We start from the raw sequence: 288,358 nt of genomic DNA on the forward strand, positions 1-288,358 counted from the left end.
TTTAAGGCCAGAGGGTAAATCTGGTCCTCGTTCCTCCATTTTAACAGAAAGTGGAATTCCTGAGAGCCCGAGTGCTCTTTATGACAAATCCAATCCTGTTGTCTCTGTGCTGAAAATTTTTCAATGACTTCTTTGGCCAACAGTTTTAAAAGAGTAAATAAATGAAGGAGGAAAGGAATGTGTGGGTATCTCTAAAGACAAAGAAGTTAAAACATGGCCTTTAGGGAACCAGAAATAGTGATGGAGACTGAACGATAAAAGGTACAAATTCACGAGGGAGGCGGCTGAAGGGGAGCTATGAAGACAGAATGGAGCAAACAGTGGCCCAGTATCCCAGTGTCCTGGAGTTCCTCTGCCAGAACCCACAGATACAGCTAAAACAACATCCCACTCTGGCCATCCCCACTACTCAGCTTCATTTCTGTCCTCTTGCCTATACTTCCTTCATCCCATGGAGTCTGGCCAAGAATACAGACCATGCAAATCATTTTAACTATGCTGCTAAATTTTGTGGGGAAGTTCCCTGAAGGAATTAGAAAACTAAAATGGAAAAAGATCTTCTTTTGACTCCAAGATTGAAAACTGAGAAAATGGAGAAATAAACTACACTTGATTTAAGAGGACCTAGCCAATTGGTAAGAAGTTGGACAAGTGGGTAAGATCTCAGCCTGTCTGAGAACCACATAGGCTCAGGAAGGGACCCTTTAGGAAGGAAGCCATCTTCTCCTTCTGAGTGAGTCTCTGGGCTCACCCTAAGCCTCAGAAGGATCCAAACGATTCTAGGTAACTTATCTGTGTACCAGAATAAAATCCAGGCTTATGATTTAAGCCATAGTCAGAGAAAGAAAAGGGCTCCCTGGTTTGGGTGCTTTTTGCTACAACTGTTTCCAGAGATGCACAACTATGGGTGCAATCTTCTCAACTTCTACCTTGGGTCTGGGAGAGACCTGGGCTGCCTTGAGTAACTGGAAGGATTCTGGCTAAGGCAAGAAAGCTATCAATATTTATTGAGGGCTACTATATGAGGTGTTGTGTCAAGGCCCTAAAGACTTTGTCTCATGTAATATTAACAGCAACTCTCATTTTACAGATGAGAAAACTGAGGTTCAGAAAGGTTACATGCATGCCACATAAAATGAAAGAGATTCTCAGGTTCTGTGGTGAGAGCTCAAACCAAGTTAATATCCTGATTCTACATAGGTAATCATGCAGATGTGTGACATGTACTTGTATGTGTTATAGTAAATTACAAATAGAATGATTTTCTTTGGAGAGTTTCACATACTGTCAAAGTATAATTTTCAAAAAATTAAAGACATAACTCTTGTACAAATACAGAATGAACACAGCCAAACATATTTTTCAATTTGCTAATGAGGGAACTAGTAAGATGGTAAATAAGCAAACATTGGAGGAACTGTTTATTGGTAACAAAAAAATAAAAATTGTTAGAATGGGATTACTAGATTATGTACAAAACTGGTTAATGTCTTACAGGGCAATAAAACTATAATCTTTGAGGTTATCTTTTCTACCAGACAGAAGTCATTTGCATCTCTACCAGACAAAATTATCTACAAGTTAACATATAATTTCACAAAGTCTAAGACCTATAAGCATTAACATAAAAGGAGTCAAATGAAGATACATTTCCCTAGATAACTAAATACTGAGTGGTGGGTTTGCTAAACAACTCTTTAACATGATACTGAAAGGTCATGGTTTCTCTTAGTCTTATTTCTAAATTTTGGTGGATTATTTTTCTTATCCATGCACTAGAAAATCCATTGTAATAGTGTCAAAGTCTTTGACAGGGAGTGGTTCCAAGTTTTATGGGGCTGGAACTTATACAATATTAGACTCTCTTTTAAAAATGTATATTATATATAAAAATATTTTACTTTTGCAAATCTTACAAAAAATATGAATATGAGAACACATTAAATGCATATTCCTTGAAGGCATCGGAAGGGACCATGAACCAAAGGGTCTTGTTTATTTAAATCTCAAATATTCTGTAACCAAGTACCTTTAATTATGAACTAAATAGTGTATAACCAACCTAAATACCTATGATTGTTTTTGAATTATCTAATATTTTGTATCATGTTAGGATCATTCTGTTCACTGTTGCATAGGTGACTTGGTTGAATGAATTCTCTACAGCCTTATAAATTGTCTTTAAAATGTTATGCACTAAAGAGGCTTCTGACTTCACCAGCTCAGTTACTTTCCAGCCCCCTACCTTCAAGGCAAGTTCTGCCTGATATGTACCAGACTAGTTCTTCCACTTTTTCCTTTTTTTTTTTTTTTTTTTTTTTTTTTTTTTGAGACAGAGTCTCAATCTGTTGCCCAGGCTAGAGTGAGTGGAGTGAGTGCTGTGGCATCAGCCTAGCTCACAGCAACCTCAAACTCCTGGGCTTAAGCGATCCTACTGCCTCAGCCTCCCGAGTAGCTGGGACTACAGGCATGCACCACCATGCCCAGCTAATTTTTTCTATATATATATATTAGTTGGCCAGATAATTTCTTTCTATTTTCAGTAGAGACAGTGTCTTGCTCTTGCTCAGGTTGGTCTCGAACTCCTGACCTTGAGCGATCCACCCGCCTCGGCCTCCCAGAGTGCTAGGATTACAGGCATGAGCCACTGCGCCCGGCCTTTCCTTTTTTTTTTTTTTTTTTTTTTTTTTTTAAGACACAAAGTCTCCCTATGTTGCTCAGGCTGGCCTCAAACTCCTGGGCTCAAGCAATCCTCTTTGCCTACTCCAAAGTAGCTGGGGACTACCTTTTTTTGACTTGGAGTAGAGGAGAAAAAGAAAGGAGGAGAGAAAGAAATGCAAGGATAATATTATAGTGAAGAATATGTATAGAGCACTTACTATGCCAGGCACTATTTTAAGAGCTTGCCCTATATTAACCTACCTGAAGCAGGTACTACTACCATTCTTATATTATATTACAAGAGAGGAAATATGATTAAATAACTTGCTCAGGTAAAGCTAAAACTCACATGTTTTTGTCCCAGAGCAATGTCACATTCAAAGAAATATAAACAATTTTGTGTTTTTCTGTGTAGACCCTTTGAAAAACTTAGAGTCTAAACACAGAGCTTGTATCTACTCTTATTAAAATCCTTTGGCCTTTCCTATTCTCTAATTCCCTTTGCATTGGGTTTCAAATGACAAAAATCCAACTAAAACTTTCTCAAGCCAAGAGGGGTCCTCCTGAGGCTCTTGTAACTAGGGGTGTTCTCCCTTCAAGCATGGCTGGATCCAGGGCCTTTAGTGATGCCATCAGAGCTCTGAGTGTGGCTCTGGTTTCCTCTGTGTGATGGCTTTGCTCCATAGGCAATGTCTTTCATACTGCTGGGGAAAATTCATCCAGCAACTCCGGGCTCACACAATTCCTACAAGTAGAACTTCCAGAGTAAAATAGATACCTTCTCTCTCTCAGTGTCCATATCTCATGCCATAGAAAAGACCAGTGCCCCAAATTATGGAGACCTCTGAATGGACAGATTGGGCCACAGGGGGCTGGGGAAAGTCATGGAAGAATTTAGTCTTTCCAGGACCACATGCAGTATGAGATAGTGCCTCGAAAGGAAAAGCAGTCAGCTGTTAACCCGACAAAGGGGAAAGAATACCAATCAGGCAAAATCAATGGACATTCATGACACCCTGAGACACTGCTCTTCCTCCTTCAGCTGACCCAGAGCGCCTCTTCTTAGTGCCATTCAGAAACCACAATCTCATACCCAGCACCTCTGCATGACTTCCACCTAGAGCTCTCCACAGATTACATTTCTTCTTTGCCACTTCCCTCCCCTGCAGCCCCCTTCAGATTTAGACTTGCCTGTCAATCATTTACATTTTAATGTGATTTTTTTCACTAATGCACTGTCTCCCAATAATATTTGGATTTAAAGACTAAGTGAGCAATTAAAGCATTTATTCTCAGCTTAAATTAATTTTGGCATAGCAAACAGGGAGGCAGCAAACTCCCCTGCTACACTTGAAAATCCAGCAGATATGCATTTTTCCCTGTGCAAGCTGTTGTCACACAGAGTCACCGAGGCCAAGAGCTTCCACTGACCACACACCAGATCATCGAGGCAGGAGAACAGAATCTGACTGCAGCCCATACACAGAGAATTCCTTCCACAGACAGTCATAGTTTCTTTTAGGCCTGGGACACATGGGCAGCCACTCTTCTCAAGGGAATTTACTAGGGCTCAAAATGATCTTACCTTCTCTGGTTACCCAAACTAAATAGTTGACCCAACCACATTTCATCTGATATCACCATATCTGAGTAGCTCTCTTAAGTTCTTGCACAATTCTCTTTTTCTTTATACTTCCTTTCTCTGTCTCAGCAAAAACATTTTATGAACCCTCACACTTAGTCCTTTTTGACTGCTTAATTCCTCTTCTTTTATCTGCTATGTAAATCTTTTGAATGAGAGCTGCCTACAGCAATAAAGGAGGGAAGAATTCTATTGGCAGGATGATGGAGCAGCATCCCAGATGCTACAAACAGCGGGAGTAAATGGAAGGCGACATTTCTTCCTCAGCACTGGGTGGAGGAGGCTATAATTAAATCGACTAAGAGCCCACACCTAGAGCAGCAGCCAAGCTTTGGTTTTTAAATACATTCTGCCCATGGGGTGGCCCAATGTTTTCTCAAAATTGTTTCTTGTCAACAAATGAGCTCACCCCCTGCCCCCTACTTTTCACCACAAGGCATTGTAAGTTCTACCTCCACCCTGGAAGCAAAACAAAAGTGTGGTATTTCTAGAGGAAAGAAGTGCCTTATATATGCCTTTATTTCTTCCACATTCTTCTGGTTGGATTGGCATTGATTCATGTAACAAACTTCTTCCCCAAGGAAAAGGCTTTGCTAACATAGGAATGCTAAACAATATGCACATCACCAGAGCTTATTTTCTTCATTCTGTTGGTAACATTGGTCCCCATGGGCCAGTAATCAATAGGAGCTTGCTATTTCTTTGCTGTTAAACACTTTGCTATAAAATGTTGCCTTCCGCCTGTCTTTCTTAGGGCAATGTTCCTCTGTCAACCAATACCATTGTAGCTGAGGTCTCAAGGACGGCTTAGGCTGTCTTGCCAACAAACTTCAGGCATGTCTAGGTACTTCTGGAACACTGTGGACCAATAAAAGGAGCCCATTTGGAGGTCTGTTTGCATGAGGGTCCAAGAAGCTTATGGGAGGAAACCCCTAAAAAAGAAAGAATTAATGCACGTGGGCAAATGTGAGTGAAGGAGTGATTTTGAGCAGGACTCACACTGCTCTCTGGAGCTGCCTTCCTGCTGCTCTCACCTTTAGCTTTCCTGGCCCACCCTGTCCCTCCAGGTCTCTGACTGAGTGGGGGAGGGAGGTTGAAATGTACAAAAACAAAGGAGAGATGTTTCACTAACACCTCCTTAAGGCTGTTAAAAGCAGAAAGATGTAGTCCCTTGTGTCCCGTGTTACAGAGTATAACAAATATGGAAAACAATGTATTACCCCCATTTTGCAGGGGGCAACCTGTCAGCTCAACATTGGCATCCAGAGCAGCAAAGCACCAAAGCCACAGGCACAGTCCAGTGCTCTCTGGTGGGAAGGACAGGAGGAGGGCACAGGGGACATGTGCACAGCCAGAGCCCACCAAGGCTGGCATCTTCCTGCCCTCTTTGGGAATTAATGTGGTAGGTGCGAGGGGGAACAAGGGAGATGTGTAGCTAGAGTTCTTATAATTGTGCCTATAGGCTAAGTCAATAAAGAAAACACTTTATTACTATTTCTGTGACCCTGCTTTCCCCCAGGTTTGATGTGGGGAGATATGAGAGTCACAGTTATGATAAAAATGCATTTATTCAATTGTCTATGGGTTTTTTTTTTTTCCCCCACAATATAGTTTGGATTCTAAGTTATTCCATTTTCTTGTTCTTCAATGAGCTGACATTTGAAATAAGTCTGGCTTTTTGTTGGTCCTGTAATATATACCATTTCCAAGAGGCCCCCAGAAGTGTAGAAAGCCAAGGCAGGTCCAGAAATTATAATATTAGTTTCAACTTACAAATACACTTTCAGTGGGAAAAAGATCAGGCCAAATCTTTGGCCAAGTTTCTACTGTGTGTCCCTTTTTTAAGACTGCAATTTGGATGCCTGCGATTATTTGCATTTTTGTTGCTAATTGCTCCCGCCATTAGTGCAACCAGACACTTTTGGGTGCAATTACCCCCTCATGGGAGCAATTACATATAAAAACAGTTCTGCACGTGCAGCTAATTGTGACAAAACAAAAGGAGGCTAAGGAGGACAATTTGGTTCATCAAGCGCTAACTCCAACTTCATACACGTGCCAGCTATGAGCAGGTAGAGCAATGGGTACAGGGAAGTAACCCCTACCCTGGGTATTATGGGCTGGAGCATTCCTGCCACTGTTTACTAATGTATTTTTAGAGGATTAAATTGTGGATTTATTTAACCGGAAAAGAGCAACTCAGCTACTCATTGGTCTTTTGCTAAAGTGGGTTCCAGACACCAAATCAAGCCATAGAGCCCTCTAATTAAACACCCAGACTTTCCAGAAAATGCCAAAATTCTGTTTTTTTACAAAGAGCATTGACACATCCATCTCACTGAGTTATAACATACATACAGGTGTCCCTCCCCTTGTCTCTATTAGACATGCCAACTTAACTGCTACAGCCCTAGGACTGGGGATAGTGGTGTAACGAGCTGACACAGGAGGTCTGGGTACGGGGAGCAGCAGCCTCAGCTGGCAAAGTGCAGCAGGCATTCCACACAAACCATGTTAGGGTTTCCAGGCAGCACACATAACAGGCAATTGTCACATTACATCTCATTGCCTGATTCAAATTTTAGATTAGAAATGGGAAATGGGAAATGGGAGATGTAATCTAAGGCCACCATCAGCCTGTCTCCGTGTTTCGGTCGAATTCACACACACACACACACACACGTGCCCTACCACATCTTTAGCTAATTTTTTTTTGTAAGAGGCAGTTAAGCACACAGGCTCTAAGCCGGACTGCCAGAGTTAAGACCACAACTCAACCATTTACTGCCTTGAGCAAGTTACTTAACCTCACTGTGCCTCAATTTCCTCCTCTGTAAAATGGGAATAGAAATAGTCCCTGCCTCATATGGTTGTGACAGTGACTAAAAGAGCCAATCCATGGAAACACTTAGAACAGTGCCTAGCACTCCATAAATGTTAGCTATTTTTATCATTACCTATGCCATTTTACTGCAATTATTTATTTCTAGGTCTGTCTCTTCTATGAGTCATTCAGAAAAATTATACAAAACTGGAGATAATCATAGAGTTTTTCAAGTCATATTCAAGCATTATCTAACACACAGGCCTAAAGGGAAAGTAACTTTGTTTGACTTATTACTTTTTATTGTTTAGAGGCCAGACTCTAGAAAGTTAGATATTTATTTGTAGAAGGTTGATAAATTACAAATGATTTTTATCCAGGAAAGAGGCAAACTATTTCTTTCCAATCAAAAAGAATAAATCCAAAGAAAGGGTAAGGGTTTTACTATCCTGGAGGACATCAAACAGTTTTGTACTTAACTGTACAATCTTACTCCAGCATTTTCTTTTTTTCCAGTGACTACATTTATCAGTTTCTCCTATCCTCCTTTGATCCAGCTTTGTCGTTCTGCTGGTCCCCTTATTAATGAATTAAATAAATCTCTAACACACACTCACTGTAGATTTTTCTGAGACCCACATTTTTACCTTTTTTTTTTTTTTAAAAAAAAGTATCAATGCCAGAAGCCATGTGCTTCCTGCAGGCAGGACTCTATCTTAGTCATCTTTGTGTGCTAGTTCAGGGTTGCTCACATTTTAGTGTGCTTCCAAATCAACTAAGGATTCATCAGGTTTGGGGAAAGGCCTAAAATTTGAAATTTCTAGCAGATGCTGCCAGCTTTAGTCCTGAGCACAAAGCCTGGACTTGGAAAACACAGGTAGTTAGAAATGTCTTAGAAATGTCTCAATATCCACCTGTGAGAACAAATGACATGTCTTATTCCTTATTGCCACCCCCTCCAATACCAAGCCTTTATGTTCACAACTTACACGCAGAAGTATGGAGGATCTGACTTGGGTGGGGACAAAAAATATTAGTAGGCCTTGCTTATCATAATGACCTAGTTCAATGAGAGATTAATGGAAAGGTGAGGGAAAATGGCAGAGACGTTGGGTTGTCATAATTCATCCGCTTACAGCAGTTATGGGTCCCCCCACAGACATACTCATCTGCAGGAGGGTGACTAACACCAGCAGCATTGCCCAGCCTCACTCCCAAAGGCCACATGGGTCCCTTCTCCGGCAATCTTAGGCTTCAGAGAAGTGAATCATAGTCTTGAAAACACAGTGGGGACTCCTAACCTGGGCAGTGAGTGAACTTAATTCCCAGCTCCTGTTATATCATGGCAACCTGCCTTCATGTGCCTTCATGTATATATAATTAACAAGCTGTGAGCTCTTCCCTACTAGAAAAATAAAATAATCATGTGGCCCTTGTGTGAATTTAGGCAGAACTATAAATGTCTACCCCAGTGGCTCTCAATCCTGATGGCACATTAGATTTGGAAACTGGTATAAAAACATACATATGCCTGGGTCTCCCCTCTGGGGAGTCTGCTGTAATTAACCTGGGTGGGACCTGACGATATTATTTTAAGTTTGCTCTATAGTTGAAGGGGAGATAACAGCTACGTTAGCTGTACTGTCATTGAGGCAAGTGGGAAGTTGTTGAGTATTGACTCCTTCAATCATTCCGCAATACATTAAGGCTAAGCTGTCTATAGTCATCTTAGGAGCATTGCAAATTTTCAAAGAAAGTAGTTTTAGTTCTCTGAACTTTTGAATATGAATGCATCAGAACTGCTTTGCAGGGGAAAGGGTTCGGTGCTCCTAAAGGTCCGAGGTAGGTGCTGTGAATCCTGGCCATGCACTGCCACTTCCCCCAGCACCTGGAAATAAGAGGAATAATGTTTCACCTGAGGCTGAAACTAATAAAATCCACTCATAATGGATAGAATTAAACAACCAAGAGATTGTAAATATGTGATTATGAAGTTTTCTTTGTTTTTAATAAAATACTTTTATTATTGAAATAATAAAATGTTTCTAGAAATAAATTATTTTGAAAAGAGTTATATGAGGTAAGAATGTAAAGTCTCTCATCTCTACACCCTTTCACTCCCTATCACCGCCCAGCTCTTCCTTCCTCAAAGGAGCCATCCGGTGAATCTAGCACATTTCCTTCTAGATCTCTTCTGTGCATATACGAACACGTTTGTGTGTGTTTGAATGTATATTTTTTCTTTTTGCATGCTGTGCTAAGTCTTCCCCACCCTTCTCACTTAATCTATTCTAGTCAGGCTTTCCCCATCACTCTGTCACAGGCACCTTCAGCCAAGTCCCCACAGTGTAAATCCTGTGGCAAATCTCAGCAGTCATCTTTCCTGTCTATCAGCAGCAGTTGTCACGGTGGCTCACTCCAGATGCCACACTCTCCTAGTGTTCCTCCTACCTCTCTGGCTCCTCCTTCTCAATCTCCTCCACTGGCTTTTTCTCTTCTCTCTGATCTCTAAGCTCAGACACCCCCAGTCCTCTGACTGCTTCCTTGCCCTATCTGCGCTCACTCCATTGGTCTCTTAGCTTTAAACAACATCTGTATGCTGATGACACCCACATTTGTACTTCCAGCCTGGATATCTCTCAAAAACTTCATGTTCTAGCCAGGCATGGTGGCTCACACCTGTAATCCTAGCACTCTGGGAGGCTGAGGTGGGTGGATTGATTGAATCAGGAATTCAAGATCAGCCTGAGCAAGAGTGAGACCTTGTCTCTACTAAAAATAGAAAAATATTAGCCAGACAACTAAAAATAGAAAGAAAAAATTAGCCGGGTATGGTGGCTTGAGTCTGTAGTCCCAACTACTTGGGAGGCTGAGGCAGGAGGATTGCTTGAGCCCAGTAGTTTGAGGTTGCTGTGAGCAAGGCTGACGCCACTAACCCGGGTAACAGAGTGAGACTCTGTTTCAAAAAAAAAAAAAAACCTTCATGTTTTGTGTTTTGGTTTGGTTTTTGTTATTATACAAATATCTTTATGCATATATCTTTTTGTAAGTATTTCTGAGTTGTGGATTCTTTGAAGAGGAATTAGGAATGAGAATGCTTCACAATACCCAGCACTACAATCAAGATGACCTAAGTTTAACTTCTAGGAAGCAGAATTGAGAAGGGATTGAATTTAGTGACTGAAAATCTAATCAATTTTAGCATGGGGTGGTGAGAATGAAGCATAGAAATTAGCAATTAGCAAAAAGCGTGCATCGTTTCCAGTAGTCTCACTCAGTCCAAGAGCATTTGTGGAGGATCTGTCAGAGGGCGGGCACATGCAAGGGAGGGAGGTGCTGACCTTACAAACAGGAGTTTGGCTCCGGAAAGGTTCTCTCTGGAGAGGTGCTACTAATCTGTTGCTCCTGCCCATGGCCTTTTGATCAGATTCCATTTCATTGAGCAGCTTCAGACTTATGCCCTGACACCTGCACATTATACATGAATCTTTCAGGTGTTTCAAAGAATGTCTCCCAATAGAACAACCACTTGCAGAATCGTAGTAATAGAAACATCAGTGTTTACTGCACACCTGACGGTCACTAAACACTTCAGTCTACTATCTAATTTAGTCTTCACAGTCACTCTCTCAGGTGGGTAGTATTATCTCCATTTTCTACAAGAGGAAACTGAGGCTCAGCGAGGTTAGGTAACTTGCCCGAGATCAAGATCACATTGCTCCACATAGTGGCAGAGTCAAGATAAGGATGTGGTTCTGAGTGAGAGCCCTTGGCCATAATCGCTGAGCTGTCCTATGAGTCTAGGATTCTGGTTTAGACATTTGATCCCTGAGTTGAAACAAATCAGTCCTTCAGTGCCAATCAACTTTGAGTGACCTAATAAAGCCTAATTTTTGCCCCAAGGTTGAAGACCAAGTGCTGTCCCGAGGTAACCCAAACTGGTAGTACCATAGCGAAAGGAGCTTGGGAGCCAGTGGACATCCCAGAAGGACATCTGTCTCACTTTTGCCTTTCCAACCCAAAAGAGGTAAACAGCGACAACAAGGACCACAGTATTTATGTAAGAGGAAGAACAGCCCATGTGTGAAAGACATTACAGTCTTCTGCCTGAGGTTTGCTTCCCTGTCACTGCCTCTGGTCCTTTATCAGGAACCCTGCTGTGGCCGAGAAAGGAATGAAGGAGAATTCATCCTGAAAACTGGTCTGCATCAGTACCTCTGTCAGAGGAAAGGATGCCTGCGGACTACACCACTCCTATCTGGGAGGTTTCTTCTGGCAGACAAAATAATTAAGAGGGCACGGGTAAGGTGAGGCACATTTGGAGAAATAAGACATAACACTATGGAAAATGTCACTAAATACCAACAAAAATAATGTCAAATACATTCACCTATTTGGAAAGGCTGGGGGAAGAAGGAAGAAGAGTAAAAGAAGAACAACTAAAATATAGAAGACAAGTGTAAACAAGCAATGACAAATTAATAGAGGCTACCATGCGTCGGTACTGTGTGCCAGGTAGTTTATATGAGCGATTTTTGGTAATTCTCAAAGGAGCCCAGTGAGGTGGGTGTCATTATCTACATCTCTCACATAAGGTCTCTTTGCTGTAGTGGCTGCTGAATCAGTATCTTTCCCCACGTGGCCAACTTTAGACCACTTCCAATTTTGATGTTGGGGAGTAGAAGGGACACCAAGTGCCTGAGGCTGGGTGCCACTGGAGGGATGGAGAGGACCCTGAGCACTCCGAGGAGAGCAGAGCTCCAAGAAGGGAGGGGAGTGAATGAGCCCAGTGAAAATCACCAGAACAGGAACACCCACGCTGGACTGTGAGTGAGCAAGAAACAAGTTTTTGTTCATTTATTTACTTATTCATTCATTCATTTAATAGCCACTTATATAAGGTTAACTATGTGCTAGGCACTGTTCTAAGGGCTTTTAAAATATTGGTTCCTTTAAATGTTCAAAACAACGTTATGAGGAATATGTGGTATCCCCATTTTACAGATGAGGACACTGACACACAAAAAGGCTAAACAACTTTCTAAAGCACAGATATCTTGCTAAGCTGCTGATTAGGAGTTTTGTTAGAGCAGTGATGTTACTCTAACTAATACAACGTCATTATGTAGATATTTTCTATTCAGACTTAAAAGACTAATGTTGCCAAGGAGTTTGCAAAGACCAGAAGAATGACTTGAAAGACATAGAAAATGAGGTTCAAAAGACATCTCACATTTTGTTGTGGCTTAGTTCAAAACACTTATGACAGGAATGAGTTTATTTGGATGGTATGAGTGGGGGAATAATACATTGACTACTAATGATGTTTTGAAGATGTCTATACAATTTTATCTACAAAATCTCTTGTGAAATTCAGTCATTTAAATAAAATGAATAAGTTCATCACTTAGATCCTGGAGCCTGTGTGTTCTCAACCGTTAAGTGAAGGGTAGTAATGGAAAGCTGAGTAGTATTAATACCTTCCAGCATCAACATTCCAGGCCGGCTCAACATGGGAAATTTAACTTAAAATAGGAATAATTGCTTTTCACAAACAGTTTACAGACTCAAGGCCAAAGCTGAGCCTCTGACCTGTCTTAATGACCTGTCTTAACTCTGAACTTGGAGCAGAAGTCATGAAGTGTCTGTGTAAGAATGTGAACATATGTAATATAAAAGATTTTAACCGCACTTGAATTAGCTATCTTTTTTAGAAATCATACACACTGCATGATTCTACCATAAATAAAGTGATTAAGTGGAGTATTTTTTTTGGATGCAAGGATAGAGTACAGTTAGATCCTGGAAAGGATCTAACTGTAAGAGAAAACATCAGATCAGCTGAGACAATCTGACTTCCTCTCCCTTCAGTCACTTTTGGCTCCCTTTTGTTCTCTGTCCTTTGAGCTCCTCCTCATTAGAGCCTCTGGCTCTCTAATTTAGCAGTCCCACCATTTGACATTGAATTCACCTTTCCTTTTGACAGGGCCTGCTGCTTTATCTTTCCTCTTTTCTGACTCTGCAAAGATAAAATCTTATTTCTCAATGAAAACTGAGACTCAGATACAAAGCATAGCCAAGAAATGGCTTAATTGGCAAAGAAAAAACAAAATTATTGAATGAACCAGATAAGTGACCCCAGCCCAAACCCAACTTTAAATCTGGCATAATTATTGTCCTTTTTCAAACTCAGAACTGAACCAAAGTCACTACTTTTTGAAAGCTTTGTGAAACTCAATCAAGCGCTGCAGTGGGGTATGTGAATGGCATTATTTACTGAGGGAATCAATTGTACCAACCTGCTCTGTCACTGGTTGAACCTAACCAAGCCGGAACAACCTCAGGTATAACTAAGAACTGAAATCTAGGCAGAAAATTTTAAGCTTCTGCTCGATCTTGAGCTATAGCAGCAACTGTATATACAATTAATTATTGTCAAGTAGACTTAGAAGCCTCTAAAAACAGATTTGAGAATTTGATTTCACCCTTCAGATGACTGAGTTCTTATTTATATTCCATAAACTAAAGTTAGATAACAAATCTTCTAATACTCCTCCTCCCCTTCACCCACCTACTTCAGTCTCTCTCACCTCCCTGTTTTCCTTTCTCCATCCCATTTCCTCTTCCTCCTCCCTCTTCTCTCTTCTTTACCTTTAGTTGGCAGAGGGGGAAGGTCTTCCAAGGGCAGCCTTCATACCATTTCTCCCTTGAGGGATCCAATCTGTTTTCGTGAACTTGACTCCTTTATTTCTGTCTATGATTTCTACTTTCAATCTCTAGTTCTATCCTTTCACCTAAATTCAAGGTCTATAGGATACTTTGTATAGATGTTATAGCTTTTCTCTAAGAATGCTATATCAATTCCTTCCCCCATTGAGAGATGGAGTCTATCCCTTCAACCCTTTGAATCTGGGCTGATATGTGACTATTTTGACCAACAGAATATAATAGGTATGACACTGTGAGACTCGTAAGGCTAGGTTTTAAGAAGACTTGTAGCTTCCACCTGGGTCTCTTGGAACACTCAGTTGGGGAGAATTCAGCACTGGAGAAAGCCAGCCATCATGAAAGAAATCCAACTACCCTGAAATCATTATGCCCTAAGAGAGACGAAGCTAGCAAATGAGAGATGCACCACCACTACCCATCACAGCCCAGGCACCAGACAAATAAATAAAGAAGACACAAGATAACTTCAGTCTCAGCTGCAGCCATATGATAAATCCCAAGTGAGAACTACCTAGCTGAGCTCGTCAAGATCACAGAACGATGAGAGATAATACTAAATGTATGTTTGAAGCCACCAAGTGTTGGGGTAGTTTGTTATACAGGAATAAATACCTGAAAGAGATCTCTAATTTTCCTTCAATCACTGACACACACTTTCATTTATTTAATAATTGTTTATTTAACACTTTCTATATGTGCAGCAACTTTCAAGGCATGAGGCATCAGCAATGAACAAGACAGACCCAATCCCTGCTTTCATGGGGCTGACAGTTGTTTGGAAATATAGTGAACGAATAATTAAAAATTTTAAACTTCTAACAGCTCCTTCCCTGTGCTCACTCTAAGCTGGTCACTTCTCTCTTTTTTCATTGAGAAAATAGAAACAATCAGAGAGGAACTCCTTGCTCAGCCTAGGATGTAGACTCGTAACCTACCAGCATCTATGTAAAATTCTCCACCTTCTCTCTTGCTTCTCTGGATGAAGTGTTCCCAGGCATTGACCTGTCCACTTGAGCTCTGGATCCCAACTCCTTAACAATGCCTTCTTCATCACTTTCATCAGGAAGCAAACATGCTCGTGGTATTTCAACCAGTCCCTCAGCTTAAAATACCATTTCCAGACCAATGGCCCAGAAATCTGTATCTCCAGCCTTGATCTCTCCCCAGAACCACAGACTTGTACATATTCAGCCACCTACTTGGCCCCTCAGCTTAGATATCTTAATAGGCATCTCAAACTTAGCATAACCCAGACAGAGCTCTAGATGTTTCACCTGCACCCTACCCCCTCTTGCATTCTTCCCTACCCCCATAAATGGCTAATTCCATTCCTAATATACAGAAGTTACCCTGATCCCTCTCTTCTCTCACCCCACTTCCAATTCAGCAGGCAGCCCTATTGACTCTGCCTTCAAAACATATCCTGAGGTCACCCACTCCTCTGCTTTAGCATCTCCACACTGGTCCAAGTCACCATCCTCTCCCTGGATGGCTGAAATTCCAAGCCTCCTCACTCGCCCCTAGATTCACTCTGACCCCTACAAACTGAGTCTCCTCTTCTTTGGGTGGCTCAATGGAAACACTAGTTCAACAACCAAAGGGCACTGAAAAGGATTTTAAAATTCTACTGAGGTTTTTAAAACAGGCCTAAAGCAAGATGCACTGAATTGCTCATGCCAAATTATCTAAAATCCCTCTCCAGCCATCCGTGCCCATCTCCACGGCAGCCACTCAGAAATCTCTCCTGGCTCATTTCCCCACCCTTTCTTCCCAAACTCGCCTCCTAAACTCCCCCGGCGTTGGCTGTTTCCCTCTCCCCTCCCCACTTATGCTCAGCCCTTCACTAACAAGGCACAATGAGCTTTTCTAGGCCTCCTTCAATTCATCTTTTATTCCAAGCAGCAACACAAAGCTAGGCTCCAGGACCTCCTTAGAAAGGAAGGAGGCTACAAAAACTTGTTATACTATTCTTTTTCTTTTGCTCCAATCACAAATTCTCCCTAGGGAAAGCTTTCCTCTGAAAAGAAGGCATCACACCATCCAGGTCACCTTCCAAACTCATAACCCACCCCAGCCCACCTACCCCAGCCCTTCCCACCTATTGAGTTGAGCCAGACTGTGCTCTGACTTTGCGCATGGCTGGGCGGAATACCGCGAGGTTGCCGGTGGAGAATGGGTCTTCCAGAGTTTCTTCTAGAACAGTGACTTTCAAACTTTTTTTTGAGCTTCACTGTAAGAAATACATTTCACATTACAGCCAAGTTCACTTATGAGCACACACATACAAGTGAAACAAAAGTTTGATAAAATATTACTTTATTACTCTCTGATATTTTCTATTCTATGTATATAATTTTAAAATGGTACTGATCATCTTTTAGTGATACATAGCAAAATATTTATGGATGAAACAACATGCGGTCTGGAACTTGCTTCAAAATAATTGGGACAGAGGACCAAGGTAGATGAAACAAGATTGGCCGCGTCCGTTGACAGGCACTCTTGGTGAAAGTGCCCTTAAAGTTCAGGTGAGGCAGGAGGTGGATTATTTATTTATTTATTTTTACCATTATTCATTTATTTTTATAAAATAAATTAAATATTTATATTTAACTGGAACTGAGGTACCAGTGGGTTGCTGGTACCTCAGGGCCAAGGTCGAGGACACCTTCTCCCAGTTTTGTTAGGTAGGCCACACAGAGGGGCTAAAACCAAAAGCGTAAGGCTGGGAAGGGACAAAAGATCGTAACATCTGTTTTCTTGGTCTCCTTTGCTGCTTGTGGCAGAGAGTTGAGATGTAAGAGGCAGGGTCACATTATGATTTTCAAGAGCCCTACGTACTTTTACTTTCATGTGTTTTCTTCCTTCACACACAAAAAATTTTTAATTATATTTTGCCATTATATTGCCATTAATAAGACAAATAATATTAGTATTAAAACATTTTATTCAACCTTAGAGTTAATGTTTTTCTTTTAATGTAAAAGAAATAAAACATTTTCATGGAGCCCAGTGTGGATTCTAGCTGCTGTGCCTCTGGGTGCTTAATGGATGTTGATGCTATTAACAGATGCCTGTTAGTACCTGTTGATAGCTGGGTATTATAAAAAATTAACTTTAAGGGTAAGAATATGATGCTGAGGAGATGAAGTTTTGAGAAAATCCTTCTCTGTGCTTCCTTCTATCTGTTCACACTGCTCAGAGCTCCCAGCTGTCAGCCATGATGATGGCTGGATCTCCAATTCGCTTCGAAGGATGAAAGCATTGATGTGAAAAGAAGTGTTGTTTTCCACACATGAGTCACCACAACACTGTAGTAATAGAGGATTATATTTTCTAATTTTAAAGCAAAATTTATTCAAGCACGCTAACAGAAATATCAGGAATAAATTTTGTCCTCTGCTACAAACATCACTGCAGATGTCCTAGCATGAGTCACAAGAAAGGCCATTTTAAAAGATGTTTACAAAACTACCTTCAGAATCTTGGGTTTCATTATCATAATATTTTTCTGCTGTTGATTAATTGAGTATCCAGTCTTATGATCCACTGAGTCACAAATAGAAACACATAAGATTGGTAATGGCTCCTACACTATTTCACGTTAGTTATTTTCAGAACTTATCAACAAGAGACAATTTATGACAATGTTCTTTGTCAGTGTGGGGCTCAAATTCACTTTTCCTCACCTTGTTCTACAGGTCTACAGATGTGATCTAAGATGGAGTCCTGAAAATTTTCTATGCTTTTCAAAATATATTTTATTTCACTTTAACCTAACACAGAGATGCCAACCAGCACATTTAGCAGTAGACTCTGTGTGTCCTCGAATGAGAAGGGAGTGTTACAAAACTTGAGAAATCGAGAACTGCTCTTAATATTGTCAGAACTAAGTGCCTGGGCGCGGTGGCTCACGCCTGTAATCCTAGCGCTTTGTGAGGCTGAGGTGGGAGGATCACTTGAGGCCAGGAGTTCAGACTATCCTGAGCAAGAGCGAGACACCATCTCTACAAAAAATAGAAAAATTAACTGGGTGCAGTGGTGCACGCTGGTATTCCCAACTACTCGGGACGCTGAGGCAGGAGAATCACTTGAGGCCAGGAATTTGAGGTTGTAGTGAGCTATGATGATGCCACTGCACTCTAGCCAGGATAACAGACAGAGAAGTAGAAGACAAAGGAAGAAGGAAGAAGAAGAAGAAGGAGAAGAAGGAGAAGAAGGAAGAAGGAAGAAGAAGAAGAAGAAGAAGAAACTAAGTTAACCGAGTTATTATCTTATAGTAGCAGTAGGCAAACTGCAACCTGTGGGCCAAACCTGGCCCACCACCTGTTTTTGTACAGACCAGGAGATAAGAATGGTTTTTACATTTTTTTAATGGTTGGGAAAAAAAGACAAATAAAAAAAGAATAATATTTAGTGATGGGACAATTACATGAAATTCAAATTCCAGTGTAATAATTATATTTAGTGACATGTGAAAAAATTATGTGAAATTCAAATTCCAGTGTACATAAATAAAGTTTAATTTGGAACACAACTATTCCAATTCATTTATGGATTATTTGTGGCTGCTTTCATGCTAAAGAGCAGAATTGAGTATTTGCAACAGAGATAGTATGACGCACAAAGCCTAAAATATTTACTATCTGACTCTTTTCAGAAAATGTTTGATCCTGTCTTAGAGAGTAAAATTCCTATACAGGAACAGAACCACCAAGTTTCTTTTAGTAATCCCATTGTAGGAACTCTTATCCATGAATAATGCATGAATAATATTACTAGTTAACCTCTGTTGGTCTTTTACTATGTGGGCCCCATGCTAGGTATTTCCATCCATTATCTCATTTAATTCTCACAACCTAGTGAGATAGATAATGTCAAGACCTATATTTCATATTAAGAGATGAGGAAAAAATGAAGCTCCAGGGAGATGAACTAACTTGCCTAAAGTCACTTTCAGCAAATGCCCTAACTGGGATTCAAACCCAAGACCATCTAATGTCAAAGTTTATACCCTTAACTGTGCTGTAATTGTGACTCCTGGCATTATGGATATTTACCACTGGTACTTCCTCTCTGAGGAAAGACTGCATAAAACTTACTGTCTTAGTCTGTTCAGGCTGCTGTACCATAGACTGAGTGGCTTTAATAGTAGAAATTTATTTCTCACAATTCTGGAGGCAGAATTTCTGGAAGTCCAAAATCAAGGCATGGCAGACACAGTGTCTGATGAGGGTCTGCTTCCTGGTTTGTAGACAACTGTCTTCTCACTGTGCCCTCATATGGTGGAGAGGGGAAGCAAGCTCTTTCCTGTCTCTAGAAGGCACCAACCCCATCATGACAGCTCCACATTCATGACCCAATTACCTATCAAAGACCCCATCTCCAAATACCATCACAATGGGGATTTAGGCTTCAACAAATGAATTTCGCAAGGATACAAACATTCAGTCCATTGCACCAAGTACTGTGCAAAGTCAGTCTTCCTTTAATTTGTCCTAAATTTGCAACTTTTCTAGCTTCACTTGGGAGCCCTGGTCTAGTAAATTTGCTCCTGGTGGTGTCTATCCAGCCATAGCTAGCCGTGTTGTGTGTTCCATCCCCCTCTAAGCCTTTTTTGAGTGGGGTGTCTCCGCTCTCTGTACATGGAAGTCTCCTCTTCTTCAAGCCTGCTATGGTTTGGTTTGCTTTCCTTAAATGCAATGACCAGAACAACACAGAACATAGTTCAATAAACTGGCAACATAGTGTTTATTTTCATTTCTCATGTCTTTCTTAATGAGTCATAGCATTTCATGGTTCTTTTAGTTCATCTTTTTAGGGACATAGAAGCAAAATAGGGAAATGTTTTCAGTTTGTAGCAAATTCCCAATCACATTCCTAGAACATAACTTTGTTTGCTCAGAGCCAAGCATTATATAGTTCACATTAGTTTTCCCTGAATAGTTTGAATATCATTTTTCCGCAGAGTTCAAAGCCTTTAGTTCTAGTTATAGAGAAAAAGGCATAGCACAAATTGCTGTGTTGTGTGTGTGTGTGTGTGTGTGTGTGTGTCCCTGCCCTGGGAGGGGCTGCCCAGTGAGGCAGGGAAGAACTACATTCCTTTAGAGGAACTGGAACCAAATATCTTCCCAAGAATACCAGATTTGATCTAATCTCTGAATGGAAGTCCATAGACTCTGTTCCCATGACTTGTGGCTCGAGATTCATCTTTTAACAATCAAACCTTCACTTCACTGAAATAAGAGTATCTATTACCTAGGCAATGTGGATAAAGCATATCTTTTTAAAGGCTCTCGTTTCTTCCAAAGGAATAGAAACAATATTTTGATTTAGATATATTTTACACCATCTTCTTAAATATGTTTTTCAAAACATATATTTCTGCCAGGTTTATGGGTAAATTTTCATGTTAGCTTCAGTCTAATTGCCAGTTGGTGGTGGGGGTTGACTCCGACATAGCTCCTGATGGTACCTGTCTAGGCTCCCGATAGAAATCAGTTTCACAGGCTGTGTGCTTTGAATGACGTCACACATCAACCTGGATCAGAAAGGGCATATAATTCCTGCCTAGCAATTTATCTCCACAATGAAAGATTCTACTGATGAGGCTCTTTCTGGACATTCATACAACTTTTTCAAAGTTGGCTTCCATGTTTTTCATTACCTCTCCACTCTGTAATATTCAACTAGCCTAGTCAACTAAGTCCTTATGTAATAACTTCTCCCAATCCCTTTTTGGAAAACCTAATAAAAATTTCACCCACTCTTACTGTTCAACACATTTGTTGTTCTACATTTGTTTTTTGTTTGTTGGTTGGTTTTAGTTTTGGTTTTGGTTTTGTTTAGAAAATTAAGTTTAGAGGCCAAGAAAAATATTTTTGTGATAAGAGATACCAATTGTGGTATTCCGGTCAACAATGCTGGGCACCTTCCCTAAGCCAACGTAAGCATCACACTGTCTTGAGGTGCCCCAGGTTCCTAACACCTTAAGATAAATAAAGAAGAGTGGACTCCTTCTGCCTCTATTTAGATTGTGAAGAATCAATAGTTAATTAGAACATTGCTTTAGGACTTATTTTCATAAGTATAATAATAATTAAATATAATAAATCCATGTGGGAAGATAAACGAAATACAAACAGAACATATTTTATTTGTTTATCAAGAACTCTATAGAGTAGAATCTTGTCTTACCCAGAATATAGATTCTAAAATCGATGTGTAATAAGAAGACCAGGTATAATCCAATGTACTCTTGAAAAGAATCAAGCATGGTATTCGTAGCTTTCTACTTACAACTCTTTACAATGTTTGTAGGATGTATAGACTATAATAAAGAATATACATGCAAAATAGGTTTACAGCATTTTAGTTCCATAAGAAGGATAAATTGGACTCACAAAAAGCACATATAATGTGACTCCACTATATCTCACCTCCTCTGAATTGTAGTTGTAGTGGTGATGATGATGATGATGATGATGTGAAAAATTTGCAATATGGCTACTAAAGTCACTGAGATAATCACAGCCCCACTCAGATATCCTTCCATGTTGTAAGGTCAACCTTAGCTAAGGAGAAAAATGGTGCTAGCTAAGTCAAAGGTAAACTAATTTAGTATAGCATTTTAAATGTCTCAGTATAATAGCAAACCCAAAATTTTGGTACTTCTAGTCTATTTATTCTCTTGCTTTCTACATAATTTCTGATAATTGGCTAGTCCTCTCACTTAGTAATTTCTATGTCTCATCAACGGTCTGAGAAAGGGCTTGGCACAGACTTGGAGGAAGTTTTTTTTGGAATTTCTTCCTGTAGCCTCTCCTCCCCATCAAACACTTGCATTGACAGGGCATGTACCCCTAGGTTGGTTCTCATTTGGTAACTTTAGGCTTTATTCCATCAGCTCAGCCTCTCACGTATTTTGTGAGTGGGGATTCCCCATCCCATTTCACCCACAGTGATTAACTAATGTGAGAATTATTAACTCATGCTCCTTACTCCTCACTGGATAACACAGAAGAGAAAAATAATTATTAGGTATTAAGGTTAATAATTCACACATAAAAGTCACCTGGATTGTATTACCTAGTATGCACAATTAAACTCTGGACCTGTGGAGAGTCCAGAGAATGTGACTATCTCATACATTCTTCAGGTGGTCAGAAATCCACAAAAAGGAGCTTGCCTTACCGGACTTTTTAGAACTGATACAGTTTTATCAACAAAATTATCACATAGAGGCAACCAATTTATTTAAACTTGGTGTGGATATTGTGTCACAGAGACAACCAATGGCCTCAGAGGGGGATCCAAAGCATTTCTGGACGAAGCCCAGAGATAGTGGATCAAGGTGTCTGTAAGACCAGTTGTGACCTAAAGCCTATGGAGCTGACCAGGAGCTCAAACTGAAGAAAGCACTGCCATTCTCAGGCTCAAAATGGGTCCTAGAGGACAGAGCCTGAAATTGGACTAACACTTGGTTAAATCAAAAGCAATCAGCCATGGTTGAGGCTCGCATCAGGGTAATGAGGCTGTAAGACTGGCAAAGCTGGAAAAAGACAAATTAAAGCTTTTAGCCTATGTCAAAAATAATTGTGTAATATGAGTCTCTAATCTTGTACTTACTTGTATTAAATAAAATTCTCCAGAACTGCATAAATAATAGTATGTGATCCCAAGCTTTCTGGGCATGCTGAATGTGCAGTGAGACATCTGTGAGACAAAAAAAAGGCTATAAATCCCAGGTTTGTATCTTTTAGAGAAGACCTTGCTGGCCCTTTTAAGAATCACAAAATATTAGCTACGGCCTAGAGAGACTGCCCTGGATGGGACACTATTAATTCATTAGGTACCCAAGTAACTAGGAACAATTTTACTTTAGGAGAGTAGTTTGTGGATAGTCCTTGAAACAAAGAATTTCTACAGTCAATGTTGGAATCTCCCTGTTTTATCAAAATGCAGCATGCATGTGAACTGTTATCTGTTTAAAAAAATTCTCAACCACAAAATACCACAATAAAAAGAACAAAGAGGGCAAAAATGCAACCCTGTGTTTTGTCATGCAGTCATTCTGGTTTCTACAAACAACTGGATAAGAAACAAATGGAAAATTACCAATGCTTCTCATACATTTTCAAAATTTCTATTTCTTATTAAAAGTTTTTCTCTGATTTTACATCCTCATTAAATGATTTCCCATATCAATCTCATTTTTGATAGCATAATGGTACAGACAGGGAAATGTAGTCATAAATGTGGAAAAGTCCAGTCTGAACCATCATCGTTTTACATACTATGTTTATAAAAATATAATATCATATGTTATAATTTGTCGAGTTTTGGAAAAAAGAATGCTTTCTGTCAAATTGCATCTACCCCTTTTATTCCCTAGTTGAAATATTATTTTTAAAACATTTAATGCTTTACATATCTCACATAATTTTTTGATTGTCCAGTAGTCCTAGCACTGTGAGGGCAAACCCAAAATCCAAACCTCAGTGGTGTATAACATAATCAAAATTAGTTCTTTTCTTTAGAAAATAACTTTAATAAAAAAATTGACTTACTGCTTTACTATGAGAAGTTGGCCCAGAGATAGGGTTTCTCTGATTTTTGTTTAGTAAAATATTTTCTATTATTAATATTGCTAATACCTCTAATAATGGCCCATTTAGAAAATGTCTTAATTTCAACTATAAAATTCAATTTAGAGTTCTGGTCCTGGTAATGACAGAGAAGCTTACCTCTGACTAATCTTCCTGCAGATAACAATGATAAAATTTAGACAAAAACAAAAAAGCTACTGTTACAAGGCACAAGAGAGCAACCAAACTCAGGTAGAAGCTAAAGAGAATAAGGAAGGATGAGAACCACATTTATAGAGTGTGGCCCCTGAAGGCACATCCCAGTTCCAACTATGCAGAGTGGCTAGAATTCAAGTGGGAAACTGCAATTTTGTTGGCTTCTAATGTTAAAGGATGGAGTTCACGGCTCCTAGAATATCTAGAAATTAAAGGAGAAAAATCCCAGGAAGGAGGAAAGCACAGAGGGGGAGCCCTAAAAGTCTGTGCATAAACTCCTCTCAAATCCTTGGCTAATTCCTGAACTGTGCATGTGTGGAATAGACTTCAAGGAGCCAGTGGAAAGCAAAAGGTAGAAAACTATAAAGCTGACCAAATATTTCAGTTGCTACACAGGATAGGAAGACTGAATTTAAAATTTGAAAACTGCAAAATCAGAGGGGTGTGGCATATACCATAAACTTTCCATTGAAATTCCAGAATAGCCATACCTTAGGAAAAATAACTGTGTCTCAGGGCTGAGGGGCTTGGTCTAGGAATAAGGGCAAAACTGAAACAGACCTGCCCTGTGTAAAACTAAGTCTACATAAATTCAAGATGATCAGTCAATAATTAAACTGCCTACTTGAACAAAAATTCACACTATTCAGAAGAAGATAACACAATCCAGCACCTCTATAATGTTAATCACAATATTCAGTACACAATTTAAAAATTATTAGATAGACATTATTAGTCTGGGTCTAATCAGGGGCTAGAAACCACATGGTAATTTGAACAAGTAAAGTTTAACATAAAGAATTATTAAACGATAATAGGAACTAATTCTAAAGATGTAAAAAGAACTTAAACTTGGACTGAGGGAGAGTACACAAGGAAGAACAAATGTGGAATGGGGTTCTCTTCCCAAGACTGGAGTTCAGACCTCACTGGAGAAGGTGTGGTTGTAGTGCAATGGATGATGGAGAAGTTTACAGGGTTGCTCTGTTGGGAACTGGTCCACATCACCAGGCAGCAGGGAACAACCTTCTGGTGCTGACGTTGGCAGATTGGTGCACAGAGGGATTCAAGGTGCTGGAAGCCTACTTTGTAGCACAGTAGTACATCTTGGGATATGTAGTGTTCATGTTTGGAGGATCTTAGGAAATAATTCTCTGGGGTACAGGCAAGCCAAGGCAAAATCAGAGCACAATTGCCAGCACGGGCCTGAGGCATGTTGGTGCTTGCATCAGGAGGATTGGCAGGAAACAATCCTCTGAGTTGTAGGAAAACTGAGACTTGTGGGGGGCTGCACAAAGGCAACTGGGACACCTCTCCCAATAATGCCTAGTATATGCCATTGCCCACATTAGGGAGGCTGTGGCACGGTGATCACTGGGCTTGGAATGGGACTGCAAGTACCAAAGGACTTCATGCTCTGGACACACACCTGAAGCAGTACATCACTGAATGCACAGATAAACTCTGCATCAAGAGAAAGTAAAAATAATTCAGTATTCCACAACCAGGAAGAGAAGCACCCTTCCTTCTGCAATGTGCCTCCTGCCTACTCTACTAAAGTTAACATCATACTTACTATACAGAAGTAATGCTTAAGGAGCCCAATATATTTCCACAGAGCAGATACTGAAGGGTAAATGTGGAATTAAGAAGTAATAAATTGATAACAGGCACACATACAAAGAAACAGAAAAATTTGATCTAGAGCTAAAAGGAAAAGCCATCAATAAAAATAACCCTAAGACTAAATACTGGAATTAGTAGACAAGGACTTGGCAGTGGCTATTATAAATATGTTTAAGGATTTAAAGGAAAAGATGTCATAATGACTGCATAAATGGGAAATATCACCAAGAAAGAGACACTATAAAAAAGAACCAAACGGAAATTCTAAGTCTGGAAATGAAATCTCGGAAATGAAAACAAACACTTAACAGAATCTTGGAAACAGAGAAAAAGGGGTAAATAAAATTGAAGACAGAACAATTGAAATGATCAAATCTGAAGAACAGAGGAAAAAAGATTAAAAACAAATAAAAAGAGCCTCAGCAACCTATGGAACAATATCAAGAAGTCTAACACATAGGTAATCAGAGTCTCAGAATAAGAGACAGAGAATGGAGCAGAAAAATATATTTAAAGAAATAATGGTGAAAAACAAGTTAGAGATCCAAGATTTTCAGCAAACTCCAGACAGATAGATACAAAAAAAACTCCACACCTATAAAAATCATAATCAAACTGATAAAAACTAAGGAGAAAGAGAAAAATCTTTAAATCAACTAAAGAAAAAAAGGCATATGACATCCAGGAGAACAAAAATACAAATGACAGCTTACTTTTCATCATAAAAAAAAAACAAAGCCAGAAGACAATGAAATGGCATCTTCAAAGTGCTGAAGGAAAATAAAACTGTCAGTACAGACTTTCAGATGAACAAAAGCTGAGAGAATTTGTCACTAATAGACTTGTACTTCAAGAAATACTGAAAGTTCCTCTGGCTGAAGGGAAGCAGCACCAAAAGAAATTTCATTCTATAGAAAGAAATTAAGACTCTAAAAATAGTAAATATTTGGATAAATATAAAAGACAACTTTTTCTTCTCTTATTTAAAAGACAACTGATTGTTTAAAGCAAAATTCATAACATTGTATTGTGAAATTTATAATCTATATAAATGTAAAATATATGACAACTAATAGCACAAAGAATGGGATGGCATAAAAGGAATTACAGTAAGTCTTCACTTAATATCATCAATAAGTTCTTGGAAACTGTGACTTTAAGCAAAATGACGTGTAACAAAACCAATTTCACCATGAGCTAATTGATATAAATAAGAGATCAGTCCCTACAGCATATTTCTGGTCACAACACCACCACCAAGCTTCCAAACAAAGACCAAAAACACTTCTAATATTGACCATTAAAATAAATGTGAGCTACACATACATTTAAGAAAGATTAATAAAAACAAGTAAGGCAATTATTTATGCAATTTTTGGTGAATTAGTGAGCGACAGCAGTGATAGTGGTGGTGGGTTAAAACCAGGAGTAAATATTTGCAAAGTGAAAATTATAAGAGAACCTTTTACCACCACACCGTTCCAAAACAATCACAAATATGGCAGGCTCGCTGAGCGCTTTCATACTGCATCATATATTGTGCATTTGTGTGGTTATTGTGTACTTGACAAATTTTTACTTTACAATAGTTTCCATTCATTCATTCATTTTCCAACCCATTTACTCCTGTTTGGGGTCGCAGGTGGCAGGAGCCTATCCTGGGAGGGTTAGGCTTTCACCTCCGGGTGAAAGGCAAGAACCAATCCTGGACAGGCTGCCGTTTCATGGAAGGGCACACTTACACACACACCCTCACTTGCTCAGACTGGGACAATTTAGACACGTCAATTAACCTAACATGCACATCTTTGGGATGTGGGAAGAAACTGGAGTACCCAGAGAAAACCCACATAGACATGGGGAGAATGTGCAAACTCCACACGGACAGTGTATTGATTTTTTTTTCTCATCGATGTTATAATGAAACGACATTTAATGAAACAATGTTATTCAAGAACCCTCTGCACACTGCTGTAAATTCTTATATTTTGAATGAAGTGGTACACTATTAACTATAAGTAGACTCTGACGAGTCCAGATACAGATTGTAATCCTTAAAGCAACCAGTAACAAAATACAAAGACATATATCTAAAAATGGAAGAATCTAAATAGAATACTCAAATATATTTGATTAACTCAAAAGAAGTAGAAAAGGAAGAAAAGAGGATAGGACAAACAGAAAATAGATAACAAAATGCAGACTTAAATCCAACAATGTTAATGATTACATCAAATGGGAATGGTTATATACTCCAATTGAATGACATAGAGTATTATGCCATATAGTCAGTATGCTGACTACAAGAGATAGGTTACCATCCAATTTATCACTGAATAGATATTTCCTAAATAGTACATAATGAAATTGGAAATATTCCTGGTTTTAACTAAATATGTTTAAGATATTTAGTTCAATTAAATTGTTACAGTTTCCTCTAAGAGTGACAACATACTGAACAGATGGAATTTGGGATTTTATGGGACAATTTTGTTTCTGCTGCTGCCAATTGAATATTTGTTCACTTCTCTTCCTGCTCCCTTTATAACTGTATGCAATAAGTCATATTTAATCTTCAGACATGGTCTGATATCTCAAAACCACTTTTCAAGCATATAAAATCATGGTTTGGAATTATAGTAATCCTTAACGAAGACAGGAATCCTCAGTTAAATAAACAAATCATTGAACTGAGAATCAAGTGTTCCACAGTGGTATTCCTGCTAAGGTAGGGAGGCATTGTGGAATGGTTAGAAGACAAGGGGGACAGGGAGTCCAACAAACCTTGCTTTGATCTCTGTCTCCTCCTCTTACTGGCTGTGAGACCTGAAAGCTTCACAAGTTAGCTAACTTTTGGTTTTCTCACTTGCTTCCTCCTATATTTAGGAGGATGACTAAGTGCCAGACTCTTAGGTTCAAACTAAATCAACTCCTTCTAACTAAATAACTTTGGGCAAGGTACTTAACTTCTCTATACTTTAGCTTCCTCATCTGTAAAATGAGAATAACACCACCAATCTTATATGGTTTATGTGGATTACTGAATGATATTTCTAGAGCACTTAGAACAATGCCTGCCACACAGAAAACAGTATATTGCTGTTTGCAAAATAAAATAAATACCTTCCTCATTGAGTTCTTATAACAATTAATTAAGATGATTTAAATAAATCACTTACTACTATGCCTGACAAATAGTAAGTACTCAATCAACAGTAATTGCTATTCCTATTGCTGGAAGTTCTGTGGGTGATCAATGCTAAACATCAGCAATTGAGGCCAGGCGTGGAGGCTCATGCTTGTGATCCCAGCACTTTGGGGGCTGAGGTGAGAGGGTTGCTTGAGGCCAGGAGTTTGACACCAGCCTGGGCAATATTGTGAGATCCTGTCTCTACAAAAAAAAAGTCTTAAAATTAAAAATCAGCCAGATGTAGTGTCACATGCCTATAGTCTCAGCTACTCTGGAGGCTGAGGTGGGAGGATTGCTTGAGCCCAGGAAGTCAAGGTTGCAGTGGCTATGATCTTGTCACTGTACTCCAGTCTAGATGACAGAGTAAGAACATGTTTCTTAAAAAAAAAAAAAAAAAAAAAGCATCTCCTTATAGATTGTTTAGTCAAGTATAAAAATAAAAGTGGTGGTAAGGAAAAATTCGTTCACAGAGACCACCTAAGATGTTAAAAAGAAATGAGGGGGGATGCCATAATAATAGATATAAAGTTGCAAGTGCCAAAACTGTTCAAAGCTGATGAAAATGTCAGTGAAGAACTAAAGCTTTATACATTGTTACCTTTAGAGGGGATATAATTAATTGAGGAAGAAATCAGGCATTTCAAAGTCCTTGGTCTGCATACTGGCAGCAATAGCATCCCCTGGGGGCATGTTAGAAATGCAGAATCTTGGGCCTTACCAGAATCAGAATTAACAAGACCCCCAGGTGATTCTTGTGCAAATGAAAATTTGCAAAGTATTTTGTAGAATATTTTCACTTTCCAGTTTTTCTGTGTGGTTTATTTTGAATATACCATATTAATGATATTGACACTTGAGTAATATTAAACCTTTTTAGAGTGATACATGTTTCTGTGAAGATGTGACTAAAATTTGGCTACATGCATGATTTTATTATATCCCAGGGACAAATTTTTCTAATCAAAAGTCACTTCTGGTTTTATAATGTGAATCAGTGTGAAAGGAGTCATCAAGTAGGTTTTATAGCAAATATCACTGGCATTTCTCAGTTTTATTACCCAAGGGATGCATGTTTTTTAAAAATCATCTCTGAATCATAGAGTTCAGAAATTTATCACTTTTCACTGTTCACTCTTGCTTGGTCTGAAGATGAAAAATGAAAACAGGTCTCTGATTCATGGTTCTTCTGTTATAATGAAGCCACAATTCACTGACTTTTAAAATAGAATGTTTCAAGACCAAATATTTTATTTGGATGTATCTGAAGAGCTAAAATATTTCTATTGAAACTCTTTGTGAGAAAACATTATAGATATGAAACATCTGTTTTTGGTTATTTCAGTTAAAGACTAATATTTGCATAGGGCAGGAAGACCTGTGGTAATATTTTGTTGTTTTAAGCACAGTATTTCCATGATGTAGTATTCCTGAAGGATTAGGTAGAAGTATACACCCCATTAACATGGTGCAAACATTCCCAAAGTATTTGGGAATATGTATATGTGAAATATATGAAACTCAATTTTCCACTTCCTTCTTTTCTTTCTTTTTGGGGATTGAAGGTGGGGAGAGTGTGGGTGGGGGTTGGACACAGCTGTGGAAACAACCCGGATGCTTGAGATCAGGGGTAAAGTGCCTGGGAAGAATCAAGGGAGACTGGAGTATCAGACTTTGTATTTCTCAGGAGGGATCATTTCCACCAGTGCCTCTTTCAAATGATCCTCTGGCCCAAGATGACCAAGACACCTGCCACTGACTTTGGTATGGGAGTGGGGGCCATCCAGTGCCTACCTTTTGCAAAGTGAGGGGTCAAAAATTACATCCGCTAGTCTAACTTTCCTTGTGTGGAGTACTGGAACTCAAGGACTCCTCATTGAGCTTCTAGTTTTTCAGCCTACACAATTGGAATCACCTGAGAAGCTTTAAAAGTTACTGATGTCCAGGCCTCACTCCCAGACAGTCTGACTGAATTGTTCTAGGGTATGACCTGTGCACTGAGATAATTAAAAGTGCCCTTGGTGACCAATGTGCCATCAGGGGTCTCTGGGCCACGATCTTTGGGGCTCCCCTCTCCTTTCCACAGGATACCCCCACTTCCCTCATTCTAGGTCCACAAATCATTCAATTCCTTATCTTTATCCCCAGAGTTTCCACCTCAGCTCGTTTCCAAGGTTTCCTTCTGCCCACCAGGAATGAGTCCCCAGTCTCTTGGGTCTTAGAAATTGTTATGGGCTAAATTGTGCTCCCCAAAATTAGTATGTTGAAGTCCTCATACCCAGTACCTCAAAATGTGACTGTATTTAGAGACAAAGACTTTAAAGATGTAATTAAGGTAAAATGAGCTCATATGGGTAGACCCCAATCCAATATGACAGATGTCCTTGTAAGGAGAGGAGGCAAGTGCAGAGGAAAAACCATGTGCAAAAAACGATGGCCATCTACAAGCCAAGGAGAGAAGCCTCAGAAAAAAATCAACCCTGTTGACACCTTACTCTCAGACTTCTAGCCTCCAGAATTGTGAGGAAGAAAATTTCTGTTGCTTAAGCCACCCAGTCTGTGGTAGTTGATATAGCAGCTCAAGTAGACTAGGACAGAAATCTTCCCAGTGCACAGGGTGCATGTGAGTCATGGTCCTTCTCTCCATAGAGATTGAGTCTGGTGGCATATGGATTAGTCTTTAATATCTGAGAGGGCTTTTGAACAGAGAGGAACACCCACAATGATATGACCCTTAATGCCAATGGAGTGAGCATTTAGGCATTGATATAAAATTTGATTAAATTCCTTTAATTTAAACTGCAATTGCAAACTTAGTATAACCAATTCTTTTGAACATTTCAATACCATAAATAGACAAAATACACAAATCTGATAATAAAACTTATTAAAACATAAACTACTCCAAACAGCAAATAACATGTGTTGAATTTATTTCTTCATAAAAGTTGATTTATGCCTTCTCAGGTTATGGATGAACTTATTTTGATTTCTTCCTAATGTTTCAGTAATATTAGTTTGATACCTTCTAGGTACTAATTCTCACTAGACCCCACATTCGTTGAGGTTCTGGATTTCTGACCATTTCTTGGTTGAAGCACAAAATTCAGTTTTTCTCCCCAAGCGACTCAAACTCAGGCTAATAGTTACAATGTTGAGTCTCTTTTCTGTATTGTTAAACTCTGTGGTTAGGTTACTTAGGCTTTTTAGAGTCTACTCCTTCTCTAGATTTTAGTTTGCCCCCAGAACTGGATGTTTGACTCCAGAAATAATATGTTTTTATTTCTCACTTGGCCAAGACTATATAATGTGTTGTCTTTATATTGGGATAGATTGATGCAGCGTATTAATATTACTGTTATAAACAACTTATTGGTATTTTATTACCATTAGTAGAACTATTAGAGTTTCATTATCTGGGAGTTTAGTCCATGTGCTTAGCAAACTTCTGTAGGACATTTAGGAAATTTATCCTATTGAATACACTGCTGATCCTTCTTTTTATTTGGTTATTGCAACTGACCCCTGGTGCTGATTAACTATCCAGTTATTCTACACTTCTGTTAACTCATTAAGCAGAAGCTCATACCCCCTCATAGATTTTTCTTGTTTCAATTAAACTTATTTTTATGCTTATAGAGTCATCACATCATCACCAGTGCCTATCTTCTGCCTGAGCTCTAGTCACATGACAAAATATCTTCTAATTAGTTAATCTTGGATGATGCTATGTTCAAAGCCTCCTACCCAATCCATTGTTTTGTTCTTACTTCAGCTTTGAGGAGCAGGGAGAAGGGCAGCTCTTGGCCATGTGTACATGGGATCTTTTGTGCTGAGCAGATGAATAGAAAGAGATGAGATGGCATCTCTTCTTTCTTGGCTGATTTTGAACCTCTCTGGAGAGGTTAAAAGCAGACACGCTCAAGTGCAACTTTATGAGACTCGCCCAAGCTGACTTGCTCTAGGGACATCTATAACAAAGCGTGGCCCAGAGCTGGAAGAAAGGCTCCCCTTTCTCATTGTAGTCATGATGATGACAATGACAGCATTTTATTGTCTATTTACTGGTACTGGACCCTGTGCTTTTACTTTGTATACATTATATGTACTATTTCATTTAATTCGGTCCTCAAAATAATCTTTTGAGCGAGGTATTATTTATCCTTCTCATATAGATTAGGAAATTGCAGCTTAGTGAGATTAGGTAACACCCAGCAAGAAGAATGGCATGGATTTTAATCCAGGAGTATCTAACTAAATGCCAGAGGCTTTTGTTTTGATTTATATATTTAAACTTTATCATTGAAGTAAAATACACACACTAAAAAGTGCACTTATCATAAACATACAGCTCAATGAATTATCACAAAGCGAATAGCCTGTGTAACCACTAAGCGGATCTGGAAGTAGAACATTGCTAGTATCCCAGAAGCCTTCCTCATGCCTCCTCTTGACCAACCAACCCTAGTCACCACCGCGACTTCTAGTACCACAAATTGTGTTTACCTATGTTCTCCCTTTATAAAATCAAATCATATAGTATGTACTCTTTTTGGCCTTGCTTCTTTAATTAAACTTTATGTTTGGGAGAGTCTTTCCTAATGTGGTGTGTAGTAATATTTTGTTTATTCTCTACTGTATAGTATTCCATTGTTAACACAACTTATTTTTCATTCTTCTATTGATGGACATTTGGGCTATTATAAATAATGCTGCTATGGACACTCTTGTAAAGGTCTGTGAGTGTAAAAAGTGTGAACGCATTTTTGTTGTATGTGTACCCACAGATGGCATGGATAGGTCCTAGGGTCTGGCCATGTTAGGAGATTTTATGCACATCACATCGTATCAGCAGGTACATGATATCAACATGACTTATTATTGGTGATATTAACTTTGACCACCTTTTAAGTTTTCTCTTCTGTAAAGTTTCTATTTTTCCCTGTCCATGCTCTATTCATTAGAAGCAAGTCATTAAGTCCAGCCTACACTCAAGCAGGAAGGAATTAAGCTCTACCTCCTGGAGAAAGGAGTGTGAGAAACTTTTAGGCTTATGCCAAATCACCACAGCAATTAATAAATATTTTGGAGGAAGATACCTATGGTTATGCAAATACCTCCTTTATCTTCAAAGTTTCATTCACTAATCTTTGCATGTATCAGTGAATCTTGCTAACAATAGTTATTATTGTGGTGTTCTAATGATGACTTTCTATTTCCCTCATTTCTTCTACATTTAGTATTTGCAATTCTTCTGTAAAGATTTGACCCTTCTTGTCCATTTATTTATGTCAGTATGGAGTCAGAAATATTATGAGTATTTGTTTTAATTGGGAGGTTATATTCCAATATTATTATCATTTAATTTGCTGCTCAAATTGTTCCAACTTTAGCCATTGAGAGCTGGTTCAGTTGGTTCCTGTGTGCCTTTGTTGTATACCACCCTTTTTTATTTTTTGAGCACTTTCTTCTTAATCAGCTTTGTTGAGGTATAATTTATATGCCATATAATTTGTTTTATGTGTATGTATGTATTCAACTTTCATACTCATTATATCATATCAGGAGGTACATGATATCAATATGATTTCTAGTATATTTACAGAGTTATGCACCAATTCAGACAGTCTATGTGTAGAATATTTCCAATAACCCAAAAAGAAACCTCATCTCCATTTGCAGTCATTCCCCATTCCCAATCTCAGCCTTACGCATTCACTAATCTAATCTCTATAGATTGGTTTTTTCTGGACACTTCCTTACTTTCGGGCACTGTAAGATGCTGCGGGTTCACATTGTATTTTCTCTGCCCTAGCCCTAGAAACAATTTCTTCAAGGAGCACTGGTTTTGTTTGTTGGAGAATAGTATTTGGAAATCAAGATCTGAGTGCAAGGTGTGCCTGTTTCTGCTTCGCATCCCTTACAGCTACTGTTAGTTGACAGAGGTAGGAAATACATGCATGTATACTGACCCATGTGTACACATATACCTGTATTTATGTTTTATCCATCTGTATATATATGAATATAAGTTCATGCTGGTATCTGTGACTCTAACCAACACAAGAGGATTCATTCTGTACTTTCTTCCTTGCTTATTTGTAACTTCTGTCTCTGTCAGTCAGAAACCTGGCTCTCATTATTTAAAACATATTTTCTTCTTCAATCAATTTTTATATGTACTGGGTTGATTGGTGATCCTCAAAAACTTATACTCATGTACTAACCACCGGAGGCTGCGAATGTAACCTTATTTGGAAAAAGGGTCTTGGCCAGGCACAGTGACTCATGCCTGTAATCCTAGTGCTTTGGGAGGCTGAGGTGGGAGGATTACTTGAGGCCAGGAGTTTGAGACTAGACTGGGCAACATAGTGAGACCCTCACCTCTACAAAAAATAGAAAAATTAGCTGGGTGTGGTGGCATATGCTTATAGTTCTAGCCCCTCAGGAGGCTGAGGCAGAGGATCCCTTGAGCCTGAGTTGGAGGCTGCAGTGAACTACAATTGTGCCACTACACTCCAGCCTGGGTGACAGAGTGAGACTTTGTCTCAAAAAACACAAAAAAGTAAAAGGGTCTTTACAGATGAAATTAAGAATCTCAAGATCCTTATCTTGTGTTATCCAGGTGGGCCCTAAATTCAATGACAAGTGTCTTATAACAGACACACAGAGACACCGAGAGAGAAGAGGAGAAGGCCATGTGAAGACAGAGGCAGAGACTGGAGTGAAGCAGCTGCAAGTCAAAGAACACCTGAAGTCAACAGAAGCTGGAAGAGGCAAAGAAGAATTCTCCCGTTGAGACATCAGAGAGACTGGGGTCCTGACAATATCTTGATTTTAGACTTCTATTTCCAGAATATGAGGGAATAAACTTCTCTTGTTTTAAGCCACCAACTCTGTAGTAATTTGTTACAGCAGCCTAGGAAACCAACACAACATGTAAAATAGTTTCAGATTTGCTAACCATACCTATGTGAGAAAAGATTTACCAACTAGAGCATAGTGTTTGTATGTAGTTCTTTTTGTCTGCCTTACACTATCCCGTCAAGATACTGTTTTTCAAAGCTACTTAGGTCAGCTCCATTATTAGTATGTACTCTTTTTCTTGGAGGGAGGGGTCTGGCTTCTTTCATTCAGCATGACTTTGTGATTCATTGTTTTTGAATGTATCAAAAATGTGTTCTTTTTTTACTGCTGCCTAGTATTCTGTTATATGGCTATACCACAATTTGTTAATCTAATCATCTGCTGATGGACATTTCAGGTTTTTCTAGTTTGTTTGTTATTTTTTAAGTGCATTTTAAAAAATAGGTTTTTTGTATATATGGGATCTCACTATGTTGCCCAGGCTGGTCTTGAACTCCTGGCCTCAAGTGATCCTCTCACTTCAGCTTCCCAAAATGCTGGGATTATAGACATGAGCCAACCAGCCCTGCCTGGGTTACTACAAATGAAGCTAATGAGAACACTTTTGTCCAAGTCTTTGTGTAGAAATGTGATTTTAAATCTCTTAGATAAATACCCTGGAGTAGAATAGCTGGGTCATATGGTGGGTATTTAAATTTATGAGAAACTGCCAAGTTGTTTTCTGTTGTACTACTTTACATTCTCATCATAAATTATAAAAAGCAGAAATTAAAAACTTTTTGGTAATGTCCAATTTATCAATTTTCTCTTTCATGGTTCATGGTTTTTGTACCCTATTTAAGAATTCTTTGCCTAATTCATAGTCAGAAAAACTTTCTTTTTTTGTTTTCTTCTAGAAGTTTTATACTTTTAGCTCTTGCATTTAGCTTCAGGATCCTCTTGTAGTTAATTTTTGCAGAAAGTGAGATATAAGGGTAGAGGTTCATTGTTTGCATTGATGTCCAATTGTTCCAGCACTATTTTTTTAAAAGATTATGTTCCCACATATACATTTACTTACGTTGATATCTATGTTGAAAACGTGACCATTCATGGGTCTATTTCTGGAGTCTCTAGTCTGTTCTATTGATCTATGTCTATCCTTGTGACAATATTACATACACCGTAGTCTTGATAGCCAATAGTAAATTTCCTCCAATTTTGTTGTTCTTCAAGATTATCTTGGTTATTTTTGGTCTTTTGCATTTCTATAGAAATTTTAGTATCAGTATATCAATTGTCTTTCTCTCTCTCTCTCTCTCTCTCTCACACACACACACACACACACACATAACTGCTGGGTTTTAAAAAATTTTCTTTTGAAGTATGACAAAACTACAGAAAAGTGCACTAGTCATAAGTATATAGCTTGATGAATTCCCACAGAATTAACATACCCATAATAATTAGCACTCAGATCAAGAAATAGAACTATAATAGCACCTCAGGGCACACTTTAAATAATCCACCCAAAGAATACACTTTATCTGGCTTCTTTTGCTTAACTGTATGTTTGTGAGGTTCATCTATATTGTTGAAAATAGTCATGGTTTTATTTATTCTCACTGCTGTATAGTATTCCATTGTGTGAATATAAGATAATTTATTCATCCATTCGATTATTGATAGGCATTTGAGGCTATTATGAATTGTGCTGTGAACATTCTTATAGTCTCTTATGGAGGACATGTAAGCATTTTTACTTGGATATATATCTAGGAGTAGAATTGTGGAGTCTTTATGTTTGCATATGTTCAGTTTTAGTAGGCACTGCAAACAGCATTCAAAAAACATCATACTATTTTAGATTCCTAATAACAGTATATATGTGGTTCCGGTTGGTAACACTCAGTATTTCTGTCTTTTTCATTTTTGCCATTCTGATATGTAAGTAGTAGTATTGAATTGTGGTTTAAAAATTTTTTTTCAATTATTTTAAAATATGTATACAAAACTTACCATCTTAACCATTTTTGAGTACACAGTTGGGTGGTATTAAGTCTATTCCCATTATTGTGCTACCATTACCACCATCCATACACAGAACTCTTCATTTTCATAAACTGAAACTCTATACCCATTAAATGATAACTACTCATTTTCCCTTCCCTCCAGCCCTGGTTCCATTCTGCTTAACTGTCTCTATGATTTTGACTAATTTAAGCACCTCATATAAGTGGAACCATACAATATTTGTCTTTTTATGACTGGCTTATTTCATGTAGGATAATGTCTTCAAAGTTTACCCATGTTTTAGCATGTGTCAGAATTTCCTTCCTTTTTAAGTCTAAATAACATTTCATTATATGTGTATCCAACAGCTTGTTTATCCATTCATCTGTCATGGACATTTGGGCTGCTTCCACCCTTTGGCTATTGCAAATAATGCTGCTATGAACATGAGTGTACAATATCCATTTGAGTTCTTGCTTTCAATTCTTTGGAATTGAAATAAAAAGGAATGAAATAATGTCTTTTGCAGCAACTTGGATGGAACTGGAGACAATTAGCCTAAGTGAATTATCTCAGGAATGGAACAATAAACACCACATGTTCTCACTTATAGGTGGGGGCTAAATGCTATTTTAGCTTTTTAATTTAAAAAAAAATTAATTTTTTGAGGAACCACCATACTATTTTCCATAGTGGTTGCACCATTGCACCATTGCACCATTTTACATTCCCACTATGTACAAGGGCTCCAATTTCTCCACATTCTCACCAACACTTATTTTCTGGTTTTTTGATAACCATTCTAATAGATATAAGATATTGCACTGTGACATTAATTTGCTTTTTCCTGGTGACTAATGCAGCTGAACATCACCTCTGGTTATTGGCCTTGTAACCTCTTTTGTAAAGTGCCTACACAAATCTTTGCCCACTTTTCTTATAAGTTACTCTTTTCCTATTGACCTGGAGTTTATTTATGTATGCTGAAAGAATACTTTGTCAGATATATGTTTTGCAAATATCTGCTCTTATTCTCTGGGATGACTTTTCTGGTGGGACAGGGAATCTGCAGCTTATGCTCTCTCTGTGATTTTGAAAATCAGACTTCAGTCCCATCCATTCCTTAAGGTCTAACAACAGTTGAGTCTTTTCTGTGAAACATCCTTTTAAAACTTTCTTATAACTCTAGCCTCTGTTAATTTTCTCCATCTCTGCCCTTCTAGAGTATTTACAATCTGTTTTTGTAATCTAATGGTAGTACAATTAGATTGTATCCTTGTTTGCCTCTTATATAGTCTACAGTCAGATCACACTGCTTAAGAACTTTGTATAAATTACTTTCCTGCCTATACTTTAAATTAGAGGGCAAGGACTTTTTACTTACATTTCTTTTTTAAAAAATTCAATAGATTTAGGGGGTACAGTGTTTTTTTTTTTTTTTTTTTTTTTTTCATAGATGAATTGTATAATGCTGAAGGTGGGGCTTTCAGTGTACCTGTCATCAGAATAGTGTACCTTATCCCTGATAGGTAGATTTTTACCCCTAACATTTCCCACCTTCCCCTCTTCTTAGTTTTCAATGTCCATTACACTACTTTATGACCATATATACCATCATTTTGCTCTCAATTATAAGCGAGAACATGTGGTATTTATTTTTCCATTCCTGAGATAATTCACTTAGGATAATGGTCTTCAGTTCCACCTAAGTTGCTGCAAAAGACATTATTTCATTCTTTTTTATGGCTGAATAGTACTCCATGGGGTGTGTGTGTGTGTGTGTGTGTGTGTATGCACGTATTTTCTTTATCCACTTATCAGTTGATGGGATACATATCTTTGCAATTGTGATGCGATGAACATTTGAGTGCAGGTGTCTTTTTTGTAAAATGATTTCTTTTCTTTTGGGTGGCTACCCAGTAGTGGGATTTGGAATTGGGAATTTCTGGGTTGAATGGTAGCTCTACTTTTAGTTATTTGAGGAACTGCCATACTGTTTTCCACAGAGGTTGTACTAGTTTACATTCCCACCAACAGTGTATAAGCATTCCCTTTCCACTACATCTGTGCCCTTTATTGTTTTTTGACTTCTTAGTAATGGCCATTCTGACAGGGGCAAGGTGGTATCTCATTGTGGATTTAATTTGCATTTCCCTGGTGATAGTGATGTTCAACATATTTTCATAAGTTTTTTGGCTATTTATCTTCTTTTGAAAAAAAATCTGTTCATGTCTTTCATCCACTTTTTGATGTTTTTTTGTTTTGTTTTCTTATTTGTTTGAATTCTTCACAGATTCTGGATATTAGTCCTTTGTTCAATGTATAGTTTGTGAATATTTTCTCCCACCTGTAGGTTGTCTATTTACTCTATTGATTATTTCTTTTGCTGTGAAGAAACTTTTTAGTTTAAGTCACATTTATTTTGTTGTTGCTGTATTTGCTTTTCGGGTCTTAGCCTAGACCAATGTTCACAAGAGATTCTCCTACATGTTATTTTCAAATTTTTATGGTTTCATCTCTTACATTTAAGCCTTTAATCCATCTAAAGATAATTTTTGCATATAGTGAGAAATAGGGATTCAGTGTCATTCTTCTGCATGTGGCTATCCAGTTTTTCCAGCACCATTTATTGAATAGGGCATCCTTTCCCCAATGTATGCTTTTGTCTGCTTTGTCAAAAATCAGTTGGTTGTAGCTATAATACATGACATTATTTCTGGGTTCTCTATTCTGTTCTATTGGTCTATGTGTCTACCTTTATACCAGTACCATGCTGTTTTGGTTACCATAGCCTTGTATTATAATTGGAAGTCAGGTAATGTGGTATCTCCAGATTTGTTCTTTTTGCTGATGATTGCTTTGGCTATTCAAGCTCTTTTTTGGTTCTATATGAAGTATAGGATTGTTTTTTCTAGGTCTGTGAAAAATGATGTTGATATTTTGATGGGAATTGCACTGAATCTGTCAATCACTTTGGGCAGTACGGACATTTTAACAGTGTTGATTCCTCCAATCCATGAGCATGGAATGTTTTCCCATTTGTTTGTGTCACCTATGACTTCAATTTCTTTCATCAGTGTTTTATAGTTCTCCTTGTAGAGGTCTTTTACCTCGTTGGTTGAGTATATTGTTAGTGATTTTATTTTCTTTGCAGCTATTGTAAATGGTATTGATTTCTTGATTTGACTCTCAGCTTGACTATTATTAGTCTATAGAAATGCTATTCATTTGTGGACGTTAATTTTGTAACCTGAGAATTTACTGAATTTATTAATATTTATCAGTTCTAGGGATCTTTTAGTAGAGTCTTTAGGGTTTTCTAGATATAAGATCACATTGTCAGCAAACAGGAATAGTGTGACCTCCCCTTTCCATATTTGGATGCCCTTTATTTCTTTCTCATGCCTGATTGCTCTGGCTAGGACTTCCAGTACTATGCTGACTAGAAATGGTGACAGTGGGCATCCTTGTCTTGTCTCAGTTCTTAGGGGGAATGCTTTCAAATTTTCCCCATTCAGTATGATGTTAGCTGTGAGTTTCTTATATATGGCTTTTATTATTTTGGGGTTATGCCTAGTTTGTTGAAGGCTTTTATCATGAAAGAGTGCTGAATTTTCTTAATTGTTTTTTTTTTTTTTTTTTGCATCTATTGAGATGAGCATATGGTTTTTGTTTTTAATTCTGTTTATGTGGGGGATCACACTTATTGATTTGTATATGTTGAATCATCTTTGCATCCCTGGGATGAACCCCACTTTATCATGATGAATTATGTTTTTGATGTGCTTTTGGATTTGGTTTGCCAGTAATTTATTGAAGATTTTTGCATCTATGTTCATGAAGGATATTAGTCTATAGGTTTTTTTTGTTGTTGTTGTATTCTTTCCTGGCTTTGGTATCAGGGTAGCACTGGCTTCATAGAATGAGTTATGGAGGATTCCTTCCTTCTCCATGTCTAGGATAGGTGCCAGTTCTTCTTTGTAGGTCTGGAAGAATTTGGCTGTTTATCCATCTGGTCCTGGTTCTTTTTCATTGTTGTTACTGTTGTTGTTGGGAGATTTTTTATTACTGTTTCAATCTTATTACTCATTATTGATCTGTTCAGGATTTCTGTTTCTTCCTGATTCAAGCTTGAGAGGTTGTGTGTTTCCAAAAACTTACCCAATTCCTCTAGGTTTTCTAGTTTGTGTGCATAGTGCTTTTCATAGTAGTCTCAGATAATATTTTGTATTTCTCTGGCATCAGTTGTAATGTCTCCTTTTTAATTCCTGATTGAGCTTATTTGAATCGTTTCTCTTCTATTTATGGTTAATCTACCTAGTGGTCCATTGATTTTGTTTATCTTTTCAAAGAAATAACTTTTTGTTTTGTTGATCCTTTGTATTGTTGTTTTGATTTCCATTTCATTAAGTTCTGCTCTGATCTTTGTTATTTCTTTTCTTCTGCTAGCTTTGGGTTTGGTTTGTTCTTTTTGTAGTTCAATGACCTTTAAAAAACATTATCCTTAGTAGAAATCAACAAGTACAGCTGCAGCAAGAGTTCAATATTTGTTATACAATTTGAAAAATGTTAATACTGTAGGGAATATATACTATCCACTAAAAAAAATTTACAGCAAATAAATTGTTCACATTCAATACACTTTCTTAAAGATGTATTGAAAACAGAGCCACAGAAGTCATTAAATGTGTCTAATGTCTACAACATAAAGGGATCATATTGCAAGTGTTTCACTTTAACCTCTCTAGAGTCTATTTGGAATTCCACTTATTAACAGTCCTGAGTACTTTGCTATCTAGTTAGTCTTCTTTACTTATTCACCTCTAAAAAATACTTACTTTTGTCCTCAAGTTGATAAAATTATACTGCCATATTTTTATTCTTTTGCTCTGTTGTTGGTCTTTTTATCATGAATCTGGATCATCTTGAAATTTTAAAGCAGTTTAAGGCATTAACATGGCCTTTGAGGGTCTTATTACACACTTAATTAGATACCTAAAATAAGTATAAGTTTCTCAGTAAGGATGAGGATACTGCAGGTAGAGGTGGTGATGCTGATGTTCTTCAAACAGCAAACAAGATTTCTTAAACACCCATATTTTAACAGTCACTTTAAAAAATTGCTTTTTTTCCCTATGCATCCTTTTATTTATTTATTTATTTTTTTAAATTCTTATTTCAGCATACTGTGGGGGTACAAAAGTTTTGCTCAATTTACAGTTTTAGTTCTCTAATTATCAGTATGTTTGTGGACCCAGAAAGAATTTTCCATAGAAGTGATATCTGAGCTTCATTGGAGAAATACAAAACATTTTTAAAGCCTCATTTTAATACTTTTTTTGGGAACCAGCTATTTAATTAAATTAAATTTCATTGCTTGTTTTCTGAGACTGAGATGAAGAAAAATTAGATGTGTTATCTCTTTGGAGAGTGTTCTGATGAAGTGCCTGCATTTTTCTCACATATCAGATAACAAGATGACCAAGGTTTTTACAGGCTTTGTGCCCTTCCCCTTGGAATTCTACAATAAACATCTCTCAAATTCAAGTGTAACTTTCTTGGAATGAAATGCTGCACATGTGATTCCAGCATACTCTTTCTCCATAAAATCAGAAAAAATGAGTCAAAACTCATAAGAAATTCTCTATCAGCTAGTGCGATATTTAGAAAGATACAAGAAATCCTTGAAGCCTCTAGGAGACTATTTAATGTATTACTGCAACAAAACCAGTAGAGTGATATTCTGTGATATAGCCAATTCAGTCATTATTAAAATAGAGATGCAATAACTATAAAGCATTTCCTCCAGTGCTTTACTCATTATGGAAAAGCAACATGGGATAAACCAGAATGCTTAGGGACTGGGGGTCAAAAAATGGATGATTTGGTTAGGATAGGTTTGGTTGCACTTACCAGAGGCTGATTGTAGTAGCTTAACCAAATTAAGAATTCATTTATCCAAGGAAACAAGAGTTTGGGGGCAGGCAATGTGAAAGCACTTAAGAAAACAGGCTCCTTCTCCTCTCCTGGTCCCCCATCCTTAGCACTTACAAATGACTGCTCCACCTTGACATTGTATCACAATCTGTATAATAGAAAGGGCCAACTGAAGGCAGAATGCTATGCCAGCTGAGATAGAGATATTAGGGAAAAATAGCTTTCCATGAAGTAACTTTTGTTCCAGGTCATTGGGCGATGGACCAGTTTACCACCCTAGCTGGAAGTGCATTTATGGAGGTATTTTACGTAAGATTCTTTATTACTCCAAGCGAATTTATGATTTTGTTAGCAAGGAAGAAGAGTACATACCGGATAGGCAAGCCAGCAAAGTCTATTATATTTGATTAACTGAATTAAGTGCCATACTTTGTATAGTATTTTAAATCTGGCTCTTAACATTTTTTTCAAAAAGGACTTCATCCATTTCCATGCCTTTGTAAGTTCATCACCACACAGACTATAACTAAGTTTTCTACTGATTATTGTTTCTCAATTTACCTGGTATTTCAGGAGGAAAGACAACTTATGATATATCCACTTTATGGACTACTGCAGTTATTAAAAATGGAAAACATATAACAAAATATTTGTACATGCACTTCATGAAAAAATATCTAAGTGATTAACAACGACATGAAGAAGATGCTGGAAAAATGGGGCTGGTCTGAGCAAAAATGCCAATGACAGCTCTGTGTGAGATGCTGAACCAGATACTCCTCTATTTAGGAAACACCACAGAAAGGGTTAAAGTGGCCCCAGGTTGCTAGCACCCTTGGGCATACAGCAGAAGCAGATGCAAACCATCTTTGAATGAAAGTGTCCCCAAATTAGGCCATTAGCATTCCCACACATTAAGATCAAGGAAATATGAATGCACAATCTAAGATCACCAAGTACACATAAAGGCAAGACACAATAGGTGAAACAGATTAAAAATACACAACTTACTTAGATACTGGAATTGTCAGATATAGATAGAGTAGAAAAACTAGGTAAGAAATGTTTAAAGAAATGAAGTATGTAACCACAAAGATGGGCAAGCAATAAAAGACTATAAGGAGTAACCAGAAAGATATATATAACATTAAAACAAAAGTTCTAAAAACAAAAAATAGATTTTTTTAAAGAAATAAACAACTCAATGTATGGGTTTAACAACAGGCAAAACATACATGAAGAGTGATCTGGAATACACAGCTGAAGGAATTACTGAGAATAGAGCACAGAGAGTAAGAAGATGTAAAATATGAAAGAAGCTAAGAGATATGGAGAACAGAAAAGGAAACAACAAAATACTTATTCTGAACTCTAAGAGAGTAGAGAGAATTGAGGAAAAGGAATAATTGAAGAGATAGTGATTGAGAATTTTCCAGAAGTGATGATACATATGAAATCTATTTTCCCAAAAGTAGAATAAAAGAAATCTAAGCATATATACATCATAGTGAAACTGTGGAAGAACAAAGACAAAAAGATTCCAAAGTAGCCACAGAAAAAAGACAAATCCATAAAGGTACAATAGCAATGATGAAAACTAGAATGAAATGGAATAACATCTTCAAAGTGTAAGTTTGCATTGTAGATCCAACCTATTGTTCAAGAATGAAAGTGATATAAAGACTTTTCAGATAAACAAAAATAGAGTTTTCCACTATGAGATCTCCATTAAAGAAACTGCTACAAGATGTACTTTAGGAAGAAGGAACAATGATCATTGAATGATGGTCTGAGATATGAGAAGGAATGGCAAGTAAATAAAATAGAAATATATATACACACAATAAATATACTTATAAATACATAGATATACATATATAAACAAACATCGGTATAAAATAATCTGGAGAGGAGTGACCAGATTTAAAGTGCTCTAAGATCCTTGGGTTGTCTAGAAGGAGGGTTTACAATATTATTTAATTTACAACTTTGTATTAAATATTGAAGGTAAATATTAAATAATTATAAATATTAAATATTCAAGGTAAAATTTTAAGGGTAACACTAAAAGAATAGAAATCAATAGTATAAATTCCAAATGAGTAAAAAAATGGAAGAATAAAATACACACACACCCCCCCACACATTTTTTTGTAAAGGCAAGGAAGAAGGAAAAAGCGTAGGAAAAAATAGGACTCATAAAATTTGTTCAAACGAGTCCCAAAATATGTGTCAATAATTACAATGAATGTAAATGAAATAAACTTGCCAATTAAAGGATATACTGTTGTATTGGATAAAAAGCCAAAATCCAGCTATGTGAAATTTGTAACAGACAAATCTAAAGTTTAAGGACAGAATAAGGTTGAAAGGAAGGTGGGGAGAGAGAAAAGATTTATCAGATAAATATCAACACAAAGAGAGCTGGGATAGTTACCTTAATATTTGACAAAATAGATCTAAAACAAAAAGTAGTATTGGTGATAAATAGGGCAACTACTTAATGATAAAGGCTAAATTCATTAGAAGGAAAATATAACAATTTAAAGTTCTACTTTCCTAATTAAATAGCCTTAAAATATAAAAAGCCAAAATTCATAGAATTTCAGGGTAAAATGGACAAGTGCAGAATTATAGGAGTAAATGAAGATTTATAGGTACTTCTTGTTCTTTACTGTTAAAATTGTAAATAAAACAATGAGTGAATACATTCAAAAGATAATATTTATTTTGGGTTATGGGATCAAGGGTAATTTTTCTCCATTTTCTAAACTTTCTTGATTTTTGTGATATTATTTTTATAATTAATATACTTTTTCCAAAAATGAAGTATGGAGGTGAAAATTTTAGATAATTAAATGTTTGGGTGAGCTTAGTTAATTATGGTTTTACTATATTTGGGGGTAATTATAGTCTACAGTTTTACTTCCCACCCAGTGTTTATTTTAATAGCGACTTCTTGCTTGTACATTGCTAAATGTCAGATAACTTATTCAAGGACTTTAATGGCTCAGGCACTACTTGACTTATACATTAAAGAATGTGGTATGCCACACAGTTTGTTTTACTCAATATGAATGAAAGATTTTTGGAAAGAATGCATAATAACTCACTCAATTTAAATATGCTACTGATTGTTAATGGCTACATCATTCTGAATATTTGTATCAACAACAGAGCCACAACTTTTCTAGACTTCTGGCCAGATATTGTTATTATCACTGTAGAGATCAGTTACCCTGAAAAAAGTAGAGAAGGAAACAAATTGGTAATTCATCTTTTTCTAATATTGATACTCCTTTGGACTTAACCTATATCGCTATTCCTAAAAGTATTCTACCTTTATTTATACTTTTTGAAACGTGTGATAAGCAATAGTTAGGGGAAATAGTATCAGATTATTGTATACAAATGGAAAATAAGGCAGCATGGTAGGAAACTGGCTCTAAAGAAAATAGGCACAGGCTTACTTAATCATAGTACTGAAAACAGAGACAGTAAATAGATTCTCCTTGAATATATACACTAAAAATCTAAACTGTAGATTAATTCAGTTAATCTACAATACAAAATATATTTTCATAGTTGTTTAAATTTTATTGTATGTAATTCTGAAAAAATAATAACACCCTGCTGGAAAAATAAAACAGTAATTAAAATGTATTATATTTTGAAAAATATAGAAAAATGATAGGAATTCTAAATTTGTATGAATGTTTTTCCCAACAGATGTGTTTTAGAATCTTTTGAGATTTGAATATCCAAAATATTCAGTTGGTCAAATTCTTTCACTGTTGAAAGCCAACAATAAACTAAATAAGAATGAAATGCAGTTATTTCCAACTCTGCGCTATAACAATAAGATAAAAAAGTCTAGAAATGAAATCTTAAAACCTTCAGATTAACAAAAAATTTCAATATTTCTTTAAGTTATCATCACTTGATTTTTCTTTTCTATCATTACCTTTTGTGTTTACTGTTTAAATTTACTGAGTTATACATACAATGAAAAGCACAACCATAAATGTACAGCTTGAATTCTCACATAGTGAGCATATCTGCGTTACCAAGTAAACTGTAACTATCATTAACTTTTAAGGTAATAAAATGCTAAGATCGAACGATTAAAACCATTAACAATAACTACAAAAAGACAAAGTAGTAAACAAGAATATTAAGTGTAAATAAATCAGGTGGGGGCACCCTTGCAAAAGTGAAACAATTTTTGGCTTACATTTTATACCAGAGGTATTCTGTTATCTTCAGAACATGATAAAATACACTGTCTCAATCTGACAGGTTCCTGGCTTGGGGGTTCTCCTACTGTACTGTTTTCCCCTCCCTGCAGTAGCTGAACATTTCAAAGGCAAGAGCAGAAAAAAATTATAAAACTTTAGTACCAATTAGATTTTTTAGAAACGTTCATGTCCTTTCCAGAGCTACATCTCTTGCTTCTCCTACAAATTGTTACCTTATGAGATAACTTTAAAGTTGAAAATCAACTTTTCAACCTTTTGGTGTTTTCTTTCTTCTTTCCCTTAATTGGCAGATAGCTAACTTAAAATTGGAGTCCTTGTTGTGGGACCTATAGTCGTCTAGTCCATGTCTAGTGGTAGTGCTCACAGGTTACCAAAGACGATAGGAGAAGGTACACAGGGACTCTACCCACCGTTTGCCTTGTAATACAGTCTTTCCCAGATTTGGTTCCCAAAATCTTTTTTACCCTTCGAGAGCAGAAATGTTATGAAATTCATTCAGTGAACTCTTTCTCAGTTTTTTATTCTTTGTATGTTCAACGATTTCTTCTACCCACCAGTAACTTTCCCAGTTACCAACAAATAGTTAACGCAGATCGCTAATTTGGAATTTACGAGCAATTTAGCCACACACGTGATTAGCTACATTAAGGGGGCTCTTCCAGGCAAAGGATCCACAGAATGAGAGGCCCTTGGTACCCAAACGAGGCAACAATGAAAGATCGGCAAAGCTCGGCTACGTTCCTGAGAGCCACCGACGCCTGCTCTGATTTCAGGTTTCCGAAGCGCGCCCGCTGGGCTGCCTTCAGGGCCCAAGCACAAGAGGGGTCCAGGGAAGAGGGTCTCACTGGGGACTCCCGAGAATAACGTAGGCGACCTTGCCATCAGCCGCCCCCACCACAAACAGTAAACGCTCCGCATCCAGTCACCAGGGCAACTCTGCAACCCGACACTGAGTCTCAAGATTCCGCATCCCGGGACACTGGGAGCAAGAAAGAAGAGCATCGCGGCTCCGCCGCGAGGACTCAGAGGCGTCCCTGCCGCCGCTGTCCCCGGGATGCCGAGTGCGACGTGGGAGACGCCCTCTCCGCGGGACACGGGTCCGAGGTTCAGCCACCCCCACACCCTCGCCGCACCCGCTTGGCGCCTCCCGCACGTGGCAGTCGTGATTGTCCCGGGGCGGTATCCCTCCGCGCCCCCGCCTCGGTCTCCCCCGGCTCTTCCCGGGACCCTCCGTGTCCGAACGCCGCGGAAGGATCCCACGCACGCGCGCGCGCACGTCCGCCGTGGCCGCGGAGAACTAAGGGTGCTGCGGTAAGGAGCAGCTGCCGCTGCCAGCATTGCCGCTCCGCAGCCTTCCCAGCTGGTTAGTCAGCCCCGGGGCTGCGGGCGGGCGGCCGAGCTGGGCGCGCTCCGCGGCTTGTCCCTCACCGACGTACCCGCGTCCTCCCGCCGCAGCTCCTCGGGGAGGGGGGCGGTCGGTGCCTGCGCAGAGCCGCCTCCTCCCCGCCCCCGCCCCGCCTCCCCCCGCGCCGTCGCCGCCCGCTACCGCCGCCGCCGCTGCGCCTGCTGCTCCTCGCCGTCCCCGCTGCAGTGCGAAGGGCTCGAAGATGGCCGGTTGGCAGAGCTACGTGGATAACCTGATGTGCGATGGCTGCTGCCAGGAGGCCGCCATTGTCGGCTACTGCGACGCCAAATACGTCTGGGCAGCCACGGCCGGGGGCGTCTTCCAGAGCATTACGGTGAGGACCAGTGCCGGCTGGGACCCCGGTCCCCGTGCCGGAGCGGGGTTGGCCGGCTGCGGGGGCGCCGCAGCGCGGGGCCGGGGCATGGAGGGCCGAGCCGGCAGGTGTGCGAGGCGGCGGGCGCCGAGGATGCGGCTGCCGGGCGGGCGGAGAGGCCGAGGCCCGGGGACGCCCCCTCGCCGGAGGCTGTGCTGACAGGTGGGGGTGGTGGCCGGTCTCCTGCCTGCCTGGTCCCGGTGCCCCCGGCGTTCCCAACGCCGGTCCGGGTGCCAGGGTGGGGGGAGGGGGCACGCACCGGTCGGGGAAAGGGGGGCCTCCTTTTTTCTCCCTCAGTGCGGTTCCTCTAGATCCCCTGGAAGCTCTGAGGCTTGCTTTGCACGTCCCGGGGTGGAAGAGGGGGTCGGGGATCTGGAACGGGGCGCGCGGGGCCCAGGTGGAGGGTCCCCGGCGGCCCGGCCACCCCTCGCTTCGTGGACAGCGCGCCGCCCGCGCCTCAGGCTGTGGGAGGCGGCGGCCGCGGCCCGGCCCCCGGGATTCTCGAAGCGACTTTGCGTAGGTTTGCCGGTGTCCAGGCCTTTGGGGCTTGCGAGAAATGTACGCCGACCGCGTAGGTGGATTCGTGAATCTCCACTTCAGCTCTGGCTCTATAGGTTGTTTTTTTTTTTTTTTTAATTCTCCAAGATGGCGAACTGCCATTGATTTCTCTCTTTATCCTATGAAGATTCATCAATATACCGTTATACCCAGTTACGCAACATAGCTCTAAAAAGGGGGTGCTTTGGGGGGCTTTCAGTAATCTGCGATGACTTGGGGGGACACTTCACTTCTCCAAGTCCCTCCCTCTTCAGTGATGGTAGTAAAAGGAGCTAATGCAGATTTATGTTTCACATTGCCTGATTTTCTTGTGACTTGATGGTTTTGACTTGGTTGCCACATGTTTGGGTGAATATTTGTCACTAAGCCTCCAACTGTTTATTGTTTTGCCTATTTTTGCCCAAGGATCTTTCTAAAATTGTGACAGTTGCGTGAAGTACGAGACCATTCCCTTAATTTCTTGGCCCCACGCTTTCTTCCCATCAAATGCCAAAATTCGGGTCCCCAGAATTATGGGTGCTAATTGTTTTTTGGTCTTTTTCTTTTTTTCTTTTCTTTTCTTTTTTTTTTTTTTTAACTACTTAACATGGTTTAAGTTCTAACTGTAGAATTCAGTCCTTAATAGTAGTACTTTAAGGTCTCCTGTATCCGCAGTGGACTACAATTCTTTTAGAGAATTGGCATCTGGTGATCAACTTCCCCCACCCCCCCCACAGCCCTCTTGTCTTTGTGTGTGAGTTCCCGCTGTCTGGCTAGGAAGATTGCGGGAGTGTGCTTGGAAATGGCTGGGGCCTGCTATGACTCTGCAGTTCTGATGGGGGCGACGCCTTCCTTCTTATTCATGGAATGTTAGAATGCACGTTTTCTTCTTTCCGGTTCTGGTAGCTACCTCAGTTTCTTTCCCAGTCTCCCTCCATTTTCTTTATTCTTTTTACCATTGCCTACTGCAGTGCTGTAGACAGAATCCGCTTTGCGTTAGCCCAGAAGGAAAACTGATTACTGAGATGGGAGGGGAAGGGAAGTTGGAAAGAAAAAGGAGTGTGGCTAGAAAAATAGGAGGGAAGTATGAATTTGGAAATGCGCTGAGTTCTAGGAATGGAAGTTCATACCATCAGGGATATTTCAAGTTATTCCAAGCAGAGGAAAAGTGAACAAATCTTAAGCATGGGCTTTATTTCAGTAGACTTTAAAGCAACTTTAAATTTGATGCAACATGACTATAATGTGACTGAATGTGGTAGACAAGCTGTGTTGAGTCTATAGCTGAATCTTTCTCATTACATAAGCACTTTCAGTTACCACCTGATTTGATATAGTTTATAAATAACTCAAGTTTGCAGTTTGCCTAGTGTCAACTATCAGCCATTTAAAGATTCTTTCTATACACTTGTCTTTAGTTAGCAGACCACTCTGTTAACTGTGAAATCAAATTAACTGATATTACATATATAATCATGTCGGATTAATTAATCAGAAAAGACTGAATCCTGATTTTATATTAGTGAAATGTGGCTGTCTTGTAGTGTTTGTATAAACTTAGCACACAGTCTTTCCTATTATATTGAGCCCTGAAAGGAATTAACTACAACTTCATGTTTTTTTTCTTTTTCTTTTTTTTTGGCGGGGGGACAGCCAATAGAAATAGATATGATTGTAGGAAAAGACCGGGAAGGTTTCTTTACCAACGGTTTAACTCTTGGCGCAAAGAAGTGCTCAGTGATCAGAGATAGTCTATATGTCGATGGTGACTGCACAATGGACATCCGGACAAAGAGTCAAGGTGGGGAGCCAACATACAACGTTGCTGTCGGCAGAGCTGGTAGAGGTAAGCAAAGTACTCTTTTGGTTTAAAAGTTGCATGCCACTTTACAACTTATTAAGCAGTTTCTTTAACATTTTGAATAAAAGTTAGTCCATAATGGCTATTAAGGTGGTTTTTGTGAACTGCTCAGCACTGAAGAGAAGCACTGCTTTAGATTTACCTACTCTACAGCAGCTGCACATACAGCATGGCCTCTTAGGTCCTGATTTTATTTTAAAATAGAACATTCATACCATCAACTCATTTCACCTTTAGTGACTTTAAAATTAAAAGTATCCTAAAAACTACTTGACATGTCAAATGATAATCCTACTGTGTATCAGATTGTTAAATTGTTCAAATTATTTGGTTATTTTAGTCCCTTTGAGTGTGTGACCTTTGGATGTCTCTCTCTCTCTTTTTTTTTTTCTTACTAGCATTGTAATCATTTCAGCATAAAGCAGGAAAAATTAACACTGGTTCATTTTTCTGTTAGGATCTTTCTTTGCTGGGGAAGAGAGAAATAGGTGAGGGTTTTTGAATAAGTTGTTCATTTACTAAAGTATTTTCAAAGACTAAGTGTGTCTGAGATTTAGATTTGAAAAGTAGAAAATTACATTTAGTTTATATACTTGGTCCAAAAATTCTGGTGTCTCCAGACTGTTGTCAACTTCGTAGAAACTCTTAACTTCACTAAAGTAAGTCTCCCTGGTTTTTCAAAAGAAACTTAAAATTGAGGTTGACGTTTACTTGATTTACGAATACATTTAAATGCATTATCCTATATGAATATTTTGTAAGAAAAGAGGGCTTCTGTAGCTTCGTATACAGACTTGGCACATCTAATTTTAAGACTAGCTTTACCATGTGAAGGGACTTGAATCTATTTAATGCTAAGGTTCTCCCAACTCCTTGTGAATGTCCTCAAAGTTACACTTACTCTGGTATAAGTTGATATTTATTAGTATTAATAGTAAAATTAGATGACTTCGAAACAGTAGACAAATCTCTCTAAACATTAACTGTGCTCAGGGATAAATACGCTAAAAAGCATTAACCATAAGACTTGAAACCAGAATGAGATTTTCATACCGTACAGCACTACTGACATCTAGTGGCAGTGAATATAAAATTTGACACATAACATATATTTTGGGGATAGACCTTTGAATTGCATCACAGAAGAGCCTGTTAGAAATAGTAAACCTATGTCAGGATTTTAGACTCAAAAACAAGGCTAGCACAGTGAGGATATCAGTAAGCATAAGCCTTAAATACATTTAATTTGGCGTTTTCTGAATGGCACTGAAAATGCTATTTAAAATTTGATCTTCATTTTCCTTTGGAAGTAACACATTTAGTCTCACTGGTAAGACTTGTTTGTACTTATCAAGCATGTTAAATTTGGGGAGAATTTGTAAATAAAATCCCAATTTTTTAAGTTTATATTTTTGGGGCAAGTAATAATACGTATTTGTCACATCAACCAGAAATTTTTTGCCCTAAAGTAGAGATAAATGATTACACTTCCCCCCGCCCCCAGCTAGTGTAAAGATAGTTGTATAATGCTTTGCTGCTTTGTTGATTGGGCTTCCAGGATGCCGTTAGTTGTTAACTATATTCTGTTTTTAGTATATTACTAGTTTGAAAGTTCTTCTTTTTGGAGACTTAATTGACTTCAGTGCTTGACAGTTCATGGAAAACTAACTTAATGTTAACTTATTAATCGGGGTTCTGTCTGCTAAAACTTATGTGACTTTCTTGATTAACACTTCTTTTGAAACACTTTTCTTCTTTCTCTTTCAGTCTTGGTCTTTGTAATGGGAAAAGAAGGGGTCCATGGAGGCGGATTGAATAAGAAGGCATACTCAATGGCAAAATACTTGAGAGACTCTGGGTTCTAGCTGCTAGGCAGACTGTTAAGTATTAGGGGAAAATTGCTCTTAAACTTTCCTAGCTGTAAGCTTAAGTCTTAATTCTGGAAATTTTATTAGCAATGCAGGGTGATGGGGTATGAACCTGTGTCTCCTTTGTATCCCTCTGTTGGTGGGGAAAGGTGTCTTTCTTTCTGCCCTCCCCCCCTTAAATAATTCTGTTCACTTTTGTTTTGTTTCCCTGTGTACTCCAGCATTGGTTATAGTCATGGGAAAGGAAGGTGTCCACGGAGGCACACTTAACAAGAAAGCATATGAACTCGCTTTATACCTGAGGAGGTCTGATGTGTAAGCAGCCTCTCCCCATCTACCTAGCAACTGTCTTCATCACCACCCCAATTATGGTCACAATGCTACCAAACTATAGATGGTAGCTAATTTTTCTTTACCTATTTTCTAATGTCATGATTCCTGTTTGCCCAATGGATCATTTGTATGTTAACAACTGTATGTAACCAACCCTTATCTGGCAACATAATTGCAGCACAACAATGATTTGCATGATACCTTGAAATTGGGGGGAGGGGGCATGCCAAGTTGGGCATCACTTTGTCTTAGCAATTAATGGGATATTGATTACTAAAATAAGTTAATATTAAGCAAGGTGCCGGTTGTACAATCTCTAATTTGATCAATGTCTTTTCAGCACTTTGAGCATTGGCTCATTTAGTCTTCCTTTTGTAGCGCATGGTTGGGAGGAAAAAGTGCATGCATCTTTACTTCACTCCTCTCTTTTTCCCGCCCCCTCCCTTTGCACATAAGCATTTGGTTTGCTTCCATCTTCTTTTATGTAGTGTTTGGTTTATTTTACCAATTAATATCCCTTTTGTTGATGAGCTATTGAGAACTGCGGTAGTTTGCTTTTAGTATTGTTGTTGCACTTGGCTAGAGACAAACCTTTTTTCATCGTGTCAATAAGACATATGAAAAGTGCAATGGCAAAACAAGAGCAAAAAGCACTTCCTCCCATGACCTTATGGTAACCATACTGATTGAATCCCCAGGGACATTCCATCATTGCAATAGCTCAGATTTTTGTTCCTGTCTTTTTCTTTGCACACCAGCTCTACTCTTAGTAAAACTGTAAAAGGCTGCCATTATGGACATTAGGTATCCCAACATAACCATCTGGAGTGTGTCCAGTTTGTTCTTCATAGGACCAATTTTTATTTGCAGCTTGAGTTTTTATATGAAGTTGCATTATTGTGGACTTGGCTGTCTTGTGATGAATTTTTTTCATATGTATTCTGTGCCATACTATTGTTAAAATGAACTGTTGCTATTGTGAGATGGATTTTAACTGACCTATTAAGGGTTTCTTTCGAATGGCACTACTTAGGGACATTCTAGTATTTGCTTCTATTGTTTGGGCCTTGTGGATAATGTACAGATTTAAAAACAAATCTTGTTGCTGATTTGTCCATTTCTTTCCCTGCACTTTGTTACATCTGGGATACAGTCTAACTCATCTGATTTAATATGCATTTAAAAAAATGCCATAACTATTAAACACCTTGTTTACAGACAGATGAAATAAATTTATTCCAACCAAATACTCCAGACTCCTGTTGTTTATATAAGTTGTTGGCTTACTGTTACAGTTGATTTTTGACACAATAGGAATATACAGAATAGACCAAAGTCTGCTGCGAGCATAAAATTTTAAAATAAAAACATTCAGCTGATGGCCTACTTCATTTCATGTATTATAAATAAGTGCTTGGGAATTTCTTTTTAATGGGCTTTGATCTATTACACATGGCTTTTAGTCATTTCAGGCTTATGTGAAGAAAACTGACTTATCTGTTAGAAATAAATATTTTCCTCTTCTTGCTGGTCTCTAGATATGAAATCTAGTGAGCAGTAAGGACTCCCATATCAAGAAGAGTTTCTGTAGTATGTGGATTCTTCTGTGTTGAAATGTCATATGACTTTAGATTTGAAGGCTGTATTGACAGCCTGAAGTCAGCCAGCTGGGATCCTCCCACATAAGAGCAGAAGACATTCCTTAGGCAGCATATAATAGAAATAGGATGCTTTTGCATTTTCTGGCTTTGGAGTGATATGGTGACCATAGCTATGTAATAGGTTTAATCCCAGAGGCCATAAGGTCCCTGATATGTATTGAAGTTGAATACATATGTAAATTTAGGTCTATTTGGATCAATCATTATTACAAGCAGAACCTTAGAGCAGGGACATTCAAAAGGTAGTGGGCTTAAACTGAGGAACTAGTTATAAGGCAGATTTTGGACTTTGGGGTTTCACCCTGGAGATGGACATTCCATAAACCCAGGAAATCCTTTTTTAGAAATAATCACTGGGTCAGCCTGGTTCATTTTAAGTGGTCTATATGCTACCCCTTGAGAAACAATAGAGAATAGGAATTAATCTCTTTGTTACATAAAATATACTGTGCATAACTAGTAATTTTTTGACAAATTATCAGGTATTAGTTCTGGATTTGTACATGTGGAAGATAGGAATTTGGGGCTATTTTGGTAGTTGGACATACCCTAGAAATTGTAAAACAATAAAAACCTGGTATTAGCTTCTTGATCTGTTAAAATCCTGGTTAAGGACAAAAGGGCAAATGAAAATTTGGTGGTTGGATTGTGATGATTTGAGATTTTACAGTAACATACCTTCACACTTTAGTTGTAAAGAACTATTAGGATGACTAATTTTATAGAAAGCAATAACCAAAATTGTGAAACCCTTAATGAATTAACCTATAACTAGGCAAGGGAAGTGTGTGTGTGTGTGTGTGTGTAAGAGTGTAGGTAAGGGAGTAGAAGGTAAACGTTATTAAAATAGTAAATCTGCTCATTGGTCTTCTATGTACAATTTCAATAGAAAAACACTTATGGAAATATATACATGTGTACTCTGTACTTAGTTATAGGAATTTTGCTTATGGAGAGGAAGCTGTACAAATTTGTATACCAACATGTCCATCACATGGCATTACTTACGTTAACCAAACTTAGAAAACTACAAGGTTCAGCTTTAAGGGGCATGGGTTGAATAAATTTATGTCCATAGGACAAAATGGTCATTGAAGAATAACACAAGAAAATGCTCAACAATGAATGTTAAGTAATACGAGGATATAAACAGGCATTGCATACAGAGTAAATACAGTATCTATTACACATGTGTTTTACATATGTATTTCTGAAGGCAATATATTAAGATAAATTTTTCTCTGGGATAGGTTTCCAGGTGACTATATTTTGATTTCCAGTGTTTTAAATGTTACTTTTATAATCAGAAAAATTTTAAGTTAGGGGTTTTTTGTAATAGAAATTGGATTTTAATTTTACTGTCTTATTCAAAAAGCTATATGGTTATACTGTGAAATTACAGAAGATTTCAAGTGAATATTAAGAGAAGTAATAATGCTAACCAGTGCTGTTAAATAAGATACTTCATAATTTTTTTTTTACAACTAAAAGTAATAATTTGGAATTCCAAAACTAATTTGTTTTTTTTTGCTCCAGAAACATAACTTAAAGGAACCAGCTCCTTGATCTGAACTGTGGATTAAGGACTGAGGGAATACAACATCTAAATGTTACATAGTACTATGACTTTTAACTTTCCCTTTTTACGTTAAAATTTGATTTTTTATTTAATGATCATTTTGAAGCTATTACTGTGCATTTATGTGCCTGATACTGAGCACAATATTTTCTTTTCACACTCTACCTTAGGTTAAATTATGCAAATGATCAAACAAATTTAAAAAGGTTAGGGCCATACAATTATGTCATATTGCAAACTGTTTAACTACCATGGTAAACTCTCATGTCTTATTTCTCAGGCCTGTGTTTTATTTCTTTCTTTTCTTTTCTTTTTTTTTTTTTTTTAAAAGGAACAGGGATGAAATATCAGGCAGTAGATATTAAATCTTTTATTTTCCAAAGTAGAAATACCTTTTTTTTTTTGCTGATTATAAACATTTAAAAAAAATTTAGAATGAAATTTCCCCTCCTAGCTTTCTTGAAGTTTTTACAAGAAAAGGCTCCATATACCTAGTATACTTATTCTATACCATGCTTTTATTCACTAACAATTTCCTATGTCAGATCTATATATCTACTTTATTCTTTCAAGGCTAAATAAGTCTACTATAAAAATGTACCATAATTTACAATAGGGTAATGTACACTATTTGTTTTTGAATGATTTGGGCTGTAGTCTTAACTTTTTTGGGGATTACCCAGTTGCCAGTGAGCAGTTACCTTGTGTAATTCTAAGGTGATGTTTGTTTATGTGACTTCAGTCATCCCTTTATAGCATATAACTAAGGATAAAGTAAGTAAAAATACGGTAGAACAAACATTTACTGGTTCTTAAAGTGGAAAACATGTTTATTAACATTCAGACTCCCCTCTTACAAGGCCATATAAAAGTTCTTAGCATTTTGATTATACATTAGTCTACATTTTCTACATAGTTACAGTGATGTATAATTTAGCTTTTCATAATACATTGTTTCAATACATCATTAGTTCTGTTAAACATAAGCACTTTTTTGCTTTTAAATTTAATACTTGAACAATTTCCTCTGTACATAGTTTAGCAGGGCTAATTAGCATAAGTTGCTCTTTATTAAGAGGTATATGATCTGAGTATTAACAGTTGCTGAAGTTTGGTATCTTTATGCAGCATTTTCTTTTTGCTTTGATCACAACGTAGAACCCTTAAGGATACTGAAATTCAGTAAGTAAAGTCCAGAGCCATTACTTTAGCTGCTGAATCAAATTCATACATAACACTATAGAATTAAAAACCTTAAAAAAAAAAAAACTTTTGAAATCTGCACTAGTACAGACTGTTCCTATCAGGATGAGACTACTTGAGAATAGGAAGAAAAAGCTTTCAGTTTCTTTGCGCCGATAAGAAAAATGCTAAATTACCTTGTTGCCTCTCACTAATGATGGCAATCTGGGGAAATAGCAGAACAAAGACATTCCAACTCAACAACTCTAGGTAACTTCATGGAGGTGGGAGTTGGCGTAGTTCATGCTAGGTGGCCACAGCACTGACCTCCTGTGTGAAACACAAAACATTTGCATACTGTGATGTAGGTCTTAATTGCAAATTATATTGAGTATATTGAGGATTTTTAAAAAAATATTTTGGCTGTATTTCATTCCAAAAGAACTGATTTGATGCTTGAGTTACAGCACCAGTCTATTATTACTTATTGGTGAAATGAAGTACACTCCTGCAGATAAATACTGGATCAAAAAGCCTGTTTCAGTAATCCTATTAAACTGTAGAATACTAAAAAGTAAGTTATTTCTACAGAAATCTCTGAAGGGAGCAAAAAAAAAAAATCAAATTATAGTATATACCTAAATAAACATTTTAAAGGGAAAACACCAACCATATTCTGAAGGTCAAACGGTATTTGCTATGTTGTAATCCCGTTCACCATTAGGCTGCAATTGGACCACGACACTATGTTCATTAATTTCATTTTCTGCGTCACTACTGTCGGTCTCTTCATTGTCATCTTCCTCGTAGTCGGAAGATTCTGTTGTATTCTGATGTGAGTGGGATTCTGACAAAGCCCCAAATGACTGGGCACTGACGGAAGCTAAAGGTCTAAGTAAAGGTGTATGTTCTGACACTTCATTTTCTTCTTGACTACTATCTGTGTCTGAGTCTGAATCGCCTTGAGAAGGAACAACTTTTTGCTTGCAGACTGGACAGGTTTTTTTGGTTTTAGTTAGCCAAGGGTCTACACACTTGCAGTGATAAGCTGTTGAAACAAATTATACATCTTCAGTTAATATGCTATAGTTGAGAACATTAATATTTAATGATTAATGTTATTTAATCATTAATATTAACATTAATATTTACAGATTAATATTTAATCTCTTGCATATTCAGTGTTTTATATGCATCATGTAAGGGACAAGAGAAGAAAAGTTTGTAAATTTTTATAAATATACCTCCATTCTTTAATGAGACCACTAATTAGTATAGGGCCTAGCTTATGGAGTGCTAATAACTATTTTCTGTCACTTCCCCAGTAATATTAAACCTGAATATGAATTAGTCTATATGTAAATTCAAAGCAGTATATAATTACTCATACCATGGGAACAGGGAAGGATTCTGAGCTTGTCTCCATCTTCATATTCATCCAGACAAATTGCACATACATCATACTCATCTCCTGTAACAGAAAATTGTAAATAAAATATGTAGAGAATTGTTTTTAAGTTTTCAAACTTTTCAAGTTAAGTCTTTCCAGTTACTTTAAATGCCTTTTAATTTATTTATCTTTAACCGATGACTTCTGTTTGTTTTCTGTCAGACTCAAAGATTTGCTTTGCTATTCAAGTTCCAGGACCTTAAGTTTTAATTTAATCTTTTACCAAAAATAGTTACAAGTGGATGTCAAATTTGTTTACCTTGATTATCTTTGCAAAAGATTTTAATAAGAATCATTTAAGTAACTGTATTCAAATCCTAGTTTTGAAGTATGTTATGCTGAAGAACAAAATTTTTGACTTTAAATTTCTCAAAGTCTTTGGGTCATTTTTAAAATAAAAATGAAAACATGTTAGAACATACACAAATGTTTTTAATAGGGTAGCGAACATAAACCAGTTTGAAATGAGACACACTGGGCTTCATATCTCCAACGTTGAGCAGTTCTGTGATGCTTGACAAATTGCTTAGCCTTTGACATCCAGTTCTTTATCTGTAAAAAGATTTTATCTACCTTGCGGGTTGTGAGGATGAAATGAGATGATAGGAACAAAGGGCCAGGTACATAGTATTCAGTACTATCATTACCATTTTAATTGTATTACTGTTGAATTTATCACTTTTATAATCATGAAATTTTATTAATTCATAACTCTTTTTGGAGTTCCAGTGTAGTTAAAAGTTTTTAAAGGAACTGGCAGTCTTTTAATCCCCCAGTTAATAGTGGTTTAGGCACCACTGTGACTACTTTCAATTCAGTGTTTTCCATTAAATAAATGTTAGATAAAAACTTATAAAAATCTCAAGGAGCAAAAGACAGTTAAATTCATTGCCTATCACACAAAGAGGGACAACCCACCTTAGGAGACATATCAGAAATAAAACCATTGAATATATACTCTGGATGAACATGACAAATAAAAGACAGAATGGTATTTATTTTGAAACAATCTCTTTAATGTTTTCTAGTCATTTAAAACAGCACCTTCAGGAGGAGTCCTAAATAGAAAGCTTTAATGAGAATTATTAATTTTTGTACAGTATCTTGAATTTTGTTACTAAAGTATCACCTATTAAATATATTCTATAACAAATGCATCTATACATATGTTAGAACCTCGTGTGGAATTTGGTGAGACTGATTAGACTCAACTATTAGAAAACTAACAGACTCCTGATATATCTATAATTATCTGTAATTATACAGATGATGCATTTACATGGACTTTGAGGACAGACTGTTCTAATATATTTAAGCAATTCAATCATGACTGATTTCTCATACAAATCAAACTTTCAGTCTCATCACCTTGTGAAAATGCTTACTAAAGACAGATAAAATTAATATAGATGAAAAGGAACAGTCTGTGGCTCAAAGCTGTGCCAAGGCTCTAAGGTTCATTTTATTAAGGTAGGGAGATTATTGGTATTATCCACATAGGCCCAGTGTGATCACAAGAGTTCTTAAAAGTGGAGGAGAGAGGCAGAAAAGTTCAGAGCCAAAGGGAGATGCAACTATTAGCTTTGAATGTGAGGGGACGGAGGGTCACAAGCCATGGAATGTTGAGTGGCCTCTAGAAGCTAGAAAAAGTAAGGAAATGGTTTCTCCCCTAGAACCTCCAGAAAGTAGTGCAGCCCTACCAACACCTTCATTTTAGCCCCATGAGACCTGTGTCAGACTTTCAACCTGTAGGTGATAAATTTATGCTGTTTTAAACCACTATGGTTGTGGTAATTTGTTACCACAGAAATAGGAAACAAATATAGGTAGTATTTGTGTGGGTTATCTTTAAATGTATGGAATTGATGCTTTGGAGTCACTGAGCTTTGATATCATCTTTGAATTGTTTCAAGAGATGGATTTATATTAATCTCCTATAGTTTCTTGCCATAGCACTTACACTGAAGATGACAGGTAAAGATTCAAAGGTGTAGTTTGTGTTAATGAACCAGATTGGAGTCTACTGCTCTGTAGAGAATTAACCCCCATGGCCTTGGACTTGTGATGAAATGGTAAGGCACGTATTAGAATGCCTTGGGATCCTGTCCTGGTCCTTTTATTAGATATGTAACCTTCTGCAAGACACTTACCATCTTTATGTTTGTTTTCTCAAAGGCAAAACAAAAATACTGACATACCTATGTCTTAGGGCTCTTGTGAGGATTAAAAGAGATAATGCAAGTAGAGTTCTTTATATAGTGTTGGGCACATATAGTACCCTCTTAACCAATTCCCAGCTGGTAAAACTAGCTAACAGGCGTACTGACTTACCACACGGCATAAGGCTGTGGCTAGCAGGCTCTAATACCAACCTTGTGCTTCTGTCCCACCAGATGAACTGTATGCTTACAAAAAGCTAATGACAGTGATCATAGAACCTCTTTGCTGTACTTAGGGTAATTATGAAACTTACTTAAATATTCAGCAGCCCCTTGACCTGGGAGCGTAAAAGACTACTGGTTTTATGTGAAAGCTAGGCTGAATGCAATAGAAACATTTAAAAAAGCTAGTTGCTCCCCTCTCCTCATCCCCAGCCAAAATGTGGTTAAATTGGGTATTGGTAAGAAACCAAAAGACTGGACAAACTTATATATCAATAAAAAGCAAGAATGAAAGCAGAATCCAGTTCTTGTCTCACTTTAAGTACCTTAAACTAAAAATGGTAGAAAATGCATCATGTACCATGACAACTGGGAAACCCAGTCAGTGGATTCATACACAAAAGGCTGCTGTCCAACATAAAACAATTGTTGAGTGGACTTATATTTATATTTAACTTAAAGATAAAGTTTAGGACTTTATATGTTTTTGTGATTTACAACTTTAGCAGAGTGTAATAATTTTCTCCTGGTTCTGGTAGTGTAAAAGGACTATAAGAAGTGCTTAATAAATGTTACTTTTGTTACTCTTAGCACCATGCTCGAAAATTCTGTTCCTTAATATAAAACTGTGGTTCTCAGTTGGAGACAATTTTGCCCCCCAGGGACATCTGGTGGTATCTGGAGACATTTTTGGTTTTCACATCAGGGATGCTGCTAAACATCCTATAATGTACTGGACACCCGCTCAAACAGAATTATCCCATCTAAAATGTTAATAGTGCTGTGGTTGAAAAACTCTGATATAAACTACTCAAGGCTAATTTGCTAATTCTCTAGTGGATAAAATGTCAGAAGTTGAGGGAGGAGTGAGAATCACATCTGTTATGTAAAACGATGTGGAAACACTTCTGTCTGGAATGTTTTTGGCATTGTTTGAATAAAGTTTCAGAAAAATTTCATGAAGCTACTTTTTTTAAAGTCTCATAAGAAGATGCCTGACCAGAGACAATAGGTACCAGATCATCTAAGAAAGAAGGAAAAGTTTTAGATGAAAAAGAAAAAAAAAAAAGTAAACATAGATCAAGTATAATTCCAAGGGAAAAGTGCCAGAACCTACAGGAGATTCCACAGAAAGAAGTTGCAGAGCAGAACAAGAAATTGGCAGAGGTAACCTGGGAGCTTCCTGAAGACAAAGCACCAGGCTGCCAGCCCCCTTGGGGCACGTCCCATCACCACTGACATGAGCCGAGATGGCAGGCCATATTGCTTCTCCACCCACTGTGAGCCTTTGTCCTCCCCAGAAGGCTTCAGCCCCTAGCTTTTGTCTTGCTCATTCCCAAACATTTCCCTACTCTGGCCCAGACTGCGGAAGCCACAGAGGGCTGGTGGGTCCCAGGGGATCTGTGTGACCCCAGAATCTGGGTGTTCCAGGCAGGTTGCCTTCTAGAGAGAAGGACAGAGATGACTAGAGTGCTAGCTTTCTTCCATTCAGACTCTTTTCCTCTCCTTCCCCTCCCCTGCCCACAGCTGCTGAGAGATACGCCTGAGCCAGGGCTCTCAAGAGCTGCTGCCTCCTCTCTTGTCAGTGCATCACCAATACTGGGGCTTCCACAGAGAGTGGGGCTCAACCTTTTCCTCTTAATGACCTGCAGTGGACTCAAGGGTGCTCAGACTGTGAGCTCCCTGCTCACTGGCCCTCCCTGGTGCTGCTTGCCTGGCTGCTCCATCAGAGTAGGACACACCCTGAAGTCGAGGGACATCAAACCTGCTTGAGCACCCCATAGGCAACTCACGACCAGCACGCTTCTTCCTGGCATGGTCCAGGATTGAATTTTGGGTCCCAGGAACAGGCTCACAGGCCAGATTCCAAACCCTAGGACTCAATTGTGCTGCTCAGGGGCAGGTATGGAAATTTGTGAACTAATTTCAGGAGGTGAGGGAGCCTACATGGGCAAAACTGAGAAGAGCATGGTGTGGGCCCCAGCTACAGCGCAATCAGAGTACCCTTCCCCCCACAGGGAAGCTCCTGGCCCTCAGTGCTATTGCAGGGGATCTCAGCTAGTTTGAGCTCCTGCCTGCTGGCAGATGCTGGAGGGAAACCGTGGAGCAAAGGAAGGGAGAGAAGAGCAAAACCTGCTCCTAACACAGCCAGGTTGTGAATCTCAGATGGCCCCACCCCCACAAGCAGACCTTCCCAAGAAGTTTGGGGGCAGATCTTTGACCCCTGCTGAAAAAGCTACCTTTCCAGCTTTTGTGGAGCCAGCCCCACCCAGCCTCACTCCACCACCTGTGGCATTCGAGTGCTTTTCCTGAGAGGCTAGGGCCGATCACAGGTCCCCAAAACAACACTGTAGCTTGTTCCTTCTAGCAAGCACCACCTACTGACAGGGAGGCCAATTTTCACAGCCCTTTACAGTATTTACTGACTCAATCATGCAGGGTGTGGTTCATTCTTGCCCACAAGCACCACCTACTGTCTCAGAGAATAATGGGAGTGCCAATACAATTCACACTGTTAAGATGACCACAGGGATGAGGAAAGAGGAAGGATTTCAAAGACCTCTATCCTCCCTCATCACAAAGAGACAGGGAATCTGTAGCTCACCACTGCTACAGCCTACAAACAACCAGCAACTGAGAAAACCACTACACTAAGGATATCTATAACCAAGGTATCTGTCCAGATACTAGATTGCCATCAAAGCACCCACAAGCAAAACCAAAGGTTCTCACCCAACATATACTACTGCCACAACTTTACGAGTGAGGGGGAAGAAAAACAGCCCCATCTAAAGAAAAAAAAAAATCCAAAAATAAAAAGTGACAGCTGCTCCTGCTGAGAAAGAATCAGCAAAACAACTCCAGAAGTATGAAAAATCAGAGCAAAAGGACACCCCGAAAAGAGAACACCAATGGATATCAACCAAAATGAAAATATTGAAATGACAGATAAAGAATTCCCAGATTATAAGGAAGCTCAGTGAAATCCAAGAGAAAACGAAAAACCAACTCAAACCAGAAAAACAATTCAGGAAATGATTCAAAAAGTCACTAAAGAGATCAACATATTTAAAAAAAAAAAAAAAAACAAATAGAGCTTCTGGAAATGAAATATTCATTTAAGGAAATACAAAACACAGTGGAAAGTTTTAAAATAGACTAGACCAGGCAGAAGAAGGAATTTCAGAGCTTGAAGACAATTCTTTCAAATTATCTGAGTCAAAAATAAAGAACAGAGAATTAAGAGGAATGAACAAAGCCCTGTAGAAATAGGGCATTATGTAAAACAACCAAATATAAGAATCATAGGCATCCCTGAGAGTGAAGAAAATGCACAAGGGCTGGAAAACCTATTTGAGGAAATAATTGAGGAAAATTTCCCTGGTCTTGCTAGAGATTTAACGCTCAGGTACACGAAGCTCAATGAACACCTGGGAGACTCATTACAAAGAGGCAATCACCAAGAAACATAGTCATCAGACTGGCCAAAACCAAAATAAAGGAGGAACTCCTGAGAGCCATAAGACAAAAATATCAAGTAACTTAGAAAGGAAAACCTATCAGGCTAACTGCAGACTTCTCAGCTGACACCTTACCAGCCAGAAAGGATTGGAGCCCCATAATCTTAAACAGAACAACTGCCAGCCTACAATTTTGTATCAAGCAAAACTAAGTTTCATATATGAAGGAGAAATAAAGACTTTTCCGGACAAGCAAACACTGAGGGAATCTGTCAAGACCAGACCTGAACTGTAGGAAATACTCAGAACTGCATTATACATGGATCTGCACAACAGATACCCACCAGTGTAAAACCACCCAAAAGCTAAAGCTCAGAGCTCATGTAAAACAATAGCACAAGAGGTAAAACAAAACAATAAGGTGCTACCCAACAGGATGAACAGAACAGCATCCCACATATCAATTCTATCGATCAACGTCAATGGTCTGAATGTCCCAGTCCAGAGACACAGGATGGCTGAATGGATGAAAAAATACAACCTAAGTATCTGCTGTCTCCAGGAAACAAATCTAACCCACAGGGACTCTTACAGACTCAAGTGAAGGGATGAAAAAAAATATAACATGCAAATGGAAACCAAAAGAAAGCAGGTGTAGCCATTTTCATATCAGATAAAATAGACTTTAAATCAACAATAGTAAAGAAAGACAAAGATGGTTACTATATAATGGTAAAGACAGTAATTCAACAAGAAGACCTAAGAATTCTAAATATTTATGCACCTAACATAGGAGCATCCAAATTCATAAAGCAAACCCTGCTAGATCTAAGCAAAGAGATAAACAGCAGCATTGTAATTTCCAGAGAGTTCAACACCCCACTGACAGAAACGGACAGATCATCCAAGCACAAAATAAAGAAACACTGGATTTAAATGGGACTCTAGAACAAATGGGCCTAACAAACATTTACAGAACATTTTATCCCCAAACTAGTGAACATACATTCTTCTCATGAGCACATGGAACATTCTCCAAGACTGATCATATCTTAGGCCACAAAACATGTCTCAAAACATAAAAAAAAAAAAGAAAAAAAAAAGAAACCATACCATGTATCTTCTCAGACCACAGTGGAATAAAACTAAAAATGAACTCCAAGAGAAACACTGAATTCTACACAAAGTCATGGAAATTAAACAACCTGCTCCTGAATGATTATTGAGTCAATAATGAACTTACCATGGAAATCAAAAGATTCTTCAAACTGAATGACAAAGGGGACAAAAGCTATCAAAATCTATGTCATTCAACAAAAACAATCCTTAGGGGAAAATTCATAGCCTTAAAATGTCTACATGAAAAAGACAGAAAGATCACAAATTAACAATCTAATTACATATCTCAAGGAAATAGAAGAGGAAGAGCAAACCAAACCCAAAGCCAGGAAAAGAAAAGAAATAAGGTCAGAGCAGAACTAAACAAAATGGAAAACAAACAAACAAAAAAACAATACATAGGATCAATGAAACACAGTTGGTTCTTTGAAAAGATAAACAAAATCAATAAACCTCTTGCTAGATTAACCAAGAATATAAGAGAAAGGACCCAAGAAAGCTCATCAGAAATGAAAAAGGACATACTACAACTGATACCACAGAAATACAAAATATTATCTGTGAATATTATGAAAATCTCTACGTACATAAATTCGAAAACCTAGAGGAAATGGACAAACTCCTGGAAACACACAACCTCCCCAAGACTCAACCAGAAGAAATAGAGCTCCTGAATAGACCAATAATGAGCAACAAGATTGAAGCAGTAGTAAAAAAAGCTTCCAAAAACAAACAAAAGAAAGCACTGTACCAGTTGGATTCACAGCCAAATTTTACTAGACCTATGAAAAAGAGCTGGTACTCATACTGCAGAAATTATTCTGTAACATCAAGAAGCAGGGAATCCTCCCCAACTCGTTCTATAAAGCCAGTATCTCCTTGATACCAAAGCCAGGAAAGGACACAACAAAAAAAGAAAATTACAGACCAATATCCCTTATAAATATAGATGCAAAAATCCTGAATAAAATACTAGCAAACCGAATTCAACAGCACATCAAAAAAATAATCCACCATGACCAGATGGCCTAATCCCAGGGATGCAATAATGGTTCAACATATGTAAATCCATAAATAAATATGATTCACCACGGAAACAGAAGCAGAAACAAAGACCATATGATCATCCCAATAGATGCAGAAAAAAGCATTCGACAAAATCCAGCACCCTTTCATGAGAAAAACCCTCAACAAACTAGGAATAGAAGGAACATGTCTGAAAATTATAAAAGCCATATGTGACAAACCTACAGCCAATATCATATGCAATGGGGAAAAGATGAAAGCATTCCCACTAAGATCTGGAACAAGACAAGGATACCCACTGTCATCATTCTATTTAACATAGTGCTGGAAGTCCTAGCCAGAGCAATCAGGCAAGAGAAAGAAATAAAAAGTATCCAAATTGGGAAAGAGGAGGTCAAACTATCGCTTTTTGCTGATGATACAATCTTATATCTAGAAAACTCCCAAGACTCCACCAAGAGATTCCTGGAATTGATAAAGAAATTCAGCAAAGTCTCAGGTTACAAAATCAATGTACACAAATCATGAGCATTCCTATATACCAGTAACAGTCAAGCAGAGAGTCAAATCAAAGACTCCATAGCATTTACAATAGCCACAAAGGAAATAAAATACCTAGGAATATACTTAACCAGGAGGTGAAAGATCTCTACAAAGAGAACTATGAAACACTGAGGAAGGAAACTGCAGATGACACAAACAAATAGAAAACCATATCATGCTCATAGATTGGTAGAACTGGCATTGTTAAAATGTCCATACTACCCAAAGTGATTTACAGATTCAATGCAACCCCCATCAAAATACCAATGTTTTATTTCACAGACCTAGAAAAAATCATTCTACGTGCTTTTTGGAACCAGAAAAGAGCCCAAGTAGCCAAAGCAATCTTAAGCAAAAAGAACAAATCTGGAGGCATCACATTACCAGACTTCAAACTGTAATACAAGGCTATAGTATCAAAACAGCTTGGTATTGGCACAAAAATTGAGACACAGACCAATGGAACAGAACAGAGAAGCCAGATATAAAACCATCCACATATAGCCAAATGATCTTTGACAAAGCAGACAACAATATACACTGGGGAAAAGAAGCCCTATTTAATAAATGGTGCTGGGAAAATTTGATAGCCACATGCAGAAGAATGAAACATGATTCACATCTCTCATCACTCACAAAAATTGATTCAATACAGATTAAAGACTTAAATGTAAGGCATGAGACCATAAGAATGCTAGAAGAAAATGTTAGAAAAACTCTTACAGATATCAGCCTAGGCAAAGAATTTATGAAAAAGACCCCAATGGCAATCACAGCAACAACAAAAATAAATAAATGAGACTTGATTAAATCAAAAAGCTTTTGCACAGCTAAGGAAATAATTAACAGAGCAAATAGACACCTATAGAATGGGAGAAAATATTTGCAAACTATACATCCAATAAAGAGCCATAAAGAACTATAAAGAGTCTATAAAGAACTCAAGCATATCAGCAAGAAAAAACAAACAGCACCATTAAGAAGTGGGCAAACGACATGAACAGAAGCTTTTCAAAAGAAGATAACTAATGGCCAATAAACATATGAAAAAATGCTCAACATACTAATCATCAGAGAAATGCAAATTAAAACCACAATGAAATATCACCTTAACTCAGTTAGAATGGCTTTTATTAAAAAGTCCAAGAACAACAGATGATGGCATGGATGCAGAGAGAAAGGAACCCTCATACAGTGGGACTGCGAATTAGTAAAACCTCTGTGGGAAACAGTATGGTGATTCCTCAAAGAATTAAAAGACCTACAATTTGATCCAGCAATCCCACTACTGGGTATTTACCCAAAGGAAAAGAAGTCATTTTATCAAAAAGACACTTGCACTTGAATGTTTTTTGCAGCACAATTCACAAATGCAAAGATGTGGAATCAACCCAAGTGGCCATCAATTCATGAGTGGATTAACAAAATGTAGTAAGCCGGGCTCAGTGTAGCCCAGGTGACAGATTGAGACTCTGTCTCAAAACAAAAACAAAAACAAGATGTGGTATATGTACACTATGGAATACTACACACCCATGGAAGAGGATGAACTAAGTCCGTTTGCAACAATTGAATGGAACTGGAGACCATTATAAGTGAAGTACCTAAAGAATGAAAAAACAAAATACCACATGGACTCACTATTAAATTGGAACTAACCAATGAGCACACATCTGCACAGAGGGAAGTAGAACCCAGTGGAAATCAAGCAGGGGGAAGGGGTGGAGGGGATGGGTGACAACCTACCTAAGAGGCACAATGAACACTATCTGGGTGATAGTCACATTTATAACCCTGACTCAAGTACTACAAAAGTGATACATGTAACCAAAAACATATGTACCCCCATAATATTTGAAATTTAAAAAAAGTCACATTAATCTGGGAATGTCATGTTATAACATGTAGATGGACAAAACATTGATTTTCCCCTCTAAACTTTTTCCTCCCTGTTTTTCCCCCACAAATTTCAAGCCCCAAACCTTGGCTCATCAGATACAGCAAAAGCACTGATACATCATAATAGGAATCACACAGAGACCTAGGGAGCCACTATAGCGGCATGAACTGAGTATCAGGTCTGGGCATATCCTTGATACTTGCTTTCCTTAAAGCCTCCATTCAGTCTTTGACCAAGTCCTGTAAACTTTTATATGCAAAACATATTCTGCATCTGTCCCCCTTTTCTCCATCTCCTCAATTACTCTGGTCCAACAGTCTGGATTACCCTTAAGCACCTCCTCTCTGGTCTCCCTTCTATTCCTGTGTCATGCAGTTTTTCTCTTTAGCAGCCAGAGTGATCTTTTAGAAATATATACTACATCATGTCATTCCCATTTAGATAGCTCCCCATCTCACTAAGAATAAAATCTGAGCCCTTTATTATGGTCTTTATATAGCTATCTGTGATTGGACTCCTGCCCCTCTCACCCACCTCATCTCTTCTTACCAGTCTGCCCTTCACTCACGCTCCAACAACTGGCCTTCTTTCAGTATTTTAAAAAATTTGAATGTAAGTTAAGTGGGAACCTGCCTTTGGCCTGGCTATAACAAAAACATATGGATATAAAATTAGATACAGAAGGAGGAATCACCATCTCTAGAGATGACTCAAAACGGAGCTAATTTGAAATACTCCAGTCATAGTGCAGACAGACTGATGCAGAACTTAATTGTTCAATTCTCTACCAAACCACTCCAGGAGTCAAGTCAACCAAGAACAGGTTTCCTCAAAGTAAAAGATAAAATAGATTAAACGTTCAGAGCTAAATATATATATATATATCTATATTTCATGAGAGACAATGACTTAACATATGCATTATAAATAATCTGCCCAGAAATGATGTATCATTGGATTCATGAGCTTGCCACTTACTCGCCACTTCTGCCAGTGAAGAAAACAGCAGCAGCTTTTTCTAGCAAATAGAAATAAATGACTCTTATCTTCTATTCTCCCCTCCCCTATACCAGTTTCCAAGAAATCTGAACAAAAGATAGTAGGATAAAATATTTTTAAGGCCAAATTTGCCTGAGAATTCTTCCTAATTATTTTCAAGCTCTGGGCAAAGGAACTAGTATCTACCTTTAAGGTTAGATTAAAGGCAGTTAAATGTGGTTATAAAAAAATGAAGCATTTCTTAATAGCTAGATTAAACAGGTAAAAAAAATGATAAAATTAAGCATTGCCCTATTTTTATGCAATCTACTATAACATGCTGTATTGCTTTTTTTCTAATCTCCAAAATAAAAATCTTTCTCCTTCTATACATGTTATCTTGGAAAATCTCAATGATTAAGTTATTGAGGGAAAATGCCTGATAACTTAAAATGTCAGATATGAAATAGATTTTCTATCATTTGTGTTTCAGGGATCCAGCTGTTTCCACATGCTGATGGGGTAAGGGGAGACAGCTTCCAGAGAGACTGCCGTAAACGCTTAGGAGAGGGACTATTAAGTGAAAACATAAGTATTTTCCATGTTAGGAACCCATGGTGTGTGGTAACAACCCTTATGGTTAGACTTGGAGACATACATTAATTGAATGATGCAGGAAACATAGGAAACCACAATTTCAATTGAAGAGCCATTTTTTAGGACAATAATGAGTAATGAAGAAATTCATAAAGATGCTAGTTGCTTTAGAAGCAAGAAAACAACTAAAAGGCTATTATAATTTGATATGTACTAGAAATAGGTAAGTCAATACTTAAATCATTTAAGTATCAATTAGCACAAATATTTCTGAAAGAGCTGTAAAGATGAAGATCCGTAAGATAGAAAGACTTAAGATTATCATGTGCCCTGAGTACAGTAAATAGGAAAGTGCTGACTAACTTTTACAGGATACTATAGTTGTGCAAGGTAGAGTTTCAAGCTGCTAGTTATTAAAGTTTTGTCTATTTGATTATAGGCTATCCCTATGGAAGATATTTCCAAATGCCAAATTCTCTTTGGTTTATTGGCAAACGTTTCCAAAATAGAAATATTTTTTTTTAACACAAGTCAATCATTAGAGTAGCTTCTTTTCTTTCTTCCTTTCTCTCTCCTCCTCTTCCCTCCTCTCTCCCCCTCTCTCCTCCCTACTTTCCTCCCTCCCTTCCTTCCTTCATGTTTTTTGTTTTTTGCAGGTGGAGAGGAGGGGGAAGGATAAGGGTTGGGGTTTGACAGTAATACAAATACACAAACGTTACAGATTCCCCTAGCATTTCCACAACATTCTATAAGTCTATGACCATTCTTTTAAAGACTTCCATAGCTTGGTACGATGACTCACTGGAGTGGTGAGTACCCACAAAAGTGTTCTACAGTTCCCTTCATGTTTTCAATTAGATGCAACAATGCGAATACTGCAACAATGTTAAGTTAGGATTTTTTTCTTTCTAACATCTATATGTATACTTTGTCAAAACCACTAGAGTACACCAGAACATGTAACAATTATCTCTTTTATTTACTTTAGATGCCAAATCTCATAACAAAAAAATTCTACAACAAAACTACAACTAGCTCAAACTTACTGTTATTGAAAAGAAATTCCAAGTGTAATGTATATAAAGTTATATATATTTTCTAACTGCTTCATGATTTTGGCAGTCTTTTTCTTTTCTAATCATAAAATAATGTTTAATGACTGAATTTTGATGACACTAATATTTTATTTATGATTTTTACTTAAGGGTTTCTTGTTTGTTTGTTTTTAGAGCTATGGTCTGTTCTGTTGCCCAAGCTGGAGTGCAGTGGAAAGATCATAGCTCACTGCTCCCTCAAACTCTTGGGCTCAGGTGAGCCTCCTGCCTCAGCCTCCCAAGTAGCTAGGATTACACGTACATGCCACCGCACCTGGTTAATTTTTTTTTTTTTTTTGGTAGAGACAGAAGTCTCGCTATGTTGCCCATGCTCGTCTCGAACCCGTGGCTTCAAGTGATCCTCCCACCTCGGCCTCCCAAATGTATTGGGATTACAGGTGTAAGCCACTGTGCTTGGCCTAACAATTTTTTTTTAAACCTAACTTTTCCCTATAGTATTTTAAATAGTCATTCTATATTACTCTTTATTGGTTATAACTTGGTTACATTATCAATGCAGATAAACTACAGCTGTACCTAAGGTCTTTCTAAATAGAGAAGCAAACACAGTTGAAGATTTATCATCCTGAAGACAAATATCTAAGTTAATGGGATTTTAGAATGGCAAATATTGTGTAAGACCTTAAGTACTTAACAAGCAATTTCCTTGTAGTAAGTACAGAAGGTTTCATTATTCTTTATTCACTACTCTTTTTTAGGCCACTAGGAAATCAGGGTATACAACATCCTTCCAGAGCTAACTTTAACAAACTCACATTTATGTACATCCTAAAATACCAGATTGTTCTAATCTAATTTTTTTTTCCCTTAATATGAAGTAAATTAAATTAAAAACTTGCTCAGACTCAGATATGCTTGGGGCACTGGGCCTACAGTATTTCTGCATAAAGCAGAATTGCTTCTGGCCTGTTGACTAGATTGGTCTAATTTGTTATAACTCTCAGTATATAGCAAAAATGACTATAATAAAATCATACATAAAATTTCCTTCTAAATAGTGCATACAAACTGGTAAGAAAACACTATGATCCCAATAGAAGTGTGAGCAAAGAGCATGACAGGTTACAAAAGTAGAAATATAAATGGGTAATTTACCTTCTTAGTGTAGAATATGATGAAGTAAGTATAATCATATACTGCTTGGAGACTTGAACTTTCAGGAAACTAGGTTGTCTGAAAAGTGTTTATTCTCTTTGACATAGTGAATTAAGGAGGAGGATGATAAGCAGGGGTGAGGGTAAGGGAAAGAACAAGAGAAGGAGAATGGGAAGGATGAAAGCCAGCAGGCAATTTATTTTATTTTGAAATGGTAGTGATTGAAGAGGGAAGATAGGATACAGTAATATTTACAAGTATAGTGTCTGGAGTCAGGAAATTAAATTGTAGCCCTGCCTCTTACCTTTACCTGACTGTACCCTCAGGTAACTTACTTAACCTTTTGAGTCTCCTTTTCTTTATCTATAAAATGGATGTGATAATACTTTCCTAATTGGGCTGCTCTGAGAACTGAGTTCATGTATGCGAAGTACATTGTTTGCTTTAATACTATGTAATAGGTGTGTTACATAGTTACAAGACCTAAAATGGAAAATTATCAAATTTTAATTGGGTACAATGCTGATCCCAATCCACTTTATACCAAGTAACCATTTGTTACAAATTACACTGACTTCTTCAGTTAGAAAGAGGCAGGGGTGGACTGAAGGCATGGTCCTCCTTAGTGATTACAGCTACAGGCAAATGATAAAAGCCAAGAGTGCTATTATCCAAATCAATCTGTAGGACTAACTGTTTCAGTCCCCTTCAGCCAAGCTATTCAAGCACAGACCTTAGGAATTTTATTTCTGGACATGAAGTAATAAAATAGTTTATCTTCAAGTAACTCAGGAAGGCACTGGTCAATTAGGAGCCATAGCCATGACAGTCTTTCCTTACCCGGTGTGAATCCTCATTATTTCACTGCTTTGCGGCCATTATGAAAAGTATTCCTTTAGAAGAACTGAGAAACATGCCCTTTTCTGACTTGCTTTAAAACTCAGAATGGTCTTCCCTTGCAACAGTTCAATACATAACAAATACCAACTAGCACTGGTTGGATTGAACTCTAGTTATTGATTCTTAGCTTTACGATAAGAGGGACCATGTCTTTTACTATCATATCCCTAGTATTTAGTACAGCACCTGGTATAGAATAGGCTCTCAATAAATATTTGCAAAATAAATGATTGCCATGAAGCATCCATTCATGATCTGATGGTTAACAAAGAAGTAGCTACCTTTCACCTGGAACCTGTTACAGTAAGTCTCCTGCTTCACTGTCAACCCCTACAGGGGTGGGGAACCTGCAGCCTTAAGGCAAGATGTGGCCTTCTAGGTTCTTAAGTGAGGCCTTTTGACGGAATCCAAATTTTGCAGAACAGATCCTTTTGGGCCAGCCTAGTCTGTTCTCCATTTACCAGTGGGAGGCATCCTTTTCCACAGTAATCTGATATTGTCATTCTTCTGCCCAAGGTTTTTTTTATTTTTTATTTTTTTTTTGTCTTTTTTTTTTTTTTTAATTTGGAGACAGGGTCTCTCTCTGCTGTGTGGGCTAGAATGCAGTGGCGTCATCATAGCTCACAGCAATCTCAAACTCCTGGACTCAAGCAATCCTCCTGCCTCAGCCTCCTGAGCAGCTGGGACTACAGATGCGTATCATCATGCCCAGCTAATTTTTCTATTTTTTGTAAAGAGAGCATCTGGCTCTTGCTCAGGCTGGTCTCGAACTCCTGCTTCTGCCTAAATTTTACCATCACACAATAAAATCACAAGTCCTTACCATGATATGATCTGACTCCCCATCTACCTTTCTGATCTCTTCTCTAACCACTCTCCCTCTAGACCACTGCATTCTAACTACATGCCCTTTTTGTTGTTCCCCAAATATATCAAGCACACTGTTGCCTCAAGGCCTCTGTACTTCACTGTTCCTCTGCCTGCAACATTCTCCCCTGTTCTTCCCCCTCCCCAGGCTGTTTTTATTTCCTCATTTCATCTAGATCTCTATTCAAAGTGTCCTTCTCAGAGAGGTCTTCCCTGTCTGACCTAAAATAACATCCCTTCCTTTCACCCATCACTCATCATTTGTTTTTCTTTATCAAACTTACTGCTATGTGACTTTATTTCTTTACTTATTTGTCGGTTTGCCACCACTAAGCTTCACAAAGGCAGAAGTATTTCTGTGTTATTTATTGCTGTTTCCGTAGAACCTAGACCAGTACCTGGCACACAGTAAAAGCACTAAGTAAATATTTATTAAAGAAATGTATGAATAACTACACAAGTTATTCCCAGGAAATCCTGATTTTTACCACCAACCACTAATCCACAGCAGAGGACCTGATCACATACATCTTAGTACAGAAAGCTAAACATTTTTATATAATGTAGATAAACCTATATAGATCCTGATGATGGAGTGAAATTGGCCTTATGTTTTACCATCCTAATTCAACGTTGAATATGCCAGCCAACTCTGAAGATAAGAAAAGGTATTACACAACAAAATACTCTATGGAATAAAATGCTTGCACAGTGGCAATATTAAATACTGTGTCTGTTGACAATCAGAAGATAGTCAAGAAAGAATATCTCATTATACCAGGAGAGGCTGGAGAAGAGTTGTTAGAGAGGGAGTAAGGTTAGGCCTTAAAGATAAAATTAGATTTAAAAAAATTAAGGAGCAAAAGACACTATTAGAAGAGTAACAGTTGAAAAGCATTGCAAAGAAGAAATAAACATAGCAAAGTCAAAGTTATGCCAGGTCAGAAATAAGGAGCAGTGGAAAGTGAAGTTGGATGCTATGGTTGAGGCAGTTTATGAAAAGCTTTGAATGCCAAGATGAGGACTCTGATGTGATCTCATAAGCAGCAGAGGCCAACTGTAAGCTTTCAAGCAGAGAAATGATTGATGTATGCAAACAACATCTTAAAAACTCTTCATCAGTGTGCCAAAGGGATTGGGGGCCTGGGATGCAGATGTGAGCCTGGAGACAATGAGACTGACCTACTGTTTGGCGCTCCTAGGAGTTAATAAACCGCAGTGGGCTTGCATGATACAGTGCCAACAAGCATGGAGAGAAACAATCAAATCCAATAACAATTTAAAAGAACGACTCATTGGGTTTGGTGACTACATATAGGTAATAAAAGAGAGGGGTGAATCAAAGATGATGTATGTAATCAAAAGTGATAGCTGTTTCCTAATTTTTAAATGTTTTATTTGATGTTAGTAAGATATGACATGAAAAATGAGCAGGAGAGAGAATGGGAGAAAATTAACTATACAAGCAAATTAGCTATGCAAGCTCTTTTTTTTAAACAAAAATTTGGTAAGTTAACTCTAAACACTTGACTACACACTGTAATATATGAAATAGAGTCCTATGATGGGAAGTCATACATTCCATGGAACCATATATATATATATGAACTTATATTTGTCCTGGAAATTCCTTGAGAATCAGGGTCACATATTCTTCTTAGTATGTTTTCCAAAGTGTCCATTATAGTAACAGATATACTTTAACTTATTTATTTGACAAATACAGAATAAGTGCCTGCTAGGCTCCACAAACTGTACTAAAGCAGAGCTTAAATGAAGAATTGGGTTTTTCAGGTAAACAATGCAGGGACAGGAATTAAAAGCCAAAGAAACTCACAGAGGTATGCAGGTGGCACAGGAAGTAGCTCATTAGGCTGGAATGTAGGATGCAAGGAAGAGAACAGGATGAGGCTACAGGTGTAAGCAGGGTTCAGACCATATGGTCCTTGTGCCATACTAAAGTGTAAGGTTGATTTTATTCTTACATATAAATGATTCTTAGAATAAACCATGAAAGTTCTTTTGCTACACATAAATACGGACAGTGAGCATCTATCCCCAACACCAAGCACAGTGGCTGGTTGAATATATGTTGACTTAATTTATGCAGAAGGAAGGACAGTTTTAGACATACTAAATTAGAAGAGTATATAGGTTATCCAGGCACAGATGTCAGTTAGTTAACTGGATATATGGGACTAGAGCTTAGGAGAAAGGTCTAGGTGGAATATGAAAGTTTGGAAGTCATCAGGAAACAGATCACCAGGAAGAGGCAAGGGCTAACAAGAAAACAATCTGATATAAAACCCATAGATCTGTGCCTGGCATGCAGAAAGCTCTCAAATGATTGTTATTATTATAAGTAAGTAGTGAACCAAGAATAAACAGAAGCAAAGGAGATCCCCATTTGCAGGAGGAAGACAAAGACTGAAAATATTGATAATTAACTACAGCAACGCTCCTGAGTGCCCACTTATCCATAATTACCCAGGACTGAGAAAAATGGCATATAAGCAGAGAAGTTACTGATGCCAGTGAGTTGCATATGTAAATTCTATGGCAGCAGAAAGCAGAAAAAGGTTTAGAACCCCTGCATCACAACCTTTTTTTTTTAAGATCAGAAACTATAACCTAACTTTGTAAATTATGATAAACCAGTATGAGATTTTCACAGATATAACTACTCTCAACATGTTTTTAGTCTGTGCAATTTGGATTTCTGTAGTATTAAAAAGATTAAAAAAAATTTTTTTTAATGTATATAGTCTGCCACTAAAGAGGAAATTCAATGATTGGTTCTAAATTTCTCACAATTGGCTTGACGTAGAATAATGATAGTAAGGTATGCTGAGAATGAAGTTTTACATTGTTAAATCATCTGTGCAAATCAAAAACTACTGTCATTGAATACAATTGGGAGTATATTAGCAAAGGTTTCCAACTCTGCCAAGAGCTGGTTAAGTTTAATATTTTTAGTGCCGATGTGAATGAATTTAAGTGGTCTGTGATTTCAATATAATTTGGGGCAATTAAGCAAAAGTTGAGTTTCTACCATATGCCATGCTAGGTATGAACATTTTATGGAAATTAAAAATAATACAACCTATGCAAAGAAAAATATCTTCAAGACATAGACTAATAACAAATAAGTAAAAAAAAGTGAGGTCTACTTCATTTATGTATTAGGAGTTTATAAAAAGATCCATTAAGTCAAAATGTTTTCTAAACTGTTTCTACTAATTCAATATTTACAGAAACCCACTGGTGACACCTTTTAGTAAATTTTATATAAAACCTGAATTATAACAGTTTCTTCTTAATTTATATTCACTATTACATCTCCAGTATCTAGGTACAATAATGTGTCTAGGGCACAGTGTAGGCAGATTATCTTTAAACTATGTATGTGAATGTGTAGATACATGTATGTATAAATGCCTACATGTTATGTATATTTATGTATGTAGTAATAAATCTGTATATATCTATATACATGCATACATTTCCTAGCCCTGCCTACACAAAGAGCCTAAATGCAGATATATCCTAGCATCAGTGACAAGCGCTGGCACCCAGACCTTAGTTTCTAGTACTATACCCACTAAAAAGAATGAGGGTTCCTCAGACAAATGCTGATTCCAGGGCTAGAGCAGAAAATAATATAAGATGAACATCTTGTTGTGCCAGAAAGTAAAAGAAAAAAAAGTGGGAAGGGAGGGACTTGTGGTTTCCAGTCTGGCATATAGGGAGCTTGTAAGTCATCACTCCTATCCTCACAATAAGAAAAAAAAACTAAACAAATTAAAAAATAACTCTTCTGTATCTATCAGAGAATTAAGGCCACTGGGAAAATTACTGCCCTTAAAATTAGACAGACAGACTGACAGAGAGAATCACAACATACTGGTGCAGAAGCCCAGGAGCAGAAAATTCTGCAAAAAATAGAACAAGGGTAGAAAAACATAAACTGTCATTGAGGAACTGCTGTAGGGCAGTGAAGACAAGTTTGAGAGTTAAAAACTCAGTGTGGGGGGAGAGACGTTTCAGGTCTGGCATGTAAAGGAGCTTAGAAATCATCACTTGTTCCTAACAAGTAAAAGGCTGGGCAAACTGAAAAATCAACTTTTCTTAGCTCCATTAGAGAAGTAAAGTCATAGGGACTGCCCCCCAAATTGGAAAGACAGAAGGCAGATATAGAAATTTACAACTTATCAGAGCAAAAACTGAGCAGAAACCACCACAGGTAGGAAAGCCTAAATCATAATTGACAAATTGCCAGTCTCAGTAGGGACAGGTCTAAGAGTTAACAACTTCACAGGGACCCAATACTTTTGTGAGTTTTACCTCTGGAGCTCTACCAGGAAAAATCCCCTTGAGCTTTGGGGGTGGGGGTGGAAGCATTATGTTCTAAACCAGGTCTGCCTCCAAGAGAACCCATTTTACCAGATCATAACCTATTGGAGTTTTGCAGTCTAACTGATCCAACCCCCAGCCAGCTCTAACCTTCCACATGGGAAAGAAAATACTCAACTCTAGCCCCCTCCAACCATGTGGTCTCACCTAAAACTGGGAATAACCAAGAGCTGCTTGTGAAGTTCAGAGCCTTGGGCCACAGGCTCATTAAAAGACTTATTATAATCTATATAATCATAAAATTAGGTTATTAATTATGAAATGTCTGATTTCCTTAAGTACTAAGTATGACAGTTGATATCTCTGACATTTCACTTTGACATTTCTTGTTTTATTTTTATTATGAAGGTACATCCTCAGTCTTTTACATGTTTTGGCTTATGACTATCTCTCAAAATGTTTTTAGAGCAATTTTTGTGAAACCATGGGTAAATCAAAAATTTGTGTTATTTCCAAATATGAGTTCCATCATGGAACCAATTCAGTACAGACAGCTCAAAATATCAACAAAGTGTTTGGGGAAAATGTGGCTAATGAATGCATATGTCGATGGTTTGAGAAGTTCCATTCTGGTGATTTTAATTTTGAAAATGAGTCATGTGGGTGACCTGAGACCAAGGTGGATAATGATGAGCTGAAAGATGTGGTGGAAGGGAATCTATCTCAACCTATGCATGAATTAGCAGCAAGGTATGACATTATCATTCCAACAATATTGGACCATTTGAAACAAATTGGTAAGGTAAAGAAGCTGGATAGATGGGTACTGCATGAATTAAACAAGTGTCAGAAGAGAAATCTTCTCGAAGCTTTAATTCTTTGCTGTCACGACATAACGGCGAACCATTTCTACACTATATTGTTATATGTGATGAAAAATGGATTCTTTTTGACAATTGCAAGCATTCCGGCCCAATGGTTGGATAAAGATGAAGTCCCAAAACACAGTCCAAAACCTAATATTCATCAAAAAAAGATAATGGTGTCTGTTTGGTGGTGCAGTGCTGGTATGATCCACTACAGCTTCATGAAACCTGGTCAATTGATTACAACGGATGTCTACTGTACCCAACTGTACAAAATGATGAGGATGCTTGCGATTGATTAAGCAGCCGAGATTGGTCAATAGAGACAGGCCAATCCTCTTGCAAGACAACACTCGACCAAATGTTGCACAAACAACGCTGCTCAAACTACAGAAGCTGGACTTGGAAATTCTCTGTCATATACCGTATTTACCAGACTTTGCGCCAACTGACTACCACTTCTTGCAGGCCTTGGACCACTTCTTGCAAGGAAAAATATTAAATTCTCCACAAGCTGTGGGAAACATCTTTTGTGATTTCAACGCCACTTACTCTCCAGGCTTCTTGGCTGCTGGCATAAACAAGCTACCGTTAAGATGGCAGAACTGCGTCGTTACTTTAGGCTCATACTTTGATTAATTGTACTGCTTCTTGTTTGAGATATAATAAACTACACTTTTGATTTGAAATCAGACATCTCATATTTAATGACCTAATACTACCTCATTTCTTTGCTTCCCTTTGTAGTAAAACTTCTCGTAAATGTTATCTCCAATCCCTCTTTTTACATTCTCTCTTAAACCTACCACAATCAGATTTTGGGCCTGACCACTCTGTCAAAACTGTTCATCAAGATCATCAATAGTCTTTAATGGTCAATTCTCAGTTCTCATCTTACTTATCTTTCAGGAGCACTGATGCAGGTTATCACTCCTTACTCCTTAGTAGATTTGCATCACTTGGTTTCTGGTAAACCACACTCTTCCAGTTTTCCTCCTACCTAACTGGTCACTCTTCTCAGCCTCCCCTGCTGACAATTCTGACTGATTCCTCTTCCTTTACTTATGTTAGAATGCCCCTGGGTGTCTTTGGTAATCTTCTATCTATACTCATGCTCTTGGTAATTTTCATCCAGTCTCATGAAATAAATACATCTTTATGCCAATACTTCCAGTTCAGACTCCTCTCTTAAACTCCAGACTTATTTATGATGTCTAACAGACATCTTACCTTCCATATGTCCAAAACCAATCTCCCAATTTCTCCCCCAAAACCTGCTCCACTATATATTAACCATCCTTACTTCTACTTAGGGATGTTCCTTAAATAGAAGGTCCATCCTTCCTGTTGCTCAGACCAAAAAATGTGGAGTCATCCTTGTTTCCTCTCCCCACATTTAGTCTACCAATAAATTAAGTGTACTTCATCTTCCAGATATATCCAGAATTTAAAGATTTCTTCATCTCCTCCACTGCTACCAGTCCAAGCTACATTTATATCACACTTAAATTACTGCAATGTAATAGTACCCTATCTGATCTTTCCACTTATACCCTTGAACCTCTACAGCCTATTCTTAACATGGCAGCAGAAAGATCCTTTTAACATTTAAATTAGATGTTCTCTCTCTCCTCTGTTCAAAATCCTACAATGGCTACTCATCTTACTCAGTGGAAAGCCAACTGAACATCCCATTTTTCACCCAGGATGGTATTAACATCGTTTTTTTTTTTTTTAAAGAACTTTCTTTAACATACAAAATGAAGCCTAAAAAAGTAATTCCTAAAGGTAGTCTTCAAACTAGTTCTGATCTATGAATAAATTTTAACTAATCCACACTGTCTAATGACAGTGCAGCACATTTTTATGAATGTCCTTGTCTATTTCTTTATTTTAGCATGATGTTCTTTTTCCTATTTTGTTGTTGTTGTTATTAAGTGTGCTATTTTTAATGATAATGGTAAATGGTAAGTGTATTTTTTTTTTTTTTTTTGAGAAAGGGTCTTGCTCTGTTGCCCAGGCTGGAGTACAGTGGTATGACCACAGCTCACTGTAACCTCAAACTACGGGACTCAAGCAATCATGCTGCCTTAGTATCCCAAGTAGTGGGACTATAGGCATGTGCCATCGCACCCAGTTAATTTTTAAATTCTGTCGTAGAGATAGGGTTTTGCTATGTTGCCTAGGCTAGTCTTGAACTAAGGTAATCATCCTGCCTCGGCTTCCCAAAGTGCTGGGATTACAGGCATGAGCTACTGCACCTGGCCCAATGGTAGGTTTTTAAAACATTTTATTACTTGAAAAATAAAAATTCAGCAGAATTTATATTTTAATATCTCCTCTGTTTTCTCCCTCCACTCCCTATACTCTTTTTCTGCTGAACTAAAAAACAGAACATTTTTACTGGTATATGAAATTGCAAAGTCTTGGAAGTACTAGCCAAAGGATTTAACAAGCATGTACCTGTACTAAAAGCTCACTAAAGCATAGAGAGGGGAAACTATATTGACTATAGTAGTATTTTGCCCACACTCCTCCCCAGCTTCAATACTGGGTATGTGACTTAAAGTTCTTAGCATCTCTGATCCTCTATTTCCTCATCTATAAAAGGGTAATAATAGTACCCATTTCATAGAAGTATGAAAATTAAATGAGATGATACATGTGAAATATATTCACATATAATACCTACCGATGTGTTTAGTTAATGTAACACTACGCAGTGGCATATGGTAAGAAGAGGGTAGGAGGAAGGTCAGTGGGAGCAGACCACACTGGTACACAAAAATATCTTATCCATTGACATTGTTTAGAACTGGAACATGGTGATAAGAAGAAGTATTTTGGTGAGTTTCATTATTATTTTAAAATTCTCTATAGACTATGCACCACTTTCTTACCTTCACCAAGACACCAGAGCAAAAGATCATAACCCACATTCACTCATTCACTATTAACTGAGCATCTACTTAGTGTTAGGCATAGTGTACAGCAGGGACTCAGAAGGTAGTATCAGAGTATGGTCACCATGTATTCTTACATAAACCAAGGGTCATTATTTAGAAAAGAAAAATATTCACTTACCTTTCTTGAATTTATGTATAGGGAGTTTCTTAAGTTGATCTTTACGAAGTCTGTTTCTTCTAGCTCTATGTCTATCCTGGACAAATTTTGTGATCTAAAAATAAAAGAGGAAAAAAGGAGTCAGATATTAAACATGCAAACAGAAAAATGGTCATTAAAATAACAAATATCTTTTAAGTTTCTGGATAGCTGCTGCAAATCAATTCAATTTATATAAAATCTAATCACGATATTATCATTAATTAAGGCATTAAATTCCATTACTGATTAGTTAACCCTTAAATTATCCTTTGAAGTTTTTATTCATTGACCTTGATTATCTTTAACTAACTGATAGAGACATTATAATTAACATACAACTGCTTGCAATTACAAATGATAGACTATGAGATACACAGACTTCAATGGTCAAAAAGAACAGGATGTTTGAGATTATTGTAAGTTAAAACTAATAAAATTTTCAAACATATACTTACTAGTTACTGCATCTTTAGTCCTAGCAGCATAGTAGGCAGAGCTAATATAGAACACTTCCACTACAAATATTCAGATATATCAGATAAAATGTACAAAATATTTTAAACTATAAATTGCTATGCTTACAAGAATAAAAGGGAAGTAAGAGTGCCAGAACCAAATGCCAAAAGCACCATCCACAAGAGAAAAATTTGAAAAATTTTACTACATCAAAGTTAAGAACTTCTGTCCCCAAAAGGTACTGTTAAAAAATAAAAGACAAACTACAGACTGGGAGAATATATTTGCAAACTGCATACATTATAATAGAGTTGTATCCAGAATATATAAAGAACTCTCAAAATTCAATAATAAGAAAACAACTACCCCATAGAAAAAAAAATGAACGTATTTACAGACATTTCACCACACAAGGTATATGAATGGCAAATAAGAACTTAAAGGATGCTCAACATCATTAGTCAACAGGAAAACAAAAATTCAAATCAAAGTACTACTACACATCTGTTAGAATGACCAAAATTTAAAAGACTGACTACACCAAGTGTTGGCATGGAAGTGGAAGAACTGGTATTCTCATATAGTGGGACTGTAAAATGGTACAACCATTTTGGAAAACAGTTTGGCAATTTCTTATAAATTTAAACATATACTTTTCATGTGACCTAATCATCCCACTCATAGATATACTTAATAGAAATGAAAGTATATTTATATACCACAATTCGTACCCAAATGTTTATGTCAGCTTTATTTGTAATAGCCTAAAACTAGAAACAACTCAAAAGTCCATCAACAGGTATATGGATAAACAAACTGTGGTTTAGTCACACAATGGAATACTACTAAATGGAATGAATAATCAATACATTCAATAACATATATGAATCTCAAAATAGTTATGCTGAGAAAAAGAAGGGAGACACAAAAAAGTACATCCTTTATGATTCCATTTATGTAAAGTTGTAGAAAATGCAAAATCATCTATAGTGACCAAAATCAGATCTGTGGTTGTCTGGGGATGTGGGAGGGACGATATGAAGAAGCAATTGGAAGGGATGAGAGGGATGGATTACCAAAGAGCATTAGGAAGCTTTTGGGGGTGATCAATATTTCATCATCTTGATTGTGGTGGTTTCATAGGTATATACTTATGTCAAAACTTACCAAATTGTATAATTTAAATATGTGTAATTTATATGTCAATCAAACCTCAATAAATTTTTTAAAGTTTAATAGTAACCACTAAAACATAGCACTATAACATAGCTTTCAAGTCAATAGGAAAGTAAAAATTAAATAATCCAAATTTACATAGCAGAAAAAATAGACTAAAACGTAAATAAAGTAATCCAAATATATGTGATCACAATAAATGTAAATGGGTTAAATTCACCAGTGTTTTAAAGGAGTATATTATATTGTATAAGAAAAAAATTCAAACCATATGTTATTTACAAGACACAAGATTAAGACTGAATAATTAAACTGAATAATAACACATTATGACAAAAATAAAAGTAAAAAGTAAAGGGTTAGGTAAAGATACACCATTAAAATATTGAGCAAAAGAAAAACCACTGTATCAAGTAAAATATAATTTAAGGCAAAAAGCATTATTAGGAGAGAGTTATGCAATGATAAAAAAGATACTTCACCTAGAAAATAACAAAATTATGCAAGAAATACACAAATTCACAAGCTCAGCAAACTATAGCTCAGGCAGACAAAAGATTTAGAAGACTATAAATCTATGCCATTCAATATGGTAGCCACCAGGTACATGTGACTACTGAGCACCCGGATATAGCTAGTCTGAACTGAGATGTGCTGTATGTATAAAATATACAACAGATTACAAAGACTTAATATGAAAAGAATGTAAAAATGTCATTTATAATTATTTAATTAAATGTTGAAATCCATATTAGATTTATCAGATTAATTAAAGTATTAAAATTAATCTCACCTGTTTCTTTTTACCCTTTTAAAAATTTGGCTACCAGAAAATATAAAATTACAATAAAATGTGGCTCACAATATTGTTCTAAGTGGAATCAGTATTTGTCCTTTGTGACTAGCTTACTTCACTCAGCATAGTGTCTTCAAGTTTCATCTATGTTGTAGCATATGTAAGAATTTCCTTCCTTTATAATGCTGAATACTATTTCATAGTATATACATACCACATTTTGTTTATCCATTCATCTGTTAATGTACACTTGAGTTGCTTCCGTCAATGGCTATTAAAAATAATGCTACTAATGACCATGGATGTATAAACATCTGTTCAAGTCTTTGCTTTCAATTGTTTTTGGTATATACCAAGAAGTGGAATTGCCAGATCATATGGTAATTCTATGTTTTATTTTTTGAAGAATTGCCACATTGTTTTCTATAGTGGCTGCTCCATTTTACATTTCTACCAAGAGTGCTCATGGGATTGTCTAGTTTTAATGTCAGGATTATTCTGGCCCCATAAAACTAAAGCTTTCCCTTACTTGGATATTCAGATTGCTAATATTCTGGGATTTTTGCATCTATGTCCAACTGTAAGACTAATCTATATTAGAAATTTGAATAATCCAAAAATGTAAAGACAAAATTTACACATCATAATCAGATAGGATTTATCCCCAGAGTACAAAGAGTTTTTAAATTTACAAAACAAATTAATGTAACCCAACATATGAACAAGGTAAGAGAGAGGAAAAAAACCAATGATCATTACAAAAGATAATTCAGTACCCATTGAAATAAAATAAGCAAATAAAAATTTGGTTTCTTTATTTCCAATCCTTATACTGTTTGTTTTCCTTGTTTTACCAGAAAACATAGCAAAATGTTAAATAGGAGGTACAACAACAGGCATCTATTTTCTGTTTCTGATTTCTAATATTTCACCACTTAATAATGTTTATTCTAAGTTTTTAGTCTATAATCTTTATAGCTTACGGATATTTACTTCTAGTTTGCCAAGAGCATTTTTGTTTATTTGTTGTTTGTTTTTATACCTTTCCCTATACTTCCTTGCTTCTACACTGAAAACCCAAGAAAATCAACAAATTACAAATTAAACAAGTTTGTAGATACATAAATAACATACGAAAACCAATGATGTCCAGTGCCCAGATCTTGGTTTCTAAATACAACTCCCTAATAAAAGGAACCAGGGCTCCTTCGAAAAATGTCTGATTCTAGACCTGGGACAAGAGAAATAAATGATGAGCCTGAATCATCTTAAAGTACCAGACAGTAGCAAAGAAATGCTTAAAATACAAAAGGAATGGGTCAAATCAAAGGGACACAGGACACAAACTGATGGCCGAAGTTCAAACAATTTAAAAAACAAAAACAATATGGAATTGGATTATAACCCAAGTATAAAATATACACAAATGCATACTAATATAAATGACTGAATAAATAAATAAATGCTGAGAAGAGAAAAATCTTCCTTATAGAAGAATTTCAAATAATATATGTAGATACTCCCCACTCCAGGAGGTACAACTTAATTCCTGCCCTTCTCCACCTTAAGAATAGGCAATACTCAGTGCCTCACTTCTGAAGAAGTAGAGTAGGAAAAGGAACAAATATTATCTTTATAGTGGGGAAACTCAGCAAATACTACCTTAACCAAGGGACAAAGGTTAAATATCATCAGTGATGTTCTACAGATATTAATTATGTACCTCCTAATATGAGGTGATGTGAATGGTATTTTATCTCTGTGATATTCTTTTGAAAAACTTATAGCCCAGTCTAATCGTAAGGAAAAAAATCAGATTGAAGGACCTTCTGCAGGATATTTTGCCAGTACTCCTCAAGATTAATAGTGGTCATGAAAAACAAGGACAGACTGAGAAACTGTCATAGATCAGAGGGGACTGGGAAGACTGATAACAAAATACATGGTACCCTGGATTGGATAATGGAACAAAAAGAGTGTATTAATGAAAAACTGATGAAAGCCAAACAAAGCGTGGAGTTTAGTTAATGGTAACGTACCAATGTCAGTTTCTTAGTTTTGACAAAAGGCCCATGATTATGTAAAATATTAAAAATAGGGAAACCAGATAAGGGATATATAGGAACTCTCTCCCTTGCTACTTTTCTGTAAATCTAACATTATCCCAAAATTAAAAGTTTATTTTAAAAAATCAAGAATATTCTTATATCCTAGTAATAACCAATTAGAAAATGCAATTTCAAAAATCCCTTTTGTAATAGCAAGAAAAACCTACTATATGTGTAATAAGTCTAACAAAAGACATGTAAAACATCTACAGGAAAAAAATGTATTAAACTGATGGATACAAAAGAGCTAAATAAGTTTTTTTAAAATACCATAGCATCATGGGAAGACTGAACATTTTAAAGATGGCATTGAATCTTTAAATTAATGTATACACTTAATACAATAAGCTCATTGAATGTTAATATAAATATTCTTTATGACAAGTTAGAATAGTGGGATTGTATTGTATCTTTGCACATCTATTTTAATATCTGTCTAAATAGAATACAAAGAGATTTTCATATCTGCTCTGTCTTCAAATGTTTTGATACTGCACATCATGTGGCCTCTGGAAACTTTCACTACACACCCCTAAGAGAATGATAATGACAAACGCAAATACTATCTTAGCTATATTATGACAATAATTTCAACCTTGCAGACCCGCTCAAAGTCCTGGGACCATATCACTATTTTAGAGAAACAACATTCCCCCTTAACTTTAGGCCCTCATTTTATTTTTTTACAGTTTAATATAAGAATTTTCAAACATATAGAAGAGTTGAAAGAATTACATAATAAATACCCATACATCCACCACCTATATTCTACCAATTAACATTTTACTATACTTTTTATCACGTGTCTATCCATCTCTCATCTACCATCAATACATCTTACTTTTTTCCTGTTAATTTTTTACAATGCATTTCAAAGTAAGTTGCAGATATATACCTCTCAAAATACTTCCGCATGCATATAATTACTTAGAGCTTAGTTTTTTTTTTATAGTTCTTTTGTTTTCTTTTAAGGTAAAATTTACATACAATAAAGTGCACAAAACTTAAGTGTGTAATTTGGTGGATTCAGACAAATGCCATATATTTGTGCAACCCAAATTTCTACCAAGATACAGATCATGACTCTATCCCCCAGAAAGTTCCCTCACACCCTTTTTTAGTAATTCTCTTACTCCTCCCTAATCCCTCCAGAGCCAATCACCATTCTGATTTTTTCCTACTCAGATTATGTTTGCATTTTCCAGAACTTCATAAAAATGAACTCATACAATATATATTCTTTTACGTAAGGATTCTCTCACTCAATACATTTTTTAGATTCATCCATACAATTGTTTAAAAACTATTAAAAGTTAATTTACCTACCATGAAAATAACTATCAAGATGAGACAGATGCCCACTATAATAAGGAAGGGGATCAGGTAATACTCCAGGGGAAGACTAAATTCTGGAATTAAGACAATGTGGCCCCTAGAAGAAAACCAAAATTAATAATTGAGAAATAGTAAGAGTTGTCAAATTATGATGTTAATTAAAAACAAGGAAAACTGTTTTTTAAAACAGACATGAAGATATTACAATTCAATCTACTACACACATATCATTTTTTAATATATGACTTCTAATAATTTAAGGAATACATTTTATATCTTTAAGTCTATTTTAGGCATTTTTCAAAATAACTGGCCTATAAATTAAAAGCTCTTAGATTGGGTAAAGGAAATTGGTCAATCTAATACTTACTATGTTTATCCTGGAGAGATCTTTACTTACTGAATTTAGTAATCTGGGCAAAAGTTATATTTTATATGCAAAATCAGCATAAATAAGAATGGTAGCACCTTGGTTACCATGTCAACAAGAACCCACACCTCAACCAAATTACCGTTCATTACTCCTGTGGAAAAACTCTAGAGCCACTATTGATAAAAAATTATACTCATTCTTCCCTATCTGCTTTACATGTACCTGTTGTACTGGTACAACGGACATACCTCCTGTACCCTACATTCATCTGTGAGATATGGGAATGAAAAACTGGTCAAATAATTCACAAGAATAGTGGCTTCCTTTATATTTCCCACCTTCTCCACTGCTTAACTAAAAGAAACTACAGAAATGTGTATGTTATGAGGGTGGGGAGTAGGGAATTCTATACGTCTCAATTCTCCTTTGTTTTTCATTAACCATGTTTATTGGTTACTGTGGTTTTACTATTACAAAAATTGACAGGGATCCATGAAATAAAACTGTGATCAGAATAAGTGCATTATTTGTGCTGCATGAGAAAATTTTACATGGCATCAAAACCCTGCATTAAAAAGCTCCTTAGTCTAGAGAAGAGTCTGTATAATGTTCAGTAATATGACTGATCTCTCCACTGAGTCCACTGTGCCACTAGACTAATATGCTGCCAGCAATGCTATTCTGTTATCCACTGCTGGGTGATGTTTTAGGTAGTGAAGACAGGCACTTCATAATAAAGGTTTAATACAAAAAATCATTCTCAGTATAGAGGGAAATAAAAATAGATTTACTCCTCCCATACAGAGGTGCTCAGGACACCATAGTACTTAAGACAAATAACATGAAATCAAATTATTTGTATTCCAAAGCTGTTTTTAAATCTTCATGCTATTATTTATTATACTTACATACAAGGAGCTCTATTAACCTTCAACAAAAACAAAACACAAAAAATATAATACCAGGAATTTCCCCCTAATAATTTAAATAACTTTCAAAACTTATTAGAATTGCCAGAAGACAAGTAGTTTCTTAATTCAATCACTTTCCAGCAGAATGGGGGATGACAAAGGATTTCACATACATTTTTGTAACTGCACATAAAATACTGAAGTACCTGATATATCATCAGTATAAAAAAGAGAAAATCAGCAGCATCAGGCCTGGGCTGCTCTATTTGGTACTAGCTCTTTCAGCATGAGGCCAGTCAGTTCTATCCCTGTTCTTGGCATGTACCCTCTGAAACTGCCCTGAGCCAGTAACTCTTTTAAGTATAAGGACCTTTCCATGAGACACAAATCCTCTGTAAATTCCTTATTCCACATCCACCAACTTGTTATAAACAAACACTGTGGGGGGGGTCTAGAAGCCAAACTACTGCATATACTAAATTTAATCCATTTTAGCTTCATATCCCAGCAGAAGGAAAGCTTACACCTCATACATTCTGTTTTTGTCCCTTCTCTTTTTATATTTATGACTTTCTAAACCATATTCAGCCTGGATAAAATAAACAAATAATCCCTGTCCTAAGAGACAAGCCTCACAGTTGTTCAGAAATGAACAGAGCTGCTAAGTGAGAAGAAGGAAGCTAAAAGAAAAATCAGGAAGTCCCAGTGAACTAGAAATTAACACACTTTACTAGAAACATTCCGTGTGTATGAAACTACAGAAATTGAATCGATTCCAGAATTTTCCAGTAAGCACTGTGTTCAGATTCATAGGCCTAGGTTCTAAATCTAATATTCTCCATGTCCTATTAATGCTTGCCTGCTATACCACAAACCAATTTAGTTTACTGTCAAGATCTATTGTGAGGATTTTAAAGGGTCTACAAATGATAAAAGTTTGTGTATCAAAAGTCCAATGCACATTGAAGATACTGCTTTTTTTGAAAAACACCAAATTGCTGATGGTGGATATGAGTGATGATGCTGATATACAGATATACGAAGAATAACAACAGAATATAAGTCCTTTGGGTTCATTTATATTTCCTCTGTCTGCCTAGGTCTCCCAAAGCTGAGCCTGAAGATTCATCCTTGTCCTTCTCCCAGATTAATCTGTATTTGAGGAAGGAGTTATTTAAACAGCTTGAGTAAGTATTTTATCAGAATGTCCCTAGGTCCACCCCTAAATACAGTACACCTCATGAGCTCTGCAACTAAGATTTGATCACTGAAGCAGAATCCTAAGCAACTCAGAAAATAGGATCTTATTCTTTGCATGAGTTCCCAGGCTAATTTCAAACCAGCCTCATAGTTTTAAGCTTTATAACAATAACCTGTCTAATCTCTCCATCCCTCTGCTGACGGATGAAGTCTCGTCTGTTCTGTCTGACATCCAACCCCCACCAAACAAACTACTGAGCCTCAGAAGATGTACAGCCATACACCACAGCCTCTGTCATATAGATCAACTTTCCAGGCAACAACCTGTGTTCAACCCACGTGCCGGTGGATAACTCCACTATTTCCACTGACTACTTGCTTAAAACTTGCCCTTTTCAGACAAAGCTCACAGCTGCTTCACCAAAAATCCTACAGCCCTTAATACATAGGCCTAGTGCTTAGCTCTGTGTCCCCATTTGTGGCACACCCTAGCCAGAGCAATCAGGAAAGAGAAAGAAATAAAGGGTATATAAATTGGAAAGAAGAGGTCAAATTATCCCTGTTTGCTGACAATATAATCTTGTACCTAGAAAACCCTAAAGACTCTATTAAAAGAATCCTAGAACTGATAAATTCAGTAAAGTCTCATGTTATAAAGTTAATTTCCACAAATTTCTATAGAATAATTATCAGTCAAGCTGAGAGTCGAGTCAAAAACTCAATACAATAGCTGCAAAGAAAATAAAATCCCTGGGAATATACTTAACCAAGGAGGTGAAAGATCTCTATAAGGAGAATCATAAAACAATGATGAAAGAAATCATAGATGACACAAACAAAGAAAAACATCCCATGTTCATGGACTGGAAGAATCAACACTGTTAAAATGTCTGTACTGCCCAAAGTGATATACAGATTCAATGCAATTCCCAAACTATCAACATCATTTTTCACAGACCTAGAAAAAACAATATTATACTTCATATAGAACCAAAAAAGAGCCTGAATAGCCAAAGCAATCCTCAGCAAAAAGAACAAATCTGGAGATACCACATTATCTGACTTCAAATTATAATACAAGGCTATGGTAACCAAAACAGCATGGTACTGGTATAAAGGTAGACACATAGACCAATGGAACAGAATAGAGAACCCAGAAATAATGTCATATATTATAGCTACAACCAACTGATTTTTGACAAAGCAGACAAAAACATACACTGGGGAAAGGATGCCCTATTTAATAAATGGTGCTGGGAAAAAGTGGATCGCCACATGCTATCCAGAAGAATGAAACTGGATCCCTATCTCTCACTACATACAAAAATTAACTTAAGATGGATTAAAGACTTACATGTAAGATCTGAAACCATAAAAATTTGAGAAGAAAATGTAGGAAAAATTCTTCTGAATATTCACCTGGTCAAAGAATTTATGACGAAGACTCCAAAAGCATATACAGGAACAACAAAAATAAATAAACTGGACTTAATTAAATTAAAATGTTTCTGCACATCAAAGGAAATAATCAACAAATAGACAACCTACAGAACAGGAGAAAATATTTGCAAACTATACATCTGACAAAGGGCTAATATCAAGAATCTACTCAGAACTCGAACAAATCAGCAAGAAAAAAATTAGTAACCCCATCATAAAGTAGGCAAAAGACATGAACAGGTTTTTTTCAAAAGAAGGTAGATAAATGGCCAACAAACATATGAAAATATTGTTGATATTGCTAATCATCAGGGAAATGCAAATTAAAACCACAATGAGGCAACATCTTACCTGTCAAAATGGCTATTACTAAAAAGTCTAAAACAATAAATGTTGGTGCAGATGCAGTGAAAAGGGAATGCTTATACACTGTTGGTGGCAATGTACAACCTCTATGGAAAACAGCATGGAGATTCTTCAAAGAACTAAAAGTAGACCTACTATTCAATCCAGCAATCCCACTACCGGGACTCAAGACTAGCAGCCCAAAGGAAAAGACCAATACATTTGATTACACTCAAAAACCAACACCATAGAAAAATAAAAATGTCAAAATAGGAAACAGTACTTGTAATACATCAGAAACAAATAAATAGAGAGCTTCTAAAAATAAGGAAGAAAATAACCAATAATCTTATAGGAAAAAATGAGCTAATCATAAACAGTTCATAAAAAACAAAATGCAAATAGCTCTTAAGCATAAGAAAATATGTTAAGGCCGGGTGCAGTGGCTCACGCCTGTAATCCTAGCACTCTGGGAGGCCAAGGCGGGTGGATCGTTTGAGCTCAGGAGTTCGAGACAAGCCTGAGCAAGAGCGAGACCTCGTCTCTACTAAAAATAGAAAGAAAATTAGCTGGACAACTAAAAAATATATGGAAAAAATTAGCCGGCCATGGTGGCGCATGCCTGTAGTCCCAGCTACTGGGGAGGCTGAGGCAGTAGGATTGCTTGAGCCCAGGAGTTTGAGGTTGCTATGAGCTGGGCTGACGCCCCGGCACTCTAGCCCAGGCAACAGGGTGAGACTCTGTCTCAAAAAAAAAAATAATAATAATAATATTTTTTTTATTGTTCCTCTTAGTCAAAAGCCTGTTCCTGCCCACTATGTTTTGAGGATCTGTTTCAAGGAAGAAGCTCTGAAATGTTTATTGTACTGTTTTCTGTATTAGATGATACAGTTGTGCCTTAAGTTAGTTTTAGTCTATATATTATTACCTTTTGTCGTGAGATTTTTGGGGAGAAGTTTCATACAAATTTTTCATTCTAAATCAAACTTTTAAAACTTAAAAACTGACTTTTTATCTTTTTAAAGGTTAGTCATTTAACACACTGTGCTTTGTATTCTATGTTTATAAAGTAACATTTCTTTTTAATAATATACAAACATTTCTTAATAGAAAATGTCATATAAATGTAAATTACATTGTTTTTAAGTATCAGTGGTTTGATATTCCTAGTAAAATGGGAAGTTTGTTATCTTTTTAGCAATATGGGTGCTTTATTCTAGCATGAATATATTTTCAATATATAATCATACAAATAAAAAACAGTGTAACACAGTAAGTCAAAATCATAATGACTTAAAAAAATAGTTTAGTATAACAGTTCATTCTAAACCATAATTTTGATTACAACTAATATTAAAGAATTTTAAGCTACATGATTATTTTTTATATCCATTACTTACCCTTTTTCATATGTGAATTCATCTTTCAGAGAATTAGCTGATGATTCACCAATAAAGACAGACGGAATGTCAATTTTCTTTAATACATCAACTGTATAAAATAATAATAAAATTATTCTTAAAAGCCCATGCTTAGTGTACAATCAACTTAACTTCATAATAGCAGCAAATGCAACTGGAAACAATTACAATCAACTTTAATTGTCTAACTGGTTGATTTTCCAGATTGCAGATTTATACTCACCATCAAAGTAGTTGAGAAACATTGTAACATTTACAATAACAAAACTAACATTCTGCACATATACATTACCTCAATTCTGTGAATAGTTCTATGAGATTGAGACATAATTTTTATTTTTAATATTTCCATTGGATTTATTCCTCTATAGAAATGACTATTAGAGAAGGAAGATGAGGAGGAAATTTTATGTTTTCTTCCCCTACATAACTCAATTCCTAAGTGAAAAAGAGAAAAAGCTTCTTTTACATACCCATTTCCAAGAGATGTATAAGCCAGACAATGTAAGAAAAGGACACTTACAACAGTCTAAAAAATAACACTACACATGTCTAGCTGTCCAGAGTGAAAGGCTAACAGGAATTCAGAAAGGGCATAGTGTAGGGAAAGCTGGGTAAATTTCTACTTCCTCCTAGGCCTGGAGTTCATGGTAAAGTTTGTGTTTTGATTGCTATCTTAAGAAATTTGACTCTTATGCCCATATTCAAAACCAAAATCAAATGCCACACTAAAAGAATTTTGTAAAAAATTACCCATTACTCAGGAACAGAAATAAGAACAATCTTCTTAATGTTGCTAATAGAAAAAGCAGCCTTATTATTAGCTATGAGTTTAATTTAGCAGATTTGCCTTTAGAGAAAGCCCATTTGTTTTCTTTTGTTAGAGTTTTCAAAATAACTTCATTCTACATTTTTAAAACAAATGTAGGGGTGTAGAGTAAGCAAAAAAAAAAAAAAAAAAACAGAAAAAAAACACTACCATAATCCTTCCCATCCAAAGACAAATGTTTCATTTGAAGTAATAAACATTTGAAGTTCTGTAAGTTTTGACAAATACATGCAATTACAACCACCACCACCACAATTAAGATATAAAATGTTCCATCACCACCCTCTTCAAATTCCCCCGTTCCCCATCAACCCCTCTCCCCTATCTCAGCAATTACTGATCTATTTTTGTTGTTGTTGTTGTTGTTGTTGTTGTTGTTGTTTCATCCTTATGAAGACAAGTTTTAAATCTTGGTATCCTTGGTAGAGTAAGTTTTTTTCACTTCCAAATTGTTTTATGCAAATATAAACATCCAATTCCACACACATTCTATTTTTCCCTCTCTTTTTTCTCCCCCTGTTCCCTCCTGCCAGTGTAAACCCAAAGCCCCAAGAGGGCAGAAACCAAATGGTTAGTCAGAAATATTTAAGCACTATTTTTATATCAATGTGATCAATTAAAATTTTATCTTATCAATGAGATCATATAATAGAAAAAAGTGTAAGCTTTTTTAACACTTGATAATATTCCTCAGATATCCTGTCATGTCAATAAATATAGATCTACCTAATCATTTATTTTTTATTTTTTTATTTTTTTAGAAACAGGGTCTCACTATGTTGCCCAGACTGAAGTGTAGTGGCTATTCACAGTTGCTAACACAGCACACTATAGCCTCAAACTTCTGGGCTCAAGTGGTCCTCTTGCCTCAGCCTCCTGAGTAGGTGGGCTACAGACATGTGCAACTGTACCTGGACTTATCTCATCTTTAATAGCTGCAGAGTTATTAATAGACTATATATTTTAGGGAGATATTGCCTATCTTGCTAAGAGATTTTTCTCTACCACATAGCAGTTTAAAATTTATTTTATTTGATAGTTAAAACCTGGAATTATACACCCATTGTAAAATGCTTTATTCTCTCATGAAGATACTATGATAAACTCAAGGAGGAACTTTTGGCTCATAACTGTTGGCTTATAATTACTGGCAGTAACGTACTTCTTTAAATTATGATATCTAAAGAGATGTAGAAAGCATCTTACTTTAGTAAAATGATTAAGAAAAAGGGGAAAATGTTATATGCAAATATGAGTAGCCATCTTGGAGACTGCAAAATTATTTATATACCAAAAAAACAAACATTTTCTAGTTCACAAAATACTTTAAAAACACTAAATCTTAATTTTGATCTGCAAAACATCTCTGTGAAGTATACACTGCCAAACAATATTATCATATATCATAGACAAATCATAATTTGAATGGTCACCCCAACCTCTCCAGAATCATATGTCCAACTGCTTGTTCAGTATCTCCATTTGATTGCCTAACAGATGTTTCAAACTTAATGTTTCTCACATGGACCTCAATGCCTTTTTTCCCTCAATCAGCTCTACTCTTTCTCATCTTTGTAAATAGCATGACCTAGTTTCTTGACCTAAACATCTTAGAGTCATCCTCAACTCTTCCCTTTCCTTTAGTCCCTATATCAAACCCTGTCAACTTCAAAATATATCCATAATCCCACCACTTCTCATCACTTTGACTTCTACTCCAAGCCCCCTCTTGCCTGGCTGCTACAGCAACTTTCTAAATGATCTCTCTGTTGGCATTCTTGCTCATTTTTTACCTTCAGTCTACTCTCCAAAAAACAGCCAAAGAGCTCCTTTTAAAATATGTCAGATCACCTCACACCCCTGTTTAAAACCTGTCTAGAATAAATTCCAAAGTCCTAAGGCCTGCAAGGCCCAACATGATTGGCCCCTGGCTCCTGTAACCTCATCGCTTGTCACTCTCTCCCTTGCTCACTTTCCTTCAGCCACTGTGGCTTTTTGCCACACCTTGGAAACACCAAGCATGCTTTATGTTTGAGCTTCTTCACTTTCTGTTCCCTCTCCTTGGAACATTCCTCCTTCAGAAATCTGCATGACTCCACGTCTTACTTTAGACTTGTGCTCAAATCTCAATGCCTCATAGAAGCCTTCTGTGACCACCCTATCTAAAATAGCCATCTTCCTCTCATCTCTGTCATTCTTATCCCCTTAGCCTGATAAGTTTTTCTTCATAGCACTTATCACTACTTGATATTATAGCACATCTATTTGATTATGTATTCATTTTTTCTCTCCCACCCTAGAATGCAATAAAATAACAATATTAATGGTTGAATAACCATTAAATGATTACTAAGAACCAGGTTTTCTAGATGCTTAAGGTCTTGATTCATTCAATCCTTATGGCAACTCAATGATGTAAGTACTATTATCATCCTCATTTCACAGATCAGAAGACACAAAGATACTAGGTATGTACCCAAGGTCACATAGCTACTGGGATTCAAACCTTGGCAGGCAGTACCCAGAAAGCACTCTCTTAACTACTATATACTCTACTACCTCAATGAAAGATATGAAGGCAGAGCCTTTGACTGCATCATTTCCTGCTATAGTCACAGCGCCTAAAACAGTGCTTAGTATAGAGTAGGCTGTTAAAAAATATTTGTTGAAGGAAGAAATCAAAGAAAAAAGGAGAAGAAACAAACAAAGAAATATTGATAACTTGCACTGGTTATACAGTTAGAAATATGCACAGCCTGGACTCAAACTTGAGGCTTTCGACTACTTATTTAAGGCTCTTCCCACTCTGGTATGGCATGGGTTTTCTCATACACCTTCTCTCATATGATCTTCACAAATTTGTCAGGTCAAATAGAAATTAAAATTATTTGCACTTTTGTAAATGGAAATAATGGCCTTACAAAGGTTAAGTCACTTTCCCAAGGGTACAGTCTAGTTCTTATACCAACTAGCCTGGAATAAACCCATATTTCCTGGTTCTGAAGTGGTATTCTTCCTACCACGTTCTGTTGCCTTCTGAAGACAAAGAATGTTATTGGCTTACTCAGTCAACTCATTCTGTCTCCTGGCTAAAATAAAAATGGACATGTTCCTTGTATTGGCAGCAAGAGGCTTTTAAGATTGCATTTTGTTTCCAGACATTACAATCTCCACTCTTAGGAGAATACCAATATTCCTTGTAACTAGAGATTAAGCCTTGAAAAGGGAGATAGATACATGCCCCTTTGGATAAATCCATGCTTTCCTTTTCCCTACCAAGTAAAGCAAAGATGAAAATGGTAAAGAGCTTTCCAACAATTGTCTCTGGATATATGAAATATTTAAACACACATACATGCCCAAGGATGGAGCAAAATACCACAGAGAATAATCCAAGCAATAAAGTCAAGAACCAAATTCTGAGCAATCTTTGAATTATAACAACTCACTTGGAACATTTCCATGGCAAAAACAGGATTTTATGGTTATGTGCTACTTTTAATATTTAGCACATTCTCCTTAGGAACTGAAATGATTATCACAAAAAAGTTTTATGGTGTTATTAAAACAAAAACAAAATAGGTGCTAAAGGGAACTGACAATTCCAGCTTGCAAATTTTTTATTGAAAACATGTCAAAAGAGTAAATAGTTTACAAATAATATTCAGTTTGTTCAACACAAAATATATTTAGCCCTTGAGAGATACCTCCTGGGCTTGGGCCTTTGGCAAAACACACAAAGAATAAGGAACCTGCTCAAAGTTATACAGCTGATACAAATAGGAGCTTGAATTAGAGTTCACATCTGTTTATTTCCAGAATATGTGTGCTTTCTATTTTGCCAGTAATGTATACAGATCACAAAAGCTACTGACCTGGGATACGTTGAGTGGAATAACGTATTTTTTTAAAGGAAGGTAGTTAAAGGAAAAGAAAAATATATCAAATCTGCAGTTCCAACATTACTAGCTTATTTAGTAAGTAAACTCCCTTCATCAAGTTAGTCCTGTAATTTCCACATAGTGGTTGTCAAACTGTTCCTGAAGTGCCAGAACTTCTTAAGAGTACTTCATGGATTCTACAATCATGAAGATTTAATCAGCTAGGAGATTAAAATAATAATTTAAAATATAAAAGAAATTAGTTAAGGAACTCCATAAATCTTACTTCTAATATAATTTTGCCTCATTATATTGAGAGTAAGAAGGACAAAGAAAAAACACTGTTTTAAACTATAAAAAGATGACTTTTTGGTCAAGGAGTATAAAACATTTCCTACTGAGGATGTAGGTATTTAAAGTCCTAAATATATTCCAGTGCATTATATCAGTCCATAGCTTTATACCTACTATTTGCTGCAAGCTCAACATTGCATATATGAATCAACAGAACTTAGCAGCAAAAGATATTATGGTTATGTATGAAAAGAAAAACAAAAGTAAAAGATCTTCGAATCATGAATGTTGGTAGTGAATCATCTTAGCTGCAATTAGAAAGGCTTTGATAAAACTTATAGTACCCTGAGTGACAGAAACTACATTACGTGAAATATACAGCTTAAGAGTTGTCTGATTACAGCAGTTATTTTGCTAAAATTGGCTCATTTTCCCAATAAGCTAATATTTAGTAGAGAGTAAGAAATATATATCCATTTTAAATGAAAAACCATCGATATGCCAATGTATGTCAAGGGACTAATAACTGTGTAAGAATGCAAAACTATGTGTCTTTGAAATTCCATGAGATTACAATAGCTGCTGAATATATATGCATATCTAAAATTTAATGTTGTGAATCTCTACATCACAAAAATTCTTTTATAGCATCGTTAACTCAGCATGTTTATCTCTATTTAAGGCTTTTTTTCCCCTTTGGTTTTTACCAAAATATCAATAAATAAAACACATACATTGAAAAGAAAAACTATTAGGAAAAGAACAAGACACTTTCACCTCTACTGTGAATAAAATTTTCCCAAGGGGGAAAATCCTGTTAAGTTTTTAGTCTCAAATGATCTGTCAAACAGGAGAGAAGAAAAGTGATACCTGTACTTACTGTCGTTGGATCCCATGCTTATGAGGTCATCAGAATCAACATTGTGAACTATGGCTGCTTTGTATCCTGCTCTCTGTGCGTTTAATACCTGCAAATTAAAAGTGAGTCATGTCATGAGGAAGAGAGTGTTTTGTCATAATGTCCCTCAACTTCAATAAATAAAAATCAGCAAGTTTATACTATATATCTAGGACTAGATTATGTACATATATAAGAATAAATCTCAAGTGTGTTCTTAAAATAGATGGATGTTTTACAATTGATTACCAAGGACTTCTTTAGATATCTTCTTGGCTTCATTAATGGCATTAAGTTAAATCAGAAGCAAATAAGGGATAGGGATACAGGAGAAAGGAAAGAGTAGAGGAAGAGGAGACGGAAAGGAGAGGGAAAGAAAGGAAGAAAACCCAAAGCAATAAACATGTCTATTTCCAAAGAGGTAGAGACTTGCTTTGATCAGGCTTAGGGGTCATCAGACCTTGGGCGTTCAAATCCATCCCACCTCTGCTACTTATTAGTGGGATAAATTTGAGAAAATTACTTTTAACCCTCAGTTTCCTAAGCTTTAAAATGGGAATATTTTTCTCATATGTAAAAAAAAAAAATTAAAAATGTGTAATACCATGCTAATAGTAGAAATGAGTAGAATAAAAGCAATTCATATTAGCTTGATCATCAACAATATTCTTAAAATTCCTTTCTAAAACTTTGAAAATAAAAAAAATACCTGCAGTTTGAAATTGTTTGCTTACTTTGGTTCTATCTAGCTATTTGATCTTTCCTAAAGCTGGCCTCCAAAATAGTAACTTTTGCACCATAATATGCTGGATGTGTGGCAGAATTTTCTTATATGAAAGATTTAAAAAGTGTTCAAATATGTCATCATACCTCACTTTAAAAATAACAATGTTATAAATAAAAATAAAACCAGATCTAAACTACTTATTGCATGCCTTTAAATCACTAGTAAAAATGAAGGATCAGATCATTATTTGTGGGTTCATTTCCTGGTCAGGGAACCATAAAAAAAAAAAATAAAAAAAAAAGATCATTATTTGCATATTGGTTAAATAAAACGAAAACTGGGTAGGCAAATATATATATATACACACACATATATATACTTTTGCATGCTTAAATACGTTTGAATATTTTTGAATACATATTTTAAAACATAGTTTTGAATACTTGAAATACTTTTGAATATATAGTTTTGGATACTAAACATGGTAAGAAACTCTTAGAATACATTACCTTATGATCATTGCATATATATGTCTCTCAAAGTGTTTCTTTCCTTAATACTTAATACTTTTAAGAAACAGGAAAATTAATCTTTTAAAAGAACTTCCAGGTCTTATATTAACTCTTTTTTAGTTAATAGCATTATAATGATTCAATACTCAGCATAATTCAATAAAAATAAAACTTGAGTCAAGTTCTAAAGAGTCAGGAAAAGCTCAAAAAAGTCAAGTTCCCAAGAGTAAAAGGGATGACCAATTATTCAGACACACTCTGGATCTGAAAGCTAGGTAAGAGAAATGAGGTCCATGTATTGAACCCCACTCAGGGAAGTTGGCCCTGTACAGAAAAAAATTCTCTTCTATATTACCCTTGACTTCTCTAAAACTACCTCACCAATGCAAGTTGGATTTCTGAGACAAGAGTGTGAATAAATCAGAATAATTTTATCCTATTACTGAAAAAAATTAAATCTGTAGGAGATATGAGTGCCTCAATGAATTAATATTTTATTCATCTTTATAGCCTCAATGAAATAGCCTGACATAGAATTGGGCAGGCATTTACTAAATGTTAATTGAATAAGTCAAATGTATAAACTATGTGTTTAAATTAATAGCTTACATTATAACATTATAAATATAAGAGATAAAATTAGGCAGAAAAAGATTTTTTTAAAAACTATTAAAGTAATTTAAGTAGTTCATTGACACAGGACCTATTACTATAATGTTAGGAATAATGGCAAGAAATTAACCAGCCAACAAAACTGTGACAAGGAATGTTTTGTAGTTGTGCAAAGAAAGGTCAATAATCAAGAAAGTTAGTTTACTATTTTTGCATGTGAATGCGTGTTTTATTTTTAGGTGGACTTTGTTATCCAACTAAAATTGAGAAAATGCCAGTCCCCACAGCCTCTTCTGCATAAATATCACTGCTTTCCACCTTCAAGCGTGACCATTCCCCAGACGGTACGCAACGCACTCATCATGTAGGCATACACCCATTCCCTCCCCCCACTCCCCACCTCAGTCTGATATCCGATTGGTATCATTCCCAAATGTGCATTTAGGTGATGATCAGAGAAACCAATTTTCTGGTGAGTACATGTGATGCTTGTTTTTCCATTCTTGGGATACTTCACTTAATATAATGGGTTCCAACTCTCTCCAAGAGAACCAAAGGGATGTCGTATCACTGTTATTTCTTATAGCTGAGTAATATTCCATGGTATACACATACCATAATTTACTAATCCATTCATGAATTGATGGGCATTTGGGTTGTTTCCACATCTTTGCGATTGTGAATTGTGCTGCTATAAACATTCGGGTACAGGTGTCTTTGTCATAGAATGACTTATGTTCCTTTGGGTAGATGCCCAATAATGGAATTGCTGGATCGAATGGTAGGTCTATTTGAATCTGTTTAAGGTATCTCCATAATGCTTTCCGCAGGGGTTGCACTAGTTTGCAGTCCCACCAGCAGTGTATGAGTGTTCTTGTCTCTCCACATCCACGCCAACATGTGTTATTTCGGGACTATTTGATAAAGGCCTTTCTCACTGGGGTTAAGTGATATCTCATTGTGGTTTTGATTTGCATTTCTCTGATGATTAGGGATGTTGAGCATTTTTTCATATGTTTGTTAGCCATTCTTATATCTTCTTTTGAAAAATTTCTATTCATGTCATTTGCTCACTTTTTGATAGGGTTGTTTGATTTTTTCTTGCTGATTTTCCTGAGTTCTAAATAGATTCTTGTTATCAGTCCTTTATCTGATGTGTAGTATGCGAAAATTTTTTCCCATTCTGTAGGTGGTCTGTTTATTCTTGGGACTGTTTCTTTGGCTGTGCAGAAGCTTTTTAATTTAATCAGGTCCCATTCATTTATTTTTGTTGTTGCTGTGGTTGCCTTAGGGGTCTTCTTCATAAATTCTTTGCCTAGGCCAATGTCTGTGAGAGTCTTTCCTACATTTTCTTCTAGAATTCTAATCGTTTCACACCTAAGGTTTAAGTCTGTTATCCACCGTGATTTGATTTTTGTGAGAGGTGAAAGCTGTGGGTCCTGTTTCAGTATTCTACATGTGGCTATTCAGTTTTCCCAGCACCATTCTCGGGGAGGTGGGGGTGCGAGGAGGGGATGGGTGTATACCTACATGATGAGTGCAGTGCGCACTGTCTGGGGAATGGACACACCTGGAGCTCTGACTTGGGGGGATAGGTGGTACATGGGCAACGTATGTAACCTGAACTTTTGTACCCCCATAATAAGCTGAAATTAAAAAAAAAAAAGAAAAAAAAATCACTGTTTTCCAGAAGGAAGAAAATCTCTTAAGAAGGATATTATACTAAACTTTATTTCTTACTTCTTACCTATATCAACCTATTGTTTATTCATCATATTACCATGGCAGTACAGACTTCCCTTGGCTTTTATTTAAATAAAAGTATATTTGGTTGGTGTTATTATTAATTTATCTGATGTTTTAATGATCATTTTAACTGTTCCCAAAAGCTAACCAAGTAACTCAGGAGAAATGTTTCTTTCCACATCCAAAAGCAACTGTTGCCAAAGATAGGATTTAAGAACTATAAAATGAGATCAATATCAAAAGCTGTTTCCTGCTAATATAAAACTTAAGTTTTGAACTTCTTTTTAAAGCCAACTAATTCACATAGTCATTGAAATTACAATTCAACTTTTTTCTCCTGCAGAAATATATACATGAACAAAGATACAACATTTAGGACATAGAAAAAGGTAGTCTTAGGAACTATAATAGAGTAAAAACTAGTTCAATTCAACAAGTATTTGCTGGCCAGGCAGTGGTTCACACCTGTAATCCTAGCACTTTGGGAGGCCGAGGCAGGAGGATCACTTGAGGTCAGGAGTTCAAGACCAGCCTGAGAAAGAGCAAGACCCCATCTCTACAAAATAGAAAAACTAGCCAGGCATGGTGGTGTGTGCCTGTAGCCCCAGCTATTTAGGAGTCTGAGTCAGGAGGATCACTAGAGCCCAGGACTTTGAGGTTGCAGTGAGCTATGGTGATGCCACTGAACTCTAGCCCAAGCACAAGAGTGAGACCTTGTCTCCATAAAAAAAAAAAAAAAAAAAAAACCAATATATATATATATAGATAGATAGATAGAGATATATATATTTGTTGAGTTTACATAATGAGTAAGATACTGAGTGCTGGGTACAATACAGAACTCAAAAGTGAAGCAGAACAGTCACTATCCCTAAGTAAATCTCAATACTCATGGACACCCAAACAGATCAGGTGCTTTCTTCCCCCTGACTATTTGCTCATACTCTCATCTCTTCTGGAACAGGCTTGTCTTTTAAATGCCTATCAGGCCTTCAAATTCCATCATCTCCATGAAGCCTGCCCTGTCCCATGCCCTGTTCCATATGCTGTCTCCAAGTACCCACATTAATTGCTCCCTGCTTAGAGTATTTATATCTATTTATATTTTCCTTTAAGATCTTATATAATGCCTTATACTTATGCATACATGTACTATCCCATTTCCAAATAGGCCTTCAGGAGGTCTTTCGATCTCGTACAGTTGTATATGTAAAAACTTTTCTGGTCAGAAGAGAAAAAGTAATCAACAAATTTGCAAGATGCTTCCTCACTCCCAAGTCATTAAGAGCTATCAAAATGAATGAATTTACAACAATCTACTATGTATACAAGTAAATCTAGCCATTAGATTCTTAAAACAATATTAAGCAACTTAGGAGAAGTATTTTTCACACATCCAAAATCTACTTGTTTTCATATATACAATATAAAATTATGTCAACATCAAAAGCTGTTTTCTGCTAATAAAATAATAAAACTCCTAAAATAGAAAAAACAGGAAACCACTAAAATGGAGAGGAATTCTGTAAGTATAAGTGTGAACTCCAAAAAATAGAAGCATGTTTTCAAAAATTTAACAAATATGATGGCTGCCCCAAGGTTTTTGTTGTTGCTTTTATTGATTTTTAAAATAAAGAAATGAAATTAAATCAAGGAACACATTAACATATGGGCCAACAGGCTTATGAATGCAAACAAGGAAAACATATCCATGTTTATGAACTATAAAACTTATGTGTCAGTCAAATTAAATTACGTTTTCAACTAAGCAGCAGCTGGTATTTTTAAGAACACATGAGGCAGAAATAAAACTTTAATCATTTCATAAGCATGTGTAAGGTTTCACATTCATAAAATGCAACCTCAAACACATGGTGTTGGATTGAAGCAAAGAACTTAAAGAATCATGAAAAAAAGCATGTACATTGAACAAACCTAAAACCAAAACATCCATCAAAATTGAAAACTTTCAGAAGGCCATTAAAAAGCCTTCTGAACTGTACTGCCAATCTGCCTTTTTAAGGAGATTGATCAGAGCTATTAGTTCTAATTATGGTAAATACACTGAATATTTTACATCTAATCAACAAATTAGATGCAACTAAATGACATAAAACAGGTGGCATCTAACCAAGAGTTTTAAAGAAATAGAGAACTGCTAGCTTGTTATTATAAATAGCCAGTATGTCTGAAGATAGCAGACTGCAAATAGAAGAGTCTTCAATAAGACAGACTCTAAAAGGAACCCTTGGAATGGCACAATAGTTCATCTTATTTCCAAACTGGGCAAACTGATAACACTGACACTAATAAAACATGTCTTATAAGAAGAAAGAAGTGATCGTGCTGCCAAGATGATCATAAATAGAGATCTTTCAAAGAACACATAGGCATGAGAAGTTGGGAAACTACTGGTAGAACACATATAACAAGGCTCCAGATCAAAGCCTGTATGAATAAAACAAACCTCTACATGCTAGTGCTTTTTATATATTACCCCAATACGCAACATAACACCTACAATGTAGATACTCTTTTCTATTTGATTATTTTTAGAGACAGAGCCTTGCTCTGCCACCCAAGCTAGAGTGTAGTAGCGTGATCATAGCTCACTGCAATCTTGAACACCTGGGCTCAAGCAATCCTCCAACCTCGGCCTCCCAAGTAGCTAGGACTACAGAAGTGTGTCACCATGCCCAGCTAATTTTTTTTTTTTTTTTTTTTTAGAGATAGGATCTCACGATGTTGCCCAGGCTAGTCTCAAACTCCTAGCCTCAAGCAATCCTCCTGCCTTGGCTTCCCAAAGTGCTAGAATTACAGGTGTGAGTCAGTGCACTAGGTTCTTTCCTATATTTTAGAAATGAGGAAAAATGAGTAAATGAAACTACCCTAAGGTCACACTTAAGCAGAGGTGAGATCTTAACACTACTTTATGTGGTTAGACAGAGAAGCATGGGGTTTCCCAGTGGATCAGGATGAGGCCCGGGATTACTAATCCTATGTTACATCTTCCAAATGTCTGGGAAGAAGAACTGAACTGAGAAAGCATCAAGAAGCAGATAATATTCATCTTAAAATCCCATGGGCAAAATAAAACCTATAACCAAAATAGTACAAACCAACAAGAAATGTGTAAAAATATTGTGGTAGAGTTGACAGAAACTTAGGGGAAAAAATGCTGTGAGGCAAAATACCAGTGGCAGACTTTATTGGACTTGAATTACACCTCAACAAAGAAAGGAAATTTTGATTAACAGTGGAAAGAGTTGGGGAAAGTTTTAGACATGGGAAGAAGAGACAAATGGCATACTAAAAGACATATTCAAAACACAGTGACCCATGGCCGGGCGCGGTGGCTCACGCCTGTAATCCTAGCACTCTGGGAGGCCGAGGTGGGCGGATCGTTTGAGCTCAGGAGTTCCAGACCAGCCTGAGCAAGAGTGAGACCCCATCTCTACTAAAAATAGAAAGAAATTATATGGACAGCTAAAAATATATATAGAAAAAATTAGCCGGGCATGGTGGCGCATGCCTGTAGTCCCAGCTACTCGGGAGGCTGAGACAGGAGGATCGCTTGAGCTCAGGAGTTTGAGGTTGCTGTGAGCTAGGCTGACGCCACGGCACTCACTCTAGCCTGGGCAACAGAGTGAGACTCTGTCTCAAAAAAAAAAAAAAAAAAAAAACACAGTGACCTGACTTAAAGAGTGTTACTGAAAGGGAGAACAGCAGAGTGGTTAAAAGTACAGACTCTTGGAACTAGACTACCTGGATTCAAATCCTGCTTCTGTCATATACAAGCTGTTCAAACTTAGGCAATTAGTTTAATGTCTATAAAACTAGTATGATAATGTACCCATCTTAAAGGGTTGCTCTAAAGATTGAATAATTTAAAAATAGTGCATAGTGCCTGGCACATAGTAAACAGTGTTGGTTAGTTAAGTTTTATTGTCATTGCTATTAGTTTTTATTGTTGGTGTGGGAGAGTCAGCGGTAAGCAGAGCTAGGGGAAAAAAAGAGGCAGATTGTGCAGTACCCTGATGGCCCTTCAGAAAGGCAGACTTGGGGTCTCCTCAGTCAAGAGTTCATAGTAGGCACTTGAACATGGCTAAAGCAATGTTTTAGAACAATCTGGTAATGGTCAGATTGAATTGGAGAGAAGAGACTGAAGATCTGGAAGCTGTTAGGACAAGGCATCATGATGGCAATGACATGAAAGAATATTATCTTTTATTCTTCTTCATAACCAAATTTTTGAACTTAGGGAACTTGAAGAATGCCTTTGACCAAAGATGGGAAAGCTGAGAAATAGAGTTTGTTTTGATAGGAAAGCAGTAGGGACTAGCTTTGAACATACTACATTTGAAAGGTAGTAAGGTTTCCTAGGTAAGTAGAACACAATAGTTCTGGCCTTGAGGCAAAAACTGAAAGATTTTCAGCAAATTAATTCATTTATTCATTCAATAAATATTTGGGATAAATCTAACTACCCTGTTGTTGAAAGCAAATAAATTTCTAATAAAACATAGACCATTCACATTTTTACATTTCCTATAGTCTTCAATCTCCTTTAACATCTATACATGAACTAAGTGTATTTTACTGTTCCTCTGGGAAGGGACACTATATATAAGCAGATTTGTATATCTCTCTAGACATTAACCTATAAGAATGCTAAAAATGCAACACAGGTGATGTTGCTTGGTGGAAAAGAACTTGAAGAACCCAATTATTTTATCAGACAGCAGTCTGGATGCTCACGTAAAATAAGACACACTTAGAACAAGAACATTGTTTATTTGAAATGTAAATTTGCATTTCAAGTTCTAATACTTTTATCTGAATTATTGTGCCATTTTTCTCTTGCATGAAGAATAATTTATAATGTTTGAACAACAGTGAAAAGGTAAGCTCAAAAGCAGGACTACTCTGACAGACAGACAGAAGGGGGATATTTCATCAACACTATCACGCATCTCCTGCAGACGCCCAGTGTTTCTGAGAACATCTGTCTTCAGATAATGGGCAAAAGATGTTTAATTCAGAATAGTAACTGTTTTAAATATACTCTCTTCTAATTTTAACAATAACACAAACTTTAGTTCATTATTTCAACATTTGTATTATATGTATAAAAAAGCCATTTATTTTAACTGGGAAGTAGAAAGAGAATATACTGAAATATGTCAAATTGAAAGTAATTCATACAGAATAAAAGTGTATGTGATTTAGAGGAAATATTCAGTCACAAGTCATAATTTTATTTATTAAGGCAAGCATAAATAGAAGTAGGGAAAAAGCAATAAATAATTGTGAAATTAATTTACTCTGGTTTAGGTATAAATATAAAAATACATCTATCCCAAGATGTATTTTGAGTGTTTAATCACTAGGAGGAGAATGACTAACTTTTCTTGAACTATTTAGTCATATGATACCTTTAGTGACTATAAAGTATCTTTATTTTCTTTTTGCTCTCAATCTACTTTCCTGCCCAAGTATGAACCCAGGTTTAAATTTTAAGTTGATACTTTAAAATATTTTCTGTTAATAATAGTGTTATCTACAAAAAAATCCTATAGTTAACATTCTATTTGCTGGTAAAAGACTAAATGCTTTCTCCTTAATAACAGCAACAAAATAAAGACATTCACTCTTACTACTTCTATTCAATGTTGTACTGAAGCACTCAGCCAATGCAATAAGGTGAGGGAAGAGGACAAAGGGAAAGAGGAGAAAAGAGACAAAAAGAGAGGGAGACAAGGAGGTGGAGGGAGAGAGAGAGAGAGAGAGTGAAAAAGCTTGAGTGAGCGCAAAAGCATATATGGATAAAGTAATGAAAAAGTAAGACAGCCTTTATTTGCAAGTTGACATAATCATCTACTCAGACAAATGTACAGAAAGACTACTAGAAGAAACAACTGAGTTTAGAATTCTATATCTAGTTAAACTCTCCTTCAAAAATGACGGTGAAATTAAGACTGCCAGATAAACAAAAACGGAGAGAATTTGTCACTAGCCCTATAAGTAATATTAGAGAGAGTCTTTCAGGCTGACATGACAATAACTTGACTCTATACAAAATAAAAAACATTAGTAAATATATTAAATAACTACACAGGCATCATGAAAACAGTATGAAGATATTTTGTTTAGTAATTCTTTTGTTTTAAAAGACAACTGCATAAAACAATAATTATGTGCTGACAGGCTTATAACATGTAAAGATGCAATTTGTATGACAATAATAGTACAATAGAGGAGGGAAGAGAATGAAGGTATATTGAGTAAAGTTTTTGTACACTATTTAAATTGAATTAGTATTAAAAATCTAACTACTTTATTTCAAGCTAAGATGTTAATTGTAATACCCAGGGCAATCACTATGAAAACAATTTTAAAACATACAATATTAGGTTGGTGTAAAAGTAATTGCAGTTTTGGACTGTGAATTTAAAATCATTATAAGATGCGGTGTATATACACAATGGAATATTACTTGGCCACAAAAAAGAAGGAAATTTTGTCATTTGCCGAAACATGGATGGATCTGGAGGACATTATTTTAAGTGAAATAAACCAGGCACAGAAAGACAAATATTGCATTTTCACACTCATATATGGGACCTAAGAAAAACTGATCTCAAGGAGATAGTGAATAGAATGGTGGCTACTAGAGATTGGTAAGGGTGGTGGGAAGGGGTAACGAAGAGGTGTTGGTGAAGGGGTAATTCTGTTAAATAGAAGGAAAAAGTTCTAGTGTTCAATAGTGTAATAGGGCAACTATAGTTAACAATAATTTATTATATTTCAGAATAGCTAGAAGTTTTCAAATGTTCCCAACATAAAGCAATGATAAATGTTTCAGGTGAATCATGTTCCAATTACCCTAATTTGATCATTATATGTTATATCCTTGTATCAAAATATAACATGTACTCCATGAATATGTACAATTATTACGTATCAATAAAAACTTTTAAAAAATCATTATAACTAGGCTCAAACACATCTTTATTAGTCAAAATAGGAACCATTACAATCAACACATTTTTGCAATGAGAAATAAGTTTGTTTACTCCTGTAGCATAAAAATCTGTGCTTCAGGATACGACTAACTCTTAGAAAGCATTTTCTGCATCCTGCTGATTGTAGAAGCGTTTTCCCTGCAAAAAGTTGTTGAGATGCTTGAAGAAGTGGTTGGTTGGTGAAAGGTCAGGTGACTATGGCGGATGAGGCAAAACTTCATAGCCCAATTCATTTAACTTTGGAAGCGTTCACTGTCCGAGGAGCGGTCGTTGCCGTGGAAAAGAATCGGGCTCCTTCTGTTGACCAATGCCAGTTGCAGGCATTACAGTTTTCGGTGCATCTCATTGATTTGCTGAGCATACTTCTCAGCTGTAATGGTTTCTCTGGGATTCAGAAAGCTATAGTGGATCAGACCAGCAGCAGACCACCAAATAGCGACCATGACCTTTTTTTTTGGTGCCAGTTTGGCTTTGGGAAGTGCTTAGGAGCTTCTTCTTGGTCCAACCACTGAGCTGGTCATTGCCAGTTGCATAAAATCCACTTTTCATTGCACGACACAATCCCATTGACATATAGTTCACTGCTGTTGCATATAAGAAGAGAAGATGACACTTCAAAACAACTATTTTTTTGATTTTTGGTCAGCTCATGAGGTATCCACTTATCAAGCTTTTTCACCTTTCCAATTTGCTTCAAATGCCACATGACCGTAGAATGGTCAACCTTGAGTTCTTCAGCAACTTCTGATGTAGTTGTAAGAGGATCAGCTTCAATGATTGCTCTCAATTGGTAGTTGTCAACTTCCAATGACAGGCCACTGCGCTCCTCATCTTCAAGGCCCTTGTCTCCTTTGCAAAACTTCTTGAACCACCACTGCACTGTACGTTCATTTGCAGTTCCTGGGCCAAATGCGTTGTTGATGTTGCAAGTTGTCTCTGCTGCTTTATGACCCATTTTGAATTCAAATAAGAAAATCACTCAAATTTGCTTTTTGTCTAACATCATTTCCATAGTCTAAAATAAATATCAAATAAACAGCAAGTAATAAGTCATTAGCAAAACAATAAAGCGAGAAATGCACATTAAAATAATGTGTAACATAACCACATTTATTTAAGAATGTATTCCAATATCAAATGGCAAATTTCAAAAATGCTAAAACCTAAATTACTTTTGCACCAAACTAATAGAAGAAACAAGAAAATTAAAAAGGTATGCTGGAAAATACTTATTTAACACACACACAAAAAGGCAGGAAATGAGGAAAAGAGGAATAAAAAAGACATAACAGAAACAAGCAAAAACACTACAGATATAAATCTTACCTTATAATTAGTTATATTAAATGCAAATAGATTAAACATCCCAATCAAAAGACAGAGATTGGCAGAATAAATTTAAAAATATAATCTATCTATATTTTATCTACAAGAGGCTCACTTTACAGGATTCAAAATCACAAATAAGTTGAAAGTAAAAGGAAAGAAAAAGATATACCATACAAACAGTAAAAAAATGGACATTAAGGCAAAAAATGTTACTAAGACAAAGATATTTATAATATCTTCCAGTAGGAAGACATAGGAGCTATAAACATATATAGACTCAATTACAGAACTCCAAAATACATGAAACAAAAACTAAGAGAATTAAAGAGGAAAAAAACACAATACAAAAATAATAATGGGAGACTACAATGACTACTCTCAATAATGGATAGAACAACTAGTTAGATAATCAATAAGGAAATAAAAGACTTGAGCAGCAGTATAAATCATCCAAACCTAACAGACATCCATAGACCATTCCACCCAAAAAAAGCAGAATAAATACTCTTCTTAAATGCATATTCTCTAGGATAGACCATGTTAGGCCATAAAACAACCCTTGAAATCTTTAAAACTATTGAAATCATATAAAGTATATTCTCCAACCACAACAGAATGAAATTAAAAATCAGTATCAGAAGGAAATCTGGGAAATTCACAAATATGTCAAAATTAAATAACACACTCCTAAATAACCAATGGGTCAAAAAATAAATTACAGGGAAATTTTAAAATACTTTGAGATAAATGAAAACATATCAAAACTTATGGGATGCAACTAACCCTATGTATTTGACAAAATCATATCCTTTCATGATAAAAGCACTCAACAAACAAAAATAGAAGGGACCTCAACCTGATAAAGAGCATCTACAAAAACCCACAGTCAACATACTTCAGAGTGAAAGACTGAATGCTTTTCCTCTAAGATCAGAAAGACAACAATTCCACTCTTGACACTTCCATTCAGTATTGTACAGGAGGTTTTAGCCAGGGAAATTATGCAAGAAAATGAAATAAAAGGCATCCAGATTGGAAAGGAAGAAGTAAAAGTATTTCTATGTGCCAGTGATATTATGTATGTGTCTGTGTGTTTGTGTGTGTGTATAATCTTAGGAATCCACAAATAAACTATTAAAGCTAATGAATCAGTTTAGCAACGTGGCAGGTTACAAGATACAGTATATGCAAAAATCAATTGCTTTTCTATACACTAGCAACCCAAAATAAAATTAAGAGAAAAAATCCTATATATGGTAGCAGCAAAAGAAATAAAACACCTAGGAATAAGTTTGACCAAAAAAAAAGTGCAAGGCCTACCTGTTAAATATTATAAAACATTATAAGAAATGAAAGAAGATCTACATAAATGGAAAGACATTTCATGTTCATAGACTAGAAGGCTTAATATTGTTAAGATGGCAATACTCCATAAATTGATCTGCAATTTCAACTCAATCCCTATCAAAATCTTTTTTTTTTTTTTTTTTTGCAGAAATGAAAAGCTGATAACAGAATTCACATGGAAATTCAAGAGACTCAGAATAGGCAAAAGAATCTTGAAAAAAGAACAAAATTGAAAGACTCATACTTCCCAATTTCAAAACCTACTACAAACACTAAGCAAGTAATCAAGACAGTGTGGTATTGCATCAGAATAATAGACATAAGTGAAATTAACAAGAACACAGTATTTCATATGTAGAATCCCTGCCAAAAATGTTTAACTTGAATTTAATCATGAGGAAACAATAAGACAAATCATCAGATTTGTAAGGGGCATTCTATAAAACAATTGGCCTGGACTCTTCCAAACTATCAATGTTATGAAAGACAAATATAGGATGGGAAAACCTTTGCATCTAGCCTTGACAGAGTAACTGATATGATTTCCCTTCCCTTTATAAACTAGAAAACTAGACAAAATTTATGAAACAACTGCATGCAACATAGAATAGTTAACACAGGACTGTGCTTCCTGAGAAAATGAAAAGAAGGTGATCTCCACAATTGCCCTGGCTTTCTACCTGGACCATAGCCCAGCAGAGCAATGCAGAACACAGCAGTCTCACTAAATCGTGACCACAAAGATCTGTGTTCAAGGAAGCTGAGGTGGCTCAAATTTGGATTTGCAGGTTAGAGTACTACAGAAGAGGGAGCTATGAAGAGAAATTACTTCAGAAATGTGCATGGGGTCCACATGGGTCTTTGGCTAAATACAAAGAGGGTGCGTGAATACAGTGAGACTCTATGAGCCTAGACAAATAACCTTACTAGGGAAAAACCAATTATTGGGAGCTTAAGACAATTCCTAGAGCTCAAACAAGGTCAGGAGAAGTTCAAGTTCTGACCATCCAGAGAGGAGAGACTTCCGTGAAAATCCAAAGCATTTAGAGAACACCCTAGAAGGGTCATACCTTATTAGCAGAGCTAAAATAGCACTGATAAAGGTTACTCTTGATCAACTTAACAAGCTTTAGAAACAAGCCTCAACAGGACAAAGCTCATCTGTAAGTAACTTAACTGCCAGCTAAAACAACAAAACCCAGACATACAACAACATAAGACAATGTCCATTATCCAATCAAAGATTACCAGACATGCAAAGAAGCAAGAAAATGTGACCCTTAACCTGCAGGAAAATCAGTCAATAGAAACAGACCCAGAAATGACATGGATATGGAATTAGCAGATAAATTTTAAGACAGCAATTATGAATTATAATTTATTATAAAAATAATACATTTATATGTAATATAAATATACATAAAATTATAAATTAAGTCCAAGGATTTGAAGGAAAATATTAACATAATGCTCAGAGAAATGGAAGACACACACACATATTTTAAAAGATTCATGAAACTTCTAGAGAAAAAAATATACCATGTGAAAAGTCACTGGATGAGCTTAAAAGAAAATGAGACATTGTAGAAGAAAAGATCTGTGAATCTGAAGACAAAGCAATAGAAACTATTAAACTGAAACACAAAAGTAGAAAAAGTGGGAGAGAAAGGATTAAGAGCTACTGTAGATTAAACAAGATATGACAGCTAAACTCAACATGTGATCCAAGATTGGATCCTGAAATGGTTAAAAACAAAAACAGCTATCAGGGATATTTTAGAGATAGTTAAGAAGTTTAAATATGTGCTATACATTATTAGATAATAATATTTATCAACCTTAAATTTCCTAAGTGTAGTAGCTGTTGTGGATCTGTAGGAGAACGCTACTATAGTAGAGAGAGTTAATAAGACACAAGATATGGGGCTTATTTTAAAATAGTTAAGAAAAAAACACTTGGGAGTTATTACAATGGACTAACTTCAGCAAGATGCCTACGTTTTCATCTTTGTTATAAACCACAAGCTTATGTCTTAAAGGCATTATTTTTTAAATATCCAGCCAGGTACTGTGACAACCTGATACACTTTAATTAGGCCAGCTTCACATAATTAACATTAAAGAGATTAATTTTCAACTACCATGGTTCACTAATAAAATTATATAAATACAAACTAATTTCACCGTGTTCTCAAAAAGATAACAAAAACAAAATCATGCTGCACTTAATAAAGATAAGTGGAAAGCATAATACTGGTAAACCTAATTTGTAAAAATTTATATTTTAGAGTCTTATAAAAATTAACAAAAGATTTTTTCATGCTTCTTGGTATAGACATTAATTACTAGAAAACTAAATCTGTTCCCACCTTGAAAAACAGAGATCTGATAAAATAAAATTTAGGGCATTTTGAGTGCCAGACTTTATGTTCCTTAAGGAAAAGAACAATCTTGTTTATCTTTATATATCTCAAGCCTAGAAGAGTATCTCTCACATAAACAGTTGTTTAAACTAAACCTCAATTAAGGTAATATCCAGCCATATGTAAGCCTCAAACCTGAAATTTCCTCAAATCTGTTTCTTAGTTCCCCTCCCAAAAAACACACAAAAAGTTTTACTTTAGTCATTGTGGATAAAAATTTTCCTAATATACATTGCATTTTCCCAACTTTTTTAAGTAAAGGGCACCAAATGTGATTTGACTTTTTCCAGTTACTCAGAGATCATCATGAACATGTTTCAACAGACTGTAGCTGGTTTTTCTCCTTAATGTTAAGTGTCAAGTATTACTTCCTCCCTCTCTCTCTCTGTTTACTACTGATAGACTACTAAATACATCCCTCCACCTTATATTCTTTTCCATAGTAGAGAAACAAAGAATTAAACTGGCAAGAATTCTATTATTTAAAAAATTAAGTACATAAGAATTCTGAGAAACAATGATCATAAAAAGTACATAGTTTTAATGATGAAGCTTTGTGACATTTATTATGGTGGTACAAAGGCGTGTTTCCTTCAAGAGAAACATGAGGTTATGTTCTGAGAGAGTTGACCTTTTGCTAACTGGCATATTACCATTGTACATGTTTACTTAAGCTTAGAGGTCAGTTGAATTTATTTACTTCATTAGAAAATATTTTTAGTGGGGCTGGTAAAATTTTCTGTGATGTATGAAAAGCCATACTTATTTAAATGTTTCAAGTACAGTATACCAGAAAACAGAAACCAAAATGTTTGGAACTTAAAAATTAATATTATGTTCCAATGGCATCATTTTAAAGTCAATCTGTGTTATGTGGGCAAGCTATTTTAAATATTGGGAGGCATAATTTAAATTAAGATTACAAATAAAAAGCAATTTTTTAATTTAGAACTGCTTGGGCAAAAGCATAGTTCTGAGTGTTCCTGCCAACTTACACTGCTACAAAGAAAAGGTTGGCCTAAATCAGTATTTTTCCAACTATAGGTCATGACCCATTAATTACTAGGTAGTAAAATCATTTAGTGAACCCAAGTGAATTTTATTTTTTTAAATAAAAAGGAATTTCATATACCAAAGTATTACAGTATAGGTAGTATAGGTAAGTACTGGTCCACGAAACTATATTGTAGTGCTGTGTGTTGTACACATACTGGGACATGAGTAATAATAAATTTCTTACTGTGAGTTGCAGTCAAAACAGTTTGAAACCCCCCCTCATATAGTTCTTAATGTTCTGTAGGTTGTCTGTAATCAGAAAAGAGACTGATGCCTTTCCATGTATTGTAACAGTCATATTCTGCAACATACCATGACAAAATCAAAGTCATTAGCTTACAGGTCTTTGAATGTGGCTATTTCTAATAAAGTGTAATATTGTGTCTGGCATATAAGTAGTACTAAAAATCATAAAATGAATGAAACAAAAATCAATGGATTTAGCAAAATAAAATTAAATTAAAATAATCTTTTTCCCAGTACATTAAGAACACATGAATAACCTTTATGTACAGCTATTTCTGATGCTTGCTATTAGCTTGAAATAAAGCTGCTTTTAAAAAAAAAAGCTTTACTTTGTAATGAACTACATCAGTTAAAATGAACTATATTAATTAAAAGCTGACTAAATATTTAATTGTCAATTGTAATTTAAGTCTTAAAAAGGTACTCATAAAATATTCCTTAGTTGCCTATGTGTATTAAATTTTACATTAAAATGAAGGATCTAACCTAAGTTCATATTTTTTGGTTACTGACAGGATTCCTATTCTAATTCAAATCTTAATTATTTCTCATCTTAACACAGCAGAGGTTTCATTTCAACTCATTTACCACTGAAAATAAAGCTTTTGAAAAAACTTTTTGTGCAAAAGAATAACTCTCTGTAATTGTTACCAGCCTACTAGGAATTTTGTAAGTATTGACAGGGGCTCTCATTGTACTTAAAAATAACTGTGATGGAGCAATTACAATGAGAATTTTTTTTTTTTTTATTTCAGATGCTCAGCGCCACCCAGTGACAGATATTTGAGTACACTTCTTTACTGTCTGTTCATTTTTTCTGGTATCTAGGCACTGTACTAAAAGCTCAGTACCTAAGACCTGCATAAAATATAAGCTCTACTTCCAAGAAGCTGAAGTTAGAAAAAACACATCCATGGGTTTTTTAGGCTAAGATCAAGCTAGAGGAAAAGAAAATATTATTAAGGAGCAAAAAGAAAGAATCTATAGTAAAGAAATAGAACATCTGGGGTTTGTCTTGGCCTTATAAAGAATCCTTCCCATCACAAGCTTTTCCAAACACAGGATAAAAAATGAGTAGTTTTAATAAGGAATCACTTTATGGTACACTTAACATCACTTTATTTAAAACATTTGAAATCAATATAGAAATAGTCAAACTAGGAAGCAACTAGGATCAGATATTGACAGCAGTTTAACATGACCTGTAGATGGAATAAAATCTAAAAGATAAAGAATGCAGTCTGATTAAAAAGTAACAGGTGTCTCTTAATATAAGTAGTGTGTACACAGATATTCATTTTACTATTATTGAAACAGCACACATATACATTATGGATACTTTCACTATATATGCTGTGCTTCAAAACATAAAAAGGTAAAAAGTCAAAACAAAAAAGAAAAGAGCATAACATAGGTACTGGGTGGTTTTGGAGCTTGGCCTCTTCTATCTAGCTATACATTAGCTAGAATCTGGCGATTCTAGCAGTGTGAAGACAACTGAAACTTCACTTTTAATGTCCAACCAACATTTATGTCGACCTCTATGGATCCCTTGCAGAAAACGTAATCCAACTCTGCTTCTAAATCTTTCCAAGAGCCAAGTGAAAACATTCTCTGGAAAACAGATTTTCTTTTCTTTTAGAATTGCCAGCACAAACCATCAGCCCAGGCACAAAATACCTTTTCTCCTCATCTTGATGTCTAATGGAAGAGGAAAAGTATTTTCTCTATAAGGGAAGAAAATGAAATAAAGAAATAAATGGGAGACTTAGAGTACAGAGATATTTCTCAAAATCTAGCTATGATCTTCCTTTTCAGTCTAAAAAAGTATAAAGAAATTAAGTAGATTCTCTTTCCCAAGTGATCAAAGCAATGCAGATGAGAATGGAGCAATAGATAGAGGATTGAGATGCCAATGTAAGTACTGTTAATTTTATCTACTAGATAAAAATTCCTGAGAACTTTAGGTAGGGAATAATCAATTGTTGAAATAAGATCCGGAACTGTGACAAGCAACCCTGCCAATGTTATATCCCATTTCAACACTGTTCTTTCTTGTACATTATTTTAGGATCACTGCAGGCCATATTGGGTGGAGTTACCCCTCAGAAGACAGTACTAGGCTCTTATTACATTTTTACTCTCATTAAGAGTTCAGTGATATAAGCTATCTTTTTCTTTCTTTCTTTCTTTCTTTAAATCTCATCTTTTCTCCTTACCCAGATGTTCTTCCTTTATAGTGGATCTAAGTAATCTGAATGTCTTGATTTTAATACATTTTATTGGTTGAGCTCAAAATAAAAGCAGTAAGTCTCATGAAAAGTATATAGTCTAGAATGCTGACGTCTATGATGCAATGACACCCATGTAAAAATTTTGAAGCAAAAGACGTGTGGGGAAGAGATATATAAAGAAAGTTACTGGCATTATATGGCTTTATTAGGTTAGGGTAAGCACATGTAATTTAATATGTTTCATCTTTTTTTCTTTCATTGAATATTACTTTCCTGGTAAGAGGGAATTTTGCTTTGTTATTTTAATACTGAATAAATTTGTATATAAAGGAACTTAATCATTAAAATGCAGGTGTGAGAGGGGCTTCAAGATGCCTAACTATATGTATCTGGTACTTGCCTCTTCCACAGAGAGGAATAAAAATACCAAGTAGATAACCACACTTCAAATAGATTATCTAAGAGAGAACACTGAAATTTGACAAAGTGACAGGAAGCACCAAACGCAAGGAATGACAAGGAAAGAGATAACCTGTTCAGCCACAATCAGCTGAGAGTATGGAGCAGCTTCTAATGTGGGAAAAAGATAAGTGAGAGAATCCCAGTGGTCCACATTCCCACCACAGACACCTACAAGCCTAATCATGGAAAGCCCCTCAATTCTTGTGGGCCCTGAGACTAACACAGAGAGCTGCCTGGAGATTGCACAAAGGCATTGCTCCGGGAGAGAGAGCTCACACTGGATCCCACAAACCCCTGAGTTCTAGGCAGTTGCATCATGGCACCATTTTGAGAGCACAGCCCCTACCTGACCAGACTGAGTCCTGCCCTGCCAACAGGCCGAGCTCAGCCTGGAGCCACAGGCAACAATATTTCACTGCCTCCAACCACTGCTGCTGGGGGGTGCTGGGGGGCAAGATGTGAACAAAGCGTAAGCCCCCCAGCTGCCTGCCTAAGGCTGCTCCCACGTAAAGCAACCTCACCTTCTCTCCAGTAGCAGGGTCACAGCGCAGCTGCTGATGCCCAGACCTGACCATTCTGCCAGCAGCCTAAGAATCACCCAGCCCCTGCCTACTATAGCTACCACCTGCACACACCACCCAGTACCTAAGCAAACTCTCTAGGGGACTGGGAATTGGCCAGCCCAGTCCACCACTGGTGGCACCTGAGCACTCCTCGCAGGGTCTCAGGTTAGGCCCAATCAACCTGCTGCTACCATCACAGCTGGCACTCACCTGTACGTGCCTCCTGCAGGTCTGGGGAACAGTAAGCCCAACCCATCGTAGCCATGACTAATATCAGTATGGACTGCTTGGGTGCCAGAAGATTGTTCCAACACTGCTACTGCTATCACCCATGGCCATTTCCATTGACCAAGGGCTTGAGAACCTGTCTAACTGCCTGACCCACTACTGCCCTTTCTAGCACCTGAGCAAGCCACCTGGAGGCCCAAGAATCAGTCTGCCTAGACCTGTAAACATTGTTCCCAGCGTACACCATCCTGGGGCCCAAGGACAGGTACACTCAGCCCACACAGCCACAACTGAGGTCTGGAGGCTGGGGACTGGTGTCCCAGTTCCCATGACCTCCACTAACAATTGTACCCTAAGCCACCAAGAAAGTAACAGACACCACTGATGTTATTTACCGCCAAAGAAATCATATAGAGACTACACTACTGTACACACCCAGAATCAAAACAAAAGTGCCCTACCCAACCAATAGCATAGATACATATTCAGAAAAAACTCCTCCCTTACAAAAGCAAATTCAAAATATTGGAAGTGACTGTTGCACCAGATGTGCAAAAATCAACAAAGGATACAAGAAAGATAAAAAAGCAGGGAAATATGACCTTTCCAAGGGAGCATAATAATTCTCCAGCAACAGATCCCAATCAACTAGAAATTTACAAAATCCTGGAAAAAAATTCAAAATAATGATATTAAAGAAGCTCAATGAGATATAATATAATACATAAAAACCAATACAAAGAAATCAGAAAGACAATTCAGGATATGAATGAGAAATTTGCCAAAGAGATAGATATCATTAAAAAAAGAACCAAACAAAAATTCTGGAACTGAAGAATTAAGTGAATGAAATACAAAATACATCTGAAAGCCTCAACAATAGACTAGATCAAGCAGAAGAATGAATTGCAGAACTCGAATTTCAGAACTTGAGGTCTTTTGAAATAACCCATTCAGACAAAGATAAAGAAAAATAAGAATTTAAAAAATGAACAAGGCCTTTATGACATATAGGATACCATAAAGCAACCAAATAAATGAATTTTTGGTGTCCCAGAAGGCAAAGAGAAAATAAAAAGAATAGAAAACTTACTTAATGAAATAATAACTGAGAACTTCCTAAATCTAGTAAGAGATTTAGAAATCCAGATATAGGAGACTCTAAGATCCTCAAATAGACACAATTCAAAAATGTCTTCTCAGGGAGAGGCCAGGCAGAAGTAATAAGATAAAAATTTTTAAAAAGGTCTTCTCAACAGCACGTTATAGTCAAAGCATCAGAAGTCAAAGAAAAGGAAAAAATTCTTTTGAAAAAAAAAAAAAAAAACCAAGAGAAAAGCATCTAGTTATCTATAAAGAAATGGCCAGCACACTAACAGTGGATTTTTCAGCAAAAACTTTACAGGCCAGGAGAGAATGGGATGATATATTCAAAGTACGAAAAGGGAAGGAAAAAAAGACTTCCAACCAAGGATGCAATACCCAGAAAAATTATACTTCATAAATGAAGGAGAAATAGTCTTTCCCAGCCAAGTAAAATCTGAGGAAATTCATCACCACTACACCAGCCGTACCCAACAATAGGGCTGTCTCAACAGTAGACAGATCATCTAGACAGAAAACTAACAAAGAAACATTGGATTTAAATGTTACTACTACAGAATTCAGCAAAACACAATGATAATAAGAGAAAATGAAAGGAACAAGGGATATGCAAAACAATCAGAAATGAAGAAATAAAATGACAGACAGGAATAAGCCCTCACATATTAATAAAAACCTCAAAAGTAAGGATTAATCTTTCCACTTAAAAGATATAGGCTGGCTGGATGGAAAGAAAACAAAAACCACGTCCCAACTATATGCTGCCTACAAGAAACTTATTTCATCTGTAAAAACACATAAAGACCTAAAATAAAGGGATGGAAAAAGATATTCCATGCAAATGGAAATCAAAAGCAAGCAGGAGTAGCTACATTTATATCAGATGAAACAGACATTAAGTCATAAACAGATATTAAGTCAAAATCAGTAAAAATAGACAAAAAAGGTCATTGTACAATGATAAAGGGATCAATTCAGCAAGAGGATATAACAATTCTAAACATATATGCACTCAACACCAGAGCACTCAGCTATATAAAACAAATATTATTAGATCTCAAGGGAGAGATAGACTCTAGCAAAAAAAAAATAGTTGGCAACTTCAGCACCCTACTCTCAGCATTAGATCATCTAGACAGAATATTAACACAGAAACATTGGATTTGAACAGCATATTAGACCAAATGGACCTAACAGATATTTACAGAACATTTCATCCAACAGCCACATAACACACTTTCTTCTCATCAGCACAAGGAACATTCCTCAGGATAGACCATATGTTAGGACACAAAACAAGTCTTAACAAATTTCTAAAACTCAAATTCCCTTCAAGTATGTTCTCAGACCACAATGGAATAAAACTAGAAATCAAGAGGAACTTGGGAAACTATATGAATAACTGTCAATTAAACAACATGTTCCTAATAGACCATTGGATCAAGGAAGAAATCAAGGAGGAAATAAAAAAATTTCTTGAAACAAAAAAAAATCTAAATACAACACAATAAAACTCATGGGATATAGCAAAAACAGTGCTAAGAGAGAATTTCATAGCAATAAATGTCTACATCAAAAAGTAGAGGAATTACAAATGAACAATCTAATAATGCACCACAAGGAACTATAATAGAAAACCAAGAATAAACCAACTAAAAATTAGAAGGAAAAAAATAATAAAGATCAGAACTAAATGAACTAGAGACTAAAAAAAATACAAATGATCAATGAATGAAAAATTAATTTTTTGAAAAGATAAACAAAATTGATAAACCACTTGCTAGACTAACGAAGAAAAAAAGAGAGGAGACCCAAATAAATAAAATCAGAAACAAACAAACAAAAAAGACATTACTACAAATACAAAAGATCATCACAAACTACTATGAACTATACACTAACAAACTAGAAAACCTAGAGGAAATGGATAAATTCCTGGACACATACCAACCTGCCAGATTGAATCTGGAAGAAACAGAAAACCTGAACAGACCAGTAATGAGCAATAAAAAGTTTCTCAACCAAAAATAATCCAGCACCAGATGCCTTCCCTGCTGAATTCTACCAAACTTTAAAAGAAGAACACATACCAATTCTCAAACTATTCCAAAAAATTGAAGAGGCGGGAATTCTCCCTAACTCATTTTACAAGGCCAGTGTTACCCTGATACCAAAACCAGAAAAGGATGCAACAAAACAATGAAAACTGCAGGCCAATATCCCTGATGAACATAAACACAAAAATCCTCAACAAAATACTAGCAAACTAAATCCAATAGCACATCAAAGAAAAAAAAAATATATATATATACACACACACACACATATACCATGATCAAGTGAGATTTATTCCAGGGATGCAAGGATGGTTCAACATACACAAAGTAACAAACATGACACATTATATCAACAGAATGAAGGACAAAAACCATATGATCATCATAATAGACACAGAAAAATCATCTGATAAAATTCAACATCCCCTCATGATAAAAACTCTCAATGAACTACACATAGACAAAACATACCTCAAAATAATAAAGGTCATATACAACAAACCTACAGTTAACATCATAATAATTGGAGAACAGCTAAAAGCCTTTCCCCTAGGAGCTGAAACTAGACAAAGATGCCCACTTTCACCACTCCTATTCAAAATAATACTGGAAGTCCTAGCCAAAGCAATGAGGCAAGAGAAAAAAATAAAAGGTATCCAAATTGGAAAAAAAGTCAAATTGTCCCTCTTTGCTGAAGATATGAACTTATATCTACAGAAACCTAAAGACTCCACCAAAAAACTCTTAAGTCTGATAAATAAATTTAGTAAAGTTTCAGGATACAAAATAACATACAAAAATCCATAATATTTCTATAAACCATAATGAACTAGCTGAGAAAGAAATCAAGAGGACAATCCACTTACAGTAGCTATAAAGAAAAAAATAACAATACCTACGAATATATTTAACCAAGGAGGTGCAAGATCTCTATAAGGAAAACTACAAAATACTGATAAAAGAAACTCAAAAGGACACAAACAAATGAAAGACATCTTATGTTCATAGATTGGAAGAATTAATATTGTTAAAATGACCATACTGCCTAAAGCAATCTATAGATTCAGTGCAATCTCTATCAAAATACCAACATCATTTTTCACAGAAATAGAAAAACAGTCATAAAATTTGTATGGAACCAAAAAAGAACCTGAATAACCAAAGCAATCCTGGCCGGGTGCGGTGGCTCACGCCTGTAATCCTAACACTCTGGGAGGCCGAGGTGGGCGGATCGTTTGAGCTCAGGAGTTCGAGACTAGCCTGAGCAAGAGCGAGACCCCATCTCTACTAAAACTAGAAAGAAATTATATGGACAGCTAAAAATATATAGAGAAGAAAAAAAAATTAGCCGGGCATGGTGGCGCATGCCTGTAGTCCCAGCTACTCGGGAGGCTGAGACAGGAGGATTGCTTGAGCTCAGGAGTTTGAGGTTGCTGTGAGCTAGGCTGATGCCACGGCACTCACTCTAGCCTGGGCAACAGAGTGAGACTCTGTCTCAAAAAAAAAAAAAAAAAAAAAAAAACAAAGCAATCCTAAGCAAAAAGAACAGAGCTAGAGGGATTACACTATCTGACATCAAAATATATTACAAGGCTATAGGAACCACAGCAGCATGGTATTTGTATAAAAAACAGACACAGAGACCAATGGAACAGAATAGAGAATCAAGAAATAAATCCACATATTTACAATCAACTGATTTTCAACAAAGGTATCAAGAAAATACATTGGGGAAATAAAACCATCAATAAAAATGGTGCTGGGAAAACTGTACATCCATACGCAGAAGAATGAAACTAGACCCCTACATCTTGCCATATACAAAAATCAACTAAAGATGGATTAGTCTTAAATGTAAGACCCAAAACTATAAAACTGCTAGAAGAAAACATAGGGAAAAAACTTCAGGATATTGATCTAGGCAAAGATTTTATGGCTAAGACCTCAAAAACACAGACAACAAGAACAAAAATGACAAATGGGATTATATCAACCTAAAAGCTTCTACACAGCAAAGGAAACAATCAATAGAGCAAAGAGACAACCTGATTAATGGGAGAAAACATTTGCAAACTATTCATCCAACAAGGGATTAATTCCAGAATATACAATGAACTCAACTCAACATTAAAAAACAAATAATCCCATTAAAATGTGGACAAAGGACATGAATAGACATTTCTCAAAAGAATACACATAAATGGCTGACAGATATATAAAAAAGGCTCAACATCACTAATCATTAGGGAAATGCAAATCAAAACCACAAAGAGATATCATCTTACCCCAGTTAGAATGGTGATCATTAAAAAGATAAAAAATATCTGATGCTGGTGAGAATACAGGGAAAAGAGAACTCTTATGTACTGTTGCTGAGAACGTAAATTAGTACACCCACTAGTAAACAGTATGTAGATTTCTCAAAAAAAAACTAAAAATAGAACTACCATACCATCCAGCAATCCCACTACTGGTATTTATCCAAAGGAAAAGAAATCAGTGTATCAAAGGGATACCTTGCATTCTCATGTTTATTGCAGCACTATTCTCAATAGCAAAGATATGGAATCAACTAATGTGTCCATCAACACATGAATGGATTAAGAAAATGTCGTATATATAAATGATGGAATACTACTCAGCCATAAAAAAGAATGAAATCATGTCATCTGCAGCAACATGGATGGAAATGGAAGTCATTATGTTAAGTGAATTAAGCCAGGGATAGAAAGACAAATTTTACATGTTCTTACTCATATGGGGAGATAAAAAAATTGATTTCATGGAGATAGAGTATAGAATGATAGATACCAGAGGCTGGGAAGGGTTTGTGGGTGGGAGGGGAGGATGAAGAGAAGTTGGTCAATGGGTACAGTTAGAAGGTGCTAGTTGTAATGTTTGATAGGAGAGTAGAGTGACTATAGTTAGACAATGTATCATGTACTCCAAAGTAGTTAGGAGAACTTGAAATGTTTCCAACGCATAGAAATGAAAAATACTCAAAAGTGATGGATGCTCCAATACTGTGGCTTGATCATTACACATTCTATGCATGCAATAAAATATCACATGTATGCTATAAATATACAAAATATTATATATAAATTTTTAAAATGCAGGCATGTTTACCAATTAAATGGTAGATGAAATGAATGAATAAATGAACTAGTAGCACAAAGTTGTTTGAACCATATATGGGTAGAAATGTTTCTATCCACTGGGCATCCTTGGATACATTCCTTTAGTGGCATTATTTAAACATGATTGTGAAGGAGATTAATAACAAATGTTACAAATCACTCTGGAGGAATATAGAAAATAGTAAGAAAAATTAGTGATAATAAATGATTTTCAGAGTTTAATTTCTACTTAAGGTCAAATCTACTAGTTCAGTACTGTTGAAATATTAAAATAAAAGTGCAGAACATGTTCAGGGAATACCAAGTAATGTGTCTGCCTGGAGGTCTGTAAGAGGATAATGAAAGATAAGCCTAGAAAGTGAAACTGGAAGATTGTTTTATAAGATAACAAAATCTAAAAAAATAAAGATAAAAATCCTACAAAAAGATTTTACTATGATGTGGTCAAATAATCTTAAAAATATTTGCAGTAATTTTTCTAAATTCTCATAAAACATTTGGACCTGGAGAAAAATGTTTGTGAGATAAATGAATGCCTAGATTTAGAAATATTTCTCAAAGCATTAAGCGAAACGAACATGAAGTCAATGGAAGGGTCCGATGATATTGTTTATTCCCTAATCTATTAAAATTTTATTATAAGCCCTTATGGTTTTTAAAAATAGTTCATTCTGCAAATATTTTTTAATCATCTACCAGTGCCATATGATGTATCAAGCACTAAAACTACAGAATCAAAAGCATAATCTTTTCCCTCACAGAGCTTACAGAGACTGACATGGGCTTACATGATAATAAGAAGACGTGATCAATTCTACCCTGGAGAAAATCAGGAAAGGTTTCAGACAGGAGATACTTCATCTTAGATCTAAAATAAAGTCAGACTGGCCAGACAGACAAGTAGAGGGAGGACATTCCAGGTGGAGGACATGACAGAAACCAAGAGAGAGGGTAGAAGACTGCTCAGTATATACGGGGAACTTGTGAATTCTTATAAGGTGGGAGGAGGGACAAAGTACAGATGAGACTTGTAAGAGAGGCAGAGGTCAGGTAAAGTAAAGGTTTTGTATCCCAGCTAAGTTTTGTTAAAGCCACAGTCCGGCAGAAAATAGCTCTGAAGAGTACCAACATATTCCTTATCATCTACAATCCAAATGTGCCTCCATTCATGCAAAAAAAAAAAGGGGGTGGGGAAGGAAAATAATATCTAAGTCCTTTCAGCCTTCTTGATAACTAACTGGCTTAGATAGCTTGGCAGCTGCATCTTCAAAAATAATCACTAGTGCATAAGACAGTAACAAAATTTAGCACATATTGCTGAATAAAGTATACACATTGCATCATTTCTATTTATCAACCTTCCCTAAAAGTTCAGATAAAATACAGTAAATGGACTACTCAAAGAAACTACTGACTTCCATTATAACCATATAGTGGAAATATCTTGTTATGCAATGAAAATGGTCAGATTTTTTTATAACTAATCTTTATTTGGTTATAAACACAGAAAGTTGTATAGCTCTGAAAAGTTCTAAGTGATTATTTTAATGTTCTTTGAATAGCTAGGTATTTTTACAGATTAAAAAAATGTCATTTCCCACTGGGAAGCCAATTCAACCATTCTGAAAATGTCTCCCTCAGAATGCTTCAAAGTCACTTTTTTAATTAAAAGATTTAATATAGCCTTCATTTATTTATCAGAGAGCCAACATTGTGGTTTAACCTGAAATGTTCAACAAAAGCTAACATTTCCAAACAATTATATTTTCCAAACAATTATATTTTGTCACAGTAAAAAAAGACTGTCACAGTACAAAGACAAACAAAATAGCGACATTTTGCTGTTCCTCTAAAGAGCTGTATTTTCTAGAGGATACGGTTTTTGTCAGTGTGAGTATAAGTTATTATCTTCAGAATAAGAAGCTGACATGTGGTCAATAGTTCCTCTCACTGGCTTTCTGGATATTCCACATACCCAAATACTGATTCTGAGTATGAGTTTTGCTGCATCTCTTTGGGGCAATATAGATTAAAAGGTTCGCATGTGCTTCTCTCAACAGAAGATAAAAAAAATTAAGCCAGTGCTCTCTTTATTTAGAATGGAATTCCCTACCCTCCAAAAAATTTTAATTGCATTTCTGCTGCCTTAATGGCTATCTCTGAGTCATAAATCACTTGGGATGGTTTACATGAAGAAAAGCTGCCATTTTCTTTATTGTAGTACACAAATTCCACTTCATCATTTACTTTTAAGGAAGAAATGAGAGAAGTATAGGTTTCTTTAATTGCAGTACAATATTCATATTTTTAACAAATCTAAAGAGCTGCAAAGAGTAAATCCTGAAATACCCACCATCATTAATCATCTAAGATATCTTGATAAATTTATTCTTTGCTTCTTTTCTCCTTGCTATCTACAATGGAAAGGGTTCCTTTCGCCAAGGAAAACTTGAAAAGGTAGAGCCAATTCTCGTTTGTCTGAGATAATCTGGATAATCTGGATAATTTGGCCACTTTGGATAGGAAGCTTGCCAAAAAATAACCTTGCAACTATCAACTGTAGCATCGTGGATGGTGCTGAATTAAGGAAATGACTCATTACTCAGTCCTAGTGAGCTATATGAGGAATAAGGAAATGAATTATTTTCCTATTTTAAGTCAGTGCACTCACACAAAATTGTGGATATGCATGAATGAACCACTATTAACTATTTACAAAGAAATATTTGCAGTTCTGAAAAGTACTGTCCATATACTGATGGCCAGATTCCATAATATACCTAATACAAAACTGTATATAACCATCAGCTTGGAAGCTCATTAAATACAGTCAGAGATTTCTGATCTAAAGATTATATAGCTAATAAAGCCAATAACTTACCACCAGTAACCACCCTAGAAAGGTAATTCTCTTTGGGACGAGATTCCAGTTGTTTTTGCTGTAACCATGATGACTTTATCCTTACCCATTCACACTGCCTTAACAGGTGATCCATAATTCTTATTCTTACGAATTTATGAAACTTATATTTTGACACATTACATGCTGGCATGACAAAATGGTCTTTGGTAAGCCAAATTAGAAATTTTACACATCAGCTGACACTGAGTTCCTATATCACTGTGTGACTTATCAGACAATAATTTAATTTCTGAAAAATCAGCATCTTTGCCATCTTTAACTTTATTCTATTTAACTTCAATGGTAAAAAGCATAAAACATAAACAGCTAATGCCCCCCGCCTCTTTCCTATGTCCAAGGCACTGTTTGAAAGGAATTTAACATTGATTAATTTATTTGAGCCTTACAACAATCCTATGATGTAGGGAGCATTATAATTCTTATTTTACAGATAAAGAAACTAAGGTACACAGAGGTAAAATAATTTGTCCAAGATCATACTGCTAGTAAATAATAAAGATTGGATTCAAATGTACGCAGCCTCATTCCAGACCTTGATTATAATCTTTGTCTCCCTTCTAAACTGATATCCCATAAATTTAATGTAACTGAGACAAAGACAGAAATCATTAGGAATGGCATAAGTAAGGAATCGTTAGCCTTAAATGCCCATAAAATACTCCATTGTATATTTGTGAAGGAAAAAATAACAAAGTTAAAGAATATATACAAAAGACTAGAATCTTAACCATTAAAACTGCATATACATGGTGAAGTAAAATAGGAAATTTTTTTAACATTTTCCTTTCTAACATGAGAATGGCTCGATTTAAACTTTTTTTACATGTTTCTTAACATGGACATGTTTTTTAAGAATGCATTATACACAAAAGCAGAAGCCTTACTAGTGCATAGGTGGATTTAATAAACCTTTATTGAACACCTACACTGTAATCATGCACTGTAATACAAATTGGATATACAAATATAATTAAAACATGAACTCTAAACACCATCAGCTCACAATTAAGTGACATATATTTAACATAAAAAAACACAATGTGATCAAGAGAAATGAAGGAAGTATTTACAAAGTGGAAGGATGGCAAATTGAGCTGGAATGATTTACTCTGCAAGAAAGGGAATAAAAGGAAAAGTAAGGATTCCAGAGGAGGTAACATCCTCAGCTAGCACGTAACTGATGAAACAGATTAATGAGCGTAAAGGCCATCTTGGACAGAGATCCTGAAAAGGGAAAATAATATGTGTAAAGGCACAAAAGGGTAGTCAGCAGGGCATGGCAAGTTGAGAGAGCTCAAGTAGGTGGTATGGCTACAGGATGAAATTCAAGGCAAGAGATGAAAAGAGGAGCTAGAGTAGTGAACAAATCACAAAACTCCATTAGAAGTATTCAGACTTATGATGAGGATCCACTAAAGGGACAAGAGGGTTAACAATTCTATCCTATTCATTCCTGAGTTGTGTTTTCATCCTCAAAAATAAATGTTTGATAACAATATTTCCTGAACTTTCGAAGTGAACCATCTCTCATCCCTGCCTAAAAAAGAAAGTTATACCAATAACAAAAAAGTATTCTAGTTTCTAGATACCAAACACTGTACTAAGTCAGAAATTATGCAGAATAGTGCAATAAACCTTGGAATTAACAGAATTAGTTTATTTAATATCTTAGCAGCAAGAAATTAATGAAAAAACAATATTTCATTTTGATTAGAGCAATCTATAATTTTTATAGTTTAATTCTGAATCAAATCTTATAACAGTTTAGATTCAAACTATATAAACAATGCTAAGGAGCAGGAAGTCTACTCCGTTTGACTTCCAGTTCTAATTTAGTTCCCATTAAAGGCAACTGAGAGTCTAGATTTGGAAGTAATATACAGTAGTAACAATATACCATTTACAAAGTGCTCTACATTTTCAAACCCCTTTACATTCAATATTTTATTCCTTTTTTTTAAGTTTATTACGGAAGTGTCATTTCTTCCATGTAATGAAAGAAGCAGAGAAAAAAATTCACACACAGCAAGAGTCAAGGACAGTCTTACTGAACAGAAAAATCACCTAAGATCAAGCTATGGAAGGTACATGAAATAATATTCTGTGTCCTACACTGTGAGATACATGCAAGACACTATATGACACTCAGCTCTGAGGTAGTCCAGTAAAAATAACATCAAGGCTTGTTTTATGTAGGCCTCAATGTGGCTCTTTTGCCAAGCCCAATCTAAAAACAGACTTTTAAAAACCACACCTCTAGAGCAGCACTGGTGATACATAGTGACGGAGGTCCTCTGGCGAGCTTTGTTTTACTATTTGAAATGTCATCATAACCTATTTCAGAGAGACAAGCTATTAATATATACATATAGGGACAAAGTTAAGTTATTACAAAAGAGAAATCTCAAGGTCAATGTAGACACAGGTATAGATGTAGGTGTTGTACTGATACTGGAAGGGTCCAGGCATAAAACTAAAGGCTGAAGTTAAGTTTCCATTCCTAGATTAGACCAAAATTCCACTATTAAACCACAACTCAAGATGCCCAACAAATGCCTGAAAATTCTTAGAATCAATAGTAGTTATTTATATCCTCATCAGCTTGTTCATTTTTAATCTTTCTAAATTTTAAATCTTTTCTGAAACAAAGGAGAATTTAAAATAGCTAACTAAAGAAATAGTAAACAAAAAAGTGAAAAAAAAAATAGTACCTTTATATCAAAATTACAATCAAGTCTTCTAATTAACACAATGAAAGCGCCAGATGAATTGTCTTTCAGTGGTGGAGGCACTATAGGTTCACAGGCATTCTCTGGTTTTGAATTAATCAAAAAACCCTGAAAAAGAATTGGCAATAAGTTATCTTTCTTTCACTCAATGAATCAATCAACTTACCTCTACAAACATGTTTTTAATTTGTTTCATATGTTTTGCATTGCTTGATGTATCATCTGGCAACTACAACTGCTCACAATCCCTGAAGTTCTCAAGCAGTATTTGGTTTAATGAGCATTCGTTTTCTTAAAAATAAGTCTGTCTTTCTTGTATTAAAGTATTTTTTAAAAATCACACATAAGCCAATCACCACAAAGACAACCACTGTTAACATGATGGTATATTTTTCAATAATATTTGACATTTCTAAACCAAGTAAATACTTTTTAAAAATTAACTTTCAACTTTCTTTCATGTTATCAAACAATGAAAAAGCACCTAATAAATAAACTTCTAGGAATTTATTCTACAGAAACACTAGCCTAAATATATAATGGTAGACATGGAAAGATGGCCACTGCTACATTGTTTTTAATAACAAAAACTGAAAATCATGCACATCAATAGGCAACTATTTAAAAATGATAGTATATTAATACAATAGAAAAATAATGCAACCATTAAAACATGAGTTAGATCTATATACAAACACATGTCCACAAGATAATTATGAACTTAAAAAGAAAATATCGGCCGGGCGCGGTGGCTCACGCCTGTAATCCTAGCACTCTGGGAGGCCGAGGTGGGCGGATCGTTTGAGCTCAGGAGTTCGAGACCCGCCTGAGCAAGAGCGAGACCCCACCTCTACTAAAAATAGAAAGAAATTATATGGACAGCTAAAAATATATATAGAAAAAATTAGCCGGGCATGGTGGCGCATGCCTGTAGTCCCAGCTACTCGGGAGGCTGAGACAGGAGGATCGCTTGAGCTCAGGAGTTTGAGGTTGCTGTGAGCTAGGCTGACGCCACGGCACTCACTCTAGCCTGGGCAACAGAGTGAGACTCTGTCTCAAAAAAAAAAAAAAAAAAAAAAGAAAATATCAAGTTACTTTCCTAGGAATGTAGGATGATTTGACATCAGAAAATGTATTAATATAAAATGTTTATGACTAGATTAAAAGAGAAAAGCCAAATGTGTATCCCAACAGATGTAAAAAGATGAATAAACACATAAAGAGATGATCAGATTCATTTATAAGAAGAAACGAGCAATTAAAGCTATGACACAATGCCTTAACAACAGTTCTGCATGGTGCTTGAATTGATCACGCCAACCATCTGTTCCACAGGATTTGGCAATTTCTCCTGCCTTAGGTTACACTGCTTGTGATAAAGAAAGCTTTTGCACGTTTCTGGTATAAGATGCATCATTTACTCATAGAGTACCTCCTCTTCTTGATTCCACATAGCACTTAGTTTTTGCTTTCCAAGGAAACAGAACTTGGTCATCCTTCCAACAATGAATATTTGCTTCACTCTTGTTAAATTTACACCCTGCTCTCTTTTCTGAGCCTTTCTGTACACACTAACTTTTTGCTTTAATGCCAAAACACGTAGTGCAGGAAATCTTTTTCAACATGCTTATATTAATAACAGCAATTAAACTCAACCTATATATATAGTATCAGAAGGCATATAACTCAACTGAAGAGAAAATGATATAAAGTACAGCCAAATTTCCCATGTCCAGGTGATGACAACATCATCATAAATGCCACCTGGCTGATACAATTGAAAGACACATCCCAACTCCAGAGATGTTAAAATGTGGCGTAATAAAATGCATAGTAGAATCAATGAAATATGATATGTACAGACACAAAAAAGGGTCTACAAATGAAACTAAAAAAGGATTTTTGCTTTTTAGTCATTTCTGTATTGTTGAATCTGTCATAACAAGCATGTATTATTTTTAAACCTAAGAAAATTTATAAAAATCAAGCATACATAAGCTAAAAGTCCAAAAAACAATCTTTTTGTCTTAATGGAAAATTAACTGAAACATTTTTTTAAAAAGTTCTTAAAGTGTTAAATATTATCTTTCCTGTGAATTATGCTAAAAATAACTTGCAAAAATAGTTTACTAATTCCTATCCTTCCTTCAGATATGAGTCATTTAAAACTAAGTATACAGTTTCATCCACAAAGTCTACCAGTAGCATAACAAACTTTGCCAATTAATTTGACAGAACTCTCTGGTCCCTAAAATAAGAGTGGCCAAGAAGGTGCTGCCTTAAGCCAAGGCCACATGCTCAGTGTCACCCTCCTGGGCCAATACATTCTTACTGAAAGAATGCTTGCTCTGCAATCAAGGATCTCCTTCATCTCTATCTCTGACGGGGCACCTTACGCTACTATGTAGGAGAACTGAAAAAACTACCAGTATCCAGGAAACTCCTACTATGTAGGAGAACTGAAAAAACTACCAGTACCCAGGAAACTCTGAACCTGGATGCCCACGTTTCTTATCTTTTTTGTTGTAATCCTCTGATAATTAAACAGGGATTCCGGAAAATAATAGTGCATGCAGACTGGCATCTCAATATCATCAAACATACAATTAAATGTATAATGCAATAGGTTCATGATATATAAACATGTTACTTTTCTTTTATTAGGACTATAATGTATATTAGTCAAAGTGAAAAAAAAAACCATAATTTTCTGTTTGATGAGCTGTCACAAATTGAACACACCTGTATGAAAAAACAGACCATTAACAGCACTCCAGAAGCTCCCCCCATCCCTCCTGCCAGTCAGTATTCCCCAATGACATCTCCAGTGATATTATGTGAACTTCTAATGGTTTAGATTTCTTTTTGCCTGATTTTACACTTGACATAAATAGAACCATACAACATAATAAATGCTCTTTTCTACTTCTTTCTCAGTACCGTATTTGAGAGATTCATCTTTACTGGTGAGCATCTCTACTGTTGAGATATACTTTACAAATCTTTCACTTTCACTTCTACATAGTATTCCAATGTGTGACTATACCACTGTTTATTCTACTGTTCTTGAGCATTTGGGTAATTTCAAGTTTGTGGCTATTACAAATAGTGTTATGATAAAGTCTTTTTGTGAACACATGTACACATATCTATTAAACATATACACAGAAGTGGAATCATAGGATATATCAAGGTGAGTCACACAGTAGCAAGCTTTAATAAATACTGCCAAGCACCTTTTGAAAGTGGTTTGGGTTACTAAATTTTTTTTTTTTCTTTTTTGAGACAGGGTCTCATGCTGTTGCCTGGGCTAGAGTGCAGTGGCATCATCATAGCTTGCTGCAATCTCAAATTCCAGGACTCCAGGGATCCTCCTCCCTCAGCCTTCCGAGTAGCTGAGACTACAGGTGCATGCCACTATGCCTGGCTAATTTTTCTATTTTTTGTGGAGATGGGGTCTCACTCCTGTTCAGGCTGATCTCGAACTCCTGACATCAAGCCAATCCTCCTGCCTTGGCCTCCCAAAGTGCTAGGATTACAGGCATAAGCCACCGCACCCAGCCAAAGTTTACTAATTTTTAAATGGAATATTCAAATTACTGAAATTTAAAAATCACAGTAAACATAATCTTGCTTTAATGCTTCAGAAGATATTTAGAACTATGCAACATTTCAGGGTAAATGTTATGGAAACAGTTACTGTTCTTGACAAATTACACTGGTTAATAAAGTCATAAAGAAAGAAAAAAAATTGATAAAGTGATTTTGTTTAAAAGATTGTTCTAGGCTGAAAAGAGTCTTAGACTTTCCTTCCCTTTGGCTTGCACTCAATGGCAAAGTATGCAATTAGTAAAATTTAACACATGTACATACATTGAGAATATCAACAAAAAGCCAAAAGCAAGGTAACAAAGCATCTTTCTTTTAGTAAGAGTGTAAAGTGCAAGTGGGAAGAGAGGGAGAAAAGTGGTAAGCTGTTTTGTTAATGAATACCTAAAGTTATGAATTAATAATAATTGCAGTAACAGCAAGAAGTTAACAAATCTCACATTTGTTGAGTCATGGCACTCAGCACTATGTGCCAGGCATTAAGCCCTTTAAATGTACTAATTCAATCAATCTTTGCAATAACTCTGTGAGGTAGCTACTATTAACATCATCCCCATTTTACAGATGAGGAAAGCAAATATCAAAGGTCAGGTAACTTGTATACGGTTACATATAGCAGGCATGCAATCACAGAAGTCTGACTCCAGACCCTGTCTTCTCAACCACCAGGCTATACTGCCTCCTCAAACACACACAAACACACACACACACAAACCCTAAGTGAAGAACAAAATAGGCAATAAGTGTAGGAAAGGATATTTATAAAAATAAACAAACCAAATGTTTGTCTAAAAAGCAATTAAGGCTGATTCCAAAATTTGGCTGATTCCAAATACTTCAAATCATGGTGATGTCAACAGAATCTTTCTGTCTTAACTTTTTTTGCATTTAAACATAGAACAAAAAGTGATCAATCAGATTTTGTTATCAGCAATAGCTTTCCAATGTAAGAAAGATGAATTTATATCAACAACTTTCTAGAATGCTAAAAATAGCCACTGCCCTTTTCTCTAATTGTTTTTTGTATTTTTATTTTTTGATATGTCATATTTATAGATATTTATGGGGTACATGTGAAATTTTGTTACACATATAGAATGTGTAATGATCATGTCAGAGTATTTAGGATATCCATCACCTGAGTGTTTATCATTTCTATGTGTTTGGTACATTTTCAGTCCTCTCTTCTAGCTATTAATATTTTTAAATCTATAATACTTAGTTGTTAACTATAGTCACCCTACTCAGATATCAAACATTAGAACTTATTTCTTCTAACTAACTGTATAATTTTACCCCTTAACCAACCTCTCCTAATTCCTCCCTCTCCCAGACAAACATCCCAGTCTCTGATATCTATCATTTCACTCTTCTACCTCCCCAGTTTCTGGAATCAATCATTTCACTCTTCTACCTCCATGTGATCAACTTTTTTAGCTCCCACATATAAGTGAAAATATGTGATATTTGTCTTTCTGGGCCTGGTTTATTTCACTTAACATAATGACTTCCAGTTCCATCCTTTTTGCTGCAAATGATATGATTTCATTCTTTTTCGTGGCCAAATAGTAGTCCACTGTGTATGTACCATATTCTCTTCATTTATTCATCCACTGATAGACACTTAGGTTGATTCCATATCTTTGCTATCGTAAATTGGGCTGCAATAAACATGGGAGTAGAGATATCCCTTTGATTCATTGATTTCTTTTCCTTTGGACAAATACCCATAGTGGGATTGCTAGATTGTATGACAGTTCTATTTGCAGTTTTTTGAGAAATCTCCATACTGTTTTCCACAGTGGCCATACTAATTTACATTTTAATTAATGGGTACATAATAGTTGCATATATTTATAGGGTTCATGTGAAGTTTTGATAAGGCATACAATGTGTATTAATAAAATAAGGGTAATTGGGGTATCTATCACCTTAAGCATTTATTGTTTCTTTGTGTTAGGAACATTCTAATTCCATTCTTTTAGTTATTTTAAAGTATATCATAACTCATTGTTGACTATAGTCATTTTGTTATGCTATCAAATATTTTTCATTCTATCTAACTATATTTTTGTGCCCATTAGCCATTCCCACTTTATCTACCCCCCACCATACTACCCTTTCTGGCCTGTGGTAACCATCATTCTACTTTCTATCTCCATGAGATCAATTGTTTTAATGCTTAGCTCCCATATATGAGTGATAACATGCGAGATTTGTCTTTCTGTGTCTGGATTAATTCACTTAACATAATGTTTTCCAGTTTCATCCATGTTCTTGCAAACAACAGTATTTCATTCTTTTTTATGGCTGAATAATATTCAAATGTGTAAGCATTTACATAAATAAATATATTCACATATGTGTTATATATACGTACACACATCTACAAACACACATATGGCACATATCCTAAAAAAAAAAAGGTCTAAAATATTATATACCGAAATGTTAACAGTGGCTAGTTCAGAATAATGCAATCATAGGTGATTTTCACTTTCTTTCTCATACCTTTTCAATAGTCTGTGCACCCTTTACAAATGACTATGTATGGGTTTTGTAATAATAAATAGTAAGAAATGTTTTCATTCTTTATGTAATAAAGAATAATAAAAATCACCTCATTACCTTGTGCCTTTACCATATATTATTATTTTCTTACCTTTAAACCTTCAGCTGGAAGTCTATAACCAAATCTTGCTGGAAGGTCATCAAATGTCTGAGATGCATTTTCAAAAGTATACTAAATATAAAATTAAAAATAATCAAGTTAAAACCAATTTATATATAACATTAACAACAAAAGTTTATTGAATTATGTAAATTGTTATTTCCACGATTCTGATTTACTATAACAGCTTATTACAATAAAATCAACTTTGTAAATGTGCATCCACTAAAATAGCAAGGAATATATATACAATTTACAACATACACAACTGCTTAAATTGGATTTTGAATTCATATATTATTATCAAACAGTAATACTAATTCTATAACATTAAACAACCTACTGCTCGCTGAGTTTTTCCTGCAGACAATTTCCTAGAAAGGAATTTTCTAGGCAGATCATCTTTCAGCAATGGAATTCCATTTTATTTACTCTATATAATAAGGGCTTGATTTAATAAAAAAGATTTATAGGATTTCTGGATGTAGCTATGAAAGATGACTTTACCTGGGGAAAGCAGCAGCATCAAATGATACTTTTAAGGTATTGTCAATTTTGATATAAGCTGAACATTTTTATCCAGGGCTAAACAATCAAAAGACTAAATTCAATGAAATACATACACAGAGAAAGGTGAAGGTATTCCAACTCTTTAATAACTTCCCCCCCACTTTTCATACAGACATAGATTCCTATACTACAATATTTATCAGTCCTCTTCCAAAACAAAAGTTCTCTGTGCTTTTAGAAGATAATCAGTAGTGATAATTGTGAGGTGTTTGCTATATCATTTAACAATGTTCTATCTGCTACATACACAGCAAGAAAAACAAGAAACATGGACAAAACTAAGCATAGAGAGTAAATAAGTAACTTTTGAAATATGGTTAAAAATTATAACATACTAGAAATTAAGGTAGTTCATAACCTGTAGGCCATAAATAGAAAAAATAGAACACATTTGTTTTGAATATGAAAAAGGATAGTTTGAAGATAAAAGGAATGAAGCAAGAGTGTTATAGAGATAGAAAAAGATGGAAGGATCAAGTAAACCTTAAATATTCACAAAACATGGATTAGATCACAAACCCAGATTGATAGCTATGTCATCCCTAAATCAAACATCCATTGGTGAGCCCCATTGTAGCCTCTTGTGTCATAGCAAATAAACAGCTCCACAGTTTAACAGCAAGTCATAGCTGTGACCAAGTATAAATGCCCTGTGTCTCTCTAATACAAGCAAATGCTGGATCCAGACACCTTCCATCTGTCAAGTCCCCTTGGCTTACCCTCAACTCAGGTCCTGGTAATCACACTGTAAGCAGGGCAAGCTAATGCAGCATAGGGAAAGACTGGACAAACTATAACAGGTAACATGGGATTCAGGCAGTGTGGTTCTTGCATCCTACTTGAATCCGATCCTAAGTGTCTTAGCATCTCCATCTTTTACCTTCATGTCTCACTGTATGTTTGTAATTAATTCAATAAACTGTGTGACTCAAGCATCTAAATTTGGGCACAGAACCTATCCACTCCATTACTTCTGGGATAATCAGTCTAGTAGTGTACTTGAAGGCCACCAAGTGTACATGGTAATTGCTTTAGGGTGATTTCCCATTGCAACAATAACAATCATAATTCATTTTTGCAGAGTACTCTATAGTTTACAAAGTGCTTTAGAATGCTTTTAAACCCATCATCATAATTTATCATTTAATGTCTTAATTAAAACATCTTTCTTTAATTGATTTAACTCAACTACAATCAGTAGTTAGTGTTGAACTTGGGAAAATTATTTATCTTCCCTGCCGAGGACACCACTATAAAATAAATAAATTGATCTAGATTCTAGATCAATGACTACAGGCCAAAGAAACATACAAATACATGTAAGCAGTACTTAAAAAAAAATGCACTTTTAAAATCAGGAAATGGAAAATCTACAACTATACTAATATATGCTTTTATCATTTCCTATTACAGAGATATTCACTTTTTTTTTTTTTTAATTTTTATTTTTTCACTGGACAGCACTTTATTGACACCCTCGGCCCCTGGGGCAGGGTCAGCACAGACTCCCAGCGGGCATCTGCTGGTCTGCTGCAGCCCTCCCTAAGGGGTGCAGTGGGGAGCCCCACAGGGGCAGAGACACCTCCCAGGGCAGGAGGATGACACCACGCAGCCAGGCCCCCATCTCCAGCACTCAAAGCCCAGAGGCAGGTGGGCTGGCTCTGGCCTTGGGCAGTGAGGAGAGTTTCACTTTTATTGCTAAAATTATATAAATAAAATATATAGCTTGAACAGTTATAGTACTTGTAACACTGGGACTTGGAATAAGTTTTGTTATTGAGTGAGAACCTTTTTGAAACTACTTTGTCCTTCCTTAACAGCAAAATAAGGACTGTCTCAGACTGCCTCTTAAAATCACATTGTTTAAAACAAAAAACATTCCCACTGTGAACAAGATCAACAAAACAAAACAAAAGGTGCTTTACTTTTTTGGTATGGGGGAGAGAGGAGTGATGCTCGGGGCATTAAAGCATATTCACTGTTAAAAATTTTGAAGAAGAAAATAGTTACTTCTCTCTAGAATCCTACCCTCAGTAGTTACTACATAACAGTTTGAGTCCACTTATCTTGAAAAGGTCTTTTCCTTAATCAATTATCCTTCTTGGCAGAAGTCTTAACAGAAGATTTAATTTAATTTATAAAGTAATATATAGTTAACAATTATTGAGCATTCATTATGTACAGACATGTTAATCACTTTACAGGTATTAATTTATTTAATCCTCACAACAACGCTATAAAGTAGGCCACTTTTACTATCATCCTCATTCTATAGATTGACCACAGAATGTTGAAAATAACTTGCTCTAGTAAATTAGAGGAACCAGGATTCTAACCCAGGCAGTCTGGCTCCAGAACCCTGGCTCTTAACCTACTACCCTGCTCTGTCTTTGATATGCTCCCACTTCTACAATAAGTTAACTGTGATTTAAGAAATGTTAAATAATTTGTCCAAAGTCATGCAACTACTGAGGGGTAGAGCCAGAATTCAACTCAGATTTTAACGCCATTGCTGGAGCTCTTAACTATCATGGTACATAATCCAGTCCATTCATGACAGTAGGCATTGGGTGTCAAGGAACAAATGCTATTAAAAGAAAATATGATAGAACTAAATCTCTAAGGGAAGCCTATTGAGTTCAAACATTTATTGAATTCCTACTGTGTAACTGACACTAGGAACATAAAGTTTAGTAAGACACAGTCCTGCCTTCCAGGTACTCACAGTACAGGGAGCTTAATGGCTAGTCAGTGACATGCTTTAGTAGCATCTCCACAGTCTCCTAGAACTCAACAACTAGTTGGACAAACACTGTTGTCAGGGAATTAAAAGTCTGGGGGGGAAACAACTGCCAACAGAAAAGAGACAAAGAGAGAAAGAAAAAAAGAAGGGAAGGAAGAAGGAAGGGAAGGAAGGAAGAGAGAAAGAGAGAGACAGAGAGGGAGAGAAAGAAAGAAAGAAAGAAAGAAAAAGAAAGAAAGAAAGAAAGAAAGAAAAAGAGAGAGAGAGAGAGAAAGAAAGACAGACAGAGAGACAGGAAGGCAGGCAGGCAGGCAGGCAGGCAGGCATCTTGGCATACAAATAGTACAACTAAAATTGACTTATCTTTTCAACAGCAACATCCTAATTCCTCTCCAAATGGAACTAGAATCAACCTGATGTCCAACTTATTTAAATCTATATTACTACAAACTCAGATTTCAGGGATGCTCTTTCAATTAAAAGGAAGAGCTAGTATTAATATTTTCTACTGCTTGCCTCACTTCCTTTGAATGACTGTGTCATTTCCACTTCCTCTGCCTTAATTTTTAGTTCCCCTTTTTACCAGTTATATGCCTTCACAAGCCACTCCCCTACAACTATACTCTGTGTTCAGTCAGCTTTCTAACCTTTGGTGTCAGCATAGAAAGTAGCAGCTCCCGGGCTCCTTCACTAGATGACATCAACATACACTCCACACTTACCTGGCTGCTACACAGGGAATACGGTTGGCAAAAAGGACTGACTGATCTTCTATACCTGGCATTTTGTTTTCTCTCTAATTAAAAAATACAGCTCAGGTAGTTTCATATCTTCTTGAGGGGGTGAATGAAGGATGATCAGAATGATAATTATAATGAAGATAAAAATGATACACAAAACATTTACTACATGTCAGATACTGTTCTAAGCAGTTTATCTTATTTAATCATCACCACAACACCCCAATTTACAAATAAACTGAGGCACTTATAGCAGCCAAATAATTTGATCAAGGTCATTCACCCCATCAGACAGCTGGACCACAGAATAAAAATCCCCCTCACGCATAAAAGAGACAAAGAAGACAAAAGGAGTGACAGGCATTAGAAACAACACAGGGAGGGAGAAAGAGAAAGACACAAAATGGACAAATCAAAGGAGCAAAGGGAGACAAGGAGAACTTCATTCTATGATCAGTCCATAAATCCTCTAACTCATTTCAAAAGTCATTCCAAGAATATTCCAAAGACTTTGGGGACCAATTTAGAGGAGAGATTGGAATAGCAATGGATGCAGTCCTTAAAGATTCTACTCCTACTCCACCTTGAAAATACCCAGACTATTCCAGAAAAAAAACTTAATTAACCAGTTCCCTACTAAAGAGGGTGACAGAGGGTGTGAAATCTTATATGGACTACTAGAGTTGCTCTGCTTTCAAAAGCTATTGTACAGAAACCAGCCTGGCTTTCCCAAGTTCTACAATGATCATGGAATCCTTCAAAAGTGCCACAATATGCAGAAGCACGGGTGAGAACCACATCAAGCTTTGGTCAGCAACAATTATAGTCCTTCTATTTCTCACCTAACGTCACTAAGGAAATCAGTTGCATCCATAAAGTAAAAGCAATAACTTCTCAGCACATACCTAGAGTATAGGTCTGCGCGCGCGCGCGCACACACACACACACACACACACACACACACACGCACGCTGAGTTAGTTCCTCTTTTTCTACCTTCACAGAAGTAAGAAATAGAAAATAAAAACTGATGCTCCTTGACTTACGATGGGGTTAAATTTGCATAAATCCCTCATAAACTGACAAAATCGTAAGTCAAAAATGTTTTGTGAGTAGAATTCTACTTACAGTATCTTCAGCTTATGAGTTTATCAGGACATTAACTCCATGTTAAGTCAAGGAGTATTCATTAGAATGCATACAGCTTTGGCACCATCATAAAGTTAAAAAATCATTAGTTGAACCATCTTAAGTCAGGGACTGTCCTTGACTGTAGAAGACAGTAGGACAGTAACCTAGAGAGGACTTCTAAGATTTTAAGGAACAATTTTCTTCTTTAAAAACTTTTCTATCTACCATCAATGACCAGGCCACTCTGGTTCTCTTTTGACCCATTAATGCTAATCTTAGGTTGAAATTTTCTATGGACATCTTTTAGAATTTCTTAAAATATTATTATCAACAGAGAAACTATCGAGATCTTATAGTCATTAGAGACATACTAGGAACCAAGAAAAACAGTTAAGATTCCACATCAATATACAAGCTTTAAGGTATGTGTACACCAATATCCATGTATGTACACACACTTTATTTAGCAAAAGCAACATCACTCATCAGGTACTTATTGTAAATGAAATCTTACATTAGATATTAAGCAACAGAAAATGAACAAGATACCCCACTTTCAAGTAACTGTGTGTTTGTGCTTGGGAATGTCTGTAGGTAAAAACATCATAAGATTCCATCATTCAGGACTTTTTAAAAGTTTTTCTTTAAGAGATGTTTTCAGACATCAATAAATTTTTCTGTACTTACTGCTAAAATGTCTGCTTCTACTGGCAGTAAGTTTAAGAATGCAAAGAGCTGGACAGTCAAGATGGTGTAGACCTGTGTGGCCGACAGCATGAGCATCCCTAGGGAGAGCAGCATCTCGCTGTAAAATCACCTGGAAGACAAGGACATGAGTAACAATGAGAGCTACTGCCTTATTTAATCATTTCATATATTAATTCTTGATATCCAAAAATATCCCTTTTAATTACAAACATCTGTTAACACTAAAATTAAAGCTTGTATTTCAAAAGCATAAGAATTCACACAGATTTGGACATTTAGGTTAAAACCCAAGATTAGTCAACACTTACATAATTTATGGTGACTCTAAGTTCTATTTTAATCATAAAACAAACATCCTCCTATAGTGCTCTGTTTACAGCATATTCTACTAACCCAATTTTCAGAGACTCTAGATTTCAACCAAAACAATAGTTAAAAACACATATAAATACCTTTGCTTTAAAGTTTTTTACAATTTTAACAATTTTTAGCCTTTGATTCAATATAAATACTTTTTTTTTAATTTCATTTTATTGTTATGGGGGATACAGAATTGCAGGTTACATACGTTGCCCATGTACCGCCTTTCCCCCCAAGTCAGAGCTCCAGGCGTGTCCGTTCCCCAGGTAGTGTGCGTTGCACCCATCAGGTAGGTATATGTCCCTCCCCCCCCACCCCCCCTTCCTGAGTCAGCACCTTCAAGTGTTACCATTCCCCAAACGGTGTGCAATGCACTCATTGTGTAGGCATACCCCCATCCCCTCCCCACCCCCCACCTCAGTCTGATATCCGATTGGTGTCGTTCCTAGATGTGTATTTAGGTGATGTTCAGGGAAACCAATTTTCTGGTGAGTACATGTGATGCTTGTTTTTCCATTCTTGGGATACTTCACTTAATATAATGGGTTCCAACTCTCTCCAGGAGAACCACAGAGATGACGTATCTTCATTATTCCTTATAGCTGAGTAATATTCCATGGTATACATATACCACAGCTTACTAATCCAATCATGTATTGATGGGCATTTGGTTGTTTCCACATCTTTGCTATTGTGAATTGTGCTGCTATAAACATTCGGGTACAGGTGTCTTTGTTACAGAATGACCTTTTTTCCTTTGGGTATATGCCCAGTAATGGGATTGCTGGGTCAAATGGCAGGTCTACTTGAATCTGTTTAAGATACCTCCATAATGCTTTCCACAGGGGTTGCACTAGTTTGCAGTCCCACCAGCAGTGTATTAGTGTTCCTGTCTCTCCACACCCACGCCAACATTTGTTGTTTTGGGTTTTTTTGATAAAGGCCATTGTCATTGGGGTTAAGTGATATCTCATTGTGGTTTTGATTTGCATTTCTCTGATGATTAGGGATGTTGAGCATTTTTTCATATGTTTGTTAGCCATTCTTATATCTTCTTTCGAGAAGTTTCTATTCATGTCATTTGCCCACTTTTTGATAGGGTTGCTTGATTTTTTCTTGCTGATTTTCCTGAGTTCTAAATAAATTCTTGTTATCAGTCCTTTATCTGATGTGTAGTATGCAAAAATTTTTTCCCATTCTGTAGGTGGTCTGTTTATTCTCGTGATTGTTTCTTTGGCTGTGCAGAAGCTTTTTAATTTAATCAGGTCCCATTCATTTATTTTTGTTGCTGCTGTGATTGCCTTGGGGGTCTTCTTCATAAATTCTTTGCCTAGGCCAATGTCCGTAAGAGTCTTTCCTACATTTTCTTCTAGAATTCTGATTGTATCACGCCTAAGGTTTAAGTCTGTTATCCACCATGATTTGATTTTTGTGAGAGGTGAAAGCTGTGGGTCCTGTTTCAGTCTTCTACAAGTGGCTAACCAATTCTCCCAGCACCATTTATTGAATAGGAATTCTTGTCCCCAGAGTATATTCTTTCCCGCTTTGTCAAAAATTAGGTGACTATATGAGGATGGTTCTATATTTGGATTTTCTGTTGTGTTCCACTGGTCTGTGTCCCTGAACTTGTGCCAATACCAGGCTGTTTTAAGAACCACGGCCTTGTAGTATAGTTTGAGGTCTGGCAGATTAATACCTCCCATTTTGTTTTTGTTGCTTAAAATTGCTTTTGCTATACGGGGTCTTCTTTGATTCCATACAAAGTGTATAATTATTTTCTTTACGTCTGTAAAGAATGATGTTGGTAATTTAATAGGGATTGCATTGAATCTGTAGATCACTTTGGGTAGTATAGACATTTTAACAATGTTGATTCTTCCGATCCACGAGCATGGTATATTTTTCCATCTATTTGCAAGTTCTGCTATTTCTTTTCTCAGTGTTTCATAGTTTTCCTTATAGAGGTCCTTTACCTCTTTAGTTAGGTATATACCTAGATATTTTATTTTCTTTGTTGCTATGTAAATACTCTTGTATGTTGTGCCCACATTAGAGGATGCCAAAGAAATAATTACTGCTCCTTATAAATACTTTTTGTCCTTTACCTCCTAATAATTTATACTTTTTTTCTTCTCTATATCCTAATGGCAATAGTATAGCTTCCTCTCCCAAACTCATCCTGTTCTCCCTATGCATTGCTACCTATCTTTCAGCAAAAAAGATACCAAGAAAGGACTAAATGTTAACCAAGTAAATATCAAAATTCTCACTGGTAAGCCTCAATCAATTGTATAATATACTTTTAAACAAATAAAAACAAAGTTTACAAAGACAAGGGCCTTTTAAATGAATTATTTCATTAAATACCCCCAACTCATGAATAATATCAATTTTGATGATAATCATTGTTGATGAGTGCTTTGGATTTGGAAGCCACTATACAGACTCAAACTCTGAATCTTTGACTCACACACTGAAAGTAAAATACCTATGAATAATTTTTAAACTACCATCTAACAAAGCCATTAATATCAGAGATAAAATAAAAATGAAAACATGTTCAAGTGTAGATTTGTTCTACAGAGACAGAAAGTAAATTAGTGGTTGACGAGGGCTGGGCAGGTGGGGTAGGGTTGAGGGATGGGAAAGGTGGGAATGGGGAATGACTGCTAATTGGTTGGGAGGGGAGTGATGGAAATGTTCTAATATTAGATTATGGTGATGGTTGTACAACTCTATAAATATACTAAAAATCACTGCACTGTATAAGTGGCTGAATTTTAAGTATGCAAATTATATCTCAATAAAGCTGTTTTTAAAATGTATAGATTTGCTTACATTAGTTCCTTAAGATATATTTTATAACATACCACTGTGCAGAAAAGAGTTAACAAAGCAGGCCTGAGATTTCTATCCTGGCAACAGCTCAGTGTGCTTAAACTTTGTAAACAATGTGGTTTATACTGAATACTCATTTTTCTTCTCAGAGTCTGGAATTTTGGTATATGCTAGGCAGAGGGTATCTACATAAATAGCCCCTAATATAAATTCTGGGCACTGAGTCTCTAATGAGCTTCCCTGATAGATATTTCACACATATTGTCATAACCTACTGTTGGAGAAATTAAGTGCATTCTGAGTGACTTCACTAGGAAAGGACTCAGAAGCTTAGACCTGGTTTACTCTAGATTTTAATCCATGTACCTTTTCCTTTTACTGATTTTGCTTTGTATCCTTTTGCTGAAATAAATCACAGGCATGAGTACAACCATATGCTGAGTCCTGTAAGTCCTTTTAGTGAATCACTGAACATGGACAATTTCTGACCAGAAATCATGCCATAAAAACATACAAATCCTTACAAAATAAGGTATAGTTGCTACTAAATTTTACTAGGAAGAATAAATATGCACCATGTTGATCAGTGACCTGTTTGGGAAACTAATCTGAATAAGAACCATGACTTTCCTTCTAAAGTTCTGGAATTTCCAGCCAACTTTGGGACAGGGGAAGGGAGATAGTTTGGGGGGAAAATAACTCTAAAGACATAGGAATAATAGCAACCACAACTAATATTGATCACTTTACTAAATGCCAGGCATTGCTGTAATCGTGTTATTGAGTTAACTCATTTAATCCTAACAACTCCCTATCAGGTAGGTAACATTTAATAGATGGGGAAAATTTAGGCACTGTTAAGTAACTTGTCCAAGATCAAACAATGAATATGGCAGAGCCATGATTCAACAGTCTGTTTATAAAGTTCACATTCTAAGCCCAGCTGAAATCAGGATCAATATCCAAGGTTGATGTTCAAAGGGTAGAGTATGACCCCTTGTCTACACAGGTATTCGAGGACTTCAAACCAATGCTCATAGCACAACAGTCACTGGATTAAATTCCCATTACTTGTTATATGAGTGTGTATGTGTGTGTGTGTGTGTGTGTGTGTATTCAATAATATGCAATATGTTTTTGTTACACTTTTTGCTTTAACTGCCTTTTTAAAATAACATTCAGGAGTTTTGCTTTTATAGTCTCAATTTACATTAATAAAACAAATTCTTGTTCATTGTAAAAAATGTGGGGAAAATGAGAATTATTCATAATCCTCAAATTAAGGAATAACCAGTATGCATATTTTGATGTATAACGTTCCTATGTATAGAGTTGTTCCTTGGTATCTGTGGGGACTCCCCTCAGATGCCAAAATCTAAGGATGCTCAATTCCCTTATGTAAAATGGCATTATATTTGCATATAACCTACAGATGTCCTCCAGTGTACTTCAAATCATCTCTACATTACTTATAATAACTAATGCAATGTAAATGTTACATAAATAGTTATTATACTGTATTCTTTAGAGAATAATGACAAGAAAAAAGCCTGTACATATTCAGTACAGATTTTTTTTATCCCAAATATTTTTGATCTGTGCTTGGTTGAATCCATGGATATGGAACTTACAGATACAAAGGGCCAACTGTATATTCAAATACATATTTAGCAAAATTGAAGATACGTTGTACATTGTGTTTTACTAACTATATTCTTTTCACTTAATGTATTGTGAATATTTTTCTAATTCCCCTTAAAAATCATTGCATATAGCTGCCCATGAGACACTCTGGAGCTTCCATGTGCCTTTCAAATGCTATCTTTTTCTTAATCTATTTCATAAATTGGGTTTTCATATATGCTTTGTTTACCCAAATGAAAACTATTGGTCAAAAATATGATGCATAATATTAATGTAAAGGCCACATGATATTCCTTATGGATGTTCTATAATGGATTGAACAAGAATCCCTATTGTTGGAGATTTCATTGGTTTTTTTAAAAACTATTATAAACTCTGTTTTAGTTAAAACTAAAGGTATAACCCTAATATTTTCAGATTAAAGTCATAGACATAGGTAAGATTATTATAATTGCAGTAAGAAATATGGACTCTAAGATCTGGGTTTACGTACTAGCACTGTCACATACTAACAGTGTGATTTTGAGGCAAACTGTTTAAACTACATAAATTGCTTTATCTGTAAAAGGAGAATCACAGGACCTAAAAAGATAACTCTGGAATAAATACAATTATGCACAGAAGAGCTTAACACAGCAGTGCAATATGGAAGGGAAAGACTTTGGATGGGGATGCCAATAGATGAAACAAGAAATGCAGAAGGCGGATCACAGTGAGTAGGGTAAGCACAACTTGAGAATTTTTGAACTTAGTATTTATGGAACATTTCGGTAAACATGTGAACAGGCAGTGATAAAGGTCTGGAGCTCCACACAGGGCAAAGAGAAATTTACTAATCTTCAATAAATAGGTAATAACTGAAATGATCTTAATATAAAATTGAAAATAAAAAAGAAAACCAAAGAAAACTCTGAAGAATATCTAAATTTAAGAGGCAGGGATAGAAGGGGGAATAGTTTCAACTTTTTCCCATTAAATATGATGTTGGCTGTGGGTTTGTCATACACAGCCTTTATTATATATTGAGGTATGTTCCTTCTATGTCTAGTTTGTTAAGGATTTTTATCATGAAAGGATGCTGAATTTTATCAAATGTTTTTTTCTGCATCTACTGAGATGATCATATGGTTTTTTTGTCTTTAATCATTTTTATATGATGTATCACATTTATTGATTTGCGTATGTTGAACCATCCTTGCATCCTAGTATAAAACCCACTTGATCATGATGTATTAGCCTTTTGGTGTGCTGCTGGGTTCAATTAACTAGTATTTTGTTGAAATTTTCTGTATCTATGTTCATCAGAAATACTGGTCTGTCATTTTTGTGTGTGTGTGTGTCATTGTCTGGTTTTGGTATCAGGGTAATACTGGCCTCATAGAGTTAAGTTAGGTAGAATTCCCCCTCCTTGATTTTTTGAAACAGTTTCAGGAGGATTGGTATTAATTCCTCTTTGCATGTTTGGTAGAATTCAGCTGTGAATCCACCTGGTCCTGGGCCAGATGGATTTTTGTTGGGAGATTTTTTTAATTCCTGATTCAATCTAGCTACTCATTATTGGTCTGTTCAGGAGTTCTGTTTCCTCCTGGTTCAACCTCAGGAGCCTGTATATTTCCAGGAATTTATCCACTTCCCCTAAGTTTTCTAGCTTGTGAGAGCATAGTTGTTCATAATAGTTTCTGATGATCTTTTGTATTTCTGTGGTATCAGTTGTAATGTCTCTGTTTTCATTTCTGATTGTGTTTATTTGGATCTTCTCTCTCCTTGGTTACGCTAGCTAATGGTGTATCAATTTTGTTTATCTTTTCAAAGAACCAACTTTTCATTTCATTGATCCTTTGTTTTGGTTAGTTTGGGGGTTTTTTGGTCTCAATTTCATTTAGTTCTGCTCTGATCTTTGTTATTTCTTTTCTTCTGCTAACTTTGGGTTTGTTTTGTTCCTGTTCTTCTAGTTCCTTGACGTATGATATTAAGTTGTTAAACTGCAATCTATTTTTTTTCATGTAGGCATTTAATGCTATAAACTTTGCTCTTAGCACTGCTTTTTCTGTATCCCACACGTTTAGGTATGTTGTATTGTTCATTTGTTTCAAAAATTTTTAAATTTCTGTCTTAATTTCATCATTGAACCAGTGATTGTTCAGGGGCATGTTGTTTAATTCCATCATGTTTGTATAGTTTCTTAAGTTCCTGTTAGTATTGATTTTCAGCTTTATTCCACTGTAGTGAGAGAAGATTCTAGATATGATTTTCATTTTTTTATTTATTAAAATTTTTTTTGTGGACAAACATGTGGTCTATCTTGGAGAGTGTTCTACGTGCCAGTGAAAATAATGCATATTCTGTAGTCTTTGGATAGAATGTTCTGTAAATTTCAGGTAAGTCCATTTGGTCTAAGATCCAATTTAAGTCCAATTTTTTTGGCTGATTTTCTGTCTCAGTGATCTGTTTAGTGCTGTGAGTATGGTGCTGAAGCCCTCCACTGCTGGTATATTCTTATTTATCTCTTTCTTTAGGCCTGGTAATGCTTGTTTTTTTTTTTTAATCTGCATGATCCAATGCTGGATGCATATTTATTTAGGACTGTTATATCCTCTTGCTGAATTGATCACTTTATCATTATATAATGACCTTCTTTGTCTTTTTTTGTTTTTAATTTAAAATCTGTTTTATCTGATGTAAGTTTAACTACTCCTGCTCACTTTTGGTTACCATTTGCATAAAATGTCTTTTCCAGCCTTTTATTTTTAATCTATGTGTCTTTATGGATGAGGTGAGTTGCTTATAAGCACCATATAGTTGAATCATGTATTTTAATCCATTCTGCCAATCTATATCTTTTAAGTCAAGCACTTAATCCATTTACATTCAAGGTTAATATTGATATGTGAGGCTTTGTTTCTGTCAAATTATTGTTTTCCAGTTGTTCTATAAATTTTCTTTTTTTCTGTTTTTATGTCTTTGTGGTTTGATGAAATTCTGTCATGTTGCCATTTGATTCCTTTCTCTTCATCCTTTTTCTGATTGTTTTATAAGATCTGTGAGTTTCATATTTTTGAGTGCTTTCATGATGGTGACAATCAACCTTCCATTTCCATATTTAAGAAACCTTTGAGCATTTCCTGCAGGGCCAGTCTAGTGGGGACAAATTCTCACAGCATTTGCTTACTGGGAAAGACTTTTTCTCCTTCATTTATGAAACTTATTCTGGCAAGCTATAAAATTCCTGGCTGGCAGGTTTGTTTTTCTGTTTGTTTGTTTTTTTTCATTCAACACTTTGAACATTTTGAAAATTCCATCCCATTCTCTTTTGGTCAATAAGGTTTCTGCCAAGAAGTCTGCTGTTAGTCTGATAAAGTTTTTTAAGTGCCTAGACACTTTCCTTTTGTTAATTTTAAAATTCTTTCTTTCACTTTGACAGTAGATATTCTGGTTACAATATGATGTGGTGAAGTCCTTTTTGCAATATATATGCCTGGAGATCACTGGGCCTCCTGTATCTGGATGTCTAACTCTCTTGCTAGACTTGAGAAGTTTTCAAAGATTATTTTCCTGAATAGGTTTTCTAAACTTTTTGATCTCTCTTCCCCATTGGGACACAAAAGTTTTTAATTTTCATGAAGTCAAAATTAGCTATTTTTTCTTTTGTTTCCTGTGCTTTTGGTGTCATATCCAAGAAGTTATTTCCAATTCCAATGTCATGAAGATTTGTCCCTGTGTTTTCTTCTAATAGTCTTATATATAAGCTCTTATGCTTAGGTCTTTGATCCATTTTGAGTTATTTTTGCATAAGGTATAAGGTATGAGTCCAACTTCATTCTTTTGCATGTGCATACTCAGTTTTCCCAGTACCATTTATTGAAAAGACTATGTACAACTCCTTTCCCCACTGAATGGTCCTGGCACTCTTGTCAAAAATCAGTTGATCATATATCCGAAGCTTTATTTCTGGGCTCTATACTTTATTTCATTGTTCTATTTGTCTGTCTTTGTGCTAGTACCACACAATATTAATTACTGCATCTCTGTAGTATGTTTTGAAAAGAGGAAAATGAGATTTCCGGTTTTGTTCTTTTCCAATATTGTTCTCACTATTTAGGGGTTCCTTGAGAGTCCATATGAAGCTTAGTATGGATTTTTCTATTTCTGTAAAAACTGTCATTGGGATTTTGATAGGGACTGCACTGAATCTGTAGATTGCTTTGGGCAGTATTCACATTTTAATAATATTAAGTCTATCAATTCCTCAACATGGGATGACTATCCACTTATTTATGTCTTTTAAAATTTCTTTTAGAAACATTTTATAGTTTTCAGTATACAAAGTCTTTTGCTTCCTTGGTTGAATTATTCCTTAGTATTTTATTCTTTTTGTTGCTATTGTAAATGGAATTGTCTTCTTTTCTTTTTTTTTTTTTTTTTCATAGGAATGGGTAGAGAGATGGAATTGTTTTTAATTTCATTTTTGGATTGTTCATTGTTAGTGTATAGTAATGCAACTGATTTTGTGTGTTGATTTTGCATTGTGCAACTTTGCTGAATTCATTTATTCTAACAGGGTTTTTTCCTTTTGTGGAGTCTTTCAGGTTTTCTAAATATAAGATTATGTCATCTGCTAACAAAAATAATTTTATTTCTTCCTTTCCAATTTGGCTACCTTTTATGTCTTTTTCTTGTCTAATTGCTCTGGTGGGTACTTCCAGTAATATGATGAATAGAAGTGGCAAAAATAGCAATCCTTGTCTTGTTCCTCATCATAGAAGAAAAGCTTTCAGTCTTTTACTACTGATGATGATGTTAGATGTGTGTTTTTCACATATGGCTTTTATGTTGAATAAGTTTCCTTCTATTTTCAGTTTATTGAGCGTTTTTATCATAAAAGGTTATTGAATTTTATCAAATGATTTTTCTGCATCAACTGAAATGATCATGTGTATTTTCCCCTTCATTCTGTTATGTGATGTATTACACTGATTACTTTTTGTATGTTGAACCATCCTTGCATTCCAGGAATATGCCCCATGTGGTCATGGCACATAATCCTTTCAATATGCTGTTGAATCCATTTTACTATTGATCCCAATGGTCATAAAGGATATTGGCCTAGTTTTCTTTTTTTGTAATGTCTTTGTCTGACTTTGGTATCAGGGTAATTTTGACACCTTAGAATGAGTTAGAAAGTGTTCTCTCCTTTTCAGTTTTTTGGGAAGAGCTTGAGAAGAACTGGTGTTGCTTCTTTTTTAAACATTTCATAGAAATCTCCAGTGAAGCTATCTGGGCCTTTCTTTCTTGGAACATTTTTGAACACTGAAGTTGTCCATTTCATCTAGGTTATCCGATTTCATGGCATACAACTGTTCATGGTACTCTTTCAAAACCCTTTTTATTTCTCTAAAATTGGTAGTTCTTCTCCCTCTTTCATTTCTGATTTTAGTTATATTTGAGTATTCTTTTTTTTCTTAATCATTCTAGCTAAAGATTTGTTAATTTTTTTTTATCTTTTTGAAGAAGAAACTCTTGGTTTTGTTGATTTTTCTCTTGGCCTAATTTTTAAGAACTTGAGTACCCTGGCTGGCACATGTGATTATCTGTATGGCTTTAGAGCACAATGACAGTTAGTCATCTAAGGCTGGCCTGGTAATTGCAAAATTTAAAAATTTCCCAAACATTACAGGAAATCCTAACTTCACATTTAAATCTGTGGCAATACTACACAATCCTCTGCACAAAATTGCATTTTAAAACTTCATTTTAAGAATGTTGGTGGCACTTAGTATTTAAGACCAACATTACTTTCAGGAAATTCCTTTTAATTCCGAAGATGACTCAACAGTTTGATGGCAACTGCTTCAGTGCCAAATAACACTCATGAAACAGCCACGCATATCCATAGGAAATCCTACAAGTAAGCTCATATTCCACTGGTTCTCAAGCTAAATTTCTGAGCATTACTGGCATCTCAAAAATTGAACAAAAACACTCCACTGCTAAAATAATTATAATCTTTTCCTAAAATGCAAAAAGAGTAAATGGAGAATAATTTCAACTTTTCTCTCAATAAATGTATTTCATACTACAATAAGCATCAAAAGAATGTATGCTGTACCAAGCACCAACAGAAAAAATAAATAAACAATTAGTTAACTAATTTATAATAGTCACATTTCATTTAATACGTTATTTTCTCTACAAATGTGATCGTGGTAATATATGTATACTAAATATATACGGTACCGTAAAATTTCCTCCAAAATAGTTTTCTCAGTTCATACAACACTTGAATATATCAATAACTTCATGGTGTTCCTTAAAACACTCATGATTTTCAGGAATTCTGACAACTAGAACTACTAACACCTACTATTTAAATTCCCATAAAGTATAGTTTTTTAAAGTTTCTAGAGAGAATGGCTCAGAAGTTGTCACAAGTGTCACAGCAGCAAATAAAACAGAATAAAAACAACAAGGCTTTACTTTTTAAGGAAATAAAAAATGCCCAGGTTTTTTTTGCCAAGAAACAGAAGCTTGCCCAGCTAATTCCTCTAACATGAAGCCATCCATACTCAAAACAAATCTTATCCAAGACTTTTGACTGCTGTCAACCAAATCAAAATTTTTTCAGCTATACACCAGTTGTTTTACAATTTGATGTTTTCAACAAATGAAACAAAATGAATAAATTTTTAATTTTAAAAGATAGGTTTCTGTAAGACAAAAAATTCTTTCCAACCCCAGGGCCTTCATAACAAGTGTTGTCATTGTATGTACTCATGATGCCTTTTTTTACTCCATGAAAACAATACTTAATTATTTCCTTCAAAATACTAACCATAATATGATCAAAGATATTTCTACTGTTAAATGACAGAACTCATGTCCTGTTCTTCCCCAAAATGTACCCTTGACCTTATGCAGACATAGGTAATAGTTGTCTTTTTTTATATTAAACATTATTAAGCATTATTCATTAAAGTATGAGAAAGATTCTTTGCTTGGCTAAACTTTAGTCAGGCTTCTGAATCTTCTACTAGCCCATCTGTGCAGTTCCTTATCAGATCCAGTTTTAGCAAAGAACCCTGCTAAGTCAGCTTAGCAAAAACACCCATCCTCAGTATCTGATCATTGTCTATATCTGATCAGATTCCTCATCCTCTACCATCCCCCAGGTGATATATCATCACCCTGGCCTATCTTCAGCAAGAATGCAGTTAGGTCAGTTTAGCCAGAATCCCCCTTACCCGTGATGTTTTCTCTTAGTAATTTTCCATAACCACTGACCCCCGACACTGCTCCTTCACTATAAATTCCCACTTGGTCATGCTGTATTCGGAATTGAGTCCAATCTCTCTCCTCTACTATAAGATAAGAAGTGACTATTGTAGTGGTCACTGTACCTATTAAAATGGTTCTAAATAGTCTTCTTTACTGTGCTTTAACAAGTGTCATTGAACAGTTTTTCTTTAACAAGTGGAATTAGTAAGTTGTGGAATATGCATATAATAGAATTCTCTAGAGTAACTGAAATGAATAACAGCTACATGACCAACATGGATATATCTCACAAGAATAAAGTTGAGCAAAAGACAAGTCACAGAGAATGCAAACACTACAATTCCATTCATATGAAGCTCTTTAAAATTCAAAATAAATGATATTTTATACAGATTCACATTTAAGAGATAAAAACATAAAGAAAAGAGAAGAAGTAATCTTCATAGAAATGAAGTGACAAAGGGGAATGTGATCAGGGAAACAGTGCTTCTGGGAGGCCAGCAATATTCTGTATCTTGACCTGGGCTGTGGTGAGATAGGAGCTTGCTTTTTAACTGTTATTTAAACTGTACACAAATGTTTCATGCACTCTTCTGTATCTATGCTCTCTTACCATTTTTAAAAAGAAAAAAAATAAAAACAAAGCACCTTGGCATTCAAAACAAAGGTTTTTGTTGTTTTGTTTTTCTGACTACAAGGAAATATTCTGAAAAGCTGGCAAAGAGAAGTCTACCAATATCACACAAAGTGAGTCAACAAATAAGCAAACATTAAAAACCAGACTCCTAGTTATCCCCAAAGTTATAGCTTCTCATTCAGTGAATATGAGACAGGATATGGTAATCTATATTACTCATATTATTAACCTGTGCTCCATGTGATTCTTATCACCAGAGAAGTCTGGAAAATACACTGTAGTGCAGTATATCACAAATCACCCAGGGACTGTGATAAAAATAAATATTCCCAGGCCCCTCCCCTGGAAATTCACACAGAAAACCTATAATTCAACTTTTTAAAACTGTTTTCTAGTTAATCCTCATGATCAAGACAAACTTGGAAAACACTGTTTTCAACCCAAAGATTGGCAAGTGGTGTATCAAGTCATTATTCATAAACTTCTTGCAAGTCAATGTCAGTGGGTAGAGAGTCAAACTAGAGAAGAAAAAGCAGGAAAAAAAGAAATAGGAGTGCTAACAAAAACACACTTCATGACTGTTGTCACCAGTACCATAGGGTTGCCAACCCTAGCAATAAGCTACAAAGCAAACAAGAAAAAGACAATTGACAATGAAATTGCTTTCATGAATATCACAATCTGAAGCATCATTTAGGAAAAGATGGTAGAAAATTCCGGTTTTCTTGGTTATAAAAAATATCATGCCCAGTATACTTGATTTGAAAGTATCAATCAATCTGAACCAGAATTTTTTATTTTTATGATGCTTCACACAAATGTCACCACCATCACTATAGCCAACATTGACAGAAAACTTAATTTTATGCCAAGCACTGTGTTAACTAAGCATTTGACATGAATGTTTTCCCTTCTAATCCTCAAAACTACCTTGTAAAATCAAACAAAAACAACACAGGGAAAAAGTAACTTGCACTGTCATTCCAGTTTCTCTATTTTAGGGGATTCCATTTTATGTGTAGGAGCTAAAAGCTAATTGACTGAATAAATGAACCAATTCCCCTACCTATCTATCATCCCTCTCCCAAATCCTCCTTCTTTAATTTACGCACAATTCCTGAACAAAAAGCAGAACATATCCAACACCCATACACAGTTTGAGTGGTAAGTATGACATTTCACCTATTATGTGTGTGGTGGAGAAGTATGGAGCACCAGATCAATTTATACCATTTCTATTGATCATAACAACTGTTTTCTTTAAAGTATTACCCCACAGCTCTGTTACTGGCCTCTTTTATACCCCAGTCTCCCTTGGCAAGTGTTTGCAACCTGCCTATGTACCTACCATGCCTCACCCCTCTTAACCTCCTCTGCTTTTATTTATCATTATACTCATGACTTTCTATCATATTATTAATATAATTTTCATAATTGTTATGTTCATTGTTCAGTGTCCATCTTTGTCACAAAAATATTAATATATACTACTCAAAGACAGGAATCCTTAATTTTATTATTTTTTATTTTTTTTTTTTTTTGAGACAGAGTCTCGCTTTGTTGCCCGGGCTAGAGTGAGTGCCATGGCGTCAGTCTAGCTCACAGCAACCTCAAACTCCTGGGCTTAAGCGATCCTACTGCCTCAGCCTCCCGAGTAGCTGGGACTACAGGCATGCGCCACCATGCCCGGCTAATTTTTTGTATATATATATTTTAGTTGTCCATATAATTTCTTTCTATTTTTAGTAGAGACGGGGTCTCGCTCTTGCTCAGGCTGGTCTCGAACTCCTGACCTCGAGCGATCCACCCGCCTCGGCCTCCCAGAGTGCTAGGATTACAGGCGTGAGCCACCGCGCCCGGCCGAGGAATCCTTAATTTTATATCACAAGTATCTAACATGTATTAGGTACTTAATATTTACAGAATTAATGTAGACACAGCCTCTCTTGATATCATCTTCAGAGCCTCTGAATGTAGCAACCTAACTATGCTTTAAAAAACCATTTAATACTTTAACATTAAAAATGTTAATATTAAAACTTTATATATATATTTTTATATACAGTCATCCCTCAGTATCTGTGGGGGATTGGTTTCAGGCGCCCCCTACATGGATACCAAAATCCACAGATGCTCAAGTTCCTTATATAAAATGGTGTAGTATTTGCATATAACCTATGCACATCCTCCCATACACTTTAAATCATCTTTTAATAATTTATACATATAATACTTATAACTAATACAATATAAATGCTATGTAAATAGTTATACTGTATTGTTTATGAAATAACAAAAAAAAGTCTTTACATGTTCAGTACAGATGTAACCATCCATTTTTTTTTCCAAATATTTTGAATATTGGTAAAATCCACCCATGTGGAACCCACAGATACAGAAGGCCAACTATAGTTTAATACTAAAAAACACACAAATAGTATGTAAAGAATAAAACAATTTGTTAATACATGTAAACTCTGAGTGGTGAGATTTCATATAGTTTTTATTATTTTCTTTATATTTATCTGCATGTTTCAGAATAAAAAATTAAAACCTTCCAAAGCCTATTTCATTTTCTATAAATATACTATACAAAAGACTAGTGAGGAAAAAAAGCAGAAATCTTAACAGAAATCTGTTCCACCTGCTCCAGTTTTCAAAGTGTGCATTACTTTTATATAGAAAAACACTTTTTTATGAGCAAGCAACAAGGATTTTAATTCACAAGTCTATTCACAATTTGGAGATGAAATGATTTCTTTTGAAGTAAAATGTGCAATCAAAAAAGAGTAAATGTGGGCAGAACTTAAACAAGGAGTTTACAAATCCGAGCTGTCATTTTCTTTCTGTAAGTCCTCAATTACATTCAAAAGATTCTATCCCACACCACAGTCCTTATATTAATAGTTATCATTATTGCCTTAAATGTCAAATGTAGCAGCCACTTGGGTTCAAAGGTATATGCATCAGTTGGCAATAAATAACAATCAACCACATAAACTATCACATTAAGTGATAGCTTAATTAATTGTTATGCCATAGATTACTAGCATCCCATTTTCCTCTGACAAGTTGCTCAGCACTGTGCTCAGGTACAAAGGCATAACAAACCAATGCTAAAAACTCATAGTTTTAGATCTATCTCCTGGAACCACTCCAGACACCAATTCCATACCAGTAGGGGTTCAATCAGGAGAAAGAAACTATACAGTAAATTAAACAAAAAATGTTTAATATAAATAATTATTAAGCTATGAGAGGACAATAAATATAAAGAGAGGTGGGAAGGGGCAAGAGAGAGGAATTACAGTGGGGCATGAGGAGACTTCTGGGAGTGATGGATGTTTATTAACTTTATCGTGGTGATGATTTCATGGTTATATGTTAGAATTTATCAAAGGATACACTTTAAATATGTACAGTTTATTGTATGTCAATTATTAATATAAGTCAATAAAGCTGTTTTCACTTTTTTAAAGGAATTATAAATTATGATAAGAGAGTAAGGAGGAGGGAGTTATTCCAAAAAGGCAAACTTGGAAGAGGGGTCCTCTCCCCGAGGTTTGAGTTCAGTCCTCATCAGAGCAGGTTATGGCTGAAGCACACGAAATAAAAGAGAATTTCACTAGGTTGACCAGACCAGAGCTGGTCCAAAGGTGCCAGGCAAGTAGGAAACAATCCTCTGAAGTGCAGACAAGCTGAGGCTGATGGGTGTACAGAGGTACTCAGGGCACTGCTGCAGGCACAAGGCCTTAGAATGTGCAGTATCTATATCAAGAGAGTAGCAGGAAACAATTCCCTGAGGTATAGACAAGCCAAGGCAGACAGAGGTAGTCAAAGCACTTCATCCATAAGGCCTGTAGTGCATGGTGTCCACATCAAAAAGGTTGTGGCAAAGTAGTCACCAAGCCTGGAGTGGGGTGTGGGATCACCAAGGACTTGTGTACTCTGGGCACATGGGCGAGGCAGAGCACCACTGGATGTCCCCACCATATGCACTTGCTGAAAGATCATGCAGCAGGAACAAGAAAAAGCAAAACACAGCTCACAGGAACTAGGAAGAAAAAAAATCACCGTCCTCTAACGTCTGATAAAGTTTAACATCATGTTCTTCATAAAAGAGAAATGTTCAGAGTCCAGTCCATTATCATAGAGTAGGTATTGAGGGATGAGTTTGGAGCAGAGAAATAATAAATTAATAATTGATACAATTACCTTTCTGTTCTTAGCAGTATTTAAATACAGCAGTGCTTCTCTCACTTAACACTAGGGAAAAGAGTAAAGTGAATCCATGGCCATTAGTGTGTCATCGAGGGAGCTGAGTCTGTAACACCACCACAGTAGTATCGTTTATTTTTTAAAAGTCACACAAATTTCTATTGTAGAGCCATATGCATAGTGGTGCACACTTGTAGTTCCAGCTATCTGGGACGCTAACGTAGGGGGATCACTTGAGCCCAGGAGTTCAAGGCTATAGTGCACTATGAATGTGCCTGTGAATAGTTAACTGCATCTAGTGTGGGCAACACAGTGAGACTTCATCTCTTAAAAAAAATTGTTTTTTCTACTCTAACCTAGACTATTATCCATGTATGTTTTTAAATGAAAATATTTTAAATTATACAACAATTTGATTGTTATACCTATCAACTTCTGGAGACTACCCACATTTCTTGGCTTGTGGCCCCTTCCTCCATCTTCAAAGCCAGCAATAGTGGATTGATTTCTTCTCAAATCACATTTTTCCAAACTCTTCTTCTGCCTGTCTTCCAGTTTTAAGGAAGCTTGTGATTACACTCGGCCCACCTGCATAATAATGGATAATCTTCCTACCCCAAGGTCCTTAATCATATCACAAAGTTCCTTTTCTGATACAAGATAACATATAGGTTGCAGGTATTATGATATGGACATCTTTGTGGGGGTCAATATTCTGTCTACCACAGTAATTATCCCATTTCTAATCAAAATTTCAATTTATTCATGTATTTATTTGTATCAGTATGGAATCAGATTACTGATTTATTCAATGGGTTACAATCTGCTACACTATTATTATTTTGATGCCCAACTATCCCCAATTTAGCTAGTGGAGGCTCATTAAATCTGGTCTCTGTGTGTTTTTAACATGTTCCCATCACTCTTGAGTGCTTCTCTGTTTTCTGGCACAAGATTTTCCAATCCTACCTTGTACTTTTCCTGTCCCAACCCTAAAGTCAGCCATTTCTGCAAGGAGAATATTCTTGTTTATAGGAACCTCACACTAACATATTTGGGGGTTATAGAGCATCAGGACAACTACTTTCTCTCAAATGACTTAAGGAAAAAAGATCTCTGTACTGTTTTTACAACTTTCCTGTAACTTTGTGATTATTTCAAAATTATTCAATTTTATTGAATTTTATTATTTCAAAATAAAATAAAAACATTATTTTATTTGTATTATACAATGTCTTCCAAAGTTCAAAATAAATTATTTGAAGCTAGTCTAATATCAGTGCTACAGATTACTGAAAATTTACCAGATATAAAAATCACTGTGGATTCACCCAGAACCTGATAAACTGAATTTAGTTTTTTTGTTTTTTTTTTGAGACAGAGTACCTCTCTATCGCCCAGGGTAGAATGCAGTGGCATCATCATAGCTGACTGCAACCTCAAACTCCTGGGCTTAAGAGATCCTCCTGCCTCAGCTTCTCAAGGAGCTGGGATTACAGGCACAGGCCACGACGCCCAGCTAATTTCTTTATTTTTAGTAGAGACGGGGTCTGACTCTTGCTCAGGCTGGTCTGGAACTCCTGAGCTCAAGCAATCCTCCTGCCTTGGCCTCCCAGAGTGCTAGGATTACAGGAATAAACCACCACACCCGGCTGAATTTAGCTGTTAAGTGCAAAGACTATAAGGAAAGCTGTAATAAATATAGGGATCAAAATTCTAAGCCTGATTTCATCATTTACTGTAAAGTTAATGCTACCATAATTAGCCTCTAATCTTTACATAGTGTTTATTATATTGCTATCTAATAAAACTTTTATGATTTTTTTCTAATACTAAAGATAATGCTCATTGGAAAGTATAAAGAAAAACTTGATTATGCATAATTTTAACATTCACAGAAATGCGTGTTTGCACTTGTGTGCTGCAATTTATTCTCACAGGTTCCTATAGATCCTTGCTCTTCCAATCTCACTTTCAGCTTTCCTCCCTAACTGCCATCCAGCTCACCTATAAACGACTCAGCTCCCCCACCACACCAGACGCAAGGCAACGGCCTTGTATATGCATCTTAATGGGCCGCCACAACTTCCTAAATTTTAATGCTTTATTCTATATCACTTGTATCACAACGGTTCTGCTTCCCTGATCCAACCATGACTAAGTCTTTTTTCCATGCATACTTTACATCATTTGTATCATACTGTATTATGATTTGTATGGCTTTTCTTTACTTCAAATTATATCAAACATTTTAGCTTGTTATTACTTCAAATTATATCAAACATTTTAGCTTGTTATTAAAACTCTTCATAACCATTATGTTAACAGCTACATAGTTAAATGCATTACATGGCTAGATCAGAACTTTGTCTAACTATAGTCTCTTACTGTACAATATAAAGTCGAATCCAACTATTTCAGTTACAAATAATTGCATGATAAATATAAATCCCTTTCCACATTTCTGATTATCTTCTCAGATTAGTTTCCTAGATATGGAATCGCTAAACCAAAGAAACTTTTTAAGACTTAATATATATTCATTCTCAAATTGCTTTCCAGAATGAATGTTCCTATTTATATTTCCAAATAAATGTGCATTTCATTATCATCTTTTCATCTTTGTTAGTGTTAGTAAAATTATAAATGATAAAAATAGCTAATGTTTATTGAATGCTTAATATACATTATTTCTTTTAATTCTCACAACTCTATGAAGTAGGTTCCACTATCTTTCCATAAAGATAGGAAAATAAGACTCAGATCAATAAGAAAGTGCTTATAATAATGCTTAACATATAGCAAGCACTTTATAAGTGTTTGCTCTTATTTTTACGTCATTTGCCCAATATCGCTTACTTTTTAAATAGTGAAGTAAGATTCAAATAAAGGTCTGTATAATGAAATCCTACCATTCCCAGATCATCCAAGTATTGTATTAATTTTGCATTTCTTTAATTACTTATGACGTTAAAATTGTTCATGTCTTCATAATGAAATTTTAAGGCTAAATATTTGTAAATTTCTTTCAAGGAAAATTAAGATAAATGAATATATATTACGATAATTAAATGTTTAAATCAGCTTCCAGTCTTAACTTTATTATTCATAGATCTCTGAATCAGACTCTGTGATAAATATGGTTTACCCCTGCAGCTTTCTCCATAACATTAGAATTAAGTCACAAAAAAAAAATTTTTTGAAAATAAATTATGTATTGGCACCTTTTTCCAAACCTAAAGAAAATAAAATGTTCTATCTTCTTTTATAATGGCCAAATACATGTAACTATGTAACATGATAGCAGGAAAGTAATAGTACATGTATAATAAGAAAATCGTGCAACACTATGCTAAAAAGATGCTACATACTCTTCATATTCAGGATAATCATACATCATACAGCTCAAATTCTTTAATGTTTGACTTTCTACTTTATTTACCTAAGTGATCAACTTATATAAGTAAAACAGAAAGTAAATGATTGTTAAAAGCAATTAACATTACACAGAAAAATCAGTTGTTTCTATAGACCAGCAATGAACAATCCAAAAATGAAATTAAGAAAAACTTTCATTTATAATAGTATCCAAAAAATAAAATCCTCAGGAATAAATTTGACAAAGAAGACTTTTTGTACACTGAAAACTATAATACACAAAAACATTGCTGAAAGAAATCAAAGACACATCCACATATTAGATGACTTAATATTGCTAAGATGGCAATACTTCCCAAAGCAATCTACAGATTCAATATATTACCTATCAAAAATCCAATGGCCTTGTATGCAGAGATGGAAAAGTGGATCCTCAAATTCATATGGAATTGCAAGGGTCCCTGAATAGGCAAAATATTTTTTAAAAAGAACAAAGCTGGAGGATTCACATTTCCCAATTTTGAAATTTTACTATAAATCTACAGTAATCAGGCCAGGCATGGTGGCTCACGCCTGTAATCCTAGCACTCTGGGAGGCCGAGGCGGGTGGATCGCTCAAGGTCAGGAGTTCGAGACCAGCCTGAGCAAGAGCGAGACCCCGTCTCTACTAAAAAAAAAATAGAAAGAAATTATCTGGCCAACTAAAAATTATATATAGAAAAAAATTAGCCAGGCATGGTGGCACATGCCTGTAGTCCCAGCTACTCGGGAGGCTAAGGCAGTAGGATCGCTTAAGCCCAGGAGTTTGAGGTTGCTGTGAGCTAGGCTGATGCCACGGCACTCACTCTAGCCCGGGCAACAAAGTGAGACTCTGTCTTAAAAAAAAAAAAAAAAATCTACAGTAATCAAAATAGTGTGGTACTGGCACAAGGATAGATACATAGACCAAAGTCGAATTGAAAGTCCATAAATAAACCCATACATCTATGACAAATTGATTTTCAATAAAGATGCCAAGACCATTCAATGGGGAAAGAACAGTCTCTTCAATAAGTGGTACTGGGCAACTGGATATTCACATGCAAGACAATGATGTTGTAACCCTAACTCATATCATACATAAAAATTAATGCAAAATGGATCAGTGACCCAAATATAAGAGCTAAAATTATAAAACTCTTAGAAGAAAACACAAGGGTTAATATTCACGACCTGAGATTTTGCAATGAATTCTTAGATATGACCTCAAAAGCATGAATAACAAAAACTAACAAACACATTGAACTTCATCAAAATTAAAAACTTTTACATATCAAAGAGCATTATCAAGAAAGGAAAAAAAAAACAACAATCTACACAATATAAGAAAACATTTGCACATCATACATTTGGTAAGGGTCTAGTATCCAGAATATAAAAAAACACAACTCAATACAAAAAGACAACCCAATTTTTAAAAGGGGCAAAGAACATGAATAGACACTTTTCCGAATTAGATATACAAATGGCCAAAAAGTACATGAAAAGGTGCTCAACATCATTAGTCATCAGGGAAATGCAAATCAAAAGCACAGTGAGCTATCACTTCATACTCATGAGGATGGCAATAATAATGATCTTTTTAAAACATAAAATAAGTGTTGGCAAAGATGCAGAGAAATTGGAACCCTCACACATCGCTGGTGGGAATGTAAACTGGTTTAGCCACTGTGGAAAGAAGTTTGGCAGGTCCTCAAAAAGCTAACCAGGATTACCATAAAACCAAGAAATTCCATTCTTGGTATATACTCAAAGAAGTGAAAGCAGGTACTCAAACAAATCTTTGGACACAAATGCTCACAGCAACACTATTCACCATAGCCAAAAGGTGGAAAGAACCCAAATATCTATCAACAAAGAGATGAAGAGATAAACGAACTGATATATACACACAATGAAATATTCTTTAGCTGTAAAAAAGGAAGTAAGTACTGATACATACTACAACGTGGGTGTACCTCAAAAATATTTTGCTAAACCAGGCACAGAAGGTCACATGTTGAATGATTCCATTTATATGAAATACACAGAATAAGTAAATCCATAGAAACAGAAAGTATATTGGTGGTTGCCATGGGCTAGGGGCATCCAGGGAATGAGAGTAACTGCTTAATGGGTATGGAATTTTATTTTGGGTGATAAAAATATTCTGAAACTAGATAGAAGTGGTGGTTGCACACCATTGCAAATATACTAAATGCCACTAAATTGTTTGGTTTAAAATGGTTAATTATATTACATGAATTTTACTTCAAATAATTTTTTTCAAGAAAAAAATAATTGACATCTATAATTCATGTTGAATAAATGTGTAAATTGAAAACAGTTTTTCCTTTTTGAAGATCAAATGTGTAAATAACATACACAGTAATTAGGCAGATACAGTATTCTTCAACATTTAATGAGTTGTTTTACATCTAAGTAAAATGGAAGTTCAACTCCTAATCTCTCATTTCTTGATTCAGAAATATTCATCTATCACTAATTCCTCAGTGAGATTATTTCCCATTGGAAATTCATTCTCCCTATAAAGTTTAACTATCTACCTCTATCATTAGAAACTGAGCCTGAACTACACTCATATCCAATCAATTAAACTTCAACAAATTTCTAACCCCTCAAATTATTTTAAACCAAATTCTTGTAGCTGACTAGAAGCTCTCTTATATCAATGAGCAAAATATTCCAAATTTTCAGTCTTCTTTTCAATTTACATGAATGTAGTTATGAACATTTTAAGTGTTTCAATGCCTGAATATTCATGATCATTGATACCCTAAAACCACAAAATTAACAATGTACTTCACACTCTATTTCTGAGCTAAAAGACTGATCTCTCCAAACATGTCTACACCATTGAAAAATAATTAGAAATAATATTTTCCTATGGATCATGTTCTTTTAAGAGGAATGTAAAGATAGATATAAAAATGCCTCATCATGCTACTCCCTGCATAAAATTCCTTAACAGAATAAACAGCTTTCAGAATAAAGTTCAGAACTAAATTGTGACTAAGCACAGTTCTTCATAAACTGGCTCCTGTCTGCGTCTCCAGCTTAGTCCCTTGCCATTCTTCTAGTCTTTCCTCTAACCATATGAACTTTCTCTTCTCCCAGCCTCTCATTATGTGCTTCTCTATGCCACCACAATGTAACAGCTAAATTGTTCATCACTCCCATTATTCTTTAAGATCCTTAAAGTTAGGAACTATATATTTTCTGAGTCTGCATACAGTACCTAGCACAGCACAATACTCAGAGGCAACTGACTATTGTATAAAGTTTGAAAGTGTGAATAACTATTATGATCCATTATTAAGATCTAAAATACTATGGCTTACTTTTTCTTTACATAATGGCAAAGGTGAAAACTATATATTAGGCTGTATTTTGCTTATTTATTTATTTAGAGACAGAGTCTCACCCTGTTGCCCAGGCTGGAATGCAGTGGCACGATGATAACTCACTGTAACCCCGAATTCCTGGGCTCCATCATTCCTTCTGCCTCAGCCTCCTGAGTAGCTGGTACTATAGGTGTATGTCACCACACCCTACGAATTTTATTTTTATTTGTAGAAAGGGGGTCTCGCTATGTTTCCCAGGCTGGTCTCAAACTCCTGGCCTCAAATGATCCTCTTGCCTCCTCCTCCCAAAGCACTGGGATTATAGGCATGAGCCATCACGTCCAACCCCACCAGCTGCACTATTTTTAAAAATTACAATGCAGTCTTATTAGTAAATAGCATCAAATACAACATTAATTTTGTAGGTATCTTTTTTAAAACATCTAGTTCATTAACTAAGAGTAGAAATTTAGCTCAATGCTTATTCAATGGAAGCTTATCAGTTCTACATTATCTATGTTAGTAAAGTGAAGCATTAGTACAATAGACATTTTATAAAGAAGTCTTAAAAGCAGATTTTAACTCAAAAATTTGAACAACCTTATCTACAGATGAGGAAATGAACTGAGAGGTGAAGTTGTTTATGCAAAGTCACCCAGCTAATTAATGGGCAAGTTGGGTAACACCTAGATTCCCTTAATGTTGATACTCTCAGCTGCAATATAACTTTATTTCCATTCCAATCTCATAGACAAGGCAGGCAATTCATAGCACACTTCTCTTTTCTCCCACCCTCAATCTAGTGAGTCCATGGGTCCTTAATACTTGCTGCATTTAACTGATTCCTCTATCCTTAAGCTCTAGGCCCTGACTGAACACAGTCTCCTTCTCCTTGTCATAACATTTACTGAGCACCCACGTTTACTGAGCATGAAATACATCTAAGTTATTCCACTGGGTGAAAGGAGGAAAGGGGAAGGCAAACATGAGAAGATGTGGTCCCTTCCTCTATAAAATTAGTTATAATCTGGTATAGTACTCATGATTGTTATCTGCTTAAATATTTATAAGTACACAGTACAAGAAAAACTTCACTACTTTCTATTATGAAAATGCACCTTATTTCTCCCACTAGAAGACAAGCTCCGTGAAGGCAAGAATTTTTGTCTCTTTAGAGCAGTGCCTGACATAGAAGGTACTTAACAGATGTCTGTTAAGGAAAATGCAAATTAATACCCCCTACCCCTGTCAGAATGGCCATTATTGAAGAGTCAAAAAACAATGGATGTTGGTATGGATATGGTGAAAAGGGAATGCCTATATACAGTTGGTGGAATGTAAATTAGTGCAACCTCTATGGAAAACAGTATGGAGATTCCTCAAAGAACTAAAAGTAGACCAACCACTCAATCCAGCAATCCCACTACTGTGTATCTACCCAAAGGAAGAGAAGTCATTATATAAAAAAGACACATACACTCACATGTTTACCATAGTGCAATTCAAAGATATGGAAAGATATGGAATTGCAAAGATATGGAATCAACCTAAGTGCCCGTCAACTGATGAGTTGATAAAGAAAGTGTGGTGTGTATATATACCATGGAGTACACTACTCAGCCATAAAAAAGAATGAAATAATGTCTTTCACAGCAATTTGGATGGAACTGGAAGCCATTATCCTAAGTGAAGTATCTCAGGAATGGAAAAACAAATACCACGTGCATTCACTCATAAGGGGAGCTAAGCAATGGGTATACATGGTCACACAGAGTGATATAATAGACTTTGGAGACTCAGAAGGAGGTATGTTGGTGAGGAATCAAAAATTACCTATCCAGTACAATGTATACTATTCAGATGACAGCTACACTAAGAGCCCTGACTTCACCACTATACAATTCATCCATATATCAAAAAACACTTGTACCTCCTAAATCTACTGAAAGAAAAAAAACTGGCAGAAGAATGAATTAGCAGACTTGAAGACAGATCAATAGAGATTACACAAGACAAAGAACAGAGAGAAAAAATAATGAAGAAAAATGAACACCCAGAGAAATATGGACTATTACTAAATGCATCAATATACACAAAATGGAAGTACTATAAAGAGAGAGAGGAACAGAAAATATTTTCAAAGAAATAATGGCCAAAAACTTATCAAATTTATTGAGAAACAATAACTTATTTAACCAAAAAGTGCAATGAACTCCTAGTGGGATAAATGCAAAGATACCACAGACACATTATAGTAAAAATGCTGAAAGCAAAAAACTAAGAGAATATCTTAAAAGCAGTAAGAAGAGAAAAATAATGCATCACTTATCAGGGAACCCCAATAAGATTAATAGCTGAGTTCTCAGCTGAAACAACAGAGGCCAGAAAGCAATGAGAAAACATATTCCTAGTGCTCAAAACAAACAACTGTCAATCAAAAATCCCGTATTGAATAAATCAATCTTTCAAAATTGAAGGTGAAATAAAGACTTCCCAGATGAAAAAATAAATAAATGTCTGTTGAGTGAATGAATACTATCGAAAAACCCGTAAGTAGCAGGCTTCAAGTAATATTTCCAACAATATATGACAGAGTATGTAAACCTTTCCTTGTTCTTCTCATGCTCAACAACACAATTTTTGTTTCATTGGCCAGTTACTCAGACCTTGCATGACAGGAACTAAAAATAGTTCAGAGTTGAATAGATTTTACTACTTAATTTAACATAATGCCCTACCCAACTGAACCAAACACTAGAAAATCTGCAAAGAAAGGAAACCTACAGGCCTTTCTACTCCTTAGTCCTTAGCCTTTTTTCAAGTGCAAGGTGTCTCTGGATACTTTTCTTTCATTCTTACAATAGGTCTTGGAATCTCTGTGTTTGCCCTCATTTATGAAGATAATGATGGTAACAAAAACATCTCAATTATCATCTACCATGTACCAGGCACTTTTCATATATTAGCTCTAATTTTCAAAACAACTCTCAGAATTGGTATTATCATCAACATCATTTTACAGAATTGGAAAACTGAAACCAGAGAATGGTTAGCACAGGGATTCATTCATAGACTCTCTATTCTTCCCATCACACCATGGAGCCTTTTCCTCTTATCCTTTGAGGCTGTTCTCCCATAATCTTAGCTATGGGTAAAATACAATCTCTCTAGCTGCCCACCTCCATTCTTTCACTGTCCTCCATAACAAGCACACAGTCTCTCTGATTTCAAAGGTTTTGCTATCATCAACTCAGGGTAACAAAGGAGGATAACAAATATAACAAATTTAGAGATCTTAGAACAATTCAACATTCAACCTATGTTTATAAATGCCTGAGACTATACAAAAATCACAGCCTCTCTCAAAGTTCTTAGTGTAAGAATCCTTAGTCTATAATTTACTGGCTCTCTTTTGAAGCAATAATGGGAGCCTTGCTAGGTTTACAAAATTTTCCCTCCCCACTACCTTACCTCCTGATCTCCCAGGACACAGATCAAATTATACTACATGGAAAAAGAATGGGTGCATCTTTATAAAGTGAGAAATTTGCACTTCTGAGAAATTTCAGGAGTTGCAACACTCCTGAAACTTCGATCCACAAGCCTAATTGCCTTAGGCCATTTCCTCACAATGTGAGCATTTGGTCTCTTCCATTTTTACAGAATTACATGGAGCTTTCCAGTTTTCATGTTACATTTCCAAATTTCTGAACAACTCCCCAGCTCCAAGTCTAAACTCCCTAATCCACTAGACACACATCAGAAGCCAAAAAAATAAAAAAAAAAAAAACTCCCTCTGTTCTCCATGATTTCCTTATTTCTGTTAATAGTACCACTGACCTCTCAAAAATGTCTCAGGCCTGTACTTATTTCAGTTCCCAATGTCAATGTCAACATTTTTCAGATCTATACTTTTCACTACAATCATTACTTCTTGCCTTTTTTTTTTTTGAGACAGAGTCTCACTCTGTTGCCCAGGCTAGAGTGAGTGCCGTGGTGTCAGCCTAGCTCACAGCAACCTCAAACTCCTGGGCTCAAGCAATCCTCCTGTCTCAGCCTCCCGAGTAGCTGGGACTACAGGCATGCGCCACCATGCCCGGCTAATTTTTTCTATATATATTTTTAGCTGTCCATATAATTTCTTTCTATTTTTAGTAGAGATGGGGTCTCGCTCTTGCTCAGGCTGGTCTCGAACTCCTGAGCTCAAAGGATCCGCCCACCTCGGCCTCCCAGAGTGCTAGGATTACAGGCGTGAGCCACCACGCCCGGCCACTTCTTGCCTTAATTACTGTAATTAAACTCCATGATATTCCTGCCTCTAGGCTTCTACTCCTCCACTGGATCTGTTTCCCAAATTAAAATCCTTAATATCCATAAAGAGGGGTTCTTCTTAACTAAAAATCATATAAAAAATCCTTAGTCTGGCATTTAAGGATTTCCATAACCTGTATCCATCTATCTTTACCATCCTGTTCCTTAAACATACATTCTTAGCAAATGTACTCTGCTTTTCCTACCTCTGTACCTTTGCTTGGGTAGTGTCCTTACGTGGAACTATCTTCTCCTACCCTCCTCCAACTGCTAACAATCTTTCAAATGACCACTTCCTCAATAAAAGGAAAACGCTGAGGTACATCATTTACTGAACACATACTCTGTCTAGTACTTAACAAATCATCCTAATCTCCAGAAAAATACAATGAGGAAGGAGTTAAGGAAACTGAGGAGGAACTTATCCAAGGTCACCAGCAAGTAAGAATCCAAACTGGCCCCACAGCATTCTGTATTTTCTGATGAAACATGACATAAGAGGGACAGGCTTTATATAGTCAACATACCTGGGTTTAAATTCCAGCTACTCCACTAACTACCCGTGTGAATTCGGCAAGTTATATATCTATGATGCCTTAGTTTTCCACCTATAAAAAGGGGTAGGTGTACTTCTACCACCTCGACAACTGTGAGAATTACATGAGATGATATAAAGTGCTAAGAACTCTATTTGCCCCATGATAACCAACCGATGTTAACTATTATTACTGTTTTGTTGTTATTTATGTGCTATGACATATAAACTTTAAACAATACCTACCATATGCTCTCATTGTTCCCAATCAACTTTTGTGTAGTATAAAACCTTCATAAAAACTTAATACTATATTTTTGATATATGCTCAAAACATATCTGCAGAATACATAAATTTTTAAACAAGTCACCACCACGCTTTATTAAAAGGAATTCACTTATCTCCTAATTCTGTTTCCTCTTTTGAGAAAACTAATAATGCTTACTAGCTTGCTTCCCCATTTTATGTCATGTGAAACTACCAAACACAATGCCATATGGTAGCAACATGCCAAATGGCAAAAAGCACTTTTTGATTCAAATTCATTTTGCCTTTTGCTAAACATTATTAATTCCCAGATTTTAAAATGTCCAGAATCATACTTTTCATTTAAATGCCAACAATTTTTAGGTCACACGAACATGAAATAGGCAAACCATACCATGATATTTGACCAAGCCATTTCATTTCATACATTTTTATGGCAAGAACTATAAAACACAAAATGCCTTCCTATTCAACTTAATGCAAAGACATAAATCTACTCCTATAGTCATACTCCTAGTCCTATCCTCACTTTGCTAAAATTAGCTCCTGAAAAGCTTCTGATAAATCTATGTTACCCTGGGATGCAGAAAAATATCAAGGGAAGGGAGCTGAACGCTACCAACAATTTAGGCACCTCCAAAATCCTTGAGAGAAATGAGCTTTAAACAAGAATAGATGAGAACTTATCCCAAATCCTTCAGTATTAAATCTCTCAAACCAAGATTTTGTCCACATGATTCACATTATACATGGAGACAAGATATCAAGCTGCCTGACTTCAAAGGCACAGGCAAAAAATATATGAATAAACAGCTATTATTCCTTACAGAGAGAAATAACTGTGTTTCTTGCCAATAGTTTCCAAAAAAACAAGCAAAAAAAAAAAAAAAAAAAAACTTTGAGGCTTTACTATGTAACAAATTTTATTTCATTTAATCCTCAAAACAACTCTTATTTACAGATGATGTCACAAAATTAGTAAGTGGCAGAGCTCTGAACCCAGCCTGACTCCCAAATTTGGGATCTATTTTGAAACATTTGTTTTTTTGCCATAATCCATGAAAATACACTTTACATTTCCACCTTCATCTTGACACACACATATTAAAAGAAAGTGAAACAAAAGTCTCTTGAAATAATATTTATTTTTACTCCATAAAACATCCTCTGACGCTTTTTCTTTCTTTCTTCCTTTCATTTTAAAGCTTATGTGAATGTATCAAATTGATACCAAAATCCATTAATGAATCCCTATGGGTCCTGCACTACAGCACTGCACTACACTTCTTAAAAGTTCTTTTTAACTGCTACCACTGTCCAGTTTTGTTACTTTGAGATGGCGCTGATCTCCTCGACGCATTAAAAATTGTGCTTAAATAGTTTAAACCCTTTAATGTCCTACCTTAAATCGTGATCTGTTTTCTCTACAAGAACACTTTGGAGGAACACCCATCTTACTTATTGATATTGTATCAATGTATCAAAGACTGCAGATGTTCTCCTTGGAGAACAACACATCTTTGTTGAAAGGAATGCATTAGTTTTCGCTGTTCTGCTGCATCACTGACGAATAGTAGTGGCCGGGCAGGTTTGGGGCAACAACAGAGGACATGCATGAGCAGCTGCCCACGGTGCTGAAACTAAGGATGAAAGGATAGTTTGTAAATTTACTACTGCCAGGTTAGGACAAAATAAAGGAATTTACCAAATGCTAGCAGAGAATGTTCAGTGTCTGCCACCAAAGTTGTGTGAGTGCTTCTGGGATACTATCGCTTGGCTTCGGTGTCTGTCCACTCACTCTCTCTGGGGCAGAGTTCTTTAATCAGTGCAGGTCAACTCAATGAGCGTCCTGGCACAGCTGCTGACGTTAAGAGGGCAGAGACATGGTATTTGGCCTTAACAGGGTCACGTCCCATCCTGCAATCCGAGCGTCCAGGGAAAGCAAAAGGCGGTGGAGGATAAGAAAGAAAGGAAGTGACTACCCTCTTCCTCAAAGACAAAATAACCCACGCAACTAAGTCAAGCGATTTCGCTCGAGGACTTTGCGGCAAGTGCTAAACCAAGAGAAGCCTTCCAAACAGCTTTCCAGGCTCCTGCCGTCTCAGGAAGGGAATTTAAGAAGCACAACATATAACCCAACAACTTTAGACACATACAAACTCGCGGGATGGAGGAACAGGGGAGACTCTGTCCTCCGAGGGCAGGGCTATTGTTTATTCCTTTTGCAAAAAAGCCTAATTTACTCTGTGCCCAGCTTGGGAGGAGCAGCAAAGACTTCAGTAGCACGGCCGACTCGGAGATCGAGGGCCAACAAGGGGGTTGGTGTGCTCTTTGGGCCGCCCGACAACCCGCCGCCCGGCCGCCACGGAGCCGGACAGGTTCTTACCTGGAAGCCCGGCCCCGGGAACACAAACAGGCTCGCCGGCCGCGTCGCTGCGGGAGCAGTCCCTACCCTGACTTCATGACTGTGTATCCACACCGACCCCCACAGCCCGGAGTCGGAGCAGGGACGACAACACCAAGGCTAGGCGGAAGTCCCGCCCCACTAGCTTCATTGGTCCGCACTCCAAGGCAGAGAAAAACCATTGGGTCACAGAGTTGCCTGTTAAGGCTCCTTCCCACTGTCTCGCCGGGTCTCGCTGCTGGCTTCAGCTCGGCTAGGAGAAATGCCCAGTTTGCGAGTCTCGTTCTTGGCCGCGTGATCGGCCTACCCTGGAAGGGAAGCGAAGGGCAGGGTGGGGCGAGCATCTGAGGAACTGGAGCGCGGCTGAAGAAGCTGCTCTTGGCAGGGGAGGGAGCAGGCTGGCAGAGTGGATTGGTTGGGGGCGCCTGCCGCTTGGCCTTGTACCCCCAGGAGCAGAGGTCGTAGGGTGTGGAGGGCGCGGGACCAAGCAGCCAGGGTGGGGTGGGCCTAATCCGCTCCGGCTATTGGGCCAAAGTAGCCCAAGACCCATCTGGCACCCTTGCCCCTGGGCGGGCCTGGCTGTGGCACCGACGCGGTTTTCCCTGCACTACACTCACCCGAGTGGCTAAAGAGGTGCGGGCAAGGGCTCGTTCCCTCTGCACCGTGTCCAGGCTGAGATCGGGGTGGGTAGGTCCGAGGCAATCGCCTTAAAAGTCCGGGTCTCGTAGTTAGAGGTGTGAATGGCCCGAGGCCTGAATACGAATCCCCTGAGGCCTGGCTCGGAGCCGCGCTGACAAAAGCACTCTGGCCCTGACACGCGCCATCCCCAGGGGCTCAGCAAAAGTCAAACCGTGTGATTCAGCCCCTGGGTCAGCCTTTTAAAACCTTTGCCTTCTTTTGATGTTCCAAAACTCTGGTTCCCTGCCGCCCTTCTGGTAAGCATTCCTCCTTCAGTTTGTCCCAATCTTAAACCAATCGAAATATATTACCAAATTGGACTATCCACGCTGATTAACCAGTTGCTAACTCGCCACTTCAAAGAGGCAGTCTGGCTTAGTGCAAAGATTGTAGCATCAAACTAAAACCTCAGGAAACAGATTCTGGTCCCACTTTGGCTTTCAAGTAAGGCCTTTACAGGCTTCAAATCCTTCAACATCATCTTGTTTAAGGGAGAGGGATGGAGGCTATCACATAGAATATCAGTACAATAAATACCATGGATGTAACCTGTAACTTGATTGCTTGGGGAGAGCAGAGTAGCTGGGACACAGGAATGGAGGAAAGACTCCTTCCCTACGGTGTGTCCTTTTGTGCCTTGTGATTTTTGAACCTTGTGAATATTGTGCACTCAAATAAAATTCAAATAAAAAGTTTAAAAATCAAATTATTAAATACAATAAATAAAAGCCATCAAGTACTTTCCTCTTCTATGTATCCTATGACCATATATTCTATGTATTCTTAACTTTTCATTGGTTGTGAAGACATTCAATACTTAAATAATACACAGTTTTGTCTTTAGGAAAGTTATAAATAAAAGTCAGGATTGGGAATATTACTAAGAAGACTAGTATAATTAATATAAACATTTACAATATATAAGCATTTTTCATTAAATTATCTTAAATTGGTATGTATATTAAATCAGAGATTTCTTGCATGACATCAAAAATAGTAAAATAAAAAAATTGCATTTTACAGATTTAAAAAAAGCACAGAGACGAGCTTTGCTTATTCCTTAAATAAAGGCACCTGGAGTACAGAACATTTTACTTCTGGCTTTAATCTACTCTACAGATCACAATAGGTATAGTTCTCCCAGTTATGAACAAGATAATGTGTTATTTGCTCTGCATTTAGGCAGACTAATTTTGCTACACCCAACAAAAACATTTATTATCCCCACTCATGTTGAATAAAGGCAAATTGGAAAAAAAAATAGACTGGAAAAATGTACTAATTTTTTAAAATTAGTAAATTTTTTTTTTTATTTTTTTAAAAGTGGGTTACACAGTAAGGTTGACATATCTTAATTACGGTTTTCAAGAACAGGAAGGGTTAATAGGGCACATAATACTAATATACCATTAATTATCCTTTTATATTATAAAAATAAATAAAAGGAAATGTGCTTTCAGTGTTTTGTATCTAACAGATTTTTTTTAATCTTCCTAAAAAGTACAAACAGATAGCATGTAAAAGTAATTATAGAATCTCCTACTTCCAAAATATTGTAAAACAACAACCACAATAACAAATACAGATACCCAATTACTTAATTGTCTAAAATGGCTTAGAAGTAGTTCTCCCTAAATACTGAAAAGAATGCAGGCAGTCTCGTTAAGCACTGAAATCAATCAGAAACATTAACCGATTCTAGGCATTGTCATGTTTAGAATCAGGGGAAAAAAGTAATTTTAGAATCAGATAAAAAGCTATTTTCATTTTGAAAACAAAAAATAAGATTATTACCATGAAAAAAGAAGGTATAGAATCCATTAAGGATCCATATAAATATGGAGTAGGCAAATGTGAATAAATACCGAACAGAACTTATAAAAATTACTTCAGAGAATTTTTAGCCAAAGATTAGAAAAGACTCTAATTTCTTTGCCAAGTTCCAAATTAATGAATAGGTTCACTTAGTAAGATATTAACAGTAATTGAAAAAATTAACACCAGGAGACAGGTATCAGTCAGAAGGGCGTTTCAACAAAGTTTATTATCAAGGAGTTAAGAAAGATCAGACAAAAAGAGGTATGCTTAAGGTTAAATACCTTAAAAAATGAAAATGATCTAGTCATTGTTTTATGTAAGATGAATTGCTTCCCTCTCTTATATCTAAGATGATTGACATGCAATTTCAACTCTTCCTTTCTTATTTGGGGGCACTGAGAGGCAGTCTTCCTCTATTTGCTAACAAAGTTATTACAAAATAAGCATGAAAAATTCATATGACATAATGTAATATAAAGGTGAAAGAACTTATAGGAGTGTGGATGGATGTAATCACTTTGGGAAACAATTTGAAATTGTCTTGAGAAGCTGAAAAAGAAAATTTCCTATGACACAGCAATTCACTCCAGGGAATATACCCTAAAGAAACACAAAATAAATTCATATATAGGCATGTTGTAATAAAATTTAAAGAAAACCACAGAAAAATAAAACAACTTCAGCAAACAGAAAGAGAAAAATAAAATACAAACAAATGACAGCTGGCTTTTTAATAGCAACAAAAGAAATTAAAAGTTAATGAAAAAATATCTTCAAATGCTAAAATAAGGTACTTACAATTATCAGTTTGGAATTGTATGCCTAGTTAAGCTATCATTTAAAAGTGAGGGCAAAATAAAGACATTTTCAGGGAAAATGAGCATTTACCACTAACAGACTTCTACTGAGAGAACTTTTAAAGAATATCTTCAGGAAGATGAAAATTGAACCCAGAGAAAAAGAGGTGAGATGCAAAAATTTATGGCGAACAAAGAAACTGAGTATGATTCCCAAACCAGTAGACATAAAAAATGGGAATAAAGAAAACAATATTCAATAGAAAGTAGAAAAGGAGAGATGGGAAGGAGCAAATTAAAGGTATTATAAACAGCAAATTCAAAATGAGATGGAAGAGGTTTCATCAGCAAGATGGTGGAACAGGAGTTTTCTACTGTCATCCCCTTGGAGAAACATTAATTTTGAAAACTAACCCCAGATGAAAGTACCTTTGTCGAAGTCCAAGAGTCTGGCAAAGAAGTTTCACCATGCTCTTGGCGTAAAAAAATCTGAGAATAGATGCATTAAAGGTGGTTAGAAGAACAATTTTGCTTTATCTGCACCACCCCTCCCTCTAGGCAGCATACCTCAGTGCCAAGAAAGACTCCTTTGGCCTGTAATTTCTCCCATGGGAAAAATAAGAGCTTAGTGAGTGTCTTAGTGCATTTAGTGTTGTTATAAAGGAATACCTGAGACTGGGTAATTTATAAAGAAAAGAAGATTATTTGGCTCATGGTTCTACAGGCTGTACAAGAAGCATAGTGCCAGCATCTGGTTCTAGTGAGGGCTTTCACTTATGGTGAAAGGTGAAATGGAGCTGGCACGTGCAGTGATCACATGGCAAGAGGAAGCACAGGGGTGGGTAGGGAGGTACCAGGCTTTTTTAAAAAACAGCTCTCAAGGGAACTAATAGAGTGAAAACTCACTCAATCCCCCTATCCAAAGCATTAATCTATTCATGAGAGATCCGTCCCCCTAACCCAAACACCTCCCATTAGGCCCCACCTCCAACATTGAGGATGATATTTCAACATGAGAGCTGGAGGGGTCAAACATCAAAACTATAGCAGTGAGTGAGCACCTGTCACTCCCAGCCATGTGGGACACTGCCCAGGAGGCGCATAGCCAGAAAACAATTAACAAAATGGCAATAGTAAGTCCTTACCTAACAATAATTCCCTTGAAAGAGAAACGGGTTCAATTCTCCAATCGAAAGATATAGAGTGGCTAAATGGATTTTAAAAGAAATAAAAAGCAAGACCAACTATATGCTTCCTACAAGAAATTCACATCAGCTATAGGGATACAGACAGAAAGTGAAGGGAGAGGAAAAGATATTCCATGCAAATAAAAACCAAAAGAGAGTGTAAGTAGCTATATTTGTATTGAACAAAATAGACTTTAAATCAAAAACTACAAAAAGAGACAAATAGGGCCATTATATTGATAAAGGAATCAATTCATTTAGGGGATATACCAATTATAAATACATATACACTGAACATTGGAGCACCTAAATATGTAAAGCAAATATTAATAGATCTAAAGAGAGAAACAGACAGCAACACAATAATAGGAGAAAGTTTCAATATCCCACTTTCAACAATTAATAAAAAATCTAGACAGAAAATCGATAAGAAGACAGGTGGCTTGGACTATACTTTAGGCCAAATGGACCTCATATACACATACAGAACATTCTATCCAATAGAGCAACATTATACACATTCTTCTTAACTGCACATGGAATGTTCTCCAGAACTGATCATATGTTAGGCCACAAAACAAATCTTAACAGATTGAAATCATATCAAGTATCTTTTCCTGCCACAATGGCATGAAACTAGAAATCAATAAGTGGAGGAAAATTGGAAAATTTGCAAATATGTAAACAACATGCTCCTGAATAGTCAATGGGTTAAAGAATAAATCAAAAGAAAAATCAAGAAATACCGTGAAACAAACAAAAATGGAAACACAAACATACCAAAACATATGGGATGCAGCAAAAAAAAATTCTAGGAGGGAATTTTATAGCAATAAATGCCTATACGAAGAAAAAATAAAGATCTCAAATAAACAACCTGACATTAGATCCCAAGTAACTACCAAAAGAAGAACAAACTAAGCCCAACATTACTAAGAAGAAAGAAATAACAGATTGGAGCAGAAGTAAATGAAACAGATACTAGAAAAACAATAGAAAGGATCAATGAAGCTAAGAGATGATTTTTTGAAAAGATAAACAAAATTGACAAAACTTTACCTAGACTAAGAAAAAAGAGAGAACACTCAAATAAACAAAATCAGAAATGAATAAGGAGAAATTACAACTGATACCACAGAAATACAAAGCATTGTAAGAGACCATTATAAATAATTATATGCCAACAAATTGTATAACCTAGAAGGAATACATTAAGTTCCTAGAAAAATACAACCTACCAAGACTGAATCATGAAGAAATAGAAAATCTGAACAGACCAGTAATGAGGAAGGAGATTGAGTCAGTAATCAAAATATTTCCCATCAAAGAAAAGCCCAGGATCTGATGGTTTAACCGGTAAATTCTACCAAACATTTGAAGAAGAGTAAATACCAATCCTTATCAAACTCTTCCAAAAAAATAAAAGGGAAGGAAACACTTCCAAACTCATTTTATGAGGTCACTATTATCTTGATACCAAAGCCAGACAAGGACACTGCAGGAAAAGAAAATTACACACCAATATCCCTGATGAACACAGATGCAAAAACCTTCAACAAAATACTAGCAAACCAAATTCAGCAACACATTGAAAGAATCAGATACCATGATCAAGTGGGATTTATCCCTGCTGCAAGGATGGTTCGGTATACACAAATCAATAAATGTGATATGCTACATTAACAGAATGAATGACAAAAATCATATGATCATCTCAATAGATGCAGATCCTTTCAGGATAAAAACTCTCAACAAATTAGATATAGAAGGAGTGTATCTCAACACAATAAAGATCATATATGGCAAGCCCGCTGCTAACATCACACTAAATGGTGAAAAACTGAAAGCTTTTCTTCTAAGACAGGAACAAGACGGGGATGCCTACTCTTGCCACTTCTGTTCAACATATAGTACTGGAAATCCTAGCCAGAGTAACCAGGCAAAAAAAAAAAAAAAAGTAATAAAAAGCATCCAGATTGGAAAGAAAGAGGTAAAATTGTCTTTATTTGCAGATTACACTCCCAGAGTGCTAAGATTACAGGCCTGAGCCACCGTGCCCAGCCTATCAATGTTTTCTTTTACGATTTCAGGATTTACAGTCACAATTAGAAACATCATATCACTCAAGGTGATTTTTAAGAATCTCAAAAATATTAGAACACTAGGCTGGGTGTGGTGGGTCATGCCTGGAATCCCAGCACTCTGGAAGGCTGAGGTAGGGATCTCTTGAGGTGAGGAGTTTGAGACCAGCCTCAGCAACAGCGAGATCCCATCTCTACTGAAAATAGAAAGAAGTTAGCTGGACAACTAAAAATATATAGAAAAAATTAGCCACCCATGATGGTTCATGTCTGTAGTCCCAGCTACTTGGGAGGCAGAGGCAGGAGGATCGCTTTAGCCCAGGATTTTGAGGTTGCTACGAGATAGGCTGACACCAGGGCACTCTAGTCTGGGTGACCGAGCAAGACTCTGTCTCAAAAAATAAAAAATAAAAATAAATTAGAAGACTAATGTTTTCATGATACTACTATTTATTAAATCTTTGACTCGGCTGGACGAGGTGGCTCATGCCTGTAATCCTAGCACTCTGGGAGGCAGAGGCGGGAGGATCGCTCAAGGTCAGGAGTTCAAGACCAGCCTCAGCAACAGTGAGTACCCCTGTCTCTACTAAAAACAGAAAAGAAGTTAGCTGGACAACTAAAAATATATAGAAAAAATTAGCCAGGCATGGTGGCACATGCCTGTAGTCCCAGCTACTCAGGAAGCTGAGGCAGAAGGATTGCTTGAGCCCAGGCGTTTGAGGTTGCTGTGAGCTAGGCTGACACCAAGGCACTCTAGCCTGGGCAACAGAGTGAGACTCTGTCTCAAAAAAAAAAAAAAAAAATTCTTTGACTCATTTTTAATTTCTCCTAATGTAAGATAAAAAGTATGGCTCCACTTTTGTTTTTATTCAGGTGACTACCTGGTTGATCTAACACTATTATTTGAATAATATATCTTATTTCCCCACTCCACCCCCACTCATGCTAGATGCTGCTTTTATCATATACTAAATTCTGGTATATATTTGAGTCCATTTCTATGCTTTCTATTTTTACACTGATTTTGCTGACTTTTCATGTGCCAGTACTACACTGTTTTAATTATCGTAGCCTTACAACATATTATAACATCTGGATGATGAGTGCCCCTCACTGTTCTTCTTTTCCAGAGTTTTTCTAGTTATCCTTACTTATGTATCTTCCTACATAAATTTTAAAACCATCTTATCTAGTTAAAAAAATAATGTTGGTATTTTTATTGAGATAATATTAATTTATAGATTAACTTAGGAAGAATTGATGACTTTACTGATTTTGGACCTTCCTTCCAAGGTTATGGTATGCCTGTCCACTTGTGTGTGTGTATGTATGTGTATATATGTGTGTGTATACATACACACACACACAAATATATATATATATATATTTTTTTTTTTTTTTTTTTAGTGACAGAGTCTCACTATGTTGCCCAGACTGGAGTGCAGTGGCTATTCACAGGCACAATCATAGTGTACTAAAGCCTTCAACTCCTCAGCTCAAGCAATCTTCCCATCCAGCCTCCCTCAGAGCTGGGATTATAGGCACGTGCCACCACACCTAGCTCATATGTCTTCTATATCTATTACTTCTAAAAACTTTTCATTTACGTATATTAATTTTAAACACAGTCACCAAGGGCAATTCTTTGGAGAAGGCAAAGAATTGTGCAGCTATGAGGCTTTAGCAATAGATATTCACAGCAGCTGTAGGAGGGGGAGGGGTAATGTGTTAGCAAGGCACCAAAAGATCATTAACTACATCCTACAATATTAATATGCTATCAAAATGGCAACAGCACAAGAAGATATCATTATGTTGCAACATATTTGAAAAATATGAGACAAAAAGAGTTAGCTTTGTAATGAAATCCTTTGTCCTTTCTATGCTTTTCATTTTGTCAAATTTCTTACAGTTGGAACTCAGGCTAGGAATCAGAAGAGAATCAGTCAACAGATTAACATTTACTGCACACCTATCGTGTGACTCACATTGTGCTAAGTGGTGTTAAGAATAAAAAGAAATGCAAGATGAGGATTCTGCCCTAGTCAGGAGGCATTTCAGGAAGAAGACAAGATTTACGTATATGAATAAACAATCAGACAAAATAGCATTAAACCAAGTATATAATACTGGGGATTTCAGAGAAAAGCCTCAGAATAAAGTTCTAATAAAATGCTTACTCTATAAATTTGAATGATGGTGCTTAATATCTTCACTCACTTTTTTCTTAATTTCTTTTAATTTCTTATGTTTTTAGAGACTAAGTCTTGCTCTGTTGCCCAGGCTGGAATGCAATGACTATTTGTAGGCATGATCATGGCACACTATAGCCCTGAACTCCTGGCCTCAAATGATCATCCTGCTTCAGCCTCCCAAGTAGTTGGGACTACAGGCACATGCCATCATGCCCAGCTTATTCATTCACATATTGAGTGGGGTTTGAAACATTTCCCACCAACACTAAGGAGGATTGAAGGAGATTAACAATAGTAAATTGTTCTAAATAACATAAAGGCAAGGACTAAAAGAAATACCAACTATATTGTGTTGCTCTTCAGCAGATTCTATGATGCAGAGATGGGAAGAGAAAGCCACAGAGTCATTTGCCTACACATTCATCTCCCTGGTGCAAGTGGGTATTGTTCTGTACCCCGTGGCAGGATTAGAAATACTGCCAGGGAACAAATACACAAAGTTGTTATGGAAACCAGAATGCTTCAGCTTGGAGTTATTTACAGAGAACTTTCAGGATTATCACATTTAATAAAATCAACTCTTATTTTGCTTCACTCTATGCTAGTGCATCCCAAAGAGCTATCTTTAAGGGTTCTTCAATCGGCTGTACTTGAGTAAATTTGAATTCAAGAGTCAGTGGATGGTGGTCACATCACAAAAGCGTGTAATTTATATCTAGCATTTTTGTGTTACATGTTTGAGCTTGTTCACACTTGCCTCAACCATTGTCAAGTTTGCTGGTTTCTGTAATATAAGAACAAGGCGACTGTTGACTACTGCCTTCACCAGAGAAACATTTCCTCCAAGGCAGCTGCAACTGTGTTGCCTGATACAGTAATACTGTGGGATCAGGCTCTTCACATTTTCTCAGCTTATCTTTGAGGCTAGACAGTGACAGCTGCCTCTGGCTACCATATTTGCCGTTAATTGTGAATTGAAATTTTTCCAGCTATTCAGTAGGATCTTTGAAACAAGTTTTTGTCTTGTTTTGTTTTGTTTTGTTTTGTTGAAAACGTAATTGCACCATGAGGATTTTCATATCCTTTGAAGGATCTTTTGAACCATTTGATGTTTCAGCAGATGAAACTGTAGAGGCTGTCAAGCTGATGATAAAGGTATGTACTTTGTTCCTGAGCCACCAAAATGTATATTAATTTTAGCTATGCAGTGCAGTTTAAAATATACATGGGGTAGAGATACTATTGGGTATGTTTTCAGCAAACAGGGAACTAACACTATTTGAAAATATCATCATTTGCTTACATGATAGATCAATAAGAAGATACCAAATCTGGAGGTGTTAGACAAGAAAGCAAACTGAGCCAGGAAATTGTCAGGAAAAAAACTGTTTCACTTCTCTTTAGAGAATGTGTGGGTTGTGCATGGGCCCAATGAGATAACTGCAATTCTTCATAAAAGGACAAAAGTAAGACACTAACTTTAGGCTATGCTAAGTGGAGTATGCCAGTTATCAGATAGATGCCTTATTTGGTTGAGCAAGCAACTATAAAATAGCAAAGGATTCTGGAAGCAGAGAGGACTTTAGAGAACTTGTAAGCTATGGCTTCACTTTGCATTTGGGAAAACTGATGCTTGGAGAGGCTCTGAGATCCTTACCTAGGATCACAGAGACAGAAAAAAAAAAAAAGAATTTAGATACAATATCTTCCTTACAAATGTCTTATAAATATTCGCTCTAAAATGAAAAATTAGGAAAAATTTTTAGTTCCTGACCATCAAATATTTAACTTGGAGACGGTGGTCGTTTCCATTTGCTAAGGAGCATTTACTTAACCATAGTTAAACGATAGTCAGTAGATTACTGTGATCACTGAAATCTAGTTCTTCTAACACAGGGATCTTAGCCTTTATGTGTCAGGAATACATTTGGAAGTCTGACAAAGCCTATGGGATTCTTCTCAGAATGTCTTTAAATGCATAAAATAAAATATATATGATAAAAAGGAAACCAATTATATTGAAATACAATTTTCAAATATTAAGTAGCAAATGTGTGATATAGTGACATGTGGGCTTCTTTATTAACCAATTAACTGACAAGTTCTAGCAATGCATCTAATAATTATTGTACTTGCAAAGTAGGGATCAGTAAAAATATTTTGAGATATTTGCAACAACTACAATGTGATATGAAAATATCTGTGATTTCTATTAGTGGCAAAGTCACAGGTACAGATCCTTTAGTTTGCTGCCTACATGCATAATTAAAGGAAAATCTAAATTTCATTTAGGGTTAATAAAATGAAGATGTGTTTTTTTCCCCATCTAAATTCTATTTATAAACTATTTGTGAGGTCTCCAAGTTAAGAACCCCTGTTTAATACTTCTCCCCTTTGTCCCAGACAATTATAATGCTCAGTGGAAAAATGTAAAAGAAAAGTGATTACATTTCTGGTCTAGTAATTTAGAGATGTTCTGATTTCATAATATGCTATTGATTTTTAAGGATTATTTCCACATTCCTCTCTCTGAAGACAAACAAGGTAGGCGGTATCTGGAGCTGATGTATGCTGGAGCTGCTCTAAAGGACAGTTGGAGCCTTGCTGATGTTGGAATATCTTTCTGCTCAACTCTCAAATGCTTTGTTAAGGTATGATAATCAGAATAACCTTTGTCCAAGATGTCTGTCACATTTCGAATAAAGTTGTGGATAAGTCAACCAATGTAATTTCAATACTTAGAGTATTTCTCTTCCATTTGTATCATTGGTCTTTTGCATGCTTTGCGCTGTAAAGGGAAGTAAGATATGGAGACTGGATAGAGTTGCCCCTGGTTTACTCCTTCTCCCCCTGTCCCTTTTGCTGCCTGCCCCACCCAGCCATCACAGAGATCACCACAAACCAATATGAGAACAAGGACAAGAGGCTGACCTAGAATATTGATGTGGGAAGAAGAGGATTTGGTCACTTCAGTGGGGCCATAATGATTAAGGGCAGTGGAGTGAGGAAGGAGAAGAAATTCTCAGCAAAAATAAGAATGAAGAAGTTTCTACATTCAAATCCAGACAGATAGCCTTTCAAATTAGGTGTACATACAATGGAGATAGCTTTTTTCATTTCTAAAGTATCTTTAATCAGTGGTGATTAACTTGGGATCAATGGCTGGGCTTAAGGAGTCTTACAGAACTCTAAAATTTTAAAATATACAAAATTATGTATATGCCTGGAGATTTTTCTGGGTAGAAGATCCTTAACTTTCAGCATTTTTTTTTTTTTTTAGATTCAAGATCAAGTCAAACTTTCAGCAATTTTTTAAAGAGATGAGTGGCCCAAAGAATTTAAAAGCTGCTACTCTAGGATAGAAGTATTATTCTGTACTAGGTCTTTAGCCTATATGAAAACATGAACCTCAAGGAACTTAGTAAAGTATACATTCTCCACTAAATGAGGCACTAATTTCTCATATTTAACGATAAAAAATTTTTCATGGTAGTCAAAGTTAACTCTTTCTTTTAATATGTTCTAGTGATTGATTAAATAGATGCTTAAAAGAAATACACTCCAATATTTATCATTAAATAGTAAAGACAAGTTACAGAATAATAAGCAGTATATGATCCCACTTATGTAAATAAAAAGACCATATTTATATATGTTTTAATGTTTTATGAGCATTTACTTATATTATTTTTATATGCTTAAAGAATGTCTAATTATCATAAAAGGAAATAAAAACAAATGTGATTTCTTCCAATATTCTCCCTCTGATACTCAGAAAATTGTAGTATAATAAATACTTTTCAAAGTAGACCAAATTCCATGTCATTTCTTAATGTCTTCTTTTTATATCTTTAAATATATTTACATACTGTTTTGGTATTATACAGGATCAACCCTCTAAAATTTCCCAGAATTTTCTAATGCCTATAATAAGGTTCAAAATTGTTTATTGTTTGCTTGCTTAGAGATAGTGGTATAAGTTCAATATTAACATTTGAGCTGACTGAAGGAATCTGATGGCTGTTCAGGAATGTATACAAAGTGTGTTAAGAGTACGAATGGGGGCCGGGTGCGGTGGTTCACGCCTGTAATCCTAGCACTCTGGGAGGCCAAGGCAGGCGGATCGTTTGAGATCAGGAGTTCAAGACCAGCCTGAGCAAGAGCAAGACCTCATCTCTACTAAAAAAATAGAAATAAATTAGCTGGACAACTAAAAATATATAGAAAAAAATTAGCTGGGCATGGTGGCACATGCCTGTAGTCCCAGCTACTCCAGAGGCTGAGGCAGTAGGATTGCTTGAGCCCAGTAATTTGAGGTTGCTGTGAGCTAGACTGATGCCACGGCACTCTAGCCCAGGCAACAGAGTGAGACTCTGTCTCAAAAAAAAAAAAAAAAAAAAAACAACCTCTCAAGTTCCATGAAATATTATTAATCTTACTCTTCACTCTGTACAGTAGAATTATACTTAGCAAATTTCTCTCACTAACTTTGAGATGGAAAATACATCTTTAAGTTGAAGGAAAAGAATTACCTAAATATTGTTTTCCATCCTTAGTTCCTATTTAGTTAGATGATAAAACAGGCCTATTCCAAAAGTCTATACTATTTACTATATGTGTATAACGGTCCAAACTGACATTACTGTCTATGTATAGCAGTCCAAAATGAGCTTACCATGACAAAAAATACTTTATGAGAATACCCCATGCCTCAAAGAATACAGTCATACCAACTCTATAATGTTCGATGTATCTCAGGTAACCAAAGGCTGCTTTCTAAGTCATGTTATTGTTTTATTGCATAAATATATATACATATATTTATATTTATTTATATATAAATTTAAGTAGTACCTTTCCTATTTAATGGTTTTTAATATGTTACTTTGTGCAAGTTAGTTCTACCTTTTGAGAATCTAGAATCTCTTAATTCTGGTACAACTTAGAAATACCGTGATATGAACCAAAAACTTTTGCAACGTTCAAAAACTTGGCAAGTAAGCACTTTTCTTTTTAAAAATGTACAAGTATATATGTGTCATGAAATAAATCCAAGATATTTGGCTCCTTTATTGTGCTTATATTTTTGTGAGTGATTACAAGGTTTTGCTTGTGTGAAAAGAGGGAAAGATACTAGATAAATACAGAAATGATCTACCCTTAAATACATTTTTAAAACAGTCAATACTTTTTCCAGTTTCCCTGCATATTATACCTTTTCCTTAACAATAATGTAGACACATTTGGAAAAGGAAAGGGAGGAAGTGATATAAGAATAGTAAGGAATGAACATTGCATTGACTTTTCCTTCTTTGGAAAAGAACTCCTATAGAAGCCATAAGAAATCTTTTCTATGGCATATATCTCTAAATTCTGTTAATATAGGAGTCAGTCCTGACCATCCATTGCTGATGCTGTTGCAGTTCACTGTGTCCCTGTAAACCATGGCACAAGACATTGCAAAAGGCTATGTTTCTTGTCTGGCATGCAAACATTTGCCTCCTTCATTTTGACTTGCATTATTATGGAAACTATTATTTGAGTTTTGTTCACTAGTGTCACCCAGTGCATAGAATAGTACCAGGCACACAGTAGGCTGTACATAAGTATGTGTTGAATGAATGAGTTGATAAAAGCTTGAGAAGTAAAATATGAACAGTAACAAGAAGGTATATAATTGTTGTCCACAACTTCATAGCAAGGTATTGAGATGCATTTCAGGAACTGGATTCCCTTTCTTACTGTGGCATCTCCCCTGCCTCTCTACCCTCAAGGCAAAACACTTCCCAGTATTCTTGCCTTTTCTGCTGACTAGCATCAGTGTGCTTAGTTGCAAGCAGCAGAAACAAACTCTGGATAATTTAAGCAGAAAATAAATATTAATAATTGAAAGGCTACTGGTAGGTCACAGTCTTTCCAGGAAGATTGGAGAATCAGTCTCAGAGATTACACAGCCAGAAATAGCATCATGCCCCAGAACTAGTCCAGGAAGGTCACCACTGCAGCCACCTCTGAGACCTCGAAGCAGGCACTGGACATGCTGCCAGTCCTGCTGCCAGGCCGGCAATGCTGCAGAAATGCCATTACTAGGAGAATCCTCCGTGTCTGCTGCTTCTCTGCCTTACTAGCTCCTAATTTAAAATGGGGGTGGATGAGTAGGCCTAATTGGGAGCACCTTGTCACAGGTCGATGCCCTACGCAAAGGGGACAACTATTTGGCAGGTTGTGCCTTCTAGAGCATGAAGTGGACTCAGTCTCTCGAAGACTCATTCCAGTTTCCCAGACTTGCAGTTACCAAGTGCCAGGGTCAAAACACAGTTAATCCCTTCTGATATCCTTGGAATGTTGTGAAAAGCTGTTTCATGGTGAGAGATTGGGTTAACTGCAAAATCACTGAGTAGGTGTCTATCAAATAAGTTGGAGAAGTTTGTACTATATTGAAGGTTTAAAATTGATTCAGAATGATAAATGTTTTAGCTTTCAAAAGGTACTATTAATGTATAAACACCAAAATCTAGGAGATACGTATATGATTTTACGTTTTGAATACATTTTCATATACAAAAGCATGTATAAACAGGTTTCTTAAAAATGTATAATTACAAATGAAAACAAACTTCTAAAAAAATGACTGTCTTTTCTAAGATGAGCCATAACAAAAAGTATGGGAAGAATTTGGTGAAGAAAGGTATTTCAATTCAGTGTCCTAGACTGCAAGTATAACCTCTCCAGGATACCATAAAGAGAAGTTTATGAAGCCATCTCAACTAGAATTCATTCAGTTCAACAAAAACAAATATTATTTCCCCTTTTTGTTCACTCTGGAATAGCTGGGGCAAGTTTCTGCTTATGTGGTGCTACAACTCCAAAATAGCAAAATATAAAAAAGCAGAACTTTAGTAAAAAAGTATAATAGTGTTCAAAACTTGCACTAACTCCAGTTTTCTTTTAGTCTATTTCTTTTGAACTTTTCCTTTTTTATTGTTAATGTACATGTATGTATTTACAGTGAGTTTACATTTGTTTTTTCAAGACAAAAGTGAAATTATTCCCATGAAATAGAATGTATTTGTTTTTATTGAAAAGAAAGGCACTGTATCTCCTACTATAGTCTCTTAGTTTGTTTGTCTTTGTTTATAAAAAGAAAATCTAATTTTATATGTGTCCAATAATGATTTGTGTATGGTATTGTGTATGGTATTGTTTACTTAAAGGCATCTGACGTCCTTCAGTGTAACTGACCAGTCTTCCTTCATTCAGAATAGTTGGGGAGGAATAACTACAGATAGAGGTAGAGAGATGCCTCCTCTTATGTGGATAAGGTAGGTTAGCAGGTTGCTATTAATTGGCATCTACTGGCTCCCTCTTCATACAACCAACATGAAGAAGTGTCTCTAGTGTGCCTCATTAGAACTCCAAATGGGTTTTTCCACAAGGAAACAAGGTTTATAAAAATGGTGGATTATGCAGAATTAAAATGGTTCAATGAGAACTATGTTCCAGATATGTTATGGATTAAATGGGCCTCGATATCATTCAACATTTATTATTTATTTATATGATAAAAAGTTTCTGAGTGCTAAAAGAAAAAAAATGAACAGTTTCTGTAGGTGTTAATTTCCTTGATATTTAAGAACCTGGCTACATTAACAATTGATAATATTTTCTTCCTTGCACTTTCTTCATCTAAAGATTGCCAGATATTTTGTAATTCTCCCTTGTTAGTACTTGTTGCAGAGTGAGCTATATGTATGCCTACATTATAGAAACTTATCTTTATAAATGTATGATTACTCATATTCTGAGAAGATTCTTTTTAGCCTGTTTCTCTAACATCATATAGTAGCTAGTTAACTGTTAAGAGTAATTTGAAAGCCAGGTGTGGTGGTGAGTGCCCAGCTGTTTGGGAGGCTGAGGTGAGAACTCCTGAGCCCTGGAGCTTGAGGCCAGTAGTTCAAGCCAGCCTGAGCAAAAGCAAGACCCCTGTCTCTACAAAAAATAGAAAAATTAGTCAGGTATGGTGGTATGCGCCTGTATTTCTAGCTAGTTGGAAGGCTTTGGCAGGAGGATTGCTTGCGCCCAGGAGTCTGAGGTTGTAGTGAGCTAGGATGATGCCACTGCACTCTGGCCCGGGCAACAGAGCAAGATCCTGTCTCAAAAAAAAAAAAAAAAAAAAAAAAAAAAAAATTCACTGAAGGTTAAGAATCCACAGCATAAGAAAGGAGTGTTTCCTAAATTAACACCTCTTATGTATCTGGGTCTGTAGATAAGAAGTAAGAACGGTCTCAAAGCCCTGGCAAGTCTCCTTCACTTAATTCAAAGTAGGGAGACTCATTAGTATCCTCAGGACAGAAGAGTTTGCACTTCTCAGACCAGAAGTCAGAGAACTCAACTGGCCATTGCTTTCACCCTTCACAGCTATGTCGTGGGAGCTAGAGATGCTCAATATCACCCTCTGAAATGCTTGTCCCTCCAGACAATAAGTTCCCTCCTTTTCTTTCCCTTTAGGAAGAAGACAAGCCTATTCTCTATGTGTTCAATGGTGTGACTCAGGAGACAATGCCAATAATGGAGGGCACTTCCCTTCTTGGTAAAAAAGTGTCTGATCTGAGAACACTGATAACTCTGAGATGTGGCTTCCCTGTGAGTGTTTACTGTCTTCGGACCCCAGAGGGACTGGAGATGTATGACTGCAACACCCTTAAGGACTACCGGACTGATATTGGTACTGCCCACTACATTTGATAGCAGCTGCTGCTCAGCTCTAGGGTTCTTTGACACCAGATTTTGTAGCTTTTCAAGAGAAAATGGAAATCTGGATTTTTATATGCAATCTGTTAACTTTATTTACATATTTATTTTAAAATAGTTAATATATTTACATGATTTGAATATCAAAGTATAAAAGGATGTGTAGTGGTAAGACTCCCTCTCTCTCCTGGCCCTTCAAGCACTCAGTTCCCTCTCCACAGGTAACCACCATTGTTTTGAAGATTTAGAATCAAAAGCATTTCCAAATTAAATCTCAACAAATGGAAGTATTATTTCTAAACTGAAACCTCTGTAAGGTAATTGTGGATGTAAATTAAAAACACTTCACTTTTGTATCTGGATCTATAGACTAAGAAATAAGAAGTGTCTCACAGCCCTGTCAAATCTTATTCTAAAAGCAAGATTCATTAATATCCTCAGGATAGAAAAGCAAAAAACAGACCATTTTATCTTTTTCTCTTTCAAAATATATTTCAAGAATATATGTCTATATATTCTTGAAGTTCAAGTACATATTCTTTTTCTCTTTTTGGTAGCAAGTGGTGGCATATGATACGCACTATTCTGAACCCTGCTTTTTGCAATTTCATTTTAAAATGTTGCTAGTTATATTAAAATAATCTGTTTAACAGTGTGAAGCCAGCACTGTTCTGGCTGAAAAGCTGCCTTAGTGGACTGGCACTTAGCCCTGGTGGACAGATTACAGACTCTCTTTAAACACTGTTCTTCTAGGTCATGTCCGCTATAGCCAAAAATTAATAAGACAGACTCAAAGGCTGTCAGATTTGTTTTAGCATATTAGAAAATGGCTCAAATCTTATAGAAATTATCACCTGAGGTGAATGAATCTTTGCTGACAATTAGCACATATTTAGATTAATATTGTATGGTAATATTTGTTGCAATGGATTTGAGTTCTCCCAACCTATACATAGGGCTTTGTAGGAATCCTTGAGGTAAGTAGTTTTGCTTCTTATAACTGCTAAATTTGCATTTATTGATACTTCTCCTGACTATTATATTTACCTAGCATTATTCTTTCATGCTATTTTAAATAGAGGCTCTCAAAACTTTGACATCAATTATTGTACCTATTTTTAACCAGAGGAAGTGAAGTTCCACGATTTGTCCTCAGAGTACTTCACTATAAAGCACGTATCTGTTCTGCATGCTTGTTGAAGGCTGAACCCGGCCCAGAACACAATGGAGGCTTATGGGAGGAAGAGCACACAGTGGCATTGTCTCCAAGCAACTGATAATCTAGTTATTTAATGAAATACCAAAGGATAAAACAAAACTAGAATAAACTCTGGATGACTGTTCTTTAGGCCTGTATTACTTAGATTATGATGTGACATTTTTTAAAGCTAGAAGAGAATTTAAAATGGCTTGGCCAAACCCCAACTTTTACAGATTTTAAAAAAGCAAAGTTTCTGAATGATTAAACCACTTGCTCAGGGTGTGTGAAGGGCAACACATAAACCTCTTAAAATGACTCTCTGTGAGTGGGAGTTTTAGGGAATGTGTGTTTTCAGATACAAGGTTAAGAGCCTAACATGATCTGGGTGATGGCTTTGGCCACCATGGGAACACAGGGCATTGGAGGAGAGGCAAGGAAAGAAGGACCTCAAAGGGAAAGGAGGAAGGGCTCTTTGGCCTGCCTGCTTCATACCTTTGCCAAAAGCACCAGTAGCATTCCTTAAGCATCCAGCCCTTTTAATTAGAGGGTAAAGGAGTCCTTGATCAGCTTGTCTTCCAGGTTCTACCCTTTCTAGTCAATGACTCATCCCTGCTACTACCAGGAATTGAGCCTTGACCCCTTTTCCAAAGCCAGTAGAACATCAGGACATTTTGGAAAAGCAGTCCAGGTTGAAAATCAAATTTTTAAGTAGCTCAATTAGGCACTGCACATACTAGCTCATACAGAAATACACAAAGCTGCCTCTGCACCCAGGACATTTACAGTAGAGTGGTAGAAATGAAGCATGCACATATACTTAGTTATAATCCAATAAGCCAGCTCAATGTAGGCCGAAGGGGTCAAGGGAAGGCATTCTGGAGAATGTGGGGCTGGAGCACACAACAATGCAGCAACTATGGATCAGATATCTGAGAGGACGAAGGAAAGACATTCCAGGCTTCTAGGCCAAGAGAAAACATGAGTCACAGGTTCACAGACATGGGCTTATCCCAGGGAGGTACAGAAAGCAGGAGACTGTTCTGACAAGTGGAGGAGGCTTTCTGAGAGTGCTGGGAAACAGAGCTGAGGGCAAATGGAGAAGGGACTCAGAGAAGAGGTGACAGAGTGCAGGCTTAATGTGGTTGCAACCAAAGCCATATGCATTCTCGAACAGAAGTGTTTTAAGAGAAGTTTAGTATGGTAGCAAACAGTATCAAATGTAGAAAGGGGTGAGGAGAGCCTGCAGGTGGCAAGATGCACTAACAGGCACTTTTCATAGTCCCAGAATTAATTAATTCCACTAGAATGGAAGAGACAAATCTGAGAAACACGGGAAGAAGAGACAGGGTATCATACTAGATCATATTTAAGAAGTAGGAAGCACCAAAGAAGCTCTGACACTGGGACAGTGGTGGGGAAATTGAGAAAAGGTGTTATGCTCTGGGTCCTAAGCTTGAGAGATGAGGAAAGTCAGAGAGTACTTTTTATTAAGTTATTCAGCTAGTCAGTTAGTAGCAAAGCTGTAAGTACAACTAAGGTCTAATTATGCTCCGCTATAAACATGGAGCTAGGGCTTGAGTGATGGGTTGGGTTTGCAGATATTGACATAGGTGTCCTGCCCATGGAGGTGGGGGTCAAACTCTAGGAGAGGTACTTTCTTTAGAAAGTAAATATAGAGAGGGATGTATTAAGGGCCAAGGGCTGGTGTCAGGACAAGCAGACAGGAGTCAGAGTCTAGAGGAAAATTGGGGCTTTGTATTGTAACAGATGATGAAAGGCCAAAGACAATTATGAGAAAAACTTTGAGGATTAAAGGTTATTGGTGGGCTCAGAGAAAGCAGCATCCACTTAATAAAGTGGATGGCGAAAGAAAGATTAGAGGAATTAAGAAGGAGATAAGTAATGAGGGGGAAAGGGGGTTTTGCTAGTAGAACATTTAATGACTAACTTATCAAGAATCTATCAAGCTAAACATATCTTAATATTTGGGATTTTGCAACTTGAGGCTTAATGGTACATCACATAGGTCCAACACACACACACACACACACACACACACACACCTTTTCTTGCATCAACCCATATGGTACAGATGTTCATTTTAGCCCCATTTCTAGCTTTAAAATCTCTGCCCTGGGTTTTGCTTTCTTCTTGCTGATTTACATGCTTATCTCTTTGTTATTCTGCCTATATTTTATATATGCTCATAAACTGATAATCATCCTTTCTAGAACAGGGAGTACCTAAACAAATGAGTGAATGAGTGAATGCCTTTACAGGATGATGCCAGTTGGTACTTTTCACTATAAATGCTGTATGGGATGTATTTATGCCTTCTGAGCACATCGCATCTGAGAAACCATTCCAGGAGCAGGGTCTTGTCAGCTTAGACCCTGAAATCTGGGCTGGCTCCAGGGTCCTTCTACCAGCCCTTAGGCCCATGAAAACCTATAGTGTCATTTTAATTACTTTTATTAATGAGAAAACCGAGACTCAGAGAAGTTTAGTGCTCTGATTAGGGTCATAATGCTAATAAATGGTAATCATATACCCAGGACTGGGCTCTTTCCAACAGTTTACGCTGCCAAACCAGTAAACCTTTTTTGATGCCCTTTAAGTTTTGATTAACATTTTGTTTCTGGCCGGGCGAGGTGGCTCACGCCTGTAATCCTAGCACTCTGGGAGGCCAAGGCGGGTGGATCGCTCGAGGTCAGGAGTTCGAGACCAGCCTGAGCAAGAGCGAGACCCCGTCTCTACTAAAAATAGAAAGAAATTATATGGACAACTAAAATGTATATATACAAAAAATTAGCCGGGCATGGTGGCACATGCCTGTAGTCCCAGCTACTCGGGAGGCTGAGGCAGTAGGATCGCTTAAGCCCAGGAGTTTGAGGTTGCTGTGAGCTAGACTGACGCCACGGCACTCACTCTAGCCCGGGCAACAGAGCGAGACTCTGTCTCAAAAAAAAAAAACAAACCAAACATTTTGTTTCCCCTATCAGGGGAAGCCCAAAGAAGTGGTTTTCATATTCAGGAAGAAAAAGTTCAAATGATATAGGCAGATATTGGCTCCTGGAGTATAAATGAAGAACCCAGAAACTTGGGCATCAGGGGCCATGTGAGGAGAGGCTGGAGATGATGACCCGGAATGGGCACTGGTGCTCCCATCTGCTTTCCTGTGGCCTGGGCATGGTAGATGGGTTTGCAAGTAGAGAGTGGGTAGATCCAGGTTTGGTAAAACTCATACAATTTTGTGGCTCCTCTTTAAAAAAAAAAAAAAAAAAAAAAAGAATCCGAAATTAAGAATAGAGAATTAGAAGTTTCATTGGAAGGCTAGCCTGCTGGGTTAGGAGGCCAGCACGAGGCCAGAGGGCGTTTGGGGAGTGACGCAGAACTTATTTGACAAACATTTCCTGAGCATCCACCATGAGCCAGGCTCCACTGAGGAAAGCAGGCACAGCGACAATGTCCCTAACCTCTTAAAGCTTGTGTTTCAGTGGGGGAAGATCAGCGCCAAGAGGCAAACAGAAAAATACCTAATTTTAAATAGAGATAAGAACTATGAAGTAAAAGAAAGCAAGGTAAGGGAATAACGACTGATGCAGTAAGGTTGGAGAGGCTATTTTAGATAGTTGGTCAGTAAATGACATTTGAGCAGAGATTTGAATGAAGACAAGGGGAGGCTGTTGGGAGCGTCTCAATGTAGATTTAGGGGAGAGATTATCTAGACCTGAAATGGGGCAGGGCTGGTTGAGATGGAGGCAAAGAAACAGAGTTCCTAAATATTTATGAGGTTCCTAAATATTAAAGTTGTCGGGCATAAGCAATTATTTAGATGTTGGGGATGAAAAAATGGGAAGGATGAAGAATAACTCCCAAATATCTGGCTTAGGTAGCAAGAAAAATTGATATATTACACCACCAACTCCAACTAATACAAAGAATGCAAGAGAAAAGCAGATTGGGGTGAAAGATGCTGAGTGGTCTTTTAGAATGAAGGGGTTGTGTGCCATCCTCAGTCGGCAACATCCCAGCAGCGGGAGTCTGGAGCTGGAGTAGATGCCTGCCTGGAGATGTGGACCAGAGAGTGGAACACGGGTGGGCAAGGAAGCCATCATCGTCACTGAGATTGCCAGGCAATCAGCCAACAAGTATTTACTGAGCACTTACCAAGTGCCAGGCTGTGTGGCAAGTCCTGAAAAAAAACTTTCCTTTCAATGGAAGCATGAAAAGAAAATCTCCAAATGAGTAAAATAATTTCAAGTGCTGATGACAGGGGCTATGAAGAAGTTAAAATAAGGTCATGGGACAAAGAGTAATGGAAGGGAGGAGGTAGTGGTGGCAGTGATTGCCTTAGCTATTGTGGCCAAGAGGTGTCCTCTGTGAGGACATGATGTTTGAATTGAAAGCGGAATAAAAAGGACACAGTTCTGTGAAAGCCTAGATGAAGACCCTTTCAAGCAAAAGAAATTGTAAGTTGTTGGGTCCTGAGATGGGAGTGGACTTTGTGTGTTTGAAGGACAGGTAAAAGGTCAAGGTAGCTCGAACAGAGTGAATGAGGCAGACTGGAGAAAGGCCAGAGAAGGCGGGGTGGGCCAGAGAGGGAAGAGTTTGGGTTTAATTCCTGGAGGAATGTGTAGAGTGAGAAGAGCAGAAGGCTAAGGAAAGATGTCTGGAAAACACAAGCCTTTCTGTGGTGTCACAGAAAGAACAGATTTTGAAGAGCAAGTGATAAATTCTCCAGCCGCAGTAAATTACTTCTATGTCCATAACAGAGAATGGCTCCTGTTTCATGAAAGATAAAGCAAGCATATTAGCTGATGAGCATCATTCAACTCCCTCACAGCCTATTTGCAAGCTAAAGGCCCAGGAAGGCTGTTTGTCCTGCCATGGGTTTCTTAGTTTCCTCTTCCAATGCAATATCTTTAGTTTACATGGTAATATATATAGCAGCATTAAATCAATGTCTACAGGACTGTTTTTAAGATAGCTGCAAAAATATTTCAGCATTATATGCAATCACTGAGCAGATGAGAAAATGGTAATGCACGGAAGCTAAACGGCTTTTCCAAGCCAATAAAAGCCTAAGCTAAAAATAGCATCCCCATCTCCTTGTTCCAAGGTTACTTTTCATTTTGCATCTAGCTCACTCCTCTGTTTGAGGAAAGCTATCATCAGAAGTTTTATGGATTGCCAAACCACAGTGCTGGGCTGAAATCATAAACTACCTCTCTTGATCCACAGGCACAACACTTCGGTTGGATGTCTGGGATGGATGGAAGGAATTTCTGATGGGTTGTCTCCTTGGACAAAAACTTAAAGTCCAACGCTATTTATCAAAAGAAGGACCAGTACTCAAGTATGGGAGATTAATATTAAATTAATTTAGCAAATGCTGTAATGTTTTACTGAACTTCCACCAGACCTTACGCCTGCAACTCACTCTAAAGCTGGGGCGCTGCTTGATGCCAGTTCCATTTAGCGTGTCTCAACCAGACATTGTTACTGAGGTATTCGCTGGAACAAAACAGTAAGGATGCTACCAGGGTTGACAGTCTTTGGTGACTGGTTGCAATTCAGGTAGACTTTCCTCAGGAAATATCAACTACAGTTGACCCTTGAATAACACAGGAGTTAGAGGCGCTAACTCCTCATGCAGTCAAATATCTTCATATAAATTTTGACTCCCCAAATACCATAATAATAGCCTACTGTTGACTGGAATCCTTACCAATAACATAAATAGTCAATTAACATATTTTGTTTCTTACAAATATGTTTACAAATAAAGTAAGCAATAGAAAATAAAATGTTATAAAGAAAATCATAAGGAAGAGAAAATATATTTACTGTTCTTTAAGTGGAAGCAGATCATCATAAAGGTCTTCATCCTTGTCATTGTCATGTTGAGTAGGCAGAGAAGGAGAAGGAGGAGAAGGAGTTGGTCCTGCCGTCTCAGGGGTGGCAGAGGCAGAAGAAATCCATGCATAAGTGGACACACACAGTTCAAACTTGTATTGCTCAAAGGCCAACTGAAATTAAATAGGTAACTTCAATTTGGTTTGGATATCAGACTTTTAGCAACACTACTTTTTTCCAAGACAGGGCTGTGCTCTGTTTTTCAGGCTGGAGTGCAATGGCATGATCATAGTTCACTGCCACCTCAAACTCCTGGGCTCAAGTGATCCTCTTGCCTCAGCCCCCTGAGTAGGTGGGACTATAAGCATGTACCACCATGCCTGGCTAATTTTTGTATTTTTTGTAGAGGCAGGGTCTCACTATGTTGTTCAGACCAGTCTCAAACTCAAGCGATCCTCCTGCCTTGGTGTCCCAAAGTGCTGGGATTACAGGCATGAACCACCACGCCTGGCCTTTAGCAACACTTTGAAAGCCTGACAGAATAAATACAAATGGTCCTTGGCTTACAATGGTTTAACTTAGATTTTTTGACTTCACAAGGGTGTGAGAGTGATATGCTTTCAGTAGAAATCATACCTCAACTGCACATACAACCATTCTGTTTTTCCCTTTCAGTACAGTATTCAACAAATTACATGAGATATTCAACAAATTACATGAGATATTCAACACTTTATTATAAAATATGCTTTGTGTTAGATGACTTTGCCCAAATGTAGGCTAATGTAAGTGTTCTGAGCACATTTAAGTTTCCCTAGGCTAAGCTATGATGTTCGGTAGGTTACATGTATTAAATGCATTTTTGACTTGTGATATTTTCAACTCACAATTGGTTTATCAGGATATAGCTCCAGCATAAGTCAAGGAGCATCTATCTGTACCTTGACATTTTCATATCCAGTTATTTGCTTTATTTTATTTTATTTATTTATTTATTTTTGAGACAGAGTCTCACTCTGTTGCCCGGGCTAGAGTGCCATGGCGTCAGCCTAGCTCACAGCAACCTCAAACTCCTGGGCTCAAGCCATCCTACTGCCTCAGCCTCCCAAGTAGCTGGGACTACAGGCATGCACCACCATGCCCAGCTAATTTTTTCTAAATATTTTTAGCTGTCAGGTTAATTTCTTTCTATTTTTTAGTAGAGACGGGGTCTCGCTCTTTCTTGCTCAGGCTGGTCTCAAACTCCTGATCTTGAGCAATCCTCCCGCCTCAGCCTCCCAGAGTGCTAGGATTATAGGCGTGAGCCACCGCACCCGGCCGCATTCAGTTATTTAAAAAAAAGAAACAAACAAAAAAAAAAAACGAAACACGTGAGAGTTGATTGGCTGAAAAACATTGTCCACCTCTTCCTAAGCTCACATGTAACTTTTCAAACTACATCTAATACAAGCATTCACACTTTTGCTATACATGAAGTGTAACAAGTATGGCTGGGGCACTAGAGGAGGGTAGGCTTGGAGAAGCAGGTGGGCATTTTAATGTATTAATGCAGTCGACAGCTTCCCAAATATATAAGTTGCATTAACTTTTAGGTTTTAATTCAGTGGTATTTTAGAACAGTGCCCCTCGTGGGTGATTTAATCATGTTTTATAGAAGCCCACACACCCACCAAGAGTTCCAAGGCTCTGTGAAGTAGTAGATTGGAATAGCAGCTTTTAGAATTTTATAAAATATTCAAATATTTAACATCAATTTCTACTGTGAGATAGTGATATCTCTTTTTTCATGTTCTAAATCCAAAGAAATAGCTGTGTTGTATTGTTACTTTTAATAGTGAGTATTTATTGAATACTTTCTTTGTGGCAGACACTGTGTTATATTTATTACCTTATTTAATACTTATCACAATTTAATGAGGTGAATACTTTTTTATCTTGTTTTACAGATGAGGAAACTGAGATTAGGAAACCTGTCCAATGTTACACAGCAAGCAAGGGCAGAACTGGGTACTGGATTCTGACAGTTTAGTGCTTAACCATCTACACTTAACAATTTTTAAGTAAAATCTAAGAGCTCAAAGAATGTAAATCACCAGACTAAAAAGCTCCTTTTTTTCCCTCTATGCTTAATATTTTTCCTGAGCATTTGATTTTTATAAGAAAGACAATCGCTCCAAGGAAACCAGTTTGAATTATTTACATATGCACAGTAGGATAATATGTATAAGTGGGACCAGTATAATTTAACCTATATATCACTATCTGCCTTTTCTAAAAAACATTTTTTAGGTAAAAGTTAAGAAGAAATAAACATTTTAACTAGAATGCCTTCCGAATATTTAGTGTAACTGCTTTTGTCTGTTTGCTGACTTAACACCTCCTCCCCACTTGTTTTACTTATTCAGGTATCAGAAAAGAGTAGTGCTATACATTGCAGCCTTTTATGGGTACGTTGAACTCACTGAATGGGCCTTGAAGCAGGGCGTGAGGCCTCACGAAGCAGTCGGTGTTCACCCCTATCGAGCATGGTGCCATGAAGCCCTTCATGCAGATGTCTCTAAATGCCCCATTCATGCAGCTGCAGAAGCCGGCCAACTGTTGATTCTAAAGGCCTTTGTCAACTGCAGTGTGTTGTGCCTGGAATGCAAAAATGCAGCAGGACAAACTCCCCTGAACATCGCTTTCAAACACAAACATAAAGACTGTGTATTATATTTGCTGAGTAAAATGTGGTCCATGGTTTCTTTTCTGAAAATTTCAGTCCCAATGAGGATTTATATTAAAATAAAACAATGGGTCCTCAGAGCTAAGAGTCACGGTCTTCATAAAAGCCAGCTTTGCGGAGCAAGAGTCTTTTGGGCAAAAGTTGGAGACACTGTAATGGTGGATGGTTTTACCGAACCAAAAATGACCTCGAAGAGCTGGCATAAGACTGGGAACAAGGATTCACAAAGCACCGTGCACAAGCTACCACCTCTCATGGAACAAACTGCAAACAGGAAACCAAGCAATGCTTCGGCAATTTCACAGCCAGATACAAGAGAACAAATCCTCAAATTTCCTCCACTGGTAGATACAAATATGTTCTCTGAATTACAAAGACATCAACAACAAAATCAGAAAAAAATTACTGCCACATCTAGGAAACGACAAAACCTCATAAAAAATATATATCTTCCCCAAGTCCCTCTACCTTCAGTTTCAAGAGTGGGATATTCACACTCATCATTTTACTATATGACACCCAGTGCTGACTTTTTACTAAGGTCCTCCTTTGCATCTTTCTCAGAACACAGTGGGAAGACTCCAAGGCAGAACGCAATCTACTGTTTAGCTATGGCAAGGTAATGCTTTCTCTTTAAACACACAAAGGGCAAACTTTTAATAAGGCAGGTCTAGGGCAATAGTTCATGAAGCTCTACTATGCCACACAAAGTAATACAAGTTTTTCCAATGCATTGATCCCCAGTTTTAAGGACCTCATCTTAACCTTGTGACCAGGGAAAAATGAATTAATACTATTGACCAATCCAATCTATGTAGTACTTTACTCCTCAAGCTTTCAGGAGGAAAAGAGATATAGTGAAAATAGTTGTATTGATTAGCTAGGTCCCTTGCTGCTGCTGCTTTTTTTTTTTTTAAGCTAATAAAAAATTGTTGATTGTAATTAAATGGAGAAGAGGGAAACTTGAAATATGAGAGGAAGACATCAAAAGTGTCATGGAAGACTAGATGGTAATGAAAATGGGAGGAAAGATAGGAACAATTTAATGACAAATTGAACCATAAAGACTTGAGTTGACTTATTAGACAAGATATGTGGGTTGGGGGAGATCTATATTGGATAGAGTGCTAGAATTGACATTAATATTTAAAGTGAGTTAAAAATCTAATTCATTAGCACATTTAAAGAGATACGCAGTGTATCAGAAGTAGACTTTTCAGGCACATTTACTTCATAAGATAGATAAATTTTGGTCAATAGATTTCACTGAAAATACAACTCTGATTAGATCTAAGGGCCCACCCATTACTAATTATGTATTACTGGATGCCAATATTACAGCAGAAGTATAGATTTAAGAGTGGCTTTTCCCCATACTCAGTGTAATGAGAAGGAAAGAAAAAACAAGGCTAGATTGTTTTACTTGCCTTTCTGTATTGGTCTTTAGTTCACTTCTACTTTATTTCAGCTAGGTTGTTGCCACCTAGTGGTGAGAGTAATTCGGGCGCTAAAACTGGCAAAATTCAGGATCTGACATAATGAGGTTGACAATAGATGAAGACATTGCTTAACAGCTTTAGTCTTTGTCATTTGTGAGACTAGAATGTATAAAAAGAGATCATCTAAAATTGATAGTATTTTCTATGAAAATAATTAATTGAAAAAATTATATAGCCAATCTTAAAATCAGGCTGTAAACACAAGAAAGAAAATACTGATTTGTTATATCAACAGAGACATGTTAAAAATGAGTTTATTTTTCAAACATTCACTAAGTGTTTATTATGGCCCACTGATGCACTAGGAAGAATAGAGATGTGCAAAAGTATCTGTTTTTAAGGCGACAAAATGTGTGGTTTTAGATGAGAAAAGCTGCCAGTGTCTATGGGGTGGAATGCTTCCTTGGGAGGGAAGGGAGACTGAGTTATAAAATATACAGTAAAATACATAAAGAGCACTAATCTCACATGTATGGCTTGTTGTATTTTTACATTTTCATATATCCATGTAAGCACCATTTAGATCAGATGCAAACTATTTCCAGCACCCCAAAAATTTCACACATGCCCCTTTCCAGTCAATAATCCCTCTGAAATATAACCATTATTCTGATCTTTGTCACCTAAATTAATTGAGCCTGTCCTTGAACTTCACATAAAGGGCATCATATGGCACATACCTTTTATGTCTGGCTTTTTTTGCTCAACATACTGCCTATGAGATTCATCCCTGTGTTCATGTGTATTCAGTGTTCGTATTTCTATGTAGTATTCCATTTTTATGTAGTGTTATATATCTTTATTTATCTATTTTCCGATTGATGGAAATTTGGGTTGTTTCTAATTTGGAAACTATTTTGAATAAAAATGTATGATTGTTCTTGTATATGAGGTTTGGTGGACATTTGCATTCATTTCTCTTGACTCTATACCTAGGAATGGAATTGTTGAGTCATAAGGTAAGTTTACATTTAGCTTTAGTAAACATTTCCAAACAGTTTTCCAAAGAGGCTGTACTAGTGCGCTGTTTTTTCGTAACCATTATTTCATAAGGATTAGAATTATTAAGGAGAGGTAATTTCAAGGTCAAGAAGGAAATTTCTGGGAAAATATTTCATTAAAGAAAGGGGTTAGTGCAGAAGGGAGACTCATAAGAGGAGAGGTGGTTGGTCTGATTGTGCACTTACTCTGGCAGGGTTACTCCTAGCAAATCCTCTTTCCATTTTTTTCCCAAAATTTTTCTCTTGCTTCTATTCATACCCTCCCCTTCCTCCCCATCTGTTTCCACTCACTTTCCACTGGATCTTCCCAAGATGTGTTCCACCTTCCTTTGTTGGTGGGCTACAAAGAGGAAGGGGAGACCTACAGTCTCGTGCCCCTAAACACTATTCTTGCTCTGGTTCATGATCCCCATAGGAGTCATGAAAGCACTTATGTCTACATGAAGAAGTCAGTCAAAGCAGGCAGTCAGGGATTCTGAGCACTCCTATAAATGACCAATGCAGCTCTTGTGCCAAAAACACACAAACATGAGGAGTGAATGCACACTATCTTGGTGGCTACATGCACCATTACCAAGCTAGTATCATAGCCAGGAGACTGGGAAGAACCTAATGTAATCCTTCATGATGCTGACCCAAGGAATTGAATCAGGGTGGATAAAGTGGCCATCAGATGTTCCTGATTGTATAGAAAGTGGGGTCTCCCAAACCAGGACCCCAGACATGTCATTTGGCATCACATGAAAGTATTTGCTAGACCACATGTCATTCAAGAATACTACCTTTAGATGCATGAAAATATACCTCTCAGAGTTGACTCCAAGATAGTTGTGCTAAGGTGGGTTTGGGTTGGGGAGCACATGTAGCTGGCATAGATATGACAGTGACTGAGGCCAGAAGGTCACACAGAGTCTCATTGTTTAGCCTAGAAGATAGTGTAGGCTTTACACAGATCAAAGGATATCTCCAAGGAATGTCTAGAAAACAGTCTTCCTTATTGCTTATTGTCCAATTCCAGTGAGGTTTATGTGACCTAGAAGTCCAGTTTAGTAAAGATTCAAATGTACAGGGTTGGTCCAGAGGGTTGAGAGTTTGAGTCGACAGTCTACGGCCATACCACCCTGAACATGCCCAATCTCATCTGATCTCAGAAGCTAAGCAGGGTCAGGCCTGGTTAGTATTTGAAGGGGAGAGTTCGAGTGGACCAAGAATAGACAGTAATCCCAAATGCTGACTCTGATGGGCTTTTGTGCTCTGGATAAAGGTACAGCTCTCTGTTTTTATTCTTTATAAAAAGGAATGTCTTGCGCATTTTGTTCACTTTTTCTATCTCCAGTACATAGAATAGTGCCTGGCATACAGTATGTGCTCAATAAATGGTTTTCGAATGAATGCAGAAAAGCCAGGTTTCAAATGCCAGAGAGTAAATTAGGATGGCCTCTGAGCCTAGGAGAAGCTAGGATATGCATCAGAAGGGAGAGAGAGGATTTCAAATTAGGTCAGGTGGGATATGGGGAACGACTAAAAGTGCCTGAGTGATTTTCTTAAGGCTTAAGACCTGATTTTATGGGCAGCATGGGTGGGTTAACTCAGTTTACAGGGCCAAGGGAGACACAGCCATTGAGGTAAAGGATTAATACAGATCAAAAAAGGTGAATCAGGCAGACATGGACCTGGTTCAGATGTTTGAAACACTATGGTACTTTTATGGACGGTTACTCCTAATAGACTGAGTGAAAGGCCTTTGAAAATCTATGGGACTTTGCCAGACAAAGAGGGTTGTGGTAAGGGAAAGAATCCAGATAAAGGTAGTAACATGGTCAAAGGCACTGCTTGTGAGAGGGCAAGCAAGAAACGTAATTTTCGGGAAAGTAAGCAGATTTGCAAAACACACTTTAGCGGACAGAGAGAAATTGACTGGAGGTGAGACCAGGAAGGTAGATTGTACCTACTTTAAAAAGTATCTTGTGTGCCCAATTGGAGAATTTGTTTCTTATTCCCCTTCCTATAGAGTAAGAGGTGGGTGAGAAACTCATAGAAGTTGTTTTTTTTTTTTTTTAACATAAGGTAAGTCACATAATCAGTTTTTGAAGACAAACCTGGTGGAGATATGTAGAAGACTCATTGGAAAGGTGTTGAAAGACTACAGTAGAGTTAGGACACTGCAATAAGAGAAGCAAGAGACCATTAAGACCTAGACTAGAACAGTAGTAGTTAGGGAGAAAGGGAAAGGCCAAATATGAGAGATATTTCAGTAGAATAATCTATAAAATTTGGTCACTAATTTGATGTGGAAGTGGAGAAAGAAGAAATTGAGTTTTGTTTCTATTAATAGTTTTGGAAATGGTTGAAGATAGCAAAGTCGATGTGTAAGAACAAGGATACAGAAGGGGGCAAGTTTAAGAAGAAGATAAAAGATGTTAAACTGGAAGTGTCTATAGGATAAATATTTTTATTGGGTAATTGGAGATACGCAAATTTTAAGGAAGGTCAGGATTTAGGAGTCATGGATAAGGGAATTGAAGCAATGAGTAAAAGAGGCCTCTTAGGATAAGGGTGCAGGAAAAAAGGAGCAAATGTAGACTCCTGGAGGACACCAACATTTAAGGGGATGTAAAACCCCTCTGTAACAAACCATATTTGCATCCTATAACGTGAAAGTAATCCTATCCAAATTTACAAATCTTTATTAGCATATAGCCAGAGAATAGCTGTCATAAAACATTAAGTTCCACTGCATTTCAGTTAAAGACTCTAAAACTATCTGATATCTTTTCAATGAAAAAGGGGAGAGAAGGAAGAGGGGAGAAGAAGTCAGTGAGTATGTGATGTATGGGGCTACCTAGGGAGGTCAAATAGAAAAAGTTTCAACCCACAGAATTCTACTTGACCTTGAGTGGCTTTCTATTAACGGTTGTGGATTCTAAACTTCTAGTACTGCCTTGGAAAAATATCATTCCCACTATATCACAGAGAACTGGTTTTAGAAAGGATCATATTTCACGTCCTATCTACATAAGATAAAGTAGCCACAGCTACAAAACCAACCTAAAGATTTTCATCCTTTCAGTTACGTAAGGGGACAAGATTGGACCTCCTTATAAATTATGACTTGTTTTCTTGCAGTGCCTTTAAAGAGAAACAATGGCTCCAGCAGTTAGAAATAGCAAGAGTCCTGGCCAAAAAGAGCATTTCTAACCTGACTATCCATGGAGGCCTGACGACACATGAAATCTCTCCAGAAATTGTGCTTTGAAAAGTAATGACAACCCCAGCTTGGACAAAGACCTGATCAAATAGAATCTCCAGTTCTAATGTTAACATTTCTAATAACAGTTATAATGCTATCATCTCTGATAACAGTTCTAACGCCAGCAGTTCTAACGCTACACAGCTTTCAACCGGATATTTAACATTTAACACCATGTTTTCTTGGACTTCATCACCCTAAGTGAAAATTTAGGGCCTTTTTTAATTTTTTACATAAAGAATCTGAGGAAGAATTCATAAGAAACTGAGAAGAGTAGTTTTCTATGGAGTGGGAAACTGAGAGGATGGAAAATAAAGGAGTGAGAATTTTTACTGCTTCTTTCTTTTTTGTTTTTCTGGGATTGTTTTAATGCTTTTTGTTTTTTAAGCCATATGAATGTAGAACATAGTAAAAAAATAAAATAAAATTTTAAAATTCTATATAAGGAAAGAGAGCTAGAAATACCATCCAGGTCTAGTGCTGGTCTTAGACATCTTTTGGACTTCTGCTAAAACATTGCTTTCTGTTAATCTTTTTAAATTAAAGTAAACTTTAAAATTATATACATTAGTGAATTGCATGGATCTTAAATGTAAGATTCAATGGATTTGACAAATATATACATCTGTGTAATCAAGATCCCAATCAAGATGTAGAACACTTTCGTTACCCCAAAAACGTTCCTTCAAACTATTATCTAAGTCAATCCCATTTCCCTATAGGCAACTGCTGTTCTGATTTCTATCTCCATAGGTAAGATTTTCAAATCATTGGAATCATATAGTTGTTCACTTTTGTGTCTGGGTTATTTTTCTCAACTTAATGTATGTATCAGTAGTACATTCTTTTTTATTACTGAGTAGTATTTCATTATATGGATGCACCATAATTTTTTCGACTGTGTGGACATTTGGGTTGCCTCCAGTTTTGAGGTATTATGAATAAAGCTCTATGAACATTATTGTAAGAGTCTTTTTTCTGGATATATGTTTTCACTTCTTTGGGTAAATACCTAAGAGTAGAATTGTTGGATAACAGGGTGAATGTACATTTAACCTTATAAGAAACTGCCTAGAGTTCTCCAAAGTGGTTGTATGATTTTACACTTCCACTAGCAATGTACAGAGTTCTGGTTGCTTCACACACTCTCCAACATTTGGTGTCATCAGTGTTTTTGAGTCATTCTAGTGTGTTTGAAATGGCATATCATTGTGGTATTAATTTGCATTTTTCTGATGACTACGATGTTGAACAACTTTTCATGTGCTTATTGGCCATTTGTATATATTCTTTTATAAAGTATCAATTCAAGTTCCTGCCTATTTTTAAAATTGGGTTATCCTTTAATTATTGGTTTACTAGAGACTTTTACATATTCATGGTACAAGTTCTTCATCAGATATATATATGTATGGTATATACTTTTCCCAGTCTGTGGCTCACCTTTTCATTTTATTAATGGTGTCTTTTGATAAACAAAAGTTTTTAACTTTGAAATACAATTTGTTATTTTTTTCTTTTATGGTTCATGCTTTTTGTTTCCTCTCTAAGAACCATTCGCCTATCCCAAAGTCATGAAGATATTCTCATACATTTTCTTCTAGAAGCTTTATAGTTTTAGCCTTTATGTTAGGTTTATAACCTATATCAAATTATTTGTGTATGTGATATATGGTAAGGGTCAGGAGTCATATTTTTTTTCATAATTTTATCTAATTGTTCTAGTACTAGTTGTTGAAAAGACTTTCCTTTCCCCCACTGAAATACCTTGGCACCTCTGTCAAAAATCAAATGACAATATATGTATGGATCTATTTCCAGACTCTCTATTCTGTTCCATTTATCTACTTGATTGTCCTTATGCTAATACACACTGTCTTAATTATTATAGCTTCATTAGTCTTAAAATCAGGCAATATGAATCTTCCAACCTTGTTCTTCTTTTTCAAGTTTGTTTTGGCTATTCTTAGTCCTTTGTATTTCCATATACATCTTAAAAACTTGCCATTCTCTATTTTAAAAGGCTTTTGGGGCCGAGCGAGGTGGCTCATGCCTGTAATCCTAGCACTCTGGGAAGCCGAGGCGGGTGGACAGTTTGAGCTCAGGAGTTCGAGACCAGCCTGAGCAAGAGCGAGACCCTGTCTCCACTAAAAATAGAAAGAAATTATATGGACAACTAAAAATATATACAGAAAAAATTAGCTGTGCATGGTGACGCATGCCTGTAGTCCCAGCTACTCGGGAGGCTGAGGCAGAAGGATCACTTGAGCCCAGGAGTGTGAGGTTGCTGTGAGCTAGGCTGATGCCATGGCACTCTAGCCTGGGCAACAGAGTGAGACTCTGTCTCAAAAAAAAAAAAACAAAAAAAACAAATAAAATAAAATAAAAGGCTTTTGGGATTCTGATTGGGCACAACTGACATTTTAACAATATTAAATCTTACATTTCAAGACATATTTCTCTATCCATGGTATATATGTCCTCATTTAGTTAAGTCTTCTTTAATTTCTCTCAGTAATGTTTTATAAATTTTAGTGTAGAGGTCCTGCAAATCTTCTGTTAAATTTTTTCTAAATATTTTATATTTTTGATGTTATTTGCAATGCGGTTTTAGGATAGATTCTGTAATAACAGCCAGAGGCACCTAAAATCTAAAGTTCATTTTTAAAAATCCTCTGAGTTCCCAGTTAGATATTATGGGGTTGGGTACCAAAGAAGGGTAACACAAAAAGAAAAAAACACAACGATGATGCTAAAGAGATGTTGTAAGGCAACATGTGTGTAGGTGCTAGTTCAATGTAGAAAAACAAGATGGGATTATAACTGGAAGGGGGCAGAGCAGAGATTCTGGGGTGTTGGTAACAATCTATTTCTTGATCTGGGGTAATAGGTGTGTTTAATTTGAGAAAATTCAACAAGAAGTATTTTTATCTGTACCCTTTTCTGTATGTATAATATAATAAAAAAAAAAGTATACTAGAATAATGAAAAAAATCTTAGGAGCTAATTCATTGCATTTGGTGCCAGCCAAAGTCTCACGAGGGGATGGTTCATGTGAGTGAGGGTGTCACCATGCTATTGTCCCCTTAACAGCATACTAAATTGAGCTGTGATTCCTTGCAAGAGGTGATAATATTTTACGTAGCATTGAAATACAGCCAAAGAAATGCCCTGTGCAAAGATTCTGGGGCTGTAATGGCTAAAAAAGAGAAAGGAATATGAGAAAATACGAGAGAAAAGAAAGGTGGATGAGCTGGAGGGGGATGGAAAGATGAGGAGAGGCCAGGTGCCCCACGGCTCACACCTGTAATCCCAGCATATCACAGGCCGTAGGATAGCTTGAGGCTAGGATTTGGAGACCAACTTTAGCAACATAGCAAGGCTAGCCCCTCCAATCCCCAGTCTCTATTAAAAAAAAAAAAAAAAAGCTGGGTGTGGTGGCACACCTGTACTCCCAGCTACTCAGGAGGCTGAGGCAGGAGGATCCCTTGAGCCTAGGAGTTTAAGGCTACAATAAGCTATGATCACACACTGCACTCTAGCCCAGGCAACAGAGAGAGACCCTGTCTCAAAAAGGAAAGAGAGAGAGAGGAAATAAAGAAAGAAAGAAAGAGAGAGAGAGGGAGAGAAGGAGGGAAGGAGGAAAGGAAAGAAAGAAAGAGAGAACGAAAGAAAAGGAAGGAAGGAAGGAAGAGAGAGACAGACAGAAAGAAAGAAAGAAAGAAAGAAAGGAAGGAAGGAAAAAGAGAAAGGAAGGAAGGAAAAAAGAGAGAGAGAAAGAAAGAACAAAAGAAAGAGAGAGAGAGGGAGGGAGGGAGGAAAGAAAGAGAGAAAGAAGGAAAGAAAGAGAGAAAGAAAGAAAGGAAAAAGAGAGAGAGGAAGGAAAGAAGAAAGAGAGAGAAAGAAAGGAAGGAAGGAAGGGAGGGAGGGAAAAGAAAAAAAAGAAAAGAAGAGAAGGAAAGATGAGGGGAGACAGTGTGAGAGGACGATTGATTTGAAGCCTTGTTCCCTGCCAGAATCAACTGAAAAAATACTCTCTACTAAAAATAGAAAGAAATTAGCTGGACAACTAAAAATATATAGAAAAAATTAGCCGGGCATGGTGGTGCATGCCTGTAGTCCCAGCTACTAGGGAGGCTGAGGCAGTAGGATCACTTAAGCCGAGGAGTGTGAGGTTGCTGTGAGCTAGGCTGACGCCATGGCACTCTGGCCAGGGCCAACAGAGTGAGACTCTGTCTCAAAAAAAAAAAAAAAAAAATTAAAAAAAAAAAATAGAAGTCACTCTATAAATTATCCTGGGGAGTTTTAACTCCCAGGCTTGTTTCCCCTGGCTATCACTTGGTTTCTTGACCACATTCTTTTGACAGACCATTCCGCAACTATTCTCTCTATTAATGAGTTCAATACAATTTTGGACATGTGTTCATTATATATTTGTAGAAGAATCATGATTTTATGGTTTCTGAAAATTATTCTTTAATAATGGACATTTTCTCAATAATGTATGAATATAGGTAACTTCAGGGAATGATGTCATTTTGGCTGATCTGCAATTTACAGTCTAAACAAAAGTTGTGCTCTTTCTGCAAATGCTACTTCAAGACCTAATTAACAAATTCAAGGACCTGTCTTTCTGTGCTCCGGTGGAGGAAACAAACAATTTTAGCTGGATGTGAAAGACAAGGTAGACAGAGAAGTGTGCTGAAACACTCTTTCAATTTTCACAGTCTGCCCAGGAGACTCAGTATAGAAAGAGTTGTTTCAATCCCTGGATATAAAAGAAAGATATGAAGAGTCTCCCTTTGCCCCCACCTCTCTCTTCCCCTATCTCCTCCCCTACTAAGGGGGTGAGATTTGAAGAGTCATATTCCTAGCAGCTGGCAATTTTATAGTCTCTTCTATTTGAACTACAGAAGGTGAGAAGAGACAGTTGAAAAAGGAAGCAAATTCTCACACGCCCTCAACACGTAAAAATAAACATTGTCCTGAATCCTGCAAGCCACCAGTCATTGTCATCATCATTATCCTAATTTATAATCACTTCTAAAACTTGTTAGAAGCGTTCCGTTTACAGCCTGGTGTGTAGAAGGATGGGCTTTGGAGCAGATGAGCGAGAGATCTGACAAAGTCATTGACTTTGTCACATAATCTTTATTTATTTATTTATTTTAGAGATGGGGTCTCACTCTGCCTCGCAGGCTTAAGTCTGAAGTGCAGTGACGCGACCATAGCTCACTGCAGCCTTGAACTCCTGAGCTCAAACGATCCTCCCGCCTCAGCCTCCAGAATAGCCAGGACTACAGGCTCGCGCCCCCATCCCCGGCTTATTATTGTGTAGAGACGGGGTCTCGTGTTGCCCAGGCTGGTCTCAAACTCTTGGCCTCAAGTGATCCACTCGCCTTGGCCTCCCAAAGTGCTGGGATTTCAGGCAGGAGCCACTGCATCTGGCCCACATAATCTTTAGAGCTTTGTCTTTTCATCTGCAAAAACGAGGCGTGGCTATTGAGGGTATTAACTGAGATAAATTTGAGATAACATATACAAAAGCTCTGTGCAAACTAATTGCTCTATAAAGTTTCAGTTGCTTGATTTGTCTCTCAGTTTCCTTATCTCTAATGGAAATAGTGAGAATCTACTTCACAGAGTTCTTGTGAACTCTAAGTGAGTTAGTAAATGTAAGCACAGTTCCTGACACAGTGCTTAACAAATGTCAGCTACTGATATTATTAATGTGTGCTCCACGAGGGGGCACGTCGGATTTTAAATACCTTTCCCTCTCCCAAACAGCCTAAGACCCAGCAGACGCTCACTACATTATTGCGGGATGACTTACGAACGGAAGAATGGCCTGACCGCAGCGCTAGCCGCAGGGGGCGACCGAGCGCAGAACCGCCATAGGCCGGAACCCAAAGTTCTGGGCGCTGCTGCGCCGGAGTCTCTTGGCGTCTGGAAACCGGCGCCGGAAGTGGTGAGGGCGGGGACCGGGTGAAATCGCCGACTTGCGAAGATGCTGCTGGACTTGTCCGAGGAGCATAAGGAGCATCTATCCTTTCTGCCGCAAGTGGACAGCGCGGGTCAGGGAGCGCGGGACGGTGTTCTGTGGGCTGGGGAGGGAGCCAAAGGGAGCCCCCGACACAGCCTTCTGATTTTCGTTATAGTGGTTGCCGAGTTCGGGCGGATTGCAGTGGAGTTCCTGAGGCGAGGTTCGAACCCCAAGATCTACGAAGGAGCCGCCAGTAAGAAGCGTAGAGGCGCGGCCTCGCGGACTGCTAGGGAAGTGCGAGCTGCCCTCTGTCGCCCGGGAGAGGAAGGGGATTATTTCGACTCCTAGGGTCCTGTTCCCATTGTAGTAGCGTAAAACTAGCAGAGCTCTTCAGTCAGGGCGCAAATCCTGCCCGTCCTTTTGTGAGATTTCTAAAACTTATATTAAGTCAGTTTTCTCCTGTGTAAAATGGACGTAATATCACTTGCCTTTCAGAAATACTGAGAAATGTTAAATATACCAAAGTCTGTGGAATAGCGGGGTCAGCTGTAAACATCATGCACGTGCTTGGTTATTATTAGTTATTCAGACATTTGCTTTTGCTGAAGTGGTGGTGTTTTCCGTCTGGATGAGAGGCGGTCTCTGCGTTTAAGTCTATCCCTGTCGAGTTCCTGTTCTGCCAGACTTGAAGGAGCTACGTATTCAAGAGAAGGTCTGCGCTTTATTAAAAAGGCTGCATGGCAGGAAATGCTGAAGGCATCTGGCTGTTGGTGGAGTGAGAAAGAACAGGAGACTGTGGCGAACTAATTTTTCATTGTACTGTTTGAAAACATGGAATAATGGATGTTTATTTTTAAAGAAGAGTTGGAATGAACGGATAAATATCAAAACAGTAATTTATTTGTTCATCTTTTCTTTTTCAGGAAAACTAAATGTGAGTAGTGACACTGTCCAGCATGGTGTAGAAGGATTAACATATCTCCTCACTGAGAGCTCAAAGCTCATGGTAAGGGCTCCTGGGGACTGTTTTGTATTACCTGGATTCTTAGGAAGGGTCCAGTGTCCTCTACATCGTAGTCCTGGCAGGTACCTGTGTATTTTAGTAATGTTGTTAATGGTTTATAATTGATTTTGTGAAGACATCCCTAAACAATATGACTGTAATATCATCTGCTGGCATGAATACCTCTTGCTAGTATAGCTAGTATAGTATTGCCTCTAATTCTGCATGTTGTTAAACCATACGCCATAGTATGTATCCTAAAAGAAAGGAGAGTGAAATGATTTCTTTATATATCAGCAGTATCTGGCTTGATGAAGAATAGAAAGGGAAAGTGGGCATCTTAATTCTTTCCTTTTTGTACCTTAATAAAGTATTTTTATGTATTAGTAACTCAGAGTATGGAATAGTGGGCAATGGTTGTCTTTTAACTGTAAGGAATGTTGTTTCTTTTACTAGACAGAAATGAATTCGAGGATATCATATTTGAATGTTTGTATATATCAAGTATTTTAGCGTTTACTAGACAAAGATAAATTTTGATGTTCCTTTAAACTCAATTCACTTATAGATTTCTGAACTGGATTTCCAAGACTCAGTTTTTGTTCTGGGATTCTCTGAAGAATTGAATAAATTGTTGCTTCAGCTTTATCTGGACAATAGAAAGGAGATCAGAACTATTCTAAGTGAATTGGCACCAGACCTTCCCAGTTACCACAGCCTTGAGTGGCGACTAGATGTGCAGGTATGGCTTTTTCTTTTTAACCTGACATAGAGTAGAAGGATTATTTTAGGTTTGTGTCTTGCTTATTGTATTCTTTACCACCTTAACCAAGCTCTGGCTTGAAACTTAGGTCTTATAATGTTCATTTTCTTTTCTTTTTTATGTGTTCAAATCAGTGTAACTTGCAAAGTTTGTAAGAAATTGGTTATTTTGGAAAGGAAAATGGTTATGTAGATTTTTAAGGTGATGCTTGATTTTTGAAAACTCTCCTCTTTTTTTTCTTTCTTTTTTTTTTTTTTCTTTTTGAGACAGAGTCTCATTCTGTTGCCCAGGCTAGAGTGCTGTGGCGTCAGCCTAGCTCACAGCAACCTCAAACTCTTGGGCTCAAGCAATCCTCCTGCCTCAGCCTTCCGAGTAGCTGGGACTACAGGCATGTGCCACTATGCCCGGCTAATCTTTTCTATATATTTTTAGTTGTGCAGCGAATTTATTTCTATTTTTTTAGTAGAGACAGGGTCTCGCTCTTGCTCAGGCTGGTCTTGAACTCCTGAGCTCAAATGATCTGCCCGCCTCGGCCCCCCAAGTGCTAGGGTTACAGGCGTGAGCCACCACACCCAGCCTAAAAACTCTTCTCTTTAAATATAACAGACATAGATACACAGGTAAATGTACAGCTCAATAAATTATCACACAGTAAAAACTCCTAAGAAACTGACATTCAACCATGACCCACATCCAAGAAGCATCCTCCTTATCTCCTACCAAATACTGCCCCTTCCCTCTTTTCCAAAGGTATCCAACATCCTGACTTCAAACACATAGATTCCTTTTGTCTGCTTTTTAACTTTCTGTATATGGAATGATCCAGTAAATATTCTTTCATGTCTGGCTTCTTTTGCACAGTATGATTTTTGTGAGAGTCATCTTTCAGTTGTTTTTAGAGCCACATAAATAAAAGGAAGTTTTCAGACCATTACATGTTGCCCTTTATTAAGCAGTGAGAGATGAGTTAGTAGATATGTATTGAATGCCATTCATTCACTGTTTAGAGCTGTGCTAAATGCTTTGGGACACAGAAGAAGCGTAAGATACTTTTCTCAGCTGGAAAAGATGTTATCATCTGGTTAGGGATATTAGATGTTCTCAAAATAACTAATAATTAAAGATAGTTATAAAATAAGGTCCTACAGGGAGAAAAATATAATTGTGTAAATGAAGATGCTGAGTGTTTAAAAAATGTACACGCGTCATTGTGTGTATTCTGGCATGATCCAGAAGCAAAAGGAGGTGAAATTTCAAAAGGATGAATGAATACAGAAAACCAGGGTAAATATACTTGGCAAGGGAAGCAATGTAAGTTGTAAAGGCCCACATAGATATATACAGATTTGAGCATATAAATATGTGATACAGTGCATTAGTTCTTGAACTTGACTGCATATTAGAATAACCTCGGGAGTTTTTAAAAATTCTGATGTTTATATTCAGAATCCAGAGACTTAATTGGTATAGAGTTCATCGTGGACATCAGGATTTTTAAAAGCTCCCCTTTTACCATATAATTCAATAAATAAGTAATAATGCACTAAAGTTTGTGAACCACTGTTACAATGGATTCTTCCTGATTTGAATGGAGATAAGGTGGTCAAAATAGATTGTAGAAATTCACTTAGGGGAATGTAGACCTAACATAGCAGAAAATGAGAAGCCTTTATAGATTTTTGGATAAGAGAGTATAATAACATTAGAGCAATCATTTAGGAAAGTTAACCTAGCATCCTTGGGCAGACTGGAATGAAAGTGGGAATCTGAAGTTTGAAGAAATTCAGTCCTTTACCCATTTTTTTCCTCTGCATGAAATGCTTTTTCTGTCTTTCCATCACCTCTTGATTCTTCTCTTTCTTATCCTTTTAAGTCTCAGTTTAAATCAGGGCTCAGCAAACTGTGGCCTATGGGCCAAATCTAACTTGCTACTTGTATCTGTAAATAAAGTTTTACTGGGACACAGCCATGTGTGCTCCTTTGTTTACATATTATCTATGGCTGCTTTCAAAGTACAAGAGCGGAGTTGAGTAGTTGTGCCAGAAACTCTATGGTCTGCAAAGCCTAAAATATTTATCTGGCTCTTTACAGAAAAAGTTTACTGACCTCTGCTTTAAATGATGCCTCCCTCTGGGAGAAATGCCATGTTAAATCCTGATGGCATCTGTGTTTTCCTTTACAAGGTACCTGTCCTTCCTCTTTTGGCAAGTTATCTCACTCATACAAACCTGTTTCACATAGAAAACTATTAACTCTGGGATAGCAGGGACCATGCATGTCTTATACTTTCTTTAAAGCCTCACCATCTCCTTCATGCTCCACACTCTTAGCTGTTGACTTTGCTTCCTGTTTGACTAAGAAAAAAGAATCAATCAGAAGAAAACTCCTGAATGCACCTATCACATCTGCCAGTCTTCCTGTATCAGTACCCACTTGCTCTGTCTTCTGTCCTGTTCCTCTTGATGAAATGTCTGTATTCTTATCTATAGGCAACCTCTTCCCTTGTACACTTCTGTCCATTCTGATTTCCCCACATGAGAACATAGTTCCAGCAATTGTTCCCTTTGTTTCCTGCATCATACTTTTTTTTTTTTTTTGCCTCTACTGAATCATTTCCTGTAACAGAACAGTGAAGTCAGAAACCCAGTCTTGACTGTACCTACTCTTCCTACTGCCACTCCAGTTTTTTGCTTCCCTTTATACCAGAACTCCTTGAAAAAGTTTTCTGTGTGTTCTCTCTCCCCATTCTCTTTCAGACTCGCTCTAACCAGACATCTCCACTCTACTATCATAACTTACTCAAGATCATCACTTTTTAGTCTTTAAGCCATTCAGTTTATTAACAGCATTTGTGACAGTTAATCACTCCTTCCTACTTGAAATACTTTCTTCAGTTGCCTTCTGGGAAATAACTTCCTCTGGTTCTCATCCAAACTCACAGATCCCTCCTCAGTCTCCTTTGCTGATTCTGTCTCATCTTATCACACCCTTTAAACATTAGGATGCCCCAAAGGTCAGTTGTCGATCTTCGCACTTTTTCCACTTACGTTCCATAGCTGATTTCATCTAATTTGATGGCTTTAAATACTCTCTATATACTCAGGATTCCCAAATTTATGTCTTTAGCCTAGATCTGTCTCCCGAACTCCAGAGTCATACAGTTGAAGCCTATTTGGTATCTCCAATTTGGTGTTTGGTAATCATTCAAATGCAATATTTCCAAAACTGAATCCCACTTTTCTCACCCTCTTCTCCCCAAATTGCTTCTTCCATAGTCTCCCCCATCTCAATAGATGGTAAGTCTGCTCTTTGAATGAGTAGGCCAAAAATACCTGAAATCATCCTGTGTCGTCTCTTTACTTTTCATCTAGTCTATCTGCAAGTCCTACCTTAAAAATTCCACAATCTGACCACTTTCCTCCATTGTTTGAAAAAAAAAAAGATAAACTTCACACCAAAATTAAAATTTTTAGCAGCTCTTGAACAATTAGAAGTTCAGGCAGCACAGGAACCACATTCTCACATAACATTAATGAGTTCAAGATGCACTGAATTTAAGGTAAAGACAGCTTATTTAAGTTGTAATCTCAGTAGTAGTTGAGGATGTCAGCCTAAATGATTAGTTCAAATAGCAGATGTGGTAGCTCATGGCTGTAATCCTAGCACTCTGGGAGGCTGGGGTGGGAGGATTGCTTGAGCTCAGGAGTTCGAGACCAGCTTGAGCAAGAGTGAGACCTCATCTCTACTAAAAATAGAAAAATTAACCGGGCATTTGTGGCACATGCTGGTAGTCCCAGCTACTCGGGAGGCTGAGGCAAGAGGATCGCTTGAGCCCAGGATTTGGAGGTTCCAGTGAGCTACAATGACGCCACTGCACTCTACCCAGGGCAACAAAGGGAGACTCTGCCTCAACAACAACAACAACTACAAAAAAAAAAAAAAAACAAACAAGATTAGTTCAGACCACAAATGAGAATGATTCCTCTGGCGGCTGAACTGAATCAACCTCATTGGTTACTCATAGTTAATAGAAGCAAAAAGCTGTGATTAAGGGTAAGGGTGATTTGGGGAAAGAACAATCACTGGCACAACACAGTGTCACTGAGAGTAAGAGCAGCATTTAAAAATGGAGAGATCATCATGGATGTCAGAGTTGAGAAGACCAAAGGCTAAGTTAGGATTTGGTCAGAAGAAAGATGCACTTGTCATATTACATCTTCAATTTTACACTTGCGATAGGGTGACTGGCCTAGAGAAACAGTATTCCATTGTCATGAGCATCTTCAGGTAGCCTTAGAAAAGATAATGTCTTATGTCCCATTAATCCATTCATGCTTCCACACATCTATTCAGTTGTCAAAGCATTTATTGAATATCTAATGTGTGCCAGGCTTTGGGCACATAGCAATGAAAGAAACAGTACTTGCCTTTAAGTACTTAGTCTTATAGGAGACCAAAAAATAAAATTAAATTAAAAATCAGCAATTATAATCAAGTGTGATGAGTGCTTGAATAGGCACGAACACCAGATATAGTATAAACCAAACTAAAGGCTTCATGAGACCAGGTATTGTGTCTTATTTGTTACTGTGTCCCCAGTACAGTACCTGGCACATAATAGGCATTCAGTGCTAAATAGAAAAAGTGAATGGTAGGAGGGAGACGTAGTGGTTTCTTAAATTATTTATCAGATATTTCCTGTACACCCATTATGTGCTAGGTGTTATGGATATAGCAAAGAACAAAACACAGTTCATTCTCTGAGGGATATCATAAGCAGCAAGTCTTTTGGGGATTGTGGGGATTTTGGGGAGGTGACTGTGGGTTAAGCCTTTACATTAATATTTAGGTCCTTTCTTAATAACCAGGTAGAGATGTGGGGATGGTCTTGTTTATGTGGTTCAACAGTAATTTATCTTATAGATCTTTATCTCTTTCTTGTGTAGGGGTGTCCTCTGACTTTTGGGATCCAGTAGTCCTTAATATTTCTTTTTGTGGTTTTATTGATTTGCTTGGAGTTTTTTCATTATGAATACATTTTTACACATTAGAATTAAGAAGTTGAATTTTCTAAAATTAAACTTGAGAGCTCATTTACCCAGTGAAATGAGTTTGAATTGCTGCATTACTGCTAGGACTAGTACAGCTTAAGGTTGCGGGTTTACTGAATGAATGTTGCCACTTCTGATGAAATGCATGTAAGGGCTAAAAAAAACTATTCAGAACTAATTGAGTTTCTGAGCTCATTAGTTGAAACTATTACAGGGGATTCAAACTGGAGTGGATTCTTCTGCTCATGGAGGAAGGCATTTCAGATAAGACCAGCTAAATGGCTGGGAAACCAGTAACAGGATACAGTGCCTTTCATTTTGAGTGACTTACCTCATAGAGACTGGTAGTGCATGGACAATTACTGTCTAATTATTGTTCGGTTGCTTATGGAAAGCAAATTAATCATCATAGTTTAGTTTCTAGTAGGACTATTTCCTTGGCCTTCATTAAAATTGCCAGCACAATTAATGCCCTTGACAATACTATCCATCAGTAAATTAAAGTATCTGAAACTGATGCAGGAGGATGTTACTTTTAGGGCTGGCCCATTTACAGCTTCATCAAAGCATCATTTTCTTGTCCTGCCCACATATTATGTGCTCTGAGGCTAAATAAAGGACTGAATTTTTTTTAGAAACTTTAGCTAAATGAAACATAGTTTTTAGATCCTGTTTTCTCCTTGATATTTTTTGCCAAATTACCCTCTTCAGTACCTTAAGATATGGTCAAAATGTAGTCCTTCACACTAAACATTTTTCTTTTTTTTCCTAATTTACATTGACATATGACTTTTTTTTAAGTTACTGTAATTGTTTTTATGTTTACAGGGAGGAGGGCAGAATTTCGTCTCTATTAAAAAATACATATCAAGAACTTTGTGGGCTACTGTTCTTTGTCTTGTAGTGCTGTCATTCAACTTCTTTCTAAGAAAAAATTAGGTCTGATTATGTCTTATTAGGTGTTTGTTAGGGATGTTTCATAATATCTTTTCTAGAATTTTTAAAGAATGATATAGGGGCCGGGCGCGGTGGCTCACGCCTGTAATCCTAGCACTCTGGGAGGCCGAGGTGGGCGGATCGTTTGAGCTCAGGAGTTCGAGACCAGCCTGAGCAAGAGCGAGACCCCATCTCTACTAAAAATAGAAAGAAATTATATGGACAGCTAAAAATATATATAGAAAAAATTAGCCGGGCATGGTGGCGCATGCCTGTAGTCCCAGCTACTCGGGAGGCTGAGACAGGAGGATCGCTTGAGTTCAGGAGTTTGAGGTTGCTGTGAGCTAGGCTGACGCCACGGCACTCACTCTAGCCTGGGCAACAGAGTGAGACTCTGTCTCAAAAAAAAAAAAAAAAAAGAATGATATAGATACTTGTCTATAAAGGTTATTTAGATATCGTGTTGTACAAAAATTAAAGGATAGTGGCTTTAAGTCAACCAAAAAAACATGGCTTAATTATACATCTAGATACATTCAGTCCTATCTGTCAGGGCAGATATAAAGGAAAAAAACAAATATAAACAGTTGCATAATAGAATGAATAAGTAGTATTTTCAGTCATCATATTTATAGGTTGTATATCTGTCATGTCTATAATTTTCTGTATTAGAGAAATGATCTTAAACAGGCACTTTACCTTGCAAGTACTTATTTTATGTTTGGGTACTAGCTCACCAAAAGGGCTTGACCTATTGTTTCTAAGTCATTTGAGGACACTAAATTTCAGCCTTGAATTAGTATCAGTATCTTGGGTTCTTTTGGAAGCCTAGATCATCTAGAATTGTTTGAAAGATGTTATTAGTCAGAATATCTGTGTTGTAATATTAAATTAATCCTGAAATTTCAGGTTTAGATTTGTTACTCACTTGAAAGTCTCTTCAAGTTGGCTTCCTATCTTTTTGACATGACTCCAGTAGTTTTTGATGTATAACAAGATGTTTCAGGATCCAGTAGTTTTGATGTATAACAAGATGTTTCAGACTCATGTTGTACAATTCTTGTTTGAGACTTCAAATCAGCTATTACTTCAGATGGTACTAGTTCCTTTTAATGGAGAATGGTCTTTAGAGAACGCAATTGTGCTAGGGTTGAATGTCAATACTTTCACATTGGTCATTGTTTATAGTTTTGTGGTTATTTCTTTCAAAAATATGTAACTAGTACTTATTTTTAAAATTGTGGAATATATAATACAAACAAAAGATTATAGATACCTAGTTTAAAGAATAATAATAAAAAAAACCAGTATACCCACCACCAACCTTGACAAATAGAACAAAGCCAATACATTTGAAGCACCTGTACCCTCTCCCAATTGTAACCCCTTTCTAGCCACCTGCAAGAAACCATTATCCTGAATTTTCTGTGTATCTTTTCTTTATAGATTTTTTTATCATATATTTTATCACTAAACTTATGGTTTTTTAAATTTTCATATTGTATTATGCGACTTGCTTTTTGATTCAACATTGTCTTTTTAGTTTTTTTCTATGATAATTCATGTTGCTGTAGTTCATGCTTTATACTGCCATTTAGTAAGCAATTCATTGTATGATTATGCTCAGATCATCTATTCTGTCGTTAATTAACATTTGCTATGTTTCTAATTTTTGTTTCTTGGAAACATACTATTATGAATAAATGTATACGTGTAAGTTAAGGTATACCTACGAGTAGAATTGCTGGTAATGCATATTGTTTTCCAAAGTGATTTTCTCATTACTCTCATCAGCAATGGATGAGAGTTCCCATTACTGTCACTTGCATTGCTTTATATGGACAGGTTTTTAATTTTTGCTAGTCTGATATGTGTAAAACAGTATTTCATGTAATTTTAGTGGCCCTTTTCCTGATGCTTAATAAAGTTGAACATATTTTCCGAACATTTATCCATTTGTCTTCTTTTGTAAAATGCTTATTCAGCTCTTCTGTACATTTTTCTGTTGTGGTTTATTAAATCAGAGGAGTTCCACATACATTCTGGATACTAATTTTTTTTGGTTATGTATGTATTGCAAAATATCATCTTCCAGTTTAGGGCTTGTTTTTTCATTACCTTTAGGTATCTTTTGAAGAAAATTGATTAATTTTAATATGGCCAAATTTATCAGTTTGTCTTTATCGTTTGTGCCTTTTATTTCATGTTTAAGAAACTTCATACTATAAGGTTTCATGTATATTCTCATTTTTTCTTTCCAAAGGTTTTAAAGTTTACTGCTTATTTTGAAGTCTGTGATTCATCTGAAATTTAATTTTTGTGTAAGTTGTAAGGTAATTATAAATATGATTAAGCATGATTGTTAAATATTAATTGTGTTCTTTTTCCATTTAAAATCAAGCTTGCAAGCAGAAGTCTCAGGCAACAAATTAAACCAACAGTGACTATAAAGCTACACCTTAATCACAATGGAGGTCACAATACCAGCATTCTACAGACAGACCCAGCCACCCTGCTCCATTTGGTTCAACAACTGGAACAAGCATTGGAAGAGATGAAAACAAACCACTGTAGGAGAGTCGTCCGCAACATCAAGTAGTACCAGTTTTAAGGTTTTAATCCCTTTGAATCATTTATGAATTGATATACAGCAATAACTTTTCAAATTAATTTTTTATTGATGATAATAATACATCCAAATTCCATGAAATTTCTTTTGCTATTCCAGGATATTGAGGTCATAATCAGAAGCTAACATAAAGTTGATTTCCTACTGCTAAATGTCGTCAGATTGACAGATTAAGATGTAGTTTGTATTTTAAATGTATAAATAGGGTTGAATCAACTAGAAATGAATCTATACTGTTATCTTTTATATATATGAATGACTGTCCTGTTTTTGCTACTTCTTTTGACTGCTTAACTTTATTTTCCTCCATATTGATCAAAATAAAATTCACAATGTGATGCTATTACTGTACACAATTTTCTAAACAGTTCAATATTTTTTTTTATTTCAGCATATTATGGGGGTACAAATGTTTAGGTTACATATATTGCCCCTGCCCCCCCTCCCCCCCCAAGTCAGAGCTTCAAATGTGTCCATCCCTCAGATGGTGCGCATTGCACTCATTATGTATGTATATACCCATTCCCTCTTCCCTCCTCCCATCTGCCTGACACCCAATAAATGTTATTCCTATATGTGCACTTTGGTATTGATCAGTGAAACCAATCTGATGGTAAGTACATGTGCTTATTTTTCCATTCTTGGGATACTTCACTTAGTAGAATGGGTTCCAGCTCTATGCAGGAAAATACAAGAGGTGCTATATCACCATTGTTTCTTATAGCTGAATAGTACTCTGTGGTATACATATACCACATTTTATTAATCCACTCATGTATTGATAGGCACTTGGGTTGTTTCTACATCTTTGCAATTGTGAATTGTGCTGCTATAAACATTCGAGTGCAGATGTCTTTATTATAGAATGTCTTTTGTTCTTTTGGGTAGATGCCCAGTAATAGAATTGCTGGATCAAATGGTAGATCTACTTGTTTCTGTGTAAGGTATCTCCATATTGCTTTCCACAGAGGTTGCACTAGTTTGCAGTCCCACTAGCAGTGTATGAGTGTTCCTGTCTCTCTGCATCCACGCCAACATTTATTGTTTTGGGACTTTTTTATAAGGGCCATTCTCACTGGAGACAAGTGTTATCTCATTATGGTTTTTATTTGCATTTCCCTGATGGTTAGAGATGTTGAGCATTTTTTCATATGTTTGTTGGCCATACTTACGTCTTCTTTTGAAAAGTTTCTGTTCATGTCCTTTTCCCACTTTTTGATAGGGCTGGTTGATTTTTTTCTTGCTGATTTTCCTGAGTTCTAAAGAGATTCTAGTTATCAGCCCTTTATCAGATGTGTAGCATAGGACTATTTTCTCCCATTCTGTAGGTTAAAAATAATTTTACGCTTCATATGGAACCAGAGAAGACCCCATATAGCAAAAGCAGTCCTAGGCAAAAAGAATAAAATGGGAGGCATCAATTTACCATACTTCAAACTATACTACAAGGCTATAGTAATTGAAACAGTATGGTACTGGCACAAGAACAGAGACACAGACCAATGGAACAGAACTAAGAACCCAGATATAAAACCATCCTCATATAGTCATCTAATCTTTGACAAAGTAGACAAAAACATACACTGGGGAAAAGAATCTTTGTTCAATAAATGGTGCTGGGAAAACTGGATAGCCACATGTAGAAGACTGAAACGGGATCCACACCTTTCACCTCTCACAAAAATCAACTAACGGTGGATAACAGACTTAAACCTAAGGCGTGAAACTATAAGAATTCTAGAGGAAAACGTTGGAAATACTCTTCTAGACATTGGCCTAGGCAAAGAATTTATGAAGAAGACCCCAAAGGGAATCACAGCAAAAACAAAAATAAATAAATGGGACCTGATCAAATTAAAAAGCTTCTGTACAGCCAAAGAAACTATCACAAGAGACAACAGTTCAATATTTTTTGCTTTTCAAAGCACCCCACAATAGTCCCAGCTACTCAGGAGGCTGAGGCAGGTGGATCGCTTGAGTCTAAGAGCTTGAGTTCAGCCTGGGTGACGTAGTGAGACTCCTTCCCAAAAAAGAAAAAAGCATCCCACATTGTTAATAGCCACAGAATAATTGAAAGTAAATATGATGATTTTTTTTAATGCTCTGTTTTTATAGGCAGTTTATGTATTTTTCTTTGTATGTGAAGATGATAAGTATTTACCATATTGCTGGATGCAGGAGTAATAATTCTTGGTTATCTAGGTATGAATTACAGTCACTTTTTAAAATTTTGTTTGAATAAACTATAAAAGGGGGAAGGAAGTCTATGTTTATTTCATTATAAGCAAATATTCCCTCTTCCTTACAAACTTGTTTTTGTTTTGTTTTTCAGTAAGGAACCAAAAGCTATTGGCCTGCAAAACTCAGGTACTGATTTGTCAGCCTTGCCTAAAAGAGTGCATAGACACAGTGGCAGACTTAAGAAGAAGAACTGTTTGGAAGAGTAGAAATGAGGGTTTAGTCTTAACTGTGTATCTAGGACTTTATCCTGAAAGTCTTATCCCCATGGAAGGCCTTTAGAACATCAAACTCTGAACTCTAGGCTCTGTCAATATTTTGCCTCCTAAGAATTGGAGATTTTCAGGTCAGAGTGACATAATGTTGCTTTCTCTTTAGAAAAGAGAGAGCCTAAAAGGGAACAGGCCAGTGGGAGAAAAGTGCACTTGAAAAGGCCACTCATTGTCCCTTGCAGGCGTCTGGGACACCTTTTTCCTATAGGTATATGTTCTGTAGTTGTAAAACAACCATATTATCAGATGTTAGCAGACTGTAATTGGAAATAATTTTTAATTATAGTGACAACTTGATTAATGAAGCTCTCATATTTAACAACCTCACAGACAAAAGGAAATTTTATATATTACATGAACTAGTAGCACATACGTCATTTAGGTTTAAAAGCAACATGCCTGCTAAGATTGTATGATTAGAAATACCTCTGTAAGGCTTTTTATTTGTGCACATTTGATGGAAGATATACAAGGCTAATCCCAACCAAGACTGAAATAATAGCTTTGTGTCCCCTCAGAGCAACCTGCCTTCCACCTCTTTGTCCACTGTTCTTACCCCAATCAAAACAAGAAGGCAAGTGCTGGTCTTTTTTTATTTGTATCAACCTCCCAAGCCTCCTTTCTCTGTACTCCATTATTTTTTCTGTAATTTTCTGCCTTCTTCCCCAGTCTCCCTACCTTCTTTTAGAATCAGGGGCTCATCGTTTAGTACAGGCCATCAATGAACTGCTTCCTTTTCTTGTTCAGACATTCCACATCCTTATGGACTCCCTTGCCTTCTTTGTTTTATATAACATTTGATATTTTGTGTAGCTTATATGGATATAATTTTTTGCAGATGAAGTCACTTTTCTGCTCTCCAGTATGACCCAGGTTTCTTGACTCTGGGTAATGTGCCTTTACACCTATAACTATCCAAATTTTTATTAAAGCTTTTTGCTGATTTTGCAAGATTGGCTGATGCATGTTTAGGCTTAAATGTCATATCCTTCATGTCTCAAAGCCAGAATAATTCATAATATCTTATCTCAGAACAGAGCTGTGAGCACATACCAATATATGTATCACAAAGTCTGTAAATAATTCATTTATTGGAAGTCTCCTTAAGTGTATCACAAAATTTCAACAAGCTTGTTTTGTTATTGATGTTTCTAAGATGGGCAAATTTAAAGCAGCAAATTGGAAAGGTGGTGGGGATGCCATAAGGAGATACTATATCTCTTCTTTGAGAACTGAAAAATGAGAATCTGACAGTAAGGAAAATTTGAAAACCCATTAAGAGTATGTGTAAAGGATGCACGTGTGAGAGCCCTCAAAATTCATAACAGTATGTGGACTTTCTGGGTTTATAATCTTATGAGGAGGTTAAGAGGTTAAGTCTTTGGAGTTGGACAAAAGGATTTGAATTTAGGTTCTGTGGCTATCATTCCTTGGTGAATTCCGAAAGCCTTGTTTTCTTCATCTTTAACGTAGGAATTCAGGATCACCTACCACATTGGCTTGTAAGGACTAAATGAGACCATGTATATAGAATGTTTAGCATAGTACCAGGCTTTAGAAAATAATAAGTGTTCACCATTATTGAAATAGCTGTGTAGACTGAGGATCTCATTATTTTATAGCCTTGAATTATATCTAATGTACTCTATTTAAAAAACTGGGAAAAAATGTTAACTGTTTCTGAGTAGTAGGATTATTGCTGTTTCTTTTCCTTTTTAATTTCTGTAATGAGTTTGAAGGACTTTCCTAATATTTAGGAAAAAAACTTTAAAGTCTGAAGGAAGGAGGGAAAAAAATCAGGGAATTTAATAACATTTTAATAGATATTTTTATCCAAAATTTTAATTCTTGGAATGATAAACATAGATTTCCAGAAAACTCAGCTATTCAAAACTACTCAGTTCCCAAAGGACTCAGGTAAGCAGCCTGAGGGTTTTATGTATAGACTTGCTCTGGAGTCCCTTTTTGCTGTCTTTTTGTCTCAATGTTAGTGAAAGAAGCACGGGAATTATCTAAGTCAGTTCTCTTTTTATAGATAATATTACATCTAAACAAAGAATTATCTCTTCTCTTAATCTCCAAAGGAAAACATGTAGTACTTCTTTATAGTTTTTCACAGCCCCTATGGTCAGGAAGTTCTGTCAGCTGCTGAATTAAAGTCCTCCTGCTATAATTTACTCACTCTTCTCTGTACGTATTTTTCAAAATATGTATTTGATTAAGTTCCTCCTTAGCTCACTCTTCCAGAGTTTCCATAATCATAGGTTACTCTCATGTCTTTTTCTTTCTTCCACAAATGGTAGAAAATATTTCAGTGGAAAGGCATAGTACATTGCCTCTAACTTAAATATGTTCACTTTTAAAACCACTATGACTGTTATGTTCAAACTTAAATACTTTCCTTAGAACAAAACAAACGAACCCAACTCCATGGGCTTTAGTGTGGTTAGTTTAGTAAGCTTTACAAACTTTGAATGTAATGTTTTAATTATAAAAGCAAAATAAGCCCATTATTTTTCAGCTTTCACAATATTATACTATACAGATGAGAAAACAGTGATACGTTTTGTGGCCCTAAAATATAGACTTAATGATTTGATCTCTGAATATTAATGGTTCTTTGTTCTATGTTTTTATAGCCCAGGAACTCAGATGACTTAAGTATGCTCAACAACCATGAGTCCATAAGATTCTACATACCATAATGGGGAAATATGAAGGAAAATAATTTTATTTCTTAATGAGCTTAAAATAAAAGGGAATATCAGTAATAGAAATAACAACATTAATATATTCTAAAACTTGGCTTTCACTGAAGTTGCCATCCAATCAACTTTTTTTTTTTTTTATTCTTTTTATTTTTCTTTTTGAGACAGAGTCTCACTCTGTTGCTGGGCTAGAGTGTCGTGGCGTCAGCCTAGCTCAGAGCAACTTCAAACTCTTGGGCTCAAGCAATCCTACTGCCTCAGCCTCCCGAGTAGCTGGGACTACAGGCATGCGCCACCATGCCTGGCTAATTTTTTCTATATATTTTTAGTTGTCCAGCTAATTTCTTTCTATTTTTAATAGAGATGGGGTCTCACTGTTGCTCAGGCTGGTCTCAAATTCCTGAGTTCAAACGATCCGCCTGCCTCGGTCTCCCAGAGTGCTAGGATTACAGGCGTGAGCCACCGCGCCCAGCCCCAATCAACTTTTTATAAGATTAATTTTTTATAATTATAGTGTAAATTATGTTTGTTATTATTAGAAATGTTACCACTTATATGGCCATCAGAGTGAGAGTCTGTGCTCTTTTCTTGTGTTTGAGCCTAAATTGACATTTTTTAGTTGCAAAGGCTACACTTTTCATTTTCCTCCCCTGCAGTTATCATATCCTCTCTTGCAGAATAGTTTGCCCAGCAACCAACTAAAAAGCACAGAAAAAAGGATTTTTACCCTTTCTCACCAACCATTTGAGTTATTATAACTCTCTTATGTTTAACTTTTTTACTCTGCTCTCTTATACTGAGCTATAATCTACCCACTTATGTATGGCTTAGTGGAAAAAACAAGCAAATTTTGAAATCTTTTCTAGGTCTTCTTTTACATGGTACAGATTCAGTTTTGTTAAATATTTATTAAATGCTTAGCATGATTCATGTTGTGTGTCGAACAAAGGATAAAGTACTAATCTTCTCAGAGTTTAGAATGCTCTCAGGCCATTTCATCCTCTAAAATAGCTTAATCCATAAGCTCATTAGGCTGCAGAAAGGAATCTCCTGCAGGGGTTATTCTAAAGAAGGGGAGTTCCTCTGGTCTGGTGTCTGCTAGAACAGCTTTACCTTGAAACTCTACCGTCTTCTGGAAGGCAGAACTTTCATATAATTCAATGGCTAGAGCCGGAGAAATATGCAGAGGAAAAGTTAAGTCATTACAGAATACTGAAGAATACTTGGACATGGTTAGGATGACAGAAATTATCCTTACCTTTATTCCATTGAAGTGGGGTTCCCTGAGGTAACCAGAGATGTGATGGTAAAAGCAAATCAAGTTCTTTTTTTACCTGCATGCCAATGTTGTGATTGTCATAAATCCAATGAGAAGTGGATGCCTGTGGTTTTGAAGGAATGTGCTTAGTTCACAGAACGAAAAGGCTTCTCAGTTAACTCAAAGACTAAAAACACACAGATTAAAATTCAGAGAATGAGGAAAAGAAAATCCAGGGAAGTCTGAGTTTTATTGGGGCAAGTATAGATGTTCAGGATATGATTTCCTGGCATGGTCTGAAAATTGTATGCTTTTATTCCAAATAAATAAAAAATTCTTACAAAGCTCAAGTGAGTTTAAGTGCTACACCATAATAAAATTGCTTGATTTGCAGCTGAGACCATTGCATAGACAATTCATAGACTAAAAGAAGAGCCTAAGAAAGGCTACAGGCAATTTTTTTTAGTACCTGAAAAGAAATGATCAAGTCACTTTTCAGAAAGGCAAAAATGACTTATCTCATGGTATGAGCAATGTAATTAAAACCTTTTTTTTTTTTTATGTTTAGGCTCTCAAGGATGTAATTATTGGGTATTCTTTTCTATGCTTTTTTCTTCCACTCTTTGTTTTTGCTGAGAAATAAATTCCAAATTCTATGCCTTTCTTAAACTCTTAGAATGATTTCTTTTCATGCCAAACCTCTCATTAAGATTCCTCCCTCCCTTTTTAAAATTTATTTTTTGTTGAGATATTTTTCACATAACAAAATTTACCCTTTCAAAGTGTACAATTCAGTGGCTTTTAGTATGTTCAGAGTTGTGCAAATATCATCACTGTCTGATTACAAAACATTTTCATCATCCCCAAAAGAAACCTGTAATCATTAGCAGTCACTTTTCATTTTCCTCTCCCCTAGTAACTACTAATCTATTTTCTGTAGATTTGCCTATTCTAGATATTTCATACAAATGGAATTATATGGCCTTTTGTGTCTGGCTGCTTTCACTTAGCATAATGTTTTCAGGATTCATCCATGTTGTAGCATGTAGTAGTATTTCATGCCTTTTTATGACTGAATAATATTCCATTGTATATATGCTCCTTTTTACAGTATTTGATCGAGTCTTATTCTTAATTAATCTGTTGCATTTTATGTTCATAATAGAACTTCTAACAGATTTAGCAATATATTTTCTAAAATGATGGTTTTCTACGATTCTTTTCCTAGATACAAGTTAGAAGTCTGAGAGCAATTTCTTCTTAGGGAGTTACTAGAAGAGTTTTTTCCCAATAGACTGAGTGTTTTAATTTTAGCCTTATTTAAAAATTATACCAGGTAGGGAACTAGTCAGATGAACTATTGAAAGACTTAGCTGAAATTAGCACTAAAAAAATTAGATTAGTATTACAGTCAGCCTTCTGTAGCTCAGATTCCATATCCATGGATACAACCAACTGCAGATCAAAAGTATTCAAAAAAAATAAAAATACAACAATAAAAAACAATACAAGTTTTTAAAAATATAACAACTAGGCCGGGCGTGGTGGCTCACGCCTGTAATCCTAGCACTCTGGGAGGCCGAGGCGGGTGGATCGCTGGAGGTCAGGAGTTTGAGACCAGCCTGAGCAAGAGCGAGACCCTGTCTCTACTAAAAATAGAAAGAAATTATATGGACAACTAAAAATATATATAGAAAAAATGAGCCGGGCATGGTGGCACATACCTGTAGTCCCAGCTACTTGGAAGGCTGAGGCAGAAGGATTGCTTGAGCCCAGGAGTTTGAGGTTGCTGTGAGCTAGGCTGACGCCATGGCACTCACTCTAGCCCGGGCAACAGAGCAAGACTCTGTCTCAAAAAAAAAAAAAATAACAACTATAATATATAACATTTCAATTGTATTAGGTATTATAAGTAATCTAGAGATGATTTAAAATATATGGGAAGATGTGCATAGGTTATATTGCAAACTGCTGATGCTCCTTGGCTTACAATAGGTTTATATTCCAATAAAATAGGCTTATATTCCAATAAACTTATTGTAAATTGAAGAAATTGTAAGTTGAAAGTGTGTTTTCCACTTGTGGTATTTTCAACTTACAATGGGTTCATCTGGATGTAACCCAATCATAAGTCAAGAAGCATAATGAATGTGTATGTTACCACCTTAAAGTCAGAAAACCAAGTCGAACCACTGGAAGTTAGGAGCTCTCTGTACTTGAATATCCACAGATTTTGGTATCCTTGGCCCAGAACCAATGCTCAGTGGATAGTGAGGGACAACTGTATATTCTTTTTTAATTTTAACTTAAAAGATTTCCTACTAAAATGAGAGCTATTCTGTGGGCATGATACAGATTTAGAAAAGATAGGAAAGCAACTAAGGATTTATGTCTTCCCATATTCATTTTATATGTTTTTCAAATTAAAAAGGTAAAAACCATTTTTGAAAATTTTAATTGTCTATAGTAGAATAGAGACAAAGGTGTTAACTTTCGCTTAAGTTCACTTCTTAGAATATTTCTAGTTTCAAAGTAACCACATTGGAGAATCTCCAGGACACTGCTCCCCAGATGGTGCAGCTGCTTCAGCCACAGAATTTGGGGGCTCATAAACTTCTGGAGGAAACGAAAAGATACATCAATGCAGTTAGAGTGTGTCAGCAGATGAAGAGCTACAACAGATAAGGAGCTGTGCATACACAAGAGAGGGAGTGATAAATTTTCACTAGGGACTTCAGGAAGGTGCTTTATTTTTTCATTCATCATTTTTGCTGTTTTGGCTATTGCAGCCCAATTTACATTTAGGGAATAATCTCTTCCCACTTGGATATAGTTTAGTGGGGCTGTCCGACAAGGGACCATGCTCTGCTATCCACACAACATACAATCTCTCTCGGGACTCTAAACCCCAGGACTCAGAGAGAATGGTTGACCCAGTTCATTTTAGTGGCAGCCTGGTGAGATGTTTGATAATCTGTTACATAGCCTTATGAAGCTACTCCTGTTCTTGTCCTTTAAGGACCAGATCTTAGGGCTGTCCCTTGATTCTACAAAGTACCTAATACATGTCCAATAAATTCTTCCTTTGCCTAAGTTAGGGCCTAAATAACCCTAAGTGCTATAGAGTGTAACTACAATTAGATTAATTTTGTAAAATTGCCTACCTTATTACATAAGATGGAATTTTTGTAAAGCAGCTCTATAAAATGTCATGTATCTATTAATAGAAGGTAGGCATTTTAGGTTCAGCATATAGGTTAACTGTAACTCAGTTAGAATCTCACGGGGTTTTTAGGGAGACAAGATTCAAAACATACAATCTTAATTAGCATTTGCCTTTTAATGCACCATTCGCTTTATTTGCTTTCTGTATCTTCTCTATCATGTCTGTAAATTCTTATATCCTTAAAACTCAATAATCTGGTGATTTCACTGTAATCCTTTTAGTATATTATAGTCTGCTTACAGAAATAAGATAAATACATAAAACATCAATTATGAAGTGAAACAGTGCCTGGAATAGTATCTGGCACAGAATAGTTAAATTAATGAACAAATGAATGAGTGAATAAGAGTGATGAGAGAATAGTATATACAATATACTCTGTTCATGGGCTGCTGAGCTCTACAGGAGAAAATATACAGAACCACACAGATTATTAAGTTTATACATTCATTCTCATCAATCTCAATTAAGCCCCTAACACTGCCTGGCTGTCTTACTGTCTCCCTAGTCAGCTGTCTCCCATTTTCAACAACAATTTCAAAACTTCTCCACACCCCTTAAGCCTCCAATCCACTCTCCACCCCGTCTCATTCTCTGTCTATGACTGCCTCCTTCTTAATAGAACAAAAAGAAGTGATCAGAGAAGAACTCTCTCCACTACAGGCCACAAAACCTATGCTCTTCCCTGTTCCATGCACTGATGGTCCTCTTTCTCCTATTCCAACAGAAGCGGCATCTCTCATGTTTCCAGATCCCATTCTTTGTTGACATATCCACTTATTCATCTTTCTGATTTCTTACCATTAGAAAAATAAACATTTTGAAGTATGTCTTATCTGAGTATTCCTTGACTCTCATCCCTCTCCAGTTACCACACACTTGTCTCCATTTCAGTAACTTCTTGAAAAAGTTCACTTCCCTTCCCAAACCATTCCTGGTAACATTTTCCAGGATCTTCCATGTTGCTAAATCCAGTGTAAACTTTTCAGTCTTCGTTTTACTAGATCTTTCACCTACATTTGACATAGTTGGATCACTCTTTCTAAATATATACACTTCCTTGCTGGACACAGTGATTCACACCTATAATCCCAGCTACTTGGGAGGATGAGGTGGGAAGATCACTTGAGCCTAGGAGTTCGAGACCAGACTGGACAGCATAGCAAGACCCTGTCTCATAAATAAGTAAACCCTTCCTGTTCCTTTTCTTTCTTTGTCACTCTTCTGTTTTGCATCCTACATCCTTAGTGTTGTGTTCTCATTCTTAGTTGCAGGATTCTCCTCCATGCTTCTCTTAGTTATAAGTGTTCCACAGAGCTTTGTCCTAAGCCATTTCTCTCCACACACTTCTACTGGGTAATTTGGTTCATTTCTTAGGATTTAATTACCATCCATTTGCTGAGGCCTTTCAACTACAGATCTGTAGCCCATATTGCTCACCTGAATTTGAGACACATGAGACACCTACCACATATCTGCACTTGGATGTCTAACGGGTACTTCATACTGAAGAGAAACAAAATTCATCTCCTACAAGCTTCCTCTTCTTCCAGTGTTCTTTATTCGAGAAATGGCATCCCCATTCACACAGATGTCAAAACCAAAGATATATGTCATTCTTGGCTTCTCTCTTGCTTCCTACTCACCACAGTCAGTTACCAAGTTCTATCAACTCTACCTCTCTAAATATCTCTCAGATTAGTTCACTTCTCCCCATTGCCCTCATGCTCATTCATCCACCATTATCTCTTGCCAGGGCTACGGTATCTGCCTCCAGTCAACTAGTTTCCCAAGTCCTCTTATTAAGCTCTCCTTTCCCGCTATGTCCTGCAATGCATTCCCTACACCAAGCTAGAATTATCTTTCAAACAGAGTAATCACATCCTTTGGATGTTCAGAACTCTTGAGTTGATTTATATCGCCTTTGGGATAAAGTCCAAACTTCTAATGTGGCTTATAAAGTATCCTTTATCTCTAGCCTCATTACTCCAGCATTCTCCCCTCCCCTGCTGTATTCTTTTAGTTCTCTCACTTCTGTCACATTGAACTGGATGCTTCCCCTGTATGGACCCTCCTCCATCATCTACCAAGTTAATTCATAGCATGCTTCTGGTTTCAACTTAAACATCATTTCCCCCAGGAGGTTAGGAGTCTTTGCTCTGTGTACATAGTACCCTGTGCTGCCCTTACCATAGATTTATCAGGTTTTAATTACTAGGCTAATTTTCTATTTTTCATGGACTGTGAGAACTTTGTTTTCCTTGTTTTCCACTGTATCCCTGGTGTTTGTGACTGTGATTGGTGAATGGTAAGTCCCTATTAAATGTTGTAGGGGAAAAGGGAAAAAAAGAGAGAAAGGAGTGTAATATGGAGTAGAGTACAAAATTTGGATACATATTGCTTTTCTGCCACACAAGTGTGATTTGCATTAACCTCACAAGTTATTTGTCGGCCTTTTTTTTTTTTTTAGTGGAAAGACATATTTAGAACAATTAGTCTGCATATTCCATTGAGTGGACAGAGTCAGACACTTACTTAGACCAGTGATTCTCAGCCTAAGCTACTCATTGGATTTACTTGAGAATTTTTTAAAATTCTGATTCCTGAGTCCCCTCTTATAGATTCTGATTTAATTGGCCTGGTATCTGTTAAGCTTTCCATGTAGTTCTGATGTACAACAAAAGTTAAGAATGTGACAGTTTTACTATAGTCGCTTCTCTGTGACTTGCTTCACTGATTCATATTCAAGCCTGTTGAAGAATAAGAAATTCAAACAATCCAGATTCAGCCTTACCCACTAGTGCTTTCAACTATAGCTAAAAATGGCTAGAACAATTGAAAAGAATTCATTGGTACAAATAACTGTAAAGTCTAGAGGTAATGTTGGTTTCAGGAAAACTTGATCCAGTGATCTAGCAACAGCCTCGTTGATCCCATGTCTTTCTGTTTCTCTTACCTGTCTTTGTTGGTGTTGGCTTTCTCCTTATTTAGGCCTTTCTTGTGGCCAAAGATGGCTGCTAAAGGCACCTGGAGAGTGAGCCCATCTTTGTCTCATTATCATTACTAGAAAGATTTCTCTGAGTGTGGTGGCTTACAACTCTAATCCCAGCACTTTGGGAGACTGAGACAGGAGGATTGCTTCAGGCCAGGAGTTCAAGACCAGCCTGGGCAACATCATGAGACCCTGTCTCTACAAAAATTTAGAACTTAGCCAGGCATAGTGGCATGCACTTGTAGTCTCAGCTATTTGGGAGGCTTAGGCAGGAAGATTGCTTGAGCCCAGGAGTTCAAGGCAGTGATGAGCTATAATCATGCCACTGTACTCCAGCCTAGGCAACAGAGTGGGATACTATCTATAAAAAATTTTTTTAAAAGGAAAAATCTCTCAGACTCACTTTTATTGGACTAGTTTAGGTTACAAACCAATGGCTGAGTTCAAGGGGTCAAGATATGTTGGCACAGAAATAGAATCCTCTTCCTAGGAAACACAGTAATCCCCAAATGAAATTCGGTTCTCAACCAGGCATGGTGGCATGCACCTATAGTCCTAGCTACTGGGGTGGGTGAGGCAGGAGGATTTCTTAAGCCCAGGAGTCCAAGGTTGCAGTGAGCTATGATTATACCACTTCACTCTAGCCTGGGCAACAGAGCAAGATGCTGTCTCAAAAGGAAAAAAAAAAAGGAAAGAAAAAGAAAATGCGGTCTTCTGGAAAAGAGGAAGAGAGAAAAATCAATGCTGAGATCATCAAATGTATGCTTCACCCATACAGTGGTTTGAGCTAGCTGCAGAATTTTGGTCACAAAACTAGTAGTACTTTATAGTACAATACTAAAGTAACCTAGATTTCTACGTCAGTTCCCACAGTTAGTAACTAACAAGAAACTAAATATGATTATGTTCATCATAAAACTTTTACTGAGAAAGAACTCAGAAAATTTGATTTGGATCCTGCAAATGTAAGTTGCCCCATGTATGGCTTTTGTTTAGTGCCTCAGTAAACAATGTTTTCTTGCCTCATTTTGAAAAACAAAAAATCTCAGACCCTCCAGAGAGTCTGATTTGTAAATTCCCACCCTCCCAGCTGAGTCACCAACCAGGAAGATTTTGTTGAGCTTTACTTTTTATAATTTTCATTATGAAAATAAGAGGATGTAAAATTTCTCCCCCAAATATTGTTGAATTATAATATTGGATATGCCTTTTCTAATTGTATATGCTAAAAGAAAAAATACCACACACACAAAAATTCCCGTAAAAGTCCCCTCCTTCTATCTATCCCCCAGGGGATGGTAACTCTCCCTAGTTGAAGACTCCTTGTTCTAGAGCTTGCTGTCACCAAATACCCTTCTGATTGTAATTTGGCTTTGCATAAGTTTCCCATAGACAGAAAATGTGCTAACCAGCAAAGACGTATTTGGGGCTTGCTTGTAGTTATGTTTCCCATTGCAAGTTAATTAATTGGCATTCATCAGCCCTTAGAGTCCCATTGTGTCTATGTGTGCTAACATTTAAGTTGCTGAGTTTTTGTGGTTTTTTTTTTTACCGTTTTAAAACTATCTTTCTTTATTCCAAATATGCTTTAAAATATTTATTGAGAAGAGAAAAAGGAAGGGAGCTAAAAAGACAAAATAGATGTTGAATTAACAGCTTCACTGAGGACCACATTTCAGAACAAGGCCCCTGCCATAAGTCTTGCTAAGACCAGCAATACTATCCTAACCTAGTGGCCAGCCAGTCATTCTTCAAGCCACCCTCACCAGGCTCCTTTTCATCAAGTTGTACTGGTAAAATCTTGTTATTGTTTTGTTTTGTTTTTGAAGAGACATAAAATAGCACAGGTAGAATTTCTTTTACCATCTAGAAATGCACTGCCTGAATCCTTTGTACATATACATACATAGCAAGATGGCACACATCCCTAGAAACAGTGAAAGAAGAACAAGAACTTCATGCACCATCATCCTAGGGCTGATATGAGAAGTTCCCTTGAAGAGAGTGATTGTGAGGAAGAACTCAGTAGCTCAAATGTGACTTTTGAGTAAATATTGGTCCTAAAAATCTCTGGAATCGTCCATGGTGGAAGAGAAGAAGTTTATTTGCAAGAGGTAGAGACTGAATTCACCTGCACACCTGCAAGTTCCATTATTCTGGAAGACCACAAAAAAGAATCTTCCAGTGATGCAAGCATCAAGGGTAAAGCCTTTGCAGAGGTGGAGTTGAGCCAAGAAATTTATGCTACCCTAGGAATTAAAAAATAGAGAAAAATAGTATATTTTATATATTTCCCCAGAGTGGTTTACATATGTCAATTTCTTTCTAAATTTTCCATCTGAATTTTCCTGTTTTTAAATTTTAGAAGATTAAATATATCACTCTCATTGAGCTATAAACTGTGAAATAATTTTAGTATTCTCCCAGGCCTCCACCATTAATAACAATATTAATTCCTTGCACATAACATTAGAACAGGGTTCTTAGCCCTGGCTGCACAACCAGAAGCCTGGCCCCAAAGTCAGGAAACCTGAAGTGGGCTCATCTGAGTTGGGGTTCAGCATTAGAGGAAGAACTGGGGAAAATGTTACAGAGAACATTCCCAGAGGGAGGATTCAACCAAACTTCCATGCAAGGTGAGTAGATGCTAGTTGATGGTTCCATCCCAGAGATTCCCCACAAATGAGCAAATAGCAGAGCCAAACATAAATTGAACCCTGTCAAAGAATCATGAACACCATTTTAGTTTAAAATATACTTTTTAAAGGGGTGTTTGAATTAATTTTCTAATTACTTCCAGTCTATCTTCTGAGTCTATTAGTATTTTTCCTCCTTGCATTTCATGAAAATCCAGTGCTAGGTGAATAAAGAGAAGGAAGAAGAGAAAAGAGGGTATGCTGAAGCAGGCATTTTTAGAGTGGGTTTTAGGACTATTTTAGAGTTGGCATTAATTCACTTCAGAGGAGCAGAAAAATATTCAAACATAGGTAGCATGAGGTTAGTATGAAAAATGGTAGGGTCTCTAGTTCTGTTGCTCACCTTCCAGGATTTGGGGCAGGCACATTAGTTGTTCATGTCTGATTGCCTCAATAATATAATGAGAAAGAGATGGGACTGGATGTTCTCCCAGTCTTACAGCTCTGTGTATATGTGAAAGAGAACCACGGCTAAAGGGACCAGGTGTGGCCTAGGAAGGGGAGATTTGTCTTTTAGAGTAGACTAAAGCTGGGATTCTTAACCTGAGGTCTATGGAGGGCTTCAAGATGTCCATGAACCTCCTGAAATTGCATACAAAATTGTGTAGATCTTTTTTTCTGGGGTGATGATCCATGGCTTTCATCATTTTTTTCTGGGGTGATAATCCATGGCTTTCTTCAGATTTTTCAAGCCATTGGAAAGAATTAAAGGCTGCCTTTTTTCTTTAAAGTGATCTGGAGGTAGGGGTGGAGGGCATAAAAATTATTCAAATTAGGAAATCACATTATTTGAAGCTGGGCATGGGGGGAAAGCCAGGGAAGAGATGGGCAGGAAACCACAGGCTGAAATTCAGATGAGGAAGCAGGTAATTAGTAATTGTTGAAGCTATATGATAGGTGCATAGGGATTCATCATATCATTTTCTTTTCTTTTTTTTTTTTTTTGAGACAGAGTCTCACTCTGTTGCCCAGGCTAGAGTGAGTGCCGTGGCGTCAGCCTAGCTCACAGCAACCTCAGACTCCTGAGCTCAAGGGATCCTCCTGTCTCAGCCTCCCGAGTAGCTGGGACTACAGGCATGCACCACCATGCCTGGCTAATTTTTTCTATATATATTTTTAGCTGTCCATATAATTTCTTTCTATTTTTAGTAGAGATGGGGTCTCGCTCTTGCTCAGGCTGGTCTCGAACTCCTGAGCTCAAACGATCCGCCCACCTCGGCCTTCCAGAGTGCTAGGATTACAGGCGTGAGCCACCGCGCCTGGCCCATATCATTTTCTTTACTTTTGTTTAGGTTTGAATTTTTGCACAATAAAAAGTTTTTAAAAATAAGAGCCCCCAGAGAGTATTCTGGGAAGATTGCAGAGTAGGAAGCACAAAAATCTATCTCCCCATCTAGAAAACAATTGTACTAGCAGACTCTGTCTGATGTAACTTTTGGAACTCTGTAGTCCACTGAAGGCTTGCAACTTCCAGGGCAAGGCTTGGGCAGTAATTGTAGTTAATTTTGGTCAACTTCAGCTCTTAGCACAGTAGCAGCTACCCATCACCCACCCTCCAGCCGTGTATCAGGCAGCTGTCCATGTGTTCCTAGAGCAACTTGTAACAGCTTGTAGGAGCCAGGGTGACCATAAAGGACCCTATCTGCCAAACATCCAGGATTTGTGCTCTGATCTGATGACTGATTCCTGCTTCTGATCACAGAGATGCACACAAAGCAGCAGCAGGCATCGTTGTTGCACCTCCCCCATTGTTGCAAGCCTCTCCCTTTTTAGCTGAAGTGACTTCCAAGGAATGTAAAGGACAACCACCTTTTCACCCTCTACATTTTTCCTTTTTTCTCCTTTTGGGAGCCAGATATTGAAGATAGGATATTAAAAAGCAACCACAAATATGGAGGAAATTAGAAAATTATCACACATGCCAGGGGAAGGTGCAAGCTCAGAAGAGACTTGATAATAGCTTAAGTTTATACTTCAGGCTAATCCACACCACAGAGACAGCCTGCAACAAAAACCAAAAACAATAAAACAGCAAACCCAGGGAAGGAAGAAGATAATTTTCAAATTTACCATATGATTAGCTTCAAATGACTAGTTTTCAATTTAAAAAAAAATCACAAGGCATGCAAAGAAACAGGAAAGTACGGCCCACTTAAAAAGGTAAAAATAAACCCCCACTGTCCCTGATAAAGACCTGAGAATGAATCTATTAGACAAAGACTTTAAAACAACTCTCTTAAAGAGGCAGAAAGTAATGAGGGAAGATGTGGTGAAAGTCAAGAAAATGATATATGGGCCAGGTACGGTGGCTCACGCCTGTAATCCTAGTACTCTGGGAGGCTGAGGCGGGCAGATTGTTTGAGCTCAGGAGTTCAAGACCAGCCTGAGCAAGAGCGAGACCCCGTTTCTACTAAAAATAGACATTATATGGACAGCTAAAAATCTACATAGAAAAATTCGCTGGGTATGGTGGCACATGCCTGTAGTCCCAGCTACTCGGGAGGCTGAGGCAGGAGGATCACTTGAGCCCAGGAGTTTGAGGTTGCTGTGAGCTATGCTGATGCCATGGCACTCTAACCTGGGCAACAGAGTGAAACTCTGTCTCAAATAAATAAATAAATAAATAGAAACTGATACATGGACCAAGTGTGATGGCATGCACCTATAATCACAGCTACTCAGTAGGCTAAGATGGGAGGATTACCTGAGTCCAGGAGTTCAAGACCATCCTAGACAACATAGTGAAATCTCACTTCAAAAAAAAAAAAAATGTTTGAAGAAAATGGAAATATCAATAAAGAAATAAAAAACCTAAAAGAAAGCAAAAAGAAATTCTGGCACTGAAAAGTACAATAACTGAAATGAAAAATTCACTAGAGAGATTCAAAGACAGATTTTAGCAGGCAGAAGAAAGAATCAGCAAACTTGAGAGGACAGTGGAAATTATCAACTCTGAGGAACAGAAAGAAGAAAAATCGGAGAAAACTGAACAGAGTCCACGTGACCTGTAGGGTACCATCAAGCCAAGCAACATATGTATTGTGGAAGTTCCAAAAGGAGAATGGAGAGATAAAGGGGAAAAGAGAATATTTGAAGAAATAATGGCCAAAACCCACTAAGTATTTGGAAAATTCACAAATTTGTGGAAGTTAATCAACACACTCTTAACCAGTAAATCAAAGCAGAAATCACAAGGGAAATTAAAAAATTTAGAGACAAATGAAAATGAAAGGATGAGATGCCAAAACTTATGGAACATAGAAAAAGTAGTGCTAAGGAGAAAATTTATAATGATAAAAGCTTAGATTAAAAAAAAAGAAATACCTCAAATCAACAATCTAACTTCACAACTTAAAGACCAGGAAAAGAATGAACTAAACCCAAAGATGGTAGAAGGAAGAAAATAATAAAGATTAGAGATAAATGAAATAGAGAATAGAAAAATAATAGAGAAAATCAGCATAGAAATAATAGAGAAACCAAAAGTTGGTTCTTAAAAAAAAAATCAACAAAATTGACAAACCTTTAGCTACATAGAAAAAAGAGAGCAGACTCAAATCATTAAGATCACAAATGAAAATGAGGACATTACTAGCAAATTTATAGAAATAAAAAGCTTGTTAGAGTGTACACTAGGCCAAAAAAATTGGATAACCTAGAAGAAATGGACAAATTCCTAAAAACACACATGACTATTTATTTTAAATAGAATGTCTGAATAGATCTATAGCTAATAAGAAGATTGAATCAGTAATCAAAAAATCTCCCATCAAAAAAAAGTCCTGGACCTGATGACTTCTCTAATAAATTCTACCAAGCATTTAAAGAACTAACATGCAGCCTTCTCAAACTTTCACAAAAATTGACAAGGAGGAATACTCCCTAACTCAGCCTATGAGACCAGCATTACACTGATACCAAAGCCAAAGACGCTACAAGAAAACTTATAGACCAATATCCCTTATGAATATTGATGCAAAAAAAAACAAAACAATACTAGCATACTGAATGCAGCAGCATATTAAAAAGATTATACACTATGACCAAGTGTGATTTATTCCTGGAATACAAGGATGGTTCAACATATGAAAATCAATCAGTGTATCACACAACATTAATAGAATGAAGGTTTAAAAAGCCACATAATCATCTCAATTGATACAGAAAATCACCTGACAAAATTCAAAACCTTTTCTTGGTAAAAAGACACTCAACTAACTATGAATAGAAGGAAACAACCTCAGCATACTAAAATCTATCTGTGAATAACCCACAGCAAACATCATATTTAATGGTGAAAGACAAAGCTTTTTCTCTAAGATTAGAAACAATACAAAAATGCCCACTTTCACCACATACTACTGGAAGTACTAATCAGAGCAGTTAGGCAAGAAAAAAAATGAAAAGCATCTAAATTAGAAAGAAAGAAGTAAAATTATCTCATTTGCAGATGACAACATCTTATATATAGAAAACTCTAAAGATTCCCCAAAAACAGTTAGAGCGAATAAACAAATTGAGCAAAGTAGCAGGATACTAAATCAACACACAAAAATCAATTGCATTTATATATACTAGCACTGAACAATCTGAAAAGGAAATTAAGAAAATAATTCCATTTATGATGGTATCAAAAACAATAAAATACTTAAGAATTAAGCTAACCAAGGAGGTAAAAGATCTGTATGCTGAAAACTACAAAATATTTCTTGGAGAAATTAAAGACAACATAAATAAATGGAAAGATATCCCACATTCATGGATTGGAAGACTTAATATTGTTAAGATTTCAGTACTACCCAGAGCAATCTACAGATTTGCAATCCTTATCAAAATTCCAATGAGATTTTTTGTTAAATAGAAAAAGCAATCCTAATATTCATATGCAATCTTAAGAAACCTTAAGTTGGCCGGGCACGGTGGCTCATGCCTGTAATCCTAGCACTCTGGGAGGCTGAGGCGGGAAGATCACTTGAGGTCAGGAGTTCAAGACCAGCCTGAGCAAGAGCAAGACCCCGTCTCTACTAAAAAAAATAGAAAGAAATTAGCTGGACAACTAAAAATATATACAAAAAATTAGCTGGGCATGGTGGCACATGCCTGTAATCCCTTACTTGGGAGGCTGAGGCAGAAGGATTGCTTAAGCCCAGGAGTTTGAGGTTGCTGTGAGCTAGGCTGACGAAACGACACTCTAGCCAGGGCAAAAGAGTGAGACTCTGTCTCCAAAAAAAAGAAAAAAGAAACCTTAAGTAGCTGAAATAATGCTGAAAAAGAAGAACAAGCTGGAGGACTCACACTTCATGATTTCAAAACTTATTATACGGCTGGGCGTGGTGGCTCACGCCTGTAATCCTAGCACTCTGGGAGGCCAAGGCTGGAAGATCACTTGAGCTCAGGAGTTCGAGACCAGCCTGAGCAAGAGAGCAAGATCCCATCTCTACTAAAAATAGAAAATATCAGCCGGGCATGGTGGCTCATGCCTATAGTCCCAGCTACTTGGGAGGCTGAGGCAGGAGGATCGCTTGAGCCTAGGAGTTTGAGGTTGCTGTGAGCTAGACTGATGCCACAGCACTCTAACCTGGGCAACAGAGTGAGACTCTGTCTCAAAAAAAAAAAAAAAAAAAAACTTATAAAGTAACAGTAATTAAGACAGTGTGGTGTGATAAAGGCAGACATATAGGTCACTGTAATAGAATAGAGAATCCAGAAATAAACCCTCAAAAATATGGTCAAATGGGCCAGACGCAGTGGCTCTCGCCTGTAATCCTAACACTCTGAGAGGCCAAGGCAGGAGGATCGCTTGAGGTCAGGAGTTCGAGACCAGCCTGAGCAAGAGTGAGACCTTGTCTCTACTAAAAATAGAAATAAGTTAGCTGGACAACTAAAAATATATATAGAAAAAATTAGCCTGGCATGGTGGCACATGCCTGTAGTCCCAGCTACTCGGGAGGCTGAGGCAGGAGGATCGCTTGAGCCCAGCAGTTTGAGGTTGCTGTGAGCTAGGCTGACGCCACGGCACTCTAGCTAGGGCAACAGAGCCAGACTCTGTCTCAAAAAATATATATATATGGTCAAATGATTTTTGGCAAGGGGGCCATCGTCATTCAATGGGGAAAAGACAGTCTTTTCAACAAATGGTGCTGGGAAAACAATATATCCATATGCAAAAAAAAAAAAAAAAAATGAAGTTGCACCCTTACCTAACACCATATACAAAATTTAACTCCCAGAAATTTAAAACTATAAAACCCTAGAAGAAAACAGAGGACAAAAGCTTCATGACATTGGATTTAGCAATGATTTCTTGTAATAATACCAAAGGCACAGGCAACAAAAGAAAAAAATAGACAAATTGAACTTCATGGAAATTTAAAAATTTTGTGTATCAAAGACACTATCAACAGAGTAAAAAGTCACAGAATGGAAAAATATATTTGCAAATCATATATCTGATAAGGGATGAATTTCCAGAATATATGGAGAACTAAAACTCAACAAAAATATAAACAAGTCAGTTCAAAAATGGGCAAAGGATTTGAATAGACATCTTTCCCAAAGAAGGTACACAAATGGCCAATAAGCACATGAAAAGATGCTCAATATCACTAATCATTAGGTAAATGCAAATCAAAACTGCAGTGAGATACCACCTGACACCCTTAGAATGGCTACTATAAAAACAATAGAAAATAACAAGTGTTTGCAAGGATATGAAGAAAGTGGATCCCTTGTGCACTGTTGGTGGGAATGTAAACGGTACGGCCATTATGGAAAACAGTCTGGTGCTTCCTCAAAAAATTAAAAATAGATTTACCATATGATCCACTAATGCCATTTCTAGATATATACCCAAAAGAATTGAAAGCAGGGTCTTAAAGAGGTAATCTATACATACCCATGGTCATAGCAGCATTATTTATAATAGCTAAATAAGGAAGCAACCTAAGTGTCCATTGACAGATAAATGGATAAGAAAAATATGGTATATACTCACAATGGAATATTATTCAGCCTTAAAAAGGAGGAAAATTCTGACACATGCTACAACGTGGATGAACCTTGAGGACATTATGCTAAGTGAAATATCTCAGTCACAAAAAGACAAATAGCATAGTCAAAATCATAGAGACAGAAAGTAGAATGATGATTATCAGGGATGGGGGAAGGGGACAATGAGAGGTTGTTGTTTAATGGGCATAGAATTTCAATTTTGCAAGTTGAAAAGAGATCTGGAGATGAATGGTGGGGATGTTTGCACAACAATATGAATGTACTGAATACCACTCAACTATACATTTATTAATAAAAATGATTAAGTAGATTTTGCTACACGTATTTTACCATAATAAAAAAAAATTGGAAAAAAAATAAAAATAAAGGGCCCACATGAGATAGCAGAAGACTCAGAGAACCACTGAGTTTGTTCTGAGACCAGAGGTGAGTGGCCCTCATGGAACCATGTGGCTGAGTGAATGCTTGCTACTGATCTCCTGCTTCCTACCATATGTTTCCTTTCCTTCCTAAGTTCCCTTTTTTTGATCTGCTTCCCTGATGGAACAATCCCACTTCTTTAAGATATAAATCTCAAGTTTGATGTGATAATTATGGGCAAAAAAAGGCATGAGGTTGCTGTGAGAAGAGAGGATACTATAGAAGGCCCTTTGATTTTCTATCAGTCACACAGACTTTTCAAAATAATCTCTGGGGCCTGGAAACTTAGTAATGACCATACAGGTGCACTGAGGTAAAAAAGTAAGCAAATTTATGATATATCTGGGTTGATGGTCCAGTTCGTAAAGGTGTTTCTCCTGAATGGGCAGTTTAGGGATATAATTTGATATAATTCCCCTTGTTCACTTGTTTTTTAGAATAAATATAGTCTTGAGGATATGACAATTTCTGTTTTTACCAAAATGAGGATAATAATGTTACTTGTTTTACTAATGGTGATATAAAATCTGAGAGAGGAACATGAATAAATACAAGTATTAATTACTTGTAAGTTAGAAAACATCTGAATACTCACAAGTAACTACAGTCTTGTTTCTAAACCTTCACGTGAGACCTTCCAAACGTATGAATTTTTATGCCTATATTTCAAACCGAGAATATTCTCCTTCACTACCCGAACCCACACCTGATCAGGAAAGTAAAGTTTTTTTTTTTGTTTTTTTGGTTTTTTTTTTATTTCATCCTGTTATGGGGGATACAGAATTGCAGGTTACATACGTTGCTCCTGTACCGCCAGAAAAGTAAAGTTTTTCAACATATTTCACATTCACAAATCAGTTGAAATTGTCACCCTTGTCCTTCACCTCTTGGGCACCAGAGGGCAGACATCTTAAGTCTCACTTTACTTAGGACACAAATCCTTTTGCCCTCCACTGCAGGGTATTCTCTTTGAATTTGCTCCAGCACCTTGAGGAAGCTTAGAGGAACAATTCAGCTTTACTCTCTCTGATGATTAGTGGCTTTCCTGATGGTTTGGTTCAGCACACCCACAAGAAACTAATGACTACTCAGGAGGCTGGCCCTCTTTATCAATATATATAGTCAAAAGCTTTGTCCTTGTAGATAGTCTTTGTAAACAATCAGTTCATAATCTTTTCTTTATTTGTTCTTTTAAATTGTCATTGTTTTTAAATCAAAAGACAGCCTGAAATTCTATTCATTACTTTAGTCTTCAAAGCTTATTAAGTGAGATAATAGAAGTGAAACTGCTTTCAAAGGGGAAAGAAACACCATATAATTGCAAATTAAAGTTGTCTCTAGGAGAAATGCTAACAAGACAAGGCCATTTGCCTAATAAGTAATCAATAAATGATCAACAATTACTAGAGGCACATTTTTCCAAAGAGGAAAGTGAATTTTTTATTCTTGTAAAGTAGTTCTCACATTTTTTTCTTATGATTTCTCTGTTGACCTTTCTTTTTTTTTTGAGACAGAGTCTCACTCTGTTACCTGGCTAGAGTGCTGTGGCGTCAGCCTAGCTCACACAGCAACCTCAAACTCCTGGGTTCAAGCAATCCTTCTGCCTCAGCCTCGCAAGTAGCTGGGACTACAGGCATGCGCCACCATGCCCGGCTAATTTATATATATATATTTTTAGTTGTCTAGCTAATTCCTTTCTATTTTTTTAGTAGAAACGGGATCTTGCTCTTGCTCAGGCTGGTCTTGAACTCCTGAGCTCAAAGGATCCGCCCGCCTCGGCCACCCAGAGTGCTAGGATTACAGTAGTGAGCCACCGCGCCCGGCCTATGTAGACCTTTCTTTACAAAAATTTTCATTTTCTAAACCTGTTAATTCTTGTGTACTTATCCTAAACTACACAGAGCCACCCAAGTAGCCATCCATCCACTTATAAAATATTGTAACTATTAGGAAATCTAGAAGTTCAATTTAAAAAAATAAAATGTAACACTTTTTTTGTTTCTTTGCTGTAAGAAACCAGGTCTCAACAATCAATGAGCAAGAGGAAATGTCAAAGTATAAATGTATAGAGATTTTTTTCCCTAATACCAAATGAGAATATTTTTATTTTCATTTGGGCCATCCCTTAATCACAGTATGCTTAGAGTAGTTTTCAAATTTCGTAGGATTGTTTTTATGTGTCTTTTTGTTCCTTTGACAACTATGATTAGATTTAGTTGACCATATAAATAGGCCACAGAGCTTCAGAGTGACAATTTCTGAATTCAACACAAATAGCCCTCACTAGGTAAAGAATTTATGTTCAACATTTTGTTAGTGTTTTCATCGTAAGCATAAACTTAGGACCAATTTTCCTAGGAGGAGAATGTTATAAATGTTGGTTAGGTTCTCCAGCTAATCCCCACCCCAAATGAAACAAAACAAAATGAAACATTTTATCCAGTTAAATATGTTGTAGTCCCCTCTGGGATATCCACCACTCTTTGTTACTGTTATTTTTGCTATTTTTGTGTATAAGTAATAGGAAGAGAAATTATTATTTGTAGAGCACTTTATTCCATGTACCAAGTTGTACTTATCTCTCAACTCCTATGTGAGATAAATATATGAAGTTCTGTGATCCCTATTTTATGGGGCAACTGCCTCAGAGAAGTTAAATAAATTGATAGATTAAAAAATTCAAAATATACGTCATTACCGGAGAGAATTGGGGGGGGGTGTTTACTTATTTTCAGTAAGTGACATAGACACCCTGAATTTCTAATGGCTTATGTGTGAAAATCTTTTTAAAGTCAAATATTTGCACTTAATTACATTTTTAAATAAATACTGACTACTTGGGAAAATATATTCTGAACTTCAATTCCTCAAACTCCACCTCCACCTGCAACTGACCCTTTTCCTTTCCTAACCTTTCCTTAGCCTTTTCTGTCCACCCACATAGCCCACTAACGGAGTATTCAATCACATATAGAGGATATGTGAAATCTAACCGGGAGACAGTGTGGGTGCAGGGAAAAAATGTAGCCTTAGGCATCAGACACCTCCCTCCCCTACTTACTACAGCATGATCTTGAGCAAATGTAGCTTAACTGAGTCTCTGTTTCCACCTTTGAAAATACCTTAATAATATACCTCTTGGAGTTATTTTGAGATTTAAGTAAGATATAATTTATATTGTTCTGAGGTATAATTGGTTCCAAAATAATTCCCACCCTCTTTAGTAGTAAATTGAGTAATATTTATCTGTAAATTATTTTGCCATTTCAGTTGTGGTTTAGAGTAGTGAGAAAAGCTGGGCTGTTACTATACCATAAGAATTCACTCTTGGTTTTGCCTCAGACTAACTAATGTTTAATTTTCAAAATTTCTTTTTCATAAGTTTCAATAATATGCAAGTGGGGTATACAATTCTAGTTGTGCAAGTCATACTTGCCTTTCCTTTTTTTTCTTTTCTCTTTTCTTTTTTTTTTTTTTTTTGAGACAGAGTCTCACTCTGTTGCCCAGGCTAGAGTGAGTGCCATGACATCAGCCTAGCTCACAGCAACCTCAAACTCCTGGGCTCAAGTGATCCTCCAGCTTCAGCCTCCCGAGTAGCTGGGACTATAGGCATGCGCCACCACGCCTGGCTAATTTTTCTATTATTAGTAGAGAGAGGGTCTCACTCTTGCTCAGGCTGGTCTCGAACTCCTGAGCTCAAGCAATCCTCCCGCCTCAGCCTCCCAGAGGGCTAGGATTACAGGCATTGCCTTTCCTCTTGATCTAAGTTTTTGTTAGCAATTAAAAGCACCCTGGATGGTCAAAAAAGTGGGATTATGTATCACAACACAGAATTGTCCAAGGAGAATTCAGGAACAAAACGATGTTGGGAAAATCACAAATCAAGGACTAAACACGAAGAGAGCCACGGCTACAGAAACAAATATGATTCAGAGAAATGATAATTTTTTGCGTGTCCTCTCACCCCTTCCTTTTTTCCCCTCTCAAATTTCCTAATAATTTTTAAATTTAAAACTATAAAATAAAATTTATCCAGATTTATCCATGAGCTCATCTTTATGAAAGCGTAGAGTGTACTACTAAGTCTCTCTGGACAAATGACTTAATCATTTTGTGTAATTTTCCATGTGATAAGCAGGGTTGCAGGAAAACTTGTTAACTATTGCTTTGGTTTTTGGAAACATTGTCCAAAGAAACACAAGTATTGGGCTTAAAGCTGTCATTTAGATGTAAAATATTATTCATTATTGTTAACACATTCTTCTCCCTTCATCTTTGGCATTTATTTTGTATAAAAATGGTCTTCAAATAAGCTCCTAAGAAGAGAAAGGAGAGAGAAATAACCTGCTGATGAGGCAAGTGGAATTAGGACCCAATAACTTCCCACCCCACTTCCTGGCGCACACACAGATACCCTCACACATGCTTGCTCAGGGGCACACACTCTAGAAGTTGCTGACACTTGGCAACTCAAAAATAAAACAAAGGTGAATCTACTTGGTTTGTATCACTTGTGACAGATCATGCTAATAACAGTAGAATTATTTGTTATGATCTTACTACTGATTTCATATACTTTTGAGTATTATATCAAGAGTCTAAATGTTCTTTTTCCCTTTCTTATTCAAGTATGTGAGGCCCAATGCCTCTCTTTCCTCTTTCCCCCCTCTCATCTTTCTCCCAAACTGTGCCCATAAATGAATCAATACATAATCAGCTTTGGTGGAACTAATCAGGGAAAGCTCCCTGCAACTGGGGAGTAAATCACTTTGGTGCAGTAAAGAGAATAGACTTTGGCTTTGAACCTGGGTTTATATGCTGGCTGTGCTCTTCACTAGGTATGTGAACTTGGGCAAGTTACTTAACTTCTTTATGCCTCAATTTCTTCCCTTGTTAGAAAGGGATAATAATGATGTTTTGTAAGTGCTTTGCAAGTATAAATTCATCTAATCCTCACAATAATCCAATGAGGTAAGTAGTATAATTAAACCTCTTTTACAGATAAGGAAACCAATGCACAGATGTTAAGTAACCAGTCCTAGGTCCCATGGCTGGTAAATGGCAAGCCAGGATTTGATCCCAGGCAGTGTGTCTCATGATCCAGAGTGTTTAACTGCAGTGAAACACCCCTGCCTGTCCTAAATGGTCATGCTCTGCACTGTGTAAGCCCGAAAGCCCTTCTCCAAGTCTTACTGGACCTGGGTGAACATCTGACCCAAAAGGACGCAATCCTTGTATAGCTTAGGTAAAAAGATGACCTGGATGATCAGATTCTTTCTCTCTGAGGAATTTGTGAGAAACTCAGGCATAAGCTGCCAGTTGGTGGTGTGAACTAGAACTGAAAGGTCCAGCAGGGTTGGGGCCTCGATGGCCACTGGGAGCCATATATGAAGTAAATTAGCAGAGGGATGAAGAGAGGAGAAAACAGGGCAGATGGGCCATGAAGAAACTGAGTGAAAGAGACTGTGACCTCTGAGGGAGAGACCAGCCTCACTCTGTTCCTAATGCTTCCCTGATCTGGTCCACAGAAGGCCCAACTGTCCTTAGTTGTCTGAGTAAGTCCACTGTGTATCCTTCCAAAAAAAGAAACACAGCTGTTATCACCACCACAGTGAAAAAAAAAAAAATCCTTTACTTAACCCAGCTTAAATGGTTTTCTATTCCTTTTAAAACAACAGAGCCCTTATTTTTAAATGGGCAAAAAACTTGAACAGACATTTCTTCAAAGAAGACATACAAATAGCCAACAAGTATAAGAAAAGATGTTCAACACCACTAATTATCAGGGAAATGCAAATAAAAACCACAACGAGGCCGGGTGTGGTGGCTCACGCCTGTAATCCTAGTACTCTAGGAGGCCGAGGCAGGTGGATCGTTTGAGCTCAGGAGTTCGAGAGCAGCCTGAGCAAGAGCGAGACCCCATCTCTACTAAAAATAGAAAGAAATTATATGGACAACTAAAAATATATATAGAAAAAATTAGCCAGGCATGGTGGCACATGCCTGTAGTCCCAGCTCCCTGGGAGGCCGAGGCAGAAGGATTACCTGAGCCTATGAGTTTGAGGTTGCTGTGAGCTAGGCTGACGCCACTGTGCTCTACCCCAGGCAACAGAGTGAGACTGTGTCTCAAAAAAAAAATAAAGACACAACGAGATATCACCTCACACCTGTTAGGATGGCTACTATTAAAAATGAAGATAAGTGCTGGTGACATTGTGAAGAAATTGGAAACTTTATACAGTGTTGGTGGGATTGTAAAATGGTGAAACAGCTGTAGTAAACAGTATGGAGATTCCTCAACAAATTAAAAATAGAACTAGTAAGATCCAGCAATCCCACTTCTGGGTATATATTCAGAAGGATTGAAATCAGGATCTCGAAGAGAGATCTGTGCTCCCATGTTCACTGCAGCATTATTCACAATAGCCAGCATATAGAACCAACTAAAGTGTCCATCAACAGATGAATGGATTAAAAAAATGTGGCATATACTTATAATGGAATTATTATTCAGCCTTAAAAAGGAAAGAAGCTCTGACACATGCTATTAATGCAACATAGGTGAACTCTGAGGACTTGTTAAGTGAAATAAGCCAGTCACAAAAAGACAAATACTATATGATTCCACTTGTATGAGGTACCTAGCTAGAGTTGGCAAATTCATATAAAGAGAAAGAATGGTGGCTGCTAGGAAATGTTGGGGAAATTGTTATTTAATGGGCACAGAGTTTCAGTTCTGGGACTTGAAGCGTTCTGGAGATTGGTTGCACAACAATGTGAATATACTTACTGCTGAACTGTATACTTAAAAATGATTAAGATGGATTCACAATAGCAAAGTGTCTTAACCTCAGTGTCTATCAACAGACAAATGTATAAAGAAAATGTGTTGTGTATGTGTGTGTGCATACACACACACACACACACACACACACATACACAATGGAATACTATTCAGTCATAAAAAAGAATGAATCATGTCATTTGCAGCAACGTAGATGGAACTGGAAGATATTATTTTAAGTGAAATAAGCCAGGCCCCAGAACACAAATATGGCATGTTCTCACTCATATATGGGTGCTAAAATAGTTGATCTTGTGGAGGTATAGAGTAGAATGATAGATTCCAGAAGCTGGGACAGGTGTGTGTGTGTGGCAGAGGGTAGGATGAAGAGAGGTTGGTTAATGGATACAAACATACAGTTAGATAGAAGAGAAATAACTCCTGGCCAGACCCATTGGCTCATGCCAATAATCCCGGCACTTTGTGAGGCTGAGGCAAAAGGATTGCTTGAGGCCAGGACTGGTTCAAAACCAGCCTAGGCAACATAACAAGATTTTGTCTCTTCAAAAAATAAAAAGTAAAAGAAAAGCCAAGCATCGTGGCACTTGCCTGTAGTCCCAGCTACTCAGGAGGCTGAGGAAGGAGGATCACTTGAGCCCAGGGATTTGAGGTGGCAGTGAGCTATGATTATACCTCTGCACTCCAGCCTGGATGACAGAGCGAAACTGTGTCTCTTAAGAAAAAAAGAAGAAAAGTAGAAGAAGAGGAGAGGAGGAAGAGGAGGGAAGAAGAAGTTCTAATGTTTGATAGCAGAGTAGGGTAACGATAATTAATAACAATGTATTGTATACTTCAAAATATTAATAGTTAAAAGAGAGGACTTAAAATGTTCGCAACATATAGAAAATGATAAATACCTGAGGTGATGGATATCCTAAATACTCTGACTTGATTATTACACATTCCATGCATGTAACAAAATATCACATGTACTCCATAAATATGTATACAAATTCTGTTTCAAGTTTTAAAAAAGAAATATGAAAAAGATATTAAAATTCTTAAAGCATAAAAAATAATTACAATGGTAAATGTTAAGTTATGTGTATTTTACCACAATTAAAAAACCAACAAGCAAACAAAACCAGCTGACCAACAAAACAAACAGAAAAGAAATAAGGGGAAAAAAGTCAGCCTTTTTGAGGATAATAGTGATTCTGTATTATTATTATTATTTTTTTTTTGAGGCAGAGTCCTGCTCTGTCACCCTGGCTAGAGTGCTGTGTGGTGTCAGCCTAGCTCACAGAAACCTCAAACTCCTGGGCTCAAGCAATCCTACTACCTCAGCCTCCTGAGTAGCTGGGACTACAGGTGCTCACCACCATGCCCGGCTAATTTTTTCTATATATTTTTAGTTGTCCAGCTAATTTCTTTCTATTTTTTTAGTAGAGACGGGGTCTTGCTCTTGCTCAGGCTGTTCTAGAACTCCTGAGCTCAAACGATCCGCCTGCCTCAGCCTTCCAAGTGCTAGGATTGCAGGCGTGAGCTACCGCGCCCGGCCTTATTCTGTATTATTGAGAGTAACAGAGAGTTGGAAAAACGATGCCTATTAGGTGCGGAAGACATGAATTCAGTCACTGACATGTCCAGGTATGGGGTTCCTTAGTGCACAAAATAGAAAGTCCAGTCATTGAGTGGGTCTGAGGTTGGTGTATGCCCATAAGGGTGCCAGGAAGACAAAGCAGTAGCCCTTTACTGCAGGATTGATTAGTGGGAGAGGGTGTTGGTTAGGACAAAGGAAACGTGGAAGATAATGACCGTAATTCTAATTTAGGAGAATGATAGTGGTACTGCCATAACCCAAGAAGGGAAAGCTGGAGCCTGAGCAGGCAATAAAGACAATTGTGAGTTCAGTAATAGACTTGTTAAGTTTGGGGATATACAAAGACAATTCAGTTGGCGGTTGTGCCTGAAAGGGTGATTGGAGCTGAGAACCTACATTGCCTCTAGTCCAGCATTTCCTCAGGGAGGCTTCGAGTCCTCTGAGAAATGATTCCCTCCCATATTCACAGTACACATGAGCAAATCAGAGGCCCTGAGAGTGCTTAGGGAAAGGGAATTGCTTAACTTCATTTAGATTTTTCTAAACTCATTTGGCTACCCTGCCCTTTTTTTTCATGAAATGTTTATTAATTTAATAAGAACTGCACTTTGGGGAATTGTTCTCTGGGCTATGCAGATATTTCTTTGTTGACAAAGTAGAACAAAGGAGAAACTAGTGAGACAGTTGATAGGTCTGTGGATATTCAATGTGTCCCTATTATTATAAGTCACCAAAAGAGACTGAGAAAGCTTCTGGAAACCCAGGCCTGATCTGGCAACTGAGGACACCAACCCTTTGTGTGTGGGGAGTGGCAGTGAAGGCTGCTGGGGGTTTGATCAAAGACAGCTTGCTGTCTTGGCTTTCTACCTACACTGCATGTGCCAGTAAAGCCCTGGCCAATCCCTCCCCTAGTTCTTTTTTATCCTCTACATTGGCTTCTTGTCCTTGCTTTTCCATTTGCATAACTAATGCACACAACACAGAGTTCCTGCAATTTTAAAGACAGCTGGCCAGCACATCTTGGAAGCTGATGTCAGGAAACATCTGGAAGAGGGCTAAAGTTACTGCAGGCCCCACTGAGAACAATGGAAGCACATTAATATGGAAAATTCAGTGTGGGGGGTGGGGAGTATGAATAAAAATGGCTGCCAGGCCAACTTTCAAGAGCCTTGTGCAAAACCCTGTTGTAGTTTGAGCATTAATATAATACCACGGAGCAACTGAGTGGTAGGCCAGCTAAAACTGAAATATTGCTGCTTTCTTTTGGACCCTTATTATTGAGGCTTTCCTTTTTCTAAAGGATTTCCTAGAAGACCTGTCAGCTAACCAAGATCCTCTTTTCTGAAAAAAATCATAAACTAGTATTTTATTTTATAATAATATTAAGGTGATTTCCTTTCTTTCCCCTTGTTCTCTCTCAAAATAAAAAGATATAATATAGAGTTCTGATAAACCTATTTCTGCTCTCTCTAAGAAGTCAAGGTAGGCCCAGAGCGGTGGCTCACGCCTGTAATCCTAGCACCGTGGGAGGCTGAGGCAGGAGGATCACTCGAGGTCAGGAATTCGAGACCAGCCTGAGCAAGAGCGAGACCCCGTCTCTACTAAAAATAGAAAGAAATTAGCTGGACAACTAAAAATATATAGAAAAAATCAACCAGGCATGGTGGTGCATGCCTGTAGTCCCAGCTACTCGAGAGGCTGAGGCAGGAAGATTGCTTGAGCCCAGGAGTTTGAGGTTGCTGTGAACTATGCTAATTCCACGGCACTCTAGCCTGGGCAACAGAGTGAGACTCTGTCTCAAAAAAAAAAAAAAAAAAAGAAGAAGAAGAAGAAAAAGAAGTCCGTGTTAGCAGAAATATTGAGCTTTACAAATAATATAACTGAAATATTTAACTGTCAACATTATTTTTCAAGGCTACATGGTATAGTGGTTGAAAGAACAGGTTTTAGTGTCTGAATTCTGGCTCCTCCTCATAAGCCACTATGTGAAACCTGGAGTAAATTACTTAGCATAACTTAACCTATAAAATTGTGGGAATTATTTCTGCCAGTTCAGATTGTCATGAGGAGTACTCAAGCTAATATGTGTTATAAGTGCTTAGAGAGATGCCTGGACCAGGTTAGCTATTATTATTGTGGTTTTGTTGATATTCAAGGATTAAGAAGAAATCTCTGCTATAATCTATTTCTCAATCCAACTCCAAAACATTGAGCATTTGCTGTTAGTTTCCCATCCTATAGTTTCCCATCCTACAGATATATGCCTTGAATTAGGATTTCTCTGCCAAGCGTTCCCCTAGAGTTCTACCTACTGTTTCACTTTATTTTATAGAAACCAAAAACCATATCTTGTCTCTTCTATGGATTCATGATTACCATCTCATATTGTGTTCTGACATTCAGATTCCTGGTCCTGATTCCTGCTTTTATAATACCTGATTCCAGCTATGACATCTGCTTTTTCCCACTGAAAATTTGTTGCATTTTTCTCCTATCTTCAGGGTTCTAAAATTTCACAATTATGTGATTTGGTGTTGGTCTGTTTTTTGTTTTTGTTTTTTTTATTTTGTTTTGTTTTTGAGACAAGAGTCTTTTTCTGTAGCCCAGGTTAGAGTGTAGTGGCATGATCATAACTCACTGTAACCTCAAATTCCTGGTCTCAAGGTATCCTCCTGCTTCAGCTTCCCAAGTAGCTGGGACTACAGGCACATGGCACCACACCTGCCAATTTTTTCTATTTTTATTAGAGACAGGGTCTTGCTCTTGCTCAGGCTGGTTTAGAAATCTTGACCTCAAGCGATCCTCCCACCTCAGCCTCCTAGAGTGCTAGGATTGCAGGAATGAGGCGCCACACCTGGCTTGGTCTGTTTTTATCCATTGGACTAGGTGTTTTGGGGGTTCTATTAATCTCACAGTTTGAATCCTTTGGTTTTGAAAATCTTCTCAAATTATTGATTTATTATGTGTTCCTCCCCATCATTTTTTCTGTTCTCTCTTTCTGGAGCTCCTGTTTATTAGAATATTGGATCTTCTAGACATCCTCTGATTATGTTATCTCTTCTTTCCTATTATCCTTTTCTTTGTCTTTTGGCTTAATTTTCTTGGAGAGTTCCTCAACTTTATCATCTAAACCTTCTCTTAAGTTTTTAAATTCTATTATTATATACTAAATTTCTAACAATTCTTTTTTTTGTCAGTTTTATAACTTTATTTGACGTATTTGACAATCAGCAGTTAGTTCTCATGCACATCGACTATCTGCAGATTTTTGAAAGTGGTAACAGGTATATAGGTAACCAAAGTATACAGCTTTGTGGTGAATATTCATCCTCATTACCTTTTCTAAACAACCACAGACAGATACAGTATAGGACATTCCTTCTAACACAGATAACTGTAGCACCTTATTCCTTTGTTAAGCCTGGTATCAATGCACACATCTGGAGTCCCTGTCTCCTTCATGGCAAGTTTCCAGATCTCTCCGAGTGCCCAATGAGTGCACTTCTTGAAGCCCACTCCATGGACACACTTGTGAATGTTGTTGTTGTATTCTCAGATCACCACAACTCACTAATGGCAGAATGGCCCTTCTTCTTCTCACCACCCTTCTTTGTGGGAGCCGTTCTGCTGGGCCCAAGTTGGAAAGGAAGCTCTAATGGTTTTTACAGTATCCTAGTCTTATAACATCTTTTTTCTTCTCTGAAGATATTAAGTTCTCTTTTTGAAGCTTTTATTTCCCTACATATTCTCAAGTCTCTGTTTCCTCTCTACTTGTCTTTTTGTCTTTGTTTATTTTGTCTCCATCTTCCTTGGTAGAGGCTTTCTTCAGATGTCTGATGATTCTGGCCCTTCACTCGTATTTTAGAGCCGATAGAAAGCTCTGTGCTATGGATGAAGCTGTTGCCTTCAGTCTTTAGAATGATCTGCCTGGGCCATTTGGGGGGGGGGGTGGGCAGGGTGGTGGTGGTGGCGGTGTCATTGTCTTTAGGTCTTTTTCTTGGTCTGGTCAAGTTTTCTCGGGAGGACACCTCTACTCTCCTTTTTAGAGGAGTTGATTTTACTGGCTGCCAGTGTTCTGGAGGTTGAATGTGGACTGAGGAGATCAGCACTTGATTATATGTTTTTTTTCAAATCTGTCTGCTTTTGATATAGTATTCCCAGCCTTTATTGTGCTGAGTGCCCCTAGTTCTGGCTTAGAGACCCCTTATTGTACCTTCTGCGGGAGAAAACTTCAAGTGTTCTGCTTGAAGAGGCAGTTACTAAGCTGTGTTTGGGAGCAGGGCTTTTAGGGTGGCCTATCCTGAGAACTGGCTTGCTTCTTGGTTTCCCCCTCTGCTGGTTTAGAATTTAGCTTTCTCAGTTTGTTAAGTGAGGTACTAATGTCTTATTTTTCACATCTTAAAATGTTGTTGCTGTCATTATTTCCGACCCCTTTTAATTCCTTAAAATCCCTTTATTTTTACTTTAATGGAGGTTTGGGGATAAACACATTTGTTCAGTCAGCTATCTTAAATCAGTATTTTTTAAAAGACATTTTTAATGTAATTATTTATTCTGAAAAATTAGATTCTGTGCCAGAATCCCAAGTTGAAAACTCTGATGAGATCAACTCATGTATCTTCGAATAGTTTTATAAATGTATTCATTAATGTCTAACTGGTTTTTAATATTTTGGCCATGATAACTGTTGTGTGGTAAATGTTTCTATTTGTTGGCAAAACCCTCTTGGGTTGTTCATCACCTTTTATGTCGTTATAGATATAAACAACATGTGTGCTCCAGATGGACTCTGAATCCAGGCTCCCACTTTGTGACACACTGCTTCTCAACACCAGAGGCTTCCAAACATAAGTCCCCATATCGACTCATTTCAGCTCGCATTCTGGCAACTCTCGAGAGAGAAATCTCAGAGTGAATAAAATCTGTATAATGAGAAAACGTCCATTCCACATCTACTTTGGTAGGAGACTTTATATTCTACCTTCTTTCTGTAGAGTGAGGCGTGGGTAGATTTGGACTTAGGGTGGGGTGTAGGTAGGGTGGGGAGTAACAAGATGACCAAGAATTTAGGTTTAGTAAATGTTAACACCTTCCATATTTTTAACCCTCATTTTATGTGTCAAATGAAGCTGAGATTCATACAACTGATACTCTCTTGGCAGAGCTGATTTCAGGAAGGGCAACTCAGGCAGCTATTTGAGTGGGCCTGGGCTGGGTGGGCATGCGGCCAGTCTCATAGCAAAACAGAATCAACAGCCTTGCAGTCTCAGAAATGCCATGGCCAGCCTGGTAAGCAATAGTCAAAACTGAAGTTTCTTCAACAGATTTTTGGGCTCCGTAGTCAAAGGAGGACTGATCTTTCATAGATGGAAAAATCTATCTGCCAATCAGAATGTGTCTGATACTTTTTTGTTTGTTTGTTTCAAGAGCAAAGACGAGAAAAACAGCTTTTGAAATATCAAAGAATCACAGTAATTGCTATTTCTCAGTGCCTACTATTTGCCAGATGCTTTATATACATGGTCTCATTTAATCTTCCCAAACAATTCTGTAGTATTATTATTGCAAGCGTTTTGCATCTGAAAAAAGATGAGGCTCTGAGAGATTGAGTGACTTATCTGAGGTCATAAAGTCAGTAAAGACCAACGCGGAATTTAAAAGCAGGATGTTTAGAATTTTTCTCCAAAGCCCAGGCTCTCTGCATTGGGTCGGCCTGCCATTTCAAGACAGACAATGTCCATAACGCTTGTGTATTGTTTGTACGGTGTTCATTTTTGAATGTAGGGCACATTTCATGCATGCCAAGAGGAAACACATGCATTTAATCTTGCTGATACATGGCAAACTTGTCCACTCTGTAATACAAATATATACAATTACATGACAGAGATCATCAGCCCAGCAAATCACCTTCCATCACAGGTACACAGATGACAAATATGGAGTAGAGAAGGGGTCAGCTGAGGATGCTACTTGTCTGGGCTGTCATTTTGTCTAAAACTATCCCTACGTGGTAGAGAAACCACAAAGACTTGGAGGCCTGTGTTCCGGTCCTGTTGCTGCTAACCAGCTATATTGGGCTTGTTACCTATGAAGGAAACTCACCTTTTTGAATGCCTAATATGTGTCAGGCACAGTTTTCTTTCTAAATTTACTTGTTCTTTTATGTAGTCTATATATGTCCACGGGTTATGAAGGATACTAAAGTTAGACTCCTCTATCCCTGGATCCTAGCCTTGTGATCCCTTTCCCAGTATTATCCATTGGTAACAGTTTTGCCTAATACTTCTAGAGTACCAGAAACTTTAAATATATCATGTCCAAGCTTTCTGGTTATTTAATTCTAGTTCAATTAATATAATTTAATTTAATTTTTTATGGTCTTTTCTTAAGATTTAGGGCAGGAAAAGGGGTCAGTATATGTGTTTGGCCTGTATTTTTGTTCCAGTTTTTAACTCCCTTTTACAGATTCCAAAACTGAGCTCGGTAGCTACTCAAATAGTGAAGCCAAGGTGAATTCAATCTTTCAGTATTTACTGAGTGACTGTAATGGCCAAGTGCATCTACAGTGCTATGGTGAGCCCCGCAGGTCCTTCCTCCCAGTCTAATGGAGATGTTTTAAAAAGTAAACAGGTAAGCGACCATGTGCTATGGTTCTTACTGGGGTAGGTGGCATCAATCCAACTTGGAGGGCTGAGGAAAGCTGCTAGAAAAAGTAACCTCCACATTGAGACATCAGAAGTGAGTTAAGAGTTATCCATGTGAAGGGGAAGATGTGGGATGGAGAAGAGAAGAGTAATCTTTTTTTTTTTTTTTTTTTTTGAGACAGTGTCTCACTCTGTTGCCTGGGCTTGAGTGCCATGGTGTCAGCCTAGCTCACAGCAACCTCAGACTCCTGGGCTCAAGCAATCCTGCCTCAGCCTCCCGAGTAGCTGAGACTACAGGTATGTGCCACCACACTCAGCTAATTTTTTTCTATATATTTTTAGTTGTCTGGCTAATTTCTTTCTATTTTTAGTAGAGACAGGGTCTCACTCTTGCTAAGGCTGGTCTCGAACTCCTGAACTCAAGCGATCCTCCCGCCTCAGCCTCCCAAAGTGCTAGGATTACAGGCATGAGCTGCCAGGCCTGGCCAAGAAGAGTAAACTTAAATCTGAGATGTTAGGGGCTTTCAGGATGACTGGTGGGAGTGTGCCCAGAGGTTATCTGGGAGGGGCACACTGACGCCTGAATAGTACCGACAAAAGACTTAGCAGGGGAGTGATGTGATCACATTGTGGCTGTGAAATGGAGAATGGATTGGGGCTGATTGGCAGATTGCCACAGGGGAGAGATGATGGTGGCCTGAACCAGGGTCAAGGCTGAGATATTGGGAAGTGGAATCAAAAGACTTTCAAGGGTACCCTCTAGAACCACCAGGAATATTTGCTCTGCTGCTTTCTAACAACAGAGCTGTTGGACATTGAACTGCTTGTGACATTGTACAGAGCGTCATAACCTTTCTAAGCATCAGTTTTCTCATCTACAAAATGGGAGTAAAAATGTGATCAAAATGGGGGTAATATTAGCACCTACCTTATAAGATCATCATAAGAATTAAAAGAGAGAATCCCTATAAAGGTTTTAGGTAATCCTCCCATATATTAAGCATGTAGAAAATGTCAGGACAAAAGGAGAAGCCAAGCATGTCTTCCCAGTTACAAGCTTGGGCATCTGAGTGTTTGGTGGTGCCAGTCTGTGAGTTGCAGAACACAGGAAGAGAGACAGATTCGGAGGAAGGTGATAAATTCAGTCTACATTTGTCTGAGTCCAAAACCCACATCTTTTCACTACACTAATCTCCTTAAAGACACTGCCACTTCCTAGCTGTGTGATCTTGAGCAAATTACTCAATCTTCTCATCTGCAAAATGGAAATGATAATAAATAGTACCCTTCTCACAGGATTGTTGTAAGGATTAAGTGAATTAACATGTAAACCTGGCATGTAATTAGCACCATTATTAGCTACCATAATTGGGTATAAAAGTGTGGATATACCCAATGGTACACGTTTTTTTTTCTTTTTCACTTTAATGTCACATGTTGACTGTCAGGCATGCCATCTACTTTCAAATAGATTTAAACTAAAAAAAAAGTTTTTTTTTAAAGAAGAAATAAGATTGCTCTGGCTACAGGGTGAAGAAGTGATCAGAGTTGGGGCAGAATTAGCCTGGGAGAGCTTCTCCAGTGAGAAGAAGTGAGTCTCCAGTCAGTTCTGGAAGGGTATGATGCAACCATCCCATAGGTAAGCACACAGCACCAGTTGCTGAGGGAGCCTGGGCTCCAAAATTGCAGTCTTAGTGGGTAAAAGATAATATGGGTAAGATGATTGCTGCTGGTGGAGCTCACTAAGAGAGAAAAGGCCTGAGGGAGACTGCCAGGAGTAAATCTGGAGCCTGGAGGCAACAATGCTTTTATTCAGTTCCTGCAGCCTGTTGCTCTTTCCCTCATATTCCTGAGGGCTAAAGGTGACTGACCTTAGGGTGAGGTAGCTGGACAATAGACTATGTAGACAAGGCAGAGAAAGGTATTATAGAGCTAGACACAACATTTGCAAAGTCACAAAGATGTGCAACAGATGTTCTCAGAATTCCTGCAGTTCAGAAGTGGGGTGGGGAGCAATGAGAGTTGAGGCCACAGGAGAAAGCAGAAGGGGCCAGATTATGCTGCCTTGTAAGCCACGTATGGCAGACTCTGTTCATTGCTTGCCTGATACTCATTATATGCTTCTCCCTTATTCGGGTATCTACAACTGTGACACTATTTCCAGATCAGGAGCAAATCCTAAATAGTCTGTACCAATCATAATAATCTCATTTACTTTGTTAGCATTGGTTTAGGTTTGGTCTCCAGTTTAGCACTGGTCTCCAGTTTAGCACTGGTTTCCAGTTTCCTCCTACATCCCAGAGCTGTGTACATTACGTTCACTGGCAAGTCTGCATTGTCTACATTGTGTGAGTGAATGTGGGTATGGATGTGAGTGTGCCCTGTTACAGAGTGGTGTCCTGCCCAGAACTGGTGCCCACCTTGTTCCCTAAGCTGCCGGGATAGGCTCTGGTCATCCACCACCCTGACCTGGAATAAGTAGGTCAATAATTACCTCATTTTTATTAAGCTTTCTTAATTATATGTCTAGCTCACATTTATTTCAATGTTTAATATTAGGAATGTTTTGGTCTTTATTTAGAAGTTTGGTGATGTTTTTGTGACCAGAAATATGCCATAGGAACTTAACTCTTGTTTATATCAATTAGCCTATGGCAAAATAGGTTTCATTCTAGTCATTTTGCTTGAAGTCATAGTTTCCAGAACCTATCGACTACATTAAGTGAGGGCTTGATGTACGTATAGGTTGGTACAAAAGTAATTGTGGTTTTAGCATTGTTGACATTTGCCATTTGATATTGGAATACATTCTTAATTAAATGTGGTTATGATATACATTAAAAAAAAAAAGTGCTGTAGGTTTATGACCCTATTCTGGCCAGTGAGATACAGAGAGAAGTTGCCTGGCAGGTCTTTGGGAAAGGTTTCTTCACTCTTTTTTATTTTTTAATTTAATTTAACTTTTTTAGAGATGATGGTTTCACTGTGTTACCCAGGCTGGAGTGCATTAACTATTCACAGTAGCGATCATAGTGCACTGCAGCCTTGAAATCCTGGCCTCAAGCAATTCACCTGCCGCAGTCTGTTGAGTAGTGGGGACTACAGGCATGGGCCACCATGCCTGACTGGTTTCTTTATTTTCAAAGGAGACCTGAGGAATAGACAGTCCCTTTTCTTTCACTGTTGTGTCTAGGATGTAATGCCTGAAAGTGGGGCTGCTATTTTGTGACCATGAATGGATCTAGCCTGAAGACCAAGCTGATCCTTCAAGAATGGTGCAGCAGAGATACAACAAACTGGAGTCATTTATGTCATTGTGGGGCACTGCATTAGCCAAACATAAATGAGCCCTACTTGGTGACCTCTTGCTATTTGAGATAATAAATGCTCCCTGCTGTTTACGCCAATTTGAGCCAGAGTTTTCTATTACTTGTGACTGAAAGCATGGGAATTGAGGCAACATGCAGAGAAGCTTAGCTTTATCGTGTAGGCAACATGGGATCAAAAAATGTCTTTGGGGCCAGGCGCAGTGGCTCACACCTGTAATCCTAGCTTTCTGGGAGGCTGAGGTGGAAAGATAGCTGCAGCTCAGGGGTTCGACACCAGCCTGAGCACAGTGAGACCCTGTCTCTAAAATAAAATTAAAAAAATAAAATAATAAAAAAAAAAGGTCTTTGGCCAGGCACGGTGTCTCATGTCTTGTAATCTCAGCACTTTGGGGGGCTGGGATGGAGGGAGGATTGCTTGACGCCAGGAGTTTGAGACCCGCCTGGGCAACATAGCAAGACCCTGTCTCTACAAAAACATTTTAAAAACAAACAAAATTATTTATTTATTTATTTATTTGTTTTTTACAGACAGGGTTTCATTCTGTCGCCAGTCTGAAGAGGATGAAGTGCAGTGGTGCAATCATAGCTCACTGCAGCCATGAACTCCTGGGCTCACGCGATCCTTTGCTTCAGCCTCCCAAGTATTATAGTTGGGCACTATACCCAGCCAAAAAGTTGATCTTAATTGACAACCTAAAGTTGGAGAGAACGTGGGAAAACTCATACACTGCACATTGGGTCTCTTTGGAGGGTAGCTTATTTATATGTATCCAAATTTCAAATACACATACCCTTTTGACTTAACGATTTGACTTCTGGTGTTGAAAGGCATAGGTACAAGGTGTAGGTACAAGGTACAAGGTATGTGTTCTTTGTAGCATTGCTTGTATTTAAAAAAAGACTGAAAACAACCAAAATATTTGTAAGTATGGAACTGGTTATATATATTATAGTATAGCCACCAATGTTAATATTTATATATTATTATATAATACGTATATTAAAAAGAAAAATAATTGTCAATGTTTATTGAATGTTTTTTTATTTTTAAAATTTATTTATTTTTTCACATGAAAATTTTTGGTTTATTAATCCTCTTGTGAAAAATTTACTCAATGGCTGCAGATAATGAATGTCATTGTAGAATCTTTACTCCTTCAGCTTTGCCAGCACCAATATTGGCCTTTGGAATCTCCCTGACTTTCTTCATTCTGTTCTTGTACTCTCCTTTTGCTGCTTTCTTCTTGGTCTTTTTCTTCTTGTACAGGCCATGTGGTTTTTTTTTTTTTTTTTATAGGCGTGAGCCACCGTGCCCACCCAGGCCATGTCTTGTAAGCCTATATTTGGGTTCATTTTTCTTTGCATAATCCAAGGAATTGTAAATCATGCCAAAGTCAACTGTCTTGCCACCACCGAAGTGAATTCTGAATCCAAATACAAAGATAATGTCTGGTGTGGTCTTATACATTTTGGCTAGTTTTTCCTGAATTTCTGTCTTTGGTACTGTTTGTTGCCTTCCCAGGATGAAGGACATCGATGACCATTTGTTTCCTCTGAAATAGTTGGTTGGTCATGAACTTCCTAGTCCGGATACTTATGGTGTCATTCATGATAGGGGTTGATATTCAAGCAGCCAGGGGGGAAAAAAGAACTGAATGATTTTTATAAGTTAGCCGTGTTTAAGTATTTTACATGTATATTCTTATTTGATGTTCCCAACAGCTCTATGTATAAAACCATAGGTCTTGGTTGGACAGAATGGTCTCCATTTATACCTCCCACAACATAAATATTAGCAGTGCTCCCTTTCACTCTCAAAAATGCCTCTTTTGGACATAGAGTTTGGGGTCACCTTACCTATGAGGTGGTTATAAAATGTACAAGTTCCAGGTTTCAACAAGCAGTTTGGCTGTGATGACACTTCCTAAGAATGCTGGATGAAAGTAGTTTTGGGTGAGGGTGAGATGATGAGTTCAATTTCAGATACATTGAGTTTGAGGTGCCTGTGGGAACCACATGAGGAGATGTTAAGTGGTGTCTAGGGCTGGAAAGTGCATGTACATATACAATTGGAACTTGTCAGCATATCGGAGGTAGTAAAAGCTATGGGAATGGATGAGTTTGACCAAGACACTGTATAGTGAGAAGACAAGAGAGCCAAAGACAGAATCCTGGGATTATCAACTTAATTAATACTATGTCCTAGGGCTGTTTGCATCTACAGTGGTCTCTATCATCAACGTATTTTGGGGGAAAGACATTTTTAGCAAATATGAAGTTGCTCCTGTAGTGGAGTATCAGGTTGCTTTGAGACTGTGTTCTCTACATTTAAGAGTCTCCAAGATGATCCCATTGCTGTGAAGATTGGATGGTAATGATAGACTTCTGGGCTTAACACCACTTTTCTGGTTGCTCCTTCTCTTTCTGTTTTGGTGACTTCCACTATTGAAAAGTGTGCACACTCCCAGACCCATTGCTTTCCCTGCTCTTTACTATCTCCCTTAAAAAGTCAGTGGTGTGTGGCAAAAAGGGCATGTGCCTTAAAAACAAGCAGACCTGGTTTAGAATCCCAGCTAACTGTGGCCTTGGGCAAATTAATTTGTCTAATCCTCTATTTTCCTCATCGTAAATCTGGGCTAACAATATCTCCCAGGCAGTGTTGCTGTGAGGACTGGATACAAAGCACCCTGCATAAAACGTGACATACTAAAGCTGTGGTTATTATCATCAGACAGGTCATCTACTCTAATGGATTTTTTTTCTTATTTCTTCTTCCTGCAAAAACAAACAAAAACAAATCAAAAAACCCAAACACAAAGAATCTGGTTTGTTAAAGGCTGTGCTCTGATTCAATAAAAATGAGACTGAATTTTCATATTGCTGGAGGGATGAGAGATGATTGGGACTCCCTTTAAAACTAGAGATGCTAAAATCCTTAAGTTATCTGGAAATATTCTTATTATATTTTTCTGATGAAGGATAAATGCTAAAGATTTTTTTGTTTGTTTCCTTTCTCTCTCTTTTTTTTTTTTTTTTTTTGAGACAGAGTCTCACTCTGTTGCCCAGGCTAGCGTGAGTGCCGTGGCGTCAGCCTAGCTCACAGCAACCTCAAACTCCTGGGCTCAAGCGATCCTCCTGCCTCAGCCTCCCGAGTAGCTGGGACTACAGGCACGCACCACCATGCCTGGCTAATTTTTTCTATATATATATTTAGCTGTCTATATAATTTCTTTCTATTTTTAGTAGAGATGGGGTCTCGCTCTTGCTCAGGCTGGTCTCGAACTCCTGAGCTCAAACGATCCGCCCACCTCGGCCTCCCAGAGTGCTAGGATTACAGGCGTGAGCCACCGCGCCCGGCCACCTTTCTCTTTTTGAGGGACCAGAATTCTTGTTCTGGAACATAAATAGATCTTTATCTTAAGAATATGTTAGGCCGGGCGCGGTGGCTCACGCCTGTAATCCTAGCACTCTGGGAGGCCGAGGTGGGCGGATCATTTGAGCTCAGGAGTTCGAGACCAGCCTGAGCAAGAGCGAGACCCCATCTCTACTAAAAATAGAAAGAAATTATATAGACAGCTAAATATATATATATAAAAAATTAGCCAGGCATGGTGGCGCATGCCTGTAGTCCCAGCTACTCGGGAGGCTGAGGCAGGAGGATCGCTTGAGCCCAGGAGTTTGAGGTTGCTGTGAGCTAGGCTGACGCCACGGCACTCACGCTAGCCTGGGCAACAGAGTGAGACTCTGTCTCAAAAAAAAAAAAAAAAAAAAGAATATGTTGGCAGGGGCATTTCTCTCTTCTTTTACTTTAAGCAGTTATTCTTTTCCTCTGGTGTTAGATTCCCCTCAGAGGAGTGAGGTGTGGACAGTAGGACATGGTCAATGTTCCACCACACTTTCTTACCAGTAGATACCAGTTATTTGCAGTCTCTGCAACTAACTTCCACTTTGACATTTTGGGCCCTGATATCACACCTTAGCTCCACTTCCATGTCTCAAATTAGATCCTGGCCATTTCACCTAGAACCACCACTACTCCTCACATTGGACGTTTATAACACTGACAATTTTCTCTAAATCCTTTCCTTCTTCTGGCCTTCCAAATCTCTTCAGTGCCATTATTCTCCTGGTGATCAGCTCAAAAATCAGGAGGCTGGGTGGCTAAGGAACATGATCAAAGACCTGGTTGTTCCTGTCTTTCTGTTCACTCATCTTCAGGCCAGCTTCCCTCTTAGTTAAAAAATAGCTGCCAGAAATCTAGGCATCACCCCAGACATTCATCCCAATGTGCAGATGAAGCAGATGGCATCTCTTCATATATGTCTAGTATGAATAAAGAAATCTTTTCCTGAAGTCCCTAGCAGACTTCTCCTCACATCTCATTGACTAAAACTGAATCACACGCTCATTTTTAAAACAAGCACTGGCAAGGAGTATAGGATTGTCCTGATTGGCTTAGACTAATCGGGATATACTCCTGAATCAGGGATGGGGTCATCTTCCCTGAGGTGTGGATACCCAAATAAAACTGGAGTTCTAACAGGAAATAAGGGGAACATAAAAAGAAGGAAGATGTGTCATTCTGGTTTCTTCCTACCACCTTAGTCCAAGCCCTTAAAACCTATCTCAAGGACAAACATAATAGTTTTCTAACTGGTCTCCCAACATTCTTTCTCTCACAGCCCACCATACACAATTTTGCCAGATTTATCTTCCAGAAACACTGCTTTGCCATACCGCCATTTTATGGCAAAGAAGTGTTTTCTAAGAGGGCATATGAGCACAGATTTTTTTTTTTAAGAGAATCAGTTTCCAGATTTTCCATTTGTTCTCTCTGAAAACTAGCCTTAAGTTTAATACAAATTCTTTATTTCACTTTCTATTTCAAAATAGCCTATTTTCTCCTTACCTATCCTGGATATTACCTTGGTACCTCCAGAGTATTTTTTTTTTTTTTTTTGAGACAGGATCTCACCCTGTTGCCTAGGCTACAGTGCCATGGCATCAGCCTAGCTCACAGCAACCTCAAACTCCTGGGCTCAAACAATCCTCCTGGCCTCAGCCTCCCGAGTAGCTGAGACTACAGGTATGTGCCACCATACCCAGCTAACTTTATCTATATATTTTTAGTTGTCCAGTTAACTTCTACTTTTTAGTAGAGACGGGGTCTCGCTCTTGATCAGGCTGGTCTTGAACTCCTGAGCTCAAAGGATTCACCCGCCTCAGCCTCTCAGAGTGCTACTATTACAGGCGTGAGCTACCGTGCCCAGCCGGTACCTCCGGAGTCTTAAGAACCTCTGGGGAATGGAGGAGAGAGGAAACAAAGGGACCATTTGAAGTATTGATTTTGGAAAAGCCTCCTTTAATGACTAAGCAAAATCACTGGGCAGGTCTTTCCATTAAGGGTGTGGCTTTAGAGCGGGGGCATTAGGGTCTATGTTGGGAGGCTGTGGATTCAGATATATTGTAGAGTGGAGAGGTGGAATGACTCAGCATCTGCCATCCCTGGTTATAGTCAAAGAATGCATAACTCTTGAGGGAGAGACCCATGACAGCAAAGAAAAGAATGCTTCAAACGTTGAAAATGAAGTCTGCCGTTTGTTTTCAGTTTTTCTCAAAACCTAGGAGATGCCATTGGCTGGAAAGGATGATCTCTGAGCAGCAGATGTGTTGCCAGATACTGATGATGATTCAGGACTGAGCGATGCACCTTCACAGGACACACGTCAAATTCTCACATGCCTTCCCAAGTGTAGTTCACCTTCAGTAGAATATAGTGAGAATGAGCCCTCTAAACTTGTGCAACTTGGAAATAATGTGAAAATTCTTTTCAATTTAACTAGAATTTTTCTGAGATTATTACATTCTCTACTACATTAGACAAAACTCATGGAAAAAATTCAAATGATTTTTTTATACAATGTAGATATCATTAAATAAAGTAATTAAATTCTACTTGTATGAAATTATGCCATGGAATGTTTTTCCAGTGGTAGTCAATTCTTATCTTCTTTCTTCTTTTAAGACGTATTTTACTCCTATTAACACAGAATAAAATTATGTGCTAGCTACCAGACTACTTAGTTTTTAGAAGTTCATACTCTTTTCCTTCCATTAAATAGATATATAGGAAAAGTTAAAAGTTTTGAAAACATGAATGATTTTTTGATTTATATATATATGATTTTTATTGAATTTTCCCCAAAGTCCAATCCCAGAGTCCACACACATGTACATTTACCAAATGAATACCAGAGCCTCCATCATTCCTTGCTTCATAAACAGCTAAAAATTTCAGCCACATTTTATTGTATTATTACAAAGTAAGTAATAAGAAATGGCATTTTAAAATTGTTTTATAAATTTTTAATGGATACATTAATTACATTAGCTCTACATCCCGATGTATTGCTTTTAGTAATCTATTTTACAAGGCATGATGCATAATTTCTCAGTGATTTCATACTGTTCCTCAAATTGCATTTTAACTTATTCATTTGAATTGATTTGATTAATTAATTCAGGCTTTTCCAATAGACCATGTCTGATTTAGCTGCTCAGTTTGACAATGAGGGCTGCCTTTTCCAATTAGTCTGTATGAAAAATATTTACTATAAATGTTGAATAGTTGAATGAACTATCAGCAGCTCCAAGCTTCTGACAAAAATATTATTTAAAATGGGTTAAAATAAAAGCATTTAAAAAATAATGTATTGGCAAAAGTATATTGAAATAATTATTTTTATTTTCCCAACTTTTCTTATGTATCAGAGTCAACAAGGTACCTTTAATTAAAGTAGAATATTGTAGGGGGGGGAACAAAAAAATAATTGAAAGAGAAAAGAGATGGTCACATAACTCTTTGATAAATCTTAGTAGAAATTTTTAGTAAATTTCCCAAAATTGTAGAAGTAGAAGAATTTTATAACTGGGTACCAAATCTTTTTGCAAGCCAAGTTTCTAATAGAAAACTTTTCATAAAATTAGAGGAATCTATAATTGAGTTGCTAGCTGATGGAAATTTAAAACAACTTTTTGGCTGGGTGCAATGGCTTATGCCTGTAACTCCAGCCTGGGAAACGTAGTAAGACCCTGTCTCTAAAAAGGAAAAAAAAGAATTAGCTGGGTGTGATGTTGCCCGCCTGTAGTCCTAACTATTTTGGAGACTGAGGCAGGAGGTTTGCTTGAGCCCAGGAATTCAAGGTTACAGTGAGCTACAATGATGTTACTGTAGCCTGGGTGACAGAGCAAGACTGTATCTCTAAATAAATAAATAACTTTTTGATGATAGACTATGAAATTGTTGTAAAATCATCAGGCATGGTGGCTCAGGCCTATAATCCCAAAGACTTGGGAGGCTGAGTCAGGAGCATCACTTGAGCCTAGGAGTTCGAGGTTGCAGTAAGCTATGATCATGCCACTGCACTCCAGCCTGGGTCCCAGTGAGACGCCAGCTTTAAAAACAAATACATAAATAAGAAAAAAATGATGAATAATTTTATAACAAATGATTAAATTCAAGTAATTTTGTCAAGATTATCTTTATAAAAAGCTTCTTTCATTCCCATCCCCTTATTTTATATAAAAATTTCTTGGTGATAACATTTATAAAAATGAAAATTAGGAATGAAATTGATGCTCTAATTTGGGACACATGAACTAACTGAAAAGAAAATAGTCTTATTCATCTTGGTAAGAACTATACCTCTAATAAAATTTTCTTTTGCATCATTTATCTTAATTTATCACTTATGTAGATTATTTTGATAAATTTTACACTAATAATAATAATGATAAAAAGTTTTTGACACTTTAGAGGCTTGGCCATGGTGGAAACTATTAACTGCTTCCCAGAATTTGTTCTCTCCTTGTTTGGGCACATAGCCTACTTTTCTCCACTCCCTTGCTGTAAGGTATGGCCATGTAATTGTTCTGGCAACAGAATATGAGCATAAGTGGTGTGGTTCTCTTCCAGGCCTGCTCCCATCAAATCTCATCCATGCATTCTTCCTTGCCTTTTCTCCTTCTAGAATCTAAATACAGTTGAGACTGAGGCTCTAGGAGAGGGGTTGGTAAACTTCGGTAAAGGGCCAGACAGTAGCTATTTTAGGTTTTGCAGGCACATAAGGCCTCTGTCATACATTCTACTTTTTTTTTTTCAGTAGCCTTTTCAAAATGTAAATCTATTCTTAGCTCCCAGGGCACACAAAAATAAGCCCACAAGTTAAACCCTTGTTCTAAAGGACTATGAGGCCATACATGGAAGGAACTTGGTTCCCCTAATCACTGTGTGTAGGGGAGCACCTTGCTTATCTGGGCACCTCATCCAGGACTATTCTGTGAGAAAGAATAAGCTTTGATTGTGTTGAGCCATTCCACACTTGGACCTATTTGTTATTATAGCTCAGCCTAACAAAAATACCAGAAATGAAAAAAAAAATTGATTTATAAACTTTTTATTTCAGAGAAGTACAGTGTAACAGAATGAATAAGATCTTTAAGCATAATAATATAGTACATTAGGATAACAGTATGTAGAAGTGGAATACAAATATAATCTTAAGGAGAAAATGGAATCATGTGAAATTTCTGATTGTTAAAAAAGAGAGCTTGTTTGTATATTTTTAAATGGATCATCATGGGCATCAAATTGCTTGGATTTGGACTCAATGGGATATTTTAAAGACAGAATTGCAACAGTTTATTTTTAAATGCCTATATCAATAATATGCTGGAAATGACAACCTTTGCAATTATTTAAACATAAGATGAATTTTTAATTTTTTAATTTTTTTTTTTTTTTTTTGAGACAGAGTCTCACTCTGTTGCCCAGGCTAGAGTGAGTGCCGTGGCGTCAGCCGAGCTCACAGCAACCTCAAACTCCTGAGCTCAAGCGATCCTCCTGTCTCAGCCTCCCGAGTAGCTGGGACTACAGGCATGCACCACCATGCCCGGCTAATTTTTTCTATATATATTTTTAGCTGTCCATATAATTTCTTTCTATTTTTAGTAGAGATGGGGTCTCGCTCTTGCTCAGGCTGGTCTCGAACTCCTGAGCTCAAACGATCCGCCCACCTTGGCCTCCCAGAGTGCTAGGATTACAGGCGTGAGCCACCACGCCCGGCCAATTTTTTAATTTTTAATGTTTAAATTTTCATTTTAACTCCTCTTACTATCATTCCCAAAGGATGGAATAATTTAGATGTCAACTAAAAATTTTGTGAAGGAATACATGGGTTTAAAAAACTTCTTTGAGGCCGGGCGCGGTGGCTCACGCCTGTAATCCTAGCACTCTGGGAGGCCGAGGTGGGCGGATCATTTGAGCTCAGGAGTTCGAGACCAGCCTGAGCAAGAGCGAGACCCCATCTCTACTAAAAATAGAAAGAAATTATATGGACAGCTAAAAAATTTAGATAGAAAAACTTAGCCGGGCATGGTGGTGCATGCCTGTAGTCCCAGCTACTCGGGAGGCTGAGACAGGAGGATCGCTTGAGCTCAGGAGTTTGAGGTTGCTGTGAGCTAGGCTGACGCCACGGCACTCACTCTAGCCTGGGCAACAGAGTGAGACTCTGTCTCAAAAAAAAAAAAAATAAATAAAATAAAAAACTTCTTTGAAGGAACATGCCAGCTAAAACCCTTGAAGAGCCTTCAAGGAAGCTTTAGGGACTCAGAACCAAAACACTTTTGAAATATTCATAGATTCCCTAGGCTGAAAGAATGAACAGGGGTTTTTCTGGTCTACTTCTGCCCTTTTCTTCTTTTTCCTTTTTAAAAATTTTTTTAATTTTACTAAATTTCTTTTTTATTATTCTTTTTTTTTTTTTTTTCCTTAAAAAATGCCGACTGAAGACCTCTGGCCTTTTCAAAATCCTGTGTGTAGGTCGCTGTAGACAGTGCTCATACCCAGGAATGTCCTTGCGTGTCAGGAGCCCTGCCTGCAGTGTCACGCAGCTAGGTGTAGACTCATTTCTTCTGTCTTGGATTCCCCACTGAATCATGAGGATGAGAGCAGCTTGCTTCCTTTCTTTAGAAAGTTTTCCTTCCTTGGTCGTTCTGAGGATTCATGAGTTAAACATTTGTTAACTACTTAGCTTATTTGGCTGAAAGTACAGAGTCTTGTTTATTATTGTCAGATGGATGAAAGGTATTATACAAGTACAACAAATTGTTTTCTTCCCGGGGCAGACAGCATTATCATGCTTAATCCCCGGGAAGCTCATGACTCCCTTCTCTTGTAAGACCTCCTCATTGGCATAACCAGCCACAGAGTAAGCTAAAAGATTCCCGCAAGAGGTTGTACTTTCTCCTTTTCCTCAGAGTTTCTATCTGCCTAATAGGGTGTGATGACTTCTTTTCTCTAGCTGAACTGACAGTCCTTACTTGGGGCTGCTACAGCAGGAGTCCTAAGGCTAGAGAGAGGAAGACCCTGGGCAGTGAGCAAATTAAGAAAATTGAGTTCTTGTTTTTGATCTATCCTTGTCTACTCACGTGACTCTGGATGAGTCACTTCACCTCTCTGAGCCTCATCTTCCTCACCTAAAATATGAGACAAGGGAATAGGTAATTTTTACAATTATTTCACACTTTAAATTTCCTCTTAACATGTCAAAATGCTGAAAAACCATACTGAAAATTTGAGCATATTGTGTGTTACCACTTGGTAATATGTGATAGTGACAGTGGTGAAGGCAATGATGGTGATGATGGGTAATGGTGGTTGTGATAGAGGTGATGATGGGGGTTATGGTGATTGTAGTGTTGGCAGGGGTGGTGTAGGTGGTGTCAGTAGTGATGGTGGTGGTGGAGATGGAGGTAGTGAGGGTCGTGAGCGAAATGGTGTAGGTGATGTTGGTAGTGATGGTGGAGATGGTGGTGTAAACTTCACAGTGACTTTGAATAAAAACATGTATATTAATACATTTATCACAGAATCTGTTTATTTTTGTGGTTCCCATAGTGCTTAGTACACTGCACTACCTACAAAAAAATTTAAAAATTAGCGGGTGTGTTAGTGTGTGCCTGTAGTCCTAGCTACTGGGGAGGCTAAAGTGGGAGCATCACTTGAGCCCAGGAGTTTAAGGCTGCAGAGAGCTATGATTGTGCCACTGTACTCTACCCTGGGCAATAGAATGAGACCCCATCTCTAAAAAAAAAAAAAAAAAAAAAAATTAAAAAAGAAAAAGAAAGAGTACCTGGCAGATAATTACAGATGCATCTAATATCTAAGGCAAAAGCTATCATTCTTTTGAAAATCTCAGGTTTAATTTCATGGGATATGACAGGCTTTCTAAGAGGGCTGTGAAAATACTATCATTGAAAGCACTTTAAGCCTGTAATCCTAGCACTCTGGGAGGCTGAGGCAGGAGGATAGCTCAAGGTCAGGAGTTCGAGACCAGCCTGAGCAAGAGTGAGACCCCGTCTCTACTAAAAATAGAAAGAAATTATATGGACAGCTAAAAGTATATATAGAAAAAAAAATAGCCAGGCATGGTGGCGCATGCCTGTAGTCCCAGCTACTTGGGAGGCTGAGGCAGAAGGATCGCTTGAGCCCAGGAGTGCGAGGTTGCTGTGAGCTAGACTGACCATGGCACTCTAGCCTGGGCAACAGAATGAGACTCTGTCTCAAAAAAAAAAAAAGAAAGAAAGAAAAAACAAACACTTTAATTGATGCTGTTCATACTTTCTAGGGAAGGATAAAAGCTTGTGTGTATTACACAGGGTTCTTCTATTAAAAGTAGTGTACAAAGGCCACTGAGATAAACCTACTCAAAAAGAGATCAAAATTTCATAGAAAGAAGTTTGGGACATTATCTAAAAATTAAAGCTAAAAATTATAAAAATAATTTTATCTTATATGTAACAAAATTTAGGTTCTTATAGAAACTACGGGCTAGTCCTCAATATGTACAATGATTGAATCAAGTATTCCTTTTATTTTTTGGAGGGTACATCATTTTTCCAGCAAAATTAATAACACAGAACATTCTTCACTTAACATACAAAAATACTCAAAGAGTTTCAACAATTTTCCCTAATGACTTTCTTGATTTTCTTTTTTTTTTTTTTTTCTGAGACAGTCTCACTCTGTTGCCCAGGCTAGAGAGCAGTGGCGTCAGCCTAGCTCACAGCAACCTCAAACTCCTGGGCTTAAGCAATCCTCCTACCTCAGCCTCTCGAGTAGCTGGGACTACAGGCATGCACCACCATGCCCGGCTAATTTTTTCTGTATATATCTTTAGTTGTCCAGCGAATTTCTTTCTATTTTTTTAGTAGAGATGGGGTCTCGCTCTTGCTCAGGCTGGTCTTGAACTCCTGACCTCGAGCAATCCTCCTGCCTCCACCTCCCAGAGTGCTAGGATTACAGGCGTAAGCCACCACACCTGGCCTTGATTTTCTTAATCTTTGGCTTTTCAAATTAATTCCCCTAACATGTGATTATTCTTATTGATTGTTTTCTCTTTAGGTTATTAACTGTTTTACCAAATACCCAAGATTGGAAATATTCTCTAAAATAGTTGATTTAATGAAATCTTTTATCTTTTGTAAGATTTACATTTTTTTTTTTTTTTTGCACTGTGTGAGTGGATATTTATAACTCCCAACAATCAGAGATGCTCTCAGTGTTAAGCCAGGAGAAATGTTTGAGTGCATATTGCGGAATATGTTTATCATTGGCTGATTTTGGCTTTCCTGTATCACACTGTATAGGATATAGATAGTATATAGATAACGAAGACATCTTGTATTCGCCCAGCCAGCATCAATTCAACATTATTGAAAATAACTTGCTGTGGCAGTTTATATTTTCCAAAATGACTGTAATAGTATTTCTCATCCCACATGCTCATTTTACCATGTGACCTTGCCCCTCCTTGATCAAGAGGTGGAGTCTAGAACCCCTCCCCTTGAACCTGGGTAGAGTAGACCTCTGTGACCTTTCTGCCAACAGAAGGGAAGGGATGCTATGGGATTTCAAAGGCTAGATCATAAAGAGGGATAGATCTTCCGCCTGTTTGTCTCTCGGGACACTTCTCTCAGAACCCAGCCCCCATATCAGAAAGAAGCCCAGGCTACATAGGGAGGTGTTCCAATCAGCAGACCCCACTAAGGTTTCAGAGAACAGCCAGAATTAGTCACACATGTGAATAGGAAGCCTTTGAGATGACTCCATTCCCAGCCACTATCTGAAACCAACTGCCTAAGAGACCACGACAGAGAACTGCATAACTGAGCTCAACCCCCAGGACCATGAGAGATAATAAGAACAAATTATTTTTTTATCATTTTATATCACTGAGTTTGTAGTGGCTTGTTTTGCAGCAGTATATCTGAAACATTTATTTTCATGACTTTTTAAACACTTCTAATGTAATAAGGCTCTCAAATGCTAATCCTAGAATAAGGATTCCATGGGTCCTGTGCCTAGGTATGTTGCTCAACCCTAAATACTCTCAGAGTGGTGAGGAGAAGGCCAAGAAGTGGGTCTTCACTTCCTTGAACATCCAGGCATATCCATGAGGTCTCTAAAAATGATATCAAGGTGACAGGAGCCTGGTTAGTGCATTATGATTTCTCGCCATCTAGAGAGACTCTTAAGAGGATGGGGCTGAACAGGCACAACTAGGCTGCTCTGACTCTAAAGGTAGCTGAGGCCCTCGGGTGACTTCTACTGGCTTTTGCTAACACAGGCTGCTATAGAGAAGCTTTCCACCCATTTCCCAACCCTGACCTCTAGATACAGGCCAAGATCTTGGCCCATTAGACTTTACTCTGTTCTTGGCCCCACTTTATCCAGGTAGGAGGCCTAGTAAATATGAAGGCTCGGCACTGGAGAGAAGATCTACAGCAGGAAGAAAGGAGCCACAATTAAAATATCAGATAGGATGAATGGTGAAAAAAGTCAACTTGTTAGACAAAAGAAAACATACAGAGGAGAGGGGAGAATGGCCACCTCGGGTATAGCATTCTGCCACCTTCCTTCTCTTCCCATTACTTAGGCATCGATTTCTAGATAGTGGAGGAGTGCAAGAATGGCAGAATTAGGGGGCTGAAAGTGGCTGTGTAGCCTATATGCTTGGGGTTTGTTTTATATTAACAAATACCTCTTTGAGCTTGCAGGGCTTCACTGGAATCAATTTGTGTCACAGAACAGCTAAGGAGCCTGGAGGGGGCCCAAAGGAGAGGAAACATGTACTTTTATGGCTTTTTCTAGGCTCAAATAAAGGGATAAAAGAGATAATTATGTTTTTCTTTGTTTTGTTCTAGATGTTAGTCTCCAGTTCAGTTTCAAGTAAGATAAATTGACTCAAATCCACTCACATAGTAATAGAAATTTATTGGTTCTGTAATTATATAGTTGTGGGCTTTAGGAATGGTTGTATCCAGAAGCTCAAGTAATATCTTTGAAGATTTGCCTCTTGTCTGTCCTTGTGGTCTACTATTTCTGATTGGCTTTATTCTACACTCAGGCTTCTTGTATGTAGAGAACATGATTTCTGCCACTATGGCCAGACTTGTACCCTTCTTGCCTAGAGTGTCAATGGAAAGAAGCTGAATTGTTAAATCATTCCAGGTAAAAAGACTCAAGCAGGACTCTGGCCAGGCCCAGTTCTATTTCTAAGGCTAGAGGGCTGGAGTGGGGTTCAGTCTCACCCAAACCACTTGGAATGGGTTCCTCATAGGAACAGAAGTGTTCTGTTATCAGAAGGGTGGAAGAAAATGTGCAGGACAGACTAAAACATCAGATGTCCACTAGAGCTGTCCAGCTACTTTTGCTAGTTTTGAAAAGGAACTAAGACTAGGGACAGATGCTATCCCCAGGAGTAAAGACTGGACAGTTGGCTAGAACTTTCCATATCTTGCATTGTTTAGGAACCAGACTGAAGTGTTCAGGAGGTAGGAGGCTAAGAAACTTGTGGATGTTTCTTTAATTATATTCCGCTATGGATTGTGGAAACTTACCTATCTGCCTCTCCATACTCCAAAATGCTTGAATTATCATTTTCTATTCTGGATATTCTGTAGATTCAAGAAAGGGTGATTGTGATAACCCTCAAAATTTGGGAACTACTGATTTACCTTAAGAATATAAATTGTATTCAGTAAGTTGTATTCAGAAATTCTTCTTTCATATTTAGTGACCTTAATATATACTGTTAAATTTTTGTTGAATTATAATGTACCTACAGGAAATATGTATATCATAAGTGTACAATTTGATAAATTTTCACAGGCTGAATATACGCAAGGAACCAATACCCTGCTCAAGAAGCAAAACATTTCCAGTATTCAGAAGCAACCACTCCCTGTGCTCCTTCCTAGTCACTACTCTCCTGCCAAGGGTGACCAAGTCCCTATCTTGACTTCAGACAGCACAGATTTAGTTTTTCTGATTTTGTAATTTATAAAAATGTAATCATACAGTATATACTCTTGAGTCTTTATCTTATTTTACCCAATATTACATATATAAAATTTATCCATTTTATGTTTGTAGCTATAGTTTGTTCATTCTCATTGCTGTATAGTGTCTCATCATTTATTTATTCAATCTACAAATTTACTATTTATTTATTTTAGAGATAGGATCTCACTCTATTACCCAGGCTAGAGTGCTGTGGTATACTGACAGCTCACTGCAGCCTCCAACTCCTGGGCTCAAGCGATCCTCACACATCTGCCTCCTGAGTAGCTGGGACTATAGGTGTGAGCCATCTTGCCTGGCTCAATCTACTCTTGAAGGGTATTTGGGTGGTCCAAATTTAGAGCCTTTACTGGTATGAACTATGAAAGCTCATGATTTTAAATATGTTGGACTATTAAGTAAAATCGCCTTTAAACAAGTCACCTTTGACATTTAATGAGAGCATTAAAAATATTCCATAGACTTCTTCACATTCTAAGTGTTGTCCATAACCTGAAGGATGCTGCTTAATATCCACAATCAGAATAAGGCAAGAATGAAGGAACAGGAGGCTGAGAGTAATCACCCCAGTAAAAAGTCACTATCCCTTGCTCAGTTCCTGGGCCTGAGCCAATGATCAGTTCAGGAACCCTTTGAAGAGGTGACCAAGTCCTCAGAAGTAAGGACCCTGGAATACCATCACCTGTGTATTAGCCAGAGTTCTCCTGAGAGACAGAACCAATAAGATATCTATATCTATATATAATCTATATATACACACATATACACTCACACACACACATACACACACACATACACACACAGAGATATATGATAGTGGACTTAATTAGGAGAATTGGCTCATGTGATTATGGAGGCTCAGAAGTTCCACAATAAGCTGTCTGCAAACTGGAGACTGTGGGATGCCAATAGCACGCATGGCTCAATCCAAGTCTGAAGGCTTCAGAAGTAGGGAAGCTGATGGTATAACTCTTAGCCTGAGCCAAAAGCCCAAGAACCTGGTGGGTGCTGGTGTAAGTCCTGGAGTCTAAAGGCTGGAAAGCCCAGAGTTCTGATGTCTAAAGCAGGAGAAGAAGAATATATCCCAGCTCTTGGAGAGAGATCGAATTGCCTTTTCTCAGTTTTTGTTCTATCCAGGCCCCCAGCTGTTTGGTTAGTGCCTGTTCATATTGAGGGCTGATCTTCCCCAACTTAGTCCATCCAGACTGACATGCTATTATTCTCTTCTGGAAACATGCTCACTCTTGGTATTCCCTAATCTACTTAAGCTGACACCTAAAATTAACCATCACAGCAAGTAATGCTGTACGGATTCCCAGTCATTTTCCAAAGGGACCTATGGCTGTTTACTTGAGTGTTTGTACACTGGGGAAAGGAGAATACTCAGACATTTCAAGCATTATTGGACACAGGTTCTCAGTTGATATTGACATTTGGAGACATGAAGCATTGTCATTCCCCTTGTCCACTCTTAGAGTGAGGAATGTGGGGGCCAGTAAATAAATGGAGTTCTGGCTAAAGTCTGACCTACAGTGGATCCCCTGGGTCTATGGACCCATCTAGTGGCCATCTCCATAGTATCTGAATATATAATTAAGATCGACACATTTGGCAGTTGTACTAATCCCCATATTGGGCCTTTGGCGTGTGCGATAAGAGCTATCACAGTGAGGAAAGCCAGGGAGAAGGCTCTGGAATGGCCCCCTGCTAAACTGCCTGCCCCCAGCAAGATTGTAAATCAAAACCAATATTATATCCTGGGGTTTGGGTGGGAATGGGGGGGTGGTAGAGATTAGTACCATCATTAAAGATCTAAAGGATGCAGAGGAGTAGGTGGTCCCTATCATTTCTCTGCATAATTCACCAATCTAGATCCCCTAAAATGTAGATTATGGTAAAATCAACCAAGTAGTAGTCGTAATTGCAACTACTGTGCCAGCCATGTTATCCTTGCTAGAGCAGAATAATAAGACCTCAGATACAAGGTATAACGCTGTTGATTTGGCAAATGAGTTATTTTCCATTCTAATTTTAAAAGAGGATCAGTAACAGTTTGCATTTATATGGAATAGAAAATACTTATTTATAATTTTGCCCCAGGGCTATGTTAACTCTCCTACCCTCTGTTATATATAGTTCAGATATGGATCTGGAACATCTGAACATCTCAGAGCATGCCGATCCATTACATCAATGACATTGTGCTGATCAGGCAGGAAGAGCAAGATGTGGCTAGTATTGTGGAAGCCTTGGTAGGAGATATGAACACCAAGGGAGCTAAACCCTATGAAGATTCAGGAATCTGCCACTTTAGTGAAATTTTTAAGGCTTTAATGGTCAGGTATATTCTGGGACAACTTCTCCAAAGTAAAACATCTTCCACCTCCTACCACAAAGAAGGAGGCACATGTCTTCCTTCCAAGATTTGAATGAAGGTTTGAGTTGCACCATCAGGATGACCGGGTTGACCATCAACACTTGTAAAGGTGATAGCATTGGTTGTAGAAAACCTAGAGTGGATAGTGAAGAAGGAAGAGGTTAAATACCAGTTGTGGCCTCAAGACCAACTGCAACAACAGGGACTGTGGTTTGTCTCGTTAACCTCCCTCTTCTAAGTTAGAGCTGAGCATCGCTGCCCATCATGGGATATCTCTAATGGTCAGTTGTTGCTGAGATTCCCATCAGCCTGGACTGGCTGGGTCTTTCTCAGAGCTGTACTACAGTCTAAAGCTCTTCTTGCCTAATCTCCCTTCCTTCCCTCCTCTTTCACCAGTGTGAGGCTTGCATTGTAATCTGAAGACTTTCCTGACCCACTCTTCTTCCTTCTCCTCACTAACCTTCAAGGGCATTTTTCCCAGTATGTCTTTTGCTCATCTAACTCCATCTTGGTGTCTGCTTCCTGGTAGATCTGAACTGACCCACAAACCATGCTTGCTAATTCTTTTCCAAGTAATCATCTGTTTTTCTCTATTTTTTTTTTTCTTGATGGACGCTGAAACAAACACTTATCTTAAAATACAGATATTGCTGCTGGCCAATTTACTGTAGTTGAACTTCCCAGAGGAGTTACAGGATGCTTTAGCTTCTTCTAGAACTTATAGGAGGGAAGTAGAGGTCTACCTTTCTTTGTCTGTTTTCAGAGGGGCAAGTTTACTCTTAAAGTTTTCCTGGATTATTTTTGTGTTTCTTTCCCTTTCCCCTCCCATTGGACCTTAGAAGTGAAGACTCTGTTTGCCTCCTTTAAACCTGCGGTCCCCAACCCCTGGGCTGCAGACCAGTACCAGTCCATGACCTGTTAGGAACCAGGCCGCACAGCAGGAGGTGAGCAGCAAGCAAGGGCAGCTTCATCTGTATTTGCAGCCACTCCTCTCTGCATAAGCAGCATCACCACATAAGCTCCACCTCCTGTCCGATTAGGTGGCATTAGATTCTCATAGGAGCACAAACCCTGCTGTAAACTGTACATGTGAGGGATCTAGGTTGTGTGCTCCTTGTGAGAATCTAATGCCTGATGATCGGTGGTGGAGCTGAGGCGGTGATGTTAGCACTGGGGAGCAGCTGCAAATACAGATTATCATTAGCAGAGAGGTTGGACTGCATAATAAATGTAATGGGCTCGAATAATCCAGAAAAAATTCCCCCCTTCCAGTCTGTGGAAAACTTGTCTTCCATGAAACTAGTCCCTGGTGACAAGAAGGTTGAGGACCACTCCTTTAAACCATAGAACTGCAAGTTCAAATGAAATGATATTTCCAGGAGAATAGAAATTCCTCATTTAAGTGAGGCCCTTTTGAGTTCAGATGAATATGTGATAACAGAAAGAAAGAGCATTTTTGTTCCCAGCTCAGCTACCTAGTGCTGCCCAAGCTACAGAATAATGGGACTGGTGCAGGAACTTGTTTGGGATTTTCCTTGGCAGGATTATGTGGCCACGAAGGAGGTTCCCTTGCAATGAAAATACCTATATATGGGGTTCTTATTACCTCTCCCACAAAACAAAAATCCCTGGCAGTGGTAAAATAGAAACAACTGACTAAAGGTAAAAACTTGGACACTATACAAAGGCCTTTCGTGATTTTGGGTAAAAAGGGCCAGGTCTCTTCCATGCCAACAGCTTGCTTTGAAGGCTGTAAAGTTACTCATTTAGCAAAGCTGCCCAGGAAGTCAAAGGGAGGATTCATTAGCAAGGTTGAAATTTACCACCAGATTATGTTTGTCTTTGCAGCCAAAAAGAATGAAACTTCTTGGCAGTTTCTTTGTGAGATGTTCAAACATTAATGCAAAAAGTTTTGAAACCCAGGTGATGCTTTTTGGTGAGTGAAGTGTCTGAGGGAGCTTATAACTATTACCTGTGTTGTCAGAGAATTTTTCAAAAGGGTTCTCCTCTGTTGGTAACTACTTATTTTTTTCTAAGAATAAGATCCATCACTTCTAATTTTAGACCTTGGATTGTGATGTGAAGCAAAAAAGTGTCAGATCTTGACAACCTCAATATACCTATTCCTAGGGCAGACAGAAGAGAGAGATTTCGTGTCTCAGAATGTATTAAACATTTGAGTCAACATCAGACAAAGTACTTTGTCCTTGCTTGTTGAAAGGTACAAGTTGCCATATTTAATTGGAAAAAGGGAGTCTTTTACACTTAGAAGAGAAGTGGATCACTAAAAATCTAGAGGCTTTTTCCCTTGAAAGCCAGTACCAGTTTTATTTTTATAGATTCAATGCCAACTAGCCATATTCTACATTATTATCATCTCTAGTGTTGAACTTCTGACTGTGCAATCTATAGCAGGGATGAGCCTTGGTCGACACTTTCATAGACAGTAGTTACAGAATTTTTAAATAAAGTGGTAGTTAAATCTCAGGGATCTTCTCATTCACTTTTTCTTTTGCATCTTATCAAAATGTTCTAATTC

General features: G+C 37.0%; 4 protein-coding genes and 1 pseudogene across 11 annotated transcripts; 3 read left to right on the forward strand and 2 right to left on the reverse strand.

Moving 5' to 3' along the window:
* Window positions 1-49,088: 49,088 nt before the first annotated feature.
* Window positions 49,089-54,455, forward strand: PFN2 (profilin 2). Of its 2 annotated transcripts, none has more exons than XM_069473094.1 (3): window positions 49,089-49,266; window positions 51,496-51,688; window positions 53,793-54,455. In XM_069473094.1, the coding sequence occupies exons 1-3, from the start codon at window positions 49,135-49,137 to the stop codon at window positions 53,888-53,890; spliced, it is 423 nt and encodes a 140-aa protein (XP_069329195.1). In that variant the 5' UTR covers window positions 49,089-49,134; the 3' UTR covers window positions 53,891-54,455. The 2 variants fall into 2 exon arrangements, with proteins under 2 accessions (XP_069329195.1, XP_069329196.1); XM_069473095.1 differs by lacking the exon at window positions 53,793-54,455 and adding an exon at window positions 53,471-53,568.
* A 3,490-nt stretch (window positions 54,456-57,945) lies between these two features.
* On the reverse strand, window positions 57,946-178,076 carry RNF13 (ring finger protein 13). Of its 6 annotated transcripts, none has more exons than XM_069473100.1 (11): window positions 177,410-178,076; window positions 176,729-176,826; window positions 146,159-146,288; window positions 140,280-140,360; window positions 133,991-134,116; window positions 101,528-101,615; window positions 95,623-95,713; window positions 89,945-90,050; window positions 84,062-84,155; window positions 59,717-59,797; window positions 57,946-59,374 (listed from the first exon to the last, which is right to left on the reverse strand). In XM_069473100.1, exons 3-11 carry the CDS (start codon window positions 146,270-146,272, stop codon window positions 59,010-59,012), a joined length of 1,146 nt encoding a protein of 381 aa, XP_069329201.1. In that variant the 5' UTR covers window positions 146,273-146,288; window positions 176,729-176,826; window positions 177,410-178,076; the 3' UTR covers window positions 57,946-59,009. The 6 variants fall into 6 exon arrangements, with proteins under 6 accessions (XP_069329201.1, XP_069329200.1, XP_069329197.1 ...); XM_069473099.1 differs by lacking the exon at window positions 176,729-176,826 and adding an exon at window positions 176,426-176,663 and having other exon boundaries at window positions 177,410-177,548; XM_069473098.1 differs by lacking the exon at window positions 176,729-176,826 and having other exon boundaries at window positions 57,972-58,656; window positions 58,997-59,374; window positions 177,410-177,528.
* An 8,966-nt stretch (window positions 178,077-187,042) lies between these two features.
* ANKUB1 (ankyrin repeat and ubiquitin domain containing 1) lies at window positions 187,043-210,877 on the forward strand. Of its 2 annotated transcripts, none has more exons than XM_069473103.1 (6): window positions 187,043-187,338; window positions 188,691-188,834; window positions 194,692-194,908; window positions 201,380-201,494; window positions 204,400-205,338; window positions 210,346-210,877. In XM_069473103.1, exons 1-6 carry the CDS (start codon window positions 187,249-187,251, stop codon window positions 210,473-210,475), a joined length of 1,635 nt encoding a protein of 544 aa, XP_069329204.1. In that variant the 5' UTR covers window positions 187,043-187,248; the 3' UTR covers window positions 210,476-210,877. The 2 variants fall into 2 exon arrangements, with proteins under 2 accessions (XP_069329204.1, XP_069329205.1); XM_069473104.1 differs by having other exon boundaries at window positions 188,719-188,834; window positions 194,692-194,826.
* A 5,580-nt stretch (window positions 210,878-216,457) lies between these two features.
* COMMD2 (COMM domain containing 2) lies at window positions 216,458-227,133 on the forward strand. Its single transcript, XM_069473105.1, has 5 exons — window positions 216,458-216,543; window positions 216,628-216,705; window positions 217,376-217,458; window positions 218,024-218,197; window positions 226,607-227,133. The coding sequence occupies exons 1-5, from the start codon at window positions 216,477-216,479 to the stop codon at window positions 226,802-226,804; spliced, it is 600 nt and encodes a 199-aa protein (XP_069329206.1). The 5' UTR covers window positions 216,458-216,476; the 3' UTR covers window positions 226,805-227,133.
* A 42,020-nt stretch (window positions 227,134-269,153) lies between these two features.
* LOC138385784 (small ribosomal subunit protein eS24-like) lies at window positions 269,154-269,628 on the reverse strand (annotated as a pseudogene).
* Window positions 269,629-288,358: the final 18,730 nt, after the last annotated feature.

Source organism: Eulemur rufifrons, chromosome 7 (assembly GCF_041146395.1).
Source record: "Eulemur rufifrons isolate Redbay chromosome 7, OSU_ERuf_1, whole genome shotgun sequence".
Taxonomy (NCBI): Eukaryota; Metazoa; Chordata; class Mammalia; order Primates; family Lemuridae; genus Eulemur; species Eulemur rufifrons.

What these genes read in the sequence shown, in the direction of transcription:
- PFN2 (XM_069473094.1), top strand. Translation starts at nt 49,135, where the DNA reads ATGGCCGGTTGGCAGAGCTACGTGGATAACCTGATGTGCGATGGCTGC. An exon ending in GCGTCTTCCAGAGCATTACG is followed by an intron (nt 49,267 to 51,495) that starts GTGAGGACCAGT and finishes GCGGGGGGACAG; the next exon opens with CCAATAGAAATAGATATGAT. An exon ending in TGTCGGCAGAGCTGGTAGAG is followed by an intron (nt 51,689 to 53,792) that starts GTAAGCAAAGTA and finishes TGTGTACTCCAG; the next exon opens with CATTGGTTATAGTCATGGGA.
- RNF13 (XM_069473100.1), bottom strand. Translation starts at nt 146,272, where the DNA reads ATGCTGCTCTCCCTAGGGATGCTCATGCTGTCGGCCACACAGGTCTAC. An exon ending in TAGAAGCAGACATTTTAGCA is followed by an intron (nt 140,361 to 146,158) that starts GTAAGTACAGAA and finishes TTTTATATTTAG; the next exon opens with TATACTTTTGAAAATGCATC. An exon ending in TCTTGATAGTTATTTTCATG is followed by an intron (nt 84,156 to 89,944) that starts GTAGGTAAATTA and finishes TTTTATTTTTAG; the next exon opens with ATCACAAAATTTGTCCAGGA.
- ANKUB1 (XM_069473103.1), top strand. Translation starts at nt 187,249, where the DNA reads ATGAGGATTTTCATATCCTTTGAAGGATCTTTTGAACCATTTGATGTT. An exon ending in GGACTACCGGACTGATATTG is followed by an intron (nt 194,909 to 201,379) that starts GTACTGCCCACT and finishes CTTGATCCACAG; the next exon opens with GCACAACACTTCGGTTGGAT. An exon ending in AAAGAAGGACCAGTACTCAA is followed by an intron (nt 201,495 to 204,399) that starts GTATGGGAGATT and finishes TTACTTATTCAG; the next exon opens with GTATCAGAAAAGAGTAGTGC.
- COMMD2 (XM_069473105.1), top strand. Translation starts at nt 216,477, where the DNA reads ATGCTGCTGGACTTGTCCGAGGAGCATAAGGAGCATCTATCCTTTCTG. An exon ending in GCCGCAAGTGGACAGCGCGG is followed by an intron (nt 216,544 to 216,627) that starts GTCAGGGAGCGC and finishes TTTTCGTTATAG; the next exon opens with TGGTTGCCGAGTTCGGGCGG. An exon ending in AGTGGCGACTAGATGTGCAG is followed by an intron (nt 218,198 to 226,606) that starts GTATGGCTTTTT and finishes TTTAAAATCAAG; the next exon opens with CTTGCAAGCAGAAGTCTCAG.